Source organism: Corvus moneduloides, chromosome 11, assembly GCF_009650955.1.
Source record: "Corvus moneduloides isolate bCorMon1 chromosome 11, bCorMon1.pri, whole genome shotgun sequence".
Classification (NCBI taxonomy): domain Eukaryota; kingdom Metazoa; phylum Chordata; class Aves; order Passeriformes; family Corvidae; genus Corvus; species Corvus moneduloides.
In genome coordinates this window covers 4,078,998-4,297,262 of record NC_045486.1, presented here as the reverse complement: position 1 = coordinate 4,297,262, position 218,265 = coordinate 4,078,998, and the positions used below count along the sequence as shown (strand labels likewise).

General features: G+C 42.7%; 2 protein-coding genes across 4 annotated transcripts; one reads left to right on the top strand and one right to left on the bottom strand.

Moving 5' to 3' along the window:
• The first annotated feature begins 3,400 nt into the window (after positions 1–3,400).
• PPP4R2 (protein phosphatase 4 regulatory subunit 2) lies at positions 3,401–31,285 on the top strand. 2 transcript variants are annotated; one of them, XM_032121302.1, is made up of 9 exons: positions 3,401–3,568; positions 4,270–4,351; positions 20,757–20,927; positions 25,380–25,473; positions 26,311–26,348; positions 26,669–26,743; positions 27,161–27,304; positions 27,578–27,846; positions 28,940–31,285. In XM_032121302.1, exons 1-9 carry the CDS (start codon positions 3,535–3,537, stop codon positions 29,251–29,253), a joined length of 1,221 nt encoding a protein of 406 aa, XP_031977193.1. In that variant the 5' UTR covers positions 3,401–3,534; the 3' UTR covers positions 29,254–31,285. The 2 variants fall into 2 exon arrangements, with proteins under 2 accessions (XP_031977193.1, XP_031977194.1); XM_032121303.1 differs by lacking the exon at positions 3,401–3,568 and adding an exon at positions 3,583–4,086.
• A 53,438-nt stretch (positions 31,286–84,723) lies between these two features.
• PDZRN3 (PDZ domain containing ring finger 3) lies at positions 84,724–215,820 on the bottom strand. 2 transcript variants are annotated; one of them, XM_032120878.1, is made up of 10 exons: positions 214,894–215,820; positions 209,045–209,131; positions 207,816–207,923; positions 99,723–99,976; positions 97,519–97,606; positions 90,228–90,326; positions 89,613–89,675; positions 89,254–89,355; positions 88,082–88,198; positions 84,724–87,166 (listed from the first exon to the last, which is right to left on the bottom strand). In XM_032120878.1, the coding sequence occupies exons 1-10, from the start codon at positions 215,608–215,610 to the stop codon at positions 85,616–85,618; spliced, it is 3,186 nt and encodes a 1,061-aa protein (XP_031976769.1). In that variant the 5' UTR covers positions 215,611–215,820; the 3' UTR covers positions 84,724–85,615. The 2 variants fall into 2 exon arrangements, with proteins under 2 accessions (XP_031976769.1, XP_031976770.1); XM_032120879.1 differs by lacking the exons at positions 207,816–207,923; positions 209,045–209,131; positions 214,894–215,820 and adding an exon at positions 113,845–114,102.
• Between the last annotated feature and the right edge of the window lie 2,445 nt (positions 215,821–218,265).

Genomic DNA, 218,265 nt, shown 5'->3' with positions numbered 1-218,265 from the left:
CCTCAGCTCTCTGAAGTCAAAATAAGAATCTGGGTGGTGGGTTGGGCTCAGCCTCAGCTCTCTGAAGTCAAAATAAGAATAAAACTGGCATTGACATGGATGGGCAGAGGTGGGGCCGGCTGTAAAACACCAGCCTGTGTGTGGGTTCTGGGAGGGCTGGGGGTGTGTGGGGTGTGTTACACACTCACAGTCACACTGCTCGGTGACTGAAGGTTTTTCACTTGCTCCAGTCAGTATTGCTGTGGGGAGAAGAGAGATTTTCCAAGCTGGGAATAAAGTACAACTAACTGAAAGAAATAAATCTTGACACTTTATCAACTGTCAGAGAATCTTTTTCTCCTCTCCATCAGGTACAATAAAATGTGCTGGTAGTAAATAGAGAGTGAGCACCCCTCCAGAGGTGAGGTGGGATGGGACAGTCACCAGGATCATCCCTCCAGAGTCTGGAAACATTCCCCCACTGCTCTTGAGGCAAGTGCTTGTTTGTGCTGGGATAAGCCTGCACCTCCCACTGGCATGAGATAAGGAATTGCTATCTGAGCTTCAAAAGAAAGAGCAGTGTTTGGAAACTTTGCTTTCATTCTGGATCGGAATAAAAACCAAACTGTCAACGCTCCCTTTGAAATGAAAATGGAGACAAAACACCAAATTGAGAATCAGCATTGAAGATGAACAAAGCACTTTGTTAATGTTTTCTTCTGAGGTAAAATATTTTGATTTGACTTTTACATTTCTATAAATGTACCTTAGTTGCTGCTGTTACTTTGTGAAAACTACAGTATAGCCCAAAAGTGTTTAAGTTTTGGTAATTAATACTGAAGAAATGACATGGCTCGTTATTTTAAAGACCTGTTCTTCTAGAAGCATCTTTTCCTGAATCCTTCTGAAAATGTTAATCCCCTCCTGTGAAGGTTAGAACTGTGCACAACAGGTTCCTTCTCAGGGTTCACACCTTCAAAGCAAGATCTCCTTCCCATTTTGCTCAGTGCTTCCAAAGGGCACCATGGTTCCTCACACCTGAGGCTCCAGGTGAGAAAACAAGTTTGGTTTTAGTCTGACTGGTCCCGTAGTTTGTGGAGTGATGTCAGGAAGCTCCTGTTGCAGGGATATGCTGGGAGGAGGGTGTGAGAAACAGCTTGAAAAGAAAACTGAACCGGCCAGTTTGCCATGGGGTCTTGGATTAATAGGAGACAATCCCTGGGGACTGGCTGGGGTCAGTGGCTGAGCTAGGAAAAGCCTGGAATGTTTGTCACATCCAACTATTCTTTGTTTTTTTGTATCTCCTCTGGGTAATCTTTCAAAAGAAACACCAACTCCCACAAATACCATTTTCCTGTTTTCAACCTCTTTTTTTTTAAGGCACTGTGTGTGAGCTGTTCTCATCTTTCAATACTTCCAAGTCTTCCAGATTTTTTAAAAGCGTGGTAAAGATTTTTATTCATTTTCTCAGAGAAGAAACATAATTTGTCTTGAGGTGGCTGTGATGTACTTTAAAGAAAAAAAAAACTTTCCCTCTCTGGATGGTTCAGAGATCCATGATTTTTAGTGTCATGTTACTGTGCCATACTCAGGTTTCTGCAGCTGTAAATTAAACCAAACAAAATCCCTATGCTCCTTTTGTAAATCCTTTGATGTGTATTGATGTACAATATTTTCTGAAGACCTAAGTGGGTCTTCAAATACAAGATCGTTCTCATTTTCTTATTGTTCTCACTGGATTCTGCTGCATCTCACTCGATGCTATATTGAATTGCTACAGTTTGTTTCAAAGCACAACAATCAATTTTGGTTCAAACTTGGTGGAATACCTTACAAATTGCTGTCACACATCAGTGAAGGGAAACTGCTTTAAGTAAATTTGGGTCAGGGATCTCTAGATACCTAATCTAAGCTTCATTACTGAGAGCAGAAGTAGCTGTTGGTCTTACACCCCAAATAATTTTAATTATTGATCCATGCCCAGGGGCTGGACAGCCTATAACTCTCAAAAAGTATGTTTTTAAATCTAAAACATAAATCTTAACAAGGCTTTGTGTAAATTCAGTGCAAGAAAAAAAACGAACCTGGATTGTAAAACAGTTTCTCATTGTTCTTTAGTTCGATGTTTAAACCACCCCATCTTCCCCAGCAAGGTGATTTTTCTTATTGTTGGATCTCAGTGAATAGTCTACAAGTAGGCTGGGAACTGACACAAAATGAAATCATCCGCTCTGTGTACATTTTTATTACAAGGTGTGTCGAATACCTTACAAGGAGTAATTATCATTTATGTTTCATTAATGAAGAAGCTCAGGTGTGATTGCCTCACCCCTTTGCCTGAGATCACACAACAACCCGATGATGAAACTTACCTACAAGGTTTTTGTGTTCTAGGATTATATTTAATTGTTTCATCTTTAAAAATGGAAGGAAAAGGTGATTCGCTGTGAATTGAAATCTTTCCCAGTTAGTAGAGGGGGCTGGCCTAGAGCTTCTTATCTGCCTCACCTTGGGACCTTGGCCAGGAAGGAGTGACAGGGCTGCCAGGGCTTCACGTCCTTGCCTTAGAGCCAAGTGCTGGCGATGGGTGAGCGAGGGGATCATCCCAGGAGCACAGGGAATGTGTGCCAGGGTGGGAGAGGTGGGAGGAGAGTCTCTTGGAGGAGTCTGAGGGGAGACCTCATGAAGGGAAGCGGAGGGGCAGGTACCGATCTCTTCACTCTCGTGACCCGTGACAGGACTCGAGGGAATAGCATGAAGCTGTCGGGGAGGTTTGGGCGGGATATCAAGATTCGACCCCCAGAAGGTGGTGGGGCACTGCCCAGGCTCCCCAGGGAATGGTCCCGGCCCCAAGGCTGCCAGAGCCCTAGGAGCGTTTGGACAACGCTCAGGCACAGAGTGGGATTGTTGGGGTGTTTGTGCAGGGCCAGGAGCTGGACTGGATGGTGGGTCCCTTCCAACTCGGCATATTCTGTGATCTTCTTAAGAGTAGAAAGACAGGCACGTCCCTGCACAAACAGGGATTTGGGGTGGGCGGGGTAGCGCGGTTACCCTCAGCCGGAAAGCGGGGCGGAAGGCACGAGAGCTGCCTGAGGGGCCGGGGTGTGAAGGGGGAAGGCTCTGCGTTCCCTCCCCCGAAGATCTGCATGGCAGGGCCGGCATGAGGAGGACGATAACCCGCAGCCCGAGAAGAAGACCAGAGCCGCCCTCAGACCGTCCCTGCCGGTCAGTCCCTGCCGGCCAGTCGGGAGGACGCTGCAGCGGAGCCTTTCCCGCCGCCTTTCCCGCCCCTCCCTCACGGCCGCTCGGCTCCGCCCCGTCACGCGGGGCCTCCCGTTAACCCCGCCCCCGCCGCGGGACCGCCCATTGGCCCCGCCCTGGGGCCCCGCCTCCGGCGGGCGGGGCCGAGGGGCCGCGGGGCCGCGCACGGGCACGGCGCGGGCGCCATGTTGGAGCGTCGCTGAGCGCGGGGTCTCGCTGTGAGCGCGGCCCGGTCTGCGCGGGACTGGGGCGGGGGAGCCGCGCGGAGCCGCGGGGGAATCGCCCGGGCGGATCATGGACGTCGAGCGGCTGCAGGAGGCGCTGAAAGGTGGTGGCGAGGCTGGCGGCGAGGGGTGGGGGAGCGGTGTCGCCGCGCTGAGGGGAAGACTGAGGTCTCTCAGACCCTGTGGGGGGAGCGCCCCTCGCTGAGGGCCACGGGTCCCCGCGCTGTGGGGAGGGGGCTGCTCGCTGGGGGGGGTCCCGCAGAGGGGGGAGAGCCCGGAGGTCGTTGTGGGGAAGTGAAGGGCAGGGCCCCCGATCCCCCTACCCAACGATCCTCGGGGCTGCGAGAGGGGGGGATCAGTGGCTCTCGGGTCTCCCCGGCTGCCGTCCTGGACTCCCCGGCCTGGCCGCCCCTTCCTCCTCATTCCTGCCCCTTCCCCGCCTCCCGGCCCCTTCCCCCGCATCCCGGCCCAGCCCGGACCTGTCCGCTTCTCCCTCCCCAGCCCTCTCTGTTCTGGGCTCAGCTTGAGGAAATCAGCCTTTTTCTGTGCCGTAGCTGCTCAGAAGAAGTTGCAAATCAACTTTTGCTACTCTGGTGCGTGCGGTTTCTCCTCAGGAGAAATAGTAAGTGTTTCCCAGGGCTGGGAAGCTGGTGGAGTTCGTGGGAACAGCCGGAGCATTGAGAGAGCACGACAGTGTTTGTGTGGGAGCTGTACTGATAGTTGAAGCAAATCGCTAATTATTGTGAATTTTTGTTCTGTCCCGTCTTCTTTTACCGTTCTTTTTCTGTCGTTCTCATGCCAACAGATTTTGAGAAGAGAGGAAAGAAGGAAGTGTGTCCAATACTGGATCAATTTCTTTGTCATGTTGCTAAGACTGGAGAGACGATGTAAGTGTGACTGTTTTGGTGGTCTTCAGTTGTGACTTAAAACAAATCTTGCATTTTAAGTCAGTGAGATTCTATTAGGATTCTCTTTTTGCCTGTAGGTTGCTTCATGGAGCTAAATAAGCTTTCCCTAGTTCCCACTTAATTTTGTGTGGATTAGTTTAGTTTGCTGATAGTTTTATCTAACGGGGGCAGACTTCTTGTATAGGCTTTGCTCGGGGGTGTCTGTCAGGTCTTACTGATCCTGCTCAGCACAGTAAAAACCTGTTGCTTTTCCCGGATTTTAAGAGAGATTCAGGTTTTGTAAGTGGCGAGTTCAGCTGCTGTTGCAACATTTGCTGTACCCTGTTGTATAACTGCGTTTGCAGTATCTAACTGTGTTATTTACATAAAGATATCAGTGGCTCAGATTGTTTCTTTCTGGGCTTTGTAACCATCCTGTGATTGTGTCTGGGTGCTGCTTGTGAAGAGGGGACAATCCGGAGGTGCTTTTTGCAGACCAGAAGCGTGGGACCTGCTCTGAATTGCCGTCGTTTTTCAGCTCGCACGGGAGTTTCCCTTCTGCTGCCCTTTCTGTCGCGGTTCTCCGGGAGGGTTTCCCCCGGAGGTGCGAGGGAGCCGCGCTCCTTTCAGGGATCGGTGCTGCTGCGGGAGACTTCCTTTTGGATCACTATTTGGCAGGAAGGGGAAAGGCTTCCCCGGCTGAGTTGCCGTAGCTGTGCTCACTATCTGGCGCCCAGGCTGTCTCCTTGTTTTTGAGGCCTACTGCCAGACTACGGCTCCAGCAGGGGAGATGTGCTTTTACGAGTTTTTTTGTGACCAACCAGTGACCGCAGGGGCTTTGTTTGAGTTTCTAGAGTCCCTCGAACTTGTAAGAGGTTTTGTAGGTTTTGGTGGTTTTCTTTTTTTTTTTTTTTTTTTTTTTTTTTTTAGCTTTCTAGTACTGCTTGGATTAATGGTTTAGAAAGAAAAACAAGTTCTGAAATGTACTTTGCTCTTTGAATAGAAGGCTCAGGCTCAGCAGACATACACAGCTGTAATGCTTAAATTTTGGTGTAGTGCTTATACAGAAAAAACACGCCACAGTAAGCCCATACTAAAATATGTTTAAAATATTTTTCCCATTCTGAGATATTTCTTTAGGTTGTTTTTACTGTTTCTGCCACTATCACATATATTCCAAAATAATTTTTAAAAAGTGATTCTATCGGGGCAAGTTCTGGGGAAAATTATTTCCTCTCTGATTTTATTTTCATTTAGGAAATCGAGGTTTATTTTTTATTATTTTTATTTTAGTTTTACAAACTTAAACCTGAACTGGGATTTCTCATCTGATATACAGATCCTGCTTTCTATGTTTCCAGCGTTTTCTTTGTGGTGTCTTTGAGGTCTGTACCTCTTTTCAGCCTTCTTGAACCTTTCAGTTGCATTAAATTGTTTTTTAAAAAGTGTTGGATGTGCATATCAGAAGTGTGTAATATGATCTGGAGCATAGGATGGCATGGAAATACTGTTCTATAATATTAAATTTGTTTCAAATTATCTACCAAAGTCTTTATTTGTTCATCAAACATGATTGTGTGTTCACTGATGTGTTATGTATCAAAATCTCAGGGGAAAAATGAGTAAAAATTAAAATCTCCTGGGAATCACTCACGGGAAGATTGATAATGTGCATTTTAAGAACTTAGTGTATTTTTTAAGCTAGTACAACTTGACCATTGCACAAGTATGCTGGAATAGACAAACCTACCAAATATATACAAATTTAAAATTCTCTAGATAGTCTTTATTTTCACTCATACAAAAGTAACTTTGTGTAATAGAATCTAAACCAGTAATAAATAGATACTTTGGAACAAGGAGATAAAATACTAGTTTGCAGTGACATTTGTTAGGATCTTTACTAAGTTCATAGTATAGTTTAAAAAAAACGAACAGCAAGGATGGTTTAGTCAGGGGTAATTACATCCATGGTTTGCAGACTTGATTATTGAAAAACAATGGATCTTACTCAGTCACAGCCTGTTCCTAATGTAACAAACAAAAAGTACTGAGGCGAATCAGGACAAGTGAAATGTGAAATACTTTTGCTTTCAGTTAGTAGTTCTAGGAGAGTTATATGGTCTTCATGGGAGTTCTGTCAGCTTTTTAACTTCATCATGACTACTGATTTTTAGAGTATAAACTGCAGTCTGCATCCTGGGGTAAATGTTCTCACCCCCCATACATCTTCAGACACAGTTGCAGCAGACCTTGGTGACTCTTAGCAAACTTAATTTGAAAATGTACAAATGAAGTAAATTAAAGTGACTCTTTAGTTTCTCCTCGAAGCTCGATCATGGCACACATAGCTTCCTCAACAGATGGAAAGCACAGGCTCAGGTAAGGTTGCTGGGTACCTCCCTGCCTCCACTTGTTCCAAAGTGCTTATTCATCTGAGGGAGTTGGGAACAGGTATGTGCAGGTTTAGGTGAGGCTCTGATCTTCCTGGGATTTCTCTGGCAGCAGCCTTGTCTGGTGCAGCCTGTGGGTCACTGTTTCACTTGGGGTGTTCAGCTGCTTCTGCAGCCCCATAGGGACCCGGGGCAGGAACTTCTCAGTCCTGACTCTTTTGGACGAGGCTCAGTTCATTGATCCACGTTTCGTCCCTGGTAGCTGGTACATCCAACTGCAGAGCAACTGGAGAGGTAGTGAAGGGGACGAACAAAGGGTGACAGGTGGTAAAGCCACCACTGCAACTATGATAAGGCTCTTAGAGAGTATCTTTATTGTAATTAGAGGTCTTTCTCACAAGGAAGGTGTGGAACAAAAACGTTGCTAATTTTGGTTCTATTATCAGTGTAAGCTTAGTTGTGTTATCAGTGCTGTGTAGTAAAATCCTGATCATACAATGACGTGCATTCACTTCATCTTTTTGAAGTTTTCCTCTTGTGCAAAGTTAACCATTCACTTAATTGCTGGTGAGATTATGGCCTACATTTACAAAAGCCAGTCTAAACTTCCTATATTAGAGGTGACAGAAGCAAAAGTGTGATTGCTTGGCTGCTTTGAAATATTTTTGTTTCTTAACAGTTGCCCTGGTAAGACTTAGTCTTAGGTGAAATATAAAGTTTGTTGTTCTACCTTTTTTAAAGTTGTCTTGAGTCTTAGGAATTTTTTTTTCTCTTTTCAGAGGAGTGGCATACTCCCTATTTAATCTGACTTTTTACTGAGATACTGACTTGGAATTTCCTTAGTGAGACCGAGCACAGTCAGGGAAGTTTGTTATAACCTCCTTGTCTCCACTTTGTAACAGATCGGTATGACTTGCAAAACTGAGAAAAGTGAAGAGAGATGAAATTTTATAGTCCTAATACTTTACTGTATCTGAAAGATGTCTAGAAACAGGATGAGGTTTTGTGCCCTTTTTTTTTTCATAAGAAATCCACTTACCTATTTTTTCTGAAGTAGAAAGAGCTTTAAGAGATGGGATGGAAATCAGAGCACTGCAGTACTAGAAGTGACATGGAACAGTGAAATTATTTTGTTGTTTCTGAAGAATTCTTAAAAATAGATATTAGGATCACTTCTCAATTGCAATCTTGTGTCCTGTATTTAAAATGTTTTCTCTTACCTCTTAGGAAATTCTCTTGAGTTTAGAGTCACTCTGCCGCTTCAATAGTAAAAATGTTTTTAAACCATATATTTAGGTATTTCATCAAGAAAATCCAATGTGTTGGACTGGAAAGGAAAACTAGATTTTTCTAAAGTGAAAAATAAAACTTAGAAAACTAAAGCAATCAAAAATTTTGTTTTGGTTTTCTATGCATTTCCCCCACTCCTGCCCTGGGGCAGGGAACCTATAAAATGCAATTTTAATGGCTTACTGTAGTTGAAAGTATAATGCAGAAGCTTTCTGACAGTGAAGGAATCCAGAAAGTAGTGAAGTACCAAAATCTGGAGCAATAACAGCTCATAGGCAGAAGTGATTAATTGTAAAATCCTTCTAGGCCTAAGTAGAGAACTCTGCCCAGGATGTGATGCAGTCACACCGGTTCCTCCCCTTAGTGCAGCATAAACAGCCATTAAAATACATTCTGGCTTTATTTCTTCCTGTAGTGAAATTCTTTTGGAAGCTCAGAAATGTTAATTTGAACCTCATCTGAGCCTGAAAGCAACTTGTTTCTTCGCATATTTCCTTGAGGGCCAACACAAGTGGTTTTTTGCAGTTTCTTGAGTCAAGTTCAATTCATGTGATTGTAGGGCAAACATGCGCATCGGTACTATCATCTTAGAATAGTTGGAGGCAACTGCTGGAGGTGATCCAGGCAGACCCTGTGCTCAAGGAGAGCTAATTCCAAAGTTGGATAAAATTGATTAGGGCTTTGTGCAGCATTTCTGAGAATCTCCAGTCATGGCAATTCAGTAGCCTCAGTTTGGCTTCCTGTTTCACTGCTTAATCACATGCACTGGGAAGAATGTCTCCCTTGGAGCATCCTGGGCCCAGTGCCTCTCACCCTGCACTTGTGCATCTCAGAAAGGAATCTGTTTCCATCTCTTTGGATGCAATTATCCCTTCAGTGGTGAAAGTCAGCAGTTGGATTCCACCACCAGAGCCTGTGTTCCAGAGGCAGCCGTGCTGCCTTAGCTTCCTGCAGCAGCCTTGGTCGCAGCACAGGCTGACAGCGCTCAGCTTCCCCCCTGCCAGTGCAGGGGTTGCCCCGCTCTGGGCTGTGAGCACCAGCGTTTGTAATTGGGTGTGGTTGGACTTTGGATCCCAAGCACCGCAAGTACTGCAGTGGAGCCTGATGCTCCCCTGGGGCTGCAGCTGCCCAGCTTTGTGCTGGTGTGCCTTGCTCAGGTTGAACTACAGCGTTCTCTGGTCTTCCCTCCACAGCAGTCAGTCAGGTGGATCAGGGATGATTTGCCTTTAGTAAATTACATAACTGTAAATGTAAGTTACTCAACTGCAGTTCCACCAAAGATAATGGCAAAAATACTTTTGACCTTTTGATGCAATTTCATGTACCTTACGTAGCAGTGAACTTTTTTCCTACTATACTTTTAACCTTTTTTGAATCAGTTTAACTTTTCTATTAGTTTATTACATCAGTGACATAGTTTGTCAGCTGTAGGAGCGCTGAGTGAAGATGCAGTAGCCATGAACTCCTACAAGAATAAGTTTGCATCTCAGTTGAAGTGTTTTAAATATGTACTCTGAACGCTTGTATAATATCCTTTCTCTTGTTACAGATGTATAGATTTTTTAGCCATATGTCCTCTGGCTTATTTCACATGCTTAAATTTAAATCTGCTTTTTTCTCCAAAGTATGTTCTCTGCTTTTATTCAACGAACAGTTTTCTTGCTTGACATGTGTGTGCTAGCATTTTTTCTGATTTGGAGACAACTTACTTTCTGGAAATCTTAATGCTTATTTGGGGAATGTAATTCCTTATGATTTTTTTTTTTAACATGAAATAAAACAATTGTCAAGTTTCTGTTGTGATGAGCAGGATCATGTTTTTCTGAAAGAAGTCTCTGTGTGCCTTTGTTAGTATAAGCCTCTTCCATTTCCACGTTCTCAGTAAAGCAAGAGATGTGAGTAAACTTCCTTGCATTGTTGTCCACTATTATTCCTCACTAACTCTATTCCATTCAGCATCTGGAATTACCCCCCCACTAACTCCCATTCCACTGACACTGTTTTCTGTTTCATAATCCACTGATACCTTGAAAGGACAGGGATCTTTTGTCAAAAAGCCTGCTGATTTACCTTTGTCAACACTAATTTAGCTTCCTTGCTCTTTTACCTCTATTATAAACAAAAATTTCTGTATGTGTGAATTGTGTAGCTGTAGTACTTCAGAGCAGGCAGTGGTGATATTGATGAAATCACTTGCTGCTTTGGGAAGCACACACTGTTGTAGTGTTTTATTTTAAGTGCTGCCACTTCATATCTATTGGGAGTGGGGTTTACAGTATAAAGGTCAGACTTTAACTGCCATTATAAAATGTGTGTGATGAACTGAGCGTAATAAACATTAGTCTCTCTATGGAATACACGTGTAAGGAAATGCAAAAGGCAAACTGATTGCAGCACTGAGTTTTTGGGGTGATGGGACTGTTTTAATCACAAATGTAGCTTTGCACATTCAGATTTGCAGTGTGAGTGTGGCTTCCTTCCCTGTTGCTATACACAGTTCATTCTTGTGAGCACATTTCCTGATAATATTTTTGGCAGCCAGTCCATGTCACTTTGCACAGAAAACCACTCCACCATGTATTCTCTGGTAGTTAATGCAGTTGCACGTGTTTCTGATGATCACTTTTGCTTTTATTCTGTGGTCATCCTTCTCCTCAAGCTCAGTTCTCTGCCTTGCTTGATAGGATTTGTTATCATCCTCAGAGTTTCTCTCGGTTTGTACCTTCACCTCTCAGTGACGTTGCTGTAGTGGATGCTTCAGTGTGACCTCTGATATTTTCCAGTGGCCCTCAAGTCTCTGTTCTGTGGGGGTTGTGCTTGTATTTAATCTGAAGTACTTCCCCAGGCATTTGGGTATTGTTCACTCCATATTACACTTCTGAGTGGTAAGGATGTTTTTCCATTTTGACTTTATAATTGGTGAGCCTTGATCCCTCTTCCTGTCTGAAGCTTTTGGGAAGGTTTGTGCCTGATGGCACATGGGGGGAAGGAACGAGGCAATCGTGCACACAGAGGGAAGGATACAAAGCAGTCTGGTTGACTTGGGGAAGGTGGATTATCAAGTTTGTGGATGAACCAGACCGATGCTGCTTTTCCACAAAGCTGATACATGTCTGGCAGGTCTCAGTTTTAGAGATAAAAATACTTGAAGACAATGACAAGATTTCCGTGATGGCAATACCTGGTGATGCTTGGCTTGGAAGTGGCAGGGGAGTGTGATGATGCACAGACACTGAATGCCTGTGGGTTGGGTCACTGAGGTAGGGTATACCTTGTCAGCCCAAGCATGTGTCAGCTGAAAATGCCTTGTGTAGAAGCCAACTGGATGGCTTTTGTTTCTGGTTTTGAATGAGTTAACAGGTGCAATTTCCCTGGTCCCAGTAGTACTGCTGTGAGACCTGAGTGAGGCCTGTGGGTTTTGGGGACAGTGCGTAAGGTGGCAAGCACAGGAACTCACTGCAATAGAGATGCAGGAGTAGCTGCACAGGGTGCATTTTCCTAATGTGGTTTCCCAGCTCTGTTGCTTGATATAGTAAACATCTGATCATATTATCTCAATGTGGCCTGCTGCTCCTCTGAGGTGACTGGCTCCTTTAACAGTGACAGCTACATTTACCAGAGGAACTGCAGGATTTCTTGTGTGGATTTGGTTGTTCTGGGCAAACTGGTGATACCTGAAGCAACACAGGTGTCCTGTATTGCTTTCTCCTCTGCTATAAGGAAGTTAATTTTTGAATGAAGAGTGTTGTAATCTTGTACTTTTTTGTTCTGTGGTCAGTTTTTGCCTTTAAAATAAAAAAATGAAAGGTGCTTGAGTTTGATTTTAGATAACTCTATTCACAAATTTATTTCCTAGAAAATTTTGGACTGAAATTTTTTTTCTGTTCTGTGGGACAGCTGTATTCCGTTGGAGTCAGCTGAATATTTATCAGCAGAGATCAGAATTAGTCCCTTGATGATTACATATAGTGCTTTAATGTCTTCTTCAGCTGTCTGTTTCCATAACTAAATCTCAATCTTTGTTGTTCCTGGCAAGAGCAGTAGTAATTTTCAAGCAGCAGAGGTGAACACTCACACTACTGAAGTAGATGTAGTTCTAATGTCTGACAGTTTCCCTGGTTCTGGAATGAGCTTATTGTGCTCCCAAGGAGAGCAAAGACTGGATTTAGGCTGACAACAATCAGTGAGTGAAAATGGAAAAACACCTCCTGTGCTTGTGGGAAATACCAGTTTTTCCTCTTTTGAACACTTCAATATATTTTTAATTAAAGTGAAAGGTAACATGAGGTAAAATCCTACTGAAGATAAAATGTGAGAGTGTTTAATTTTACATGAGTTATCAGGTGAAAGGGAACAGGACGCTCTCCCAGGACGAGTGCTTTGCCAGTGTTTTTCTAACAGGAGCACGCTCTGCAGCAAGGCACAGTGTTCCAGGAAATTCACCCTACCTGGAGCACCTCAGCTTTTAAAATTGGATGCTCATTTGGAAACACTCATAAAGGATCTAGCACTTGCCTGGGGGTTTGATTTAATGTTAGGTTGAGGGGTTTGTCTGTTTGCCAGAAGCATGTGAGAGGCCAGTCTCCATTGGGGTACAGGGGATTTTACTGTGTAAATCTGTTGTCATTGTTTGGAATTTCCCGTGTTAATCTGCACTATGTGAATGGTGAAAATAGCAGCAGTGTGCAAACTTATGACACTAAAATGAATTGCATCAAAATACTGTTAAAATAAAGCACAGGAAATAGAAAAATAAGTTTAAAATACAAAGAATATTTGACACAAGTGGAATTAGGTAAGGTATATTCTTTTACCTGGTAAATGAATGCAGCTGCTTAAAGGAATGGCTCAGCTCCCTGTTAGTCACATCACACATCTTACTCTGTCTTATCTGCAGCATTAATTTTGTGGTTAGATCAGTGATCTGCCTCACCCCCCTGTGTGTGGGATCACGGGAATGTGTGGGAGCAGCAGAGCATGCTTGCCCCTTTTGGTGTAGACAAGGACAAGGTTAAGTGTGTGTGGTGGGGCAGCACCCTCCTCCTCTGCACTGGGATGAGATCCCTGTGGGAACCTCAGCATGGCTCATCTCCCTGTTAGTGGGAGTTCAGTGCTGCTGCTTTTTGTCCCAGAAGTTTTCACAGGTATTTTCTGAAAGAATTGAAAGCCATTTCTCTACCACTGAGCACACCTAGTTGAGAAGCAATCTGTTTATATCATAAATAATGAAATAGTAATTCCTGTACAAAAGCTAAGATGCCAAATGGCAACAGGTTTGGGTTTTTTCATTTGTTGGTCTGAAATCACTGGGAATTGTGTTTTACAGGCACTTCTTAAGGTTTTTATCATGTGCACCCGTTCTGTATAACTGTGTATGCCCAGGTGTCCTTGTTTATAGCCACTGAATAGATTTCATATTTGGGTGTGCTGGATAAGGTAAGGATTGATACAAAACCCTGGCAGAAAAGGTAGAGGGAGTAGGAGTAGAACAGAGATATCCAAGGGAAGAGCTGAACGTGGCCTCGGTCTCGTTCTCCCACAGGCCTGCAGTCCATGGGTTCCCTGTGCAGCTGCAGCTCCATTGGCTGCTGGAGAGGATCCCTGGATGCTGCTCCGAGTGCTGAGGCGCTGCCAGGGAGCAGGACAGGGCAGGCAGTGGGACAGGGCAGGCAGTGGGACAGGACAGGCAGTCCTGGGCAGGCTCTGGTGCTGCCTCCCGCTGCTGCTCTTTCCACAGCCTGGGGGAAGGGAGCCACGCTGGGGCTCCTCGTGCCTGGCATGAGTTCTGTGCTCCCTGGTGGCAGACACGGGCCTTGGATTTGAGTGGGCATATTCCACCTAGTCCTTAATATTCCTGTTGGATATATCTTGCATCGAGGCTGTGGAAGAGCAGCTGGAAAGCTGCCTTGCCAGGGGGTTTGAATTGGGTATGTGATTGCTGAGTGCACTTCTTTTTCTCTGCCTTTTCACTTTCCAAATAGTTCTGGAGATCCCATTGATAGACCAGAATAGGAAAGGAATTAACTTGTTTTGGATGAAACTTTAATTTTGCCTTTGACAGCCTGGGGAAATTACTATGTCTTATACTATATCTTTGTCTCCTACAAGCTCTAGAATAAGGCACAAAAGAAAAGAAACAGTTACTAAAGTTGTCAAGTTACTTCACTTCAAAACGCCTGTTTCCTACTAGCAGGTCTCTGTAGGAGTGTCATCTCAGTCAGCAAAAATTGGGGAGGCAAAGGTAATACAAGTGACTCGCATCTCTCATTCCATGTTAAGTGACTCCCTCAGAGATTGTCCTCTGGTTCTTTCCTTGTGTGTTCTGAGGACATTGCCTTAAAATCAGTTTAGCTGGACATAAAATGTTTGCATCTTAAATATACAAATTAGCTTGCCTTTTTTTTTTTTTTTTTTTTTTTTTTTTAATTTCTGCTGGTCAGAGAGCCAATAGTAGAAGTGTGGAGAAGGAAATACTTCCTTTTACTAAGTTCTGATATTTCTTTTATGGCCTGTTCAATGAACAGAATCAATAGTAGATCTACTTTGGTTTCATTTTATGTTCTGTGTGGTATTCAGCATCTCTCCAAAACAGATGGCATCCTCTTAAAATTTAAATCAAGTAATTTTGTAATGAACTTAGACACTGTGAAATCTGAAGACAGACATCCCACCAGGACTCCTGGGACTCTTCATGCTTTAAGTACATAGCTGGGTCTCTGGAAGCTTAACATCTCTTCTATGTAATGTTTCTCTTAATTAAACCTGTAATCTGTAAGGCAATCCAGAAAGATTTATGAAATAATCGCAGTACTTTCAGGAGTAAGCCTTGTTTCAGGCACTCTGAATTTTTCCTCCAGTTCTTCAGTCAATTTTAGGTTTTGTCCTGCTTTACTTCAATGGGTCTTACTGGAGTTTGAACCTTAAAATCTTGCAGAGTTTGTCTAAAGTGCGTGAGCCATATGCATTCCTAGGGTTATGTCTGATGTTTTATTACAGTTTTCAAAAAGGGAGATGAGTAAGTCAGGGTAGTTGTCTTCTGCACTCCTGGAGCCTCCAACCTCCACCTCATGTCCAAGTCGTGTGTTGGTGTAGGGGGAGCACTGTTAGAGCAAAGCCTTGCAGTGCAGTGCTAAATACATGAGAGGGAACCATATTCCGTTTGTTCAACATGGATAGTTTTCCCTTAAAAATAGTAGGGATTTTCATGTTTGTCAGGTCTTGCCCAAACAACCTTGTTAAATATTTCAGGCTTTTTGCTCTTCTCGTTGACACCTTATCTCCCGAAGTGAATATACCAAGTGGGAAAAGAATCAAGTATAGAAACTTGTCCAATGGTCAGAAGAAAATATCAGTTAATTCTCTGACACACAAAAATAGTGCAGATATTCTCCTCTTCCCCAATAACCATTGTGGTAAGAGAGAAAGCTGCTTTCATAGTTTCACCAGTACAAGCATTTTGCATAAGCAGGAGATAAGGGAACGGGGGGATGTCTTTTACACTCTGGGAATGATATGATTAGATTATTTCCATGTAAAATGCAATTTTGTTTGGATATGCGTGTTTGGAAGGATGAATCTTATGCAAATCACATTAGTAGAGACGCAGTCATTCCTTGCAAGCAACTTTGTGCTACTAATTCTTTGAAATCAAAGCATTGCATCAGATTGCTTGCCCTGCTTTCTGTCTGAGGTGGCCTGTTCCCTGTTGAAGATGCTGTTCATCAAGTAGAATTGGTGCATTTCTAAACTTGGTTGATGTTGCTTGGCAAATTCTGTTGATCTGTAGTAATGGATTAGTTCCAAGAGCAAATCATGTAGTGCAAGTACAGGTGTGAAATAGATTGATGGCTTTTATTAGGGAACAGAGCTATTTAGGATTGAATTCTTCCGTGGTTCTGCTCTGATAATGTTAGATTGTGTCTAAATTAGCCTCTCTTCTTTTTGTTGTTGTTTTTTATTATTCTTCCTTGTACAGTGGAGATATTTTTGTTGCTTCATCAACTCTCAGTGACTCAGTGTGTTACTGTAGCACTGTTCTGACTGTGGAGTTCCCCATCCCTCCTTTGTGGCTTTCATCTTAGAGTTTAACTTTCTTGTCTTCACCTACTAATTTTGATTCCATTCTGGGGTTTTATGTAGCTCTGTGTGGGATTTAAAAAAAAAAAAATTATTATTGATTTCTTTGCATAGTCTGTCATTTAATTTAATCTCTACTTGCTCATTTCATGCTTATGTGTTCCTTCACCCTTTCCTAGCCTTTTGTCATGTTGTCTCTCTAATTATATGTAAATCTTCTCAAAACTTGCTGATGTTTCTTGTAGGATTGGCTGTTTGGTCAGATGCTGTCTGCTTTCCTGATCGACTCTGAAAACCAAACTGAGTGTCTTCAAACACTGAAATCTCTTCCATCCATGTTTCTCTCTTATGTTTCTAATGTTTAATGAAATTTCAAGGTCAGGGACTGCACTGGGGTACAATATTAGGGTGTTAAACATCTTTTCATACCTTAAAGCACATTATTAGCAAGTATTAAATGTTTAAGTAAGGTACAAAGAAATGTTGGACTCTGTGTGAGCTTCCATGCTCTCATTTGTTGCTTGACTTTTATAGGTGCTTTTTAAAAAACAATTAAATTGTTGAGTTAAACTACCAGCAGTTGTGTCTGTCCTGGGAGAATTTGAAATCAGTGGTGTCTGTATGGATGCAAGCTGTAGTTCTGAAGTGCTGTGATTGGTTGTTTCTCTTCAGCCATTCCTTTGCCTCTTGTTAGGTGCTTTTTCATGAAATCAGTTTCTTCCTCTGTATGCCAGAGCAAATCATTTAGGTTGATAGAAGGAAAGGATGGTGCAGGAGCTGGTGGGAGGGAAGCAGAGGACTCTTCTGATAAGCTGGCATTTTTTCCTAAACGATTTGGAGCACATGTGGGACTACAGGCTCATTAGCCCAGGAGAGCTCTTTGTACAAGTATGTTTACACAGAGTGACCCAGATATTGTAGTGATAGGTGCCTTGATGTACATAAAATGTATGTGACTACAAAGCTGTCATGCTCTAGAATGAAAGTACACTGAACCAAAACATTGCGGGATCAGCTAATTTTTTGAAGTATTGTTTTTGAAGGTGTGGTCACAGATCTTAGTGTGTTCTCAGGAACTTTTTTTCTTTGAGTGGCTATAAAAGCTCTCAAAGTTGCTGATACAAATTCCCAAGCTAGTGTAGTGGACAGGAAGAGCATGGTTTGGAAGAAAAGGCTGATTATGTGCAATGCTGAGTGGGAAGAGCAAGTATTTATAAACAAGGCTGCTCTGAAAAAAGTATGAACAGTATTTTCTCCATGGAATTTCTTCAATTTGTTATTCTTACGAACTTAAGATGTTTATCAGTTATTTTCCAGTGTATAAAACTGTAGAAGAATTTTCTTTCGCTTCTGTTTGGCTCTTGTTAGATCAAGAAGGTATTGACCAAACTTTCCTCTTGGTTTTGGGTTCCAACATTGTGTAACAAAGCAGAGAAGATAGAGGGCTTTCTCAGGAAGTTTGTGATACATGTGGAATATTTTTCTTTTCCTGAAAACAGATATTTGGCACTTGTTTGTCTCTTCTGTTTGTCTTTCTAAGCAACGAGTCTTTCAGTGACTGGGGATAACTTAAAATTTCTAGAGGTGTAGATACAGATTACTTTGATAGCTAGTAGGATATGCCACTTTTAATTTTGTATTGTGTAGCAGTTCTACCCATTGTTACGAAGGAACTGGTTTTCTCTATGGACGAGACACATGAGTTTCTAGAGTTCAGCTGATGCCAACTTGTACGTGTCATTTTCATAGACTGGTAAAACAGGAAAGGTGACTTCGCTCTTGAGACACTTTTGATCACTTCCACTAAGTAAATGGGAACTGAGAAAATCTTACTGTCCCTGCAGAAATAGTTTTGGGTTTTTTTGGTCAGAAATGAGTTCATTGTTTTAACAACACTGATGTCAGGAGAAGCATGGGACAGCTCTGTTTATAGTTTGAGCTGCAGTTCTGTCTGAGATTGCACTGAATGTAACAGTGGCCTTTGAGCAGTTCAGCTTTCCTGCTGCTGCTACTGCAGCCCCAGCAGCAGGGAATCCAGCAGTGCTGGGAAAAACTGCTGCAGAAACACAGAATGTCCGAGCAGCAAGGCTGTGCTGAGCCCTTGCTGCTGTGGTTACACAGCTTCTAGCAACAGCTTGTTGGGTTGATCTAAACTGGTGTTGCTCTGTCTGGATTAGCTGTGGTCAGCCTTGTGATTGCAGGATGAGGTTATCCTTAAACTCTGCTGCCTCTGTGTGTAACCTGTCCTGTGTTACCTGGTCAGCAGTCATTTAGTAAATGGTTTGGAATGCAGGTTGAGAGATGCTTTCTATGTCAGTAGTTCAGTGTGTTGCAGATGTAAGTTCTTAGCCTTTTTATAATGGGACAAATACTAATTAAAATTTTGAATTTAAAATCGAAGTGATAGTTTTCTGGACTTCTGTATATGGGCAAAATGTTACAATCTTTGTTTTCTGTAGCGTCAGCATTGTAAAGGAGCTGGTGGGTGCTGCTTTCAGGCAGTAGATTGCCATTTTAAACCTCATGTTGTTGATTTATTTCAAACACTGATGGGTTAATAGTCTATGAAAAGATAAGTGTTACTATTTAGCAAGAAATAAATAACAGTGAAAACACAGAACAGCGGAAGTTTTAAAGTGTGGAAATATATCCAAATGGAGTTGTCAAAGAATGTTTAGAATAATAGTGGAATCCCCTTTCATGAGGCAAGTAAAGCTCTTGCGATGCTCTGTGGGGAGTAATCCCACACTGTCACGGGATTATTTACTGTGTTTCGTGGTGTGTTTATGTATTACATCTGTGATTTGTTACAAACACTTTGGTTTCATGGTGGTAACACTGCAGAATTGTATAGCTTTTTTATTTAACATTTGTAATAGTAATGCCTAATATTGTACATTGGAAAATTATAGTATTCTGCTTTGGGTGTAGAATGCTGATTGGAGACTTAATCCAGTGAGACTCAGTGGTGCTCTTTAATCCATGCCATTCCCTTTGGGACCTTGATGTTTATTTATTCATTTTTATTATTATTATTCACTAAGTCCTATGGTCCCTCCGGTTGTGAGGTGCTTAAAGGTCTCTTGTTGAGGGAAAAGAGAGGTTTGCTTTCCTCTTTGGAATTCCCCCATTCTTGCAAATTTACCATTCCTAATAAAAGACAGGGGCTTTGTGTTTGGATCTCTGTAGATAAACCTGAGCTGTATTTTCCCCCTTTTCATCTCATAATTATTTCTTTGAGACTAAGGAGGAAATTAAGGCAAAGATGACGTGGCCCTGCTTTGCTGGTGCAGGCGGGCTGATAGAGCTTCCTTGGCCTGTGGTTTGGGATTTGGTGGTACTGGAGAAACAAACATCACCACAAGCGGTTCACAGCACAAATAGTTGTGTCAGGCCCACAGAAGGGCAGCTGCTACGTGGGGTTGAAAATAGGGCCACCAAAGGCAGCCTGTAGATAAAATACAGCCTTTGGCTAAATTGTTCTCTATATAGTTTAATATTGCTTTGAGCAGGAGCTGAAGGGCTGTCCAGGGGCTCACATTTTACACTTGTTTGGTTGGAGCCTGCTCATACCAGATCGTGTGTGTTACAGATAAATGTCTAAGATCGTCTTCTCTCCTTGTTTATTGTTTGTTATTCCATATTTCTTCCTTTTCTCCGTCCTGGAGCTGTGCAAGCTCCTGCATTAACAGGAATAGAATCAAATCGATCCTGAACTAAATCAGTTGTTTTCACATTGCTCCCTGTGCTGCTCAGACATGCACGAGCCCAAGGAGGCCCTGAACAGCTCCTGTGGGTGCTCTGTGGGGCCGTGGGTGTGGAAGGGCTGGCTCAGCACTTGTCTGTTGTAGCTAGTGTGAGGGACCTGTTTGCTTGAAAATTTCAAAATGTAGAATTTTATAAATTATGAAACTTGAAGCTGTAAGGCAAAACATAATTTGGAAACATCTTAATAGCTTCCTGCTGTGAGAATGTTTATGGGAGTCAAAGTTGTTTTGCTCAGTTTTTCGTCAACAAGTGCCAACTGAGATACAGAAAATCCTGGCCTTTTTGAGAGAAAGAGATTCAGTGAAATGCTTTTAAGGTGTGTGGAGTTACAGAAGGCTTTTGGTAAGGTTTTGTTAGGGAAGCAGATAGTCCTGTGTACAGTTGCTGTATGGATTCCAGACTTGAAACACTTTTTGTTTTGGTGTGGTGGTTGGGTTTTTTTTTTTTTGTTTTTGTTTTTTTGTTGGTTTTTTTGTTGTTGTTGTTGTTGTGTTTTTTTTTTTTTTTTTTCTTTTTTCCCCTTGCTCCTTTTGTGAGCTCAGTGAAAACTTTAGGCAGCATGTAGGCTCACTTTATATTGTATAGACACGTGCATATTTCACATTTAGGTTTGCATTGTCAGTGGATATTGGTTCTTTAAGGAAACTGCCTCCCCTGCTGTTAGTGGCAATTGATTTGTGTTACATTGTTCCAGTGTAATTTTTGAAATAGTTACCGTGCTTTAAATTCGGGAAGGAAAATAGCACTGCATTACTTGCCTTGTTCATCTTAGGACTGGCATACCAGGGTGAATGTTGTTATGCAAACATAAACTTACACTGTTGTTCTTTGGGTTTAGGACTAACTTGCCTATGTCTCAATGCTTGTGTTTTATGCAGGGTTCAGTGGTCTCAGTTTAAAGGCTATTTTATTTTCAAACTGGAGAAAGTCATGGATGATTTCAGAACCTCAGCTCCTGAACCAAGAGGGCCCCCCAATCCAAATGTGGAATATATTCCCTTTGAAGAGATGAAAGAAAGAATCCTGAAAATTGTCACTGGATTTAATGGGTATGTATCCTTTGTTTTCTAAAATCAGGCTAACAAACATATTTCTCCAGTTTTGTAACATAGTTTGTACTGTCTGTCTGGAACTGTTCATCTTGCTTCCTTGAATAGATGAGCAGAAGCAGATATGCACCTTGGAAATACATTGCAGTAGTTTCTGAACTTCATTATTCTGTCACTGAATGAAAAGTGTGACATGCTGTCATGTCATTCACATTGTTTTTTCAATCTGTAGTTAGTTTTTAAACAGTGCATTCAAAGAAGCATCATATTACTGTGCACATTTAAGAGTAAAGTCAGATTGCTTTCAGTATATTTTGAAATACCAAATGGGAAGAGGTCTTCTGGTGTTCAGTTCCTGATTGTTTTGTGGCAGTTCACTGGCTTTTGAAGAAGTCATGCAGTGAGAAACGGTGTGACCAGGAGGTGTACCTGGGTTAGAATTGTTAAATAATGCCAAATTCAAATTTTCAGCTGAGGTGATAGTTATTGATGAAGGACATGGATGTTTGATCAGTTGCTGACAGTGTCCTAGATTAAAATGTATCTGTGCCCTTTGCTGGTTTCCTTTTGGAAGTTTTTGTTTCCTTTCAAATAAAGCTCCTGATGTTTTTGTCTTATTTGGTGTGTCCTTTTTACTAGCTTACATAGTATTTTTGTTGTTTCTAACTGGATTACATGCTTGCCATAAGCTGAGTCATCCTGGTTGTGGTGCTCAGTGCTTGTTAAGACTTTTCAGCATTTTTCTCAGCTTGTTATAAATCGGCATGTTCTAAATTTTGTATTCCTGATACCCTGAAATTTCAGATTCAGTGGTGCTACTGACATGTCCTTAGTATTGTATTTTGATGCTGTATTTATAATTTATACTGTCATTGTTCCATGCTACTTCATTTATTTGCAGTTTAGGAGTCTTAAGTCAGATCTCCTCTTCCCCCAGCAACTGCTCTCATGTAGGAGACTTCTAAGAATGTGAAATTCAGCTTGTTCTCAGCTCCCCAATATTTATACCAAGCTGCTTCACTGCAGGAATTTAAAAACAAACCTATCCTTTATGCTCAAGTCTGCCTCTCTCCCTCCTCCCCCAGCTTTTTGATAATGCTTCGTTGCCCACAATATGGGTAATGTTCTCCCAGGGACAGCTAATGAATGGGCTGCTGTTATCTGCTGTTGTTCCCAAGTGCACTGAACAAACCTCTGGATGATGAGTCTGGAGCTTAGGCTGTGCCTGTGCTATTTTCATCCTTTGCTGTAGCACTTCAGGGTGCTCAACTTCCTCATACTTTGCAGTGAAACTCCCAGGCTTTGAGGAAGCAAACTGCATCCATTAGTTACCTTAAAGGAAATAATGCCTGGGGATGTTTCAGGATCTGGGATTGCAGAGTGGTTCATTCAGTAAATCTTGTAACCCCCACAGGGAGGATGTGATTTTAAAAGCTGAATCATGTGGAGATCTGTCCAAAGAGTAACAGCAGCAGGTTTTGGGTTGTGGGATTTGTATATTCAGGCTTCTTTAGAGCTGTGGGTGTCATTTCAGGGTACCAGGGCAGACAAGGAAGCTACTTGATGTGACTTTATTATTGGGATGTTTTTATTAGCATTTGTTTGAGAGAGAGGGAAAGAGTTCAAAGTAGCAAGTTTTTAACAAGTTTTGAGTTGAAGAAGTAACACATTAAAAATGACCTCTTTTTTGGGGTCTTTCTAGCTGAAGTGCCTTTTAAAGAAAGCACGAACTGGCTCTTTTAGCCTGTCTGTATCTTACTTGACATGGTGTCTTCACAGGTTTACAGAGCCAGATTCTCTTTACAATTCTCTTACAATTGCTTTGGAGTAGGAACTTCTTGCCATTTTTTTATCCTTTTATCCTTTGTTAGTGAAACAGGAAGTTCCAAGGTAAGTTACTGGGGATCTCAATGACAGAGAAATTTTCACAGCATGAATAACTTAGATCATAAGCCAAATTTCATTTATGTGGGTTTGTTTGTTTGTTTGGGGTTTTTTTGGCTACAATTTAATGTAACTGGTATAAGTAATTTTCCCAGGTCCCTCTTCAGTACTGTCCAAATGAATTTTTGGTTTGTAATTCACTCTGGACTGTAGTGCTGGAAGTGCTGTTTTGAGTGTGTTGGTATAGAATTTTGAGTGGTTACCTTAAGTGGGCAGATCAGGACTATTCATGCAGCTCATATGCTGAACTAATTAAATTTCCAAGCATTTACAGTCAGTTCTCGTACTGCTCACAAACTTTACTTTGGTGTTCCTTTATAGATTTACACCAGTTTAAATTACTTCTGGTTTAAGATCACGTTGTTGAACTATTTTAAAACAATAGTTTTTCACCAGAAAGAGTTCCTGAGGTGAAGTTAACTTTGGGTTTTGCCAACTAAAAGCATTTGCAAGTGTTGAAGGAGTTCCATGCAGAGGGGTGATTGTGTGACACCGGGTGCCATCTGCTGCTCAATGCACGAAGTTCACTTTGCTGTGAAGAATTTGGAGGGAAATGAGTTGGCTTTTGCTTTTTTCTTTTTAACTTCTTATAGCTGAGATTAAAATAGGAAGACAGCTTTTCCTTCTGGAGTCAGTTGCAGGCTGCACATTTCTCGAGTTTTCTGTCTTACTTGGGGGATTAGCACTGTGTTGATGTTTCAAAACACTTCATGTCACAGCATTCCAGGTGACCCGTTAAGTACAGCTAAATCCAAATTAGCCACATATTGATTCCCCAGGATGTCTTACAGATCTGGCTGATGGAGAATAATTTAAAATTCTGTATGTTTTTGTTTCTGTTGAATAAATGGATCTTTGAATGGACAGTCTAGTCTATTAAAAAAAGAATGAAATATTTTTATTTATGGATTTTCAACCAAAACCCAAAATGGCCATCACAAGAAACAGATCAATATAATATTTTATCTATATGGAAAGATGAACAGATCAAGTAAATTCTTTGTGACTTAAAAGTTGGAATGTTAAAAGAAGGCACTGCACAGAAGCTGAATATTGTGAGTATGGACTTGATCTTAAAGGTCTCTTCTAAGCTTGATGATTTTATGAAGAATTTGGGTGTCAAAGATTGCTGCTTGCCCAATGAAGAGCAAGGGAAGGGAAACTAATAATGCCAGAACCACTGTCAAGTTTAAGAGCATTCATGTAATAAACTGAATTAGAAGGAACACTTGTTCCTGTGGTTTTTCTGGTTTGTTGAGGATTAGGACTTCCTCAGTAACATAATGTACAGGCAGTTCTGAAAAACATAATTAAATTGCTGATACTTAGTCACTCTCTGAGTACTACTTGCTTTTAGTTAAAGTGAGTTGTCATGTGGGATGATGAATTGGAGCTGTGCTGACCTGTTTGCACTGAGCTGGTGGCAGAGCTGGCCATTTCTCACGTGGCTTTTTAGCTAATGAGCAAAGCTGGACATCCATGCTGTGTTAGCTCATGGCACAGGCTGGAGATACCATGTACTGACTTCCTCAGAAAATAATAAAAGTGGAATTTGGACAGAAATTGACAGTATAAGGATATACACACACATGCGTGTCAGTCTGTATTGATGCAGCTCTGGATTTGTATTCCCAGCCAAAAAATGGTTCATAAATATTGTATTAAATATTCTTCTTAGATAACTTTTAAAATGCTTATGGCTTCAACTTCCAATAGTTAATTGTAAAAATGCATGGTACTTTATAACTATACTGAAATATTTTTGTCAGAAGTTTGTCAAAATGTGATGCTGAACTTGGATTCAAAGTGTGTGACACCTCAGGTAACTGGGAATTGTCTGTAAAGTATTGCTTGTCTGAAAGGTCAGTTTCTCATTTCAGCAGGGATGAAACTGAGTGCAGAATTGTCAAAAAAAGAAATGTGTTTATGTGGTTCCTATGGGCTTATACATCGCTAATTATTATTAATTATTAATTATTTTTCCTGATTTGCTCTTTGATAGATGAGTACATTGTCCAGTTGTAGCAAAATAGATTATTTGTAACAGCTGAAATATAATGGTTCTACTAATTCCAACATTTACTGCTTTTTCTGTAACTGTGTTTTGTAAAACCTGAAATAAACTACAAGTTGAGACTTTTTTAGCTCTAGTGTGTATGACTCAAATTTGTTTTGAATCCCTTAAAATTTCTCTATATTGGAATAGTACAGTCAGAAACTTCACTGTTGATCTGATTTCGTTTTTGTTGTTTAAATGAGTCCTTTGAGTTGTGGGATGATGCATTTAGGATTCTGCTTGGGTTTTGTGGTGGTGAGCACAGGAAACAGCTTTGTGTATGAGATAAATAAAGCCTTGAGGTGCCACCCAGTATTGCTCATGGTAACAAACTTCAGTACTGGTTTTGTTCCTCCTTCTCGGTAACGGGGAGAAAGCAATAATGTTGTTGCTTCCTGAGAGTCATACTTATTAAAATAAAATTAAATTGTTATAAATCTATTTCATTGCAGCATCCCCTTCACTATCCAGCGACTCTGTGAGTTGCTGACAGATCCTAGGAGGAATTACACAGGAACAGACAAATTTCTAAGAGGTGTGGAAAAGGTAAGTATTTCTCTGACAGAGAACACAGCTCCACAGTCACAGCCACCACTTAATAACTTCCCAATTGCTCCCAAAGGTCTGCTGGTTTCCTTGGGGGGCTCAGAGCCAGAGTATAGCTAATGGCTGCTCTTAAGTGTCTGAGTTTGTTTCATACCTTTCAGCAGCAAAAAGCAGTTCTAAAATAACTTCAGACATAAAAATTAATCTCAGGGCTGCAACTGCTGTGTTTTGTAATCACTGTGCAGTACTCCAGCTGTAGTGTGTGGGGGGTGTATTGGCAGTTGTTATATGGAGTGCTAGTTAGAAATGATCAGATGAAACCTGAATCTTTTGATCAGGCATTTCCTCCCACATTTGGTTTCAGAGTAGATCGAGAGGTGAAGAAGAAGGGAGGCCCCTTCCCTCCAGTGTCTTTTGTTTCAGTGTTTAAATCCTGTGGTGTAGCAGAGTGTGCCTTCAGAAGAGCACACAGGTGTCTTAACTGGCATTTTACAGCTTATATCAGAATGTGGGATCCTTCAGAAGCCAGGAACAGATTTTCAAGATATGGTTCCACAATTGGATTCAGCATTTCTGGAGAACTTTGTTCTCCAGACATCCCTCAGTTAGAAATTACAGGCACTCAGGCCTGAGGCTTAATGTGCTGGTCTTGTTAAAACAGCAACAAACTTACTAAAATCCTGAATTTTGGTGTAATTATGGCCTGACCTTGTAAGTGGGAGCAGAGCTACCTTAACAGATAGGACCAAAATCCTGAAACTTTTGAAGTTTTGGGATGTTGTCAAGAGCTGAAGCTTCTGTTTCTGAACTCTTGATGTATTTGTTTGTATATTACAGAATGTCATGGTTGTCAGCTGTGTATATCCATCTTCAGAGTGAGTATAACCCTCTTTTCCATGAAACTTCAAGCTTGTGTTACTCACAAGGGAGAATGTATGTGTGTGTCTAATGCATTTCTCTTGCTGTCAGTAGTTGTATCTAAAAGCCAGACAGGGAGAGTTCACATTTTGTTATCCATAGTGCAATCAGCAGTAGGGATGGTGTCTGCAAGTGTAGTAATTGGGAAAAAAGTAAAAATTCCTTGGGGACTGACAGTGGGGGCTTTATAAGTTTGGGATTGGGAAATTCTCTGCAAACAAGCTTGAAGTGATTTAAAGTTCCTTTATTCATAACATTTTGTTGTTTTGTTTGTTAGGAAAAATAATTCCAGTAGTTTAAATCGGATGAATGGTGTTATGTTCCCAGGAAATTCACCAGGGTACTCTGACAGGTGAGTTCAGTTCTAGGGGTTAACTTTGACTGGATAGAAGCAGTGGAGTTCTGGGAATAGCTGGTTCAGATCCCTTTTTACCTGTTGTGATTCCAAGTAAGTAGCCTTAAAAACGAGGTGTGCCATGGAATACACTGGGGAGTGGGGGTAGAGGAGGCAGGAACATGTATGCTACATACTGTGTATTGTCATCTCTCTGTCACCTCGTTGAGAATTTTTTCTTGTTATTTAAATTTTTTAATCAAATTTGCACATTGGAGGCAAGGAGTATTTTATTCAGTATAAAACAGCAAAGCCCCTCATCTGTTTGTTTAGTTTTGTTGATCTTATAAAGGAAGGGTATAGCTACTTTCTGCAAAATAGGAACAAGTTACTTTGCTGAGAGGCTGGGTTAACTTTCCATTATTATTTTTAAAGATCGAATGTAAATGGCCCTGGGACCCCCAGACCCGTGAGTCGAACGAAGGTTTCATTGTCAACTCCCATGACAACCAACGGTTTGCCAGACAGCACAGAGCATAAAGAGCCCAGCTTGCAGCAAACAGAGGAGAAGAAACACAGGTTTGTCAGAAGGGGTGTATTTTGAGCTTTTAGTATTCTCAGGTTTTTTATTTATGTTTAAAAATAGTTTAAAAAAGACATGTAAGGGATGCATAACGGAGTCTTAAGTCAGGAGTGATGACTTTAAGGTTTTGTTATGTAATAAGTGAAGCAAATTCTGTTGTTGTGACTTAAAGTGTTTAAATCGAAGTAGTTGCTACTTTTTTTTAAAGTGTGACGAGATACAGAATGTTTGTCTTCAATAAAAGCTACATCTGCTTTTGTTGCTTGTAGTGAATCACCAGCGTCTGAATCAGAAGGTGCTCAGAGCAGCCCAGTGAAAAATAAGCACTCTGAGGATGATCCTGCAGAAGCAGAAGGACATGAGGTAAAAAGACTTAAATTTGACAAGGAAGGGGAAGCCAGAGATGCACCAAACCAAACTGCCTCTAGTGAAGTCTCTTCAGGCATGGGGGAAGAGACAGAAGCATCCTCTACATCTCAGGATAAAGAAAAAGATGCTACCTGTGCCAGACAGCACTGTACAGAGGAAGAGGAGGAAGGTATTTCAGAGTTCACTGTCTTCTTTTACTTCCAAGGAGTTGGGATTTTCTTTGCTGGAGACCAGTGCTGCTGGAATTGCTGAATGTCTCCTGTTGTGCTTAAAGATGAGCTGCTTGTTCATACTTCAATTTTGCATAATTTACCAAGTCTATTACTTCTTTTTCCTTGGTCCTACACTCAATTTGAAACTTACACAAGGGTACTTAAAATCTTTTGGGGCCATAAATTAGATCAGGGTGCACCAAGAATTCAATAATGCCTACTTTAGGGTATCATCAGGTGTTCTCATCTTTTCTCCAGATGGGGATGGGTCATACTTACGTTTTACTATCTTTATTAATAATGGAATTTACTTTATTACAGCTATAAATTTATGTTTTTTCACTGAGGAGACTGAGCAACAATGTCTCCACATCCTGTCAGAACAGTAAAAATTATCTCACTGAAAGGCAGGCTCTGTACCTAAGTAAAAAAAAGAAACTAAAAAACCCCAAAAAACCTGCAGTTAAGAGACTAATCTAGTTTTTACATATTCTTCAAAGTTTCGTTTTAATTATTTTTTGCGGCTGGAGAAATAAACATCTCTCTGAAACATCTACCAAGAATCTGTCCATATATATTTCTTTCCCACGGGACTCCTGGTTTGATACATTGTGTTACAGTATCCCCACTGTAACAATTTTTTATGGCTCAAGTATTTGTACAATGTTCCTGTAGATCATGATGGCTGTACACTTGAAACAGCCATGTTTTCATAATTTCCCGGAGACTGATTCTGAAGGCAAGTGGAGGATGTGGGGAAGCAAGAAAAAGTTACTTCTTAGACATCATCTTTATCAAGTGAAGCTTCACTAAGTGAAGCCACCTGTTAAATAAAATAACTGGACTTTATTTTATGGTATGTTGAGAGAGTTTGGATATTCTGACAAAGGTGGCCACTGCTTTATCTTCTAATAAAATCGGGGTTTGTCTGTTTTTCCTGATCTTGGCTGTGTTGTGGAAGTTCTGCTCAGCATAGCTGGGAGTGGAAAGTAGCAGGATTAAGGTATGTTGAAAAATCCCTTGGTAATACTGTACTTTCTCTGTTCCTAGAGTCCTTCATGTCTCCCAGAAACGTTGGTCCAGACAGAAAAGAGCAAGACAAAGACAGTGACTCCTCAAGTGTGGCCGAAGAGAGCTCTGAGGAGAACAATCAGATGGAGGAGTCTGAGCAGTCGCGGGCAGAGAAGGATTTGCACTCGGCTGACAGTGACATCAGTGCATCTGCCACTAGTGGAGCTGACTGCAGTGAAACAGAAGAGCTGGGCTCCTATGCTAGTGAAACTCCCGAAAACTCCTCAGAGACCCCGATGGAAAACAGTGATGAAGCCACAGAAGCTGCAGATGAACCTATGGAGCAAGACTAATTTAAATAAACTTAGAGGCAGTATTTTCCATAAGGCTCCGGTTTTACACTGTATAAATAATTTTATGTAATAAAGTGGACCTTTAGTTTTACAAAAAGAAGCAGGTTGTAAAATAAACTTCTCCATGGATTGAACCTTGAAAGAGTTGTACATGATAAGAACTGTGAATACCAGCTCCTTCAGGTCCTGCTTACCGCTGAACTTTCGTTTGGTCAAATCAGTGGTTTGTGTATAGTTTTTTTTATTTAGAATAAAAGTTTTTAAACTGGAAGGTAATTATAATTTTGACAACTTTTTTGGAGATCACCACACCTAGTTGTATGTAAGCAAGAAAGCTTTTTGTCTTGTCTTTTTCTGACAGCTCTAGCAGTTACTTCATATTTTGGTTACAGTTTCAACATTTGACATGTGAAATTCGGAGTTTCAGGCCGGTTTCTGGATTTTTATTTGAATACACACCAAGAAACCTTCTGTTGTGTGTTTCAAATGTGTTCCATTTCACACACACATTTCACACACACATCTCCGCACAGCATGCACACCTCCGTGTACCCTCGGTATTCTAAGGGGGAAAGGGTATATTTTTCTGTTTCTATAAAAGATAAATACAGCAAATACTTTTTCTATAGGGAAAAGACTGAGTTCACCTCTCAAGGCACTTTGCCTCTGGAAAAACAAAACACATGAAATCTGGCCCATATGAAACCCTGGAAATAGTAACATTGTTGAAAACACCCGAGTAAACACATTCCAAGAGAACTGTTCCAATGACAACATTTTTGTATACTTCTGAGGTGCCTGAGTGAAAGGAGTTCATTTATTTATGACAAAATGTGCTTTATGTTGAGAACGTTGTAATCAAAATATTAGCTTAAACTTTTGTAGAAGAAATGTTTGAAAATAAAATACCTTGGAAGAAATGAGCAGGTATTTGCCTTTCTGAGTGCTTCTTGGAGCTTGTGAATATTGTAGAGAAGTCTCAAGAGTTCCTCCAAGGTTTGCAGGTGGCATCGGGCTGATCACACCACTGGATGGGAAGGATGGAGATGTGACCCTGGTCATGTTCCTGAGCTACAGGGCTTAGGGGTGCAGAGGAATCACCACGATTTGTATAACATTTTGGAAGTGAACTAAATATTTTTGAACATACTACTTTGACAGCCAGTGTTACATTTTTTTCAAACCAGCTCAAAGCACAAACTACTGCTTTAAACTCAATATTTTCCAGTTCCCATATTTAAAGACATGCAAGCTGCAACCTCCCAGTCACAATTACTGGCTGCCAAATTTATACCTGTTTCTTCAACTGTACCTTTTTGATATTTAGAATTTTTAAATTTCTGTAAAGTAGATTTTTTGTAGATTGTAATGAGTGCTCACTGCCATTGTGAAACGGTATATAATTGTATAATTTCTGTGTGTAAACTGAATGCTTGGGCTTTCAATACAGTATTCATATAAAGCAATAAATATTAATGTTATGAAATATCTGAGTACATTTTTATCACAATTGTCCCTCTTTGGTTTTAAGTTCATGTACCTGAAGTACAAAAATGACCTCTAAAATGCATGCTGATAGTTTCTTGTACTACATGGTCTGCTTTGTATTGTTTGGGGGAAAATTAGGTTTTGATTAATACCAGAATTAATTTGGCTCAGTTGGACTATTTATAAAGTTATTTCTTGCTGATGTTACCTATCAAGTTGTGAGCAGACAGGATTCAGGGAGACGCTTGCAAAAAAAAAAAAAATCTTACTGATCGAGATCCCCTTGCAGAAGGAAAATTGTATTTTGACTCATTTTCATTGTGCTGAAGGGTTGGATGTGTGTCATCAAATTAAAGGACTGAACCAAAATGTTGAAATTAGGGAAGTTTAAGATTATAGTGACCTCTTACACTTCTTTTTTTCTTTTTTTAATATTTTGCCAATGAGAAAATTTTAAAATTTCTAAGTTTAGAGATTTCTGAAATTTTCTTTAGATTGTTTATTTGTGACGATACTGTCAATAAACTTGTTCTTTAAGCACCTGTGACCTTTCCAGATGTTTGTTTGAGCAGCATTGGTGCCACTCCTGCAGAGACCTGCAGAGGGACTTTGAGGTATGGATCCATTTCTGTATCTGCAACTTATTTTAATGGCTAATAAAAAGTTAAATAACGCTTCAACCTCACAGCAAAGATCTTTATCCTAAACGTGTACCCTACATTTAACAAAATCTGCTTTAAATTCCCTAATTACACTCCAGAGCACGTGGCTTCAGACTGAGAGTGAGTTTAGATTGGAGTGGGGAAGAAAGTCCTGACTGAGGGTGGGGAGGCCCTGGCACAGGGTGCCCAGAGCAGCTGGGGCTGCCCCTGGATCCCTGGCAGTGCCCAAGGCCAGGTTGGGCATGGCTTGGAGCAGCCTGGGACAGTGGAAGGTGTCCCTGCCCATGGCAGGGGGTGGGGTGGGATGAGCTTTCAGATCCTCCCAACCCAAACCATACTTATGACTCCGTGATTCTGTGTTCGTATGCAGCCAAACGGAGCATTCTGCTTGGCTTCTTGAAGGAAATACTGGCTTCTTGAAGGAAAACCAGCAACAGGTGCTTGATACCACTTGTGGGTGTCTGTTACAGCAGGGATTACTGTAACACGCCTGTATCAAACCAGGAGTCCCATGGAAAAGTAATACACATGGACGGATTGTTGGTAGATGTTTCAGAGATGTTCATTTCCCCAGCCCATGGCCGGGGCTCTGCCGAGGAACCCTCACAGTCTGGGCCGAGGGTCCCTGCCCGCACAGGGAACACAAACCAACAACGGGGAACGAGGCTGCCCAGGGGCAGGGAAACACCGTGCCTCCCCTCAGGGCCCCTCTCCCAGGGCTCCATGGCAGCGGAGGAGACCCCGACAGGTGTCTCTCCTGCTGGATGCGGGCTTCGGTGGATCGGTGCCGTGTTTGTCCCTGCCGGTCCCTCGTGGCTCCCAGCACCCACGCGTGCACCCATCTCACCCTCGCAGGTGGTCACAAACAGCCGCTCACAGCCACAGTCTGGGCACGAACCAGAGACACAGAGCCGAGAGGGGCTCTCTGCCTGCGATTCCGAGGTGTTTAATGGCAACACCCCAATGGGAACAGAGGCAAGAACACAAAACCAAAAGCTCCCAAAGGCGGGCAGAGCATCCAAAACCAATGGTCTGAGGGCTCGGGGGCAGAGGCAAGGCTGAGTGACATTACAGGGGCCAATGGGAAAAGGGATGGGAGGGGGAGAGGGCCAGTGGCCAGCAGAATCCCGACAAAAGGAGAACTTTCTAGCAGTGTTGCAGGGAGAGATCACTTTTAGGGTAACTTCGGGGGTGTAAAGTGGACTTAGGCACCGCAACACTTTCCTATTAAAAACTCACATGGGACCAGAATTTAAAGTGAAATGGAGTTTTATTTTTCAGAGTTTTTAAAGGCAACTCTTAATTCTACTCTTGATATTTAAAAAAAAAAAGTTTAAAAATTACTTCCTAATAGTATCCAAGGTTCTCTGTCATACTTGATTTTTAAACCTCAGGGAATACTTGAAAGTTTTCCCTGGGAGAGCTTTCTAATACAGCATGGATTTGGGGTTGTAGAGACTGGATTTGGACTTAAAATGTTCCAAAAAAGTCTTTGAGTTGAGTGAATGGCGCAGAAGTTGCTGGATTTTGGAGTTTACTTCTGTTCAGTAATTTCTGCTGAGAGACCATGCAAGGGCATTGCTGCCCGTGGGAGAGGTTTGCTGTTGGGCTGCCTGGAATCTTCATGTCTCCCAAATGGAGCTCAGGACAGCAAAGCCCATGGACCCCTGGGACTGTCCTTGCCTGCAGCTGCCTGAGGCAGCACAAAGCTTTGGGGTAGGGATTATTGCTGCTTTTTGTATTGCTAACCAGCTCCAGGACTGAGTGCGATTTCTTTTGTAAATCCTTTTGCATCTACTGCGGGCTCCCACAAAGTGAACTTTTTTTAATACAAAAATTGTGTTCTCGAGGCTTCCAAGGCTGGGGCACCTCTGCAGCACCAAGCCTTGTTTTTGAATATTTCAGCAGGAAATACTCCTTAGCTGGAGGGGAAAATTGGAATTGTGTTTCAGTTGATGCCTGGCTTGGGGGATGCAGGAAACAGGCTAAAAAAAAATGTTATGCTTCAGCCTGTGAGTGTTTTGTGTGTGTGCTGTCCTTTGCTTGAGCAGTTCACTGAGAAGCTGCATCATGGCTGTCCTGGGTCTGGTGCAGAAGAATCAAGCTTTTATTTTTAGCTTCTTTGTTAATTGTATGTGAGGGAGAAAAAAACCCCCAACAACCCAGAGCCAAAGCCTTGAAGAATATTAGTTCTATGAGTTTTCTGTTGCAATAGTTAAGTGACAACACAGTGATTTATTAAAAATAAATAGATTTTTTTCCTAGAATAGATGCCTTCTATTGACTGCAACTGTACAGAACACCCTTCTGCACTCCTTTGGCATTTTTTATTCATACAGTGCACTTCTAGGAAGAGCTTAGAGGTTATTCACATCTCTGTCTGTCTCAGGTCGTGTTTTTTCAGTGAGACACGTATGGAAGAATTCTGGATTGCTGAAGGCATCCCAGTTACATCCCTCCGTTACCAATGGGAGCCCCGTGTTTTGTAACTTGTAAACTTTCGTTAATCAGCTCTTCATTCACGTCAAGGACTTCTTGAAGTAGTTCTGTAATCCTGTGGGAAACAAGGGGTGTAAAAAGGGTTGAGGAGAAAGTGGAGCTGTGTGTGCCAGCAGCACGGCGGCTGTGCTGGGATAACCCGCATGGGGACAGCGAGCCCAGCACGGCGTGGCCTGTCCTGGCGTGGCGGTCACACAGCTCAGCACGTCCACGTGCAAGTGGGAGGACGAGGATTCCTTGGATGGGTGAGAAAGCTCTTGTGCAAGCTCGTTGCCATGACGGGAAACCCGAGCTGTGGAGCTGCTCTGGGCACGGGGCAGGGCACGAGGGGAAACTGGAGACGCTGCGGGAGCGGGGCTGATGGAAGCGGCGTTCCCCGCTGACGGACGTGTCCCGGTGCTCCCTTGGGTACAACATTCCGTGTGCCAAGGGCAGGAAGGGCCGGGGACGGGGACAAGGAGGGGACGCGCGGCCGGCAGAGGCCGCCTCGGGAACGTGGGATGTGAGGAGACAGCACAGGAGCTGCCGCAGCAACGCTGTCACAGATCCCTGCCCCGAGAACAAACCCGCAGATCGGGCCACCTTCCACATTACAGAAATCACGGATGCCTGAATCATTTTAAATCTTGCCTCTTAAAAGTTCACAGCTTTTGCAGACTTTCAAATTTACACCCTGATTTCAGTGAGAGCTGAGCCGTCCCTGCGTTAATTCCGTGGCTCCAGGAGATGGAGCTTTAGAACAGACAAACATCTCACTGTGGGAAAACGGGCGCGGAGATGCTCCAGCAGCAGCAGCCTGAGAGATGGGAGGTGCAAAAGTTTTTTTTGCCTTCTCCCTGTCCTGAGTTGTAAAGATGTTAAGGAGATGCTTTGTTCTCCATCAGCTGAATGACTGTGTGGGAGACAGAGAGACTCCTGCCTTCCACTGGCGTCACTTATCTCCCTGGGAATCTCAGCAAGGAGTGACAGTCCCTGTCACAGGGGCCTCTCTCAGGCAGTTTCCACACCCAGGATCTTGCCTTTGGATGTTCTGTTGCTGGGGAGTCTCCATAAATCAGCCCCTGGTCAGTGACTGCTGCATTCCAGGGTTTATTCCAGAAATGATTCATGTGAATTCCCCAACAATTTGGGGAGCAGGAGGTTGGCATGTTTTCCCTGGCAAGGTGACTGCTCTCATCGCTGGGCTAGAGGGTGATGCCCAAACTTGCTTTTTGCTTTGTTTTCCTGGACCAAAGAGACAACTTCGACTCTTCACTTGTACAAGGGATAAACTAAAGTCATGTGGGAAAAAAAAATTCTGTGATTATTAGGGTCTTCTTTCTCTGTAATTGCATAATTTAGAACAAAATTGACCTTAAACAACAAAAGAAATGCCTTGTATTCCTGGTGCTGCTGGACTATCAGAACAGATCTCTGCATCCCAGAGTCTTACCAGCTTCTTTCTACTCCTGGTCTTTTGATTATTTATTCCTTTCTGCATTCTCTTTGACTTGTGGAGGAGCTGTCTGCCCTGCACCAAAGGCCTCCTCTTCAGATCTCCCTCTGTCTGCTAAAACACCACACAGAAAATACAGGTCTTGACTGTGTGATCCTAAAGGGGTTTGCTCTCCAAGCACAAGGGCTTGGCTTTATTAGGGCATTGTTGCAGAGCTCTCTGGGGTCACAGAACCCTCACCAGGCTTTCCTCAGGCAGGGGCAATGCCTGACACACAGACAGCTGTCTTGTGTATCTGTGTGTGAGTATGGAGAGGTGGGACCTTTTGGAGCTAAATTACTCTAAATAACCAGCTTCTAAACATAAATATTTTCTTCCTGATCATTTAAAGTGTTTACAGTGGGAATTTCACCTTTATGTAGTCTTGAATTCTTACAGCATTTTAAAATAATAACAGGAACTTCCAATTTAGGAACTATATGGAAAACATTAACCTAATCTTTGCACTTTCATAAGAGGGACTGTGTATTGATGCATTTCTGGCCGTGCCTAGCAATAAACCTCAGGTGTTTATAAAGTAGGCTTGTGAGTTTTTAGTCTTAAGGCAAATAAAACTATGAAGCAAAAAACGATTCTTTAGTGAAAAACTGAGGGCTGAAAACAACCCTTGCCATGGGTAGGTAGCAGGAATCTTCACCAGTCACACCTGATGTGTTTCAGGGATTTTGGTCACACCTGATTTGTGTCAGCTGGGAGCAATACAAAATCCCTAATCCAGAGTGGTGGATAAAAAGAGGCTGGGGAGAGGCTGAATCTTTTGTGGTGGGAGGGGATGGTGGGGTTTGCTGTTTCTCTGCAGGGAAGGGCTCTCTTAGTAGAATCTCAGCTACTTGTTTTAAGCAGAAGGAAGATGATGTGGTGAGATCTGATGTGTTATTAAATGGTGGAGGCACTGACCTAGCAAAGCAAAGATGAGGTTTTTGGAAGGTGATATGGCTTTTTGTAAAAATGCCTTATAATTTTAGGGCATAGAGTCAGATTTCTTCTGACAAAGGGGGGGGGTTTAACCCAGGCCTTGCTGTGCCCTGGGGGCAATGGAGGGGCTGTGGTGGTTGCGTAATGAAGAGTGGGATGGGGGGGTGCTCCCCCCTGAAGGGGAAGGGATAAGGATTCCAGCTCTGAAGTTATTCCAGCTGAATTTGAGCTGAGCAATTCTGGATTGACCAGAGACTGCTCTCCCTTGTTTTAAAAAGACTAAAAAGAGCATTTGTTCAACTGCTGTTGAGCATTGGCTGTTAGGACTTTAGCCACCATTTTCTTTTAGGAAACTGCAGTAGCTTATGGAGGGCTTTGATCAGCTTTTGTTAATGAGCAAAGCAGCTAATTACACCTAACCTTCCGAAAGAAGTATCTCTGTCTTATGAGACGCTGGTAAGCAGTTTTGTAGCACTTTCTCAGGGCTGAAACAGGACTTTTTATGTTACCACTGGGTTGCACAGGAAAAAAGAGTATTAGGTGCCCTCCTTGGTGAGATGAAGCACCCACACAAAGTATGAACTGTGTGACTGACATGGAGCATAAAAACAAATGGATATTGTGGAGGTGTGCTAAAAAGTACAGGCAGATGGGCAGGTGAACCCTCTTCCAGCTGTGCTCCTCAGAAGAGCAGAGTGAGGAATAGGTGAGCTCCCAGAAATAGCTGCATAGTGAGGAGAAACCAGCCCCCCTCGGGCACCAGGTGTGATGGTGCAAACTACCTGTGAGCATGAGGACTTCTGAGGCTCTGTGTGCTTTCCTGGCTGGGGCAAGTAAGGTACTGGTTCTGAGTTTCTCTGTGGTATGTGGCTGTTAGCTCTGGCTTTGATTTCTTACTAATGTTACTTTGACTGTGGTCAGTTCCCACCCTGCAGGAATAAATGACTAGGTTTGCATTTTCCAGCTGAACTATGGAAAAAGCTCACCTGGGACTGAAGCAGCTTCAACTTGCGTGTGTGCGCCTGAAGACAAACTGGATTTGCTCTGTGAACTGTCAAAGGGTCTTAGGTGGGAGTGCTGAATTCCTTTTCATGGGGGTAGTTAAAAAGTCTGAGCAAAGTCAGCCAGCCTGCCGTGGCTCAAATAGTTTCCCTGTGTAGTAGCAAAGGGATAAATCTCGTTTCAGCTGTATCGCTGCCTGCGGTCAGTGGCAGCCTGGGAGCTGCAGTGCTGACACTGCCGTGCTGGGTGTGTGCTCCGGCTGGAGCTGAGCCCCGGGGTCTGACAGTGCAGGTTCTTAGCTATGTCCGCGGGAAGGAATTTGCACTTGTGCATGTCTGAGGCTTCTCTGGAAAGCTGCAGCTCAATTCCAAACACAGCTCAGCTGCACTTCTGCAGCCTCTGCCTGGGACTTGCACCGGGACAGAGGTGTCAGCACATTCATCTCCTTCCTCCAGGCTGCCCGGGTGGCTGTGCTTTGTGTGAGTCTGAGAACGGCTGCTGGATGGGCTCTCCCCTTTCCCGCTCATCCCTGGAATTATTTAGCACAGGCTGAGCCGAGGAGGGCGTGACAGATGTTCAGAGCAGCTGTGGTGCATGAACGCTTGGGGTGATCTATGGACAAACTCGGAGGGGTCAGCCCTGAGATCTTTGATCAGGCAAACCCCCTTGCAGACAGACTTGACAGGAATGCAGAATTAAGCCTGACAATAAAAGTGGCTTTTAAAACTTTCTCTTCCTCGCAAGCTTCCTTAATGGGAGTTCCAAATCTTGGCACATTTCAAGACTTGTGATTTCTTCCATAAGTCATAGAGAGCAAATGTTTTATACAACTGTATTTGAAAGAGAGGCGTAGTTTTATGTTGGCGTCTGATGCTTTGAAAGTATTTATGTGATAGGGAATTTGTCAGTTGTGGCTGCACAGCCTCCCTTTGACTGGCTGGTTGTTAAAAGCACCACCCCAGAGCCAGTGGCTGCACTCTGGACAGACTTGTGTACATCTGGTGCTTTTTAAGCTTGTGGGAAGACTGGACAGTTTTTTTAAAAATCAGCATTGTTTAAAATAAGACAATCCTTGTAGGAGTGTAACAAGAAAATTATAATGCAGGACAGAGGTAAAACAAAGGGAAGGAGAAACTGGAGATGGGTGAGGAAAGGTAGAGGGAGCAGAAACAGTCTGTGGTGCCAGAGTGGGAATCCAGACCTTTTACTTCCGAGTGCTGAAGGCTTTGCTTCCCAGAGCTCAAAGCATGAAATACTGTTTAACATTACCCTGTCCTTAGCCATCAGCTGGCTGTTCAAAGGATCTGAGTGTGTCTGTGTGGTGTTGCTAATCTAAATCTACTGCAAATGGATGGAGGAGCTGGTTAATTTCTTGTGTGAAAGGTTATTCTGTAGCTGAAATTGCTTTAGGTGGCTCAGCTGTATTTTGTCAATAAAATGTGCCATCAATGGAGGAATTGGCAGTAAAGTTGCTCCTGTGAGCTTGTAAATGGAAAGCACGTTTGAAGGGCAGCAACAGAGTGTTTGGGAGATGTAGTTGACAATTGTATTATCACAAAGTCTGCTTTTTTTGGGGGGATTTAGAATTTCAATGTGTTTAATTGCAATGGGCTGATATGATTTATAGCCTGGACGTGATTCTTTCACCTCTTATGGTGGCTGTAAAGTGAACTGTGTGATGTGTACGAGTTCAGTGAAGGGCAGAAGAGAGTGCATTCCCAATATATCTATGGATGTGCTGGGAATACACCCTGTAACATCTCTGTAAAGCACAGTGAGTGTGTGTGCGATGGTCATGGTACATGGTATCGAGTCCCTTTTCATTTGAGGCAGATGAGATGGAAGGAAAGGTCTTGCCAGGCAGTGAACTTCTCATACACTTCAGCAAGTTTAGGTGTTGATTCCTGTCTCCAATGTGACCACATGGGCCAGGTTGTTCCTTAGTGCAGCTCCTCCTCCTGAAAAAAGGATTAGTCTTGATAATAATGCTGGATGCTGATGCCTTGTGCTTTTTCCTAATTTTAAGAGCAAGAAAGGATGGTCTTGACAGTAAGACACTGGGAATCAAGTGTCTTTCTTGGTTCTGATGCAGACTTTCTATGTGACCTGGGGCAACCTAATTTATCTTTCCATTTGCCCACTCTATGCTTGTTCTATTTATTTAGGCTCTATTGAGTGGCACCTACAGGCTTTTGCTGTGGTTAATGCAATGAGGCCTGAGCTGCTTTAGGGTCTTCAGGTGTTGTGGCACAACAGGTGAGCTTGAACAGCATTTCAACAGATCTTATTTGTAAAGGACTTTGCCCAAAAGTTATTAGAGAGCAACAAGCTCTGGTGTGTGTAGAGGGAAATAGCAAAATGTGATCAGCTCTGTCAGGGTGTCTGCTGCAATCCATGAGGGCAGCAAGGGTACCCTGCCTGTATTTGGAATCTGGCCCTTGAAATCATATGCTATAACTAATTCTATACCAGTGTTTAGGAAATGATGCCATTAGTTGACAGAAATATGAAATCTGCTGGAGCCGGGCTGTGTGAAACTCTCTAACGAGTCAGTGCAGCACAACGTGTGTGTCTTGTACGAAGCAATTCAGGGTCACTCCTGGACACCATTTCAGCTGTTCTGCAGAGGGTTCTGTGGGCCCCCATCCCACAGGGCTGGTCTGCACATACACAAGTGGGTTTTTTGGAGCTTGTTACCATTTCAAGGCAAGTTGAGAAATGAGCTGGGACTGCTGCTGTGCTGAGCTGCCACACAGGGCACAGGGCTAAGATCCCTTTTTCCGTGGGAATACAGATGTGCCCAGGCTTTGTTGTGACTGTGGTTCTGTGAATCATTTCTCCCTGCTGTAATATTAGTGGTGGGAGAGGACTGGCTTTGATAAAAATGGAAATATTTGTCTGTGGGTGGAGAGGCTGTTCCACCTCTGGGTTTATCTGTTCTTCCTGCTTCTCTCTGTCCTGAGCAGCGGCAGCTTGGGTAATTGGGACAGAAGATTTGTTGGTTTAGCCTTTTTTTAGCCTTAGCTCTTTATTGAAGAGTCCTGAACAATGGAGATGCTCTCGGATATGTCATCCCAGGAAGGTGGCTGTGCTCAGTTTGGCATTTTGGAGAGTGCTGTCCTGCCTGACGATGAAAAGACAGGATTATGGAGCAGCTGTGTTACCTCACTGCAGGGAGGGGGGAGCAAGGCGTGGGTTTGTGAAAACTGCTGGGGGATCAAGTGTCTGTTTAATACCAAGCAACCTAAAGTAAAAATGATGTGTATTCAGACTAGGGAACTGACTCAAGAAATATGGGAATACTAAAACAAATCCTAATTATAACCTTCCACAAACCTCAGGAAATAAACAGGTTTGTTCTTTGCAGCTTATATATATTATTTTGTCATACAAGCTTTTCATGACTTTTCTTGTTACAGTGGAGTGTAGGCTTGGTAGCTTAAGGAGCAATACAATTCATATATTCAGTTTGTATTCATGAAGCACCTGGCAGCCTCAGCCAGAGATCAGGGCTCTTTCAAATGAGATATTGTGCAGGTTTCTAAAAGAACAGTGAAAAGCCCTTCTACCACACTCTGCAGTTTATCAGTTTCCTACAGCTTAAGACCTAGGCGGCTTCTGAGGGCGCGTGTTCAGTGGAGGCTTAAATCAAATATGAGTGATGTTATGTAGGAATATCAATTGAAAAACTAGTTTGATGTCAGCAGTTTTGACCAATGTGGGATCGTTTTCAGCTTTTGCACAAAAGCAGCAGCTGGTTTGGTTCTCTGGTGGCTGCTTGGGAAAGAGAACAAGCTCTATGAAGGTGGAAGGGGAGCTTTGATGGGGTATTTACTCACTCACAGGGCAAGGTGCTTCAGGAACATTGAGAGGGGTGGCCAGGCTCTCCCAAAATCCACAGGATGCCCTGAGTGGTGATAAAATGGTGTAGAAGAACTGGCTTGTTAGCTGTAGCACTAATTACCTGCTAGGGGAATGTGTCTAGGTATGTCTGGAGAGCCAAACATTGAATTAGGCTGAATATGGTGGGCCCTTGGACTTTAACTTCTGGTTTTATGGTGGTTTTTTCACATTAAATAAAATAATAAAACTGGAATTCATAAAGATCTGGAGTCCAGGGTTTTGAGCCTCCTGGATGAAGGTCCTTGTAGCTCACAGTCAGTGAAAAACAACTCTTACAGCATCCACAAAAGCAGAGTTCCTTGATATTGGGGCAATATATCTTGGTTTTGATTAGTGAGTTAGTAAAGCCACAGTCAGGCTGGGCTGTGCACACCTCTGCTGGGTTGTGTGTTCAAGAGAATATTGCTGTGCCTGGCTCACCAAGCAGCAGAGTTGGGTGGGGACAAGAAGGGAGCACAGAGCCTTTGCTGGGGTCTCACTGCCCCCTGTCAAGGGACAGAACAAGGAATTTGATCCAGACCATGTACCAGTGCCATCCTGACCATGCATTGCACGTTCTTTGTTTTCCTCAGCCAGAAGATCACGTCCATGGCAGGACAAGATTCTTTGTGATCCTGAAAGGGCTTTTTCAACCAACTATGTGGGCAGGCCTTGGTGGTTTTCATTAGGCCTGGGGAAAGATGTAGAAAGATGAAATTTGATTCTGTGGTGCTCAGGAAATAGATTTTTTTGGTCTTCTTGCTGCTCCTGTTGCTAACTTAATTATAAAACCTGGATAAATGTATATTTTGGTATAAATATTACTAATGTTGGCAGTAATTGAAGGTGAACCTGGCAAATGTATCTATCAAGCCCTTTCGCAAAGTAATCATTTATGAACATAGCTGTATTAATTTGTTTAGTCAGATGCAGAGAAGCAATAAAAGTGATTGACTAAAAACAATTAAAACAGTAAAAGTAAATTGTTGTGTGCATTAAAACCTGCTGAGGCTGTCAGATGAAAATTGCAGGTTTAAATGTGAAAATTAAAGCTATTGATTTTAGCTGGTGTGTATGTGGCCACAGAGTCCTAATTTGTTCTAGTTTCCTTAGCTAAAAGTTGCTGAGACAAGAATAAAGATAATCCTAAAACTCATTCCCAAAAAGGCATAAACCTTCAAAAAGACATATATGATAAATATTTGTCTTGTCTTGGGAAGATGGGAACATTTTTTGGAAGACTTATCTCAACTGTCAGTATCTTGACACTGCAGAACTGAATATAAATATTTACCGATAATGGTAACTTATTGTTCTTCAAAGAAGGTGAGGAATGAGACAGAGACAGGAGAGAAAATACAGCCGTGGTACAGACCAGATTAGAGGGCTTCTTGCTTAATTTATGTGTATGACTTTATTGTCATTTTATTTTTATGTCTAATAGTAAATCTTGCATTCAGTGAACTATTAGTTTTTAGTATTGAATTAAAATGATAGCATGAAGAGAGGGCTGTATCTGGACAGGTATTAAGGAACAGTGATTGGGAATGAGGCTCCAGCCTGTGCCCAGGACTTCAGCCACTCAATAAGGGCTGTGGCAGGAGCCCACTGAGCCAGGGCTTTAAGCAACTATTAAAGGGTGTTGGCTTGCCAGTGTTAAGCAATAGGTCACTGTGTTATTTCCTCTTACAGTTTCTCTGTCTCTTTATATATCATCCCTCTAGACTGTAAGATGTGTCATTTGATAGTTAAATACTTGACCAATAGACAGAAGTTTAAGTCTTGCTTTGAGGAGTGTAAAGCAGGTTTTCCAACAGCCCTGTTTTTTTTCTCTTTAGGAAGCAAACTGAGAATTTCTGTGACCTACAAACACTGAATCTATCTAGACTAAAGTGAGAGATGGGGGAGTTTGAATTTTTCTGCGTGCTTGAGCAACCCAGAATTCACAGGCAGTGTTTGTCTCAGTAGGGGATTTTTTAAATGAAAAATTCAGATACTGGGGCTGATTCATCTGAGAACTGTGGCACACCACAAATTCTTGTGAGCTTGTTCCCCCGGATGAACTCTTTGAGCACGTCCTTGCAGTAGAGAACACGGTGGAGGATACAGGGAACTCGCAGTCACTACACAGCTCGCTGAAGTTTCTCTTTAAGCTTGTCAAAGTAACGAGTTCTGTCAGCTTGCAGTGGGGCAGCAAGTCAGGGCTGGTGTCACTGAAATGCCATCGAGGGAGAAGTGAAAGCTGGCTGACTCTAAGGCAGTTGGTTGGTGGTTTTTAAGCAGTAGCTCCATCACCCCTGTTCAGCAGTAACACTGCGCTGGCTCTGAATGAGTGTTTGAAAGGCAGGGCTGGAGCCAAGTGCAGCTGCTGCCTGTGCAGGGGCAGTGTCCCACAGCACCACAGGGCCACCCCCAGCCAGATGTCCCCTCCACCAGGCTGCGAGGGTCCCCACACAGGGCTGGCTCTGGGAAGCTGTCAAAGGGGTGTCACTTCTGGGCTCTGCTTCAGCAAAGCTCAGGAGCATCTGCTGAGGTGCTTTGCTGAATCAAGGTCCAGCAAAGAAACTTGTCAGAAGTGTTTTACCTCTATCCATGCAACTGTCAGGGTGATCTCAATCCTTCCAGAAGCTTCTGTGGCAAGTGTATTTTCCTAGCAGTGACTCAGTTTGAAGGAAGGTTTATAGTGTACAGTGGAAGACTGTGTGTTATGCCATACTAGGTTTTTTTTCCCCATTTCTGGCTTTTAGATGGACACTGTATTTCTAGAAAATAACAAGAAACCTTTATTAAAAGTAACAGTAGGCTTTTGTGTCATGTTGATGCAACAGCCTGTGTCAGTAGCATGTTTATTAAAGCATTGTCTTGTACATCTGTATCATCTCTGGCATGACCTCTACCTCTGAAGAATTTTCATCTGAAGCAGAGACTGTGAGGAGGAAGAGGAGCAATGACTCTGAAAACTAAGCTGAAGCCATTTTCTGATGTTTCTTGTTCCCTTTGTTTTAAATCCTTGGTGATAGTATGACTGATGACTGGGAAATGTAGTGTTCAAATGCAAGGGGGAAACAAACTCTACCCCATGACCTGAGTGGGTCTTCTCACTGCTCATCCAACAACTCACAGCTTACTCTTAAAGTAGTTTTACCTCATTTTCCATTAAATAATGGAATGCACTGCTCAGGCAGTGAGCCTGGTAGACAATGAGGATAAATGTGTGGCCACAGATGGACAATGGCTTTCCCCAGTATGCTAAAACAACAAAGTGAGATACTTAAATTTTATGGCCTTACATATGTAGTCGTTGTCCTGACTGTGCATTTTCATATAAATAATAATTTATTCACACCAATTTTGTTTTCTCCAGTCCTAAAATCCAATGTGTTTTATGTTTAGCATTATCACAGGAGGAAACTATTCCCTTGAGGGCAGGAACTTCAGTGAATTTTCACATAAGCGCCACAGTAGCATTTCCTCCCTTGTGGAGACTGTAGCATTCAGCAGTTCCAATCCTCCTGGGAACTATAGTGTGGCACCTTTATAGCAAATAATTGGAGTGGTTATGCTCCTATGTGCTGTTACTGGCAGTGCCACACTGAGCATCTGAGGCAAAGCAGGTGTGATTTTGAACTCTGGTTTGAGGAGAAGAGTGCTCCTTTTCCTCTTTATAAGGATGTGACTTGATCAGGATGAATATACTGAAGTGAAGGTTAGTTTAAGAAGATAAATAGAACTCGCCTGCCTGTTTGCAGAGGGAGCAGGGATGTGATGTGTGGAGCTCCTGTTTCCCTTCCTGTGAGCAGCAGGTCAGTGCCCCAGCCCAGGGTGGAAAAAGGATAATGGCTGTGAGGCAAAGGACTCTGAATGTGAATAAGAACTTCTGAGGCCCTTCCAAAGGGGAATGTCCCCACTGGGGAATGGAGCAGGTAGAAATAACACTGATCTTTCCCTGAATGCATTGCTGGAGGCTGGAGAAGTTGTACCTCCAGTGGGGTATTAGAACTACTTTGACTCTTCTCCACATGAACCTGTGACTGTTCTTTAGGAAGCACACAGCAGTTAAGAATAAATACTCATTTCTATCCTGGGTGTATCTCCACATCTTTGGTAACATTGATTTTGACATGAGCTCAGTTTGGTACTGAAAGCTTGGCTCACCCGTGGAGAGGATGAAGTTTTGAGGGACTAAATTTTGTGATCTGAAGCACTGCAGAAATTCTTGTCTGGAATTGTGACTCCTCTTAGTCCTGAAGCTGAGATGCAGTTAGAGGTGCTCGTAGTCCTGAGTCACCTTCCTATCCAGAAAATTACTTAGTTGGAAGCTGAGTTCCCAGTGTGTTAACCCCTGCTTCACATTTAGCCTTTATATTGTGGTGAGAGGAATACAAACTTTTTGTAGAAGTGACTCTACTCTTGGGATTCTTAATGCACCACAGTGCTTTAAAATGTAAATTTGAAATACAGTAATAGTTTTGTAATTGTATTTTCAGTAAGGATTGAATAACCTGTTACTTTAGGTATTGCAGAAACTCAGTTTTGGTTCTTTCCCTCCCAATGTATTGATATTATAAAATTCAACTTTGTTACAGAACATTAATACATAACTTTCCCTGCAGTTTTAAATGCAAACTGTATTTAATATATATGCAAATGACCTTTTTCATAGAAGTAAAATTTCACATAAATTGGTAATTAGCAATTCAGCTTCTGCTGTGTAACATGCATTATGACATTATAGTGCTAAACAAATTTGATTTTTAAAAAATTCAATGTGAACTATGACTTTTGGCAGCATATTATGAAGCAGTGCAATGAAAAAATAGGAAGTCCTAAACATACAGGCCCAGTTATCCTAAAAAAGTTTTTTTTGTGATCATTAGAGTGGATCCTAAAAGCTAAGTTTTGTATTTGATCACCCCTGAAGTTTATTGGTTGGTCTTTAAGTGTTTCGGGATATATGGAAGGTTTTAAAATGGGATTACCTGTAATTTGCATGCTAAAAGCTAACATGAAGGCAGAATGCCATTTTTATTTGTGTCAGGGTGCCCTGTGGTCCCTGCATTCATTAGGCAGCAGGTGGGGATAACAAAAGGTATTAAAAAGCTGCCAGGGTAAAATCTGCCCTGGAGATTTTGGTTCCTACACCCTCTCTCAGCCTGGCAGGTCCCAGACTGTTTGTTTGCACTCCTCAGGTGGAAGCTGTGGATTAACTGTGGCACTAACTGGGGGCTTGGGGGATGTTTCTGAGGCCCACCTCTGTAGTAGGGTAAAGCCCTGCCCAGCAGTTCCCCTCTGGCTCAGTCAGTGCTGCACTGCTACACTGACTTTTTCCAAAAAAAGCATCTGGTTTTCTGTGTGTTGCTCCCTCAAAGGGGAAAATAAGCCAGGAATGTTGCTGTAGAACTGCTTTCCCCAGTACCAGCCCTCTTTGTCCCACTGTACTTTGCTCAAATCTGGTGGATGAAGCGTGAGCTGCTGTTCAGCTGGGATATTAATCATGAGAAACGTGAAGCTGTTTTGCTGAGTGCTGTGTTATCGGTCATTGTCTTTGGAACCTCTCTTTTTGGTTGTCTTGACACACTGTGGAGAAGCTTTCTGCACATCTGCCTCCTTTTGGAGAGAGAATTCTCATCTTCCAGGAAAAATGAGACCACTCCATCGAGCTGGATTGAGGGGCTTGGTGGAAACCTTACTTAATCATAGTTTTGGGCATAATTTCAAACAAAATATAAATCAGGCCAGATCTGTTTGAGCTAAAGCTCAAATCTGCCAAGAAGATTTGCAGACTTGAGAAAATGCAGTCCAAGTTTTACATCTTACACCGAAACCCATACTTGTTACAATTTGATCACCTTTACAGAAACTCTGTACAGCTCCAAAGAGGCACCTTTTTTCAAACACTTCATTTAAACTTTATGACATGGGAAGATGTGATCTCCCACTTTCTCCAGCTCTGCAAGGAAAAAAAATGGCTGTTGTGTTTGGAAGTGTATGTGTGCTTACAGGAGGGGTTTGCAGAGGAACAGAATTTGTTTCACTGCGTGGCTGGGGGAAGAAAATACTTGTGAACTGTTCCAGTCCTAATTTAACATGTGCAGCAGTGGATAACTGCAGCACTGCCAAGAGAGGAAATGGAACAAGATGTGATGTAGAGCGAGATAGCACTTCCAGAAATGAAGAGCTGTTTCTTCTGGAGGTTGCTGGTGGGCTGGGGTTCTCCACTGGAGTAAAAAGTACTGAAATGAAATCTATGCTTGTATGAAGTGCTGGGGTGGTGTGCAGTGCTACTACAGAGAATGGAGATGTAGGATAAATCCAGAGTTTAATGTGAGTGTTCTTGTGGACTTCACAAACTCTGGGATTTCACCTGGCCTCTCTGAGGATGAATGCTGATAGTCCTCTGAAGGGCTGAGAGATGTGCTGTGGCAGCGATGTGTGTCCTGTTTGTGGGGGTTTAAGGTCCTGGCTAGATAGCTTAGACACAGCTATGCTGGCTTTCAGTTGGTCTCCCTGGTGTGGTGGATTTAATAAAGCTTGTTTAATGCAGGCACATAATTCCCATCCAGCTTTTCTGCCTTGCTCTCACCTGCTAAGGAGTTTGCTTAACCATTTTACAAGAAAAGGTCAAATATGGAAAGACAGACAGGTGGTGTTTGACAATGACTGTTTTTGGCTAGCTAAATATTTTAATTCCTTCTTTACTCTTTAGCAAATGCTGGAAAAATAATTATTTTACAGACCTGTTTTATTTTTTTTCCAATTCTAAGAATGCTTGAGATTAGCCAATAGTGGTTTGTTCTTCAAACTACACTGTGTTATAAGTGAGCTTTTATTTTTAAATATTTTTGCAGCAATAAGTTGGGGGTGAAAAAAGTGCCTTTGTTTGCTTAATGATGTTGGCTTTATGGATCCATAGAACATCAGTGCCTTAATTACTACAAATGGATAATAAACACTTTCCTGGATATGAGAATGGGAGAGACACAGTGTGACTGTCATTAGGAACAATTGGATTTTCTCGTGATAAGTTGGTAAAAAATGTAAATACTACAAATAACAGCCCGAGGGCTTGTTGAGATAGCGGTGCCAGAAACCAGGCAGCAAAACTGGGTTTTACAGAAATTGCTTCCTCTGTTGGAGCTGCATACAGAACAAGCTGAATGCACATTCTCACATAAGCTGCAATATTTTTTAGTTTCTTTGTGACCATTTTGCATTAAGCTATCTGGTACATAGTTTCCTTGAATTACTGGAAAGACCTGAATATTGGCAAAGGAGTGGTTAGGATCCATGTTTTTTTGGGGAAACTGTCACAGGGCTGTCAAAATCACTACACTGCTCATGGATTCCCTACCAATATATGAGAAATTCCCACCTTGCTGGAGCCCCTGGGAGCTGTCAGAACACACAGAGGAGAAGGGCACAAGGCAGTGCAGAGCTGGTGGCCCAAATCCTGGCTGTGGTTTGGGGTGTGTTGGCTCTGACAGCCCAAGCAGGTGCCAATGGAAGCACTGGACAAGCTGGTGCTGGTGTCCAAGGGGTCACTTGGCTGTTCCAGGCCCGTGTGGATCCCTGCACCATCAGCTCATGGCACCAGAACAGTTCTGTGCCTTTTCCCATTTCCCAGTGCCAAACAGGGCTGGGCAGGAGGGAAAAGCTGCCCTGGGAAGGGCTGCACTTTGTCCTGTTCTTGCATTGGGAATCTTCATTCTGTATGGAGCTGCCATGCCATGAATTGAGGAGGAGGAAACACAAGATAAATTAGCTGTGCCATCCTTTATAGGGAAGGTTTTGTGATGTATTCTTCCCTGTCCAGGGCTCCCATCATAGCTACCCCTTAAAATGAACGCTGGTGAATAATGGCTTAGGCAGGCAATAAATACATAATGCAATGCCACCTTTGAACCTTGTAGCTTGTGTGTAGGTCAAAGATTATATGGGTTGTAACTATGATTTATGCATTCAGTCTCTTGATATTTTTTAGACCATCTTTGCTTGATTGCTGGTATGACTTCAATTATTTAATTATTCTATTTTAGGAGGCCACTGTCATCCTTCTGATACTGCTACAAACTACACTTTTTATTTTTCTGAATATGAAATAACTCAAACTGTGTTCAATGTACAAAAACTTGTGTTTAAGGCAAGTAGCTTCAGAAAAATGTCCATAAGTACATCCACGCAAGTGTCTATATTCAAGTTTAACAATTTCTTAAAAAGAGAACTTGATTTATTACTAGTACCAGGCTTAGCAATTGTCTGTCTTTGAGCAAATAATGTAAACTTCCTAATTGTTGCAGAACAGTAATTATACAAAGAGATCTCGACAGCTTCTGTATTAATTAAGCTCTCAGTTGTTGATTTGAAATTTAACTGATGAATGATGGCTTGATCTCAAAGCTTCCAAGATTAATGTTGTTTGATGTTGAAAGTGCATCAATCAACCCTTAAGCAGAACTTGACAAAACAATGTGATAGAGATGTTTTCACATCTCTCCTGATCCTGTTTCTTTGCTGTACCTGAGGTCTGGGCTTACCTGGCTGGTGCTGAAGGGCTTTGTGATGAGATGAAAGCAAATATTGACACTTAGTTTCACTCTTTGCTGTTCTTGCCGTTCAGCTCACAGGAACTTCACTGCAGATGAATGGGACTTGCTCCCAGTCCTCCAGAGAAATAGTGCTCGCACAAAGCTCTCTCTCATCCTCACCCTTCCAGGCTGAGCTGCTGGATCTGGTGATGTGTGAGCAGCTTGTGTTTGCTGCTGTAAAGCAGCTCCCGCCTTCCATTCAGGCACTTGGAAGGACTGTGTTCCTTTTCTGGTTGTTCATTTGCTCTGATGTTTGAAGTTACCTGTTCTGTGGAGCAGTGGGTGCTTGTGACTCACCTTATTTCTTGTATGGACCTCTCACTGTGCAGCTTTCATGCTGTGCCTTGAGCTGTATTTGGCAGAATCATTTTGTGCTCCTTGAGTCCCAAGGATGCCTCGGGTAGTTTTCTCCTGGAAGAGGTTGGCTTCATGGTATTTATGCTCAAACAGTGATGCAGCAGCCAAGGAATCACTGCACTCCTTCTTTGCAGGCATGCTCTGGGAGCTTTGTCACCTGAGGTGAAGGACTGGTAGGATCCTTTCCCTCCTTTCCAGTCTGAGCCCATCAGCGTGTGCATTTCCACAAGCGTGGTTGTGGTGTGTTACTGAAAACCTCAGGCTGTCTCTCAGGAGGCTTTTCTGTGGTACTTGGCAGTCTGTAGGATGGAGGAGGATGCTGGCTGTGGGAGGGATGGTGCAGGGTGTGCAGCCTGAGTGCTCCGAGGGGCTGCTGCCCTGGATCTGCCACAGCCATGCTGGGAGGGTGCTGGCACACCACGTCCTCAGTACCTCTCCCATTTTTTAACCTGCTGCCTCTAAAACACACGACCAAAAGATTTCAAAGCCATGCTGTTGTCTGCTATCACTGATATTTTAATCCACTATTAGCTATACTAATGTATTTTCACTCTGTGTTTCAGTTCTAATGATCTGGATAATCCCATTAACTGTCTGGGAGCTCGAGCATGGCCCATCAGAAGGAAACCTCAGGACTTCAGCACTCAAATGTAAGTGGTCCTGAACATATACAGTTAACAATCAACTGTAATTGCAAGGAATAGTGCTTGGAATAGATGACTGCACTCCAGCCCCAGGGCATTGTGGCAGATGCAACATAAGGTTTAATAAACTAGGTCCCTGTTGCCACTATTACTATATAAGAGTAATAATAGCAGTGAGAGTGAAAACATCCATCAAAAGCTGACAAATCTGTCACAGATTATACATATGCACATGTACAGAGTAAAGATGCCACTTAAATCTGATGGAACTGCTAATAAAAAATTGTTAATGGTCCTATGAAACATCATTTTGTGCTTATTACTCCTTTCACGTGAGGTTATTTTTGTGGAAACAATTATTTGAGTCTTGGAAAAAGGTGTTTGTAATTACAAAAGTAAATAGCAATATGTTGCCTGATAAATCAGACACAATAATTCCATTCAGGGAGGACCTTGTAGTTAAAGCTTAAAGTCAAAACTAGAAGCATGGTGAATATACACACTTATTTTTAGCACAGAGGCTGTGTCTTTCACATTGTGTATTCCACCAGGAAACCCTGCTAGACAAATGACTCTTATTTGAGTTTGTGGGTGGCCTCGTTGCAGATGTGCTTTTTTTTAAGAACCAGAAAAAGAACATGTGTGTGATTATAATGAATTTGTGTGTGGGTAGGTTTCTTTTTTAAACAAAGAATATCCCGAAAGAAGTAGCAAGGAGGACATTCCTTTGAGCTGATCCAGATATTGCTGCTGGTAGTGCCCTGAGTATCCCATTCAGGGGGCTGATGTCTTTATTGGAGCTGGCAGTGGTACCTCCAGGATACAGTTCTGACATGATTTAGGCAAGTGACAGCTTTGGCAGTACCTGATGGACCCAGGTCGTCCTTCCTCCTCCTCTAGAATGAAGTGTTCTGAGATCCATTGGTGAAAACCAGTGTGGGTGTGAGTGGGCTGGGGGGAAACTGTTCATGTAACTCAGCAAGACTCAGTGCCAGTGTCCTATTTAAATAAGAGCAAGCTGCATGTCACATATGAACTTAAAATGGTAAATAAAACAAAGGCCTGTGGTTCAACTGAGCATATGCAGCCATTTCCATCTTGTTTGCTCTTCACTGCGCACACAGAGTTTTGGAGCTCAGCTTCCAGATCAATGTTTCTGTCTGAATTTCAAAGTGTGAGGTGAAATGCAAACCCTGTGAACTACTCATGAGCTGTGTGCCCTCCCCAGGGCTGGATGCAGATGCCTGCAGCTGTAGATCCCAGCCTTGCTGTGCTGCCAGCTTTGGGTTGTGCAGTCTTTGCTCTCTGGCTGGCACCTGTGTCAGACACATCACTGCTCACTGGAGCAGCAGCTGCCTTGGGTGCTCTGGGACTGTGCAGGGAGCAAGGGACTCCCTCCACCAGGCAGAGTCTGAGATCCCACTAGAAATCCTGTTATCCCTGTTTTGTGGTTTGGTTACGTAATTTTTCTTGGGTTATCAAACATGCTGGCAGTGAAACAGTCTGCAAGCTTAGGGACTCTCTCTTGTGTGATCCATCAGTTCAGAGCAATTCTGAACACTTCCTGCTGATGGTAGTGGGATATCCAGGGAATCTGGGTACCAATGTCCCTGTGCCTCATCAAAGTCAGTGGAAGCTGAGATTGTGATTTGTGCAGCTGGGCTTTCTTTGGAGCCTGTTGCAGAAAAAAATGCACTTGTTTTCAAGCAGACATCCTATTTGCATTCAAATGTAAGTGCTAACAATTGTGTGAACCTGTTGCAGGTGCTGAAGTGTGGCACCTGCTCCAGTGGGGTTAATAACACCAGTAAAAGAAAACGTAGCCGTGAAGCTTGCTAAATATGACCTTAGAGACTGGGTTTGTGCCTCTGGAAATGTATGCTAATGAGAGAGCTATTCAATAAACCTGCACTTTTCTACTGCATAAAATGTGTGACTATTGGAGCATTTTGGTTTTGGCTTTCCAAATTAATACCTTGAAGTATATCAATGTTGCACATCCCTTTGGGGAGACTTAGGGAGAGAGACACTCTCAACTCTAGTTTTTGGATAGAATTGTTCATACTTACTCTTATTCTGGGAGCATTTGGAAGCCTGAGCTTGTCTTTGACTCTTGTTTTGTGCTCACCAAGCCCAAGGAACTATGTGGAAATGCTTATTAATTGTTATTACTGTTGAAAAAAAAATATAGCAGCACCTGAATTATACAAAGGTGCTTCCCAATTCAGGAAGGTGATGTATAGGCCACAGCAGAGATCACATTTGTTGAAGTTAATATTCTTTAAGTGTGTTCTTTGTGTATCTTATTAGACTTATTTGTGGCCAATGACCAATAAAAACACCACTGGATTTTGCTGGGTTTTTTTCCCCAAATGTGTGATATATTCACATTTTCCACAGAGGAGGGGTGTGTTTGCATTGCATGGCTGTGCTGCAAGAGCTAATATATTAAACATTTTCCCAAAGGATATCAGTGGTCTTTAATTAACTTTTTTTCCCATAGGCCTATAATACAGCATTATACAGTATTTGGTCAGTACCCTGCTCTCCTACTCCTGGGTAGGACTTATTGGCTCTCATTTCCTGGGGGAGCATTATGAGTGCAGACAGGAAGAATGCATCAAATGAAAAGTTAATTGTGTTTAAGCTGTGGGTGAGAGGGAAACAGGGTTGAGACTTCCATTCTGTGGTGCCTCTACAATAGGAAAAGCTAAATATACAGTTTCCTAGGCCACTAACCCAGGAAAGCAGGGGAAAATTAGCTCAATCACAGAAAGACAAAACATAAAACATGCAGGCAGCCACAGGAGCTCCCTACTTCAGTCTGAAAGCTGGCATGGTGGAGGTAAGAACATGCCAGCATTCATGGGGATTACTTCCTGAGGAAGGATAAAATCCTGTCTGCTCCCCAAAGGCTGCTCTGATTGGTGCTGTTACCCAGATTCCACAAAAGCAACAGCGAGGGCTGGAATAGAGGAACTCGTCCCTTTACAGATTCCTCATAAATCATGACAGAGTATTTGATGCCAGGCCGTGGGCAGGGTCATGCCCAATCCCTGCTGGCAGGGGTTTCTTTAGGGGAAAGCCAAGTGGGGCACATCTGAGATGGGATTGTTGGCACTTGGAGCAGCTCCGAGTGCTCCAGCCCCAGCTCGCAGCTTCCTCCTGCAAAATCTGTTTTGTGCAAGGACATCAGCTCCCAGGGGGGTGATAACATGAGAAATAGCAGCTGTTTCAGAGCAGGATTTCCAATATCCTCCTCACTGGAGATGTCCCTATTGCTTATAAGACATTTTCATTGGAAAAGCTCCAACTGTCAGCAGCAATTTACCCGGCGAGGGTCTGTTATTTTCTGCTCTAATCTGGTTAATGGGGCTTTGTGGAAGCAGGTCCTCAGATGTTTGCTTGATCACTGCTCCCAGTGAGACAGTTCTAGATTTTCATTTTCTTGGGTTTAAGGTTTTTGTATGAACTAAAATTTGGTGAAAATTGCTGGGTCAAAAAGGTGGCTTCTGCCTTAATTCTGTGCCAAAGCACTTGAATCTTACCTAGCACTGGAATTTCAGCTTCAATCCAGATTTCTTTGATAATTGACCACAGTTTACTCAAAAATTCATAAATCAGAGGATTGTCTTGCCTGTGAAGTGTGTAACTTTAGGAAAAATTGGTTGTGTTTGTTTAGGATTTATCACAAACTGTGCCTGGTTGTATTTCAGGTTTGAACAGTAGAGGCCAACTCCAGAGACAGAGCTTTGTTAACTTCTGGTGAATGGGGCATGGGAGGAGGTGGGGGAAGACAGACAAAAATGCAACTGTGATGATTCCCTTGGAATTTGATTAGGATATTTTCAGTCTGTGGAGTGCACAGACCAACATTCATTGAGTGAGAGCAGTTCAGGACCCTTCCCAACAGTGAGCGTGTGTGTTCTTGTAAATCAAAATTAACTGATGTGCTGGGATCTAATGTGCCAACTGCACATGGCAAGTGACAACACCTCTGTGGCTTTATTGCTTGGATGCTTGTAACCTCTAGAGATCTTAATTGAGGTTTCATTGCACTGTTCATACACTTAATTAAAAAAAATCAGTTCAGTCTAGTGTCCTGATTCTGCAAATACCTGCTTGTTCTTGCCTTCATTAATGAGTGATTTTGCTGGAAATATTCATAAAATTCATAACATTTGAATATAATAATGAACCAAGCACATTGAGTACTGGTACATGCCCCAGGGTGGTTGCTGTAAGGCCAATACTGATGATGATGCTTTAAGATGGGTGGGTTATTAGTAAATATGTGCTCAGTTGTCACAGCACAATCAGAGGAGCTGCACCTTGTGCTCCACATTTATATGCAGGTGCACCAATCACTTTGGATTTTCCTCTCAATGTGATGTGACAGGCTGTGACTGACACTGGCTAACAGTGAAGGTGATCATTGCCTGGAAACCTTGATTAGCAACCCAGGGAGGTAAAAGTAGTTTTCTGAAAGAAGCCTGGTGGAAGGACCTTAAAATAATAAAAAAGGGGGAGGGAGGAGTATTTAGCTTTTAATAGAAAGGAATTCCCACATGCATCAGACTTTCTTTTAAAAGATATGTAAATTATGTACTAAAATGCATTAATGCTTCTCCTCTAAGACACTGGTTTTATTCAGATTGCAGGCACAGATGCTGCTGTACCTGACTTTAGCTGTTATGTCCATAATACCAAAACAAGATGATTGGATTGAGGCATCCGGGCTGTTTGTACAGAACACATGTAAATTAATTTAGAAATGGTTGTTTTCATTGAGCTGGACAAAGTTAATAGTTTTCTTGGATATTTGTTGTGTGATGGGCTCCTCTCTGCTGTTGGGCATTATGCAAACGCCCATTTTAAACAACTTCTTTGCATGTTGTTTTCCCCTGTAGCCCAAACAAGAACATAAAATTGCTGCTATGCTTCTAATCCTGGTGACAGCACATTATAAAAAAATCTCCTGATCTCAGACATCATTAACTGTGATCAAAACAACTGGCAGTGGTTTGATGAGCAGCTATAAAGGGGTGTGTTTAACTGCCTTCTCAACCTTTCGTTCTTCTAGCAGGACACTTAGATCAAATTCAGTATCAGTGGAACTTAAATTATGCAGTTTCAGGTAGGATGAAATAAAGATGATCACAGCTTGCATTCATTTATGGAGAGAGCTTGGAAGACATCACAGGAATCTCTATTTGAAGTTTGGACAGGATTTTTTTCTTGTGTAGACAAAGGAGATGCAATTGAGATGAGCTCAGGTCTCCATGGATGATGGGGGGAATAATTCTGCACGTTGATTCATGACAATCTAACTCAGGGTGCCGATGATCCAAGGTCTGGCCTTACCCAGTTCTTACAGGGAAATGCAGGATGAATTCTGGATTTACATGGTCAGTAGTAACCAGGCCTGTATCCTTCTACCAGCTGGATATTGTGAGTACTGTAGAAACTCTTCCTGAAGGAGCTTTAGTTAGAATCTCATCTTACTGCCCCAGGCTGCATAGAAAGCATTCAGCAGTAACAGAGCCAGGTCATCACTTGGTTTAGCTGCATGTCAGAGATGTATCTGTAAAGTAAGAATTACACATAGTCTGTATGTGTGCTTTAAAAGGAGTGCCACCTGTTTCTTTCTTTGTTTTGGTGTCATTGGCAGTGGCAGGGTAAAGGCACAGAGCAGGTTTTGGCTGTTGGCACTGCAGAACCCACCTGAGCCTGAAGCAGGGTCTGTGTTATGGAATCTTTGCCGAATTCCACAGGCACCTTTGCTCCAGCTGTTCACTGGGGCAAATCCACCTGTCAGCAAGGCAGGTTTGTTGATCAGCCTTTAATATTTTGCAGAGGTGGCCAGCCTGAAAACCTCAATTAATTATTGTGTTCTTTTCCTTAGTGGAGGTTGTGTGAGAGAACACCCAGTCTCTGGAGAAGGGTTTGATGCCTGGTGTCAGTTCTGTTCAGATCCATCACAAGATGAAGGTTCATGCCGTGTGGAACAAAGGGTGCTTGAAGTCTCCTGCTGCTCCTGTGCCTGTCTGGAGCTAAATCTCCCTCTGGAGACTGGCAGGGCCAGCCAGTGCTGCTATCGTGCTGCAGCCTGTCCCATCGGTCACTGGTGCTCCAGCAGTGGCACATCTGAAACAACAAAGGCCTGGACCTATTTTGACCAGTTTAGAACTCGTCAAGACTAAGTTCTAAAGTTAGGACCTACCTATACTAATAATAGTAGCTGGGGAGAGAGAATCTGTGCTCTGCTAGGAGCCTTTGAGTACTGAACTTGCTTGAATCGTGTTCTGAAAGCAGCAGGGCTGTTACCAAAGCATAAAGGAGTTTGTATGTGGGTCTATATATGGATTTCCCAAGATCTTGAATCTTGAGGAGAATTTAAAGCATCTGAATCTTTCATTATCTCAGCTCTGGTAAAATATGAAGGCCTTTTATGCTGTGGCACAGTGGTATTTTATTATAATTTATTTTTCGGTAGGCCCCAAGAAGCAGAGGAATTACTTTCAAGCAGTCTAATTTATAGTCTAATATTTATATGAGACTGATTCACAAGTAATTAGGTATCTGTGCTTGTATTGAATTTCCTTTTAAAGAGCAATAACTTCAGTCTAGAGAAAATGCTGTGGGATTTCACCCATTCCAAAGTCTGAAGGTGTTTGTTTTTTCAAAGTAAACCATGGATGGCACTCACTTCCCTGCATATAAAGCAGGGAAAGAGGTGAAAAAACCTCTGTCTTTTTTGGCTGCAGAAGAACACGGTTTCACTATTTTCATGTCCAGCAGTCATATTCCAAGGCTGATGATCTCAACACTAACTGGATGGTTTGGTGCCTCTTTGATAATTTGAATTCTCCAGAAAAACTGAATTTGAGGTTCCTTAAATCTTGTCCAGGGAGTTTTTTTCCCCTCAAAGTTATAGAATTCACACACCTCTCTTGTGACTGCTGTGTGCTTGACAGAGTTTCCTTAAAAATGGCAAAATGGGAGCAAGAGAAGCAGAAGAGGTAAAAATCAAGGAAAACATCAATGCACTTCTTAACTGCTTTTCAAATTCCTGCTACAGCAAGTTGCAGGTGAGCTGAGCAGGTTTGGCAGGAGGCATTTCCCCCATTTCCCAGACACTTCCTCCCCTCATGTCCCTGTAATGGGAACCAGTTCTGTCCCATGGCCACTTCTTTGGTGGCCCGTGAGCCTTCCCCTGGGCAGGTGGCACCATGGCATTGCCAAATGTGCTGCTGGCAGGGGGAAATAAAGATTGGATGCATCAGGATAGTCTGGCTGAGCTCTCCAGAGACAAAGGGTACCAGGGTCATGATGTCATTCACTTCCCAAAGGGTCTCTTTTTTTTTTGTTAATGGAAGGGTTATTTTCTTTCGTTTTATCAGCTTTACCTGACATTAATTAAATTGCTGACTAAAAGCTGTGTTTTGGAAGGGGGAAATGGGGACTTGCAGAGGAAGGGCCAGGATTTAAAACCAAAATTGCAATGGTTCTTTTCTAATAATGTTCAAACTGTTTTCTCAAGTGTTCATTAATGAGGTGGTTTGGATTCTTCTATATAGAGGGAGATTGTGCTGGATCTCTTTGGTTTTGAAAAGCATTCAATGAATGGAATTACTGGGCATTTGGACAGGATTTGTACACCATAGCTCTTCCCCTTAATAGCAGTAAGACAAAGTAGGGATGACTTAAATTTTTAATTGAGACTTGGAGAAATTCAGCAGAATTTGGACAATGTTGAGAATGAGATTCCAGAATCTTAAGTATGTGTTAGGACAGCTTGGATAACAAATCATATCTAGGTCTGCTTAATGTTTAAATACTTTGCCAAACAGCAACGAGTTTAAGCTTGTGCACAAGTGTGAATTTGCAGAAAATCATCAGAATTTCAGAACTGAGCACAGTTAGTTCTGTTAAGAGCCCCCTCACCATGGGGAGCTTTTTGGGGATATTGGATAATTGCTGGTGGTCTTTGGTTAGTGTTAATACTTGTCTTTATGGACATCTGGATACTTTCATATTGCTAACTTTTTATAGGGATCTTTTTTAAGGGTGTGTCTGTGTGTAATTATGTAACCCTGTAGTTTGAATTATTTTATCCAAATTGGACATAGTTGCTTTTCTGAGCATTTCAGCTTTACCTCAAGCACTGAAACTTTGGGTATAGTCACATAAATGAACTAATAAACTGTTTTCTTTTAAGAATTGGCTGAAGAGGTTGTAGGTTTGTGGAAATATATATTAGGAAAAAACCCCCAAAACTAACAAAACTCATTCTTGATGGAAGCTAGACTGAACTGGTGAGTGAATAGCTGATTTTTTCCCCCCCCACACTTATTTTAAAATTACATAATTGCTACACTTGGGTTGTGAATTACCAGAGCAAGTAATGTTCTGCATCCAGCTGGAGTTATAACAATATAAAATGCCCCACTGAACACCTGTTTGAATTACTCTAAGGCTTTAGAATCCTGTGGAGAATTTCCCAGGCTGTTCTGTGCAGTCACTGCCTGGCAACCCTGACTAGGGCAGTGCCTGAGGTTCTGGAGCTGCTGCTGCTGTGGGAGTGATGTGTGAGGATGCTGGAATGTGAAATTCCCAGCTCACTGTGAAACTGTCTGCAGGGAAGCAAAGAGAACTTGGTGCTTTCACTCCTCCTGTAAAGATTGCAATGAATAGGAAAATGTTGCTTTGCATCTGTGAACTGAGAGATTTTTTAAACCCCACATTGCTGTGGTGTGATTTTGGGCTTGTGGTGTTGGAAGAGTGAGATCTGGAAGACTGGACTTGATAAGCACTTGCCTAGCAATTATGAATTAGGTTATTAAGTGAGAGATCCCAGTCAAGCCCCTGCTCCAATTCATATTTAATGTGAGTTTTTAGAAAACAGAGCTGAGGAGGGAGAAACCCTGAAGTGTTTAAGTGGGGCATAAAAGTCCTACTGGTGTTGAGGAAACTTTGCCTAAGTCACACTGTAGCTGTCTGTAGGAATGTCATTGATGAGGTAAGGTAGAAAAAGGTCTGGGTTTCACTCATGGAGGGGTGATTCTGTGTCCTGATAGTGGATTTGTACCTTTCAGGTGATTAATCTGTCTGGCAGAGTCAGCTGCAGGAATGAAGCCAATGTAATTAAGCATCCCAGTGTTGTATTTCTTACATAATCATCTGACTCTACAGTGACTTCAGAGCTCTTGTTACCTACAAGCTTTATTTCAGCACTGAGGATTCTTTCTGAGATGAAAAACACTGTTGTGCTCTCTGCAAAAATCTGGTGTGAAGGTTTGGGAGGTGTCTGAGTGCAGCACCTGTTATTTTGGCTGTGATCACCATAGCAGGATTGCTGTGGGTGACTTCCCTGGTGACAGTCCCTCATGAGGCACAAAGGATGTGCCACATAATTTGGAGTGAGGGTATGGTGAGAACCCTCTTGTCTGTATCAGTCTTAGCAGCTGCAAGTGTTTAAATGGTTTAATATCCTTTTATGCCACTGCACCTTAAATAAGGAGCAGAGCCAGGGCTATTTCATGCTTGTTTTTATTACTTGTACCTTTATGTCCCTAGAAACTGATGGAAATGAATTCTGTACAGGGCAATGTTTAATTCAACAAAAACTTCTGTATCAGTCTCTGTGAAAGCTGGCTGAAAACATTTCTGTCAGGACTGGGGCTTGGAGTTTGTGACTTGTTTACTTTTACAGCCCCTTATGTCAAGTTGCAATCATACTTTCATCTAGTGTTTTATGTATTTTTGATTCTCCCGACCCAAAAGATTAACAAAAAATGTTACTCTTGTTACTCAAAATATTCCTTGTAGCTAATCAGACTTCTTACATAAAATTTTTTTTCTTTGGGTGTGAGAAAAGAATGACGATTTTTTTTTTTAAAGACCTGCTAACTTATTTTTGTGTAAATAATTTGATTTTGCAAAATTGCCATGATTCCAGAGAGATTCTTCTTGCTGAACATAGAGCAGCCAGCGACTGCTCAGCAAGATTCAGCAGGGCTGTTTAATGAGGGTTGAAGACAATACAAATGCAAATCCAGGGAACAGTTGCTTTTTCACAGTTGGTAGGCTGTGTTGCAGGTGCATTTTCTTAATGAAGGTTAATTTGTCTCATATTTTAACCTGACAATACTTGGTGTTGTTAGTATATCGGCTTGTTTAGAGAGGTAAAGGGGAAGGTTTTCTTAGGGAAGGTTGGATGTTTAATTTCAAGTGTGCTGAATACTAGCTGGAGTTATTCAGAAAAGTCCTATTAGATTTTTATGCGAGAAAGGGCCTTTTGATTATTTTGACAGTTTGGAGCAAGGCCAAAATCAGCTCTTTTCCTTGGATATAAATCCTGAAAGGCTGAGATAAAATGGAATAGATTGGTGCTGACCAAGATTTACTGAGGGAGAACCAGAACCAGAGGCAGGCTTGAGTACCACAGCAAGTAATAAAAAGGCCTTGGACACCTCCTGCACATTAAACCCAGAGTAAGAGCCACTGGCCTGGCCCAGGTTGGCCAAAATCACCTTATAAAGTTCATTGTGTAACTGGAAAAAAAAAGAGAGAAATTACCCTGGGCATGGGCAAAATAAAAAGCTTTTCTGCAGTTGCTTATTAAGCATCATGTGTAAATTATCCATTGTTATCCTACTGTACCTCAAAGCCTTTTAAATCTCCCATGCCTCTTGTATCGACTTGTTTTTGTCCAATATGAGCTCTCATGAATGCTGGATGCTGAAGGACTGGCTTAGAAATCAATTCCAGCTTCTGAAATATTACCTCTATGCCAGTGACTTCTGCTTCAGGGAATCTAGTTCAATATCCTATCTTACACCCATATAGAGGACTCCTTTAGCTTTCTTGTTTCTGGAACATGCAAACAGATATTTCTGTTCTTGTAAAGTAAATAACATCAGAAATCAATGTGTGAAAAGGCTCTGTGATATCTCTGGCAATGGTCAAAGGAATTTGGAATTTTTCCCCCTCACCTAAGATGTGATCCCAGTGGATAACAACTGAAAGCACCATAGCCATGATATTTATACAATGAGCCAATGACTTTAGTTTGGTGCTTAATAGATTCTCATGGAAGAAAAAGCAGCATAGTCTGGGGTCTGAGCTGAAGGGCTCAGTGAGATGTTGCATCCACTGGCATTTTCATGTTGCTACTCTTCCACAGATACAGAATTGCTAAAAGGATTTCTGTATTAGAAAGATGCTTTTTTAATTCAGCTGCTGAGTTCATGTCCAGGAGTAGGTTTTAATAAGAAATTGCCTATGTAGTAGAATAAAGTCAGATTTGAATCATAGGGGGATGCCATTGAGGGGTAGTTTGCTACATGTTGCTCATGGTGAGGTGGAGTGTTTTAATAGGATAATACTGTGGAAAGCAGAAAAATCTGGATATTTGCCAATTAAGTATAATTTTGCAAAATTATACTTAATTCATGTGACAGATTTTTTTTTTCTTTTGGCCTCCCAGAAGCATTTTTGAAAGTGATCTCTCAGTTATATGAAGAGTTTGGTTTGAGCAGTACCTTTAGCATTTGTCTGCATAAATCTGTGTCTGTGTGTTCCATCAGTGGGAATTACAGTCAGCCTTACTTGAGGAATCCTTTGGAGAAGATGATGTTTAAATGTTTAAATTAACAACCCAAGGCCTCAGTTATGCAGCAAGAACCAAGACAGTTCCTTGGCAGAGTCAGAGCTTGTATGAAAATTGAGGATAAATTTTTGATCAGTTGCAGGGATTAAGGCAAAGGAAGCTGTTTAACAAGGTGGGATTTTGGAAATGCAGGTATTTCAGAGCCTCTGTTTTTAAAAGAAATTCCTGCTTCCAGAGTTAGAGCTTCTCTCTCACCTCACAGACTCAGTTCCTGCAGCATCCTGATGACCACACAAAATGGAAGACTTGAAATGTTTTGAGACAGTGGAGTATGAAGCTGACTTGCTTTGCAACAGCAATTATTGATCAATCCAAGTTTAACTCCAAACCCACAATAAGGCAGAGCAGCCAGAGAGCAGCAATGTTTGTAATGAGTTAAGAGCAGTGCCTGTGACTGCAGCTCTGGCGTGCAGGGCTGTGCTCTCAGGGCTGGAGGGGACGCAGGGACTGGCTGGGATGACCCGAGGAGCCAAAGGGTGGCCTCAGAGGGGCACAGCAGCACGGCTGGGCAGACAGAAAGGGTGTTTACATGAGGAATCAGCAGCTTTACAGAAGCTCGTTTTGCACTCCCGGGTGCTGTGATAGGTTAATTTATTTCTGTCTAGTCAGGGCAATGATAGACACAAATCTCACTTCTGACCGAAACCAAATAAAATCATTACTCCCCTACAGCAGCTGGGGTGCTGACAATACTTTAAATAAGCATATCCATCAAGAGGGGAGCTCTGAAATTGGCTTAGGATGAGGTCCTGCTCAGAATGGTGCTGGACTTCTAAATCAAGTACAAATACTCTGCGTCTGATTTTAGGTAATTGTGTAATATTTGGGGTGATTCTTTACTCAGTTTCACCTGGCTTTGAGAAAAGAGGTTTGTTTCCTTTCTCCTTTGCTTTGAAGGTATAAAATTTCACTTTGATGTACCATATCTGTGTTCTCGAAAGGTGTGCTCTTATTGTATCATATTTTATGGGCATAAATAATAGCTGGCGCTTCAGGTGCTGCACATAACCTTAATGTTTGATGTAACGTATTTTTAAGCTACAAACTTGCTTTTTATTTTGATTAAACTGCTGCTAAACTTGCTGGTGAATGGTGATTACTTTTTTTTAGTAGCAAGTTCCCAGTGCTTATTTGAGGTGTGATTAATAGCACATATTCCACACTGAAGTGCCCTACTAGTCATAATCTGGCTTATTTTGATTAACTCATTAAGCAAAATTCTGTCTTTCTGAATGACTCCCTGTGTCACTGCTTCCTTCACCTCTCTGTAGGGAGCTCAGGTGTGCCTTGGCAAACAGTGAGGGTGTTATCTGTTATCAGACACCTGCCTGTCCCATTACAGCTGTCCATTCTTGTGGCTCCATCCCTTACAGAAAGCTCCAGTGCTTTCCTTAACCCTTTTGGGGCAGGTGTGATAGTTAGTTAGCTCAAAATAACGAGCTTTGGAAGTTTTCATCCACACAAGACCACAGAGGAAATCGTGCACTTGCAAGCTATCTTTAGAAAATAAGGTTGGATGGGGCTTGGAGCCCCCTGGGATAGTGGAAAGTGTCCCTGCCCATGGCAGGGGGTGGGATGAGATGAGCTTTAAGGCTCCTTCCTGCCCAGACCATTCCAGGATTCTGTGACTCCATAAGCTCTTGGGAAGGAGACTCTTGTTTCCCTCCTGGCATGTCCAGCATGGCCACAATGGGAGTTGATGTTCTGGAGGGAAACTCCTGACCAGCTCTTCTCAGGGTGGTGGGAGGGTCTGCCTGAGCCTGGCCACTGTAATGTGCCTCTTGTTTGCCTGCTGACCTTACACAAACCTGAGGAGTGTTCTGGTTGATGCCTTTCAGAGTGTGACGCGCTGCATTTTCACACATTGCAAAAGGACAACTCTGACACAGCTTCACCTCATTGAATGCAGTGGGTGAGACTAAGGCTGTAAATCTCCTGGGTGACAAAACATAAAATCTGCATGGAACATCTAATCTTTCCTGTTCTGACTGATAAAAAAGAAGGGTGGCTGGTGGGTAGTAAATTAGGATGCAGCGCAAAAGTTTTACCCGGAGGTGCTAAATCGTTTAACTGTATCAGGCTCCTAGGACTGTCTTTGTTAATAACTACAGAGAGGATTATCTGCACTGGGGTGGGGAAGAACTCAGGGGAAGGTCAGCATCTGCCGAGCCTTTCCTGTATAAATAATGGCCTCTGCAGATCCTCGTGGATTACTGTTGTCATTTTTGTGATTATAGTTTTTCATCAGGATATTAGTGAAGAGTTGGGCAGCGTGGCAGGGTTGCACACTTGAACAGCAAGGCAGTGCATGTGAGTGGGCAAAGAAGGGCTGGCTTCACTGTCTGGGGGTGGAGAAGCAGGGTATTTTTGTTTAGATTTCCTAAATAGACAACTAAAATCACTGAGCTGTGTAAATGGATACTTTACCCATGTATCTGAGCCTTTGTGATGAAGCTTATTCTGGACATGCTGCTGGGTGTCCTCTGATTTATATATATAAAAAATTTAATCTTCTCTAACTTGACTTGCAGAAATATGTTGAAATAAGCTGGTGTTTGTTATAACCAGCGCCACAAGGCAAGCCCCTGAGCTCTTGCTGTGTCTGCAAATGCACAGGTGCCTGTACATGCAACACACTGCTAAAGGCTGCAGGCCTGACCCTCAGTAGATTTTGCTTATAATCCTCCCTCTTCACTTTCAAACTGAGTTGTAGGAGTTGCCCTTGCAATTGCATGGAAATCCTCGCTGCAGCAGACTGTTCCCTGCTGAGCCCAGGCTGCACGAGTGAGAGTAAAGCAGGTGGTGAGCGTGCTGTCGCTGCGAGGATTTAGGCAAAAGATGGATTATGTATTTCATTGAAATTTTAAGCTCTTCTTCCCTTCTCTTCTTTCAGAAGCTGGAATGATCAGATGGATCTTAAAACTAAAATGTTTAAGTGTACAGCTGAAAATATCTGCTTCAGATCAGCAGTGTGCTTTTTTTTGTGTTTTACAAAGGACTTTGTTAAAACCAGAAATTCAGCTTTAGGAACACTGGAGAGGAAATGTCCTTTGTAAAACAAGTAAGCATGTACAGAGGTTTGTTTGTTAAAGACCCAGTGTTTTGGGATGCAATTAGACCGGAGCAATTGAGGAGGAGTAACCCAAGCATTTTCCAAAATCTGATAGAAATTGACCTGTGCAGAATGAAAGAGCTCTCCTGCATGCTGGTTCTTTGTGGCTGGAAGAAACTGCACAGGTTAATGGTATTCCAGACCCTTCTGAGTTTGCCACCACTGGCTGAGTTAATTTAGGCCTTGATTATCAAAGCAGCTCACTGTGCTGGCCTAACTCTGCTTCTGCTGAAATCAGAAGGGATTGGGGTGAGAAAAAAGCCAGGTGGGTTTTGGAAACACTGCTGGACTCTGGGTGCCTCTATCCAGCCTGGGAAAGGGAAACTGTGCTCTGTGAGAGGCAGGAAACTTGGAATTGTTTGGATAAAGTGTTAGAGAACAACACTGTTGAGAAGAGATGTTAGGTTCTCTTTAGCCATCACAGCAGAGAAAATATCCCTGTTTATTCCAGTATTGGTGTGCACTGGAGTTCCCAAGACAATTTTTGGGAGTTATTTTAATTGACTCTGGGAACAGGGGAGTAAATATTATCGGGTCTTTTGATTTGTTTACTTGCTGAAAGAGAGGCGAACAGAAATTGTGGAAAAGCTGGGCTTCATCCCAGGTGTTGCCTCTTCTAAGCCCCCAAAAGCTGTAAATAACCAGCCTGGAAGTGCAGAACGAAGCTCTGGACAGCAATACTGCACTGTTGCAGTGCAATTGCAGCAGTGCAGAGTCTCAGTTCTGTGGGGTTTGTGAGCTGTTCGTGGTGAGGAATCAGGCAGCCAATGCCTTAGGAGATTTCTTTGTTACTGCAAAGGGAAAGGAAAAGTGAACTGCTTCCCCTGCTGATCAGTGAGGGTGAGAGATGCTGGAACTCTGCCTGGGAGGTGTCAAGGATGGAGCAGAAGGGTCATCCCGTGGGAGCTGTGGCTTGGGCCACCTCCAAACTGGCTCAGTGAGATGTAAACACGGTTTGCCAAAAGTATGGCCGGGGTTCTTGTGCATAAATCTTAACTTAATTTGGGGTTGGCAACAGTGTCCCAGCAGGAGGGTTTCACTTGGGATCAATAGGAAGGTTTTAGATTGCTTTGGGGGCATCTTGCTGCAGAGGAAGTTAAAAGCTGTGTCTGTCAACAAAGTCGCTTGAGAGAATCATAGGAAGTGGAATTTTATATATTCAAAGCACTGCATTTGTTTCAATTCTTTCAGGCATTTCTGCTATTCATTTTTTTAAAAAAAAAGAAATTAATAAAATTTAAAAATTAGAAATATTTCCTTGCAAGTGTGCTTGTGGAGCAACGGAATGTGAGAGCTACAAGGAAAGCAAAATTACTTCAGGATCCCATATCATATCTTCCACTTCTTAGTCCCCTTTGTTTTTCCATTTGTTTTGGGATGGGAGATGCCTCATATCTTTTGTGTGATGAGGGGAAAGAAATTATCACCTCCAAAATAATCAGTCAGTGCCAGGTCAGGATGATCCTGCCACTTCATGTTGATACCTTTCCTGAAAAGCAAAAGCAGTGGGAGTGAGACTGCCCTTGGCAGATGGGTTTGTCTGTGGCATCCAGCTGAATCCTGGCTGTTCCTGACCCGCCTTGCCCAGCAGCAGCCTCGGTGTTCCCCAGCAGGCACAAGTGCCACTGCCAAGCCAGGGCAGGGATTTTTCCAGCACTGACAGCTGGAGGGTTCTTGGCCTTCCTTTGGCAGCTGAGCTGATGCCCCAGGGAGGTTTATGGGGCTGCTCTAGGATGGTGTTGGCCCCCAGAGCTCTGCTTTGCTTTCTGGTTTAAATAGCCTGGCTTTGGTGCTGCAGCTGTGCTCTGTGCCTTGTGGCACTATTACAGTGAAAGATCTGTCAGCATTTTCAGGAGAAGGTGTTAATTTCAGGCACTTAAAGCTCAGCAATAAAAGTTGCTTCAAGCAGGAATACGAAATACAAGTGCTTAGTAGTGGTGTTACTATTTATTCCCAATCTTTCAGAACAGCAGTTTAACAATTTAAAAGAGATTTCAGCTTAACTCTCCTCTCTGACTGTGCTTCAGAAGGTGGATTTCCTTACTGGCCATATGGGCACCAGGTACGTTTTGCACTAAGGATGACAATTTGCCTGCAGGGGACAGTCACTTCTGAGGCAGCTGAGCATCCAAAATTATGGGTGCCAGCAGCAGCAACCAACAATTTGGTGTTAAAACTCCTCACAGCTCCCAGCACCACAGGATCTCCCCTTGTGGCTGAGTGAGGATCCTTTGGGAAAGAAACCCAAAAACCACCAACACATGCTGCATGGAATAAATCCCTTGCTCTTCCTTTTTTAACTCCAGTGAGAGTTTGGCTGAGCCTTCCAACACATTTGCTTTCTTTGGGAGCCTGCCAAAGGTTTCTGTACTTATTCTTTAGTTTGCATCACATTCTCCAAGTTGTAATGCTGATTGGGTGTCTTTTCATGTCAAAACTGTAGTATTTTATACTTTAAAAAAAGAAAACCTATTTTTTTTAATCTCTTGCCATTTTGAAGCAAATGGCAGCAATCAATCTCTGAGAGTGAGTTTGCTGGGCAGAACCTCAGTTGTTCTCCAGCACAGCTATTGAGGTTTAACCCAGCAAAGGAGCTCTGTGGAAGATGCCTTCTCTATCCAAAAGTCTTACAAGCATAAGGAATCTCTCCAGCTTGACCATTATTCCATATTAATAGCAGCAGCTCCTGAATTTCAAACACAGAAATATGGGGGTGAGGTGATGTTCAGTTGCTTCTCACAGTAGCACTGTGGTCAAAGCTGAGACTGTGACACAGAGCAAGAGCTCAGCTCATGAATAGTGTTACTGACCCCTTCCCAGTCAGAATTCCACAACCAAAGATGCTCTGGCTGAATTTGAGGTGACAGCTTCCCTTGGAACTGCCTGGGCACTAACACTGAGTAAGGGCCCCCTGCTCATGACCTGCTGTGCCTGGACCATCTAGGTGCGTCTTGGCTCTGCTTTTTCATCATCGCATCCAGCTTTGCAGGTGAATATTTGGGGTAACATCAGAACCATGCAGGAATGTGGGTTTGTAGTCCCATATCTTGTGTTAGAGAAGCCCCATGGGTGTGTTCTGGCTCTGGTGGGATCACCTGTACAGACAAAGACCTGTGGGGTGTTTGGGATTTTGGAGCTTGCTGTTATGGCTACATGGCCTCTACCAAAATTGGGGCTGGAAAAATACCTTGAAACCCCATCTCTTTCAATATTTCCCTGAACTGCTTGGCACACTCCTTTCTCTTTACCCGTTCTGTGCAGTAAATCTTGCTCTTGCTGACAGGCCTGGTAATTGCCTTATGTAGAATGAAAGTCTTCCATTTTCTTTGTTTTTATAGTATGCAGCCTTCCCCAGCAAAGTTTAAAAGGAGAGAAAAATTCATGGTGTTTGCAATAAGAGCATGTTTTATGCTTCCCTGCTGCTGCAGCAGAGACAATGCTGCCCTGATATGGAGATGTCAGGGGCACAGGCCTGTATCTAAGGCAGTAAATGTTTCTTTTATTTCTTATTCCACTTTATTCTGGCTGCTATTAATTTTAAACTTTCCTTGGCATTTGCAGCAATAAAAAGGATAAAATCTTGAGGCTTTGTTCTTCTCCTCCTGAGCCAAGCCTTCAAAAGGGGCTCAAATGGGACTTGGGCTATACTGGGAAGAATACTGCTTCCAGAGACAGCTGGGAACTCTTACAAATGTGTGTGAGCATTGGAACACCACTGCCTTGGGGCTGAAGGCATTATCTGTTCCTGATGAACTCCACATAGAACATGTGCAGTGGGGGTTAATGGAGACAAATGTCTAAAATCATGATATAAAAAAATAAAGTCTATCTTCCAAGCCCTTGTGATGCTGGCCAGCTGTGGTTCTAAGGCTGCTTTGTGGGTTTAACTGCACCCTCTGATGTGCAGCAGCTAAAGGATGCGCCTTTGGCTCAGCCCTCAGTGCACAGGATGTCCTCTAGCGTGTGACCTGACTGTGGAGAGGGCTCTGCTGTGCCTTGTGCTGTCCAGCACCCAAATTCCCTCTCTCACACCAGGCTCTCTGTGTTCCAGGAGATGGGGGGGCACAAGGTTCAACTCCTTCTGTGCTGTGATGATTCATTTAAAACTTGTCCTGACTTTGGCAGATCAGCCCCAGAGCACCCAGGGGAAACAATGACACGTTTGCTGCTCTCGATCTTGTGCGTGTCAGGATTCCAAAGACTTTACAAGTTGAGCTCAGATTAAGGAATATGTGGTGCTTGGCAGTGGTGTGTAGGGCTGGAAGCTAAATTCAATTGTTGTAACTGCCAGATGAATTTCCACAGCCTTTGATTTAATCACTGGAGTATTGACAGGAGCGTCTAGCTGTGTTTTTTGGGTCCCAGACTGGAACAGGTATTGTCATGTTAATGGAAGGCATCCCATAGCAAGTTCTGCCCTGGCTCGCAGTCTGAGCAGCCAAGAAATAACAGTTCCTTGCTTGACCCAGACTGGTCATGAAATTGGGCTTGCTGGAACAGGGAAGGCTGTGTTCAATTTTTGTGGGGATGTGAGAAGCTGTGAGAACCCTGCACTGCTCAGGGCTTGCCCCATGAGCCCACTCTGACCTGCAGTGCAGGCACGGCGATAAATGCTGACACTGCCCTCAGAAGCTAGGAATGAGACCAGGTCTGTGTTGTTAATCCCATACCATTGTATTAAATTCATCTCTGTAAATAAATATTTGTTATATAATTATGTAGTGTTGATGAATGTGAGCAACTTGGGCTAGTGGAAGATTCCCTGCCCATGATGAGATGATCTTTAAGGTTCCTTCCAGCCCAAACCATTCTGTGATTCTATTGTCAAAGTTTTCAAGAGACCTTTAGCCAAGATGCTGCTCCATTATGTCTTGGGAAGGAAGATTCCTTCAGAGCATTGCTCTTTCTGAAGTGAGATTTCCATTCTGTTCTGTATAAATAAGCATGGAAATGCTCACCCTTTTTTCTGATATTACAACAAAGAGGATTTACATGTGAAATAAATCTTTGTAAATCTTTGCAAGGATGCCTAAATTATTTATGTGGGTTTTAGTTTGGTTTGCATACCATATTGCACACGTGTTAAACACTTTATTCACCACCCTGCTTTTCACATTAATCACTGCAGGATGTGCTCTGTTCTCCCTGCTAAAGAGCCATCTATTACATTCCAGTGGCCACAGCCAAATGGTCTAATTTTTCTGTTGGTTGTTCTACCCAATGGTTCATAAACTCATGGCTGTTATTACAGTAGCAAAGATGTTTTGTTATATCACATTGATGCATTTGTTATTTTCGTGATTTTGTCATTTTCTTCTCTCCTTTTGTAGAAGAAATCATGATTGAAATGGGGGCTTGTTCACTGAGCTTTGCTCAGTGGGTGTGGGCCATGCCCTGAATTTCTTTGTCTCTTTATGTGTAAATAGTATTTCAGCTTAGGCTGTTTTCCAAACCAGGCGATGACTGCTTTTTTGGGAACGTGTCCAAAACTTTACAGACATTGCAACCTTTTCCCATTTTGATTGGGGGGAAAAAAAATAACCTTGACAGACTCATGTCTTTTATGGAGTTATTGGCACGGAAGTGGGAGACTGATGCAGGTGCCCTCAGCTGGCTGGGATGAGCTGCATTAGAATTGGCCCCAGTCCCTAGATGTGACCTGTCTATGCCACTGTGTCATTGAAATGTTCAGTGTCTGTGCAGCTCTGCCTGAGTCTGTTTCAGTATCTGTAAACACCTTTAGATAACATTTGGGTAAGTTCTCCTATGGACATCTCCTATTGCTTTATTACCAACAAAAAATGGTGCATTAATTTGTACGTGCACACGCAGCAAGGCTTTACTGTGCTTGTGGATGTGAATTCCTAGGGATGATTAACAGTATGGAGACATGGGAATGATGAGGTTTGGAGTTGTACTTTCCTCATGTACAGCTGACAATGTCTTTGAGGCTATTTTGATAATTCCTCGGGAGACTGAATTCCTTATCTTTGTGAATCTGAGCTATGGGACCTTAAGAATAGTGCAGGCTTGTCCTGGTGCTTCTCTTCCCTGGGTGCTTCTCCTCACCTGCCACGTGCAGTTCAGACCTGATGTAGCAAAGCTCGTGCCACATCAGGTGCCCTCTCAGCAGTGCAGGGCCTGTCTGATAACCACAAGCACAAATCAAACACAATTTTGTGGGAATAGCCAAAATGTTGCATTATAAATACATGAGCACAGATGGCTGTAGAGTAAGAAAGTCACAGCTGTTTGCTTTCTTATGATTCTTAGGAACATGTTTTTAGCTAAGGTGCCTGAGCCACCTAAAAATGCAGGAGGGGGAGGCCAGGAACCCTCCTGCCTTTAGGAGAAAAGCACTACAGGAGCCTTGTTCTGCTGCAAGTCATGGGGGTGTTGCCCTAATCCATAAAGCACAGCCATGTATTCAGATCCCAAAGGGGCATAGTTATTTCATAACAGCTCTCCCCAGAGTGGCCTTACTGGTATTTTAAAAAGCAATTATTGTGGAGAAAACCTATATTTTTAGTGCTGACAGTTTTAAGAATATCGAACAGTAGTTGCAGCTGAGATAGTGATTCACAGAGATTAATGCAGCTCTTCAGCCTTCCCTCTTTCCAAGCCAGAGGAGCTAGGGAGAAAGAAGAAATTCTTTCCATAAACAGCTGTAAAAGTGTAGAACTTTTAGCACCCTCATGCAAACATCAGCGGTTGTCAGGTCCAAAGAGAAATTATCCATATTTTTCTTTTAGTAGGCCAAACTGTGGAGTTCTTTGATCCAAATCTCTGCTCTGGTGCTTGCTCAGGTTTTTCCAGGTGCTCTGGGAAGGCTGGGAGGGCAGAGAGCAGAGTGTGAGTGACATCTGCTTTGTGAGGGAGGCGTGGTGCTGAAAGCCCGCATGTCGTGGGAGGTGAGCTTGCCGCTTTCTAAACAGTCCACGAATAGTTGCAGCATTGGAGTTTGGCTTTGTTCATCCCCTTTTGCAGAGACCCATCCTCAGGTGATCACAGTGCCTCACACAGAACTGGTTCAGCTCTTGCTGTGATGCTACAGGAGAGTTTTACTTTGACAGGCTTTTGAAAGCACATTTCAGAGCTCAGAATTCATCATTCTATAAAGGTTCCAGTGCAAGAATGCATTTGCACGTTTCCTGAGGTTGTTTGGTGTTAATTCTTCGGTGAGACACCTTTCTCCAGTGCCGACAGTGCCCACAAGAACCGTGTGACCGAGTGGGATTCTTTTTGGCTGGGCCCTCTCCACATTTCCTCTCTCCCAACGAAGCTGGGATATAAAAGCACATGGTGAGCTTGGCTGGCTGGAATCTCTCTGAAGGAGTCCTGAAGCCTGGATGTCTTTCACCACTACACTAAATTTCCCTTCTGTTCTGGGGGAGGTGGAATAGAGCATGGTGCAGCAATTGTTTTTGTTTGTTTTTAATAACAAGCTTTAAGGCAATAACAGGCAGGCAGTGTCAGGCTGATGTATTCTGCTTTGATTTCAGGCATTACACAAGGGACCAGACTATTTTCACATCTCCCCCTAGAGCTCTTTAGCAACAACAGCAGGAATAATAACATTCAGGTTATTAAAAAAAGAAAAGAGGGGAGAAAGCATCACACCAGTTCCCTTAAGGAGCAGCACAAAGCCATGGTGAAGGTGCACAGGACTGGGCATCTTTGCTCCCAGGGTAAGAATAGTGCACATAAATTACAATTTCCAGCAGCATTGCACTATGAGCATTTCTGATGTCCAGGAAAAATATGAGGCTTTTCACAAAAAATGTTGCCTTTTCAACCCTTGCCTGTGTAGGAAAATGAAATAACTTTTTTTAATCTCTTTAGAACAAGCATTGGGGGAACTTACGGGATTGCAGTGAGTCAGGCTAATGCCCAGGGTGTTGCCTGGGAAAGAGCAATGAGTTATGTCATGGGGGCTTTGCCTCACCTGAAGTGAGGAGCTTGGGGGCTGGAGAAAGGGAAATGGCAGTAGAGGGAAGGGCTGATGCCTTTTTAATGGTAGAAGGGTCAGTGGGTTGGCAGGAGAATTGATGAGCTGCCCCTATAACATGCTGTGTGTAACACTGAGGCAGTGCCAGGTCTGTGTTTTAGGAGCACAGTGTCTGTCCCAGGAAATGGCACAGACTCACCCTTGGACTGGGTGAGTCTCAGACTTGCCATCTTCTATAGCTTCTGCTAGGTCTTTCCTTTCTCTCTCTTTTTTTTAATCTAAAATGATTAAAAAGAGAACCTCTAGGCTCTTTTGTGCTGGAACTCTCAAGAGGACACAGTTCTGGATTTCCTGTGTGGTTATCAGGTGTGTCTGATGCCAAAGAGAGGAGGTTATGAGAGGGGTTGAGGAGGGAGGGAGCAGTGCTGGAGGGGAGAATTGTGCAAATGTTTGGTATGAACATTTCATCAGAGCAGGAACAGCAGAAATGAAACTTCTCTTATCAGGTTGGAGGAGCTTGGTAGCACTGCAGAAATATTCAGAGCCTGTGAGCTTGTTTTTTCCATTCATAACCATCTGTGGGGATAAACAGAATCCCAGAGCCAGGTGGGAAAACAATACCCTGGATGGAGCCAGGTGCAGAGCCATTGTCTTCTAGGTTGTGACAGACATGGAAGATTCTTCTAAGTTTTGAGCCATCATCTGCATCTCTGATTTCATTATGGGCAGAAGATTTTTTTGCATCAGTAATTATCATGATTAATTACATTAATTACAAAGTTTGTGCATTGATTTTGCTGTGCTGTCTGTCCTCAAAATCTTTGAGGCAATAGTTGTTGAAGAGTTAAAAGAAGCCCTGTTTTGCAGTGAAGGGTGGTTATGGCCACCCTGTCAGCTGAGAGTTATGCTAATGGAGAGGACCCAAGATACAAATGTGAAATGTGCACATTAGTGAGCACACTCCTTGTTAATTAGTGCTTAAACATGTGCATTGTGCTGTGATTCAGAGGCCCTGAAAGATGTCTCTGACTGCATTTCCACTGCCAGGCATTTTGTCTTCTATGAAAATGTCTCAGGAATGCAGGTTCACCTAAAATAGCCAATTTTTCAGATTGAGAGAAGCAAAAAAAGAATTCTCTTTGTTTCTTTCTTGGTTTAACCTTCTCCTTGTTCTTCAAAACAAGGCATTAATCAATGACAATAGACACTGCTACTCTTAGGGCTGTCAATGTTTATAGCTTCGGGTTTAATAGCAAGGACATAAATACATACTTTTCATTACATTTTTGCTGTTATTTGCTCATCATCCACAGTGTCTGATATTATCATAACTCTTTGGTTGAAGCTATTAAAGTTATGGCTTGTAGCTCACACTGGCACGAAGCAGAGGGCCATAAAAGCAAAAAACCCTCATAGACTGAAATCAGATATTAGGAAGAACTGGTCATTTTCTCCCTGTTCAAATAACAGCAGCTCCAGTCTTGGTTGATAATGTTGTTGCCCTTCCTTCCTTATCCTGCCCTCTCCCCCCACAGTAACATTTCTCCTCTTCCCTTGAAGCTCAAGCCATGTTTCCCATTGCTGCTGCAGGTTTGGTTTGGGATGGACCAAGACTGCTGAGCAGAGAAAGTCTGTTCATGTGCTGAGCAGAAGCAGAATAGGAATTAAGCTGAGATGACTTGAGGCTGTGCTTGCAACTGGCCATGTTGGTGCCCACCCCAGTTCTGACAGTAAGGATCCCCCCTGGGTCACGTGTTTAGGGGGACAATGGAATTTTTCTCCAATGGAAAATCTTTGCAGAGAAGCTTTTTCCTTCTCTGTATTCAGTTTTGCCTGGCAAATTTCCCCAGTGGGGCCCTACCCGTGAGCTTCTCATCTTCGCTGGGAGGCTTCTTTCCTGTCAATACTTTGGCCTGTTTCCAAGTGAGTGGGTAGGAAGACAATGAACTGAGGGAACCAACTCATCAATTAAAGATGGCCAATAAGCAAATAAAGCCTTGGTTGAGACTTGTCAGTATAGGAATGATTGAGATGGTGACTTCATGGGCATAAATCATTCATCTTCTAGTAGAGGATGTCTGGCTTCCTTCAGTTTGAAATAACCAGCAAGACATTCTAGATCAAATTCTGATCTGGTTTGAGCTGTGCTGATTCTTGCAGTGTTGCCAGACTCTGATAGGCATGGAGGGAAGGATCCTCATTCTCTGAGGCCTAATCAAAAACCTACTGCCTCTGGTGAGGTTTGAACTAACTTCTAAGGGCTCCCAAGCATTTTATACTCTGTATTGGTTTAAATTTCTGTTTACATGCTGTATTTCAGAATATAAATTTACAAAGAGTGCCAGGGCTCTTTCATATCTCCTCCTTCAGAACCAGTCAGCTGTTGGCAGACTTACTTTTGCTGGGTTTTCCCAGCTTTCTGCAAATAATCCAGGCTAATCCTTAAATAGCCTAATTCTGTGTCAGAGAATTTTAGGATTTATTTCAGCTCTGATATTTCATGTGACTATCAAACAAAATAAAACATCCTTAAAAAAAAAGTCTTTATACAAATCTAATTGTGTTTCTCTCCAAAGAAGCCAGCAGCACATTTAGCAGCTTCAGAACAAGTTTGATTTCTATTTCCAGTGAGGTGTTATTCTTTTTAAGCTGCTAAATGCTTGCAGTAACTCACGGAGAGGAACCAGGAGTGATTGCATTTCCCATCTCCCTTTCTACACAAATTTGCTGCTTCCTCACCTGAACCAGCACCTAAAGACTCTCTCTGACTGTGGGGTCCTTTTGTGTTTGTCCCGTTTGCATATTATCACCCTGCTGTGTGACTCAGTCCTGGGACAAACCCTGAATCCACGTAACCCAGAGTTTTCTCTCTAACCATGCTGTTTAGGAGATGCTTCTGGAACCATCTACAAAATAGTGCTGTAGGCTGGCTTAGTCCTCATGAGTTCTGGCAAATAATAGTTTGATAGTAAGAGGAGGTCTGTGTGAGTGAGGGCTTTGTGTCAGTGTCTAAACAAGCATTTATTTGGCTGTGTGTGCAGGGAGGAGCAAACAGTGACCAGAGCGCTGCCGTTGTTGGCTGATGGCACAACTACGGATGCTTTATTCAATGCTGCTGTTTTCTCAGCTGGCCACCTCCTGTCCTCACTGAATTCCTCTCCACAGCTCAGCACGAGTTGCCAGTCCTGAGGATTTGCCCTTCTGGGTGAGACCTCCCACAGGACAAACTCCAGGCTGGCCCAAGACAAGGAAGGTTCACAAACCAAAGCACTGTGAAAGCCTAGCAGTTACTGCTCCTTGCCGTGTTCTCTCCTCTGTGTGGGTGCTCATTTCTAATCCCCTTTAGTCCTACGGTGTGGAGTAGCTTCATTGGGCATGAATTGCTGTGGAGCAGTCCTTGTCTCTCTGCAGAGGAAGAACAAGGTGCCTCTGCCTGGGAACAGAGCATTCCCTTTGCTTTCCTCAACCTTTTATGAGTCTGAAGACCTCAGGAACATGAGCTCTAGCTGATGTCTGTCTCCAAAGAGAATGAGCTTAGCTCACATGGAAAAGCGCTGCCTCTGTTCGTGAGTGCTGTTGGAATGAAAATTTATAATTTGATCCAAATGGATTTAAAAAAATGTTTTAGTACTTTTTCAGATGAGTGATATGCTTGGTCTCTGAGCTTGTAACTCTGTGTTCATGTTTATTTTTAACACGGGATTGTTGTTACCTGATCAGCCAGGAAAGTGAGAGAGGGGGAGAGATATTTGAGGGGTTGCTGGCGGAGTTGCAGGGGAATATTCTGAGCTCTTTGCTGGGGTCTATTGCTGCTCTTTGTGGGTTGGCACGCAGGTACCTCAGTCAGAAGCAGGGTCCCCTCTTCCACCTCTGGAGAAGATGAAAACATGAATTGCATTGTTAAGGCACCCTTGCTGCCTCAGATGTTGGTGATGACTTGAGTTTAGGGCTGTGCTGGGAATACACAATCCCTTTGGCAGGCACTTCTTATTTAGCAGAATTACTGCATTTTGGGCTCCTGTGCCCCTGCTGATGGCACTAATCTCCATGTTAGGAGACAAAGTACCAGCTGTGCCTGGCCCCATTTGTACTGCTTTAGCCACATGGATGTTCACCCATTTAATCTGGAAATATTTCTCCACACTCATCAACAGCCACATGCAGGCAACTGAAATTGCCACATTTATTCTGACTTAGTTTGAAAACGACAGATGCTGCTTTACTGTAAAACATGGTAAGAGGGTTTGCTAGCTTGGTTTTGTTCCTTATTTGTGTGTGAGTGTTTGATGTATGAGCTATTAATGCTGATGAGTGAAGCTACTTTTCTTCGAGGTTGGCTCCTTCTCCCAGAGCATCAAGCGAATCTTCCACTGCAGGACTGCTGTTCATTTATGATTAGGTAAAGGCCTTAGAAACTGCCTTGGGACTCAGGAAGGAGAAGAGTTGGCACATGTGTGACTTGCAAACACAGGCAGATGTGTTACGTGGTAGTTATTACTTTTTCTTAATAATGTGGTTTTTCCCTCAGCCTGAATAATTCAAAGGATGCTGCTGTGCACGTGCCTGAAGGAGCATAGCCTTCTGCATCCTCTGGGTGTGTGGGGTGTGTGCTGCTCCCAGTGCAGGGATTTTAAGGGGGCAAATACAAAACCATCTGCCAAATCTGGTGCATCAAGTGTGAGCCTTGTACAGCTGCTTCTCTTCTCACACCTGTTCATTTTTAGGGCTGTGCTACAAACATTTTGCAGGGTGGTGTTTAGAGCCTTGTTCCCATTCCTGGCCTCATGAACCAGCTGTGCTTGGGTCACCAGTGGGGACAGGGACTTTGTCACTGCTCCTTAGCAAGGCCTTGGCACCCAAAAGGACTCTGTTCATACAGGCACTGCCCTGTCCCACACACCGAGGGCCGCTCAGATCACCTGCCTTAAACTCTGTCTGCACTTAGGAAAGCTGGCATTGGGGTCCTAAATGAAAAGCCCTGCAAGACCAGGACATGAAGGACATGCCCTAGTGTCTGGCAGAAGATGCTTGTGGAGCCTGTGTTGAAATTGTTACATCTCCTTTTAGTGCCTGGTTCATTGTGCCTTGTTTGCTTATATTGTGTTTAGCAATCCTTCCTAATGCCATGTTTGAGCGGTGAATGGGGCCAGAGGATCTCCAGAGGGCCCTCCCAGCCTCAATTACTCTGTATTGCAGATGCTCAGGGATGCCTACAAAGACTCCTGGAAAGAATAAATGAAGCAGAACCTCTCAGCCTTATTGGAAAACAGTGACACAGGAGAAAGCTCTGTGGTTGTAGGTATAGAAGGGGTCACTCTTTCCTCACTAGAGACAGTTTTTGATGACTTTGGAATGGAAGTACTGAAAAAGGCTCATCAGTTCATTACCAAACAATCCTGCAGTGCTTGAGTTCAGTTTGTGAGAGTTCAAATACAGTAGAGCAGAGAGGTGTTTCTGGAATAGCTTTGTACATTTGGTTTTGTGTTTTGGTACATTTTGCATCTGTGTTTGCTGGATCTTATGGTGTAACCAAGTTGTGTTTCTCGTGGAAATAATTTGGATGTGACCTTACTGCTTTTATTTGGGCTGATTCCTCAAGCCCTAAGGAATACAAATGTTGGGTGCTTACATTGAACTGGAGCAAAGCAGTGATTTGATAAACCTTGGGTGCCTTCAATTTGCAGCTTTTTGATTTACTTTTATTAAACAATTATAGCTGGATTTGCCTTTTGGGAGCCTTTGTTTATGGCATTCAAAGCTAACAAAGCCCAGCTAAGCCGGAGGATGGATTATAGAAAATCAAAGCTAGCTCTCCTAATCGTGACAATGGAGCCTCGCCATGACACCTGGGAGGCCCACACTCCAATATGATAGAGTATTTTCTTTGAGGGAAGGTCACCAAAAGTTCACTTTTACAGAGAAGTTCTTATTCTCAGCTAATGGGGCTCCCCGTAGCATGGTCCTGCAGTTGCTTCACATAAAAAGGATGGATTGTCAAAGAAATTACCTTCAAAGCTCCTCCCTGGCAAACTGATTTGAAAGGACAGCCCAAGCGTTGTGTCCTGGCCAGAGGAGCAGCCCCTGACCCAGCCACACAAGCTGTCGTGCCTCTTTGCACTTCTGCACTTTGGGATTTGTCAGCAGTTTGAGTCCAACCCTTGTTGCTGGGCAAGTGCCATTCTTCAGGCTTGTGCTTTATAACAGAATCTCCTGCCTGGCTTTCAGAGCAAGCCATTTAATCTTTTCATGCTGTGGAAATGAAGACATTGTCGGTCCTTTGGGGATATTATGTGCTTCTCATATCGTATGTGAGATGGACTAAGTCCTTTTTTGGTCCTGAAGAACTAAACACAAAATCAAAACACATAAGCAGAGCCAGCCTTGGCGCTTGTTTTGTGTGTGTTACGTATGTAATTTCCTGCACATGTAATTGATCCCCAGTCATAGCTGGGCCGAGACCCAACTCTGGAAGACTGTGGGGATTATTCTTTCTGATCCCTTTCTGGCTTAGCTGGCTCAGTTTTCCCAGAAGGGGGAGAGAGATGGGAGTAGGGTGCAAGAAGTGTGACCTAAAGCCAACATCATCTGCTGGGAGAAATAGGAATGGGCTGGTTTGGGCTTGCTTTAACTCGATTATTCCTAGAGGTGCTTGAAGATGATTTTGGAAAAATGGAGTTATCTTTTTAAAATTACTTTCATTTTGCATAGAAAGGAAAAATAATATCAGCCCAGATGTGTATTTGGGCACTGGCTCCCCTGATTTGGCTCCACTGGTTGGTTTTTTTTTTTTTATGCTATTGGCATTATACTTCTGTAAATTAAAACCCTAATTGGAGCATTGTTGCCAAGTCATTATTAATTGATTTGATTAAATCTCCTCTAAGAAACATTCTGTGTCAGAAGATGACAGTTTTTCGTAAGAAACTGTTAGAAGCTTGTTCTCATTTTGATCAGTAAAAAGCATTGCAATTATGCACTTAGATCTATGATGCTGATGTACAAATTTAGGTAAAAGAAATCAGGTAAAGTTTTAATTCCCAGCATTCAAAACTGGTAGATTGACTCCAGTAGAATAGACATGTGGCTTTTAAGTTAATTTTAGGTTTTCTTTTCTACCTAGTTTTCAGAGTAGGCAATTGCATTTGTTATGCTGTAGAAATGAGGATGTTTCTAGTGCTTTTGGGTATTTTAGGATTCCAGCAAGAAGCTTTAGGGCACAACTGAGGGGAGGAATACACCCAAGAACACTGAGCAATGCTTGCTGACTGTGAACTTCATGGTCAGTCATGCAGTAGCTGCACAATTCCTTTTGCAGCCTTTGCTCAGACACAGATCCCCTGGAGCTTCTGGAGCAGGGCACAGGTTGGGGTGGCAGAGTATTAGTGGGGGCTGCAGGATGGTTTTTTTAAAGCAGTGACCATTAGAAGGTCTGGGGGAAGTGTGGTGAGCAGCAGGAAACCCAATTGTGCTCTGATGTACAAAGCTGTGATGGCCTGTCCCTTCAGATCCTTCACTGGTACAGAGCAGGGTAATTAACTGTGTAAGTTAATAGACTGTTTTAAATCCTCTGGGACTGCTTGGAGTCTTTCAGCTCACGTAAGTGGGCTTTGTGGCAGGCCTGTGTACTAAAGCCCTTATGCTTGAGCATGAAATCAGCCCAGCTACTCTTTATATGTGGCCCCCTTATTTTTTATCATGTTAAATACCTACCACTGTCTCCACCACCATCACTTTCTCCAGTGGCCAATCCTGTGTTTCTGAAGACATGATCTGATGGTGAGATCTCCCCACAGAAACCCCTGAATGTGGTGCTGCTTTGTGCCATGACAGACACCTGGAGAAAAGGGAGGTTAATTCTGCATGTTTGCATTCAAACAGAGAACACGTCTCCACATAAACCCCACGGGGCTGAGGTGCTGTACTCATGCAGAAACCACCACTCTCCCAGCTGAACCCTGGCTGGGAGCTCACAGAGCTGTTCCAATGAAACCCCAAGCAGAATCTTTGCTATTTTGTCACATCAAACAATTTACATTCGATAAAACCAGGGGCCTCGGGATGGAGGTACAGCATCTGCTGTGTCAGTTTCTGTCTCACGTTTGGTTTTTGCGTTTTCTCTCTAATTAGTTTATGTTCCAATAAATCCTTAATACAAAAACTGCTTTAAAACAATTGAAAATAAAACAAAGAGAGGAATTTAAATTGCTTATGGCTTGCCTTGTACGGCTTCCAGGCATTTGAGCAATTTTGCTAACAAGTATCCGGTAACCTATTTCCAAAGGCCACTAGCAGATAATTATATTTGGTTAATTTACATACTTTCAGTTTATAATCCTAATTAGTTCTCCAACCAGTAGTCCCTAGGCAATGTGTAGTCTTACCTCATTTTATCTGCCATCCCTACTGTGCAAGTTCTCTTAATTTACAAAAAAATGCTGTTAGGTTTGGTTCAGGGCTTTCCCATTTCAGCGCGCATCTAAACCGGGCGATTCCATGCCGCTTTAAACCCTATTTGCAAATAAGTATTTTACATTTTTATAGATTTTTACATCTGGGACACATTGTGCAATTCAGGGAAGCTGACCCCAGTTTGACACAGAGCCTGTTTGCATTGCAGAGAATCAGCCAAATTCTGCACCAACCTGTATCCAGGGTGTCCCCTTGTCACCTCTGGTGGGATGAAGGGGCACGAGTTGTCAAGGGATGGGGACTGAGGTGTTGCCACGGCAGGAGCAGGGACAGGGTGTGGGGCAGCAGGAATGAGCAAGAGCTGTGTGAGAATCTCCAGGAGCTGCACACATGGACTCTGGTCAAACTTCTCAGCTTGGCAATTCCTTGTTCCCTCTTTGTGTATTTAGGATCTCTCCCTGCATAGTTATTATTTTGGGATTAGTTTGCACCCAAGCTGGAGGTTGTGCCCAATAAAGTGGCTGAGGAGGAAGATGGAAATGAAGTTTTATACTTTCGGGTGACAATACCTTTAGTTCCTTCCAGGTTTAAACTAACTTCAAAAACCATGTGGACTGAGCATCCCCAATGGAAGGAGCACATTCCCAGTGCTGATCCCTGCAGGACTCTGAGTATCTGGGGTTGTGTCCAGCAAGACCAACCCACCACGTTGTCCCACAGGGGGTGTGTGGCCATGGTGGAGGGTGCTGGATTTTGGGTACAACCTGCAGTAACCCAGGAGACACAACCTCCACTGCTGCCTGGAGACTTTTTGTGTGAGTGTCCTGTGGATAACAGAACAATTTCCATTGTTATCTTTCAAGCACTGGGGTATGTACTATAATGTCATTTTTAGAAAAACTGTTAGATGAAGTATTTCCTCTTGGGTATCTAAGGCTGCTTTTAGTTGGATTCATTGCTCTGTAATGTGAGGTTTGGATTAACATGGTAATTTCCAATGTTTCCTTGCAAGCAATAAAAAGACCCAAAATCTCCCTTTTCAACACCTCATTAAGTACTTTGATAGGGCAATGAGAAGTGTGATGATAACTGGAAAAGGAAAATCTGCAGTTTGCAAAGCTTTTGTTCAGATTTCCAGGATAACTGACGGATTCTGTGAACTGATGCTAATTAATAAATCCTAGTGCTAAAGGAGAGAGCTGATTTTTAACTGTCCAAAACAGCAAGTGTTTAGTGAGGAAAATCTCGAAGGTGTGAGAGTAATTCTTGGCCAATAATTTTACTTCAACATCTTAATGAATGTAAATTTTATACTGTGGATGCTTTGGTGTAATTTCTGCACATCACACTGAATTCCAAAACATGTTGGGAGTTCTGTTGCTACCCAATGTACACAATGCTCAGCATCACTGTCACTGGTGCCCAAAGGAACCATTGCATGTGAGGTTATTCCAAAGGAGCTTATTTTTATGAGGAGCAGCTTGATAATAACTATTCCTCATTGGAACATTTCAAATTTTAATATTTCTAGGCAGACTAGAGATGGTTTAGCTGTCTTTTCATGCCTGGTTTAAGGATTGTTATTCGACACTAATCACAGCTCTGTACATCTGAGTGTGTGGGCTTGAGGAGAAGGTAATATTTTGCTGTGGCTCTCACACCTGCAGTTGGGATGAACAGAATATGAACCAGGAGTGAGGCAGATTTGAGACAGAGAGGGCAAATGTCTTACACTGAAAGCAGCGTGAGTGTGAAAATCTGGTGTTTTTCCCACTGTACCACTGGTGATGGTAACAGCTGGTGCATGTCAGGTGAAATCCCAGCTCTTACAAAGTCAACAGAAAAACCTTGCACAGACTACAGTAGGAGTAGCTCTTTATCCCAAAGGAAAATACAGTTTGAAGATAAATTTGCAGAGGCTTACTGACAAGAGTGCCAGATTACACGGGCTGAAGGTGCATTTTCAGGTATATAGAAGTTCACTGTGGAGTGTGGCAGACACATTCTGTGGAAATCAGTGCTAGTCCACAAAGGGAGCACAAAAACCCTGGACAAATCCATTGTTTGCTTCTTGATGACAGACAAAATGGGCACAAGAAGCTGTTAATCTCTCCTCTTCCAACTCTTCATTTTTATCACCAAGACTGTAATTTTTGCTCTTCTGAGTTAGGACAGAAGGGTCCAGAATAAAAACTCAGAAGGCCTGGGAGCAAATTTTCAAGGGAAAATGGAGAGGGGATAGAGAATCTGGGAATTATTCATAACGAGTCTACATCACTTAATCCAGCGGAATATTCCAATTTGTATCTAAATTCGTCATCAGAAATAGAAAACACAAAAAGGAATGTGATACCTCTTTGACACTGCTGTTATTTTTCCACCATCTCTTTTAATTTGTGTATTTATTTGCTTTAGTTTATATATGCTTTAATTTATATATTGTCTGTTTTTAAAGCAAACCCCCACTGAAGGCTGTAGTTGGGTTTATACACCACTAAGAAACCACAAAGCAAAGCAGGAGAGCAGATCTTCTATTTCTTTCTTACAAGTCACCTTAAATACCTTGTGAGCTGAAGATAAGCACTGCTGGATTTTACTCTTGATAACCCTTGTGCTTCTCCCTTGCCTCTTCCCTCAAGAAAACCTCAATCCAAATTCCCCCCCAAAGTCAGGAGGGCAATTATTCCCTCAGGTTTGGCTCCAGTGGCTGTCCAGCCACTTCTGCACCACAGGAGCTACACTCCATAAAATTATATTCCAGGTGGTGAAACCAGAAGGGAATAAAAAAGAATTTAAAATCGTTTGAAATATAAAACAATAATTTATTTTACTTCATTTTACTTGTTAACGTTTGTAGCTAATGATGATTTCATGAAACTGCTTTTATAATTCAATACATTCAAATCTATAAAGCAAACAGTTACTACCATGGGCTTTTCAAATTCCACAAACTGTCTTATATAAACAAATTAGCTGTACATGCACGTTTCTTCAATAGGTTGCAACATTTGCAAACATGCTTTAAAATCCTTTAAAGCTGCATTATAGTGTACTTTGCCTCAGGCTTTTCAGATGAAACCTCTATACTTTCTTCAGAAACCTTAAAGAGAAAAATGTTTAAATGTTGACCATAACTCTATAAAAACTGCTGTTTGATAAATGTTAAATATTACAAGAGAATGACTCTAATTCTGAGTTTAAACCTTGAGCTAAGTATTGATAAACAGCACTCTGTGTAGAAGTGAACAACAGCAAAATAATATCACAAAATATGGTTTCACAAAAAAAAAAAATACATATGTGCAGATGCTCTTGTGGGTTTCTTGCATTTTTTTTTTAGGTAAAGAAAAGCACGGGTACCTTTTAATATGAATATAGTTTAAGCAAATTACCTGTGTAAGTATGGTTAATACATTTCTGATATTTAAGCACATCATGTAAAAGGTAACAAGTAAAAAAGTACAATCAGTATTCCAAAAAGCACTGCTAATATTGCCTTTGAAGGAGATGGGCAAGCTTCCTCTCCACCGCAGAATGGAGATCCTGGCACCCACGGCTGTAGAGTTCAGTATTTGAACTATAAACTTGGTGACTGTATCTTATATACAAAAATCTTGCCACATTGAACGAGGCATTGATTCCTACCCCACTGGTAGTGTTTTATGTACATAATTTAGCACTGGGGATTGATTATACAGTAGTCACTGACAGGAAGGAATTGTACACCCGCGTGCCGTCCGGTGATTTTGTTCCATGGGTTAGCAGTTCTTGGATTGTCATCCAATTGTCAAATATTTTTTTATTTCTCTTCTTCATCATTTTTTTGTGGCTCAGTTCAATGATGTTCATCTCCTTCTTCTCCTCTGCACCTTGCTGCTCCTTTAAGCACTCTAACCTGCTCTGCATCATGAACTCCCGCCGCCTCCTCTGCTCCTTTGCTTTCACCAAGTGCTGCTTCCTCTCCTCCTTGCTCCAGTAACGGCCCATCTTCATCTCACTGATGGCATCGTCATCCGTGGTCATCCCACTGCGCTCCTCCTTGATCTTTATGGCCCGTTCCCTCAGCAGCCTGTCCCTCACCGGCCTCTTGGTGATGTAGCGTGTCCCGTCGCTCCTGACCTTCACCTTCCACTCCATCCTGGGCTCACTCTGGCCCGAGGCCAAGTCCTTGCACATACTCACTAGGCTCATCTGGCTCTGTGCATATTCCACAGCGGATTTCTGCTGGATCAGCTGCATGTAGCTCTGGTAGTGCTGGGCATGGGCAGGGATGTGAGCGTGTTTATAGGGAGAGTGGTGGTATGGGGACACGTAGGAGCCCGAGGGTTTCTGACCGTGAGTGGGGCTTTTGCTGCCATCGCTGCCTTTTCTCTCCTTGCTCTCCAGCTGCTTGCCGAGGTCAGGATCTTTAGCGGAGGCGTGGCATTTACCAGCGCTGGATTCATGGCTTTCTGAGCCGGCAAACAAATTCTTTTGGGAGACATTATATGCCACTGTCCCCTCATTACCTTGACAGTTAATGCCTTCTGCAGTTCTGCGCAGGGAATTGTCAGGGGAGATCTCCAGCGTGAGCGGAGTGCTCCGGCAGCTCTCGCCCGTGTTGTAGGCACTCGAGCTGTCCTTGTCGGACTTCTCGGGCAGCTCGGTGATGTCCGAGAGCTCGTGCCTGCGGACATCAATGCTCGTGTTGTAGTTTCGGAAGCCGCTGTTGTGCAGCATCCAGGGCTCCCGGTACTGCTCCTTCAGCTGCTGCATTTTGTGGGCTCTCACGATGTTCAGGCACTCCAGCTCGATGTTGCGCAGCTCTTCGTTGAGCATCTCCAGCTCTCTGTCAACGCTCTCTTGGTCGCTTTTGCTCATCTCCAGGGTGCTGTTATGGTAATACAGGCTGTAGGGGTTGGCAGACTTCACCTGGCACTTCAGCTCCAGCAGCTCCCGGAACCGCTCGCACTCGTCCACGGGGATGCCGAGGAAGTCGACGTCGGTGCAGTCAGCTGAGATGAACGACTCATTGCTGAACTGCATGTCCCCACTTCCCAGGGTGTCATGGCTGTAGGTCAGCTTCTTCTGGCTGCCCAAAGTGTTGGAGGAGGTGGTGTGATCGTCCCCGTTGTTCTCCTGCTCAGAGCTCTCGTCGTTGCGAGTGCTGTCATCCGTGCGCCCCACACCACTGTCCTTCTCGTGCTGGTTGGACAAAATAGTGGCTGTGTCTGTGGTGCCTCCATCTTCCTCGTGCTTCTTCTAACAACAGAAAGAGCAGGACAGAAAGAAAAATTATTGCAAGCACGTGACATATTTCAAGGTGTTTATTTTTAAATAGTTCTCTTAACCTGTCACTTTTTACACTTTCAGCCTCTTATATGGAAAGAGTATTATTAAGAACTCAAGAGAAAAGGTGACCAAACCCACAGCCTGCTGTGGGTGTCCTTTTCAGAAGAACCTGAGGTCTGGGTTTCACCTATGCAGCAACACTGGTAGAATTCACATTTTCAAAATGTTTCTTCTCCCACTTAGGGTGCACAACGATATCCAGTTCTCCTGCAGTGCCAAAGTGAGAGCATGTCTCCTCAGAACATGGGGATGCCACAGAGGATGTAGAGTTCTAGAAAACTTCAGAAAAAATGTCTAGGCAAAAACTGAGGAATTGCTTTAATCATAGCAGAATGATGGAGAATATAAGCCCGTATCTGTGGCCCTACATAAAATCTGTAATGTAAAAACGTCTTCTTTGCCTTTCTCCCCTTATATAGATCTTAGTTCAGTCAGTTGCCTGAGTTCTCTATTTGAGTTTCTAGGTTTTGGAAGGCTGTTTCCAGTCTGTGCATGCACATCAAATAGGAGATATTCTGTAAGACAGCCCTCTGTCTGCTCTATCCACCATACACCCCGTACTTCTCTCAGTGACTACAGTGACAGGGGATTTCCAAGAATTGTGATCATGTTGTGGTAAGGAGCAAAGCACAAAAGGTACTATTTTAAAACATTTTGGTCCCCAAGATGAAGTTGTGGACAGTCATGTAATATCTTGATTTTACAGAAAGTCCTTTTGGCTTGTCTTAGTGTCATTGAGACACTAAGTGTATTCAGCCAAGTTCAAGATTGGAATATTGAGTGCAGTGGGAAGTTTGACAGCCCTGCACACCAGAAGGGCAGTACCTGCTGAAGCATGCTGGCAGTAAATTGCATTGCCTGGTGGTGCTGTTCCTCTAACATGTCCATGTGCAAGTCATCCAGAAAATCATTTCTGTCATCATCCATCCATCCTTCATCCAGCTGTGTGAAAAGGGAGGGAAAAAACAAACCAATCATTGTCAAAAGAATGACGACTGACATAAATTACGGTTTTTCTTTGTGGACAGTGGTTGGGAAATCTCAGGAGATTCCTTCCTGTGCCAGTGCTGCTGTGTCCTGGGAAGGAGCCTGTCCTTGTGCTAAGTGCAGGTATTATTGACTGTGCTATCTCCTCCCACAGCTGCCTCCATCTCCAGCAGCAGGGTTTTATCTTCAACAGCCCTTTACCTATGAACAGTCTTTTGATCCGAGGAAATACTTCTAAGAGTTGGGGCAGTCTTGGTTTGTGCACAACTTGATTAGGATGTACAAAAATACTCCAGAGCCCAAAGCTTGAACACCTCTTGTGAGGCAGCATCAAACAGCGGAAGGAAAATCTGGCTGGGGTCCGTAGGACATTTTTACTCCCATTCCCAATTATCCCCATGGGAAACATCAGAAATATCCAGGATAAGAGGACAGTCGTGATCCTGATCTCCAGGTGCTCTGGCAAGGGCTGCTCTCTCAGCACCAGGAGCAGAGACACATCAAACAATGGTGCTCCGGGCTGTTTGTTCAACAGCTTTGTTGTGCTAATCCCTGCTCTACAAAGGGATCTGGTTCAACCTTTTATTACAGCTGAGGAGGCTTCTTGACAGTATTCAAGTACTTTAAGAGATGGTATATGAAGTGCTGAATAATAGGTGTTTTAATGAATGAATAATCAATAGCTATAGGAATTAAGAGTTCAGCATGTTCTTCAAAACTGTGACTCAAAACCATTCATAATACCATGCACTGATGTTTGTAATAGCACTGCAGCAATATAAATCACCACATGTCTTAGAAATTGAACTTTAATATAAAATATGTATGTAAGTACCATGACTGCTGAATTCCATTATTTTAGACCATATATACATGTGCAGTCAAACCATGTATAATATGGTTTTAGGTAGATGGTAGATTTAGGCAGGTTAAACAATTTGAAAGAACTTCTTTCTACAAAACAGCAACTGTTTTAAGACTCAAGTGATGGTTTTTTGTTGCTACTGTACCTGAATTTCTGGTCTTGCCACAAGTAAGGAGATATTCTTGCTCTCCTCGCTGGAGAGAAGTGCCACAGCTTCCTCTCGGTTCTGCACCTCGATGCCATTGATCTTTAAAGAAAAAACAACACCGTGAAGTGTTTTCATGGGCACACCTGGATGCTGCTGTGCCGAGCTCCATGGAAATGCTTGGCTGGATGGATCCATGCATACACCCCCAGCCTTGTGCAGAGAAGTGCGGGGCAAGTGTGGTGGTTTGGACATGTGATGCTGTTCCATCCCCCTGCATGGCATGGGCAGAGCCTTGTTACGAGGGCAGGAAGTGGAATTCTGGGGTTTAGGGCACTTGGAGAACTTCCCACACGTACCTGGATGATGCGATCCCCTTCTCGGAGCCGCCCGTCTTTCGCAGCGATGCTGTTGGGATCAATCTGCAAATTAAGGGAACTCTGAGTGCTCTGCAGGTTTGGGAGCTCAGTATTTACTTCCTCTTATTTCCTGAGTGGCGCATTTTAATGGAAGGTTTTAGATTTAGTTATGAGGTTCTTTCCCTAAACTGGTGCAAATAATTTGAAATGGATCTGCACGGTAAAAAAATGTTGATGTCTAAAATGCAGCTTTTTTCATGGAAAGGGACAAAGAGAGACAAATGGGCCCCAGATGTTTGCAAATAAAAATGTGTGGTGTTTTTTATAATTTATATAGTTTCAGGAATAATCAAGAACAAAAATTAAAGGGGGAATGTATGAAAATACTCTGAAGGCCTCATTTGAAATGGAACATTGTTAATATAATGAAATTTGACTTCAGTGGGAGCAGGATTGCACTCAGTTTGGAGAAAAGGAAAATAATTAGATTTCTTCCAATTACTGCATTTTGGGCTGTTTATCCAACATGGTACAAACAGAGGATGAATGTCTTAACTGCCCAACAATGCAGCTGGAAAGATAAATGGTATCTTATGGAAAGCAGCTCAATCTTACCTCACTCACATAAATACCCATGTCATCTTCATCATCTGTTCTGTAACAGACAGTAAGGCCAAGCTTGTCCTGGCTGTTCACTCTATGTAAATCCACTTCCTGAGGTTTAAAAAAAAAAAAAAAAAAGAAAATACATTGTCAGTGAGACACAGGTGACTGATGGAAGCAATTTTTCAAATGCAATGAAAATATTTTGCTTAAGTGATATAGTGGATGTCTTTTCATTTCACTTGTAGACGAGGTTAACTTACTGAGCAAAACGTGATTATATGCACACAATCAATACCTGGGACATTTTTGACCCTTCAATCAATATGAAGTCATTTTGAAAATAGACCTTTTATTGATCATCAGGAAGAAAAATTACCTATATTTCATGTAGTGGTAAGACTTCAAAGGCTAAAATACTTATAAAGTATGATTTCAATATTTGTCACAGCTGATACACATTTACTAATAAGCAGGGAAATTCTCTGGCTTTTCAGAAAAAACTATAATACTCTATTACTTTAAATTGTATAATTTTCATGGAGTAATCTAATAAATTTCTCAAAAGTGTGACTGAAGATCAATGTATTGTCAGCAAAGCATTTGGTACTGGTAATAGAAATATAATAAGCATTTCAATATCTTGCAAGTGCTTGGCTTCAGCAGGTCATGGTGGTCTTGTTCATCTTGGAGACATTTAACCCATCTTAAAAGTGTATCTTCTTCCTCTAGGCTTGTTTTTCCACGAGGAATTCCTGAGGGTTATTTTTTTTTTTTTTTTCCTTCTGTGCTGCTGCTGTGTGACACTGGTGGTAGGGAGGATTATAAAATCCATGGAGCTACCCCCAGGCTCTGGGATGTTCCTGACTGGTGAGCAGTGACCATTCCTGTAGCATCTTTCAGTCCTGTCCTCTTGCTTCTGAGGGATATCCCAGAGGTTTAACGTGTTTAACCAACTTGCTGTGACTGCTGTGCTGGTCCTGAGGATGCTGCCATGGGAAGGAAGGATTTTGCTGCACAGACAGAGGTGTGAGAGCACCTGCAGTTGTGTTTTTATTTCCTCAGGTGAGGGGATTGAGTGAGGCTTGGCAAGGTCTTGCTCCTCTTCAGGCCAAGCAGGATGGAGGCGGCAAATCTGGGCTCTGTTGCGAAGGGAAAAGTGGGACCAGGCAAAGGGACACAGTGGGATCTGAGGGCTGTCCCATCCCTAAGGCAGACCCTGCACTGTGTGTTTGTGCTAGGACCCATCATTCCAGAGGAAAAGTCCTGATAACACAGCTCCTTATTTCTGACATCTCTGTTGCTGTGCCATTTGGAAGGGGCAAGACAATAAAACAAGCTGATATGAATAATTTATTGGTGTGTCTAGATGACAGCTGCCAAGATCAGCAATCTCATGTTATTTACTTGTCAACATGTGTAATTTCTTTTTTTTTTTCCCCTTAAAGAAGCGTAGCTGTAAATGTCAGTGACATTTCAGCTGGTATTTAAGTGGTTTCAATCAATAGTATCCATGGTGAACTGCTGTGCTGTCCCCCCCTTCTTTTGTTACTTAAAGGTTTGAACACAATGCTTTAATAGCGGGGTTTTCTTCAGATTTCTAAAGCTTTGGAGCTTTCTAGAGAGGAGATGGAGATTCTTCACAAGGAAGATGAGACAAAGTGGATTAATTCTGATCTCAGCTCATCCTCGAGAATGCCACTGCAGTCAATGGGTTTATCCTGCATTTAACCATGGAATGAACTGGGGATGAGGTGGGAACTTGTGGATTGAGCCTAACCCAGGCCTAGAACGATTCCCATATTCCCTGCATACTTTAACAAAAAGTTTCATTATCTTCAGGAATGTTTTTACATACTTTATTGATTTGAAAACGTGGCAAGAAATTTGTGCTGTGGCTCATTCTACTGCTTGCCATACTGGCAGTGAAAAAATATATATATAATGTTAAAAAGAATCCCTCAAAACCAAACAGAAATATATGGTGACTTTGGCCATTGCTTTAATAGATCCTGTGTAACTACAAGCACTTGGAGTGGAAGAAAAGGAGGGAGCGAGCTCGTATTTTCATTCTTACTTGCCACATGTTTTGACTAACAATAGGTATTTTTGCAACAGTGTAGGATTACAAAGGGTATCATAATTAAAAATAAAGTATGAGTTTAAATTGTACCATCTGAGACATCACCTGTGATATACTGGAAGGTAATAAATCACCTGGTAAACTAAATAATATATATTTTGAAAGGAAAAGAGCTATCTGTCGTTTAAAAACATACTCAGAAAGAAAGCAGCAAAAATAGCTAGAGAAAAAAAATTTATAGAGCAGATGTTTAGAACCTGAATTTTTGTGAGTAGTTAGTTGACAGACTTACTCTTGGGTACAATCCCTCTAGTCCTTGGTAGGAAGAGAGAAGTGGATTTGATGCTACCCAAATATGATAATTTTATGAACTTAAACATAGGAACAGCTGCTTTCTATGGGTCTTTGCATCAGTGAAGTTTTAATATAATCATAAAGGTTTGAAATATTTGAGAGATAAAAGTGTGCAATTCCAGTTGGAGTTGAAGAATCAACACCAGAGTCTTCAAAGCAACGGTAATATTTTCCATATTCAGAGGCAAGTCTGTGTAATGCAGAGATACATGAAAGGGGAAAACAGAAAAGTGGGACCTGCAAGTACAGGTATTATGGCAGCCTGAGTAATTGTACCAGGAATTAATTAAGCAGAGGAATTAATATGGGCCTGGAGAACTTTAAAGGTGTAATTTCCCCTGTTTGTAATGCCACAGGACTTGCCATTTCTTACAGTTCTGTCTCAGGGGCTGCATTCCTGGGCCGTGGAAGGGACACACTGAGGTTATTCCACACCCTCTCTGGATCCACAGAAAGCAGCTGGCAGGCAGAGGTGCTATCCATGAAGTGCGGGAATGTTTGGGCTGGGTTAATATGATAAATGTAAAAATTCCATCTGTGAGAATTTTTACACTCACAGATAATTCAAATCTGCTTCTTCAGATCAGGTAAAAGTGACATTTTGAGAGATGTTCAAAGGAGGATTTGGATGCTCTTTCAAAATAGTCTTTGCAAGAGAAGTGTCTGAAAGATTATTGGCTCCTCATCAAATGCAGAGCCAAGGAGGGCTCACAGAGCTGGTTGCTGAAATCCATCTGGCATTTGCAGCAAGACAAGAAGAAATGAACATGCCCTGTGACATTATACCTGCAACCACTCATCATAATGAGTTAGGAGCAAGTGATAATAGTAAATTAACCTCTGTAAGCTTAGAAGATCCTTCATTTGCAGAGGATTATTGAATTATTGTACTGCTGATTTAGAATTATGGCCTGTCTGCAAATTTAAAAAAATCAGAGTCCTTTCTCTAACAAGACAGAAATGAGCAGTAGAGATCTGAAGTGACAGCGATGGGTAAAAATAGTTCAGTCACTCAGAAAGCCTCATCCCCAGCTTGCATGATAAGTGCTCTGTCCTTCTCCCTCTCTTTGTAAGATGTGGTGGGTTTTTTATCCTGTACTGACCTCTGCCATATCTGACAAGCAGGGCCCCTTTTTTGCTGTTCCATTAATAGGTTTCATGGAAAAGAAAGTCAGGGAAATAAATATAAAGAACTATTTCCTTTTATACTGCACAAGGCCCTCTCGCTACCTTTTGGCAACTGACCCTGCCACTGCAGGAGGAAGAATCTTGCTCATGCTTTCTTGACTTTGGAAAGTAATCTTTTGATTTGTAGTTTCATATCAATGTGGTTTTCAACGCAGGTAAATGGAAAAAAATCCCACCCCTTTGCTTTTCAAAGGAGAAAATACTATAAAACCAGGTTTTCTTTCCAGAATCCTTTGCCCTAGAGAAGTAGAAATCTACCTGGAGCTTTCTCTGGCAGCCCAGCTCTGTGATGGGAATTCTCTGTCAGACCATAGAGGCTGGACCAGCATTAGTCAGCAGTGGTGCTGGGGAAGGCTGAAGAAAAGTGTTTCTCACCCTGATGAAAAGAGGTTTGGGATGCCTCACGACGGTAACTTGGAGGATGCCCAGGCTCTCTGCCAAGCAGATGGGCAGTGCTCCATGATTCAGACCTTTCTCACACAGCACGAGGTGTTGAGGCCAAGCTAAAACCCTCTACAGAGCCGAGGGAGAACAACCTTTCATTGCTGGCTTGTGAGCCAGATGAAATGTTTTACCACTTTTGCATTTGTTCCAAACAAAGAACATACAAATATTTGTGTTAGAAAGTACAGCTGTGAAGCTTTTCAAACCTTTACGTATTCAATCACTGCCTGAAGCAGGCCTGCTCAGGCTGCAGCTCTTTGTATTCAGAGACACAGCAATGCCTTGAGAAGCTCCTGATCAGTGCAGCTCCCTGCAGAGCTGGAGTTTTCATAGAGAAGAAATATATTCACATAAAAGATGCTTTGAAATGCTTTGCAAACCGGAATGGAATAAAAATTGCAGAGTGCCTGTGATGGAGCCTTCCAATTCCCGTGTTCAGAGTCGCCTCTTGCCTCCCTTGCAAACAGATTATTGGAGAAGTAAAACAAAAGTTTCAGCCAAAGTAGAAAGTACAGCAAAGGGGAGAGTTTGAAACCCTGGTACTCAGCTTTTATTCATGGTTTCCTAAAAGCAGTGGAGTATTAATTTCAGATTTTGAAGCACAGATTTTGGTGCTCAGGGTGTTCATCTTTTGCTGATCAGCTGTTGTGGTTTTGTGCTGGGAACTCTGGGAGTTGTGCACTGGGTGGGCAAAAAGCTCTTTGAACGAATTTGGTGTCCTCCTTCAGTCTTTTGACATGAATGCTTCATTTCTGTCCAAGACTGAGTGAGAGTATCAGAGGGAAATTTCTCAGCAGTAGCAAACATTTCATGTAATTTTCATCTCCAAGCTTCACTGACTCTCAACTAACCACTCAGTTGAGTTCAGTTCTTTTCTTGGAAAGAAACACCTACATGCAAGTTGCATATTGGGAAGGGTGAAGACAGAAAGTCAAATGGGAGGGAACAGGCCCCTTTTTGATGTAGAATGTTCTCCTTTGTAATGTGAGAAAGTTCCACGGAAAGATCCCTCGCTTGGGCTGTGTCTGACAGCTGGACAGACTTGTCTGAATAAACATATTAATGCATAACACTGCTGGGGAACCCTGGAGTGACATTATTCTTCCTTTATGAGCCTGAAATGACTTCTAGCTGGGCCTCAATGAAGAATGAATGTACTTTTAATTTATAATAAAATAGGAGTTCACAATTTAGTTCCTCTTTACTCGTGGCATGTAAACTTCAAAAGAAAATAAATGGTATTTATTTATTTTTGTAGTAGAGAATATATGGCAGTTACCTCTGAGTCATCAATTCTAAGACAAATGTTGAGAGATAAAACCAAGAAAACAATTTTGGCACCTCAGCAATACTGCCAGCATAAATTCCTTCCTATGGATATTTACATTGGAGGTTTGTTGTGAACTTGGCTATTTCACCTTTTTTGTCTTGTTTACTTGTTACAAATCACTAACCAGTCAGTTATAGACCATAAAAGTTTAGATGAGGAGCTTCTGATTTAAATTCAAAGCACATTTTATAGACATAGAAACCCAGAAGGCTGACTTGATGGCTTTCTTACTTTCGACATTCCTGCTGCAGTCAATGAAACAGTGCCTTTGTGGTCTTTTAAAACATATCTATCAAAAGGCAAACAAAAAAGCAACCAGCCAGTTGAGTCCCTGTTAGCACTTTGACCTTACCATTGATCATAGTCTTTACAATTTGAACAGGAATCTTTAGTGGTTTTTAAGGAAATACTATTAGGCTACAGCGACTTTCCTAACGTTCATCTGCCTGTGTTACTGAGCTGATCACCTTTTGCCATCAAGTACTATATCAATGTCAAAATTATTAATGTTGCGGTTTAAGGCATATTAAGGTTTGGCTACTGGAGTGCGTGTGTTTAAACTGTTTTCAGCTCAACTGGTTGACCTTCTGATGGAAGCATTATAATTTATCCACAATATTACATTTCCTAAAAAGTAGATTTTGGAAAGATAGTGGTAGAAAATACCAATTTGTTCTACATTTTTCTTTGAGACTGAAATCTATATTGTATTTGTTTTTATTTAAGAGAAGGAAAAAGGCCCTTGTTTGAAAAGTAAGGCCTTGAAGTCTCCTAAGTAGCATTTGTTTTACTGGCACTTTGATTTTATCCTGCCTTTGATTTACGTTTGTATACAGAGATGAATTGCTACCAGATCTGCAGAATTTGAGAACGCCTTGCGAACTTTTTATGGGGTTTTAGTCCTTGATCCTGCAAACACTTTTATAGAAGGAAACAACCCCATGCTCACAGAACGACTGAACTCTGCTCCCACTGAAGCTGTTGATAAATCTACCACTGATTTAAGCAGAGCTTCAGGCAGGGCAGCACTGCTTGCTTTGACAAGTAAGTGTTAGCAGGACCAGGATCTAAGAAATCAGAAGCGCAAGCTAGCTAAGGGTATAAAATATTCTCTTACTGAAAATCTTGGATGGATCAGCTGGCTCAGACATTGCTGGCAGTATTTGGAACTATTGGGATACTTTGCTACTATTTATTACAAAATAATTAAAACCACTTCACTGGGTCAGTATTGCTTAAGTATCTTGCAGAGCCCCACAATTTATGTGCTGCACTTTGAATGCTTTGGGAGCAGGTTATTAAAATTAGGAATGAGAAAATTGAAGATGAACTTCTGATGGAATATATAAGCACGAAAACCAAAAGTGATTTTTAAAGATTTGGCAGGTAAATGGACTTTCATACCTTCATGACTGGTTCAACTTTTATTATCTGTAATTTCATATGTATACATATGTCACTTAAGTAATGAAAAAGGGAGGAACAGCTTAGTATAGTGGCAAATCTATCCTGGCCTTGTCTTGTAAACTTAACATACTTCTGAATTGTATGATCAAGAACATCTGTTTCTCAGCCAGGGAATATTTAAGGGAAACTCACACATTTTTACTGCGGTTATGTAGAACAGGTCCTGCCACTCAGCAAAGCCTTCCAGATTTTCAGAAAGCCTAAATCAGCATACTTACACAGAATTTAATTATAGGAATCAATGACTTCATTATTTATGTTAATTTGTTAGCTGAAGATCATCAGTGCCTGGCTCACAGTTCAGAGGACTGATAAAGGTATCAGCAACTAGTGAACAATGTTATCACAAATATCTGCTTTGAAAAGTCTTTTCACTGTATATAATTCAAAGACCTTGAGGTGCACACGGAAATGAAATAGTTGCTCAGATTAAGTACCTCTAATTCCAACTCATCCCGGTCCATTTCTTGATGAATTCCTCCCATGTAGTCATTTGGGTCATAGTATTCATGCACGGATGGATGGCTGGAAAAAAAAGGTATTTTTTAGGGCAGCACTCAGGACTTTAGTGGAACTTGTTAATGCATTCCAAGCTTGTAGGGAGATGATGGACTAACCCCCACACTGAGGAGCTGCATGTGGTTAATTCTATAAGCTACACTACTTACCCCTGTAAGTGTTTTAAATGAAAATTCCATGTATTTGTAGGAGGACAGCCTGCTGCTTTTTACTGCTTGAGCTCTCCCACACTTCCACTGCCTATACTTTGGAAGTTGTAAGCAGAGTAATGCTCTTGTGATCATTGTTTTCTGTGCTGGATAGTTTTATCTGCAGTGAAAGTAAACTCCCTTTAATTCTCTGTTAACTAGATACATGTCTGAGGCTATTTATGTAACAGCATCTGCTAACTGGCTAAGATAGTCAAGTTGTTAGAGGCAGGCGAGATTTATCTGAATGGAATTGGGAGAAGTGAGAGGAAACTAGGAAAAAATGACTCTGCTTTCACATGCTGGCTGACAGCACACCCAGAGAGCTGAGTGTGGGCCATCGCATGAGAAGGGCTGTGAGGGAACACCAACACCTCCAGCTCAGAGGAAGGGCACTGGTGATCCAACAGCTGGGATCTGTCTAATGATTAAGGAACAATATGAAGTTGACAGGGCTGAGCTGGAATAATGCAGGCATGTTGTAACCTAAATTATAGAATGATAGAATTATGGAATAGTTCAGGGTGGAAGGCACCTTAATCTCATTCCACCCCTGCCATGGGCAGGGACACCTTCCACTATCCTAGGTTGCTCCAACCTGCTTTGGACACTTCCAGGGATGGGGCAGCCCCAGCTCCTCTGGGTAACCTGTGCCAGGGCCTCACCACCCTCACAGGGAAGAATTTCTTCCTAAATGATTCATCAGGAATTAATCTTTGCCGTTTTCTTAATGTAACTGGTTTTGCAGTTGGCAAGTCAGAGGTACTGAAAGCTCCTCCTGCAGATGAGGTTGGGAGTGTGCAGTGTTGAGGCTCTAGGAATAATCATGTCCTCTCCACAGGCTCCAAGCCCTGATTTCTGCTCACTGAAAGCTCAAAGCTACAGCCTCTTGTCAAGTATTTCCACTAAATCGTGCTGCTGTGCTTGAATTTTCAATGGGCTGGGAATAGGTGGCTCTGTTGGAATATCTGCTGGAACCATCCTTCAAGTATCAGCAGAGAGAGCCATGAGAGGAATAGACACTGCACACAGAATGGTCCTGGCTCAGTGTGTGAAAGTCAATGTGCTGTGAAAGTCGCTCAGGAGCAGTGCAGGATCAGTGCCTGCTTGTAGCCAAACCCTGTTTCCCAGGAGTGCTGGCAGGGATCTCTGGAGAGGTGCACTGGGGGTGCGTGCACACCAGTCCTGCCTCTCACCGTGTGCAGTTCACCTCAAACCCAGGAATTGCTGTGGCTTGACCAGATCAGTCTCTCACACACAGCTACTGAGAGGGTCAGAATCCTTTCTATTCCCTGTTCCCTGTGGAGATGTGTGGCAGGATGACAGGCAATCTGCAGGGGCTCCTTGGGGAGCTGCTTTCCTCTCGAACAGCATGTGAGGGCGGGGGGTGTGTGCGCCAGGAGATAATTGTCATTTGTATTTGTAAGTACAAAAGCATCAAATTACCATTAACAATAATTAAAATTTGATTCTAAAACATCCATGACAACACTGGTAAGTAATTTTAGTCCTAGAAAATAACTTATTCGAGTAACAGCGCTGCAGGGTTATAATAAAGTAATTAATACACTGGAACAGAATATAGCAGCTCTTAGCATTACACAATTTATGGCAGCCATAAAAAACAAAGTTAAAACATAAGCAACCCAAAGAGGCAGTGAGAGGAATTACAAAATGCAATAACTTTATCCATCAAATGCCAGCAAAAAAAGAGTTTTATGAGGCCATGTTGTGACTCAGTGGCATTACTCATGTGAGTAATGTCTTGCTAATGTGTAGGAAAAATGAAAATGCGGTGACTTATGGCTCAGTGGTGGATGAATCCTGGCTACTTCTGGGATTACATGTTTACCAGCAAGTGAAGGTGAGGTTGTGAACTACTTGTAATGTGCCACGTTACAAGGATTTTTGAGGCTCAGCAAAGCATTACTTACTCTTCAGGCAAGAGGTAGGGGTCCAGCACGGGGATGGGTGGGGTGGGCGAGCCCATCTTGCTGAGGGCCATGATGTGCTCGAAGGTGATGTCGGTCTGGGTGGCCACATCCACCAGCTGCGGGTCGTGGGCCGGGGCGAAGGCCTTGGCGCGCGGGGCCCTCCTCAGCACCTGCACCACGATGGGCTCCTTGGCTGTTTTGAATGCTTCCACCGCCTGCTCATGGGTGGCTTTGGATAAATCCTTCCCATTGACCTGCGGGGAGAAAGCAGCAGAGCCATCAGGGACCCATCTCAGCTTCCAGCCATCCCAAGGTACGAGCAGCCAGTGCCAGGAACGAGCCCCGCAATCTTGTTCCTCTGGCTTTTTCCCCTCTCGCTACAGTAACTTCACAAATCTTCTGCTCTGCTTTGTATTTTGGTAAGATTTTATTGGGCTTGCTCTTTGAGGTGAAGTACAAACCAGCATCCCATTTGTTTCTTGCAGATTAGAAATCCCTCAGCCCTTGTTCAAACACAACATGTTATTGATTCCCCCCCAGTTTTTCTAGTTTTCATTTGCTTTTTAGACTCTTCACCTTTTTGCTGAACAAAACTGAAACTACAAAACTATGTGTTTGTGTCTGATAAACAATTTTTCAGATGAAACATGATGGTGGTACTCAGTCACTGCACTAAAAAACTCCATTTTAGAGTAGTGGACAGAAATAACACTAGACATGCCAGGCCATGGAACTGGGGGGCTGAGAAGAGAATTTACACACTGCACTAAGTACACACTGTAATGCCATGTTTAGTCACATTAAAATAAGTGGGCCACCTGAATGAGAACATTACTCAGCACACTAACTGAATTTAGCCCATGCTTAACATATTGCCCGAGGCAAAAAGCTGGCTGATATAAAGAGGGTTAACTCGAGTGCAGAATAGATTGAAAGGGCTAAATTCCTGCTGATTTACCTTGTGCACATAACACTTTTTCTGCTGTCATCTTGGGTTTACCTTAGAGAGGTGATGACACCAGGATTTTAGTGAAGCCAGCTGAGATGGAAGGTGCTAGCATGACATTTACATTACACAAACACTTGCACTGCACACGACTGCTCCCAGTAATGCACAGCGTGTAAAGTTTGGCCTGGTCAAATTAAATATCATTAACTCACCCAATTGAGCAGATTACTTTAAAACAGTTTGTACGGCTGTAAAATTAGGTTCAGCGTAATGTTTTCTCTGGGAAAAGGAAATGCTGATTATGGTTTGAGTTTTATTATTTGCTACAAATTAAATGTTGCACATTTTACTGTGTGCATCCTAATTTTTTTTTTTTTTGGTACAACTAAACCCAACAAGCAATCAAAATAAAATAATCTAAATTGCAGCATGTAGTGTTTTTCAGAAATGTTCTCAGAATAACTCTTGAGCAGGAAACTATTTATGTGAGATCCTTTCTCCATCTTTATAGTAAAACCTGGTAAAATCCTGCAAAGGACAAATTTCCAGTTCATTCCCAAATGCTGTAATGAACCTGGATTACAGACAGCTTAGTACAGGCCTGCATTTTAATTTAGGTTCCTTAGGACACTTTTATTTCTGTAAATCCATGGCCTGGCATCCTCTTTGTGCTTTCCTATGCAATTGTTACATAAATAATCATAACCTCAAGGACAGTTTGATGTCATGCAGGGAACAGGTGGTGGCTGGACTGTGTCATAAATTGTTACTACAGGAATTATTTCCAAGTAGTTTCCTGACTATGTTGTCTGCAAGCTGATAATGCCATGAAAAAGAGAAGGTGCTGCACAGCCAGGAAGAAGGACATGGGATCAGATTTTAGAACTGGGGTGATGAGCCAGCTGAATTTTAATATAAAACCTCTACTGCTGTAGAGGGACCTTGTACAGAAAAGGTTTGTAACTTCCTGGTATTCAGCTTTCAGTTGGTAAACTGGTAACTCTACAAGCAGAATTGTATTTGATGTGTATACAATTTTAAACCATGGGTTTGATAAGATGACAATGATTATAGTGAAATGAAAGTATAAGTCACTGTACTGCTGTTATTATGGGTTTCTTAACCCACTTCAAAGATATGGTTAGGGATTTTGTCTTTAGAAGTTAGTATTTCTATGAACTGTGGCAGCACCCACATCATATTAGGCAAACAATTCTCTGGACAGTAGCTGTTCACACGATGAATGGTTTTGGGGTCAGTCTGTGGATCCCTTACAAGAGACTGATTCCTCAACCCCAGCTGAGTGGAATCCTTTTAGCTCTGCAGGTTCCTGTTCTGATCAGCAGCCTTGGCCACTGTGCCGGACGCTGATCTGTGAGACGTGGTCAGAACTGCACTAACAAATGATGAAAGAAAATGCAATGATGCAAAAATATGCTTTAAAGTGATTTACAGCAGGGAATTACATTTCTGAATCTGGTTCCTAAAAAACCTGCAGTGACTGCTATAATATGGGGTAAATAATGAACAGTGAATAGTTTGTAATTACTTTTTTTTTAAGTATTTCCCATCTCAGCACAGCAATAATATCATTTTCCATTAAAGAGAAGTGAGGATGGACATGCTAAATATTTGGATAATAAAAAGCAGTAATTCCCAAGTTTGCTTATGCATAACAGAGATAAATTGCCTTTTGGTCTAGAAAAAGTAGCAGGTATTGTTATTTTATTTTTAGTAGCACAAAAATGATGCAGAAGAGAAATATCCTGGGATGATCTCAATGGCCTGATTTCTGGTGTCTGTGCAGAGTCAGTACTTGTGGCTAATCCTGAGCCTAGCAAATAGGTGATACTAACATGGTTAGTTTCTATCTGGAAAATTTGTCACAACTGACAAATAATTATTCCCAGTGCTTAAAAGCCAATAAACACATAATAAAATAAATAAATCAATCTGTATGGCTTTGCTTTGTTAAAAAAAAGGGGGGGGGGCACCTTATATTCATAGACTTTATTCCTAATGCTGAGAATTGTGCTCAGCAGTTTTTTTCCTTATAAACAGTTACATCTGAAATAACACAGGGGGAAAAAAAATCCAGGCTTGAGAAGACTGCCAAAAACGACAAATATGCATAATTTCTTAGGAACATGCCATGTGACAGAGACAATGGGATCTTTCATGGCACAAAAGATGGATAAATTAACTTGTCTGAAAGGGTGAAATGCTTAGCTTTTGGACCTTCTTAGCACTGGAGATATACTGAATATGGAGAAAGCTGTAGATAAAGTGCAGTGACTGGAGTTAAACTGAGCTGAATGGACTTGGATGAAATTTGTGGTGCAGCCAGATAGTGGGTTTAGCCACTGCATGAGGGAGGGACACAAATACATTGAATTAAGACCAGACAGTAAATAAGAAAGGGATGCTTGAATTTTATTGTATTTTTTAATAGAAGCTATGCACTGATTATGAAATAGAATAGCATTTATAGTATTTTATTTTATAGTTTGTACTCTATGTTATATTCTTCTGCACTGAAGTAGGCTGGGGAGAGGACCCCACCTAAAATCTACATTGTAGAGGCAGCAAGAAACCCGTGGATAAAAAAGGCCTAATCCTGTCTGGGAGGTCTGTGTCTCCTGGGAGTTTCAATACTCAGAATGAAAATAAAATAGTCACTTGAGCTTGATTTGATGCTCACTGGAGCCAAGGGGTGTTTTGCTTTTGCAATGCCTCAGTTCAGGCTCTGTCTGAGAGAGGATATTAACAGCAAAGCAAGAAGTTATGAAGCCGAGTGTGCCATCAGCATTCCATGGCCAAACTGAGATAATGGAAAGGAAAATGCTGTCAATTAAGGTAGAAGTGATGTATATTTGTAATTGAGAAAAAGAGAGATGATGCCCAAAGGCGGAACAGGGGAGGCCATGGCACAAATCCAAACAGGGTGATCCCAGCAAACAAATAGATGGAAAGGATGTCTTAAACCCTCATTTTGATCAGGGAGCTCTCATCAATTCCTATTTCCAAGATGTAAATGGTCAGAAAAATAAGCAGGAATTAATGAAAAGAAGGAAAGAAAAAAAAACCCCAGTATGCTTATCTGGCCCCAAATGGAAGCAGCAGAACTTCACTGAGGAACCCTAAACATCAGGTGGAATTGCTAAGGAACATCCCATGATAACTTAGGAGGTGTGAATGCAACAAATATGTGGATATAGTTTGAGATCAAACTCCTAAGAGCCATGAAAAAGGCTGGAAAAGTTTGAGTGCTACTTTGGAGATAACAGGGTAAAAACAGGCAGTAGGAGCTTGATGGGTGTAGCGTTGGTAAGACCCAAGTGCCTTCCTGAGTCTGTTCTCAAATCTCTCTCAATTGGTAGCTACACATTAAGCAGAAAGAACAAATAAATCAGTGATGATTTGTGATCAGTGATGTTCTCAACAAGGAGAAAGGCAAAAAAAAAAACCAAATAGGAAAAACCTCATTTCTCTTTAGGCTTGTGAAGAATTTGCTCTGCCTCACCAGGACATGGCTTTCCATATAATTTTCCAGTGCTTGAATGTGTAAGGTATTGGATGTACAATGGCTTCTCTCTGTTGGAGCTGTGCAAGGCATTTGGCACCCTTCCTGTTGAAATCCCCTTCCTCTATTAATTCTGGATATGTCACAGTGAAATACCTTTTGCAAGGACACATTTTCTCATGTTTTTATACTTTATATAGGTGCTTTTAGTTTAACACTTATTTTACTGAGAGGTTTGGGATCCTCCAGCGATTCCTGAGCCAAGTGCCACTGTTTAGATGCTAATTTCCTGAGGTCAGAATTGGCACAGGGTCCAGAGGCTGGAGCCTTCCAGCCTTCACACTGTGAGGACAAGGCTGGACCTCCTGTGCAAGGCAATGGGAGTTTGCAGCCAAGGCTGGGATGACAGAATTGTTCTCAGTTACTAGAAAACACATTCTTATTTTCATTTGAGGTATGAGGCAGGATAGTACATGGCTGCACTATTACATAAATGTCATTTTATCAATAGCTGCTGTTTAATTATTGAGCAAGGTAAGTGATTTACATGCTTTATTTCCCTGGGTGGGAAGACAAGACTAATTAATTACCACTTTTTAATGACAGACATAAATCAGAGGCTTTCAGGTATATCAAACTATGTTACTTGTTTACAAGTGGACAACATTTCCTCCTGGTTGCCACCAATTCTTAGTTTCTTTTCCTTCTGATACAGCGCTTATGGAAACTCCAGTAGTGGTGGTTTCTCTTTCCCTGTGAGAGCAGAATTAACACACCTGGGTTCTCTACCTGAGAAGGATGTCCCTGGAGCTGGTTCCCAGTTTCCCACTTGCAGCCACAGCAGGAGCACAAACAGGAGCCCCTGGAGCCCTGAGAGGGGACATTGGGACAGGGCTGTCCTAGGACAAGGCTGGCAGAAGGAAAGTGGGGAGCATCTCAGAGAACGGAGGAGTTCAGCACTCAGGCATGAGCAAACATCATCTGCACTAGCACAGATGAAGTGATTTTGGGCACTGGTGGAAGCAATTACTGAAAGGTTGAGAAAGCCAGAAAATCCCTGTGCAGAACAGTTTAGTTATAATTATTTTGCACTTTATTTTTGCTTCAATAGTGTGTAACATTGTTTTCGGGATGTTGGGAGCACACAGCAGAAACCAGAAGGGTTTCAGTAAAAGAAAATTATTTTTTTTCATCAATTTAGACTGATTTCTGCAGGTTTAATGCCATGAATGATAAACATTTGTATGCATTGTACAGCTTCTTGGCTCTTCTATGCCTCACAAATGTCACAGAGAAAAAAAACTTCTTTTGCCTAAGAATGAGTAAGCAGCTTTTCTTTGTAGAAATTCATGCAAATCCTTGGGAAGTGCACTATAAAAATGCTAGTTCTGTTAGACTACAGACGTCTCTGCTCCCTTTAAATGCTCTCTATGGTCTGATTCACTTCTTTAGCAAGTTCTTAAAGAGTCTGCATACTAAGAAAAAGCAGCACAACTTTAAAGATTTTTATGGAAGCAAGAGCAGCAAAAAGCCTATTTTATAACCCCCCTTTTCCTCAGGAATTGGAGAGAAAAGGTTCAAAATATAGGTTAATTCTTCTTGCAGCTCCATCTAATCCCTCTTTTATTTCCCTGATATGTACAGTCTCCCTCTTTTTCAAAACCCCAGAATTATATTGTTTAGTAATAGACTGTTTCCATGTGTGTGCATTTCCCTTCTGCCTTGTGAGACATCCATGACAAAACAGTGCAGACCAAGGAAAAATTCTTTTACTTAAGAGCACAGAATACATTTGTTCTCCAAACCGTTAACTTGCAAATGGAAAATCTTGGGAGAAAGACCCTGGAAATAAAGGAATTTTTATTTTGCTGGTAATTAGCACATTTACGTATTACCAAGGCAGTGCCAGGACTGTCTGTAGCATACTAAGATGCTCTTGGTTGGGTTCTCAGGCTCTGCTCCTGTGGATCACAACTCAAAACAAAACCACAGGGAATTTTATCATTTGCTTCAATGAAAACAGAGCAATGCTGGGGCTTCTGAGACTCTTGGACTTTCACTCTAAGTAAAGTTTATTCAGAGCCCTTTTTTTCTTAAATATGCATTCATTATGTTAAATGACTTTATATCAGGGCAGAAATGCTCTTCCTTTTCTCTTTTTTAAGTGATCTTTTGTGTATCTTTTCATGGCTTAATAACCCAGGTCCATCTAAAATACAGCCAGAAGTTTACAGGCCTCCCCTTTTAATGCCTCTCTCTGCCATTTCTGCATCGTGACCCAGAGGGGGCCAATCAATGGGATCTCTGAGTGAGGTACAAATGAGCCATAAATAATCATGAATTACTAATGACTGGGATTCAGCAAGTGTAATCACCCGTTTTCTCACATCCTCTGCTTTGTCCACCTCTAGCACTGCACCTCCAGTGTGGCTCCTTGGGAAATGCTCTCGCCCTTCCCACGTGTGCTTTTCCCAAGAGGCAAACCCTGTGTCTATGTTTTCACCTAGTACAGTAAAATACAGGTTTTTATGAATTAAACCTTTAAAAAGGCTGTGTATTCTCTATTTATGTTTAAAATAACACACAATGAGAGTGAACAGCATGAAGAAGGTTAATCTGTTTAGTTGAGGGTGCAACGTTATGTGGGTTCAAGCTGAATTTGAGCAGCATAAGAAACCAATTCTTGTACTGAATCAGACCAAAGGTCTGTGTAGGGCAGCACCTTTCTCCCCACAGAAAAAGGGAATGGTCAAAGACTAAGATTTGGTGGAGGGAGCTTTCCTCTGCTATGGCCTTCCAGCACTTACACTTTGATAAGGCAATATTTAATACCATGCCTCAATTAAAATCAAAGTAGTACAAGTTTCTGGTGTCCAGACCAGGATTTCAAACAATACTGATATTTTAGTAGCAAATCAGACCATGCAAGCACGCAGCAAAAGCCAGTGCTGCCTCTGGAGACCTGCTCCAAGCAAATAGACAAAAGGAATCTCGTACAGATGCAAAGATGAAACACAGAACAAGTGAGTGATCTGCCTGAGGTCACACCAGAGCACAGCACAACTGAAACCTCACATCCCATCTCCCAGACATGTTTAAGATCATTCTAATTCCCAGCATCCCATTTTCACACTGTTCATTGTTTGTAGTTTTTAAGTCCATTTTCCACTCCCTCCCTTCTTCCACAAATGCCTCAGTGATGCAGGACAGGGAAAGAGGAATTTTGGACAGCTCTGAAGATCACCTGTGTTAAAGAGGGTTATTGAAGCTGGTTCCAAGAAAAGATGGAAAGAACACCCACCCAGTGCTGCTCTGTGGGAGCCCAGTGACAGATCCCAGTGGGTTTGTCAGTGAGAGGTGCTGCTGCTTTAGCAGCTTTGTCACCTTGGATCTTCCACAAGCAGAGGTGAAGTGGGCAAAGAAAACGAACCTCAGAAGGGATTGTGTAGGCAGGAGTCCCACCACCACCCCCCTCCACCCTTGCAGTCCGTGCTGCCACGGCCATGAGTTCTCATAGTGTGACATTGATAAAAACACCTTCATTTTCCTTGCCTTTGGCTAAAACTGATGGCAGTCACACAGATGCATCAGGTCAGATAGAAGAGCTTCTGCTGCACTCTGAAGCAGCTCTGCCAAATTTAAAAATTCTCATCAGCTGTGATCTTCCTCCATATGAATAATTGCTTTCTCTAAAATGATGTTCAGTTTTCACTTCGAAGGAATGTACAGGATATTGGTTTAAAGTTGCAAACCCCACTCTTTTTGCACTTCATTTATAGTTTTTGTTATTACTTGGGATAATTTTGATATATTAGCGCCCAGTTCCTATGCCAGTGGACAACGTGTCCAATCACCTCCATGTCCCTACCCAGGATTATCCCTGTATGGACACAAGGAAGAAAACACAGCCATGATTCTGATAATTTGTGTTTTGGATGGAGGCATCTGGCTTTTTGCCTGTGGATATTCAGTGTTAATAGGAAATTTTTCTTCAATTGTCACTGCTTAAAGTAGTGAGTATTGTAGTATTTAATGTTTATGTATATTTGATATTATTTATTCTGCCCCTCTCCTGTCAAATCCCTGACTTGCCACCAAGTTCTGGAGGGCCACTTGGATCTGCTTCCCTTTACCCACCAAATCTCTGCAAGGACCAATCCCAGTGTTCGTGTAACTGCAGAGTTGTCCTGTCCCAGTGAAAATGAAGCCTCACCTTTTGTTCCATTCTTAATGAACACAACAAAACACGTTTATTGAATCTGCACTTTTTCATTACTCCATATGTTTCCTTTTTTCCCAGCCCATGTCTGACATGTGACAGTAAAGCACAGAGTGACTGTCCCCTAGTGCCTTCTCCCTTGTGACTTCCTGCCACCTGCTTCATAACATTGAACAGATGTGTAAGTGTAGAGCATCACAAAACTCATCCCTTCAATCATCCACCATCCTAATAAATCCATGCTATGGCTGAGCATTTTATCTGCCCACTGTAAAGACGAAAGGCACTGTAGATTTTAGGAAGATTATGCAGCAGTGAGACATTTCACGTGCAGAGAAGGTCAAATTATGCATTTATATCACAGGTGACCATTAGGCATTTGTTTATTTCATATGGCATCTTGTTTATGTTCCTTTAATGGCCAAAATATTCCTCTAACTTTACAATAAAGAATATCTTCCAGAGAAATCCTAACAGAGGCATTGCATTATTCATCATCAAGTGAAGAGGAAAATTTCAATTGCCAGTTTCTGGTAAATGTCTAATTAAGAAAGGGGACTTGTAAGCCACAGACAGGCGCCACGATCATTAAAGGGCAGTTTTCTGAAGATTATGAGTCTCCAGTCTGTCAAGCAGAGTTTTTCTACAGCTGAACTAATTCTGCAGTAGAAAACCCTGTCTAGAACAAAGCCCTTGGAATTAACATCTTGTTTAAGCAAACACATGCCTACTTTGAAGTAAGTGTGATAGGTTCACAACTGTTACTGAGGTCAAGTTTAATGGTAGTGAAGTGACAGAATCGGACTTCAGTGTTAGTGTTAATTTCAGCTGCAGCATGGGCTGTACGTACAGAGCACTTGAAGCCATACACTGTATTTCAAGTAGAGCAGTTCCCCATAATTGGCACCACCACTTTGGTCTTAACATGGAAAACTACTGAAATGTAAAACAACTAATTCTCTGGCTGCCCAATTAAATTTGAGGGTGTGAAAAGCATATGTACAGAGGCAATTATTTCTGTTTTCCAAATCTTACAGTTTTGATTAGATTTTTTTTTTTTTTTTTTTAGAGCTGAATGTTTATTTTGGCAAGCTTCACTTTGGCTCTGCTTTAGGATAACCTCATTGCTCAGTAGGTTTAAGTCTAGTTAGACTGTTTCCTTGAATTAGGCTTTCTTACTGATTGATTACTTTAGTCTCATTTTCTCAGGCCTGAACGTGTGAATGGAATTCTGATGGCGAAGGGAACTGCTCTGGTGATTAGCTCAGTGCAGCAGGGTTTGTGTGGGAGTTCTGCTGGAGGAGAGTCCCCCACAAGCACTGCCACTGGAAGTTGCCAATGGAAAACACTGTTGGCTTGTTCCTCATCACTGCTGACCTCTCATTAGCACAGAATTTGTGTGTGACCTTGGTGCTTATATAACCTTGCCCACAGAGCATCTCAGTCTGGTTTAAAACACAAATCCAACTTGCCCACTATTGTTTTTTACCAACACTGTCATTTTTCTGTGTCTCGGGGATGTGCCAGGCCAGGAGCATGTGAGAGAGGCTTTCACGTTTCTGACACTCTGAAAGATCATGGCAACAACTGTTTATTTATATATGAACTTTAGTGTTCGTGAGAGGTGCCAGCTCAACAATCACGGAGCAGAATCTTCTGACCTCGGCTCAGCTGAACCAAGGGCAGCGGCAACATGAGCTTGTTTCCTGCCAGCCTGTCCTTATCCTGGAGGGACAGCCTGGAGGAAGGGGCTGGGCTCTGTGCTCACTTATCTCAGGGTTTCTCAGCTGAAAGTGCCAGTTTTGATGGGCTGTTCTTATGGTATCTTCCCACAGCCAGCACCGGGTGAATTCTGTCATCTTAAATCCCAGGGAACAGTTTTGAGCACTGCCCATGCAGGTTAGAGTCATCTGTGGTTTAAAGTTCTATGTTGATATCCTCAGAAATTCTTCCAGTGGAAGGTGTCCCTACCCATGGCAGTAGGGTTGGAACTACAAGATCTCTTTAAGGTCGCGTCCAACCCAAACCACTCTGTGATGCCATAAGGATTCCATAAAACACTGTGTCCCTTTAGGAAAAGATTTCACTGTGTGTTTACCTCCCATACCTGTGTGTTTACCTCCCATACTGCGGGCAACGTGTGCTGAGTGTGAAACAGGTGCTGAGAAAGTTCCATAAATTGCAGGCTTAATCTTATTTTACTTCATTTTACAAACTCAAAAGCTCTCTCTCAGATGACTCATTCTTCTGTAAGTTTCCTCCAATGGAGTTTACTTTTTAGTTCCCCAAAAATTTTCATACAAAGGGAAAAGCCCTTATTTCTGTTATTGTTTATGTAGGAGTTGATGACATTGAGAAAAGCACATCGAAAACCTGGGGTAAAACACCCTCCCAATTTTCTGGTTTTCTTTCTTCCCCCTTCTTCCTCCATTTTCACAACTTTTAATCTTCTGAAGATTTTCATCTGACCAGACACCCAAAAATCTAATAGCATGTATCACTTCATTTCATATACTGTATTCAACTGGGAAGTAAACCTCGGGATACACCTAAGATAGAATATGCATCCCATTGCTGCCACGCTCATCACTGGTGACACGGCTCTGCATCAAGGCTCCAAGCTGCCACAGTCCCCTTTGTGTTTGTACCACAAAGCATTGATATGCACAGCTACAACAGACTCTAATGACGAGGTGTCTTAATTTGGTTTTTATTATGTGATTAAAGGTACAATAAGGTAAGTGCTCAACAAGAGGGAAGACCATTGTTCTGCATCATTAAGCTCACAGCAGCCCAAAAAGAAATTGTAGGCAATGTGCCAAAGCCCTTAATGAAGAGGATCTCTTTGAATTATCTATGGATGAGGAAGGGATAAAGCCTGAGCCCTGGTATATTTGATCCTCTTTGTGCTCACTGTTATGAGGACTTACAGAGCCAGCCGTACCGGACCTTCTGGAATTGTAATTCATTGAAGCATTAATTTCCCAGCCACACTAAAGCTCTTGGCCTAATAGAGAAAGTACAGTTATGTACTATTATTAATTCCTTCAAGTGTTTTCTGAATTCCTACATCTTGGAGTCATGAACTTTTGAAAAATAAGGCTAAGGAGATTTATTTATAACAATGCTCAATATTCCCTAAAACCAAGTTATGCAAATTTTGTCTAACTCAGACTTCTTAAATAGCAATGCCTTCTTATCACATGATATTAGGGTTACATGGATGACACAAAACCACTGTAAGAGACATTTTCTAGTGCTGGCAGATTTTGAAACTTTTATCTTCTATATTCTGTAATTTTAAATGACAGTGATTCTTCATCTCCCTCACCGTTAAATTTTAAGTGATTGCTCTTGTGTGTAGGTTACATGAGGACGTATTTTTATAGCTGTAGTGACATATAATTATCTGGATGTGCTCCATGAGCTACAGGATTCCCTCCCTCTTATCTTGCGAAATAAAGAAATCAAAGTAGACCCCTGTTAAAATAATTTTGCACAGTTATTTATATGCTAGAATAATCAGGGATTACAGTCTTAAATAATTCAGGTTTTACTATGTTAGAAATCCCAGTTTTACAGGATTACATGCACCTCTCACTTCTGTGGAAACTGAGGGTATTCCAACAGTTTCCCAAAAGACCTCCGCACTTAATGGGCACTCACATATTGTGGAAGCCAGGCTGCAGCACTCTGCAGGTTGATTTCTAAATCCAAACTCCTGCCCCTGCAGCCAGCACTGGATAGTTCAGTCATCTCAGATATCAGCAGGAACTGTTCCTGGGACTGATTTCAGGACATGTATTTAAAGAATGTTGTCCTGCATCTGTTGGGAGATGTCAGTAAGTTGCAAAGGTTCTCTGCCACCTTCCCTTCATGACAAAAATCGAGCAAGCTTCCTGAGCAATCACAACGTTCGTGATCTGGTGCTGCCTCAGTCTGTCCTGATTGTTGCATTCTTGAATGTGACTCACTGATAGTCCCCAAACCCAGACTGCACAAAAACTTGGCAGGACAAGGAAGTTCCCACAGCCACTGCTGTATCTGAGCAGAGCATTCACACAGACCATACCTGGCCCCAGGTGTGCTGCTGCAGGCAGCCTCTGCAGCTGGTTCTCAGTTCAGAACACTGTCTGAAAAATCTGATTATCTCCCTCTAAAATTCCTCCCCCCATCACATGCACAGCAGCTTAGCAAGTGGAAGTGTGCTGGTATAAATAGAAATGACAGTCAACATGTCTTTCTATTTGCTCCCACAGGGTTTTTTTTATGCTGCAAAACGTCAGCGTCCTTTGGGTGAGCGAGTGAGAATTAGATCACAACTACGTGGTTAAAATTTAATCACTTCCCTACTAGCATAACATACAGACCACATCTTTTATTCACTCTGTTGTCAGTGACATCAGTATCTGGGATCAGCTGCAGGTGGGAAGGCAGCAGGACATGGGATTGCTGCGCAATTCCCTCTGCTGGCAGCACAGAGCAGCGCTGGGAATGTCACCCAGCAATTGTCACTCATCCTAAACCACCTCAGGAATGGCAAGGGGGTAAAAGTACAGCTCGAAGGATCTGGGTAGTGTCTGTCCATCCAGAGTCTTTGTACAGACAACCCACTTCACCTTTTCAGTGTTAACTATGAGTGTATAAGCCTATGAGAGTGTTTCCAAAAAGATCTGCAGGAATACATCCTGAAACACTTGGCCGTCACTTTGCAGGGTTCCATCTCACTGCCTCAGTCTGAACTGTACTGTAGATGTGACAGAGTAGGGAACTTCAGAGGCAGGCAGAAGGAAGAGCAGAAACAGGAAATAAAATCCTTGTAACAGAGGTTGATGTGTTAATACATTCACAGAAAACTCCTCAGAAGAGTCATATAAGTAATTTAGTCTATAAAGATCTGTAGGGCAGTAGTTTTAATCTGCTGTCAAATGTGTTTGTTACCTGATAGGTTTTGCACCTTGGTGTGTAAAACTACAACAACCAAATACAAACTCCCAGTGACAGGCACTTACAGAGCAGACTGAGCACCAGTGAACGCACTGCACACAAACAAGTGGCTGTAGGTACTTGTAAACAGGTACAAAACCTTCCTCGTGCATCTTTCCCAACTTGTGTAAGGAGTGTGTGACCAAGTCACGATCCTTGACAAAAAATTTTACCTCGTATACACCGGAGAAATGAACACAGTCTTATTTTGTGATGAAAAGTTTTGTGAAAAGTTTGATGTGTAATAGCTACATTTAAATATTTAATGTTCTGCACAAGTGAATGGGAAGCTACAGCCTAAAAACAATCATTATCACACACATTTCAAACAAGGCAAACCCCCGTTCATTTCCAGCTCCTGGTACTCCAGCTTCCCTGCCCTTAACAGGGGTCACAAGCCTGAAAGAGAACATTTGCTTTTAGAGACAAAAATCTAATTCTTTACCTGACAAACTTCATACAGTAACTTGTACTGCTCTTCTGGCTTCTGCAGAGTGCACAAACTGCATCCCATGTTTAAACTCAAGTGGCAGAAAGGATCTTCCTTATTCCCCCGAGCAGCCAGAGCGATGTCTGTGGCCAGCACACATCCAGGTCGGGCTGGGAGCCGCAGGTGAGGCGGCTGGAGCGGGCGCTGGGAGCGCAGCGGGAGCCGCGGAGCTCGGTCCGTCACCAGCACTCAGCGCTCCCTCCCTCTGCCTCTCCGGCGCCCAGGCACGGCTATATACTGCCACTCATGCATATTAATCAGCTCTCATTGACTATTCATAACAGACAGTGATACACAAGCTATAATTGCCAGCTATGACAGCTGAAATTTCTCTAATTAACAGGCAAGTGCTTCAGTAGCAGGCATAATAAAGGACACTAACAATTTTGTAAACCATTTTGTAGCAATTACAAATAAACACGACTGCGTTTTACTACGGTCCCTCAGGATAATTCTTCCCACATTTCAGCAGGCTGGAAGCGGGGTTTAAACGTAAGGCACAATGAAATGAATGCCGTGGTACAGAACTCAGCCACAGTGAAGTTGAATATGCTCAGTAGCATTTATTTCCCTCCTGGACTGTGGTGCTATTTGAGAGCCTCAGTTTTACAGCAGGGGCTGACTGAACTGGGTGTTTAACAAGCACAACAGAGAAAGGCATCTCTGTCCCCAAAAGCCTCCACAGCCTTAGGATCTGGCTGCAAAGCAAAGAAGATATATGTGAATGTATGTGGATTTAGGGACAAAAAACACCCAACAAAAAAGAGTGTTTTGTATTAATATAGATTAGCTTTAGATTAATATGTATTCCAAGTGAAAAATGGCCATTTATGCTACTGACTCCCATTGTGTATTTGAGTGGTGTAAATGGCAGGTTCACAGATTATCTGTGGTATTAAAAATATAAACTTTATGAGATTATAAAAATATGTACAATAAAATCAGTATGGCATTTATGACTGCTCAGCATTTGAGTGCGTAGATCTGCATTAAACCTGTACCACAGATGTAAAGAATAAGACAGCAGTGAACTTGCCCAATGAGCTAGAGAAGTACTCGTAAGTCATAGGCTTTATGGATATTTTCCAGTCTGTGGAAAGCACTGCCTTGTGTTGGGAGTGTGGATTGACCGTAATTTTCCCAGTTGTTTAAGCATTCAGAAGGGGGTGCATTTTTATAACCTCACTGCAATTCATTCTGCCATAAAGAAGATGAGAGAGCAGCCAAGAGTGAGAGCAAGGCTGCCATTCCCACAGGCAGTGCATGGAGAACCTGGATGGATCCCGTGCCCTTGATATCTAACTGGTTTTGACTATTTGCTCAGCGAGTTTCTGTGGGTCACAATGGAAATGTTGTGCAAGGACCATCTTTTCTGTCCAAACTCTATACACAGGTGTTTGCTGAGGTTATATTGTAGGATACTCAGCTCTTGCCATAATGGTACTGACTCATAGTTTGCATTAAAATATTCAGTTACTGCAATGCAGATCATGCTTTAGTACAACTTTAGTAAATAGAGACTGACAAGAAGGGTTCCCTTGACTCTGAGGCTTAATTTTGGTAGCAAAATTTGCTTGCCTACAGAAAGAAACAAAGAAGAGAAAGAAAGGGGGCCTCGTTTCAGCGGTGTCCAGTGACAGGACAAGGGACAATTTGGCACAAATTGAAACACAGGAAGTTCTATCTGAATATAAGAAAAAAAATTCTTTATTGCGAGGGTGGCAGAGCCCTGGAACAGCTGGCCAGAGACATTGTGGAGTCTCCTTCTCTGGGATTATTCAAAACCCACCAGGACATCACCCTGTGCAACCTGGTCCAGATGACCATGCCGTGGCAGAGGGGTTGGACTGGATGATCTCCAGAGGTCCCTTCCAACCCCACCTTTGACTGAAACCCCTGCCAAACACCCAAAAGCAAGTAGGAACTTTATCCCTGAGTTGTGACTGGCTGTTCCCCTGTTGAGAGAACTGCTGCCATGGTGGCAGAAGTTGCAAGATTGGAGCAAGGCAGAGGAAGCCTGGATGTTACTGCTGCCCTCAAGGAATGTTTCAGGCTATCCCTGGTCAGATATGCCACTCACAGGCTTTTCCAAAGCTGGTTGACAGCCAGTGATTGTGGATCCTGAACAACTGGAAAATTCTTGGATGAGGGGACTAGTACTCCCTAAAAGCAGAAAAAGATGATGATGATAAATGAATTAAATAAAGAAAACCCCTCAGACTCTATGGAAATTGTAAAAAAGTTTATGGCTTTGATTAGATAATTTTTTGGGTATGTAATTTGATTAAGCAACTTAAGGTAAAGCTTCCAGAAATGTTGTCCGTGATTTTGGTTTTCTTTTGAAATGCAATTTAGTTTCTCCCCAAATACTAGATGCTATTTAAATAAATGTTAGTGTTCTGTTCAGGTGGCTGAGGTTAGTCAGGATTTTTTTTTTTTTTTTTTTTTTGGAATAGCATGCAGCTGGATCTGCTTAGAAATAAACCAGAACCATGGGGGATATTTAATTTCTAGTTTCAAAGTTTCAACGGAAGCACACCTATTTGTTATTTCCCTATAGCAACGTGATAGACTACAGGAGATAATGTTTCACCTGATTCAGAGAGATAACCCCTAAGTCAGGCCAGCAGAGTAAGCCCAGCAGAAGACTCATTTTGATGTGTGAGTGGAGGGTCCCATAAATGTGATGTTTGGGATTCTTCAGCTGACACAGCCCCAGCAGCAAGGACTTCAGCCTGGTAAATGAGCTGCTCCTGGAGCCAGGCCAGTGCCCATTGCACTGGAGATGTTTCCATTATTGAAATATAACTTGCATCTCCCTGTTCATCTCACAGGCAAAAATGGTAGCACTGCCTCGGTCAATATAGACTAGTTTTTACTGCACTTTGCCAAACTTTAAACATTTGGGCTGTAAACTGGCGTTCTGGGCATTGTCCAGTGTTGATTTCTGCCTTTAATGGTACACTTGAGCTGAAGTTTCAGTTATTTCCAGGAGTAATATTACAGGAAGAAAAAGTTTGCCTGTGTTCTGAAATTCGGGATGCTTTCTTTGAGAGGGTTTTAGTATCAACGTAATTTGAAGTTTGGCACAGGGATGGTTTGCGCTGTCCTTGTGAAATCTGCTAAATCTGGTCAGCTCCTAAGCTGTTGCAATTTGTGTGTTCTCAGCACAAAGTTGGTACAGGCTTCCAATTTAATTCCTGTGAGACTTTAAACGAGTTCGGTGAGTGATGCCAGAAGGTCTGAGAAGGCTCCGTTTCCTAATGGCTCTTTGTGAGTGGGAGGATGGATATCAGGAACAAAGGGATGCTCTCTGTGCTCCTCACTGCTGGACCCATTGAGGCAGGGAGAGCCACACGAGCTGCTGGGATGGGCTGGATGTTAATGGTGTGACTACACTTGTTTTATAACACATTAACCAAGGAAGCCTGGTGCCTTACAGGAACCCTCGTCACCACCTGCTGTACCTGGGGCAGGTAAATCGGCTTCCCTTGGAGTGTCCACATCAGGCAGCTCGTTATGGGACCTGTCATCGGCGCTAACAATGTGTCATGTGTGGTCTCGCCAGGGCCACAGATAATGAGCTTAACCAAATGTACGGCAGTGGAGGGTTCATATCACGTGTAATGGGAATGTTAGAGTGGTCCCAGCTGAATCTGAGCAATCCAGGCTGAATGGGAAGTCAGCGAGCCAGCTGACTGGGAACAATAGGAAATAGCCTTTGAATACACAAGGTGCCAGCAAGAGCTTTCATTAGCATTTATCTAGATTACTCACTCCCTGACTGCCTGCGTGTGACCACGGCTGCAAAATCCCCTTCTCCACAAAACCTGGCTCCGACTATCAGACATTTGCTTTTGTGTCCAAAAGCTAATTCCCAGGAAACAGAGGAAGGTGGGAAGCAGCCAGACTGCATGGGCCACTACAAAGGGGAGGGTGCTGCTCTCATCCCCGGGAAGCTGGAGGTCCTGGAGACAAGGAGGGAATGCTGCCACAGACCACGGGCTGGTTTTGCTTTTGTATGTGTCTTAGCTTCAATTTGCAATCTCTCATCTTGCAGCTACAAACCTAATACAAAATTTGCTGTTTAAATGTTTGATTTATCCTCTGATTAAGCCTGCCAGGTGCTGGCAGGTAGGGGGAATCCACAGGAGACTGATGCACTTCAGGTGTCCTGCCCGTCTGCACAGGATGGTGAATCAGAATAAAGAGGGAAATGAAGCACTCATGAGGGACCTGCACCCTGGAGGGGATCATTATTAGAGAACTCAAAGGCTAAAAAGCACTCTCTGCCAGCTTTTCAAGGGTAGGGACTGGCACTGCCAAGGGTTGGCTCTTGGACAGCAGTTCCCACCAGCAAGAATAAACTCGTGTCCTTTGTGCGAGGAGCAGATGGCACACAGCTCCTGCACAGAGCTGGCCACACACCAAACCCAGCTCGGGGCTGGGAGTTCCTAATGCTGGAGTGGCTGCCTGCGATATCAGTGATGGCTTGGCATTGTTTATTTAGTTTCTTTAAATGCAAGTTGGCTTTCCTACTATGCAGTAACTATTTAACATTATATTTCTGTACATATACTTAGCAAGTTCTGTTTAAAAAAGTGATTCCTATTTAAGCAGTGTGATTAGGGAAGCATTTGCTTAATGTATCAATACTTTAATTACTTTTCTTGTTTTTACAAATATTTAAGACTTGTGAGAAACAAAAGCTAAGGAAAAGAACAGCTGTGACTTTATAAATAATTCTTGCTTTGGTGTGTTAAATAAACAGAAGTCATGGAACTGTACAGATTACGGTTACCCACAGTGGTGTGACAGAGAACTGTGTTGCACAACCATACTTTAAAGTTAAGTATCTGGGATTTTTCAAAGCGTGCAAAGGTGCTTTTTAATTATAACCATTGGGTTACCTTTATTAAAGCTCGAGTGCCTCTGCTGGGAATGTGTTCAGACTGAGTTCTGTTTCCCTGTGTTTATTTGAAAATGTTCAATAATACAACCCACTGATAGCTGTGAAGTGTTGGGTTCTTAATAATACATGTAATTAGTGTGGATCTAATTTAAAAATACCCTTCTGAAAAGTTCTTTGTTGAATATGTGAAAGCAAACCAGGATTTTTTATGGCATCGTGCAGGCACAATAATTAAATACATACTCTAAATATAACAGCAAAAAGATCTCAATCCTGGTGGGGTTTTTTTGCATGTGGGCATAGCAATCTGCCTATGCATTGGAAGCTTCAAGACTGAGCCAAAATATTTAAACTAAAACATACCACAAGAGAGGATGTGAAAGCAAATGTAAAACTTTGGCTTTATTCCCATCAGTTAATGCTGAAGTCTTGAGATCCTTATTTGCTCCACTTAGCATCTCTGAAAGAGTTCCAATCCTCAGAAGTAACTTAAATGAAATGATACTTATTGTTAAACTGCTGAAGGAACTGTTCTGTCCTTGAGGCTCTCTAACAGTTCAGTATCTCTGTAATTTATGCCACTCGAGAAAGGCAGTGATGTTCAGGAGCATCACAGCACCATCCCTGTAAGCACTGCAGGGCCAGCAGATACAACACTGTTGTGTTAATTCAGTCTCTCATGAAGCAGAACGATGAGGTCGGAATAGGGTAAATAACTGTTTAATGTGCCACTGAGACCTTGTGACAGGGAGAACCAGGAGAGCTGACCTATGGACCAAGAAACTCCTCCCTCCCTGGGCTGCCTCTCTGGGCATTGACTGCGGCAGTGCCAAGAGGTCTTGGTCAAAGCTGAAGACAAAAGGTGATCCCTGAGCCTGAGGATGTACAAGCTGCATTTCCAGTGATGACACAGTGATGGAAGTGGGTGAAACAGGGTTTGAGCTGCTGAGGCCAGAGAATGAACTAATCAAAAAGGAGTGCTCTTTCACCTAAGCATAAGCAGCTCCAAAATCACCATCTGCCAGCTGCGACACTTCCAGCCTAGCAATGCCCAACTGAGGGAAGGACCTGGAGGCAGATCACACTCCCTGTCCTGTAGCTCAAATCCCTCGTCCCTTTTCCATTCATGACACAATGGAAACAGCCACTGCGAACCACAAGACCAAAAGTACGGAAGGCTGGCAAGGAAATGAGAAAATCTCATTATAGGCTGGATTTGTGTTCTAAAAGCTTCTTCCATGTTAGCTGAAACCTCAGCTTCCTCACAAAAAAGCATCTTTGATTTCCTGGTTTTGATGCTGCAACAGCCAAACGAATCTCTGTAATTTTTTTACAGGTTATTTAACTGGACAGCTTCTATTTAAGAAGAATGACAAATTTAAGCTTGCACAAATTGTCAGTTTTTACATGGTGAAAGTGCTGTGCTTATCGTTAGCAGTTACAAGAATACACAATAGCAAATTAGGAAGATTTAAAGGAAGAAAGTGGATAATGGAAGTAGAGGAGTGTGGAGTCAAATGTTACTTCTACACTTGTCTTTATAAGGTTCACATGCTCTCAAATCTGAAATTACTTACAGAGCATCAATCCCCATTTTGATTTTGCTGTGAAATATCACTTTAGAGAGACAGTATTGGTAACCACGGGCTGCTCTGAGTGATGGTTATTTCAAAATAAGAACGTTTTCTGTAAAAGTGATAATACACTTTTAATAATCTCAGAGAATGCCAAATGATTCAGTGGACTTGAATGCTGCATAAAAACTATTGACATAGTATTTCATCTTGAAAACTGATAGACATGTGCCCCAAAAGCTAATAAAGTTCATTCTAATACAAACAAGCAAGTAAAATAGTATATCATAGCCTGTGATAGCTTTGGCTCCTGATCATATAACTGTAGCCCAGGGACAAAGAAAATTGAAGTGATTTAGAAAGGTACCCAGTAGGATATATCTGATATTTGGCAGTTTGCTGAAGCAAAACAGCAATGTCAGAGAGATACAAAGGTGTAAAATCCATTTGACTGTGTCCAAGTGCTTCTACTCTCTGACCTTAATGTCTTCTGATGAACTCCCCTTAGGGTCAGCTGAATAACGCTTAATAACTGATGGCCAGAAACTGCCAAGGCCTGCTAAGGATCACAGTCTTCACGTCTGTGTTTTAGCTACTGTATTCATATTAAGAATTTTACGCCACTTCTATTTGAAAAGATGTTAACTTTCATTTCTCAGTTTTTACTGCTCCACACTTAATATGAAACAGAACAAAACAGGAATGCCATCTATGGTTCACTAGGTTTTATATTAACCACCCGATAAAAGGAATATGTGGGAATATGAAGTATTAATGGTAAATGGCAGCCAGAATGAAAGGATTTGCTTATCTGTTTGCCTTTGTTTTCATTTCTAGGTTCAGGTGGACAATGAGGAGTTTGATTGCTAATTCTCAGCTAGAGCTCCTATGCAGGCAAGACCCAGGAGACGAGCAGACCTTCAATGAGAAAGGATTCGAGTCTTTTAGGAACAAAGGAAATGTAAGTGCTCATTTCTGTCTTTGAAGTTGGGGAAGACGTGTTTTCACTGAAGGAGATTGGCATTAGCTCCAGAGCTGGTGTGTGTGATTAATTCCACTGTGGGCTCTCAGAGGGGACAGCAGTGGCTCTGCTGGGGACGGGAGGCAGCAGCAGAGTCTGTGCTGCAGCAGAAGTACAGTAAAATAGATCAGGTGTATGGGGTAAGAGGAGAGGAACAGAGGGAAATGGGGACTCTGGCTGGCTGCAACCCCAGAGCCAGGCTGTGTCTGTGCTGGGAATTCACTGGTGCTCTCCCAGCACCACCAATCTCGAAACTATGGGAGGATACAGAGGGTGATTCAAGTCCTACCCAGTGCAGATTTCCATTGTTTAGCTCATGAAACACACCAACAATACAGCATCACCTTTGCTTCCCATTTCTCCTCCTTGCAATGTAATCTCACCAGCCCATGGAATTGCAGCGATGATGGTTCATGTCTCATTTCATTGTAAAATCAATCCTATTGCAAAAACATTGATTGGATAAAAGACACTCTAAGTATTAATGCCTTCTCTGACACAAGAAGGACACTTTCTATGCCTAACTTGGCTCATCTTGAACAAGGAATTCTGGTTCAACGAGGAAAGTCATAGAAGCGTTTAGGCTGGAAAAGACCTCTGAGATCATCAAGTCCAAGGATTAATCCCCGCTGGAGGGCACATAACTCCTAACTTTGCTCCTTCTCTAGGTCACATCACCTGGCTTTACCTTCAGTGGCAATGGAAGTGATTTCCACCTGTTACTAGCACTGTATTTCTGGGCAGCTCTGTGAGTCAATAGGAGGTGACATGTTTACCTTAATAAAAGAAATAAATTACCCAAGCAGGCTCTTGTATTGGCCAACTGCATGGAGTTATCCCTCAGCTGTACTTCCTCTGCCATTTCTCCCCTCAAAATACACATTCTGATAAGTAGTATTGATCAGGCAGTATTGAAATGGATACACAAATATAAAAATTTGATAAAATAAATGGCAAAATACACAGGGAATCATAACCAGAAATGGTCATTCCTATTGGAAGACCCATTAATCTTGTCATTTCCAGTGAAGCCTCAGAGCTGCTGGTTTTCCCTAATCCAGAAACTGCATTACAGTTTTCCTGCAGACTGATGTTTCTTTGCATTTCTCTGCAGAAATAGACCAATGTCCTTGGTAAGAGTTTTACAGACAGAATGGAAGTAAGAATGCAAATATTAATTGATGAGATTATCTACTAAGAGACAAAATAAGTGGCTGTGTTTCTTTCAAAGTCGTATTAAGCATCCAGAATCTTCATCCTGGTGGATGACTGCAGCATAACAGTGGGATGCAGAACTTGAAAGTTTGTGTGATTTACGGTGTGACTGTATTTATTTTAAATATTTTTGTTTTGCATTGTGGTTTGACTGTTTTGAGGTATCAGGTGTAGATGGGAAATAAGATTTCAATGACATTTCTTATCCCCTGCCTATCCTTGTTCTCCTCAAACGAGAGGGTTCTGCAGAGTGCTGTGCTGTCTTTTCAAATTATTCCTGTCTGTCCTGACCATGGTGATGACAGAAAACTCTGTTCAGGATGGGAATGCACTGGATTGCACATACATGTCTAGAGGCACAATCACTTCATGGCTGCGGGGAAGAGACTCTGGATTTCTGAGAAATATACCTATGAAAGCATTAATTAAGTCACAGATGAAGCCCAGATGATAGGGCTGCCTACTTAAAACACTACATTGGTTGCCAGTATGATGATCAACACAATTTTCTGTGCTGCTTATTTTTCTGTTTCTTGGCTGTAGTTAGAAGGTTATAAACTGCCAGGCATGTATTCCTAAGTCTTTGAAGTTCAAGTTGCTCTCTGCTTTCTTTGAGTTTCATGTTCTTAGCGGAGGAGAGAAATCACAATAATTACAGCTTAAAATGGTCTCATTTCATGGTGTGGCTAACAAGTGAAACTACAAGTAATGATGTAATCTAACATGTCAAAAAGGAAAATGAAAAGAGGAGACAGAAGGCAGGACGGAGCCAAGGGATGCGATGTGCCATGTCATCTTCTAATTAACTAACTGATCCTTTAAACTGTCAAAATCAGCCAGGAACTCCATGGCCCAGTGTCTTATTAATATTCATCCTGGGCCATGAGAAGCTCTGATTCCAGTCCCAGTGGTTATAGTTAAACATTAACAAAAAAAGCCTGGCTACCCAGGGCTGCAGGAGCCTCACACTGATAGGGAAATGAAGGCAGGCCACCCTGCTCCCCAAGCCTCTGCTGGGGCAACCCTCCCAGGATGCATATTGATTTCTGGATTATTAGGGGGGGTTGTATATTGAAAAAAAAAAAAAACCAAACCAAAACAATTTTTTTTCCTGTTGCTACAAGCTGCCACATTGTTAATCACATTAAGCTCCATGTTGTCAAAGGAAAGAAAGATGCATGGAATGTTTTGCAATATAAGCCCATTTTTAATTTTGCCTACACCAATGGAATACACAGTTAATAAACCCCGGTTGTTTGGAGGAATGGGGGAATTCATTTTGCCATGTAGGATGCAATTCAGGATTGTTTTTGTAGAAATCTGGGGCCCGCAAGAAAAATAATCTTCCATAATCTTCCTATAATGCAATTATTCTCTTACATTTTAGCCTGCCAGTCTCTTCCTACTCCCACTAAGCAGTTTCCTGAACCTTGAAGTCTAAGGGAGCAGCTGACATTTGGTTTCTCCATTCATTTGCTGTTTAATTCTTCATGGCAGGACAACGCTTTAAAAAAAACAATACAAATCCTCTCTGCTCTGAATTACATGGACTATTTTGGGGCCCAGTCTGTCATAGACAGGGATGTGCCTGTGTGCAGGAGAAGATGGGGATGAGGAGGTAATTCAGCACCTCCTGAAGTCAAAAGGAGTTTTGACATCAGCCTTGTACAAGTAATTTCAAGCCCTGACTATTTTGAGGGCAGTTAATCCCGTTTTATACTTGCCATTTCTAGCTGTGCATGGCATAGTAGAAAGCAATATATTATGTAGCCCTTTATAGCAGCATGATCAGTAAAGGAGTAGCTGAGCCATAAATCACATGCTGTACCTCTCAATGAAAAATAATTAAATTGTTGGAATCTCATTAGTTGATATCCTTTATTTAATTGGTACATGAAAGGAAAAATATCTTGGTTTACCCCCTATTTCTTCTGTTCTTTTCCCTGCCCTTGCCAGTTTCCTCTAAAACAACTTCTTGCAGTTTGACACAGCACTCAGAGAAAATAAAGGCCATATTTCCCATATCAGCCACCCACTTGCAGAGCCTGTGTGGGTCCCTGTTCCCGGGGAATCAGCCAGGTGAGGAGCGGCATTCCCTGGGAATTGCCCTCCTGATGCTGTGGGCTGGCACAGCCCTCCTGCATCCCACCAGGACCATCCCAGCAGACGGACTTTGGGTTCTTATCTCAAAGCCCGCTCAGTCCTAGGTCACAGCAGCCCAGTTTTTGGTAGCTAAGTAACTTTCCCTGGTTTTCCATCGGCTGTGGAGCCTGGCTGTGCCCCTGGAGCAATGTCAGAGTATTCTGGGACAGCCCCCAGACCTGGTGCTGTGGAGCTCCTGTTCTCTTCCCTGGCCATCAACACACAAACCCCAGGGTAAGATCTGCATCAAAACATCCATGCTGTTCCTACGGAGAGCTGGGATTTGTCTGGGAGCCACTCAGTGCTTTCTCATTCCCCCCCCCCCCCCCCCCCCCCCCACCCCCCCCCCCCCCCCAAATTTATCTTCAAGCAAAGCTATCAACCCAAATATTTAACATCACATAGTTAACTCTCTTGTTTAAGCTCTATTATGGATGAAAAGCAGGCTCCATTATAGAAAAAAATAAAATTAAATACTCCAAAGTGTCTATCAGCCGGGTTAACATCAGGCACCAAACTGCCAGACCACAAATCTTGAATATGTTGACGCTAAATGTCTACGAGGAGCATATGTTATGGATCAAAGAACACACTCATTAATCCAGCAGAGACAAAAGTCTGTCACTTCGGTCATGGTGCCATGATACCACAGAAGACAGGACTAAGGAAGCACATGAATAGAAAACAAATGCCAATGAAAGAAAGAAAAGATAGAAAAGGAGGTTACAATCTAAAATGACAGTTCTATTAGGTCAATGCTTTCACCCCACAGATGCAGTTTCTTAATGCATTTCCTGTTTTTTCAAAAAATAAAGTTCTCAAGATTTTGGGGGATATGAATTTATATCTATTTCCCACCTATCATTTTATTGATATTATTTATATTAATTCAAGCAGTTCATGATTTTTCTTGTGAAAGTTGTCTGCATGTACATTGGTACATCATGAGGGAACAGGAACCTGGAATCACAGCAGTGCATTCTGAGCTAGACTGTTTTTCTCCAGTACTTTGTTGGTTTATTTTGCATTTCTGCCAAGCAGTTTAGCAGAGCAGTGTCCTGTTCATGTGTAGTTTTGCTTCAATCCTTCAAATGAGGTGTTAAAGTGTTAAGGTGTTTCAAGTACTTAAAATGTACTTGAAAGCAGAGGAAAACTTCTTCTTTTTTAGTATTTTCAAGTATTTTTCCATTCAGTATCACAGGCATGAGCACATCCCTGTATCTGGTATGTCTTCCTTAAAGAATGCTTCAGAAAACCTTTCCCATAACTTACAAAGGAACACTTATTTCAAACATTTCCTATTTAGTTTCAGTGTTTGTTTGAAAGTGTTTCAAACATTTGCTTTCTCTGCATTCATATTTTCTTCCTCACTGTAGCATTTAGTTTTTAATTAGAAAGGGGAAAAAAACAACTTAGGAAAATGAGACTTTCCTAAATTCAAGCTTTAATACTGAGAATATTTCTTGTGCAGGAGGTAGCAAAGCCAACAGTCTGTGGGGATCCTCTGCTTGAAAACTGGGGGCTCTGTACACAGATTACATCCAGGGGGATGTGATTTTTTGGAAAGAATGAGATTCCCAGCACTGTTTTTAGCTTCCAGAAGAGTCTGTGGTTGAGCTCTGCTGCAGGGCTCCCAGTCCTGGTGTCACTCAATGGTGCTTTAATGTGTCCCCTACATTTTGACAAGGCGGTCACCTTCATCACTATAATATCCTGTCCGTGCATGTGCAGTTGGCTAAATTAATGTATAATGCATGAACTAGGTTTCTCAAAAGTAGTCTGTGAGGGGGTATATTAACGATACACGTTTTGTCAATTTTCCATCTCATTTGGTTAAAGATAAGTTATCAGCAATCTCAGACGAGAGATATTTGTGTGTGAGCGGCTGTGCATATTTTATGTAGGCAGTAGCTGTTTATACCATGGTACCTAGCAAGCATGTTGGGGAGTACATGCACGCTGAATTTTACCTGATTTTATTGCAAGGTGTTGCCACGGCTTTTCTGAAGGAATAACCACTGCTGTATCCAGGAGATTCCTTTAACAAGCCACTGCTCGGCTGTATTTGTCCTCAGCTTGTTTTTCTGCATAATTTAAAAGACAGCTGTCACAGCTACCTGCTGTCCTGCCGGAAACCTGGACAGTGTTAAATAAACCTGACATTTGTACAGTGCTAAAGAAACCCCACTCTGGGCCCAGCCCTCTCTGTGAGTCTCCCTGATCCCATTCCCAGCAGCCAGGCTGGGGACACATGGAAAAACAACAGCGACAACTCATCACATCATGTTACACTGCCAGAATGAGCAGGCCTTTCCTCAGAGAAAGAGTTAAAGTTAATTGCATGGTAAAGACCATGAGATCAGAATCCTGGGACTCAGGAACTGATTTATACACTGCAAATGTGTATATCCTTTGCAGAAAAGGCCATTTCCTGTTTAAAAATGTAAAAATACTTGATTAAACTCTGCGGTTCCCAAACCAAACACATTACACTCTTTAGTCCATTAAAACTCTGCGAGCCCGTTACTTATCGTGCTGTGATGGATTGATTGTATTTAATCTCTCCTCCTTCTGAGGTTGTTTTCATTTCCTGCAGCCCTGTGCCCTCCCAGCACCAACACACCAGCAGTGCATTCACTGGCCGCCAACAGAGCTGATTATAAAAATCCATTGTCACTTGGACAATGTTTATATGAAAACAGCTACATTTTATGAGTCATTATTATTATTATTGTTATTATTGTCACAAACCCAGGTGGAAGCTGGAGTGGGATGGCAATAAAGACACCTGAGCAGGCACCACTGAAAATTCTTATCTTCTACCATTAAATTAAGTCAGTGTCAGAAGGTCTGATACATTCAAATGATGCTGCACCATATTACTCTATGAAAAGCACTTTTTAGCTGAAGCTAAACACAGAGTAAACATGTTTCTTAAAGGGGGAAAAAAAGTGGGTCTTGACCTTTACTATAATTGTCCAATAATAGTTTGCTATTTACCAAGAAACAAAAGTAAACACTATTAGTAGACCAACCTTCCCTTCTGTATTAGAAATACACAGGGGCGATGGTGCCGCCAGACCTTTTCTTTCTCACACCTACTCACGGACTTCTTGTACAGCTCAGACTCTCTTAGAAGTGTTAATCAGGCTGGTTCAAGGAATTTACGAAATAGAAACTCTCACCAAGTTGGAGCACAGTGCAAAGCCCTGGTGTACAATATTAGTGTCATAGATAATTAATTTCCTTAAAGATCAAGTTCAGGAATCTTTTTCTGTGGAGTTTCTGAATCATTGCTCATTTCATGGTTTAGGGCTCTGTTTGTCCTGAGACTGGTGAACACACACAAGCTTCTTAAAGCTGTTTTCCAAGTCTGTGCCTCTAAATGATTGCCTTTCTCTCTGCCACTCACACATTTAAAAATACAAAGTGTAACAGCAAAAAAGATGCTAAACTTGCACGATTTGTCAGTTCATCTCATCTCAAAAGAATGGAATAATTTTTCAAAACCAGTGTGTGTTCCTGAAAAGGCGTAATACAGATCAATTCTACTATAGACTATTTTATACTGAGGAGGGAAATTGTCTGTCTGGTGTTTGTTTTCACTCAAAGAGTTCTTCTTAAGCAGTGCCCACCCCAATTTCCCTCATACCCCCTTGTGTATGAATTTTATTGTGAACTTTCTCTAACAAATTTGGGGGAAATGATGATAGAGAGTTACAAACTTCATCATTCACAGAACATCAAATTTGGTGCTTTTTCCTTTCTCATGAGCACAGAGCTCTAGCTAAAACTCAGGATTTGCATTAGGGCTTTTTCAGTGCAATGTGGTGATCAGGAGGCAGAACTAATGGAAGGCTTCTGAGTTATCCTGTGCAATCTGACTACGTGGTTCAGACATCAAGAACAATAGTAAAGAAGAAGGGGAGAATTACTGTCCTTCCAACAAACAGATGGATTCTGAGTGGTGGGAGGCAAGAATTGCTGTTATAAAATACAATGCAGCCAGAAATTTCTAAAAAGTGTCATGTTGGGATTTTTAAACACCTAACATCGATTTAATTCAAAATGATGCCCCAGTGGAAACTGGACTATTTTATCTGTTAACATATCTCCAGGAATCTAAAAAGCTTTGACTCATCAGTCAGGTATAGTTAATGTTACACTTTTCAGTTCTTCAGTAAGTCATTTTTCAGATCAGTCTGACTGAGTGGCTTTTAAAACTGACCATTTGTTGGAGAAAGTGTATCAACAGGAAGAAATGGTGTGCATTTTTTCCTGCTGCTGCGGACGCAGCCTTTTGGTTGCTCTGGTAATTACTTGGATCAGACTACAGGACCTGTGTGATTAGCCTGCAAACTTTGCTCTAACCTAGAAGAAAAAAGATTAATCTTTTTTATCTTTCCAACTGTCACAGCACACCCTGGCATTGTGCTCTTGGTCAGCAGAGTAATTTCTTCAGTTGCATGTTTGGGGTTAAAGTCTTGCTCTTGAGTTGCAATATATGACTAGGGTTTAAGTAACTGTTTTGTGTGATTAAGAGTAATTGTGAGCAATTAAAGAAAACAGTTCATTTGTGGCAGGTGGCAGAAAGCTAAAGAAGATAATTACTCTTTTTAGCCATCTGTGTTAAGTGCCATTAGCAGAATTGAACTGGGATTCACCACTTTGAAATTTGAGGCAAAGTTCCTTTCCCTTAACTACACAATACAATATTGTCTGAAGTCTAATTACAAGAAAAGAGTAATTTCACCCTCCTTGCCATGAGGTGCCTATTTGTTAATTTTGTTAAAAATGTTGGCACTCCAAGATATGATAAATTGGACAACTGCTTGTACTAAATGTCTCTGCATTACGTGTTGGCTGTGAAAAGCTGTTCAGCTTTGAGTCAGTTTATCCTGAAAAGCCCTGATCTGCAGCCGTGAACTTCTGCTGAAAAGAAGAAACATTTCCCCCCTTCTGTCAGGTGTCCCAGCTCTGAAATACCCCACTGCCCTCCCCAGCTCTGCTGAGGATCTGAGCACTTCCAGTGCTGCTGGTAGCCTTGTGAAGGGATCAGGCAATGGGCAGCTCCAGGAATGTGTGCTGAGATGTGGAAAATACGCATCACCAAAGCACAAAAGCGAGCAGGGGAAAGCTTTCCTGGAGGAATGAGCACGCAGTGTAGCTATTCCTGCCCCCTGGCAGCACTGGAGCCTGCAGGGAGTACAAACCAACCCTTTCTCTCTCCAGCTGTGTGATGATAGATAGCACCAAGCACTGCTGGAAATGAAAAGTACAATTCTGGAAAAGCAGGCATCTCTAAAGGCAGGAATTTTTTCCAATTTCTCTGTTTTCTGGTAATTATAAGGAGGCTGAGTTTCAAGACTATGGGACCTGGCTCATGTTTTACCTTCTGGTTTTTATCAGTTGTGTCTGCTCTGCACTTACACTTTGGGTATTAGGATTCTGGTAAAATTCATGTCACGCTGGAACAACACACAGATGCAGTCTCACTCACTCTATTAAGGTCACTCTGGAAAAACTGCAAATTTTTCCAAACACTAATGGAGCTTTTGATTATAGAAGTACTTGAGCTTGGGATTTTTTACCGTAAACTTTACACTTAATCACCAGTAGGAGTTTTCATGTTCGCAGGATGATCCCAGTTAATTAATGATTCCTTCTCACTGATTAATACCAGCTACATTTCATTTTAAAATGGGTGGATTAGGTTAAGGGAATTTTATCAGACTTTAATGACTGTAATGAGCAATTATAAATTTAAGAGTATATTAGGATTCTTCTCTTGTGTGAAACACTTCACAATAGCATTTTTCATAACTTGAATCTGTATTTATTGGCAGTACTCGTGTTAATTTTGTGCCACAGTGAGTCTTTAGCAAGGACAGGGGAACAGGACACCCACAAGGACACTGTACAACAGGGCTGGGTTCAGAAAGTGCTGCTCTGTAAAGGCAGCACAGGACAGGGATCTGAGACGGTCTTTAAATAAGGAAAAGGTTCACAGTCTGAACCTCAGTGATGTAACACACATATAAGAAATGAAGGATTGAGGATGGGATCCCCAAAACCTTATTCATCTCCTAAGGGGATTAACAGAAGGCATCAGGACTTTCTGATGCTTCTGGAGCAGCATCTCCAGCTTTGCCAGAGGTTTTGATCTTTTCCTTTTTCAACAGACTTGATATGAGGAGAGTTCTGGGTGATTTGTGTTGGCAAACTTGGATTAACAAAGCTGCTTTTTCTTACCAAGAAATACAACTACGTTTCTCTTAGCATAGTATTAGGAATGGAAATGTAGGTACAGACACCTAGAGTCATCCAAGATTCCTTAAGACATCTATGCACCTGGCAGGTGGGATGCAGAGCTCAGGAGGACCTGCAGTATCTGGAGGCCAGTCCTGACATTCCACAGAACCTAAAATACCACGAAATTTGGCTGTTGAGGCAGCAAAATCCCAGTTCTGGCATGGTATGAATGCTACTGCCAAGCTGATCAGGCTGCTGGAACAAGCGGAGTTGTAGCTACATCCAGATGAATTAAATACACATTTACATAGATTAGATGTTATTCACTATAAGGTTTCTCACTCTGTTTATTGTGCTTTGGTCTGTAAGTCATTGCACTGTTCCTTTAGCTGGTGAGATGTCTTTGTTTGAAACAAAAACAGTGTTTGCTATGGAGGCAGTGTAAGCATGTTGAATTCTAATGAGTGGGTTTATGTTAAATATACAGGACAGTTATTCAAATCTCCTCTGTGAACCAGGCATACTGAGAGTGATGTTGCTAAGCTTGCTCTGCTGTGGAGCTGTGTGTCCTTCCCAGATACTTCTCCCTTCATTATTTCCTTCCTGAGCTGTGTTCTGGGACCAGTACAAAAGAACGGAACGGGAGGCAGAGATTGTGCAGGAGAACAAAAGCCCTTCAAATAACTCTTTTAGACACTTTTCACACTTTAATTGAATAAATTGTACAGAAAATCCTATGTCTGTGGTATACAACTCCCCAGGTGCTCTCAGCTACCATATCCACAGCTGCTTATATTCAAACTAGGTAATTTAATACACTTTTATCTGTATATATTGTACAGTGTCTTTTAAAATCAAATGGCTGTGAATTTTGACTTGGAACAAAGCAAACACCCTGTGAAGGGACACTGCCTCCCTCCTTGGATGCTGCAGTTCATCTCTGAGTATCTGAGCACCGTTAAAAAAAGCCCTTTATGCTGATGTATAAACTCTGTTTTCAACCAGTGTGTAATGTCACTAACATGACATCCATGCACAAAAAAATGTATGGCTCATGGCAGTTGGCAAATCAGCTCCTGCCTGGTGCTCCCCAAGGGGAGGGATTCACGCATGAGGCTGCCAAAAGAAGGGTCATGATTCAGTTTGGCAGGGGCATAGCCTGGACACATTTTCCTTTAATTGTTCCTTGTCAGGTGAGACATGGTCCTGGGTGACACCGTGGCTAGAATAATACAGAAAATAAATGCTCACTATCTCGTCCATGCCAGAATCTCTAAATGCTCTGTTTATTTTGCCAGTGATCATCAGAGAAAAAAAATAATTAGTGTTTCATTTTCTCCCACCTTTTTTCCCCCCTCACATCTGAGTGATGCAGCAATCAACATAAAGGAATGGCAGTACATGAAACCATTTTCCTGGCTGATCTCTAATCTTACGGTCAAACTGTTTGTGCCTCACTTTGTAACTTCATCAGCACAGGGAAGAAAGGCTAAAGGATCTTCTTAAGTGTCCCTCTAAAGCCTGATGGCCAGGGATGTCCTACAGGTCCTTCACAGCGGGAAGTGCTGTAATTGTCAGCTCCGTGTCCCTCCCCTGAAGAGCTGCTCTCTGGTGAAGGGAGGGAAGGAAACGTGAACAAGATTTTACAAATTTGGCATATGGCAGAGCAACTGCAGAGGCTGGAAGTGACTCAGCAGCTACAAACTACAGGGAAGAACAACATTCTGAATATAATGAAACTCCTTCTGCACCTGGGCAACCTGCAGACCAGGCTGGGTTTATTGGAGGTGCAGTTTTAGAACTGGGGAGGAAGGAACTGCCTCTGCCCCAGAGTGAAATTGCTGGAGATGGGGAACATTACAAGGAGGGATGGGAATTTTCGTATTAACACATGACCGAGGTACGTTATTCCCATGTAAGACATCGTGCCTCCAGGAGGCAATCCCATGGTCTGCATATTATTGCAGTCATAGTCCCTTCACTGGGCTCAGATCTCACAAAATGATATAAACTGACCATGAAGGACTGCAGAGGATTCCACTATCATCACTGTCCCACTGCATACAGAAGTGTGTGGATGCTAAAAAGCAGGAGCAGAGGAATTTTCCAGCTGCCTTTGCATTTATGAAGTTTTTCTTTCTCATGCTTTAGCTGAGAAACAGTGATAAGACAGTTTTGTAAACTAGTTCTCTATCTCTGCACCTGGGTTTGTTTTCCAGCCTTGTTTTGGTACTCTGCAAAAAATATTTTGAATGGGTGTTAGAGAACCTCGGCCAATCCCTCTAGGGGGTGGCTGCTCAAGCGACCAATCATATCATGCTCTCTCACGTACAAAGATACATAACCTAGCCTGTAAGTAAGATAATAATCCCTTTTCTCCTTCGATTTGGATTGTGTCCTTTCTCACCAGTTCTCGGTAAAACAGCGACAGAAGTGTCCTGGCCTGTTTGATGTGTCCCCCTGACACAGGGCTGAGCTCTGCCAGGGAACACTGGCCTGGCCTTGGGGCAGCTGGAGAAGCTCCAGCCCAGGGCAGGGCTTGTGGCAGCAGCAGCAACTGAGGGTGGCTGAGGGACAGGACCCTTGGCAGAGCAGCAGGGCAGGCCAGCAGAGGGGACACTTCAGACATAGCATGAGCAGTGACCCAAAAAGTCATCCAGAAAAGCCAGACCACCCTGGCTTCCAGCTGATCCTTTACAGGCACCAAGAGAAAGGTCTTTGTCTCGCTTGTCCCCAGTAAGCTCCTTGTTCAATTATCATTAAGAGTGTGTCAAGTGTTTGAAGGAATCGGCCATTTAATTGTATAAAAGCAAAGGTTTAACCACAAAAGCTGCCAGGCACTCCCACAATTATCATTCATCAGCCAAACAAAATGTCCTCAGGTTATGTATTCATCAAATGATTATTGATTTAAGCTTTGGGCATTTTACAAGATTAGAAATTATTACTTGTGATTTAAATAGTGTTTAGAGGACAGAAATCAAATATAAACCAGTGTGTTTATAAAATGACAGGCTTTTATAGAATTGCAACACAGAAATATTGTAGAACAGGAGCCTCCTTCCAGTGCTTTGAAACTAAAGAATGGTCTCTATACACAATTAGCTGAGTATTAAAAATACAGTGGGCTCATTTTTCATGTCAAGGGTGCTCATCCCTGTGACTCTCTTCAGAGTATTAGAGAATATCAGGTACTCTGAAAATCTTTGGAATTAATGTGGGAACACAGAAACATGAAAGGCTTCTCCTGCTTCTTCCTCTTCTCTTGTTCTAACAGTCTAATTAGTCAGAAATGCCTGAAAAATGACAAAGCTCCTTTGGTTTTCATTTGAAATGCAGACAGCAGTCATGGGTTGGGTACTCGGACTCTGCTGAACTGGTGGCTGGTCACTCAGGAGAGGTGCTGGCAAGGTATGAGGGAAATCCTCCCACCCAGAGCAGGGGAAGCCGATCGCCCCAGCCACGTCATCCGCAGCTCATGGTCTCACACAGAAATGCTGAGCTCCTTGGGAGAACAAAGCACTGGCAAGCTGCATCCAGGATGGAGATATAAATACATTATCTACTGAACTATGTCTCTGAAACAGCTTGATCACATCAAAGTAATCATGCCCTGAACGTGGAGCTGATCTTTGGGCAGGGCTCAGTGGGGATGTCACAGGCACTGAGGATGAACCGAACCAGCCCCGGGCGTCCCTGCCACAAACACCATCCGAGATGGGCAGCCTGGGCACATTCCCTGTGTCCCAGCCCTTGAGGAAGCTCACTGAAGGCTGTGTTTATATACACAAAAGCTATTATCATTTAATGTTTTCCCTTGGCCTTTGTAGGCTTGGCCTCTCGAAGTGTGACCTTTGTTTACAGGTGAAACGTGTTTTAAGTGAAGGGCATCTCTCACAGCAATTTGTCTGTGTCTAAAGAGCCTGGGGCAGGGGTAGACATTTACTTACAGAACCTTTAGACTACTTTAACCAGGCCTTTGGGACCTCCCTACTGACCAGCCTATAATGTGGCCTTCTGCAGCATTTCTCTGTGCTATTTCCTTTAATTGACTAACCTCAACTCTGGCTGTTCAAAATCACTTTAACCCAAACATGCCCTCGGTCTGAAGCTCCTAATGACCTTCCCCTGGCCCTAAACACATATGCTGAGACAATGCAAACATCATTTGGAAGATGAGTAAATTCAATAACTCAATTACCACTGCACCAAAATACCATTTATCAAAGGCTGGCCACAGCAGTTCAGATCTTTAGCTCTCTCTGCTTCGATGGCCCAGCATTTGGGTGAAAGTAACTAATCGATTTAGGAATGATTAAATAGAAATTTGTAACACTTGGCATTATTAAACCTTCAATCTTCATTACAACTGCTTAACAATTACATCATGAGCTGTGTAAAATACATTAACAGTAGCTGGAAACAATCTCCTCATAAATAAAGACAGCAAAGGTATTAGACTACTGTTCAATAGGAAGTCTAATAAAAATACATATATTGTGGCATTATTAGTAGGTAGTAAATTCTGAACTTTGGAGGAGCTTCAAGCCTGAAAAATTTAAAAAGCCCAACAAGAATCCCCCAGCTGGTATCTAACATTGAACTCATTTATTTTAAAAGGTCTAATTTAGCGGCAGAGCCAGCAGCCTGAGGGCTAGAGCTGAACAACAGGTCACCCCTCCATCCTCCTCAAATAGGAGAAACACTTTACAGCCAGCCCAAATCCCAGGCTCTCCCTTCGGCTCCACACTCTCATCCTCTGCCTGAAGTTCAGGGAGTTTCTAGCTCCACCTGCTCCTTTAGACATGCAAGAGAGGGTCCCCTTTTCCTCTTTCAGTACCAAAACATTCAACATTTTATTTAATTTTTATATTTTTAAAGTAATTCTGAAAGTCCTGTAAAATTCTTTCACCTAATTTTCCTACTGTCTTTGTCAAAGCCTGACCTTCCGACAAACATCCAAACGGGGCAAACCATTCTACTCATTTTGGAGGCGCCACTTCTTGCTAAAAGAAATCACAGCATTTAAAAAAAAAATTATCCAGGCTAGCTATTACACAGATACATTTGGTCTATGGATCACTAACCTAAAATATATGTGTATGTCCTAACACTTGGATGCTAATACAGCAGATCTCACAGTGAAATATTTGCCTCATTGAAATTCAGTATTTACATTAACTTTTCGTGTGTACTGAATTAGCCCTCAACCAGCTCCTTCCATAATCTGACAGATGCATTACTCCAGTAAAATGTTTGGACACTAGAATATTTCCAAGGCACGTTTAGAAAAAATACAGCATATTCTGAACAGATCAAAAAGAGAATTTTTGTATGAATTGTTACTAACTGTATCTCAGTCATTAATGTGAAATACATAAAGCACTTTTTCCAGGCAGAGGAATGTGTGTTCCATGGATGTTTAGTGCACAACAGTGCCGTTATTATACTTCCACAAATACGATTTTGGGAAGTTCTGCTCCTTTTACCAGCCAGTTCTGATAATCAGCAGTGAAGTCACACATGTTAACTGTAACAACATTAAACCATGGATTGATTGTGGGCTGGGAACTAGGAAAGGTGTTTTATCTCAAGGCTACTGGTTCAATTTATCCCAGGTCAGTGGCTGCTGGAATTTGTTCCAACTGAGTAAGCATCACTGTCCCATGGGAAGGGGCTGGGTGGGCCTGCTTCAGGATCTGGGGAATCTCATTAAAATCCTACAGCAATCAGTATCCTTAAAACACAGCCAAGATGCTAAAAAATAAAGTATTAGCCTATTGCTCCAAATCAACAGGCTTACAAGTCATATTGAAGTAACGGGAGAGGAAGTTTGTTTTGTTTCTGGCTCTCATATCCCACAGTGTTTCTCTAAAAACAGAGCTTGCCCTTAAAAGGCAAGGAAAGCTGATGACACTGATCCAGAGGGATGAAGCACATTTCTACACCCACAGCTTTAAAAGCCAAGTCCCGAAGCGTCTGAAGTCAACAGAAGGATTTCTGTAGACTTCAAACGCCTTCACATCAAGCTCTGGGGAGCACACGTGTCCCGTGGGAACCTGAAGAAAGTATCAAAGAGTCTCAAAATTCAGATGCTTCCAGTTAAGTTTATTTTATGACCACACCACACTGCATCAGAGATTATCTCTGTGACTGATATAAATGTAATTTCTGTAGGGCAGGGCTGACGTCACCAGTGCCCCAGCCCAGGCAGATCACGTCGCAGGGCTGGCATCTCAAACCCTGGTGTGACAGAGTCTGTTTTCATTATTTTTCAAAATAATATCTTAACCAGAAAATGTAAAATACGCCTTAACACTTGACAGCCTAATGAGGTGTATTTGCATTAACTCCCCAGGCTTGAATATAAATTTAGGATTCTGTTAGTGGTCTGAACTAATTCCCACATCACTGTCTCTAGTCCAGAGGTTTTGAACCCTGTTGATGCAAACAGGTATTTCTAGGTTAATTATATAAGCCTGATCCTGTATTCCATGTACAAATAAACTACTTAGGCCATACACCTGTGCTTTGCATCCAACTTTGTACATGAGGCTTGCATCTGAAGTTCTGGATCTTTATCTTGACCAAAATATTTAGCAGATGTTATAAATCCCAGAATATCACAGCATCAGTAATTCAGGCATTGAAAACAGGCAGTGAGGAGCAGACAGCTCCTTTTAAATGAAGATTGCAAAGGCGCTCCAGCCAGGACTAGAGAATTAAAGCTGAGCCCAGTCCCAAAGCCTCTGATAAAGTGTGTTATTTGATCTCTGACTAAAGGTTCTCTGACACCAAGTCATGTCTACTCGGACTTTTCCTTCAGTCCCAGGATGTGTGAAGCTTGGACAGACAGCTGAGCTTGGTTAGGGGTGACAATGACTGGGCATCTTTTCAAATGTTTAACTTTTCTGAGCTTTGTTTAGCTTTTGCAGACAGTTTTAAGAGCCGCTACTGACGTACATCCCGCCAAGCTCTGCGCTGGGAGAGCTGTGGGGTAATGGGCAGCAGATGGGGGAAATCCCGCACCAAGCATGGCTGGGGCGTTATCAGCTCACAGGACATGGTCCTTCCTGCCTCCTTGCAAGAAAGACACTTTGAAATGGCTCCTAAAACAGCAACATATCCCTTGTGGTATGGCTGTAAGGACCAAGTGCTGTAGGGTGAAGACCACAATCTTTGGGATACTGGGAATAGTCAGAACTCAAACACAGTAAAGATGTTTGAGTTCAGCTCTCTACACTTCCCCCTGGTAGTTCTTCTGTTTTTGTTTATTTACGGAGAAATAACGAGTATAATGGGGAACAGTAAAGCTAATCTAAAACATTTCAGCTGGATGTGTTTGAGTTGGCAGCACAATAATAACTGTAATAATCTCACAACAGCACTGGGTGTCTCAGAGAACGAATCCAGCCTTCACTCATAAATGTCCAAGTGTTTATGGAGGAGGATAAATCCATTCCCTGAGTTCACCAGCTGCTACTGAGCAAGTTATCACCATTGTGTTTGAGCTTTTCTGTAGGTGTTGCTGGGGAGCTGTGCCTCATCAGACACCTAAATCATGCAGGCACAGTGCTGACAGTAACACACTGCGCTGGCTGCAAACATCACCCAAGTGTCACCTGAAAAAGCTGAAAAGCTGACACTGCTTTTATTTGGTATCAAATACACACCCACTGGTGCCAGTCTGGTGTTTGGGAGATGTTGGCACAGATATTCTGATTATGCTGTCATCAAGTGTCACCTCTGTGCTGAGCCTGCATTGTACTGCTGTGATTCTCTGGCTTGGATTGGGAGGGGTGTTTGAGGATACAGCAGGTGGTAGATTAAGAGACCCACTGCCATGCGATGCCCCAATCACTTCAACAGTAAAATTAACAAACTGATAAGAACAGGGGAGAATTAATGGCTTTTCCTTGAATTTCAGCCTCTCCTGTTTCTCCCTTCTGAATGTGTAAGGTTGGCTCTCCAAAGAAACCATAGAGAAAAGGGCATCAATCTCGACGTCCATCTCATTCATTTGCTAGAGCCTATATACTGATTATTCTTACAGAACATATAGCTCAAATGCACTCTTTAATTAATGCTTAAAGTTCTGAGGACTTCATCCAAAGTTGTAACTAAATGAAAAAAAAGCCCAGTGTAACCAGGTGAAATTTTTTAAGAGAAATTTCAGTTCTCAAATGTCATTTTTGTGTTGGTATCTTTGGCATTCTCAAACAAACTCAAAATTCTAAAGCTGAATTACAACCTATGAAAAATGCAGTTACTGATGAGGTACCAAACCAGCCATACTTGTACTGGTGCAAATGATACTGTTCCAACACAATAATCAAATGAGTTTCTCATAAACTCTCCTGTAACCCAATAAAGTAACAGCCTTTGTTACAAAACCTTTATCAATCTCAATCTGTAACATTTACATACATATCACAGGGCATGAAAGGGACCTGGAATAACTGACAAGCAAACTGAGATGAATGACAAATAACCATCATTACGGCAAAAAAAAGCAAAAGGCAGCATCATGTAGAAACTTTATCAAGTAATTAATGATCTATCTGGGAATAATTACATGTGACTCACCACTCCCATTTTCTTAAATGAATTTAAAAGCTATTAAATACCCCCTCAACAATAACCAGCATGTGAGACGCAGCTTTGCCTCTTTTGTCCACAAAATTTTATCTTAATCAGGGAATATGGAGAGTCTTGAGGAAGAGCGGGTGAGCAGATACAGCTGTCAGGTAGTGAGGGATGTGTGTGCTTGTAAGGAAAAGGCTGGATAACGGATGGAGATATGGAGCCTTGGATATCAGCAGGGAGATGGTACCTACAGAGGACGGGATGAACCTGTGGACTGTGTCTTTTTACGGCTGGTACAAGGTGGGCCCAGTGAAGGCCTGTCACAAACACTCTGGGATTTTTGGTGTGCAAAGCCAAGCTGGGAGCAGGATGTTCCATGCTCAGGGATGCCAGAAAGCAGAAAGGTCTGAGGGGGATTTAAGCACAGAAGATGTTTTATGCAAGTGCTCCCCTAAAAGTCTCACACTGCGCTACCTTCTTGTTAGGAGAACAAACACAAGTGATGATGAGTACAACAATGAGGACCTCAGCTGGGGTGAATTGGACCCAGTGAGAGTCACAAGCTCAGCAGGAGAGATACAAAATGCATCTTCAGTCCTTTTCCTGTGCAAAAGGTTAATGTGTTAGTCGAGGCTGTGGGTAGTGTGGCTTTGAGGACAGCACTGCACAGAGGTTTCTTACCAAGTACCCTAAAGACTCTGAGGTTATTATGGAAGTTATTTGCTGCATTATTTTAAAAAGAAAGCAATTCAACTACTTTGTTTTTGCTGTCATAGGGATCGGGATGGAAAGAGCCTCCCCACCAGACTGAACTGCTCAGGTTGAGCAAGGAGCATTTTGCTTTTGCAGCTTGGCTTAGGTAGAAGGGAAGTGCTGAATTGCTTGGGGTGGTGATGGCTTTGTGAAAAAAGAAACTTTAAAGCTCCTGGGGATTTTCAAATTGAACTAAATAAATTAACCATTTCTATTTGACCAAATTTTGTACCAAGTCCTGTATCAGTTCTACTTCTTCATCATGTTTTAGGATGAGATTATTTTGCCTTTATTTTAAGATTTCATCCCAATTATCTACCTAGACTGTAACCTTGTTGGGCAAAGTCTGTGCTTATAAAGGTATGCATGATAAAGTCAGTGCTTCAGCTGCATTCTCTCCTCATCCACAAAGAATGCAGCAGAACTCACATGCACAGACACCAAAGTCATCCTCATGGAACAAAACTCCCTCTTACAGTATGCAGCTGTTTCAGTTCATGATTACAGCTGGGCTTTCTTCTAAAGCTAAAATTTGCTTAAAAATTGTACAGAAATTTTACTTACGAGTCTACTTTAATGTCACATACAAGCTAAATATCCCAGAAAAGAAAATCATCGAAACATCAGCAACCTTTAAATATTCTGTTTCAAAAGACACAGTCTTTGCCATTAAATCCTTTTTTTTCACCAACAAAACTATATTACGCCAACTTGATAAGTATATGAGATAGTTTATTGTCATTATTGGTGTTCTGTATGAGTGCTAACGACCTTGCATAAAGCAGACATAAATTATTTTCACATGTCATCCCTCGAGTAGCTTTATGGAAATGCACGGGGTGATTTTGTACTGAGCTCTTCAATTAAATGCCAGAGAAAAAGTGACTTTGGTAAGGTTTTGCCATTTGATTTCATGGGATGATCCCATTCCCCAAAGTGGAAGTAACCTTCTTTTATGCTAAAGGGCAGTGGTTTGAAGGACCATGTCAAAAATCTGTGCCTGTTGTAGCTAGCATTTAATTTCAATTAAATTGCAATTTGATTGGGGAGACACTTGTTTTAAATATCCAAATGCAAGCATTCAAAGACACTATTTGCATCTGAAAGGAAGCAAAAGGAATACTTTTTGTGCAAAATTTTAAACTCTCCTGTATCAAACCATAGGCCACGTTCACGTTGGACTTTTCATATCACACAGGGTGTGTATGAGATACGTAGAAAATAGATGTTTAAAAACATGAGTTGGTTTGATCTGGACAAACTGACAGGAATGTGGTACACTCACACACACACACACCCCCCTACTCAGTTCTGTAGTTATTCCCAAGCCAATGCACATAATGAGGAAAAGACAGTTTCACACAGGCACTCTGCATGCTACAATTAAAGTAGATACATCTGTACATGTGTCTGTCTGTGGAGACATCAGCTTTTGTTGCAACTTTTGGATCCAGATGTGAATCTTGGAGCTAGAGCATTCCCAGCTGCCACCCTGGCTTTGACCATTTGCTGTCCTCTCACTTGAGTGCTTGATTTAAAACTGGCTTCAAAAGCACACCTGATGTTCCCAGAGAAGCCTTCTGGAACTAACGTGCTGTGCTTGAAGTATTCTCAAACAACTCAATGAAATGCAACACAATGGAGGAACATGTGTGCATCCTGTTTGTGTAACTTCAGCTTCCCCAGGTGCTCCTGGATTAAATTCTCCCATCTTCAGCAGTTTTTCTCAAAAAAAAAAAAAAAAAAAAAAACCCAAACCAACAGCCCCCAGATATTCTACACTGAATAATAAACATGTAAGAACTTGATATATATTACTCTAACTGTTTTATATCTCAGGATCAACATGAAACATAAGAAAATAGTTGCATTCTTTGTTTGCAGCAGATTGTTTTTGTGCACTAGGCAACATATCCTTGCATCTCCTCACAGGAAAGCTAGTTCTCCTTAAAGAACTCCTCTTTTGTCCTCTCAGTTTGAAGGAGAGCAGCCTTCCTCTGGGAAATAACACCTGAGCTGACAAAAAGGATTGTGCAAGCAGCTTGTGAGCTTCACCAGCTCAAGCTGCTGCTTGTGACAACGTGGAATTGAAGGCAGTGCTCCTCTTGGCCTGGGAATTAGTGCGTGGATGGACTCCAAGCAGGGCAGCACTTCACTCAAACCCCATTTCACAGAGATAGCCGAGCTCCAGAAGACAGACCCACCGTGTGGGGTTCAGAGCAATTCCCTAATCCAGCCAACCTTGGCCAAGGCTTCCAGCTTCAGCCTGACACAAGGGCTCACTGTGTTCCCTGTGCCAGATCCCACCAGCCAAGAAATGCACGCTGAATTGCATCATAAGGAAAATAAAACTGGGATGATTTAATTTGACATCAATTTCTCCTGAATTCGGAGCTTTGCAATTGTACAGTGCAGTGACTGAGCACCTCCTCCGGGCCTGGGCTTTTTCTGTGTGTAAGGAATAAAATCACAAGCTTGGAAGTTTCACCCTTTCTTCTTGCACAGCACATAGGGAAAATACGGGGAATTGTTATCTTTGGCCTCCGTATGACGCTATGAAAGTGATGCATATAAAATATGTGTTGACAGAAAGCTGAAGTGCCCTGCTCTTTTCTTTTTGATCATCTCCACTTTAAATAGCTTCAACTCCATGTAATTCTTCTCTTCCATCTAATTTGCGAGTTGAAGAAGTGAAAACAACTGTTTCCAAAGATAAACTCAAGGAATTAAAATTATATTATTCTTTAGTTCCTTGCTCCTATGCTGGTAAATTAATTCCTAAATGGTAATATTAATACTTATGATGAAAATACATCCTATAATTGCCCTGTTTAATAGATGAAGACCCATGAGAAAGACAAAGCAAAAAAAATGAATTAAAGAAAATTAGGGTTTTCATTTTGGGCACGAAGTTTTGAGTTGCAAATGAAGATAAGAAAATGAACCACATTTCCTGTTTATGTTACCGAGATTCTCATTAAGGTGTCTCCTCTTTGACCTATGTTGTTATGAGAAAGAAGCTAAGGCAAGCAAGCTTATCCTAATGAGAGGCAAGAATATCCCTGCTTTTTCACAATTAGAATAAATGTACTGGGGAGCCAGATGGGGCCTTTAAAATTTTCCACAATTATATGTCTGCTGCAGATAATGGCAAAGACCTCACAGTGGCTATGTTAAGGCAACACTTAAATGAACAGATTAGCAAATTTTTGTTTTTTAGCTTCATTTTTCCTCCTTTCACTGTGTTTTGATGTTTGGTGTGTTCTGGGGAAGAGAGAAGAGGGGGGAAAGAGGTGATTTACTGGAATGTTTTAATTTCAAATGATAAATTTCATACAGCATAACTAGAAACAGTTTTTGACTCGATAAAAGGCGAGCTGAATGAATTGGAAGAAAAAAAGCAAGCCTATGGTGGCTTTCATAAGCAGCAACTAATTCTGTCATTGTTATCTAACTAAAACACCAGTGTTCCTGATTCTACCACAACCTTCGTTGTTGCTTCGCTGCTTATAATCCCCCTGCTTTCCTCACGTGTCCCACACCCCTGGCTCTGCCACAGCTGCTCCTTCGAACCACATCACTCCTGGGTTTCATGTCTTTCTCTGTATTTAGTGCCTTCTGCATGCCTGTGGTTCTGCACACCTGCTTCTTGCTGATCAAAGAATACCCTTTTTTCTTCAGAATACACATTTCCTGGGTTGTTTTAGTTGTGATGTTTCTAAACATTCCGGGAAAGAGTGGCAATAGGAGACAGAGATGTTGTGCTCAAGTACACCGCTGTGGTTCAGTGGCTTCAGAGGGACCTGTGCACGAGATATTGGTAATCTCCAAAAATCAGACCCCCTCATGACACCTGAAACTGGGTGTTACCAACGAAGTGAAAAGAGAGACTGGCTGAGCATTGTTTAATTGTGCTGTTTAGTGTAGTTCAAACATTTATTTCCAAACCCTTCACTTGCCCTTTTTTTAGGAAGCCTCTGGCAAGAAGAGGAGTGGGTTTGAGCAAGTTTGGATGACCACGAAGAGGAGAAAGCTCCAAAAAGAGTCTGTCTCAATACAAGTACAGTGGAAAGCAGTGGAAAGTTGCTTCAAAACTTAAACCCAGTTGTGCTTCACTTGACTTAAATCTGAAGATAATCAGCAAGCAAATAACCAATACCCGCCTTAAACCTCCCTGTGGTACCCGGACCACGGGTTTATTTAACTGCCCTGACTGCTGAAAACAGTCGTTCAGGAAAGCATATTTTGGCACCATAAACAAAGTCCAATTATTTCATTTTTACCGTGGCACTCAACAAAATTACCAATAAATAAAACAATTGGCAAGGCTTTAAGATCCACGAGAGTATCCAGCAGTGCGACAAACAAAACAATCGAGTTACGACTGTTATAAAGTGGGTAATAGACACAGTGGGCCCAATTTTCCCAACTTTACAATAATTTGAAAAGCCCTGCAGAGCTCTTTTCACTTGTTCATCTTACTTCCTTCACTGGGGCTCATAATTAATTTAAACCGTGCAATTCACGAACAGTTGTTCCATTGTATTGTCAACTGCGTGGAGTTTTAAAATTGTAGGAGTACTTATTGGAAATAATGATGGAAAAACTGAAATTGTGGTTGCATCTACCTTGGCTGCTTGCACTGAGTTAGCATCGCTCAAGGTCTGTCTGCTCTGCACTCAGGGCATTGAGCAATTGCTGGGTCAGTTTTCCACCAGCTTTTTTATTCCTGGGGCAGGAGCTGCTGGATGAGCATGGAGCACAGCTGGAGCTCAGTCTCTGTGATGCTCAGGAGGGTAAATTAGCTCACAGAAATCACCTTCTTGGCAAACTGCCTGTATTGGTGCACCCCTGCACCAACCAAATTCTGGCCAAAAATGGCATGAGAGCATGCCAGCTTTCCATGAAGTACTGCTAAGAAATGATCACAATCAAAGGATCACAGAATGTCCTGAGTTGAAGGGGTCCTAGAGATCGTCCAGTTTCAACTTCTCTGTCATGGAAAAGGACACCTTTCACTATCCCAAGTTGCTCCCAGCCCCATCCACCCTGGCCTGGGACACTTCCAGGGATCCAGGGGCAGCCACAGCTTCTCTGGGCACCCTGTGCCAGGGCCTCACCACTCTCACAATGAAGAATTTTTTCCTAAGATCTAATCTAACCCTGTCCTCTGTTAGTGTGAAGCCATTCGTCTTGTCCTGTCACTCCAGGCTCTTGTCCATAGTTTCCCTCCATGTTTCTTGCAGGCTCCCTTCAGGTACTGGAAGGGGTAACTGGATCATCCCAAAGCTTCTCGAGGTTGAATAAAACTGATATGGCTGTAGACCCTCTTGCCTGCACCCCGTCCTGTGACACAGATTGTGTCAGCTTGGCACAGAAGTAGGTTTTTTCCCTTCTCCTGCAAGGAGCGCACTCAAACACAGTGTTTCCTGTGGTGGGCCTGAATGTGGAGAAGATCTGTTTGCACAAAGTCCACAGGAATCACTCAACAAACGTCTAAAGCTCCGAAGGATGGGTGTGATCTCAAGGTGATGGAGATGGAAAGATTGCAGCCTGTCATGGCCCTGAGCAGCGCAGGCTGTCAGCCCTCTCAGGGATGGGGAAACTGGGCTGGATGGGAGCTTATAGACAGAGTTATTGACAGTCAGCTGATGAATGGTAACTCATTAAGCCGTGGGAATATTATTGCTTGCAATGCTCTGTCCATACAGTTAATCAATTTTCTAAGTGAATGAAACTGCATTAGGGTCTCTTTAATTTCCAATGAGAATGTCGACACAAGCACTTAGTGAAGTTTGACTAATCTATTTCAAACTAACTTAGGTTTGTTTCTCACAGTAGCTGTATGTAGGCAACTCTTGGACAGGATCAACAAAGCCACTTCAGGATTAACATGCCAAGGAATTCTGCCATTTCTCATTTCTCAAAGCGTATTTCACCTCAGCATCTTCCAGATACAGCTTCAAGGACCTGCCCTTCAAGCTGATGTTGAAGATTTACTTCAAACCCAAAGGGACAACAGACTGACTCTGTCTTCATGGTAAATGTTTTATTTTTTCATTAAAGGACTGGATGCAAGTGATAAGAAAGTGAAAATTTAAAAAAAAGGAAAAAGAAAAAAAGGGCTTAATAAAGACCAATAGTTGTCATATCACATAATCCACAGGAAACATGGGAAAAGCAAAGCATTAGCATAGAGTGCCACTCTGAGCCCAGAGAATTGAAAAGGCACCCTCATCTCCTTGAAGCTGATGGGAATTTTGCCACTGACTTAGTGGAGACGGGTTTACACCCACACTGTCTAAGGGGAATGCTTTGCTGCTGAAGGACACCGTGGCAGCCACCCCAGAAAAACAGCAGCCTGCTGCACCACGACAGATGCTGACTCAATCCAAAACCTGTTCTTAGCTCAATGACTGAGTTTTTGGCATGGCTTTGTACCTGCTCTTGTTTTATTTGCTACAGCCTTATGTGGGGATGGCACAAAGCTCAGTGAGAGAATCTTCTAACAAACATGAAATGGAGATCACAGGATCCCAGGACATTGAACAGTGGCAGGATGAGAGGAGTGGAAGCAAATGCTAAAGGAAATAAAGATTTACTTCCTGCCCTGAAATATTTAGAAACAAAATCAAATGATTAAACTTTATTTCATCCCATGAAAAGATATATTTTTTGAAATGCATCTCCTGGGTTCAAAACATTTTGTATACAAAATCAAATACTTTCCTTCATCTAGTTCCTTTCTGTGGAAGCAATTTTGCCACTGCCCTGGATGTTCTGGTAGGCAGAAAACCTGGTCAGGGATAAAACCAACTTTATTGTACTGACTGTTAAGGGATCCTCAAAACACTGCCCTATTTCTGACTTAGCCGAAGTTACCCCTCAAGTTACCTGTCCTGTCGGTTTAACATGGATTTGTTTAACAAAAGTATCAGGTTATTTTAAATACTAGCCAGCCTCCAAGGAGTCATTACAGCAACAAAAGAAGCAATCACCTGAACACAACTGGGTATCTGTTATCTCTTACTGGTCACCCCAACGGCCCTAATAAACCACAGCAAAGGCCCTGATTAGTTCTGAGCAGTCGGATGGTTCAGCTCATAATAAAGCCTTTAACCCACAACCAGACTTGGTGCACCACAGTGAAGAATTCTTCATCGTTGTTCAAGAAATTCACGTACCCAGGAACAGCCGAGTACAAAGAGCTCAGAGTTTTGAGGTAATTCTCAGCCAGTTACAGATGTTTTGCAATCCAAGAGAGCACTGTCCTGTATGGACTGCGAGGACTCGAGCCATGGGCACAGGAAGGGTTTTCCTGGGAGGAAAACCTTAGCAAAGACGCTGTAGTATGGAACTCTAGTGAGTGCCCTTCCCTTGTTTTTCTCCAGAGCAGTCTCTGTGGAATCCATTTCAGCAACCTTGTCATGGCTCAGTGTGAGACGGGCCAAGAGGTGAAGGATGGTGCCTCTTCCGTCCAGTGGGATTGTCAGCCATGTACAAAGAGTATTCCAATGATCTCATTAGCCAACAATTCTACTTCCAAAGATCCTTTCAGATGCCCACAGAAAGACAATTCCTGTTAGGCTGGCATAATTTCCATCTGATATTGTTTTCTTAAAAAGAACTGTGCACAGTTGGCTGCAAGCTTTTCATGCTTATCTGGGAGCAAATACCATAAATTTGGGGCTCAGTAATGTTTTTACTTCTATTAATGCTTATTTTGATTATTACTCACAGAAGAAAAGACATCTAATTCTAGAAAATAGCTGCAATATATTTCATACCGTGCAGGAAATCATCTTGTGCCTAACCCAACACAGGCATGCAAGGGAGTCAGATATTATGGAAGGAAAAAAGTTGCTTTCAAGGTGTTCCAGCTCCATTCCGTTCTTGCTGTTTCAGATGCTGAAGAGCCATCCATCTCTGCACGTCTACAGACAGAGCACATCCCTTTCCCAGTGAAGCCAATGCCATTGATTAGGAGGAGAACTGCCTAGTTAGCCACCTATCCATTCTGGAGAAGGGAGAGACTTGCCCATGTGTTACATCCTAATCTCCAGTGTTACAAACAGGCCCTGCTTTCCCTGGAATTAATGGTTGCAGACACATCGATCCCATGGCAGAAAGGTCACACTCCCCAAAGCCAGACACATAAAAGAGAAAAATGGAGATGAAAAGCTCTTCCAAGTGAGTGTCTGGCTGCTGAGCTGCTCAGCATCTCCCCAGAGCTGTCTGCCTGCATCCAGGCCTGGGATGGGGAGCTAAGACTTGCCTGAGCTGCAATATCCCAGGTTTGATAGCCCAGTCTGCAACACCCCAACCTTTACAAGGCTCACTGTGCTTACAACAAAACCACGTTTTAGTCACAAAGAATGTCACCTTCATGTTAAAACGATCCAGACAGTTTTCAGTGGATGTGGTTCAGCAGGGTCCTCTGAGGCTGAAGTGTGCCCATGGTTTTTCATTGTTTTATACTGAATGAAGAGAGAAACTAATTCACTGTCCTTTTGTACTGGGGATAGAATAATGCATGTGATTTTCCACTTTGAAAAGATATTTAATAATCCCTTTTAATGTTGAGTTAAACATTTCATTGTTTGCCATGACTAATCCACAGATTTGAAGGGAAAATTCCACTTTAAAGTGTAATGGAGCTTCTCTGTTCCTTCACTTTTGAATTAGTACTAACACAATCTTGAAAATAAGTACCAATTTGTGGAGATATTTTGCTGCACGTGTCCTAACACACTTATCCTAAGTGCAGTTAAGTAGAGGGTGCTTTGGATAACGAATGCAAATTCGGTCAGACTGGTAAAACCAGTGCAATCTTCACACAGAGAAACCTTCTAATTAAATGAATAAACTTATTCTGAAAGATGTTCAATGAAGGATGCAGAATAGGATTATTCTACTCCATCAAGCACCCTTTTGATGTTTAATGAAACTACAACACCAGGTAAATTATGGGTTTGTGTTCACTGCACACTTTTTAATGAGATTATAAAGAAAAATCCAATGTATTATAAGTGGGTTAAATATATTTTTATATCTCTGTCTGGAGAGGCAGCCTCCAGAATGATCATTTAGAAATATGCAGCTGACTACCGGGAGAATACTGAAAGAAAGACACTGTTATTAAAACACAGAAACCACAGAACTGTTGCTATTTTCAATCTGTCATGCCCAGTGAATACAATATAAAAATACGTAAATATTTATGGGTGCACAGTAATGACCTATAATAACAAATTCCATTACAGTATTTTTAAAGAAATACAACTGCCTCAGCCATTTTTGATATTTCCATATTTAAAAAAAACCCACTGCAGGTGTCAGGATTAAGGGGAAAGAGGCACTGAAGCCTCATGGGCCATGAGGTATGTGCCACACTGCATGGGGTTACAGCCCTGTTAGCATTTCCAAGGAAATGAGCCTTATTATTCAAATACTTCAATTATATGAGCTCTCTGCCAATTTGAAGCAATTGAAAATGTCACACCTTGGCGTATGAGGGTGACACCGGTACCAAATGGTCTCTGTATAACCAGCCCTGCTGCTGGTGACAGCAGTGATCAAGCTCCTTGTGACTTCCAGGGACACACAGTTAGGCTGGGCAAGCTCCCACCTGGAATAACCTATGGCACCAAGCCACGGATCCTCTGCTGTGTCTCACCTGCTCACCAGAGCAGCTCCAAAGGCCACCCAAACCCATGAGCTTCCTCAGAGAGGTTTGCTCTCATCACCACCTTCTCCTGAGCAAAGGTTACACTGGCCTGTTGGCCAAAGTGGGTCAGAAACATTTTGTCACCTCTCACTCTGCCCTAAGGAGGAGCCCAGCCCAGTTAATGTGTGTGGGAGCAGGACCCATTTATCTGGCACTTCTTGCAAGCCAGGCACTCTGCCTGCAAGACAAAGTCTTTAAATCCTGGCCAAATGGCTAAATCACTCCTCCTCCGCTTGTCAATGCTTGCTTTTGTGGAAAGACAAGTTGTCTGGGGAAGGCTGGATGCACATCTCAGCAGTCTGAATTGGACACAAACTAATTGGAAACTTCAGCGCAGATGAACTGCTGTCACCCCTGCTCTGCCAGCCAGGCAGTGGCTCCCAGGCGCTCCGCACCAGGAATCAAAGGAGGGCCGGATGAAAAAGAAGGATTTGAACAGCACAGAATTAATCCTGCAGTTTCTCCTGAGATTATGGCGCTTGATGGCTCCAACGCATCACATAGTCCGGGAGCTGCTGGGAGTTGTGACTGGAGACAGACAAATGGACATTCTCAGGCACAGATTTGTGAAATTTGGAGAAAAATTCAGTTCGCTTGCTTCTAAATCCTCCATAGCTAAAACCAAGATTTGTCTGACAGCTATGTGACATAAATTGAGTTCCTGTATTCAGCAGTTACAATTTTGATAAAACTTTTACTCAGAGACTTCGAGTTGTCAATAACAACAGTTCCAATGCTGAAAGCATCTTCATACAATAAAACTTGTACTTCAGGGAAAAGAATAAGACTCTTTTTCACAGAGTCAACAGGAAAAACATGGTTACCAGGCTTGGAAATACTGGGAAAGAGTATTTTTTTTTTTCTAAAAAGAACAAGGTTATGTACGCTTCAGACTCATTCACAGCCCACCCTAAGGACTCACTGCTGTCTGAAGAAGGAGAATCTGCACAAAACAGGTCTTGAGCCTTAGCTCATATAAAGTCCTATTGGACAAAGGAACATGAAACACTGGAATAATGTCAGAAAACACAGAACTGCAAGTAATTTTAATTTTAGTAATGAAATGGAAGCGCCTCCTTTTGACTCCTTGTTCAAAACCGACTAAAAGTTGGTGAGTTTTGATAGGCTTTGGTTTAGGTACTAAGACCTGTAAAGATGATGAGATTGAGAAGGTGCTCGGTGTTTTGTCGATAGGGCTGTACACACACACACACACACACACACACAGACACAGACACACACACACAGACACTTCTGCAGGTCTGCCGGCACCTTTGGCTCTCGCTGTCACCACAGCTTTGGCTGTGGCTGTTGTTCCACCCCAGCTGCTGGCTGTGTGTCCATCCCTCAGCCTGGCTCACACCCAGCTTTCTCACTCCCCTCACCAGTGCTGCAAGCTCAAACGCCAGGCTCTGAACTGGGCCACTTGAAGTGCTGATATCCTGTCCCCATTCTGTCACCCCTTCCAGAGGACTCCGATGCTGGAAGGCAGAGAGAGGCTTTAGGTGAACAGCTGGAGGTGCTCACGTCTTAGGCCACTGCAGCTAAACCTGCCAAACCTCATCTCACAGCACACAGTTTACACATTCAGCTTCACGTGTGTGCAACCTGAGGACCACCGAATTGCTACTTTAAATACAATGCATTAGCTTGAATGAAATCGATTAAAGAAGAATGCAAGTAACAACTGGAACATCTGAGTGCTTCAATAAAAACCACACTGTTAACACAATTTAGGGAAAAACAGGATGCCTAAACTTTGCACATAATTTAATAATATTCTTCAGGATAAAGAAAAAAAAAAAGATGTTATCTGCTCTCTTGATAAATGCTTCAAACTTACAGAGGTCTGATCTTCATCTGGTTTAACTCAGAGTGACTTCACTTAAATCAGGGGAGCCATGAAAGTCAACAGCAGATGAAGAGCTGGCCCTAGTTTGCTATTCACTAATCTTCAGGGAAATCGTAAGATTATGGACAGAATACTTTCTTTCTCCAAGATAAGGAAATATAATATCCCTAGAATACCTCTTATCTACCCTCCAATTCAATCTGGAAAGTCTTTCCTCTTTTCCAAGCTTTCTGTAGAATTTCTGTTCCACAAGCATAGCCTTTCCAAGTTTATTGGCATTTTTAATGTGTTAAAGCTGTCGCTCCATTTTTGGCCACAGATCCTTCTTTCCCCGAGTCCTCTCAAAAATTTAAAACCTGTTCTTTTCCTGCTCCTTTCACTCTTCAGAGACGTTTCTTCCATTTTTTGTGGACGGAAATATTTGCTCCAGTCACAATCCCCTTGAGCCTCTCTGTTGTGTTCCAGGTTCTGACCTCCTCAGTGCAGTGTGTGGGGCAGGGCAAACCAGTGTGTGTGAGCTGAGATCTCAGCATTGTTTGCTCCGTGGCAATTCTCATCACACCTCATATATGGTATAAAAGCAAACTGGATTCCAGAGAAACTCAGGAACTGAGCGAGTCCTCCCGTGTTCCTGGTGCTGTGGTGCCATCTAGTGAGTTAGTTACAATACTCTGCCTGTCCATTTTTGCACAAAAAACAAATTTATTTTTAAATATAATACTAGATAAATATACTGATGCTCTCTACAACTGTGCAAAATTCCATAAGCAGAGTAATCAAATCAAATAAAATTTTTACCCAAACAGTGCCCTGAAGCATTTAATTCCCAAGGCACTGATTTAACATTCCACTGAAAGTATAAAAGTTGAATCTTTGATAAAGTCATTCCAAGCAGAAACAAAGGTGCTTTAGTTAGTGATACCCAGCCTGTGGACTAAACACATCACTTGTATAATTGATCTCAAAAAGCTGTTTACACTGTTTGCCACACTGGTAAAGGGATGTGTAAGAGCCTGTTATTTACCTCGAATATTTTCTTCAAATCTAAAGTCCTGCAGAGCTTCTCTGTAGCAGATGCTAAAAATCACCAGAAAAGTGGCTCAGTTTTGAAGCCAATGGCTTCAAATGGGAAATTTTCCATTTAACCCTTCCCATCCCTCCAGGTGGGACACAGGATTTCTTTCTTTAGGTCTTCACCTCCTTCAGGTGAGCTCACTCTGAGCCACAACTGGAGCCCGTGGAGGGGACTCCATGAGAGCCCCAAAGAGCTTTTAATGTTACCCTGCAGCCACTGAACACCCCTCACAGCCTGGCAGCTCCACATCCAGCTCCCAGCCAGCCCAACCCGTCTCCACTGCACAGAAACGAAAAAACATTTTCCACCTGGTCCCATTTTATCCTGGATATCATCAGGCTCCAGCTCAAACAGTTTAGAAGAGTCAAGTGAAATCACACAGGCATTGTTTAAAGCTCCTCATTGTGTCATCTTTGTCTTAAAACTCCTGCAGAAAATATCACACAATCAAAAGCGCTTTCTTTTGTCATATGTGTTTCCATCTCACCTCTACTACTGCTGCTCTTTATGATACTGTAAAAATCTGCCAGACCTACAAACCAGCTGTCCTACGTGGTGGCTGTGACAGCTGGAGAGGGCTTCCTCCCAAGGGATTCCAAATCACGGATCTGACCCCAAATCAGTTAATGAGCGTCTTTTCACCGATCTCAGAGGGGTCTGGAGCAGGCCTAACACCAAAGATGTTGTCTATTAAGTTGAATTCTGTTTCCGATGACATTTTGGAACTGTTGGCATAGTTCAGTTTCCACTGCCTGCAAACAGATGAACCTAATATTTTACAACAGTTTTATGCAGAGATTGGAAATATGATTTAAGTTATTCCTACTGCTGCTTTACTTCATTGAAGGAAATTGGTATTAAATTGTTGGATGTATTTATGTGTCCACATTTGTTACTACTTTAGCCTGTCTGAAGTACCTGCAACCTCCAATACTTCATTCTCACCATTAATTAAAACTCTTCCAACGTTAACACACCCAGGAAGGGGGACTGGGGAGCAAGCGTTGTGTAACAGATGAACTCATATAAAATCTAAATGTGATTTAATTAGTTGATAATGGTTCATTAATTACAAAGCTAGCGAAATGAAACACACTGTTGTGGAAACACATAATGGAACTATTGAGAAAGAATAGATTTGTTTTTACTAAGTACTTGTCTGCTAAGAAAACCACCTGTGCAAATAACTGGCTCCAATCAGATGACAAGCAGATTTTTTATTGCACAAGAAAGATTTGGGTTTCCATGACAACGCACCCAGGTCAAAACAGCAAATTATATATTTTTCTGCAATAAACATCTCATTTACTCTGAAAGGCTTAACATCCAGGTTTATAACGTGTCTAAAATATATTTATTAGCTAGCAATTATTTAATACAGCAGCTTCTGCCCAGAAATGGCTGTCCAGTGACTGGGGGTTCAGCTCCAAGTGTATGGGATCTATCCTAAGCCTTCTGGCATTTTAAACAAATGCTGTAATGCTGTTTGGCTCACAGTAACCTACTGTGAGCTCTGGGGAGAACTAAGCAAACAGTTTAAATGTTATACAAAATTTTTTATTTAATTGAATTCAAGCATTTATGAAATTACATTAAATTAGGTCATATTCATAGGTTATCCAGTATTTAACATTTTCACCAGTAATTGCCTATCCATCTAATTTAAAATTTAATGACATTATTTAAGAAAAAGGTTTTCTTGATCTGAGGGCAAATATGCTTTATTTATAGGCCCCTTCTCAGACGGAGAATGGAAAGTACAAATGTGTTACTCATTAAGGCCCACGTTGTTACGGGGCTGGATCACTGAACCACTGCTTCCCCAGGGGCCTGCACCAAAAACCGCTGGAGTCAGCGAAAGGAGCAAAAGAGGTGTTCTCATTTCCAGCCTTCTGAATTGAAAAAACAATAAGCAAATCTCCCAAATAATGAGGGGTTTCATCCACCAGAGCTGCCTGAACCTGAACCCTGAGATCTGATGGAATTTTATCTCAGCCAGGGAAACAAAAAGCAGGGGACAGGCCACAGGCTGGAGCCCACCTTTGCTTTAGGTGTGACACTGTGCCTTAGAAGTGCTGTCATATAAAATCCTCTCCTTTTCAGAACACTCCACGTCCCACAGGGAGGAGGAGGAGGAGCGTCCTCAGTGTCCAGCAAATGTTTCCAGGTCTATTTTAGCCTGACTTCGCAGGAAAATGCAGCTTGTACAAATGTGCTCTCTTATCTTCTTCCAGTAACTCCTGATTTTTGGCATGCTGGGAAGCCTGGAAGCTGCCCCAGCTGTCCTGAGAGCTCATGGGGGCTTGAGCCAGGGGGCTGAGGAGCACATTTTTCTCTGGGAAATCCACAGCATGTCTGAGTACTGCCCGGTGGATGGGTCACAGAGATATAGGGCTGAGGCTCGTGTGGGAGAGGCAAAGGAAAATTCTCTAGGAAAAAAGGCTTTAATTTATAGAGAAATTGCTTGATTAGCATTTCTGGCCACAGAACAACTTCTTTTCTTTCCTGTGATCAGCCCAGGCTACGTGGTAGAACACAGCTCGTTCTGCCTGGAGTGATCACAGTGACACTGTTGCATCCTTAACCAGAGACCACTTACTGAGAGCAGCATTTCTTTCACGAAGATTTTCTGCTTGTTTCAGCCTGAGCCGTGTTCAACAAGGGGTTAACACAGAGGCAGACCAAGTGCTGCAGCTCCAGCCTTGGTCTGGGGCTGTGAGAGGCATCTGCAGTGGGCACACAGCAGCGCCAGCGGATCTCTGGTGGCAGTTCTTTGTGCAAAGCGACACACGGGGCCTTTTCCTGCGTGAGCCAAGCTGGATCTAAGGATGAGGTGGCTCAAAGGAGAATTGCTGCAGCAGCAGCAGGAGAAGCAGGGACTGGACTCCAGCCACAGCTCTGGAGAGCCTGGGCTGGGCTGGAGCAATATGAAGGTGCTTAACAGTGTTTTATGGTCACTTTGGAAAATAAAGTGCAATAATCACCTTCGAGTCTGGAATTCAAAGGTAGATTGTTGTGTTGTGAGTGAAAATAGGCAGCTGGATCAAACACCTTTTAATGCAGGTATTTTTTTTTTTTTTTTGAAAAGACTCTCTGAAGATAGCCTGGATCAGCTCTGCTCCTTTTTCCTAAACTTTCAACTAAAAAAAAGACTTTTTCCTGTTTCACTAAGAGTTCATAAATACAAGTCACACCCCCCTGAGAGTTCTTTAGAACAAAACCTGAATATAAAGTTCTTGATAAAAGGAGATGTTTGCTTTACATAATTCTGCTCCCGATATCCACAATTCCCAAATGGATAAAGAATAACAAAGTAAAGCTTAAAAGGTGAGACTGAGAAAGAAGCAGTGAAAAACAAGGGCTGGTGGAACTTAGGAAAATCCCAGCGTGTTCAAACATCAGACATGCTGCTTCCCATCCTCGGAGCACATCTTTTAATCTCAACAGCCTTGCACCAGTGAATGGGAGTAAGTGTGGAAGGAGTTTATGGGATTAGCTATGCCCTGCCCATACCTCCAGTCCCACCTATAGAAACATTGCACAAACCAGTGCAGGGAGCATTTTCCATTTCCTCGCCCTCTCGTCTTTGATTAATATCTGTAGCCAGTGTGTTAATTACTATTCAAAATAAAGGTTTTTAAAAAAATTATTTTTATTTAAAAATAAAGTGCTCAGATTCTGTGAGAACTGACATGCAAATCATGAGAAGAACCAAAACATTTCTATGCATGTCAGCTTCCAGGACTGGACACAAACTCTTGGGACAGTGGATTTGAGACATTCCATGTCCCTTGATTTGGTTTGGGGTGCAGCTGGGCAGTTCATGGTCACTCTCCCCATGCAGGGACCAGGCAGGCACTAGATGGCTCCCGAGTGACAGGCTTGGTTTGTTTAGAAATCGAGCTTTCTAATGATATCTGCCCTTCCTGGCTTAGAACTTTGTCCAAAATCTCTGTTCCCTTCTCGTCGCAGAGGGTTTTCTGCAGTTCAGCTTTGCCTTCTCAGGCACTGAGGAGTTTGTTGTTTCTTGAAGTGGATGGGATAAAACAGGGCTGCACGGGGCTTGTGGCAGTCTGGGACTGCCAGCGCTGCCCTCACACGTGGACACAGCTGTGGAAGGAGGAAGGATTTCCTGTCTTCCACCCAAGAATTCATGAGGACCTGCAGAACCGGGTTAGCTTAGCTGGGAGCCAGCTTAACTGGCACCAACTGGCTTCCCTTGGCTGGTCATGTCTCTTCAGAAGTGACTTTCATGTTCCTTTTCCTGGAGAAGCACTTCTGGTCCTTCTGAGAATGTGACAACACTCTCACCCTTTCAGAAGGCAAACAGCTACTGGCAAACTCAGCTTTTCAAAAGAAATGGGCTGTGTAAACAACAGAATGCTCTTGAAATCGTCTCCCTGTTGTGATGTGGTGACCACACAGGAGTACAACTGCTCCCAGCAGCACAGCTCCGAGTTCCACACAAAGTCTGCTCATTGAGAGCTTTAGTAGCCTTTCTCCAGTGAGCAGAAATAAACAGAAACCTAATTTCCTCCCTGAAAAGAGACAAAGGCGCACACTTTCTAAACACGGCACGCACTTACGATCCCAAGGTAAAGCTTTCCATATGGGGAGCCTGTCATGGAAAATTAGGTCAGTTTGCCTGTCACTGGATTTGTATTCAGTGGCTTGGACACAGACACTGGCAACGCGGAAATGCTGGGCAGTCCCAGCTGAGTAACAATGGGTTTTAGGTGGCAGTAAAATTGTCTGAAGATTATAACACTGAGAACACTGAAATTTCTGGCGCATTTAATGGTGGCTGAGTGACAAGGGTTGGCCCCGGGAGCTGTTCAGGACATTGTGGGTGTTACCCAAGTGCCTGTTCTCCAGTCCTGCGCCTGTTTCTCCTGGAAGGAAAGGTGCATGTGTGGGCAGAGGGGTCCCAGGGGTGGGCTGGCAGCAGGACTGCAGGACACTGCCATGAGCTGTTCTGTTCACCTCTGCTCTCAGGAATTATCTTCTGTAATTTCATAGTTGTCTGGGTGAGGAGAAATGTATCACTGCAGTCTCCTACAAGTACAATCATCACTAAAATTCTTTCTGGATGTGTGAAAAGGGTCTAATTAAAGTCATCTTAAGAGTCTTGAAACCCTTGGCTGAGATGGGACCTACTGGCCAGGGCTGGACTGTTCAGAAAGAACAAAGCCCCAAACTCAGACCATTACCAGCTATCACTGGGGAATTACCATCAACACACAGTGGAGGCACAATGTAGAAAGGATCAATCCTATCGAGTTCCTCACTTTCCCATTCCCTCTTAGTGAAACACTTCACAGAACTCCAGCAGAGAAGTTGGGAAAAGAACAACAGCAGCTCCTTGTGCATTTTAAATAGATTTCCTGAGTCCATCCTCCACATTAGATTAGGCAATACCAACGTTTAAAATTTTTAACCATTTGTATTTTGAGAGATGAGACAGGGTAAAATGTTGCTGTGCTGCACGTTAAACTTATAAAAGCATGGCTCAGTATCCCATCACACGCCAGCAGCCTTCCAAACTCAGACAGGAAACACCTGGACTTTTGTGGTCAAACATCACTGGGAGTGCACTGTGCATTTTGGAACGGATCATTTCGAATTGTTAATAAATATTCATCTTATTGCAGTAAAACACTGTGTGTTCCCTGTTATAAACATTGGTGGAGCTAAATTAAATATGTGCAAGGTTAGTCATCTTTTTTTTTCCTCCATAAAAAAAAAATGAATGCTTGACTTCCCCTCCAAGAACATCTAAAGTTTTAAAACCTTTAAACCCCTGAAGACAATTCTATGGGACATACAATTTAAATATCTCCATTTCTGTTACATTTATTCTTTGTTAACACATTCTCCCATCTTTTCTAAAAGGCTCATTATAAAGCTCCCTAAAATGAAGCCTTTGTTTCCTTTCCTGGGAAAAGCCTTGCACCTTGGCAAACACAGCCCCGCAGGCTCATACAGGAGTTCACTGTCGCTCCCCTCATGGTCTCAATTTGAAAAACAAATCTAGAGATGTCCCTAATTATGTGACAGCTAGAGGGCAAAATGCAAATTGTGTACAAATTCTCAGACCTTTCCTCAAGAAGCTGCACAAAACCTGTGTCTCTATTTTTGCTGCATTACGTTTGAGGTAAAGGGCTCCAGAATCATGCCTTGAATTGAGATTTCCTGAATTTTAGGATTAATCATTTAATTGTTGCAAACCAGCCCTGAACTGAACGAAGCCTTGAACTTTCTGCTGCTGAAAGAGGCAGAACAGACAATCCAGGTTGGACTCGGTTCCAAATCATAACACAGATTTGTTGAAGGTCATGATAAACAAATCTTGCTTCCATATCCTTCTATGTAAGGCTGATTCTTTATAGATAATTTGCTCAGGTTTGGGGGCTGTTTCCATGTTTCTCTTCCCTAACTATCTTTTTTTAAAGCTTGCTTGCTAATACTGTATTTCCGTGTCCTAACAGCTTGCATTGTTTAGATTTAACATAAGCATTCACCAATTTTCTACTAATATATATTGCCTGTGGAAAATTAATATATTTTTCTGTCTTTTCTCAAGGCATTTTAATACTCAGGAAAACAAGATATCATAAATCTAAGGAAAGAAAAGCTGCTTTCAATTGAGCAGAAAAAAATAAAAGGCAAAGTCTGTTGTGCATGTGTGTCAACAGCTTTCAAAGCTGCGAGTGAAGCACAAAAAGCAATCAGAAAAATCCTACTGCTCATACAAAAAATATTTCCCTTGGTGAGAACTCCAGCAACACTGAAGCAGCCTTAAAACTTGGCTTATTGTGTCTGTCTGTAGCTCCACAAAGAAGACTACTTGTTTCTATTTTCTGAACGTGTTGAAAACTAGAACATGGCAGCTGTAATTCTGCTGCAGAGCTCCCCCAAACAAACAGCAAAACAACCCTGGCCACCTGTTTTGAGCAGACTTCAGCTGCGGAAAATGCCTCTCCGAAGGGAAAGTGTTGGGGAATATTTATGAGACCCTAAAAGCAAGTGGGTTCTTGCTGAGACTTTCCTATACACTGTGTTATTTATGAAATATCTGTTGCTTTGACCCCCCTGCCACAGGGAAGTTGTTTATTTGTGCAGTCATCACTGCTGGGAAGAACAGTATTTCTGTACAGTGAGATGCAGGATGCAGGCAGAGCTGAGATTCCAGCCTCAGTTGTTACTGCTGTCCTACAGGAACAGGAGGAGGATGGACCTTCTCCTGACCTTCTCCAGATCTCCCCTGGGGCTGATGGCACCTGAAAGGGACCTGTCAGGCTGAGTGATGGTCCATGGGCACAGGATGCTGAGGCAGGGGCAGCACCCATCCCTGAGCACCAGCTCTTCTGGAGCCACCTCAGGTGTGTTAGCCCGGCCCAGGTAACCAGTGCAGCTTTGCCTCTGGAAGGGATGGGCGACATCTGGAATCTACAGCCCTTCGGAGTGATGTGGGCACTGCTCACAGACTCCTACTCCCTTTGAACACTGGTCAGCCACCCTATGGAGCATTCCCTGGATCCTACAGCAGTCACAATATCCAATAGTAAGATAAATAAGTGGAACCATAGTTAGCGCATCTGCTCCGCAAATTGTCTCTGAACCATCCTCTTTTCTCCCAGCAGGGATTTTTTTATCTGTACCTTCACAGTGCTATGGATAAATAATGCCATAACCCCCCCCCCCCCCGCCCTCCATCCATTGCCTGAGGATATCCATGGAGCTGCTCCTCCCCACACCCTCCCAGCTATTGCCACACTCAATTTCCTGTCTTCTGTTGACACAAACAAGCTTGCAAAATTGCAGACATTCTGAAAGGCCATTGTGTTCCACAGATACTGGTAATTCCATAAGTAATCAGGCAGTCTGGGATTTACAGGACACAGAAAACTGCATGAGACACCCAAAGTGTTCAAATAAATAAATAATTTCAGATAATGAGTGGTTCAAGAGCTTGGAAAGGCCCATGCAAATCATTCTCTGGAAGTTTGTGAAGTTCTGTTTAGCAGCATTGCCTACAAAACAGGAGGGCCGAGTAAGAAACCCAGATACTCAGCTAAAGATGGACAGAGAAAGGTGGAAGAGCTTCCTCAGTGGCTGAGCTGCTCTTCCCTAAGCCATTTAAACTGAAGCAATTTCCATGTAATAAAGAGATCATAGACCATCTGACATGAAGACTGTTTCAGCTGAGTGGTAGCTAAGCAAAGCATCCAGTAGCTTGATTCTTTTTTTTGGCTGATCACAGCCAGTGTGCTGGAAATGGAATGCAATGGGAGAAGATTAGCTCATCCACCTTGAACAGATTTAATAATCTCATTTTTTATTTTTTTTGTCAACTCCCTCCTCTAACTAGCAAAGAAGGAGAAGCTCCCATCAATATCAGCCCAGCTCCCAGCCCAGCCCAGCATCATTCCCTGGAATACCCAGCTGCCTGTCCCCACTGCTGGATATTCTCATGTTTCTCATCTGCTGCCTCGAGCTGCTGCCAGGCTCGGAGGTGACTTCACCGCAGACACTCATGTGGAGACCAAACGTTTTCCCTGCAACCTTCAAAACATTCATGGTCTTACTTAGTATCTAGAGACCTTTCATTTCAGGATTTATTCCAGCTGGACTGCAGAGCTGGGCTGAGATTTCCTTGCTGGCCTTGCCCCACGCTCCAAGGCTGAGGGAAAGCTCAGCCTGTCCCGGGCCTCTCCTGCTCTCATGAATGGCTTGTTTGTACGGGTGGTTCTGCCACCAGGCTCGGGACTATGAACACCCTCACTGTTACTGTTTAACTACAGTAAATCAGTTAAAGACTAACTGTGCTGTTCCGGAGAAATATTTTATTTCATGCGACGAGACTGGCCTACAGTCATGGATCTGACTCCCAGACTGGAAAGACTATAAAGAACAATGATTTTAAACTTCACTGCATATTTCTCTCAGTGACTTAAACACACACAGAGTAAGGAAGAGAAGGACTTTGTGCCTTAGCAAGCTCACATGTGAATACATCTGCCTTTTCAGGTGGAGAAAAGAGTCTGCTGGGTCTAAAAAAAATCAGCAAATAGGTATTTTTAATGAAAGATTTCACTGTGCATTTCTCTAGCAAACTGAAGAGCTAAAAGCAGACATTATTATGATAACTCCTAAGTGACCAGTTCAAGCAGGGCAAACATGGCCCTGCCTGATGGATGTTAGGATAAATGCTGTTCCCAGAAACTCTCCAATTCTAAACGACAGCATTTCATTTTTCCAGGAGCCTCTCAAGTGCGACCATGTGGATTTTCAGTGGCAGAAATATCCTGCTCACAGCTGATGTTTTGGTTTTTTTTTTTTTTTTCCAAGCCAAGTCAGGAGAAAACACATAAATATTCTTCCAAGCAGGTCACTTAGCTTCCAGCTGACATGTATTTTGCATTCCCCTATTTTCACTTTATTTTCCCTACACACACAGTCCATATTGTAATAGGGAAAACAGTTTATATGAGAACATTGGCCTGGCACAGCTTAAATTCTTCTAGAAAATCTTGAGTAAAAACCTGTGTGTGGCTCTTTTCATTTGAGATTGGAGCATTTTTATTTAATGTGAAGTTGTTAGGAAAGGATTCAACTAAACTAAAGTTTAGTTTGAAAATTGGAGTTTGGCACCAGTTAACTCTGGTTTTTGTTTGTTTTTTTTTTTTTCAAAAGACAGATTCAGATTGTATCATGGAGACTTTTCCATGCAGAGAAACCCTTCTGTACCATTTTGAGATCCAACGCTTTCTGCAACCAAACTGCCCAGCTTTAGCATACAGAGAGGATGGTAAGTCTGTTTTGCATTATTCACCATCTGAACTGGGACTAATCCCAGTAGAATATGCGGCCATAAAGCAGTGAGGGATGAAAATCAACTCAAGTGATAGGTAGGATGTAAGAGGAAAAGGAAAACCCTTGATGCAAAATAGAAGAGAAAATGAGTTTTAAATCCCTGTATGAACAGAACAAACTTCTGACATCTGGAGCATGATTTAATACTCCACCAGGTGCTGATGTATTTTGCATTTTCAGAAAAGCGTATGACAATTTTGTATAGGATTTTTGCTTTAATTATCAGTGTGTGAAAACAGCATTAAGGAGGTGATCACAGCAAGTCTGAGGCTTTGCTCTGATTAACAAATTAGCCAGTTCTAAACAGATCAAGTAACAGTCAGAAAAGCTGATGACCCTTGAAAGCAGGCTTAAACTTTCATTGAGCCACTTATTACAGACCACTTGCTTTGGATGCAAACCATATCAGGTGTGCCCCCTTGGACCAAAAAATCTCTTTATTAAAAAAATGAAAGAGCCCTCGGTTTTCACTGGATGCTTTGAAGTAACAGCAGTTATTCCAAATAAGAGGGATTTTCAGGAACCAAGGAGTCTGTATTTAAAAAGAGATTGCTTACACTGGCATACTCCAATTTAATTAACTCAGATTTATAAGTAGAAAGTCTGCGTTAGTTGCATTTGTAATAGGAAAGAAAAAAAATTTAAAAAGAGTTTGTCATGAAATAGAATTTACAGAAAGGGAAACAGCATTTTAAAAGTTAGCATATCAGAAATATGATGTTGTTGAATGCTGAAGAATTCCTTTTTCATATTGGGGGAGACCCTTTTGGAAAGTTTTTGCCAAATGCTGTAAGACTCTAAAGTGACATTCATAGGAGCATTTTCCTGGATTCCAACAGGTGCTGAGTTGGGCAGAGGCACACTGAAAAATGAAGCTTTTTACTTTTATCTCTGTGGTTTCTCAAATTTTAAAATACTAAATCCTTCACCCTCTCCTCAGTCTTCAGAGGGGCAGTTTTTCAGGAAGAGAAATGATTTCTGTGCTGGAGTAACTCAGTGTGGCTGAGGACCTGTCTGGAGGATTTACTTGCTCAAAGATAATGTTCTCCTACACACATTTAAACAGGTACAAATTAGGTGGGATCTCACAGACTGGGTCAATGCATTGCCTCAGAGTTCAGCATTAATAAAATATCTAACAAACCATTTCAACGATTCTATTTGTGGAAAATTCTATTTGTGAATAATTCATTCCTGGCACAGAGCGAGACTAGGACAGTACAGCCAACGACAGCGTGTACTGAATTTACAGCAGTCACAGTGTAAATTATCTGTGCATTAATTATATCATTGATTACAGATTCCCTGTGGGAATGGCATTCCTCCTCTGAAGCTGCACCATCATACGCTGTAGCATTAAGTCATGAGTGGTTTCACCATTAACATGCAGCTCGTAATTGCTGCTGGGAGAAAATGTAGGTCCTGACCTTGCAGGTACTTCTGCATGAGTAACTTTATAAACGAATGTATTGCACAAAGAGCTCTTTCTGGAAAACCAGAATGCCTTTCTCCAGGAATTGGAGAGTGGTTTGTCAGTAAATATCTTCACTAGGGGAGGGTGACATGTGCCTGAGCCACCAGATTAAGGCTGAAAGCACATCCAGAGTTCATCTCTGTAGGACACATATTGCAGAAGGCACCCTGTGATGGGCAACCAGCTCAGGGGGATCTGACTTTATTCAGGGGTATATTTATTCAGAGTCCAGAACATATTTTCCCAGTCTCCAGGTTTCAATCTGCTACAGGATTTCAGTTCCAAACTATGATCTAGTCTAGCTTGGGAATTTTCATTTGAAGGCTGTTAGTGCATCTGGTTTGATTTGTTTCTAATCAACCACTGTAGACTTCTAAAGTGTATTCCCTTGGAAAGTTTAGCTGATATTTTCAAGGAAAACAATAAAGCAAATTCAGCTTTGACATGCACATTTTTTTTGCTTACACAACAAAAACTTTTGCTTTCAAGTCTGTGATGTTCCAGAGACGCCGGGGAACAGAACTATTTTTTCATGCCAAAGTATGCATTTCTGTTGTAAGTAGATCATTTAAAGAAACCTGTCCTGTTAAACGAAAACCCTCAGTGCATCAGTTCATAAGTGAACATTGCCAGTATCAAATCTAAAAAAAAATCAGAGTCTTCAACAAACCACAACAACAAATTATTGCAGATCCTTGTATTTTTATCAGCTATTGAAATTACCCGTGGGAACCTTAATTTTCTGTGAGTCAGATCCATGCCCCAGCAGATACAAGACCCAAGGAGGCACAAGGGAGCAGGTTTCCAAGTCCAGCTTCAGCAGGCACTGCTTACACTTCATCCTAAGTCTGTGTCCCCATGGTGGGATCTGACTGTCTGCTGCCTTCTCCTTGTGCTTTCACTTGGCTCCAGCATCATCCTGTCGGTTTCCTGCTCTGTGTCATGTCCCAGTTCCCATTTTTGCCTGGAAATTTATCTTTCTCCTGGTTGCCCTCCAACCTCAGTTGACTGCTGTAATTAATGGCTTTGATATCTGCCTTATTTCATCCCTAGCACTTTCTGGATCACTGAAAGGTGCCCTTCGGAATATTTACCCACTTCCCTACCCTCTGGTGGATGCCTGGCTGCAGAACATGCACTGCTCAGTAGAACTGCCATCCTTTCCACACACAATGTGGAATAACTAGGGAGGTTTCCAAAACAAGAGTTTTTAACAGTACCCTTTTAAAAATTATATGTTTGAGATTGGTAAATACCTGTAATTAGTCATTCTGGGCACCTTTTCAGACCATTTTTCAGTTACTCACACTTTACCAGCTTTATCCAGGAGAATGACATTATCCATACTAGATATCTGCTTCACATTTAGTTTTGTGGAAAAGTTTTCAAGGAGAAAAAAAAAAAGAGGCTCATCTGTTTCTGAGAATGAATATAGGGGAAAATATGCTGGTTTGCACACAGGGAGTATTAGGACATCAGGTTTGCAGTGACAAATTGTGCCTGCACAAGCAGGGACTGGCTGGAGCAGGAGATTTAAACTATGGGGCGCCGTGCCAGGGGAAAGGAACCAGAGGGACACAGAGAACTGGAGAATCATATTAAGGCTGGAGAAGACCTTCAAAGGCATGATGATGGGAGAGTTTTGGGGGAAGTTAGGTCTGTTTTTTAAAACAGTCAAGTATTGCTGCAGATCACTGAAAATGACCTTTCTGCAGGTGGCCACAAGCTGGACACTGCCCAGTGTGTCACTGCCCAGCCTGAGGCCCCTCATCTGGCTGATCTGGAGTGCTGCCACCCCACAGCCTCACAATACAGTCCTGTCCCTTCTCTAAACATTCAAAGTAATGATGTAACTCTCAATACTTCGAGAGATCCCATCTAAGGCTCACAACATGCCAAGTGGCCTGTCACCCACCACGGAATTACTTTTTTCCCTCTGTTTCAGGGTCATACCTCTTAAGGTCTCGCTATGCAGTTGGAAAGATTAATTAATGTTTGGGAAAATGCCACAAAAGGGGACAACTGTGGCAAAATTAGCAATTCTGTCCTTGCAGCACTGTGTCAGGGAGTCAGTCATGTGAAACAGCCACTGAACAATTTGGGGAACACAAAAGTCCTGTAAAGCTGCTCGTCCCAGCCAGGCTGGCCCTTGTGTGCCCTGACAGGAGCTTGGGGGGACAGTGTGTGATCACAGGAATAAAGGAAAGGACACAGAGCTGGCCTGGCCGTTGAGCCTTTCCATTTAACAATTTAACAATCTTTTAATGCAGTTTGGGTGTGTAAAGGAGCACATGGTGCAGCTTCTTGCTGTTTGCTTTAGGAATTCCAAACTGCCCAGCTGCTGCAGCCCTGCACACACAATAACCCCCGACAAATTGCTCTCGTTGCTAATCGAAGTGGCAAGGGCCAAGGTCAGAGTTCAGCTCCTTCTGATGTCAAGGGCCTTCCCCAGAGCCCATGTGATGCAGGGCTGCTCTTTAATGCCAGCTCCATTAAGGGCTGTAGCATTCACGCTCTGCTGGAAGCTGCCTGGGACGTTGGCTTACACGAGGGGGTGGGTTAAGACTCCTGTTGGTTAATCCCTCCCATGGCCCACTGGCTGCTTTCATGAAGTACACTGGCAAGCTAAAACTGCCTGATTTTCTTCTCCCCTGCTGAAGCTCACGAGCAACTGCCAGTGTAATTCTAAAAACCGGCAAGAGCACCCCAAAATGCATTTGAAAGAGGAACAGGTCTGTGAAGGATGTGGACATTGAGTTCCACGGTTTCCAGACCAGCTCCAAGTGATTATTTAGCACATATTATTCAAAGCATTAGGACAATATAGATTATATCTCTATTACAGTTGGGGGGAAAAGGCAAGCCTGATACTCAAAGCTTTTCTCCTCCACAGCCAAGCTTTTATGTTCCCTAAAGAAAGCTGGCATGCCTAAACAGCTTATAGGGAATATCTGACACTTTTACTATTGCCTTTTCAGGAAGAAGCTAATACTCAACATGAAACAACACTTTGCCCTTCAAACTTTAAAAACCTGAGTGTTAACTGTGACATTTATAATTCTCACCCCAGCAGTGAAAGTCCTGCTGACATGTGTGGAAGGGTGAAATCATAGGAGCTGGAAGGCAGAGTGTCAATCTGGGTTTGGCTCTTCTGAATGTTCAGGTGCTTATCTCTTTTTACTGGATTGAAAAGTAGTTGGGTGCCTAAATCGGGGATCTGGATTTCATTTGGCAGCAGGGATCTTCACTGGGGGCTGTGAGCTCAGGTTTGCATCATTCCACATTTATTTTTGGCTCTAAAATGAGATTTGGCTGTGGTTCTGATATTACTCCTCATCTGAAAAGTACCCCAAGGTTTTCTGTGCTGTCTCCTCCTCTGTGGCTGCATTCCACGTAAACTGGGGGGGTTTTTTGCTTTAAACAGATGTCATTTTGGATAATTTTTTGTCTGTGCAGATAAGCATGTTCCTTGTGTCACCATTTCTTAAGATGACCAAGAACCGACACGACTTATTCTCATATTTCAGTACTCTAGATAATCCAAACACTTTTTCCTACTAAGTTGAAGTTAAAAGTAAGCACAGGAAAAACAAGTTGTTGTACTTTCCATTCTTTGAAATCCTCTCTCTGCTTTCTTATTTCTTCAGACAGTGGAAGAGGGCACAGAGTAAGTGCAGTACAAATCAAGGTATGTGACTAATCTGTTTAAATTCAAAATAATGGTCTCTCTACTTTCTAGCTGCTGTTTCTTAGTCCTTACACAGTGTTTCTTCTACTGTGGGGGTCCCAGTCCTGGGAACACCCTTGGAATCTGCATCCCAGGCTGTTGCTGCTGTTTTGGTGGGAGCTTGGAAATCTTACAACTTGCTTTTTCATCCTTATTTGTAAATGGGCCAGAGAAATCAGCCAACTTCTTACCCACACATTGGCCATTCTTCTGAAAGTGTGAAAACATGACAGTATGTTTTCCATCTTAATAGAAAATGTCTTTCTCAATGTAAATATTTGTGGATGAAACTCCCTCCTCATTTTCTACACGAGCAGCTTCTTTCTTCTTCAAAGGGCAACCTGAAGTATTTATAACTTGAGTTGATTACAAATAGCCCATTATTTTAGCTCTAGGAAATTTTCTCACTACCAGTGGACGACTTTTACCACTTTGTACTCCACTAATACACTTACTAACGGTATAACTAACTAGGAATGAAGAATTCATAGGTATGCAGATCAGACTCATGCAATTAGAGGACAAATGCTAGTTTTCATACTTAAATCTCTAATTAATTCTTGTAACACAATCATATGGGAAGGCAATCTGATCCACATCTTGCCTGTTCAAAATTGTTTATGGTACATGATTAGTCTTCAGTAAGACAAAAATGTGAATTTATATTTTCTTTTGTACCCAGGCAAGGCTATGAGTAAATATTATATGACTTCAGAGGAATTTGGTATATAATAAAGCTGATGAAAAATCCAGCCAATTGACTGGGAAAATAAATAGCATCCATAACTCCACAGATCTTTAATTGGAATAAGAATGTAAATCATTGTGGTGGGTTGATCCTGGAGGGATGGTGCTGGATTGGATCCAGGAGCAACCAAAGCTGCTGCATCACTGCCCTGCCCTCCTCAGCTGGGCACGGGAGAGGAGAGACAAGGAAAGGCTCGTGGAAGGGGATAAGGGCAGGGAGAGATCCCTCACCAGCGACTTTCATGGGCAAAACAGACTCCACTGGGCAGATTAATTTAATTTATTACCAACCAAATCAGAGAAGGATAATGAGAATTCAAAACTAAACCTTAAGACACCTTCCCCTGCTCCAGCATAAGTCTTTCCAAGGAATGCAGCTTTTCCCCTTCTTAAATTTGTTATCCCAGAGGTTCCAGCACTGTTGCTGATGGGCTGGGCCTGGCACTGGCTCCACTGGGCATGGGGAAAGCTTCAGGCAGCTTCTCACAACAGCCACCCCGGAGCCTTCACTACCAAAACCTCCCCAAAAACCCAATACAATGGTCAAGCAGCTCTCAAACAACCAAGTCATGTGAGAGATGAGAAATATCTCCAAGGTTAGTTATAACAAAAGGAAAAGATGAACAGAGAATGAAACTGTAGGGCACATATCCTGGTGTTCTTTTTCCACTAAGCACAAAAAGCAGCGATTTATATCAGCTAAAAACCCAACCTATCATTTTTTTAACTGACCGTATTTTTTCCAGCACACTCATGAGCTGCTGACAGCTGCTCAAGGCTTTCCCATAAATGACATTCCTCAGCATTTTACTAACACAGGCCTGAGCTGCTACAGTATTTCATCTGCATGAATTAATCTCTGTGAATTAATGTTATGGCTGTGCCCTACTCATTTACCATTACTTACATGCACATATATTCCATGACTACTTGTACAGGAATAAGGTTCACATTTTCTACATAAATACATACTCTTTATGTCTCTCCTGACTTGCTCTCATTAGCTCTGCACTAAATGATGTTAGACATGAGACTGAGTTAGTGTTGACTCTGGAATGCAGCAGCTACACGTGGCTGACTGGCCCCTTTGCTGAGGTTTATAGTGTAGTTTTGTACTTCATAATGCAGCCAATCTTTACAATGTAACACCCCTGCTAATAAAAATAAAATTGTTACGTAAGGCCACTATTAAATAATGAAACCATTATTATGTTTAATTCACCTATTAATTTCTGTGTGGCAGTAAATGCTGTTATAGAGTTTGTTATTAATGTGAGTAACCTCAAAATTGCTGCCAACACTTCAAACATAAAATTTCTGTAAAGATGCTGAAAACAAATGATATGATGCTTTGCAAGTTAGTCCTTATTCCAAAATCAGGGGCAGGCTCCCAGTGTTTAAATGAGAGTCCCAATAACATTATGGACTGCACTGGAATGGAGAAAAGGAGAGGATGCTGAGCCCACCTGCTAAATCATCTCAGGTGCCTCTTCCATGGGATTTCAGCATGTTATGTTGCCAGTTGTTTCTGGATTGACTCAGTTAAGCAATTTATGCTCACCTTTTGAGTAGAATCATAGAATGATGGAATAGTTTGGGTTGGAAGGGACGTTAAAGATCATCTTGTTCCAAATCCATCTGCTCTGGGCAGGGGTGCTGTTCTCTACATCAGGGCCTCATCCAACCTGGCCTTGAACACTTCCAGAGATGGGGCAGCCACAAACATGTGAGTGTGCATGAAATGCAAAGAAATACCACAATTGTGAAATTTATTTTCAAACTTCCACTTATTTCCATTAAGGACAGTGTAGGACCTCCAAAAAAGATTGGTGCTGGAGTCAGCCCCCCTGAACACCAAGGTGCTATGACAGGCTGGGGACAGCCCTCTCACAAACATAACCCTTTCTAGCTCCTTGGATCATGGGTAACAAATAGCTCTTTGTTATTACTAAAGCATACCTAACTGTAAAATACAATTACTATCTTCCTTCAGAACGAAGGAACTCTGAAATAAAACTCCGTAAGTAACTAAAAGAAAACACAGCAGCTTTAACAAAGTTCTGCCTCAACAATTCTTCACTGTGACTTCAGGATTCAGTTTTAACAAGTTGGTTTTAATCCTGTTAGTTTAAGATCAAAGGAAAAGATTCATTGGCAGGATTAAATGAAGCAACATTGAAGGATTTGGAAAAATAAGGCCAATACCCACACCAGTCCTTCTGTCCTAATTAAGTTTATATTTTTTCTAAGTATTGCTGGCAGGAATTAATACTCAGAGACCTAGGCCAAAGTAGCTCACTTTAACCCGAGGACATTTTTTCACTTACTCTGACTGTAGTTCAAGTTTTCCATTTTGAAGTATTTAACTTAATTTCCTACTTGAGAAAGTAAAGCTCTTCTCAGCAACTCTTCAAGTAACAACTATTTTCCTTTTACATGACTGAGCCCACACTGCTGGGCTTGACATTAACCTCTTCTGGTCTTCCTGAACAGTTCCCTCTGGTAAAGGCACTGACCCTGCTGTAACTTTCTCCTCAAAAAAGTATTTGTTTCTGTTCCTGCAGCTGCTTTATCAGTGTGAAAAAATGGTGAGAAAATTAATCCTAAATATCAATGATCTTTGTAGCTGTGGGCAAATAAATTCTGGCATGCAACAATACACATTTACTGTTCGCTGCTCAAAAATGAGCTAGTGGTGGTCCAGTTCTCAGTGGAACTTGTGCCCACTCAGAACATCTGGCACCACTCAGAACATCTGGCACCTGGACGCAGGTGGGCTCTGCCTGCTCTGACAGTGCAACTGCTGTTCAGATTATCTCCAGCTGGACACATTTGGGCTACTGGGGCTGGTTAAATCTCAGAGCTTTGCACAGAGAAATTAATTCCTGAGCAGCAAATACTCCCTGAGAATGGGTCACCTGTGGACCTTCCCTTGTTCTACAGACATCCTAAGGAGGAGAGAGGTGTTGGAGGATAGCTCAGCCTACGTGGAGAATAGAAACAGACAAGCCAGATTTAGAAATCTCTGAAAGAGAAGTGAACATGTAAAACTATCACCTCTTAATAATTTTATTTATCCTCTAGTCCTTCCAACTTTACACTGCCTGTCCTTAAAAAAAGAGCTATCATTTGGGTTCCCAAGACAAACACTTCACTGCAAGTTAAGTACTTGTTACATCCCCATCCTGTTTCTCCTTTTGTCTGTACAAAATCTTTCATTAACTTTCACTGATTTCATCCTATACTGTGGTCTGGATAACTGCTGTAGGAGTTGCAATTTCAGTTGCCTCTTTGATCTCTGTAAGATGAAGGATAATTTCCGTTTTTAAGTGATTTTCCTTGGCTCTTATACAGCCTAGCACATGGTGTAAGATTGTCCTGAGACAAAATGGAGAGGTTGAGAGGTGGTGGTAAAATATCTAGAGTTGTAATGTCAGTTCTTTGTGTCCCTCCTGAAAACCAGGCGACCAACAGTTAACTGAGGCCATCCATTTCTGCATCTGTGTGTGTACATGTAACACACAGACTTAATTAGAACCAATTGTGACTGCTGAAGTGTAACATTACTGAGCATAACATGTATTTTGTCATGACTTCAAAATGAAAATGTGCCTTTTGACTTGTTATGGAAGTCTTCCTTGCCAGACAATTCCAAATAAAGCCCAGGAGACTGGATTTACATCTTCCCTCTCTTAACCCTTCTCTTAATCACTTCTCTCTAATTCCACTTCATTTTTTTCAATGTGTGTGGCTTGAGCAAAGCCTCTTCTCTGTAATTGTCTTCTAAATTGGCAAAAGGACAGTGCAGGGTGTGACCCTCCTCCAGTTTTTGTGCACAGTTGTGTCCTCCCGGGCCCCATTCTCCTACAAGCTCTCCCACATCTTGGTTAAGTAGCCAAGATTATACAAAGCAGTCAGATTCCTGTTACACATCTGTGTCTTCCTACAGCAACTGGAGCCATAAAATGAGTTGTCATCGTGGTATTTGATAATATTCTGAGCCAGAGGTACTGTATGTTCACCTCTGGGACGGAGTGGGTGCCCTCTTTTAGGTGCAGAGGATGGCACATCTCACTTGCACAAAAGTGGCAAGAGTTGCAGCCAAGGATTTCAGAGGAGCAGAAGAAGAAGGAAAGTGGTCCTCAAAATGTTGCTCTTTGTCAGGGATTCACACTGAGCTATTTCCTTTATTGTGTGCTTTGCAGCCACTGCTCAGCTTTCCCTGAGTGAAGGTTCTCTCAGCTCCTTGTGAGCACTGGAAATGCTTTTCTTGCCTCAGGACTGCACAGGCACATCCCATTCCCTGCTCAGGGCCCTTGTGCCCGGGATGAGCTGCCCAGGCTTACACAGGAGAGTGCAGCTCCCAGGCAGTGCCAGCCAATGCAGGCTTCAACAACACTCAATATTGTGTTCTTGAGGAGCAATTTTAGATAAAAAACATACATTGTATGTTAGTCTAACATTATTGCTTTTGTCTTAATTCTCTTCTGTTTGCTAAACCCGATGTTTTCAGCACCTGATACTCAGCAGCGAGCTGGGCTGACAGCTTTTGGCGTGCACTGGTTTTTTAACGACTACCATCCCCTGGCACACACTGCCTCCTTTAATGAGTACCAGCCACAGGCACACATACCAGGGATGCAGAACAGTTTTATTAAATTAAGCGGAGGCACAAACTATCACAATTATTTTCTTACTAATAAAGGCAAATGTTTGCATTTATTTACACTCTGCTGAGTTCAAACTGAATACATGATCAGCTGTTTTGCAATACCTCCCACGCCAGTTTTCATGGGTTTTTAGAATAGACTTTTCTTACCAAAGACAGTATTTCCCAACATTTTGACTGCTCCTAAGGGCACTGCCCTAACGAGATGCAGCAGCTGCCTGTTTCACATCCTGGCTCCAGCCCCAGCCCTGCCCTGGGACGAAGTGTCGGTGCCACCTCCATGTCCCAAGCAGGGGCTGGGTTCACCTCGGTACAAACCCAGCAGTGCTGTGTGCTCAAGCTGCTCCATCACCTGCACTGTGCCTGATTCTTTCTCCTGATAATCCAATTTATCACCTCAGTGACTGAAATTAGGTGTCAACAGGAGGGAGCCAGCATGAGCTGTGCCCTGCGGCCGATCCGAACTACTCAGCACTGCTTCTCTGACCCACCAACAAATACCCATGACTTATCCCCAAAGTTTCTGTGGACAATCTTTTGTTCCTCTTCTACAACCATCAGCCAAGGGGCCAGTAGCTGGGTTTTCACTGCTTTTTAACTGGGTGAGGTTTACTGGGGCAGTTGAGTGTGCCAGACTAACACAACCCCACTGATGGCTGCCGCAGGTGTGTGGGCTCTGTAAATCTGTAGAAGTGACCTAAAAGTGAATCGAAATGATGATGAAAGATTTATCCAGGTCCTTGGCCATTTAATTTCCTTCATGTCATCACAACTGCAGCAAGAAAAGCTTACTGTCTTCAGGATGCATAATGCAACTTGGTTTTGTTTCTGTTCTTTGAGAGAAGTTTACAGGAAAAGGAAAAATTGATTCTTATTCACTATTCACTCCACACTGGAATAAAAACTCTATTTGCTTTACATGGAAATTAGTAGTATGAGCTACTGCATACTTTTCCAGCAGGAGAATCTCTTTAAAAGAACTAGCCAGGAAAGTGTTCTTTCTACCTAAATGCTTATTATATTATGCTAAACAACAAGAACATGTTATGTGAAATGAATCATGTCATATTCTGCTGCTATTGTTAGAAAAAAGAGCATTCACAAAAATTTGATCTTCTGACTGGTGTATTTTAGTGTTTAAGAGCAGAGACTTCTTATTTGAACTCTGCAAGTAGGGCACTTTTGAAATTTCTATCTGCAAATATGAGTATTTTGGAATTATCTCTGATCAATAATCCTACCAACAACCATACCTAATTCCTCCCTTTTCCCTCCCTTTCTCCTGGTAAGATTTCTGAACAACCAGGCAAAAATGGGGTAAGCACGAGCCAGCAGATCTCCCAGCACCACTGACAAAACAATTTTCATGCTCCAGTATCACCGCAGTAAGAGTGTTACAGAATATACCCTGAGCTCTCACTGGCACATCCCCACACCTTCCTGCTGTGAACAGCACCTGGCTCTGAACCTCTTGGTCTCCCTATGGATGCTGCTGCTCTAGGGAACGTGGGATACAAAACTCTGAAACATTTTGCTACCTCCTGCCACATTTTTTTTCCAGAGTTCTGTGTGTTTCTTTCGGGTAACTAGCGACACCAGGTTAGCATCACTATCATGCTACATTATCTCCAACAAACTGCCCTTACTGAAGTCATAAAAACACAAGATTTATCTGTAGGTATTTGTACAATCTCAGTATTGTATCAGCATTTTATAGGGTGTATCTGGAATTCCCTCTGATTTCTCAGATGTCTTTAATTTTCTGCAGTAATGTAGGTAAGATTAAATGCAAATCTTGGCAAACAAACCTCCGGCATTGCAACAACAGAGAGATATGGATTTTTTCCTTTATTATTCTGCTAGAAAAACTTGGAAAATGCAGGTTTATTTTCTCCCTAAACTCTTGCAGACCTACTTTTGTATTTTGAGCAGGATATTTATGTACTAGACATTAAAATTCTGCGGTGAGAGTGGCCTGGTTGTCTCAGAGGATGTGGCATTGCCATGACCGCACACACATGGCACAGGTATGTACCACTATGTGCAGGATCTCCTGCAGCCAATTTTGCCACAGAGGGAATGGGAAAAGGAGAAGAAATAGGTTCCTGTGTGCACATGGCTGGTGTGAGCTCAGGGAAACGCTGGGGTGAATTCCCAGCTGGTGTCAGTCCCACAGCCCTTGATGTCAGCGGATCTGTGCCGGAGAATTGCAAACTCGAGCATATTTGGATCACACGCTGCTTCTTTATGGCTCTGTGGATGTGACAGATTTCCTGTTGAATCCCAGCTGCTCTCACTTTCCCGTTTCACGGAGCAGATCCCCAGCGAGGGTAAAATCATGGAAGATGGGCCAAACCATGGCTCTGCCCCCTCGCACAGAGGAACAGCTGAACTCCCTGGAAGCTGCGTGAGCGTGAACGGCGCTGTGCAAAAACCACGCAGCAGAGAGTCAAACCCCAGCACATATTCCAGCCTTGGGAATGTCTGCAATGAGCTGCACGGCGTGGATGGCCAGAGGAGGCTGCGCAGGCTGCGCAGCGCTGCTTGGGCTGACTGTGATTTATGTTTGCTTCCAGGTGCATGTAAGTTTTCCATCCCCCATACAGACTCGAGCTCTGCGCTACAGTCACAAGAGATTAAAATTCCTGCACATTTTCTGGAACTATCAGCCCTGCTGAGAAAGGAGCATGGGAAGCACAGTTTGTTTTGTGCTTACAGGAATCCTTCACAGATACGTGTATTTTCTTAGCATTTCGTATTAGCATGAATTAAAATATTCCATTTGGGCGAGATGTTATTTTAGCTAATTTCCTGCAGACTCTTTTCAGTCCTTTCCTCTGTGAATGGTGAATAACTCTTCAGTAGAGCCCGGCACTTTCAGCTCCTGCTGCTCAGAATAGCTCCCTGCTTCTCAAGTATTAATTGTATCTGGTTATGTTTAAATGTCATTAAAATATGCAGCAAGTGATCTGTGGGGATTCGTATTTCTACCAAAAATCGAGCCTGCACCTAAACGTCCCGCTGCAGGAATCTGGGATGGGCTTTTCCCGCTGTGCCTGTTGCAAACATCTGCCACTTCTGAACACTGAATAGAGCCCTTGCAATCCAAATTTTAACATTGTAACCCAACGCTTTTAAGAGAGAATATTGCTATCTTATTCATAAACCGTTTCAAGAAAGGAAAGGGGGAGCAGAGGCGAGGAAGGAAGCCAAGAGAGCTTTGAGTTGCTTTCTGTTTTCAAGTGTCTCGGGGAGCGCTGTGCCAAGAAAAACAGAGTCCAGAGCAGTGAGCAGCGGGGAGATCCTGTTACAGCAGCCCAGCACCTCGGGAGACGGGGCTGCCTCCGGCAAGGAGAAGGGAAGAAGGGGAGGAACAGGGACCTGGCTGCCTCTGCACCCAAAAGCTGCCTTTTGGGGGTGGTTCATGACAGGGACCCCATTCTTCATGCGATGGGAGCTCAGCAGATCGTTCATGTGGGCAAGACAAGCAAAATCTGGCCCTGGCTGGAGCAGAGCTTTCAGAAATGGGTGACTGGGGAAAAGGAGAGGGCTCATTATTATCAGAATAATAAGCAAAAGTAGGAAAAGTGTAAGTGAACTTACACATGCGACTGCAAACTGCTACACAGCTGGTGTGGCCAGCTCTGGGGCTTAGAGCTTCACCAGTGAGCTCACAATAAGAGAAGGAAAACAAAGACACCCTTTCCCCAGCAGAGATGTGTATTTTCTCTGGGTATATTTGTTAGTCTTATACGAGAAAATGAGTGTTTTTGTCTAGTTAGGGTACAGATTGTGGCAAATGGCTTAGGACAAGTCAGCAACTCACTCACCCTATACATTTGTACAGGGAGTTTGGACAAGCCTACAAAGCTCCTATTTATCCCCCCCTTTAAGAAGAAAGCAGGGCTGGCTGCAAGTCCTTCCAGGGAGGCAGAGAGGGAATGGGAAAAATGCAGAGCACATACCAATGAGCCTAAAGACAGAGTCTGGCCAGTGCCAGACTGTCCCCCACCTTGCACATGAAGTCTGTGTCTTTCAGAAGGATGATAAAACACAAGCAGTTAAATGAAAAAGTAAAACCTGTGAAGCTGTTAGGAGCAGTGACACCGGCCTGGCCACTGCCCTGTGCTCTCACTGAGAGGGGCAGAGCTGGTGAGCCCAAGGAGCCGGGCCAGACCCCGTGCATTTCTGAGGGATCATTATTTTATGAGGGGTCAGGGCTGGAGCAGGTGGTGTGTGAACTTTCACAGGGGGCAGCGACCTGCAGCAACCCTGCTATTCCTGGCCCTCGTGTCTCCAAGGGGAACTGCCACTCTGCTGGTGACAAGGACTGCACAGGTTGGGAATGCCAGCGATGGCACAGGACACTTGTGGTGTGTAAAAAAAGGGAGAGCAAGGCAAGCAGAGCTGTGCTGTTTCTTGACAGCAAAGATGTGGCACTTCAAAGGTCTTACAACCACCACAAACTCCCTCCACATTTAGACTGGGACAATATGGCCCTGGGACCCTGAGGCCCCCCTGCCTAAGGAATAGATGTTTTGTGCTGCCCTGGGAGAAAGAGGGACTGCTGCGAGCACTCAGAGACCTTGATGGCCCTGACGAGCCTCACCTGGGCTCTCTGCCCACCCCACCCACAGGCCCAGAATCCACTTAAGCTCAGCTGTAGGGCTTTATTCCCTTCCTAAGCCATGTTGGGGCTGTCCTGCTGCCTGTCCCTCTTCCGGAGGTGTTTGGGCTTCTTGGCTGGACCATGGTGCTACCTCACTGCCTTGGCTCTGCCTGGAGATCACCAGCTATGGGTAGGACACGTTGTTATTGCTGCCCTGCTTTATCAGCAGTGGTTTTATTTTTAATGGGGTGTTACACATTGCTATCAAAGTTGCATTTTAGTTGTGTCAGGTCAAGATTTGCTGTCTGTTGCTGGCTGAATCTTGCTGGGCTTTGGCACTTTGCCTGTTATGTTGGTCGCATCCTAGTGGACTCTTTGCTAAGGAAGACAAGCAACGAGCACAAAAATGATCTGGGAAGGGTTGTGTTTCACTGTGGATGGAAGTTCTCATTGTGGAACTGTGAGCCTGTAGCTCCAGGCCCACAGTTATGTCCTGATCCAAGTCTTTTTGGGAGACATTGCATCTTAGCACTGCTAAGCTGAGGATTTCTCCTGAAGGGGAGGCTATACCAGCCCTTGCACCTCCTTTGGTTGGAGGGACTGTTTGAGCTCTTGGCAAAATTTGGAGCAGTTCAGGTTTGCTCTAATTTGTGCCCACAGTCCCAAGCTGCCAGAGATTACTGTGGAAGAATGAGTGATAATTTGCTTTGGGCATTTCCATGAGGTTTAAGTCTATGAGCTGCCCCTCTGAAACCGCTAAAACCATCCTCTTCCCCCCTTTCCACTTGAACAAGGGGAACCATTTATGCGGCCCTGGCCACTGGTTTACAGATGAACCACTTTGTGGACGATAAAATTACCGACAGCATTGCCAAATACTCCCCAGAGTATTGAACCAGCACTGTCTGAACTCACAAGGATCTTTATTGTGGTTTCACTGCTATGAAATTGTTGGATGTTGCTGCTTATTCCCGAACACAGCAAAAATAGCCAGTGCAACTTAAATGCATTTTGTAAAACTGACTTAGCTTACAACTAATCCTTTAAATCTATATGGAGACAGGAGAATCCAGTGGTTGGAGCACAGAAATAAGATCCAATAAACTGGTTTCTAGCATTGCCTTCTGCCCCTTGCATCACCCTCCCCACCAACAGATCTCCATCTGTAAAAACACTGCCAGCATCACTCAGGCACCTTTATACACGGCTGGGATGTTCTGATGAAAAGGGATTGTAACATGTGAAAGACATTAATGAAACTGCAGAGAGTAAAAGGCATCAGCCAATATCCAGCCACAATCCAGTCAGAAACACAGTAAACTTAACTGCTCACTGCTGGCCCTCTCATGGAGTACTTTCCAAGATGAGGTACGAAACACTGCAAGCAAGCAGTCCAGAAACCTAAATCTGAACTCTGATTATCAAGGGAGAATCAATTATTTGGGATTACAGAAGTTATGCACTTCAGACTGATTAAGTGAAAGACTGTTCTAAAAAACCCCTGTAATTAAAAATGTATGTATTTTTTTAAGGAGCTTTTCTTATTCTGAAAGCCTTGTATACAGTAGTGGGAGGAAAGCTTATGTTATATATGTGTGTGTGTACATACACTATCCAAATTCTGCTATCAATTACAGATACAAATCTGGAACAACTCCAGTGCTATTTGCATGGGCCTAAATTAGAACAGACTGTGGTTTGTTAACGAGGTGTATGCATTCAGTGCTGGTTGCTGTTCTGTGAAGGCAGAGACTTGTGGAAATCAGCTTTTCGTATTTATTGGTGGTATCAGTGCTTGAGGGATCTCTTCTGCTCTACAGCAGTGCAGCTGTAGTATATCCACTTCCCAGTATTTAAAATTATCACCTAGGTTAATATTCAACTCTGTGGTTGCTTGAATATGATATGCTGACAAATATTTTGCATGCATAGACACCGCTTGGTGGTCAATCTCAATGCTTTTATTAATTTTATACTGATGTCTCCACATGTATTGGATTATTCATCCTGTTTCTTAGCCAACTTTCAAGGTCTTGATTGTTTTCCATAGTAAAACTTTGCCTGGGTTTGTCTCTAAATCAATGTGTAGGTTTTGGCTTAAATATGGCTCAGTAAGGTAATTTTGAAATTGGAATGATATGCAATTGGAAACATGACCTATATTTTCAGAATCCTTAATTACTGAATGAAGAAGTACTAAGCACTGATAGATACTTGCACAAGAAGGCTTGATACACATATGAAGTGCTTGAAAATTAATTTCTTTTTTAAAAATATCGGTGCTCCTTCTACTTTAACTCCTTACATGCTCCAGTGCCAGCTGTGCTTTACTACATTCAGATGGCACTTCACATACCATGAAAATAGAGTTTGTGACCAAATTACAGTGTAGTAACACTAAGATTATGCAGCCATTTAGGTTAAGAAACATAAAATACCATCTTATAAATAACTCATTACATCAGCTCCTAGAGGTGAGGAGAAAGGTAGTAATAAAGGATTTAAGCATTACTCATTTTTAATTTTATTCTTGCCATAAAAATCTATCAAATTTTCAACTATTTTCTTGAAATGGTGAAAAGACAGGGTGGGTTAAGCTCTTCCACTGGTGTGGAAAAGGAGCTGCACTTCAGTTATCCAGTGGTGAAACAAATTTCTCCAGTTCTTAAAACTCTGGTTTTGAATAACCTTGATCAGAACCAGAACTGAGAACAGGAAGTTGACAAAGCATGTTCTGCTCAATAATCACAGTTAAATTTTCTAACAGGCCAGCCTTGTGTGGTTTAGACAGTGCAAGAAAAATAACAGACATGGCAAGGAAGTTTGAGTGGGTTTGTCAGTACACAAACAGCCACAGATGCACTACTGAGGACAGCACAGTGTCACTCAATGCAGCTCCTGAAGTGTCATTTCAGAGCATTTTTATTCAAGCCTTAAGCTGCAATGATTTTTAAGTAACGAGTTCCCTACAGATAAATGACAGCTGATTCAAAACTAACAGCGCAAACTCATCCTTCAGCATGCTCAGCTTTTTGGCCCATTTCTGAAAGAAAACATTCTGCTGGTTTAAGGAAAGCAGCTGGTTTGTGTTTATAAAATTTGCATTATCTTTACTTAGAACTGGATCATCAGCCTTGGGTTAGAAAATCTGAAAATATTTCGCTGGCTCTTTGTGAGCCGATTTTCCTCACCCTGACTGCAGGAATAAGATGGACCACGTGGTCACAATTTACCCTTGATTTCTACCAGCAGAGGTGAATACTGAGAGCAGGACTCCAGAGAAGTTTCAGGGTGTAATTCTCAAATACTAACTATGGTAAAAGTGTTCGAATCATCCTAATTGCCACAGGATGCAAGGATTAGCTTTATTTATTCACTTGTGATTTTGCTGCAGTTTTTTGCCTTGTTTTTCATATTTTTAACTTTATAAACTTCTGCTATTCGAGTGCCTTTCCCCTCTTTATTCCTATTATGAAGTAATGAATCAAGTCCTAATTGCCATTAAGTCAAAACCAAAACAAAGGCAACATAAAATCCCTTCATAAGGTGAAATAACCAAAAACCAGGAAATCAATAGTTGAAACTGCAAAGATACGCTTGTGTATCACTGTTGTATTAATGTGAGTGTGGTCTGTTCTCCTGGGCCATGGGCTGAGGGGGCTTTTGTACAAACACAGACAAGAGACACCAGAAACCCAAATCAGGGCTGTGTTTTTTGCAGTGACAAACACATTTTAGTCACCATCAACACCAAACTGCCAAAATATGGTTCATGACAGCTGAAGGTTTTGCTGATGCAAATTGTGTTTACCATGTCTCAAAATCAGTAATAACAACAGCTATAGGGGAGTTTGTTTAGCCACCAGGAGGGTGGAAGGGGTGCTAAGAGCCAGGTTGAAAGCACAGTACCTTGGGCAGTTAATGACAGGGAAGGCTGAAACGTCATTTCTTGCTGTTCTGGGATACCTCCTGGAAGAGTAAACCAACTTCCCAGGATATTTAGCTGTACACGTGGTGAAAATTGCTCTTAAAGTTGGTAACTCCTTTTGTTTAACACCACCACCAATTGTTCCATGACCCAGGCAGCACCATGCAGAGCCCAGTCCCAGCCCAGCTAAACAGATGACAGCCTGGCCATTTACTTCCACGGGAGTTGGACACAAGCCATAACTTTTATTTCTGAAAACATTCTGGCTGTGTGTCTTGATTGAGTCAGATGGAATGTTCTTACAGCAACAAATGCCCTTAAATATTTCAGCACAATTGGATTACAATTATTTTGGTGTACTTAGCCCTGGAGACACTCATGTATCCATAACAGAGTGGAGTGCAGTAAGAGCCCACGATAGGAAGGAGTTTTTCTCAAGAATGTGGCACAATTATATGTATGTTTTAAAGCTCCTAAGGGTGAGCTGTTTCAAGTCTGCAGATGTACACATCTATTTTGGGAAAGCACTAAATCATAAAAACCTTGCTCTGGAAGTTGTGTTCAAGATGTGTGTACATGTGTATGTTTTTGTGTGTGCAATTTTACAGTTAATGTGACACATCTGGTGGTCAAGAGCTGGTTTATCTGGGGACAATTACTCAGGTATTTGAGGGACTCTGGAGCTTGATGGGAACCAGACTAATATTTGATAATGCAGATTAAAACTTGCCTTGTGTTGCTTCCATGAGAGACAGAGAGTGTGAACGTGAGAAAGGTTATTGCTCTGCAGGTCACACTTCCATGGAGCATTCTGGATGCACAGTATTTTTGTCTTGGGGATATTTCTCCACCTGGCCACTCCTAAAGAGTCAAACATCCAACAGCTCTGCTTAAAGGGAATGTAAATTATCTCCATTTGACATTTGTTAGCAAAGATTTGAGTCATTTTGCCATACACCTGTCTGGATTAAATTTGTTTTCTGACATAGTTACTATATTGTCTTAATTGTTGAGTATTTTTTTAGGTTTTGATACTCATAAATATTACCATAATTTGCAGCATGTAACAATAGGGAGGGAAAAGGGAAGGTTTTGTTGTGTTAAATTCCTCCTGCCCCGAAGTGCTTGCTAGGCCTCCCTATCAGAGGTGCAGCAATATAAAAGTATGGATTTTTTTGGTCAGTACAGTTCTAAAATCCTCTACACCTGAGGATCAACAAAGCCCACATTGGACTGTTTCATTTAAAACAGCACTGTCCTGAAATGCTCTGAAATCCTTCTGTGTGTTAAGCCTGACAGGTTGGTACCACCTGGCTGGGGCCTCAGCCAAACACAGATTTCAGATGCGAGTGTGATTTTCATGAATCACTCAACTGTTGGCAACCAAATGTTTTCTGGATCGTGCTGCTGAGAGCCCAGAGCTGTTTTCATGCTTCAGCTTTGTTCCTAACACTTTCTGGTAACTTCTGCTTATTTTAATAATTGAGATGTACAAGGGAGATGTAATAATTAAAACAGACTGTAAATGTTCTGGATCATTAACAAAAGTATTCATGGCATTAGTCTAAGATATTGTCAAGAAAATATGGTGTTATTCATTCACTATAATGCACTGCAGTCAGCAGGTGGATGGAGGGAGTGACTGCAGAGCACTGTGAAGATCAGATTGGGCTGGCACACAGTCTCACTGATTTCATTCGAGAATCATTTCAGTCCCTGCTTGTTGGGGGTCTGCATTTTCCATTTCAGTGCTCTTTCTGTAAGAAATGTTACTGTTCACACAGGACTCAAAAGAACTCCCTATACTTGAGGGCAGGATTTCCTACATGGATTTGCTCATGGATCCTCCCACTTCTTCCTTTGACTCTGTTACCACTGTGTATATATCTGTCTTGAGCTCTGCAATATGAAATTGTGCAGATATTTGAGTCAGACCTCAGTGTCTCAGGGGGAAGATTCACAGCATCAACTCTGGCTCTGATACCTTATTTTTGGTGCCTGTAGGAAAATCCTGAGCTTTCTTGCAGCCTGCATCCCTTGGTGGCTGGCAGCCAAAGGATGAGTGTGACAGCCTGCTGTCCCCTGTGACAGTGGCAGCTTTTCCTGTAAAGCTACTACAGCAGTGCCAGATGTATTCCTGTGTCTAGGAAACCTTTATATACTTGCTGGGCAATCAGGACCTTTCAAAGGCCAGGCTTCTGCCTAGGAACCTTAACAAATGATCACTGATGGTATCAATGGATCTATTTTCTATATTATGAATACTTTTATTTCATTCTGTGAGGGTGTGCTGTGTTTGTACACATTTCTGTGCCAGAGCAGGTCCCTTCCATCCTGCTCTGTTCTGTGGTTTTATGATTTAAGTACAGACATGCATCTTTTGTGCTGGGATTGTTTCTGTTCTACTGCAGGATTCTCTGAGGCACTTCTTTGCATAAAGCCCAAGCAGAATAATTATAGAGGCTCCAGCAAGACATATGTGAATAACAAACAAAACATAATTCCTCTCCTCTTGCATTATATTGTCAAAGATTTCTTGAAGCCTGGAGCTGTACTAGCATAAACTTTTGCAATTAATAGAAAATCATCACCAAATACTTGCAATTAAATAATATCTAGAGCTGGGAACTATTGCACCAATCAAAGTCATGTTCTGGAAGCCTTCATGCAGTGATTTACACTCACTTTGCCTGGAAAGGGCTGTGGAGATGCCTCGGTGCCTTTTGAGGAGAGCAAAGAACAATAAATCAGGCTACTTTGGATTCGATTTTACAACTGGAAAAGACTACACTGATCTTGACAAAACAGAGAGGCCAGTGCTCTGATGCATAGAATTTGATGGTTACCACTCATTTTTGTCATGGAGAAGAGAGGAGCAAATTGTCCATATGCTTTTAAATAGTACTGTCAACATAGTGTATTTCTAAATCAGCCTAATCCCCTTTGCTATAAATGGAAACCATGCTTTCAGTATTTCTGGTGGGAATTAGTTAACTAAGTGCCAAAACTTGCCAAACTGCATTTTATATAAAAAAGGAGCTTTATGAATCAAAAGCAGCGTTCAGCTGCACATAAATAGGCTCCCAGAAAAACGTATGCCTTGTAATCACATCTTGATAGTCTAATACCTTGTATAAAATCCAGAAACTATTTTTTGCATCTGACAGTGTTTACAGCACGGAGCCTAAAGTCTGCCCTCCTAGAGTTACTGCTGCATACAACTTTATTTATGGCAAAAAACTGAACAGGCTTCCTGTTTACAGCTTGGAGGATGTTTATCTGTCAGGTGTCCAGTTCCAGTCCCCCTTTCTGTGGGAAATAGGATGTGAGAACAAATGTAATCCAAAGTAGAATGTAAATTGTCAAATACCTGTGAACTTGCACGAGGCTCAGCATCCAGTGAGGATTGTCCCTCAGACTTTAGACCTTCTGTGCAAGGACAAAACTTTGTTTATCCTAGTGTTGCCTTGTTTTATGGCTGTGGAGGCAAAGACTGCCTGAAACCAGAGAGAGAAATCTCAGCTGCACACAGAGCAGGTGCTGGATCAGTATTTTACTGCATTACCTGGAGTGAGGAGGCAAAGAAAAGTCAAGGAGGGGTCGTGTGGCACTAGGTTTTAAGAGTCTGGACAAACTGTTCCCATTTGAGGCAAAACAAGAGGGATGCTCCTGTGAACTGGACTTGGTTGGACTGGGCATCCTGGTGTTCAGCCTTTAGATTCCCTCTGGTTATTCTGACCTGATCCACTGCAGGTATATTTAGATCCCGCAGGGTTTCCTGTGGATTATCAGGTGCTTGTTTTGCTTTCAGCTGGAGAGGCCCTTTAGGGGGGAGGTACCTCTTACTATCCACTTGACAGCAGTAGATTTGATGGATGTGATTTACAAAGAGAGGGGGCAAAAATGGAGTAAGTGCTTGGAGCTGATTGACAGCTGCAGTAAATCTAACCCAGTCTTTGAAGAGAAATAACGAGTGGTGGGGCAGATGCAGCCCCATCCTTTCCCTCTCTGTGGAGGCATTTCAGCCTGTGAACAGTGCCCTGACTTTTTCATGTACTGCTGAAAACCAAGCATATGGTTCTGCTCAATGAAAACAAGTCGGAATCACTGTCAGATGAACCCAGATTAAAACCAGAGGAGAAATGTGACCCACTCGGGTGCTGTGGCACTGCTGCCCTCCCACTCAGCTGAGAGCACCAGCACTCAGTGCCTCCTTCCTCCCAAGCTTTGCTGGGAGCACCCTGGCAGCAGGCTAGCAGGAAATGTTCCTGTTAACAATGATGTACGATCTCCAAACACTCTGCACAAGGAAGGAGCTGGTATCGATGTGATTATTTGCTGTGAAGAACACGTTATCACTGCGTGGCCTCGTGCCCAGCCTTTGTAAGGGAGACACGGTCCTGGCACAGCCTCTGTTCTCCTCCTCAGAAAGCAGGAGCTGAAGTTGTGCAGCTCCTCTGATAAACAAGTAACCCTGATGTAATGCAGTTTGTCTCCTCTTTCACTGCTTGTTTTCCCAGGACTGTTATCCCTCCTTCTCCAGGGGTTCAGCCTGCCTTCCCTGCAGTTCAGAGCTCCTCCTGCCAAATACATTAGGCGGGAAAGCTGACTCTTCAGCAATATTCATATTCCAGTGCTTCTGCCAATTCCTCTGTTTTACAGGACACAGTAAAGGCTGCCAGCAGAGAGTGAGCCCCTGGAAACCTACAAAATTCCCCCTCAGCATGGATCATTTTAAGCAGCAGAATAGAGGGATCCTATGTATAACATCAGGTGTTGTGCAGCCCAATGGCTGAAGCTTTTACTTAGGGTGCAAAGCTTTGTAAAGCACATCTTGAATTCTCTGGAGCAGCTGCAGCTCTTAAATCCCACAGGAAGCTGATTTGGGTTTCAGGATAGGGTGAGACCAGCCTCTAACTGGCTGCTGACCCTCTGAGTACAGCCCCTCACAAAATTACGCTTTTTGTAATAAAACCACATAAGGAGATGACTGCACTACAATCATAAAGGGGACAGTGCTTGAATTAATGCTTTAAATTATTTAAATTATTTGCTTTGTACATATGCAGCATATATGGATCCTAAAATAATTTATAATCCTGAATTTAGGTAGTGACCAAGATGATCTGTGTGCCAGTCGAGCGCCAGTCTGGGGGCTGATGTCACATCTCACATGTTTCCTATCTGATTTCCATGAGTATGTGATATGTAATATACATCATGCTTTGCTGTGTTAGGTCACATCTTAAAGATCTGGTGCAACGTTTGTCAGCTTCTTTACAGAGCAAAAAGAAGCCCAAGGAAATGTCCTGGTGCACTGCTGATGTTCAGCCAAACGTGCAAAGCTGATAATATTCAGCAAATGCTGCTTCAAAACCCCAATGGAGCTGGTAGCAAATCTGAGAACTTGCTCTTCCAGAGAACTGCAATTCCCATTTACAAGCCCCAAATCTTAGTCTTCATCCATTTACCCACAGATTTAGAATTTTTTTTTTTTTGAAGAGTGATGGCATTATCTAAAAAGAATGAATTAACATGGTTTAACAGCCAAAGGAAGGAGCATTGCTGTTTTAAGAGAAAAATCCGCGGGAGAGTTGCACAGCTTTTTCTACACAACTTTGCTCAGGAGACAAAATCCTTGGAGTAAAAGCCCGTGGTGCTGCTCTGTGCAGCACTGCTAAAGGTTAAGTTGCTGGCTGTCAGAGTTCAGTTATCCATCACATTTCTACTGGGGGAAGGGAGCACCAACTGCTCCTTTTCCAGCTCTGCAGCCAGACTCTCTAAACAATTTCCTGTGCTGGGCTCACATAGGAGACTAAATTGTTTCTAATACAAGGAATGTAGTTAACCACAACCGATAGACAAATACCTTTTCTTATCACTAATGGATTACAACACTTGACTGCAAAAGCAATTTAAACCTTACAAATGGCATATTTCACCCCCCAACAGCAGCTACACAGGGAGAATTGTTGTTACAGCAGCTTTTCATTTCATCTTTGAATGTTTGCACTGAAAGTTGATTGTACTCTTGTTAAAAAATCAACACTATAGCTTTTATCCCCTGTATCTCTGAAAATGATAGCTTCATGAGAATATCCTGTAGCTGTGGACAATATTTTATGCTTAGCAGTTCATACTGACACTCAGCAGCAAAGCGGTGATGGCTCAGGAAGAGTTTAGATTTATTTATTAAAACATCTGAGCTTAATATCCCAACATGATAAATGTCACGGGTAAAAGCTGCAAATGTGGATTTACATAACTAATCCCCAGAGACATGAAAGTATCACAGGTAAAATGGGATTTGCCTGACATTGCTTAGCTCAGGGAACGGGGGAATAGAAACAGGAGGGAAAACTCTCCTCTTTCATGGACTACACACCTCATGGTCAGGCAGCAGAATTGCTCATTCCTCCTCTTCCTCTGGAATTGTCATTTGTATTCCTGTAAATATTCAGTGTGTGTAAAGGAATGACCCATGATGAGCAGCCAGGATGGTCTCTGTGTGTCCCTTGCAGTGGCAGGACCTACAGGAGCTCCCTGTAGGCTCTGTGGATTCCAGGGTGGATCACTGGATATAAGGACCTGTGGCACGCTCTGGGAGAAGTCCTGGTTTTGTGTTCTTCTACACTTACCCTACTCAAAATGCTAATTATTAACAGGTTATCTCAGCCACAGCTTTAGAGTAAATCTGTGCCTGTGTCTACACAAATCAACACTTTCTAACATAAAGCACAAACATTCCTTTTCCATTTACCTTTTCCGAATTATGAATAGCTTCTAACCTACAAAGTTATATCTGGCATAAATCATGTCCCTAAGTTGAAATGTGGTATTTCAATACACTGAGCCAAAATCATCCCAGAAGTCACAGGTTTCAGGCCTCTGGGGAAGTAAGAAACAAAGCTTTAATCAGAAGTTTGGTACCTCAGCTGCCTACTCAGTGACTACCTGAAAGTTCTGAGTGAAATGAATTGGAAAGGTGCATCCTTTTCTAGGTAGTGGTACAAGCCAAAATTGTTTATCAGCTTTTCCTGGGCTGCAAAACATCATGGAGAGTAATCATGGGGAGGCAAGATGGTGGAGTGAGCAGAGCAGCCAGGGACAGAGAGCAGAAAATCAATGAGCAGCTTCCTCTGCACAGAATTCTACCTGCACTGGGTCTCCTTCCCTTCTACTCTGTACCCTTTTAAGTTACAGTGAGTGTGAAACACCATCACCGAGAATAACTGTGCTTTACACCTTCTTCACATGAAATAAAACAACCACCCAAGGGACAAGAAAATGGAGCGTATGGGCCATGGGAAAACGTATCTGAAATAATAATTTCTTCTGAGTGTGAAAATCCTACTGAGATTGAGAGTTCTTCTTTGATTCAGTGACTTGTGGGGAGTGTCTGGTCTGGATCTTAATTCTTCTGCTCCCCAGCATTAATGTCCCAGAATGTGGGGAGTAGTTATGAGCTGCAGGTCTCAGCCTCCTCTGCATTTCAGCCAGCATTCCATCCCTCCTCTGCAAAGCCATCTTCTCCCTTATAAATACCAGTGGCTCTGGGGCTGAACTAGCTTTGGTTAAAGCAGCAGTGACGTGTCAGTGCTACAGATTATGTCCATCAATAGATCCCTGCTGGGTAATGGTTCAGTGTTCAGTAGACCCCCGAACATTTTCCCTGAAAACACCTCCATGTTATGTCATTTCCCACTGCAGAAACTCAGCTTTCAGCACAAATGTCAGGCGTGACACTGAAATTCTTCCCCAAACAGCCTTTGGGGGGCAGGTCTGGTGGGAGCCCGTTTTTTGGGAGTGGGTGCCAGTTGTTGGAGCCTGCCCTGAGCTGTCACATACCTTCCCCATCACAGAACAGCTGCCAGACTGATATAGCCCCTGCCCCAGAGCCCTGCAGAGCTCACGTGCCCCCCTCTTATCTCCCCAGGGGCTGGAGCTGCTGATACCAAATCACTAAAAATGGCAGCAGAAACAGCAATTCGGGGCTGATCTGACAGCCAGGGCTGAAGGGAAGGCACAGCCCATCCCACCCTGCATTCCTTGGACACCCAAATCTCCCTCTGGGGCTCTTAGGTACACACAGAATAAAAGCTTTCTCCATCTGCAACTGATGCACATCTTACTTTTTATTTAAAGGAGTATTATTAATTGTGAGAAACAATTAAATATAGCAAGCTATAGTTGAATACATAATTCATGGATAAACCAATTTTTATTACAATTGGAGTTTTGAGCAGCTGTTATCCATATTATGGATGCTTCCCATTCATCACAGAAATGCAGGTATAGCTTGTTTATAGGGTGCTTTAGATATGGCTCAAAAAGTATTTTAACAAGCTAAGTATTTGTTTTCAAGACTTTTCTGAAAAGATTCCTATTTTGTCTCAGACTTCTTACTGCTTTCTTAGCCTCCAGGTAAACTGATTTATATTTTAAGGAGGAGTAAAATGCTAAAAAGCATTCAGTTATTTATGAAGGGATGTTTTCCCTACTTTTCTCTCTCCATTTTTCTGTCACTTAATGCTCTGCCCTAATTCCACTGATTCCAATTCTGATAGAACTGGTCAGCTAGTCTGGTCTAGCATAACCAAAAAAAAACCCCAACCCAAAACCAGTGTAGGTGTGATCTGTACTTTAATATAAGCTCAGCTGGTCACACTGAAAGTGATGTCTCCCAAATCCTTCCCCTGACTAGCTCAGCATAATTTATGTTACATGTGTCATATATTGAATTTTTAGAATTATCTATCTAAATCTTAGTCTAGACAAAGGCACTGTGAAACAACCACAAGCTTCCATCTGTACCTAGGAGCCAGGAGAAGCACTAAAACAACCTGGAGAGGATTACAATTGTGGATTTATTCCCCCCTCCTAGGGAAGCTGCTGCCTTTGTGGTTAAGTCACTCCATGGACTAAAAGCTCGGGGTTCCAGCCCTGCCTTAGCCATGAAGGTGGGTAAATAGAGCTGCTGTGAGTCAGTTCTGACAACTGTGACATAACCCCTCTTGGCTTTGCTCTGCTGTGTATTTTTGAATATTTATATTTCACTTTATTAGAGATAAGCTCTGGTGTCAGTGGGAATTTGATTTCTGTGAAGGTCCCCAGGCACTACTAGAGTCACAATAATAGGTGATGAGCCACAGCCTTGGAGCTTGTGTGAAGCTTCTGTGGTGGGTTAGAGGTTGAGTAGAACAGAAGGTACCCACTCTCTCCAGTGCAGTCTGTGTATGACGTGTGGAACAACCCCCCTGAAGCCAATACAAGCCCCCACCTTAATGGGCAACCCTGTTTTTTATCTGGTGAGCTGCTTAAATAAACCTTAATGTTCTACTGGGAGAACTGAGTAACGCAATAACCCCTCAGACGCCCCGTGGCACTGATACAGAGCTGTTTCTTAGCACCTCCTCCAGGCATGAGCTGCTCTGAGGATGTGAGAAAGCCAGAAATGGAAAGAGCAAATGCTCTTTATCCCAAGGCAACAGTTGTCAGGAATAACAAGCCAGTTGTAAAACTGTCAAATATCTGATGCTTATGTAAAATACTGGTATTTACCTTCTGCTGCTCAAGTCTGTTCTGCTCCACTCACCCCACTCAGTTCATTTCTCCATTTAGCACTGGCAATAGTAACACAATTAATTTTAGCAGGCTCTTGTTATTACCAGTATTTGATCATTTTCCTTTCCTACCTCCTCCCACTGGAAAAAGCAGTGTCAGTGTCACTGTGCTGACTGCAGCAGGGGAGATCTGTAAGAGCTGAAAATATTTCACGAGGGGACTGCTGTGTGAACTATGACATAAATAAGCACAGCTCTTTTTTGATAAAGATTTCAGACTTAGACTATGTGGGTTTTAGAACTGACAGCAGGCACCACAAGAGAGAGCCAAGAAACCTTCCCATGTGACCATTTCTGATGTGTATTAGTTAAAGTATATTCTTATATTCCTGTAAGAAATAGGAACCCCTCTGACAGGGGGAGATGCTCCAGACCCCTCTGACACTGCAGAGCTGAGGGCAGCCTTAGCTCAGTTTTTAGGCAGTAGTTCTGCTCTTGCTGGGCCTTGGGGCCCAAATCTGGTCCCATCCAGAGCAGCAATAAAAACAACAGAGCAAACCTTAGAAAATGATAGAGTGTTACTTCAGGCCATGAAAGGAATTGATATTAACTCAAGGTAGGTATAAAAGTTCATGTAAGAGAGACCTTGAGAAGAGTGTGTATCTTGCTGGCTCATCCAGCTCTGTCATCAGGAATCCTTTAACTGCCCGAGTTCAAGCTGAACATTTTTAAAGTGGAAAGAATTTCATCTATGGGCTGGAACAAAAATATTTTAAAGCATAAACAAGACATCTGGTCATTGTGTTGCTATTGCAGATGAGATGTTTGTTTGCTCACACACATTTTGAGGCAGGAAGTACAGAAATCACCCTTGCCCTGACTGCTTTTTATGAAAAGCATATAGAAATTATGTGCACAACTTGCTGAAACTCCTTCTCACTAAAGGAGAAATAATTCATGTGGCTAAAATGAAAACCTTGGAAAGACTACAGCTTTTTTGTACTGCAGTTTGACTCTAACCACCTGTTGCAAGGGTTCAAAATAGTTTCCAGTGTCTTTCCACATCCCAGGGCTCAGTGAAAGGACTCTCTTAAAAGGGGTGTTTGAAACAATCCCAGTCCCCACCTGGAAAGCAAAGTGAGTGTGAGCCTTCACAGTGGCCTGGCAGCTGCTCCTGTGGAATTCCTCCTGCACTGACAGGGGAGAAAAGGCCATTCTGATTTATAACTGAAATCTTACCTTGGTTTAAGTGTGTGAAGTGAGATATTTGCCCTGGTGCCTCTTAAAATGGATCGGGCATCACTCTGCTTCATTGAACTATTGGCTTTTATAGGCTGATAACGGATGATACCACTACAAAACAGCCACTGCACGAACATCTGTTTAACCAGAAAACCTTCAGTTCCATCTTGAAGAAAAATCAGCTTTTCCTTCCTCCTGCAAACTTCCCTGGTGTCCCTTGCAGCTGTTCTCCCATGAAACAATAGATGGATTCACACTCACCCCCAAAGAAGAGACCACAACCCAAATTACATCCCCCTGAGGGTTACCAAGGCAAGAACACTCTCACTTCTTGCTGACTTGCAGCACAGGGAGCTGCCTGTTCCACCAGCCAGGATGTGTCCACTTGGCCTCTGCACTTGTGCTCTTGGATTCCCGAGTGATCGAGATGGAGATAAATGTGTTTGGGAATAAAAGGTTTTAGCCCCCTCTAAATTCCTCCACAATGTTATCATGGAAGCTGAGCAGCCAGACAAACAGCAGTGAAGTGTAGCTGTTGTCTCTGGAAAATACTCTGAGTGAACTTAAAAACTTCAGTTGACAGCTTTTTTATTTCTGTCATTTAAAGTTTTTCATACACTAAACTACATGCCCTAAACTGATTGTGGTAATGCTCTGCCTTGAGTTCAGTGATCCACAACAATCTGTAGTTTTGCAGTCAGATTCTCCTATTTCGGGAAAATCTACCATCTGTAGGTGAGAGGAATCACCAAAGACAGAGCTGCCCCTTAATCAGAAGTGTGTAGAATGCACTGTACACAATGCCCCAAAGTAAGCCAGTTTATTTAAGTGAATGTGAATAAAGTTAGGTAAGTATTTCATCCAGAAGTGAATTTTAAGTTAAGACACATCTATTCTTTGTCACTAACTGAGGATTTATAAAAATAGTTTATAAATAGTCTCTAGATAAGTTACTTGTTGAGGTCCCAAAAGAATTTAAAACATCTTGCCCTGTGCTTTCTTCCCTAAAAAAGCCTCTTCTGGAGAGGTGCATGCTTTATTTTCTTTCCCTTCTGTATCTACTTATTTCTTTTCCCTTCTTTTAACTGTAAAGTCACAGAATTATGTAAGACAACATCTGAATATACATGGATTTTATAACAAGTGTATAAAATTATATTAGGTCTGCCTAGAAAGTCTCTAAATGTCTGTCAAAGGGCTTTCCCCTACGTGGCTGCTTCTGCTTTACATTTTCTCCCATGTAAAATTATCCCAAGTACCAAAGTGTTAACAAAATGGAATCATATTTTATTGTTCCACTAATTTTCCACTAAGCTTTCCCTATTTGTTTGTTGCTGGGCTATGGCTTTTTTCTTCTTTAGAATTTCAATTAGACTCCACTCTCAGGGTAGGTGGTCTGTAACATTAAACCATCAGGCAATCAGTTTTATGCTTTCCTTTCCAGCTCCGGTTTTCTTTTCCCAAACAACGGTAGGAAATCCTCTGTCTGACATAGTAAAGGGTAAAGAAAAACAAAAATCAGGCCCATTTGTGATTCAGAGATATGTTCAGTGCTCTTAATGCCTAAAATGCCCCGTGTTTTGATAGAACGAAATACTTTAATCCAAAGGCAATTTAAATGATGGACAAAGTAATGGTTGGGAGAGAACAGCAACAATAAACTGGAGTTTTAGAACTGACCTTGATCTAGAATTTGTTGAATTTGTACATCCAAGCAAAAGAAAACTTTTAACTGTGGAGCTGAACTGTAAACTCGGACAGAATAAATCTAGTTAGATCATGACACACACAAGAATTTACATTCAGAGAAAAGTAATTTTAAATAACTTGGATGCCTGACAATAACACAAGTCTGATGCCTCTCTAAATCACAAAGAGTGGTAGAAGTCAGTGTGTCTCAGTTGCAAAGTCATTACTCCAGGTTCCAAGCCTGTATCTACTCTGCAGTTAATGGTAGAAAATGAAATTTAAAATCAGGACTAGAAAGTGACTGCACTGTAACAAAGTAACAGGAATATTCTGTAAAGGGAAAAAAACCCCAATGTTTTTCCATTTTCAAACATTAAGATGATGTTGCATTTCATTTGCTTAAAAAGGAAATATGTAATATTTAGGCAGCAACATAATACACTGTGGTTCACTTTCTCCTGTCAAAATTTGGTTTATTGGAAGAATAAAAGCAGTTGGTAATGTGGATGTTAGGAATTGAAGGAAGCAGAAGCTGAGCTGTTTACAACAACTGTGTTGTTACAAAGTGGGAGACTGAACTAAAAATCTGTCATTGTTTTCCATAAAATTCTTCTCAAGTGTCAAATACCACAATTTGGATTCTCCGATGACGAGTTACGGTTTTAAGTATTCAAAAGAAATGGAAAATACATTTGTGCCTGCCATAGATCAGAAAATTTGTCGTTTGTAGATTATTTTCCCATGTTTATGGACTCTGACACTGAGCAGTGCCCAAGACCCCAGTTGTTGTTTATCTAACGCATATCCTTAACTTTAGGCAACTAAGCAGAACTTTGGCTGTAGAAAAACAAATCCCACACTTAGCCTGAACGTATAAAACATGCTTAAGTTTCTCCACTGTGATAGACAACTTATGGGGCAGCTTTTTTTCCAGGGATTCCTGCTCATTACAGATTCTACTACAGGTTTGCACAGAACTTCCAGTAATAGTTCCAATAAATAGTCATAAATTTATTTTTTATCCCTTGGTTAGAACAGACTTTATGAACGTGGCCATCAGCTCCCATGAACTCCCTCAGTGAAATCTTCACTGCTGACTTCAGCTAGACAGATATCAAATTAACCAAACATTATGCTCATTACTTCAGGTCAGGGTTTGTCTGTCAACTTCTTAACCACTTTTAAAATACTGTCCCGCTATCCCTGGAGAAGGGGCTTGCAGGGCTTGAGATGTTGTGGTTTGCAGTTAACAGTTGATTAACACGTGAAGGATAGATACAAACAGAGGCATTTATGCTTTCAGCATGTTTCACTTACACACTTAATTTCCCAGCCCTTTTTTCCCCTGCAGAAGATGATGTACATCACCTGATTGCCTTCGAATAGGAATGGCTGGGGGTGATTATGAGGCTGGTGGCAAAAAGCGGTCAGGACCTTTCCCAAGACCTCCATTTATAGCCTTAATTTGCATTTTCCTACAAGGATAAGTAAATTCTACCACGGTTTATCGCTTCAGTGACAGCTCCCTTGAAGCAGCCATGATAATTGCACTTCTTCCTGAAACGGCAGGAAAACACTTCCTAAGCAGTTAAAAGCTTTTGGGCTTAGTTTTTCTCCAAAGGTTTTCTAAAGGATGGGAATTAAGTCCTTGCAATCAGACACAAACAAGAGCTCAGCACCAGTCTCTGCATCTTGTTCATACTGAACAGCACCTCAGGCAATGGGATAAACAAATGGAAAGCAAATTATTTTTAGTTATTCGAGATAAAAGGGACAGAGTCAGTGACAAGTGTATCATCTTAGTTCTGGCTGTGGGGCTCTGGTTCCTTTGTTCTGTAAATCTATTAAAATTGTAACACAGCATTCAGATCAAGCAGAAAGTCTAAATGAGGGACTAAGAGGCTATCGCTTTAGTCTGGAGGGCTTTTCATTTAGATTATGCACAAAATTCATTTCATCCCAGAAGAAACTCCATGGCACCTTCTAGGCCTCCCACCTCCTCCCTGTTTCTGCCTGAGATACATCACTAAAGTGTTTCTCATTAGTCTAATGAGTTTGGGTGTCTAACAAAGAACCACAGCAGGGTCTGGGGAAGGCAAGCTGGCAAAAGGAACTGAACTGCAGTGTCAGAGCAGGGACAGCAGCCTTCAATGGGCTGTAAGGCCTGGAAATGTGCTAGAGGCTGAAATATCACCTACAGCTCTCTCTGCCACCCTTGGCTCCATCCTGGGTTTGTAACTCCCTTTAACATCGGCTGCTCAGCAGGTCTCCTTGCAGTGAGACAGCCAAAAACTGGGCAAAAAACTTGCTTTTGAGTCAACTTCGAAGCAGAGAAAGAGAGAGAACATTTTAATTAGCAGCAGGAGGTAAAACTGGCTAAAACTGAAGGAGAAGGTTCACGTTGCTAGAGAAAGGTTTGTAATAAAACAGTGAAAAATTCCCCTGCTGCAGAGGAAACTTTGCCTACAAAGGTTTTAAGGGGAAAGAGGGAGGCCAAAATGAAGGGAAAACAATGAAAGGCTGTATTAAAAAGAAGTGGCTCAGCATGTCCTGGCTCCTTCAAACACAGGAAGGAATCACAGGGCTGGCTGTGGGAACACTGAAATTAAAACAAGAGTTGCTAGCAGGACACTTCTGAGCTGTGAGTGCAGCTGAAGAGAGCTCAGTGCATCTGTCCTGTCCCCAGCATCCAGGGGGCCAGACTTTCACTCCAAAATGAGAGTTAGGGATTCTTGACAAGCGAGCAGGAGAAGGGAAATACCACTAGCAGAGAAAACACAAAAGTGAGAATTACATAAATTCATATTTATTCCTGTTTTATTGTGGTTAAGGGAACTGCCTCAACTCAAATATGGGAATATGACTGGGTGCAAGGCAGTGACAGTGGCTCCAAGAGGTGCAGCTTCCAGAGCTTCCCTGTGTGCTAACAGGCTTGGTTTTTCAGCAACATTTCATATTCTGTGATTCTATCATTACCTAGCTTTTGTTTGTTTGGATTTAGGATGAACCAAGCTTTAAAGAGTCTGACACACGTGGGTTTTCTTTCATTCAATGATTTAAAAATTCTCTGTAACTACAGACAAGAGATTTCTTCAAGACTTACAAAACAGGAATGAATTCTGACTGAACTACAAGGGAGACATAAATAAATGTGCAGTCACTGGAGTATCCTGACAAAACAAGTATTTTTTTTTTCTCTGCAAGAAATTTGCTTGGGGAAAAAAAAAGTGCTGTACAGAAAAGGGCTTATTTGTTCTCAGGGTTTTGATGAAGATGATGACTTTTTCTTTTTTTTTTTTCACTAGAGGGAATCACAATTAGCCAGAAAGCAATGGTTCATCTCCACATGTCACACAGCTAGAAGAGGATGATAATTTTCCGTTTCCATCCCCTCTGTCTGTAGATCAGGATAGGTACTTGGGGATTTCCAAAGAGGACCTGGTCTGAGCCAACAGTCTGTGTCCAGTTTACAGCTGGAGTGGCCATGGAAGCCTTCTCTTTCCCACCATGACCTTCTCCTTGGCAAACCACAATGTTTCTCCATCCAAAACCATGATCCCAGAAATACAGGCCCTAAAATCCCCACAATTTCAGCCACTAAATATAATTTTTTTTTTGTCCATGATACTGCTTCTTATTTATAAACAGTAATAGAGCTTTAAGTAGCAAAAATACAAATAATCACCTTATTCACTGCAGTCATGAAAGCCCTGCCCAGAGCCCCTCACCATTTGCTGTCAGATTTTGGGCTTAAGAAGAGAGGCTTGTTAAAAGAAAGGAGAAAAAGATTTCTGTTTAGAAATCAAGTTAGAGAAAAACACTTCAGAGAAGGCTGCAAGGGTGGAGATCAGATGAGCTTTGTGTGTTCCTTTAGGAGGAAAAAGAAGTTATGCAATTCTAAGCAGTCATGTGGTATGGCAGCTGCTAAAGTTACGGCTAATTTTTATTAGAGCTGGCCAGAGCCAGAAAAAGGTCTGCTTTATAAGCAAGACCTTTAAAGAAGTAAACTAAATCTTCCTGAGCTGGGAGGCCTGCAGAACTGAGAGAAGAAAAAAATAGCACTAAAAAGTTCTTTTTTTTTTTTTTTCCTCTCCCCCCACCTTCAAATGATTCCGGAAACATTTTCACTCTCCCTTCCTGTTGCTGGTTTCTTTCTCATATTCATCCAATCAATCAAACAGATGGATAATATTTACCAGTTTTCAGCTCAAATTCCTGCTCAGCCCAAAGGACTATTCACATGCCCGATGTGTGTGAGCTTTTATTCACCCAAGGCAGACACATGGCTCTGGCTGACCCTGCTGGGAGCAAAGGGCTGGATTAGCTGCTCTCCAAAGGTCCTCTCCAACCTCAGCCAGGCCGTGATCCTCTGCAACATCCAATGATTTTACTCTGTTTGACAGAACTGGAGGTGGGATTCCAGTATTCCCAACAGCCTTGTGGTATTTTCCAGGACTGAGCACCTGTGGCTCCTGTCCTTGAAAATCTGTGCAGGAATTAAACTGGATCCTGAGCCAGGCTCCGTCCCCAAACTGTTCCTTGCTTTCAGCTTTGCACACTTTTGTGCCCTTCAAAGTCATGTGGATGATGGCAAAAAATAATAAAGATTAAATGCAAACGCTACAAGATAAAATTCACCACACTAAGGAGACCAGACATGACTCTTCGTATGTCATCTAATCTCTGTCCAAAGAGGATTAATTTTGTACTGCTGTTAAATGGAGCATATAATTAAGCTGTGGATACTCCTCTGGGGCTGTGGATGGTAACTGCGCCAGTGTGAGAGGGTACAGAGGAAAGGCTGCTGCAGGGATGCTGTTCCTGAGATACACTGGTCAAGTCCCACAATAAGGGATCTACAGATTAGTGATTTGTTTTAAGAGTATTTTAACACCAGGCTTAATTAGACTATGGAAAAGGGGCTTGCACTAACAAAAGATACTGTTTTCCATACTTTGACTCTTTTTTTCCACCTGCTTTACACAGCTGAAGCACATTTAACGTATAATTTAAACTGGAGATAAGACACTTGCACCATTTGCACTCTTTGGGACTAGGAATCCCCTGCTCCCTCACAAAAGGGATTTCATGCACACAGGGATGGGATGTGTCTCCACCATTTACTGCTCTGCCCACACAGCCCTTCTGTACCACTCCTGCTCCACCCCAAAGTCTCAACTTTCCTTTCTGGAAGTAATATTCCCCCCCACAACCTTTAAAACCCAAATTCCCCTTTCAGAGGTAAATTCACTTTAGAGATATAAGACTTTACAGAGAGAAGCTTCTTTAAAGATGTTACACCCTTAAATGAAAGCTAACATAACACAAATTTACTCTGGATACTAAAAATGCGTAATAAAAGTCTTAAAAGGAAAATATTGTTTTCATTTAAAAGCCCCAGTGGTGAAGCAAAATTTTTCAACTACTGTTATTGTCAGCCCAGTCCCATTTGTATTTATGAGAGCCTAGAAACTTTACAAGTCCTGTAGCTGCACTTCGTAGTGGAACATAAAATAGGCTATATTGTTTTGAAATTTATCAAAACATACAGAAAGTAAAGCAGCAGTCAACAATGATGGAATGAAATTCCTGATGTTGATAAGTTGTCCCCTCTCAGTGTTTAAAGCCCAGAACTGCAGTTAATTGTGGATAATTTTTCACAGTGTAAAGAATTAATTAATTAAGCAAAGGAAAAAGGCTTATATATGAAGGAGAGCCATTATTTCTATACAATTTGATAAACGTCTTTTGAGCACTCTGCTTTTCCAGGTTTTCCTGGCTGGAGCGTTTCTTGTCCTACCATACCCTCACATTTGCCAGCTTTGATAAAACAAACAAAAATCCCCACACCCAGTACTGGAATTGATTTTGTTTACTATAGAACACCTTATTTGTCATTAAAACTACAAAGACCACTAAGCAGAAGAGATTTGGTTTTGTACTTCTCACTAGAACAGCACCATGCTCTTGTTCTGAAGACAATTCCCTCCACCAAAATTACCCAGGGCTGAGCTGCGGGATCAGGATTTGGGATCCCCTGGCAGATTTGGTCATTCTCCCACACTTGGCATTTTTCATGTTTGCTGAACGAATTCCATTTTTAATTCCAAATGACGAGTTATGCAAATGTGACTCGAGTGCCTTTTGAATAGCAATGGTCTGAGCTTGCTCCTTTTGTCAGTTAATTTGCACTTAGTTCATGCATATCTTTAACCCAACTGGCATGGTAATGTGCCACATATGTACTAAATTAAGGATGATTGTGCCTGATTGCCCAATTATGATACCAAATGTGTCAAAGTAGTTGATAGCACATTCTGTGTGTTTTCTCTAAAAAGACTCCACACATTCAAAAATCTAAAAATAAAAGCTAACAGTTAATCATAATGGTTTGGCTTGAAATGTGGAAAACTGAAGAGATGATTGAAAATGCAAGGAATTGTACCACATATGAAAAGATTAAATTGTCCCATTGTTATATGCTCTATGTGCATCCTTTAAAAAAAAACCCCAAATTTGTTGGGAGTCTGACACGTTTCTCTCTGATGAACTACAGAGGATGAACCAGGTATTTTTCACTTCTTTGACAGAGTAGTGATTCCTAATCCCAAATTCTGGATTTCTCAGGTGGTTTGTATTTCGAATTCATCGCAAGTGTCCTGGGCATTGCAGCACCAGGACTGTTCCTGCAGCACTAGCTGCCACACCAGGCTTGGAACAACCTCCCTCACCACAGGGTTGGGAGAAGGCAACACAAGGCAGGCAGGCACCCACCAAGAGCTGGATTATCCAGGCAATTAGCCAGGATTGGTTTAGCAGAAAATGGTAAACACAGCTGAGGGAGGATGGATGAGGGAATTCATGAGCTCTGGGATCAGCACAACAGGAGTCAGTGGAATGAGTCCCTGACTTCATGTGAGATTTGACTGGAAATCATCAAAGCAGTTCGCATTTCCTCTCCAATCTTGCTCCTTGTGGTCCCGGACAAGTTAACCACACCAAAGAGAAACAACTCCTGGGGCAGAGCATTTGCTAAATAATCTGTGACTTTCACTGTGTTTTAAAGCATCCTATCAGTAGGACTTTTCTTCCAATTTTTCCAACCTCATAGTAATGAAAAGTTTGAGGCAAGGGAACCCAACCTGAAAAGCAAATTCCTCATAATCACTTCTTCTTTTTGTCAAGAGCAATTTCCTGTTGAACTGCAATTCCAACACAAACATGCGCAACATTATTTAACTTCTCTGCAAGGGCTGTGGATGCTCCATCCCAGAAAAGGCATTCCTCCCAATTCCAGTAGTGGCAATTCTTTTCCTGATTTGTGCAGTTGTCACGGTCCCCATCGCAAGAGCACTGAAGGTTTTACGGGACAGATTTCATGCTGGCTAAAGACTGAAATGGTTGTTTTCAAGCAGACTGTGTGAGCAAGGAAAGCAAGAGTGGAGGGAAGTGCAGGGTAGAAAGGACCCACACCATAATCCCATTAATTAAAGATGTGTTACACATAAGGGATCTATTCCCGAGTTTAAGAGAGCTTTTTTTTGATAATTTCAGTACCTCTTATTCGTTCAGCATGCCCTTGAGAATAATATTCTAAGCTTCCACACATTCAAAATGCCCACATTACACTTAGGATCTGCATGCTGTGGACTTCTATTAAAAAGAAGAAAGAATAAGATGGTGTGGAAATTTGAGGGGAACTCACACAGGACCTTTTCTCAAAAGCTGCAGTATGAAATGTGCTTATAACCTGAGCTCTGCAGCCTCCAGGTCAGAGATCATTGCTCCATAATACTTGAAACAACACTGCCTTCTCTGTTTTCAACACTTCGATTTTTGTTCCATCCAATTTATTTTTCTGGTTTTGTCTGTGCAAAGAACAATATTACAGTATTGAGTGTAAAAATCCTGTTGCACCTCTTTGGTTCATTCTCTGGCTCATCCCCTTGCTTTCCCCAGCTCCCTGCCACAGCTCAGCCTGTAGTATGAAATTGGTATGAAATCTGGGAAATAAATTTATGAGAGGAAAAAATGCAGCGATAACCAAGGCCGCCTGTTTTCATTTACATTTTCCTCTTTAGGTTGTTATTATTACTCCCTTTCGACCGAGCTGTGGGATCTATGTTTTAGCACAGGCACGATGCTGCTTTGTGAGACACCATTAACAGATATGGACAAAGGCCTTGGAAAGTTTTCTGGGAGCATAAACTCCAGAAAGAGCTGACTCTGCTGTAGCTGCACTCGCTGCCCCGCCGCGCTCGCTCCCCACAAATGCTCTCATGTGCTTGCGTGTCCTGGCAGGAACTGCAACAGCCAATTTTAAGTCACTGTCTGAAAATGTTTTCTTCTAGAAAATTAATTCCTGAGCATACAGAGCTGCACAGTAAATCTTGTTTGCAGAGCTGAACTTTTCCATTCACAACAATGGAAGAATTCTGTTTAATCTGTATCCTTGTCAGAGTTCAGCTGGCACCGAGTGTCCCGCAAGGAGCTGCAGGCTTAGGATTATCCTGCTGAAGCTGGCATTGTTTTAAAAAGTGCTCACCAGCAAATCAGAAATTTAAGGCGGTGTTCAGATAGTAATTTTATTGACTGATTATTTGTGGAAGCTGCCTGTGAGTGGTGATAAGAGAGCAGGGCACCCAGGGCAGCACGAGCGTGCACTGACAGTGCAGCCAGACGGGGAACACACCGAGGCCTTTCAGCCCACAGGCTCAGTCTGCTGGAAAAACGAGACCCATCACGCACCACCAGACCACAAGGAATGTTTCTTCTTTTATTCATTCACTCAGTTTTCAAGCCATCCTCGCCTCAGTTTGTGTCACTGGCAGGGAGAGTTCACCCTGCTCCTGCCAGAGTGTCCTTTCCTGCCATTCCTCTGTGCCTGATGGACTTTCTCTGTGCTGATGTGACTTTTCAGAGGCTGTGCTGTTAACACAGCTACCAAATTAATCTCCCTGAAATCCACCTAACCCCCTCCTGTGAGCAGAAAGTGCCTCAGCCAAAACACCACACTTACTCCAGGGTGAACAGGGAGCCCGCAGCAAACGGCAAATTTTGTTTGTACATCCACAAGATTTGCTAAAAAGTTTCATTGTTCTCGTGTGTAATCTGTGAAGAAATGCACGTCCTGGAAAAGCAGCCTGTAATTTGTAGCACATGAGTGTGCTTTGGGGAAAATCAATCACATGAACTAAGACGTGTTCTCAACTCCTAAACTAATGATCCTTCCTGTGAGCAGCATGAAACACCGGGCGAGTCCCAGATGGCATAAATCCTCCAGGTTTCAGCAAAGCTGTGACAGTTTATACTACCCCAACAGTACCCTAATTGTGCTGCAAACTTTTTAAGGTGGCGAGCAGTCAGCCTCTCAAAAGCCTCCTTCTTCCCAAGCAGTCCCAGAGCTAAACAAACAAATTTACCAGTTAGTGAGAGGAGAATGCCAGATTTAATTAATAATCTTTCAGGGCTGATGTGCTTAAAAATAAAAACTCTGAAAATCTAATTTTGTCTTAAGAAACGCCAAGCAGCTGCGTAGAGGCATTCAGGGCTGGGACCTGAACCAACTTCTGTTGAGAGAGGAAATTAGGACCATTTTGTTGCCCTGAGAAAAATGAAATCTATGAGAACAGTAATTCCTTTGCAGAAAAAATCAATAGTTTCAGCATGTTTTTAACGTGGCAATTTGCTACGGAACATCTTAACAATACCTCAGTAAATCACCAGCTGAAATCAGCTGCTGGCTTTAAATGTACAAGTACAGAACTGTACGTAGTCAAAGCAGAGGAAATCTCCCAGAATCATGACTTCCTCACTCCTAAAGTCACTGTGAAAGATCTGAAAACAGATACAGGTAAGAAGCTTTGGTTTACATAGAGAAGTTAAAAAACACCAAAATCCAAATCTTTAACCCTAATCCGGCAAGAACTTCTAGAACTTCTTTCCCTCTATGCCTCAGATTACCCATTTACAGAGTAAGGATATTATTAAACAGTGAGGGGAAGTTATTAAGCTGTTAATAGCCATAACATGATGTTCATAGTCCTATGTAAATATCACTATTCAACAGATTCTGTAAAACAAAATACAAGAAAAAGGCTATTTCTCTGTATTTGTTACACGCTGTTCTGATGACTGAGTAGCACAGACCATGCAACATTCATCTTGATTTTTGTCATTTAGCAGTAGCAACACAGACCTCACAGTGCCATTACTTATTTCAATGATATAAAAAGGGACAAAAATTTGCTTTTAAAGAAAATTCAAGTCAATTCTTAAACCTGATTAACTTTTCATTTAACCTCCTGAAAAATGTAGAACAGGAAATCCAAATTACGTAAGGAAAATACGTTTAAAAATTATCGCTGACACAATTCCGAGGTTATCTCTGTATCATACTGTCAGGGGATAGAATTTGCAAGCAAACAGCAGTAAAGCAAACCTTCTGCTATCAGCCCTGAGCAGTACCCTGGATGTGTCTGGATTTCACTCTACCTAATCCCTGCTCAGTAATTAGAAATGTTGTGGCAGTTCTGAAAACGAGAAGCGACGCTCTTATTTTATATGTGCTCCAAAACACATCCACCAGAAGATCTGCAGCAAAGAAACATTTTCCAAAAGGAAATCGAATGATTCATGTTTTACTTCATTGTGAATTCTCTGTGATGGATGCTGGAATTAATTAGGGAGATGTTATGCTCAGCAGCTTACAGTGGAATAAGAATTCTTTGTGAAAGAGTCTATATTCAAAATCATGCCGATGATACATAAAAACCTTAATATTGAAGGAACAAGTTAAAGAAGTTTTAGATAGCTAAATTCAGTCCTAGAGAAGTAAGTTGCCATCTTTCCTTACCAGTTTTTGTGCATTTGAAAGCAAATGTGACCTGCTAGGATGCTCTGCTCTGTGCCAAGTCCTCCAGCTGTGTCCTGCTAGTTACAGCTACATCTGTAAATCATTTTTGAGTCAGACTCCCAAATCAAAACTTTGACAGTGTGAAGGTTATAAAAAAACTTGCCTCTAGAAGGACGCCACCACTGGCCATTACCTAATTCTAATAATTACAGGTATTTCAGTTAGCTAAGAAAATTAGACATTAGGGTGATAAAGCCCACTTAGATGCCTTGATGCAGGAGGTGTCCCCTTTTTCCTTATCCAGAGTAAGGTTAGATACAGTGTGCTAAATATAAATTGCAGAGAACATAGGATGAAACAGCTGCTCTCAGGAGCTGGTGTCCACAACATCTGTATTTTGAGGGCTCTCGTCTAGAGCACTCGAGTCTAGTGCTGTGAACTGGATGCCTGTAGTGGCTGGGCTGCATGAAATGAATTAATTTATCTAAAAAAGAATTCAATTAGCACTCTTGGAGACTGCTCCACAATGGGAATCCAACCACATTAGCTGGGCATCACTCAAGGCTTGCTTCCACAGAACATTCCTGATCCAGAGTGAGTTGCTGATCTGGAGGCACCCAAAGCCAACACTTGGGAAACAATGTGCTCCATTTTCATCAGCATTTTGTGTATATTTAGAGGTGAGAAGAGTGAAGATGAGAATGAGTTTGTGGTCAGCACAACAAGAGCTGTCAACACGTCAGCCCCATGTCAACACATAGGCTCCCGCTACCCTTGGCGTGTTATTAATCCAACAAATCGCTCTAATGCCTTTATTCTGGGCTTTTCTCTTCTCTGAAAATGCAGCTTGAACTGTGCAAAAGGCTCTGCACTAACACTGCTGGCACAGGCATGGCTCTGCTCCGTGAGGGGACACAGCAGGAAAGCTCACCCAGCCTGTCCTCTCGTGTCCCTCTCAGCTCCTCTGGATGCAGAGTGGGACTTCGTTCCTCAGCCTGGACAAACACTAAGCTTGGGGAGCAGTAAGGAAGGAGCAAAAATAAGATCTCTTGCAAGAGAGCAGATGGTGCAGAGCCCATGGAGGTTGGCTGCCCTTGTCCCCTGTGCTGTGAGCCAGGGTCACTTCCACAACTGTGATAGCGCTTGTGCTCACGGAGCCTGAACCAGACCAGGACATTTCCTAACCTTGGGGTATTTGATCTCCCAGAGATTTTGGTTTTCATACGGTTGTTTGGTTTATGTGACTGTGCACTACTTCAGAAACGGATGTCAGCTTTCCAAGGAGGCTGCGGGGGAATTCAGGCTTATGGGAAACCTTTCAGTTCTAACGAAATCGCAGAGTTCTCACAAAACTGTCCAGACCTTTTCGCAATTATGTTACATCACACACAGAGTTTGAGCAACTCTGGATCATTTCACAGTTCAGCTTCTTATCTTTTTATAGTTCTGCTACTGTGGCTCCATTCTTTCCCATATGAAGAAATTTAATTAATATTTTATGCCCTTACTAAATTGTGAATACAATTTACCATAACAGTACAGAAAAAGGCAAATACACTTTGTCCCCTGCCAACAGAAAATCCCTAACAGCTGTTTATTGCTCATTTGCAAAACATAAGAGCAATGGAATTCCATTACTTAGAGAAACTGGCCGTTCCATGATACCCTTGGCAACAAACACCGCACTTATCTTTTTGAACAATAGACTCTCAAAGTGTCTCCAGCCTACAAAAATAAGACAGTGAGGAAGACTTTTTCTGAACTGCAAAATGCCAAACAATGGGAACTGACTCACCGTCAGCTGCATTTTGTTTCATGGAAATGAACCTTTTTCTTGCTCTCTCCCCTCCCCTCAAAAAGAAATTTGCTCGCTGCAAATTGAGAGCAAAGTTTCATGCAACCATCTCTTTCACAGGAAGAGCTTTTTATTGAGGTCAAGACTTTGGCCAAATGAGTAGAAATTCAGACTGCAATCTAAGTAATGTAAGAACTCACAAAAAACATTCATGGAGTGACTTAGGTTTATGATAAACCATGGAGAAATCACAGAGTGGAATTTTCCCTGACTGTTCAAAACTTCAATACCAAGAAAAATAACGTCGTGCTTTACAGCACAGATATTTCACATATGGTTTTAACTAAATAACTTCCAAGTTTCCAACAGCTTAAAAAAGAACTATCTATGGCATACCAGAGAGATGCGAGCTGCTCAGAAAGACAGGACATGCACATACCATCCATAATCTGGTTTCTATATTTAGGGAAGGACTATACCTAAAGCCCTGGAGGTCAGCACTGAATCAAGGCCAGCATATTTTCACAGACGTATCTTCTAGACCGTGTTTACCACGGTCCACTTCTCCCAAACCCGCAGCAAACATGCCATGTGAAGACCTGAGCTGCAGCTTGCACTATTAAAAGGCAGTTTGTTCACATACCTCAATAATCCTGTCGTGGATTTGCAGCCCTCCTTCCTTAGCAGCAGGCCCAGTGTCAACTATTTTCGATACAAAAATTCCTTCGCTCGATGACCCATCCTGATTGTCCTTCAAAGATGAAAAGGAAAACACATTATTGCCCCTCTCGTCTGCCTTCAGCTGAAGCTTGTCCATGTCACAACAATGCATGTAATTTGAGAGAAATATTCTTATTGATGTCTTAATATGGAATTACTTTGTGCTAATGAGAACACCTGATACTCCTGTTTTGAAAGACTAAGCAACCAGGGACGAACTTCCATTAGGTAAATTAGTTGCTTGATAATCATTTTCCTCTGACTTAGGCCAGCTCAGGAGTAATTGTCACTACAATTATTCTCAATGCAAAATCCAGTGAGACACAGCCTGTTTGCACATCAAACATAGGACAACGGTGCAATTTTTATTTTTAGTTGCACAGCTTTTCCTCTAGAGACTTAAAAATAAACCCATGAAAACAACTTACACCTAACAAGGTATTTTCATATTCCTGTGTATTGTGCTTCTACCAACGCAGAACAATGTCTCAGAAAGTTGAAAAACTCTAAAGAAAGTATAACTTTCAAGTGAATTCACTAAGGAATAAATCGTGATCAATGTCAGATTTCTGAGCAGCCAAGAAGTAGTTCTGAATACTTTCTAAATTACTAGGACAAGGTATAATCCAGTCCTTGATCTAATTAAAGTCATATGCAGCAGCGCCAGCCATCAAGCATCCAGAAAAAATACATTAGTGAGTGTGTGGTGCAGGAAACATCTGCTGAAATCACAGAATTCAAAAGTAGGCTGTTTAAGTTCCATCCCTTCACCTGCACAGAGGGCTGCTGCATCTCTGGTGGCAAGGAGAGTAAATTACTTTTTTTTTTAATGGAAGGGGCTAAAGTTGTGGCTCTCAACCCATGAACATCACAGGATTATGGTCTGAGAAAGAGACACCATGGGTTTGATCCTTTTGGGAGTGGCATTGCACCAGGATCAGTGGTGCTGGCTGTGATGATATGCAAGAATAAACAGGCAGTGAGAGAAAAGGCAGCGTAGTCAATAGACATCCATACCAATCTCAGTGGAAGAACTGCTCTGAAAGAATCCCAAGAGGACCAAATGCTTGCCAGCAACATTTTTCCTCGAGGTGTTGACCTACATACTGCTCCCAACTGCAAAGGGCAAACGTATTTTAACAATTAACATACCACGCATGGCCGGCCACCAATAATATTAAATCCAAGAGATCCAGAGTCCCGATGCAGGACCAGAGTCAGGGCTTTTGTTTCTTCACCCTACAAAGAACAGATAAACACTTTCAAAACATTGTGTGTGGGGGGGTAAAACAGAACAGGTAATACTTCTACCCAGCTTTTTTGTTGGGTTGGTTTCTCTTTTTTTTTTTTTTTTATCCCCTTGTAGTTTAGAGACAAATGTTTGGAATAACTTTGCAGGAGCAGAGTCAGCAGCTCCCAGTGGCTGCTCCAGCCACCCCACTGAGCTCCAGCAGCAGAACCACCCCTAAGATTTATGTGTCTTTTTTATTTAGATCTACAGTGAGACAATTAACAGCAACAGAAGAGGTCTATATGTAATGCTGGTTCCTGCAACTACTTGACCCAGTCATATGTGATGTGTTATGTAAAATACTCCACGCTCCCAGCAGTCAAACTCTTTGACTTTTCCAGTGCTTGGGGGTGACTGAATCTTAGGACTGGGTCCTTGCATTGCCTCTCTCTCCTGCTGGCTACGTGACATTGTTTTAAACAGTATCAAACACAGCGTTGTACAACAGAAATTCTCTGCAGAGTTTTAGAAAACAGCATTAAACAAAATTGCTACAAATTTTGCCACAGGCCCAGAACAGCAATTGCTATTCACAGCACCTGCTGTGCATAATTTTTTTTCTCTGGCATTTTAAGACTAGCAAAACAGAAATCTTCCATCACTGAAAATCATTATGTTAATCCCTAAAATATGAAATTCTGCAGTGAATGGTTGTCTGGACAAACAATGTACAACAAAGATACAGTGGAAGGACGTGTACTATTTGGGGGGCTGTGTGAACAGGCTCTGTTATCCTGGTCTCTTATCCCAGCTTGTTCCTAACTACAAACTCCTACAAAATGTCCTTTATGACACAGGGATGCTACTTAGGCCTATTAACTTTCATAAAGACAAAAGTAAGTGCAGGAACTGTTAAAGACCACTAAATGTTCACAATGTTCTCTCTTCAGTCTCAATCTAGTGGTTGTTATTTACAGCACAACAAACAACAGCAGAGCACTACAAAAAGCCCTCTGAATAACAATATTGTTTGTAGAGATCAGAATAGGATCAGTATGTTCTTCTAGAGATACAGACGAACTTTTCTACCTCCAAAACCATTTCCTTTGTTTTATCCAAAGGGTGAAAAAGTTACGAACACAAAAAAGTTTGAGGAAGTTATCTTACAAGTCTGGTTTTCATAACCAATTAATGACAAAAATTGCAACAGTTACATTGTAGTTCAGTGCAGATGGTTTTAGTTTGTGCATTTTTCTTCTAACATGTCAATTTGAAGTTGTCAATCAAATATTAATGTCTATTAAAGTCATAAAAAATGTCAAAGTAATCCTGGATTACTGAATTACTCCCACAGATTTGGGGATGATAAGGAAGCCCAATTCCCTGCGTGTGAGCTGGCAGAGCTCCCCTGACTGCACGCTCTGAGCTCCTTCACAGGGGAGCTGCACCAACAACTCCACCTGAAAATGTGCTTTACAACTTCTATGTCAGCTTCTGATCATTATCTTCCCTAATGATCGAATAATAAATAGACTTGGACCTGATACAGAGGAATATGAACAAACTCTGACCGATTTTATTTGAATCTGCCTGCACTTGGCAGCTGTGAGAACCAGGTACTCAGAGAAGGACTGAAAAATGAAGTAAAATCTATTTCCCTGCAAGTCTACAGACCCAGACCTCAGACAGGATTTCAAGGAACAAATTTCCAGTCCTGTGAGACCACTTTCAAGGACTGATGATTCTGGATTTGAAAGACAAGCACATGTTAGCACTACTGTTTCCTTCTATTATCCCTATTTAAGAAGGTAAATCAATTAGAACAATCAAAAAACAATTACAACATTGCTCTCAAGACACTTGCAGTAATTAGAGTTGCCTGTTTTCATTAAAGCCTCCTTATGTGGCTTTGATTTGACACTTTTCTACCTGGCTGAACAAGTGTTAAAGCAGGTGGGATTGAATCAGTCGGGTTGTGAAGGAAAAGAAACAACTAATGCAGCTCTCTGGAGGTACTTCTGAAAAAGTACTTCTGTCTACAGGGGTTTTAAAGACATTCCCAGCCCTTTCTGGGGGCTTTGTGTGGTGTCTCCATGTTCCCCATGGCAGCAGTCCCATCCCACCATCCGTGCGGAACTGCCCAGCCCGGGGGAGGCAGCAGCACCTCGCTGCAACACTTGGCCACTGCTGCACATCCACATCTCTGGTCTCAACAATTCCTTCAACAACCTTCTCTTCATAAGGAAGCCACAATGCAAATGATTTTTCCAGGGCTCTGCCCTTCTCTCCCCCTCCAGCGTCTCGCGTTCCAGCGGAGCAGTCACTGAACAGTGAGGTAACTGTGGAAATGCGGTGGCCAGGGGCCAGCCCTGCCCCGGCAGCTGCTCCAGCAGCAGACCTGATGGTTCCTGGCATGTTGTATTCCCACAGCTGAACAGAACTCTTAAACATAATTCTTGAAATTACTGCACTTCCCAGCTGAGTAATGTGCAGCTAATAGACTGCCTTTCCCTTTAGATAGTGGAAGACTAATTTCTTTGGTAGTGCTGTGGCTGAGAAGGTCTGTCTTCACCAGAGGAGGCACCTCAGCTCCTTGTTCCCTGGTGAAAGGGCTGCCAGGACCAGCCTGGCACATCCTGCTCGGGGGACAGGCTGAGAAAAACACATCTTCTTGTTTTAAAGGACTTCATCTGGCTCTTACAGAATTCAAACCTGTGTTACCACCACCACAGAGGTCCTGAATGTCAGATCATAACTGGTTCCTGCCTGGCTGACACATTTAAAGTCAGTCCCTGTCTCTGGTTGCCAGGAGAGCAGAAGGGTTTTCACCCTGGGCTGCAGCCAGCACTGTCAAAAGCTTCCGATTCCCTCTCCCCTTGTTCCTTCCCAAAGGACTTTGTCGGCTGTGTAAATAAGGGATTGACCAGATCAGCTTATCAAGAGGTGTGCACAGTGCTGTGTTTCACCAAGGATTAAGCCTTGTTTGAATTGTACAAGATTTTTTTCTTGATTGTTTAGACTTTGATATTTCAGGACTGACATGTCTGATTGAAGGAAATACAAATTTTGACTGAGACACACCACCTTCCCCACCACTCCCTCCTCAAGCTCATCCTCAATAGGCCTCTCCTCTTCCCAGCAAGGAATAAACAGTCATTCTCCGAATAAACCTTTGAACTGTACACAGTAAAATTAAAGTGTTCCCTCAGTGACAAAGAATGCACATGGATAGCACAACTGGGGCCACTTAAGACACGCCTACCTGCTTAAGGGCCTTACAAAATTGTGAGATGCTTACAAATGAATGTGTGTATAAAACAGGTATTTATTTATGTCTCCTTTCAATATAGTAATGGAGGTGTTATAGAACTCACCTCAGAAATGGTAGATGAAAGCACAGCAAAGCTGTGATTCATCCTGCATCACAAAATCTGTGCTAGGGTGAATTCTGACCTGGATCTCCAAAGCTGCCAAAAGACCACAAATTTGGGTCTTTAATGAATGGTCGAATGTCACCCAGTATCGTATTTCCCCTTTGACTAAGCATTTGAACACAGCTGTACGTGGGCATTTCTTCTGTTTTGACTACAGGATACATCATCTGATTTATTCTGGATTGGTTCTACATCTGCAGCAACACGCAGTCATCAGGCAGGAAAGTCAGAAAACCCTTTTTCTTCATCTACTGAGGAGCCAGAACATCCCACAGTAAGTTCTGCAATCACCACTTGTAAGCTGTGAACCCAGATTGTTGGTGCTCAGCCTACTTGTGTTTACATAGAGCAAACTATTACATCTAGGAATGTATGAAATATGAATAATGGTCGTAATTTAAATAATGACAGCAAATTGGTTATTTCACACTATCATACCTCTAATCCCTGTGTTCAGGGATCTAATCCTTAGGCAAATTTGTATGTCCTGCTGAGTGTTCCTGCACAGTCTGTGCTACTGTCTCTCAGAAAATAACCCCAGACTTGGAAGTCTGCCACAGCCCCAGACTGGGAAAGCATCCCCTGCACCAGGTGATTACCACGGGTCTTTTAGAAAACTCTCTGGGTCACAAAGATGCAAGTTTGCTGATTGTGCTTGTCTGGGAGCTGGGCAGCGGAGAGCTGTTAGTGTTGGCCAGCTGCCCAAAATGCTGTGAAAGACACGTAATTGACTGACCGCTGGCCCAGGGCTGTGGTGACATGACACCTTCCAGCTTTCTTCAGAGTGGTGGCTGCTCCAGAGAACTGCATAACAGCCTTTTGTAACGGGGCTGAGACCCAGCACAGCGGTCTGGGCCAGCTGTACCCATAAATCTGATAAAAAGCCTAGCTGGAAATGTGTGCCGTGAACATTTGCAGCGATGAAAGAGCAGCTCTCAGGACTGCAGCAGCTCCCTACACCGTACAGAGCTAAGTGATGCAAACCCAACATTACCAGCACTAGCCACGAAGAAGGGGTGGTGTGAAAATAAAAGAGATCAGAGATGAGGAGGCAGGGATTGGGCGAGGTGATTTCTGACAGCAGGACTGTGTGCAGGGCTCTCCTGTCATCAGCAATGGAGATGGAGCTGTGTGCCAGGCTGTGGGAGCAGGAAGCCTCCAGAGTGCCATGGCAAAGTGCTGCAGGAAAGTGGGGAGACAGAACTGTCCTGAATCTTGATATGACTGTGAACCCTCAATTTATTTTAATGGTATTACTAAGACTTTAACCAGTATTGCCTGCAGTTAGAACAGCACATTTAGTATTGAAATATTTTCTGGTTTGAGTTAGGAAAACATGGTGGGTTCTGCCCTGGATTGCTAAGAAGGTTAAAAAAAAAAAAAAAACCTCTAACATGAAGTTTTATTTCCTTTACACAGCTTTTAGAGCCTCAACATTACCAAAGGTGTGAATACAGATGTCTGACAGTTTTGAACAGTTTAATACTGCTGTGTCTGTGGTAGCACATTCCAGGTCACTGGGAGGACTCCGAATGTCTTCATTTAAAAGATAATTGGCTTCCAGGGCTTCCCTCGCTAGGGAGCCTCGTTCCAATTAAAACTTGTTGTAGCTCTGGCTTTTGATTCTGGTCATTTTATGAATGATCTAATTTTGAGGGGCTGAAATCAAGTTAATTTTTCCCTTTCTAAATTGAGCTTTTAAAGAACCCTGTGTGACTCTGGCAAAGAAATCACAAGTACACAGCATACGTCCTGTATTTGGATGTGGATGTTACAAAGATGATGGCTGCAGATTCTGAAATAGCTGCTGAGGTGTCTGAGTTGCGTAATATTTAATCTTAAAGGCTGCATTTTGTAGGAAGCCCTACTGTGGGATGCTAGGTGAGCTCAGGGTCTGGAAAGGATTGGGTCACAGCAGCTTCTTCCAATTCACCCGCTTTGTGTGACTCCTGGGAGTCAATTTCTGCTGGTTTAACACCATTTCCAGCCCTGGAAATTCCACTTTTAGAGTTTTCTTCGGGGAAGAAAACCAAGAGAAAACAGTAATACCGTGACCTTGTTACTTTTCCGTGCGAGTTACCTTATGGGGTCCAGCTAGCAATGACAGTCACAGTCGAAAACATGTACCTACAGAAAGCGGCACATTACGGCTATTAACCCCCAAAGCTCAGGTATTTGAAAGGATTTGGGGCCGGACGGGCTCTCCATGACAAGCCCCGCACACGGCGGGGCGGGGGGGCCCCTCTCCCGCAGGAACGCCCCGGGACCCGCGCACGGGACAAGGCGCATCCCGAGCGGCTGCGGGCAGCGTGGGGCGCGGCGGGGCCCGTCCTTACCTTGCCGGGGGAGGCTGCGCGGGCGCGGGCCAGCGCGTCCAGGCGGGCGCTGTACTGCGTGAAGCGCTTCTGGTAGCGCAGCGCCGTCACCTGCAGCTCCAGCTGCGCCGCCGCCAGTCGCGACAGCAGCGACTGCTCCCGCTTGCCGGCGCGCAGCGCCTCCTTCTTCAGCGCCTTCTCCAGCGCGGCCGCCCGCGCCTGCAGCGCGGCCCCGTGTGCGCGCAGCGCCCGCAGGCAGCCGTGGCCGCCGGCCCGGCGCTCGCCGTGGGTCAGCACCAGCCCGCAGCCCTGCTCGCACAGCCCCGCGGGCCGCGCCTCGCAGCGCTCCCGCATGTGCGCTTCCACATCGCGCAGGTTGAGCACCTGGCGGCAGCCGCGGTTGCGGCACTTGGCCGGAGAGAAGTCGCAGGTCTCGGCGTGCTCGCCCAGGTGCTGCAGCGGCACCACCGCCTCGCAGCCCCGCGCGTGGTTGTCGCACTTGATGTCCAGCTTGAGGATGAGGCTCTTGAGGGGCAGGACGTGGTTGAGCTCCTTGGTGGAGATGGGCTGGCAGTTGACGGGGCAGCTGCCCTGCTGCACCACCCAGGGCAGCACGCAGCCCGCGCAGAAGACGTGCCCGCACGGGGTGGTCAGCGGGTCCTCCAGCACCTTGTTGCACAGGTTACACTTGAAGTCGGGATCCACGTCCCCGCTGAAGCGATCCAGCTCGAACCCCATCCTCCTTCCGCTCCGCCGCGAACAACAGAAAAAAGAAAAAAAAAAAAAAAAAAGCAAGAAAAAAAAAGCCCAGAAAAAGTACCCGGACTGCGGAGATGGGCCGGGGGAGAGGCAGAGAACGGGAATAAATAAGTAGAAACCGCTCCTGCCGCCGCCCGAGAGGCAGCTGAGCCCCCGGCCCGGCCCGCGGCCGTGCCCCGTCCCCGCCGGTCCCGGAGCGCCCGGGAAGGAGCCGCGGCCGCGCCGCCGCCTGCGCACAGCGCCCGCCCCGCCCGGCACCGCCCCCGCCCGGCGCCGCCCACCGGGACCCCGGGGGTCCCCCGCGGCCGGGACAAGGGGGCTTTGTCTCGGGGAGGGGCTGGGCTCCGCGCTGGCCAGGTGACGCGGGGCCCGGGATGGCAGAGCTGTGCCCGGGGCAGCGCTGCGCCGGCAGCGCGGGGATACGAGCGGCGGGAGGGGAAGGGGCCGCGATGGGGAAGCGGTGGGAGAGGAGGGGAGGGGGAGCGCGGGGAGGGTCGCGGCGGGGTGTGACAGGGTGAGACCGGGAAGGAGCAGCTTCGGCCGCCGGCAGCGGTGACAGACGGGATGATTGCTCGGAGCGGGGCCGTGGGACACATCGGCTGGGCACAGGCAGAGCGCAGGGGCGGCCAGGCCAGCCTGGAGCTACCTGGTGTAGTGGAAGGTGTCCCTGTCCGTGGCAAAGGGTTTGGAACCAGATGGTCTTTAAGGTTCCTACCAACCGAAACCATGCTATGGTTCTGTGATGACTTTTGGAAAGGGCACTCATGGAGTTGCCCCTGGGGTCAAGTCCTGGACGAGCTGCTTAGAAATTGGGCAGACTACTCGGTCCTCAGGTGAGAGTTCTGGGAAAAAAGTGCAAACAGAACAATCTGCCAGTGTGTGAGGGACTGAAATGTTAAGGGTTAATGATTTGCAAAAGCAACAGGGTGCTTTGCTGAGGCCAGGTTTGCACCCCCCGGCCGAAGGGGACGAGGAGGGGTTTTGGGGGTGTGGTGGCAAAACCTCTGATCTGCGTAAGAATAGCCCAGGTACAGAGTGGGTGAGCACAAACCACCAGAGTCACGATGACAAACCAACCTTTGTTTGACAACAAGCTGGGTTTTGGGCCAGGCGAGGGAGAAGGCCGGTAAGAAACAGATCCTGCAGAGGTGGAGTAATGCTTTTTGTCATGTCGATGTCCTCCCGTACACACCTGGCTCAGCGGTAAACGCCTTCCTGGGGTAGTAGGTATCGGGACATTCACACGCAGACCTGGGCGTTTTCGTCCCCTCTGAGAAGGCACAACTGGCTCAGCTGTGCAGTCATGTCTGAGAAAGGGGCCATAAACCATCAAAGATTCCCGAAGTGCCCCCAGACTCATGATCCACGGTGCAGCCCAGGATCCACAGTGTTGCCAGAGAGAGTGGAAAACTCCCCCTTCAGGGGGGGTACCTGGGCACTCCCACCTGAACCTGTGTGTTATCCCACTGAACTTTATGTTCCATGGGTTTCCTCCATCCCTGATGGATGAAGACTGAGACTCACTTTGACAAATGGGCATCAAAATTGCAGCAGTCAAGTCTTGTTTCTGGATCCACGGGTGGTGATATCTTTCCACTGTCTACTCCTATCCTTTCTTTCTTTATTATTTTCTTAAGTGATCTCTTTATACTTTTTTACTGCTCTATCACTATAGATAATAACAAGAACAGCTACGTACACCCTTTCCATTGCAACCAAATTGTTCCAAATTAGACCTGCCATATATTTTATATCAATAAAAACACTGTTCACTCGGTGTCATTTCACTCTGATGCCTCCAAGGGATCTATGAACAAGAACCTCAGTTACCCTGCCTTCAGGGGCAGGTCAGAGCACAGTGCTGTCCATATCCTCGTGGAAAAGGGGTAAGTTTTATCTGTGTTTGCACAGGCTGCTAATGCCCCGTTGCTGCCACTTGGATGTAGGTGATGTAGCTCATTAAAAGTCACCACTTTTGATAGCCATTTCTGCCCAGGGATGATTTAAAAGCACTCCTGAATATGCTATAAAAAGCCAGCCAGACCACACCTGAAGCACCAGACACAGTATTAGGCAAAAACAATTTCTCCTACAAGGCAGATATTCAAGTACTGAAAAAAAGCACTGAAAGAGACCGGCTTTGTTCATTGTGGATGGCAGTGCAGAATTCTCATGTGCACCAGAGCCACAGAGCAGCTCAATTGTCCTTTTAATGTGTTTTGCTTTATGGCAAAGCAGAAGCTTTCAGCTTCAAGTGACCTTTAGTATATGTCTATTATGTCCCAATAAAATGACTTTCTGAATTCCTGGGATGATTTTTCATGTGTTGGTGACCTCTAGAAAGTAAGAAGACTCATGGTTACACAACTGTGTTCCCATTTCAGTCTCGGGCAAGTATTTTTTAGTGCTGAGGCTTTTCCCTTTTCAAATCTGAATTCCATCTGTAGTGCTCATTCTAATTATTAATGTTCCATAAAGCCTGAGGTTGCTTTTGGCTGCATACATTGCCCTGCTGAAGAGAGCGTGCATCAATGTTTAGGGTGATATACCTAGCTGAGGAATTTTTAACAGATTTTTTCCTTTTTAAAAAAAAAAAACCAGATGATGTAATATAGAACTGTGTGTGTAGGTTTC

What these genes read in the sequence shown, in the direction of transcription:
- PDZRN3 (XM_032120878.1), bottom strand. Translation starts at nt 215,610, where the DNA reads ATGGGGTTCGAGCTGGATCGCTTCAGCGGGGACGTGGATCCCGACTTC. An exon ending in GGGATGAGTTGGAATTAGAG is followed by an intron (nt 90,327 to 97,518) that starts GTACTTAATCTG and finishes TTTAAACCTCAG; the next exon opens with GAAGTGGATTTACATAGAGT. An exon ending in AAGGGGATCGCATCATCCAG is followed by an intron (nt 89,356 to 89,612) that starts GTACGTGTGGGA and finishes TTTTCTTTAAAG; the next exon opens with ATCAATGGCATCGAGGTGCA.
- PPP4R2 (XM_032121302.1), top strand. Translation starts at nt 3,535, where the DNA reads ATGGACGTCGAGCGGCTGCAGGAGGCGCTGAAAG. An exon ending in TGTGTATATCCATCTTCAGA is followed by an intron (nt 26,349 to 26,668) that starts GTGAGTATAACC and finishes TTTGTTTGTTAG; the next exon opens with GAAAAATAATTCCAGTAGTT. An exon ending in TCACCAGGGTACTCTGACAG is followed by an intron (nt 26,744 to 27,160) that starts GTGAGTTCAGTT and finishes TTATTTTTAAAG; the next exon opens with ATCGAATGTAAATGGCCCTG.